This window comes from Nycticebus coucang, chromosome 14 (genome assembly GCF_027406575.1).
Source record: "Nycticebus coucang isolate mNycCou1 chromosome 14, mNycCou1.pri, whole genome shotgun sequence".
NCBI classification, from domain to species: domain Eukaryota; kingdom Metazoa; phylum Chordata; class Mammalia; order Primates; family Lorisidae; genus Nycticebus; species Nycticebus coucang.
In genome coordinates this window covers 50953671-51242028 of record NC_069793.1, presented here as the reverse complement: position 1 = coordinate 51242028, position 288358 = coordinate 50953671, and the positions used below count along the sequence as shown (strand labels likewise).

General features: G+C 41.9%; 2 protein-coding genes, 1 non-coding gene and 3 pseudogenes across 14 annotated transcripts; 3 read left to right on the top strand and 3 right to left on the bottom strand.

The window, feature by feature from the left end:
- Window positions 1–42036: 42036 nt before the first annotated feature.
- Window positions 42037–42349, top strand: LOC128564392 (prothymosin alpha-like; annotated as a pseudogene).
- Window positions 42350–46943: 4594 nt separating this feature from the next.
- LOC128566292 (uncharacterized) lies at window positions 46944–47110 on the bottom strand (annotated as a pseudogene).
- A 31227-nt stretch (window positions 47111–78337) lies between these two features.
- BMAL1 (basic helix-loop-helix ARNT like 1) lies at window positions 78338–183834 on the top strand. Of its 9 annotated transcripts, XM_053560714.1 has the most exons (22): window positions 78366–78481; window positions 108341–108413; window positions 147255–147380; window positions 149855–149973; window positions 150054–150166; window positions 150530–150677; window positions 151195–151215; window positions 152931–152969; window positions 153240–153281; window positions 154617–154774; window positions 156648–156727; window positions 161497–161589; window positions 162909–163026; window positions 165583–165732; window positions 168573–168819; window positions 170416–170522; window positions 172165–172315; window positions 173153–173241; window positions 174733–174841; window positions 177704–177797; window positions 182066–182168; window positions 183165–183834. In XM_053560714.1, exons 6-22 carry the CDS (start codon window positions 150538–150540, stop codon window positions 183323–183325), a joined length of 1902 nt encoding a protein of 633 aa, XP_053416689.1. In that variant the 5' UTR covers window positions 78366–78481; window positions 108341–108413; window positions 147255–147380; window positions 149855–149973; window positions 150054–150166; window positions 150530–150537; the 3' UTR covers window positions 183326–183834. The 9 variants fall into 9 exon arrangements, with proteins under 9 accessions (XP_053416688.1, XP_053416692.1, XP_053416691.1 ...); XM_053560712.1 differs by lacking the exon at window positions 149855–149973; XM_053560713.1 differs by lacking the exons at window positions 149855–149973; window positions 150054–150166 and having other exon boundaries at window positions 78338–78481.
- A 772-nt stretch (window positions 183835–184606) lies between these two features.
- Window positions 184607–280668, bottom strand: BTBD10 (BTB domain containing 10). Of its 4 annotated transcripts, XM_053560722.1 has the most exons (10): window positions 280498–280668; window positions 240025–240182; window positions 213024–213220; window positions 210535–210820; window positions 207908–208010; window positions 203820–203940; window positions 194294–194491; window positions 191997–192101; window positions 191263–191373; window positions 184607–185734 (listed from the first exon to the last, which is right to left on the bottom strand). In XM_053560722.1, exons 2-10 carry the CDS (start codon window positions 240123–240125, stop codon window positions 185424–185426), a joined length of 1533 nt encoding a protein of 510 aa, XP_053416697.1. In that variant the 5' UTR covers window positions 240126–240182; window positions 280498–280668; the 3' UTR covers window positions 184607–185423. The 4 variants fall into 4 exon arrangements, with proteins under 4 accessions (XP_053416697.1, XP_053416699.1, XP_053416701.1 ...); XM_053560724.1 differs by lacking the exon at window positions 191997–192101; XM_053560726.1 differs by lacking the exon at window positions 240025–240182.
- Window positions 204633–205388, top strand: LOC128564844 (40S ribosomal protein S3a-like; annotated as a pseudogene).
- Window positions 220383–220488, bottom strand: LOC128566132 (U6 spliceosomal RNA). The gene has a single exon (XR_008374428.1). It is a non-coding gene; the product is annotated as a U6 spliceosomal RNA (small nuclear RNA).
- Window positions 280669–288358: the final 7690 nt, after the last annotated feature.

The following is a 288358-nucleotide window of genomic DNA, read 5'->3' as shown; positions in this document are numbered from 1 at the left end:
TCCATACCCAAGTTGCTCCCTAGCCCCAGCTGCACGAATCCCTGTCCAGCTAGCAACCAAGTCCCAGAAGTAACTTGTGCCCTCCTGGAGGCATCATTGCCTGCACCAACACCTACAGCCTACACTTCACTGGCATCTTTCTTAGCCCTAGCTGCAGGAGTACTCTCTACTCACTCCCCAGTCCCAGCATGGACAGCCCTGAGTTCCCTCAGTCTGTCTTGAGGGAATAAGCAATTTGGTTTAAGTAAGGCCCATGGAATTGCCACAAAACTGATAGACATAATAGCTGATGTTGGGCCCCAGGACAGCATGCAGTCTACCTAAGCCCAGGTTTCAAAATGGCACCCTGCTGTAACCACTTAGGTCTCAGAAAGGGTGTGGGACCCAGGACAAGCTCCTTGGAGCAATTCTGTCCTACAGTCTTCCATCAGCTCCCTAAGTTCGTTTCAGGGGTTAGGAGGATCAAGAGGTTCTTCTGTGTTCAGGATCGCACAATTCCACAGCAGGATGTGGACTGCTGGGAGTTTCTTGCCCTTTCCCCACATTCGGAAGTCATTCCTGGCTCCCAGCCGATCCTGGCCAGGAAAGCTCCCTTCTCCTTCCCCAATTTTGGTGTTTCCTGTCACGTTTCTGTTAAATTTCAGTATTCTGTCTCGGATAATATATTTGAAGTGTGACTGTCTATATACTATTTTGGCTCTTCTAAGTGGAGAAGGTGGGCACAAAGTGCTTCTAATCAGCCATCTTGAACCCCCTCCCCAAACTCAACAGAATTTGAGGGGGCTTCCCAGTGGACTAGAAATGGAGATGTTGGGTCACAGAACCTGACCAAGGCTGTTCTTGATGCCCCAAAGCCTTCCAGGGCCCACTCAGGCACCATGAGGAGGGCGCATATGGGGCATATTCCTGTGTTCCTCTACCCTCTCCATCCCCATGCACATATATCTGTACCCTCAGCCTTGAGGAGCGAGAATGGAGGGCCCTACACTGCACTACTCCAGGGAGTGACATTTACATCCAGATTTGTGACCATGATGTCCCCATGAGTTGTGCATTCTGTAGCCTGGCCCTGCTAGGGCAAATTTATTCAGAGAGGCATCCAGATGGCCAGCCAGACCAGCAGTCACATGCAAGAATCTGCCCTTCTTAGTTATCTGGGACAATTTGTCATGGATTGGTCCATAATTCTTCTTTGAATTGCACTTCCACAGCAGACAGTTCTATTCCAGAGGAACCCTGGATCTGTAGAGTAGAAGGTGACTGATTCTATGTTCCAGGAGAAATAATGAAAGGCAACTGGGCGTCCTGTCCTGCCCCTATCAGAGATGACAGAACAAAAAGTCACATCCCTACCCTCAGGCACAGCTGGGACCCATGAGAACCACACAGGTAGAAGGGCCCATGTGTTTACCACCCCGATCAAATGATAGACCAGAAAGGGCACTTCTTCTGTCTTGCATGAAAATGAGGAGCCCTTTCCTACATCAAACATCCAGTAGCTGAGCCATGTCCCCAGTGCAGGAGGAATCAGTGCAGTACTGTGACAGTGGTGACAACCCCTGCCGGCCCTGGGGTGAGATTTATATTCTGGTCAAGGCAACACCAGAATTAGGTTCTATGCCTGTGTAGGGTTGGATGTGTCAAAGACCAGACCAAGTGCAGTTTATACCCGGAGAGTCCAGTGGCAGCAAAAAGTGTGGGTTTGAGTTCCAGCTATGACAGAGGAAGTAAGAAGATGAAGTCTGGGATAAGAAGGCAGGGAAGGAGGGGCCAGGTGGCGGTGGAGACAAGGTGAGCTGGGAGGTGCAGGAGGAAAGCTGTGAGCACTGCAAGAACTCGGGGTGCTTCTAAGAGGTGCAACCTCTACAGTGCAGTCCAGGCCTGGAGATCACTTGACTCTCCAGCGTCACACCTTGCCCTGTACCCAGCCTGTGCCCCACGCTGCCGGCGCCATGTCCTCCCCTGCTTACCCCATGCCATTGTCTATCACCGATGGCCTCATCTTTTAAGATTCAGCTCAGCTGATGCTGTGAAGTGTTTCTTGAAATTCCCCTCTCCCCTCCCCCGCACCACAGCCCAGTTGAGGACTTGCTGCTCAGTGTCCCCACAATGCCATCTCTAGACCTTGCTAAGGCAAACTGTTGCATTGCTGTAATTATTTTAAATGCTTTTTTCCCCTACTAATCTGTGAGCTCCCTGAGGCAAGGGCCAAGTTCTATTCATCATTTCCCCCTTCGCATGGGGTCTGACATATAAGAGGTGTTTAAAAAGCCAAATGAATGAACTTTAAAAAAAAATTCTTTGGATTCAGCTGAAAAGGCAATTGCGGTAATTTGAATTGTGCAATTTCCATTGTGTTGTCTTTGAAAAACAGTTTCGCTTTTCCTCCTACTACAAATGACTCATTCCTGGGGCAGATAACACATTTCTGAGGTACAGAACTTCACTACATCAAATGCCTTGAAAATCCGTTTTTGAGTGTTCTCGTCTAAAGAGAAAAACATGACAAGCTTTCGTAATCCCTCAACTCAGTGTTGAGTGATAGAATACTAAAGATGTTTTGGAAACCCTTTGATTACTGCAAAGCATCCAAAGAAGAATAGGTGGGTGAATGATAAAAATAAAACACTAACATTGGCTACACGCACTGATTGCTTAATAAATGGCAGTTAATGTCAAGTACTTGGCTAAGTGACTAGCACCCATTTCCTCACTCAGTACATAAATCATTTTATGAGCTCATCCTCATCAACTCCACTCAGACAGGAAAACGGAGAATCAGAAGAAGTAAATTGCTGGAGGTGGCAGAGCCAGGATTTGAACCCAAATCTGTCTGATTCCAGGATGGTGCAATTGACTACAATGCCCTCACTTCTTCTCAACCGAGTAGCGAAGGCACAGACTGAAGCTGGAGACTGATTTTTCATTTTTTTTTTTTTTGGAGGCTGATTTTTGACAAGCCAGTGTGTAGGCAGGGACCCCGCACAGCACCCCCGCCTCTGCATTCCTGGGCATACATGGTTTCAAGTGGACAAGAGCGAAGGCAAACATCTGCCTCACAGGAAAGCTTGCACGATCACCAGCTGCCTCCTTCCAGCTGTCCCTGTTGGAACCACAAGGGCAGCCACGTTGGCCTTATCTCCTGTCCACCCACACATAAGGGCATAAACACCCTTTTCTGCTAGGAGCAAAAATTCTAGTGCACTGCTTAATTACAACTTACTGCTTCTTGTCCCAGCAGCACCATGGCAACAAGTAGCATTGGCACAAGAATCTAAAGGGAGAAGTGTTGCCTAGCAACAGAGTAGTAGGAAGAGCTTTAGGAGTCTGGGGGACCAAGTTCTAGTTCTGGTTCTGACTACCTGGGGCACCGTGGAGGAGACACAACTCCTCTGAGCCTAGAGTTTCTTTTTATCTTTTTGTTTTTTTGGTCATCTATAAAATAGGATAATATCAACAGACTTAGAGTTGTTGCAAAGACTATGTAAAAAGCAACTCATCCCATGCCTGTAGAATTACTGTTAGGATCATTATTTTAGGGAGAGAAAAATTATGCACAGGATTGAGGCAGAAAGGGAAAATTGTGAAGGATTTATTAGCATGTGATATACTTTAGCCACCCTCTGAGCAGTAGAAAGTGGCAAAGCCTTTTTGGAAGGCTATTGAGTAATATCAGTCAAAATTTAAATGTAGGCAACCTTTGGCTCAGGAAATTTCTGTTTCATAGAAATACCTGCACATGATCATAAAGATACAAATATAAGGTGAAAAACTGGAAAGTACTTAAAATGTTTATTAAAGAGGGACTATAACAGATGGGTGCAATAGAATATCATCCAGAAGTCACAATAAGGGACCCCTTTATCCACCAACATGGAGAGATTTCTAAAATACAACGTTCAGTGAAATGGAAGCAAGTCTGTCACGTACACATCCATTCCCAAATATACACAGAAAAATGCATCTCAAAAAGCCTCCAAGGGGCAAGTTACTTCTTGATGTTCCCAGAATAGGCTGTTTTGGCCTCCCAACTTTTGGATAGGTCATTCCACCTGCCTAAAATGCCAATCTTTCCTTCCACCTTATGAACTTCTCCCCAGCCCTTAAAACACAGACAAATATCATCTGTATGAATCCCTCCCAGTTCTCGCCAGTGGACCTCACATTTCCAGGTCTGCCTCATCTCTATCATGACAATGGCATTTTATCCATTTGTTTATGTGTCTGACACTGTAGACCATGAGATCCTTGGGGAGCAAAATCACTTCTCATTCATCTTTCTTACTCCAGGGTCTACTGGGGACAACAGTGCATTGACTTGAAAGAAAAAGTTAAAGCAGAAATAAATACAACAGGTAGAAACTGTGAGCCCCACTTTTCCCACAGTCACCCTCCTAAGCTGTGATCAGCCTGTTCCTAGCTGGGAGGTGTGCTCTACAGAGGAAAGGAGCAGGGAGTCCAGAAAGGCATGGATGTTGGCAAGCCATACACCGTCTGGACAGCAGGGGGCGCAAGTAACCTAAATTTCTTAGTCCTTCCCACAAGGAAGGATTTGGAGAAAACTGAGAAGCTGTCAGGACCCGGCTGAGCCGCTCTTTTGCCTGCAGGATTGTGATACAGGACATGAAGGCAGAGAGGACACTCTCTCCCCTAGGATTTCAAGTCCTAGACATCCACCTTTCTAACCTCCATCCTTCTCCCTCTTTGTTCCACCCTCAGTATGGACAGTTTTGTCCTTTGAAAAGTTGCCTTCTCTGAGAAGGAAAACAGGCATTTCCATTCTCACCTATGACAGCAAAACATCTTCGAAAGACATGTCAGTGCAGGCAAAAGGAGAACACTTAGCCTTGAGAAGGTAAGTATTAACTCAAGAGTCACTTAACAGATTAAACTGCAATTACAGATTGGATGTATATCATTATTTGTTTTTCCTTTTGAGGATGAAATTAATTAGTAAATTATTACAAGCATAGATAAGCAAATGAATGAGTTCCCTAGAATTCTGACTATAGTAAAAATTTAATTTTACATATTAAGGTAGTTAGTTATTTTGATAAATTTAGTAATTACTATTATAACTTTATGTAGCAGATTTGTTTATGGCAAATATAGGCATACAACTGCATAATAGCTAGATGGGCTTATGAAATATCATCCTGCTGGAGGGTGGCTATAATTATTACTCAAAATATATTTATTCTATCAGAAATATTTATTAAACACTGTTTATGCAAAAACTATTCATGAAATAACTACCAAGTGCCAGGCACTATTTTTTTGGTTCTGAGAATAAAATAATCAGTGACAAATTCTCTACCCTCATGGAGCTTTCAATATAACAGGAGAGATTTAAAAAAAAAATACATATATGGGGTGGTTATAACATCTATAAAAGACTAAAACTATAAAACATAAAGAATGGTAGAGGCTGTTATTTATTTTTAATTTTTAGAGACAGAGTCTCGCTTTATCGCCCTTAGTAGAGTGCTGTGGCATCACAGCTCACAGCAACCTCCAACTCCTGGGCTTAGGCAATTCTCTTGCCTTAGCTTCCCAAGTAGTTGGGACTACAGGTGGCCACCACAATGCCTGGCTATTTTTTGTTGCAGTTTGGCCGGGGCTGGGTTCAAACCTGCCACCCTCGGTATATGGGGCTGGCGCCCAACCTACTGAGCCACAGGCACTGCCTGGAGGCTGTTACTTTTAATTGGGTGCTCAAGTACGATAGTATATGATGGAGATTCAATGTTAGTCAAAATTGTATGTGATTCTATCCCCCTGAAATTCTAATGTAGGTGGGCTAAAGAGCCACTATGCAAATAACACATATTGTTATTAGTGCCATGAAGAAGTATAAGTGTGGTATCTTGAAACATTACAAAAGGGAAATTTGACCACTTGAGGGCGATCAGGAAAGATTTCCCTGGGAAAGTGATTACTTGCAATGATTTGTGAAGCATACATAGAAGTTACCTAAGCTGAGGGTATGAAGACCACTCCAGATTAAGAGAACTGCTGTGCTAAAGTCCTGTGGCAAGGGGGGAACAGGAGAGTATGGAGAAGGGAAAGAAGGTTAGAATGGCCAAAGAGAAGAGAATGAGGGGAAAGATGAGAGGAGATCTATGGGCTATGTTAAAGATTCTGTCATTGCCCTAAAAGAAATGAAAAGGTTTCATGCATTTTAAGTGGAGGAGGCTATAATTAGATGACTACTTCAGAAAGACAACTGCAGATGCCTTGTGGAGACTGTGCTGAAGTGACTCAAATTAGAAATGGACTAGCCCAGTTAAGGGGCTACAGCAATAGTCCTTGCAAATAATAATGTCGACTTGGACTAAGGCTTCTACTAGTTGGAGATCAAGAAAGATCAAACAAAGTAGACAAACTTGAGAAACTTGCAAGAGGGAGGATAAAACAGCCCTTGGTGACAAATTGAAGATAGGATATATAAGGGAGAAGACACCAAGAATGACTCAGATTTCTGACTTGTGTGACTAGAAGGACTATGGTGCCATCCTCTAAGACAGAGAATGCTGAAAGAGGCCCAGGTGTGTGCGGAACAATTGTAGGTTTTAATTTAGCCTGTTGTGTTTCCAAATGGAGATATCAAGTGGAAAGTTGGATGTACATACCTGGAACTCAGAGGGCAAGTCTGGAGATAAAATTCTCTAAGTTCTCTATAGAAAACTGAAGCGTGGGTAAGGATTTGATCACGTAGGAAGAGATGATGGAGTGAGAAGAGGAAAGGCACTCTGGCATCTGATGGTGGGAATAAGAAGGATAAGCCTGAAAAAGATACAGAAAAACCATGAAAGTTACCAGAAGAAACACTGCATTTTTAATGACAAAGGAAGAATGATTCCAGAATAAGTAAATGGTCAGCACTGCCATTCTCTGCTGAGAAAGCAAGGAATATGAAGCCAAAAAAAAATGTCCCTTGGATTTGGTGACGTGGAGGTCACTGATGACCTAAACTGAAGCTGTTTTGGTGACTGTGGGATCAGCAGCCTGTGCACAATGTCTGAGGGGAGAGTGGGGGCAGGAGGAAAATGGAGACAGTAGGTTAGAGACAACTCTTTGTAGGAACCTCACTGAGAAGGAAAAGAAAGAAATGGGCCGATCCCCGCTGTTGGCTGAGCCAGCTGCAAAGACTCAGAAGTTAGCCATGTGGAAAGCAGAGACGGAAGTGTAAAGGAAGACCACAGCCAGGTGTGTGAGTCTTTAGTGCAGGAAAGGTGGCTGTGGCTGAAGACAAGGGCGACCTGGAGGGGAAGAGAGCAGTGGAGTGGACCTGTAAAGGAAGGACATTGTGGAAGCAGCATTTGAGAACAGGGAAGACCCTAAAGCTGCAGGTGCAAAAGACTGAACAGCTATAGTGGAGAGGACTGGGAAGTGCATGGTGTCAGCAGGGCAAGTCAACCTTTTGTGCCAGGAAGGAGTGGGAAGGGGCACAGGAACAGAAAGTTGAAGATCTAGGGTGGTTTGGTGGTTGTGGAATGCACAATTCCCGAGGACTCAGTTGTCAGAGTTTGGGAGGTCAAGGGCTAGGTCAAAGGCGAGAAGGTGGTCACAGGCATGATGGAAAGGGTAGAACATTAGCGAAAGGATGGCTGAGAGGATAGATACTTGGGTTATTGAATAAATGAAACAGGGATGACCAGCATGGAGGATTTTGTATCAATACTCCATGTGAGGAGAGTGTGTGTGGGTCTCATGGCTGGAGATGGGGTGATCTGTTACCCCCAGAGCTTTAGGAATATCAAGCTAGACACAGTAAAAATTGGGACTACTGACCACATATTGCCCCTCCCATGTTATGGCAGACCCAGGGGACTGAGTTTATAACATAGATATACTGCTCAAACCACCACAGTAAAAAAAAAAAAAATCCCCAAATTATTAGAATCTCTGGGATACTGCAAAGAAAGTCCTAAGAGGGAAATTTATAGCACTGCAAGCCTTCCTCAAGAAAACGGAAGGAGAGGAAGTTAATAACTTAATGGGACATCTCAAGCACCTGGAGAAGGAAGAACACTCCAACCCCAAACCCAGCAGAAAAAAAGAAATAACCAAAATCAGAGCAGAATTAAATGAAATTGAAAACAAAAGAATCATACAACAGATTAATAAATCCAAAAGTTGGTTTCTTGGAAAGATCAATAAAATAAATAAACCTTTGGCCAACCAAACCAGGAAAAAAAGAACAAAATCTCTAATCTCATTAATCAGAAATGATAATGATGAAATAACAACAGACCCATCAGAAATTCAAAAAATCCTTAACGAATACTACAAGAAACTCTACTCTCAGAAATATGAAAATCTGAAAGAAATCGACCAATAACTGGAGGTACGCCACCTACCTTCAAGACTTAGCCAGAATGAAGTGGAAATGTTGAACAGGCCTATATCAAGTTCTGAAACAGCATCAACTATACAAAATCTCCCTAAAAAGAAAAGCCCAGGACCAGATGGCTTTACGTCAGAATTCTACCAAATCTTTAAAGAAGAACTAGTACCTATATTACTAAACCTCTTCCAAAATATAGAAAAAGAAGGAATGTTACCCAACACATTCTATGAAGCAAACATCACCTTGATTCCCCAAACCAGGAAAAGACCCAACAAGAAAAGAAAATTATAGATCAATATCACTAATGAATATTGATGCTAAAATACTCAATAAGATCCTAACAAACAGAATCCAACAACACATCAAAAAAATTATACACCATGACCAAGTGGGATTTATCCCAGGGTCTCTAGACTGGTTCAATATATGTAATTCAGCACATAAACAAACTAAAAAATAAGGACCATATGGTTCTTTCAATTGATGCAAAAAAAGCTTTTGATAATATCCAGCATCCTTAAGAAAATTGGTATAGAAGGGACATTTCTTAAACTAATACAGGCCATCTACAGCAAACCCACAGCCAATATTGTACTGAATGAAGTTAAATTGAAATCATTTCCACTTAGATCAGGAACCAGGCAAGGTTGCCCATTGTCTCCATTGCTCTTTAACATTGTAATGGAAGTTTTAGCCATTGCAATTAGGGAAGAAAAGGCGATCAAGGGTATCCACATAGGGTCAGAAGAGATCAAACTTTCACTCTTCGCAGATGATATGATCGTACATCTGGAAAACACTAGGGATTCTACTACAAAACTTTTAGAAGTGATCAAAGAATACAGCAATGTCTCAGGCTGCAAAATCAACACCCATAAATCTGTAGCCTTTGTATATACCAACAATAACCAAGCCAAAAAAACAGTCAAGGACTCTATTCCTTTCACAGTAGTGCCAAAGAAGATGAAATATTTGGGAGTATACCTAACAAAGGATGTGAAAGATCTCTACAAAGAGAACTATGAAACTTTAAGAAGAGAAATAGCTGAAGATGTTAACAAATGGAAAAACATACCATGCTCATGGCTGGGAAGAATCAACATTGTTAAAATGTCTATACTACCCAAAGCAATATATAATTTTAATGCAATTCCTATTAAAGCTCCATTGTCATATTTTAAAGATCTTGAAAAAATAATACTTTGTTTTATATGGAATCAGAAAAAACCTGCAATAGCCCAAACATTACTCAGCAATAAAAACAAAGCAGGAGGAATCATGCTACCAGCCGTGAGACTGTACTATAAATCGATAGTGATCAAAACAGCATGGTACTGGCACAAAAACAGAGAAGTAGATGTCTGGAACAGAATAGAGAACCAAGACATGATTCCAGCTACTTACCGTTATTTGATCTTTGACAAGCCAATTAAAAACACTCAGTGGGGAAAAGATTCCCTATTTAACAAATGGTGCTGGGTAAACTGGCTGGCAACCTGTAGAGGATTGAAACTGGACCCACACCTTTCACCATTAACTAAGATAGACTCTCACTGGATAAAAGATTTAAACTTAAGACATGAAACTATAAAAATACTTGAAGAAAGTGCAAGGAAAACTCTTAAAGGAATTGGCCTGGGTGAATATTGTATGAGGAGGACTCCCTGGGCAATTGAAGCAGTATCAAAAATACACTACTGGGACCTAATCAAACTAAAAAGCTTCTGCACAGCCAAGAACATAGCAAGTAAAGCAAGCAGACAGCCCTCAGAATGGGAGAAATTATTTTCAGGTTATACCTCCGATAAAGGTCTAATAACCAGAATCCACAGAGAACTCAAACATATTAGCAAGAAAAGAACACGTGATCCCATCTCAGGGTGGGCAAGGGACTTGAAGAGAAACCTCTCTAAAGAAGACACACGCACGATCTATAAACACATGAAAAAAAAGCTCATCATCTTTAATCATCAGAGAAATGCAAATCAAAACTACTTTGAGATATCACCTAACCCCAGTAAGAGTAGCCCACATAACAAAATCCCAAAACCAGAGATGTTGGCATAGATGTGGAGAAAAGGGCACACTTCTACAGTGCTGGTGGGAATGCACACTAATATGTTCCTTCTGGAAGGAGGTTTGGAGAATACTTAGAGACCTAAAAATAGACCTGCCATTCAATCCTATAATTCCTTTACTAGTATATACTCAGAAGACCAAAAATCACAATATAACAAAGACATCTATACAAGAATGTTTATTGCAGCCCAATTCATAATTGCTAAGTCATGGAAGAAGCCCAAGTGCCCATCGACCCACAAATGGACTAGCAAATTGTGGTACATGTATACCATGGAATATTATGCAGTCTTAAAGAAAGATGGAGACTTTACCTCTTTCATGTTTACATGGATGGAGCTGGAACATATTCTTCTTAGCAAAGTATCTCAGGAATGGAAGAAAAAGTATCCAATGTACCCAGCCCCACTATGAAGCTAATTTATCGCTTTCACATGAAGGCTATAACCCAACTATAGCACAAGACTATGAGGAAAGGGCCAAGGAAGGGGAAGGGAGGGGGGAAGTTAAGGTGGAGGGAGAATAATGGGTGGGGCCACACCTATGGTGCATCTTAGAATGGGTACAGGCAAAACTTAGTAAATGCAGAATACAAATGCCTACATACAATAACTAAGAAAATGCCATGAAGCCTACGTTGAACAGTTTGATGAGACTATTTCAGATTGTATATGAAACCAGCACATTGTACCCCTTGATTGCACTAATGTACACAGCTATGACTTAACAATAAAAAAATAAATAAATAAAATCCCACAATCGCACTGTCTCATAATCAGAGCTCTTTAGTTTCCTAACTTGCCTCCCTTCCAAATTTGCATGGACTTTTTATGTACCGTTCTTCTAATGTACACATGGTTTGTGATTCTGCCTTTCCCCCCTCTGAACATTACATCAAGTATTTCCCACATTGTTCTATCTGAATCATAGTTAACCTTCAATATGGTGTGAACGATTACTGCTCTCACTTGGGAATATTTTCGTACCACGTGAATATCTAAAGCACTCCCGCCCAACACATGCAGACATGCACGTGCACGCAGACACTCACACTCACAAATAAACTCTCTGTGCAGAAACACAACTCCGCTGACATAACATATTATCCACAGCCCTCTAATGTATCTTGAGATCTGTTGATCCCTTCTTAATCTTTTTTCTTGAACATTTGGAGCAATTATCAGCAAGCAGGCTGCAACCACACCCCTTCCTCGCCCACTCAGAATAACATGCAAGTGAGTGAAAATGACGTTATTATAAGAACAACCTTGAATCCACTCCAATTTATAACAAAAGCAGCTCATTTGAAAACTTTGGTGCTTTTACTATTAATAGTGCAAATTACTTGCTACACAGTTCAGGCCTCCGTGCAACATGCCAGCAAATCCTGCCACCGTTGCTGAGAGCTTCTGTCCCTTGAGAAGGACAGACATTAATGCGGCGTGGCAGCCCGAGGTGGGTGGTGGAGAATGCCTGTCTTCTCAGAGGAGGTGGTTTTTGAGCTGGTTTTTGAGGGAGGTTGCCACTCAGAGCAGGAGAGAAGGCTCTTCCAGGTGGAGGAAGGGGACCCACTGAAGCTTCGAGACTGCATGTCTGGCAGTGGCTTAAACGGGTGCACAGAGGGAAACTGCCAAAGACAGTGCTGGCCAAGGAGGAGACTGGGACGGGCCATGTGGGACCCACTGGAAGCAACTTCCATTTTCTCATAGTTTGGGAGCATGGAAGATTTTTAAGCAGAGATCAATGTCATATGAGTACACTATGGTTTGGAAAATTTTGGTAGGAAAAGGGTAGGGAAAGGGGACACAGAGCAGAGCAAATGGAGGCCATGGTGGGGAGATGAACAAGGAGTGGGGGGAGCGGACCAACTTGGGGACGGAGGGGACCAACTTGGTCACTGGCTGTTCTCTGTACTTAAGAGACTGAAAGGAAAGGGCATGAACTGATCTCTGTAGGATCCTGGCTGGTACGTAGCTTGGTCGAGTGGGTGACCGCATCCTGCCTGCAGTGTGTCACACTGCGTCATCACATTGCCAAATATAATTCGATGACTGGGAACGGGGCCACAGTCAATGAGAAGATTTCCTAAGGTGAAGGACCTTAGTAATAAAAAAGCAATATTTATTTTGCAAAAAATAAAATAAACAAAAACCACGAGAAATAGAGAATCCCTCCCCCCAACCACCCCCAAAAAAACCACCTTTGCCGATTTGCTGGTTAACAGAATCAGCAAGGTTAAGGAGTCACACAGACTTCAGTTGGATCCATTCACTCACTTGCAGACTTTGGACAAGTCATATAACTTGTCTGACCCTCAGTTTCTTCATCTAGAAAACGGGATAACTATTTTTGCCTTCGAGGCCTATGATGAAGATTCAGTGGGATAAGATTTATAAATGCTCCTGATGCAGGGCCTCAGTAAATGAACCTCAAAGCATGTTCCTTCCTCCCCCCAACTCATCCAGTGTGGTCCTGTGAAGGTTAACGCACGGTCCTAAGAGACAGAAAAGCTGAAAAATAAAGGATTTGGAGAGAGAAGCTAGTGGGTGTACTTCCAGGCAGAAAGGGAAGTAGGATGAGCTACTACCCATTAAAGCTGACTAATTTCACTGGAATCTCGTGAAGGACAAAGGAGATTAATTCAGTGAAATCTCTGGAGTGTTTCAAAGAAACATTATGTGCTGGAGTCCCTTTCAGAGCTCAGCACGCCTCCCCTGGCAGGGGTGAGAATGCAGTGGGTGTGACAAGGGGGCTTCTTAACAAAGCTCAGAATTCCACCCTCCCTGCGGCTTCCCTGCCAGGCTGCTTCAGGGCTAGGCAGGGCAGGCTTCCCCTGCTACTCCAGCTCTATGCCGCTGCGGCCCCGGGTTTGGGAAAGGCCTCCATGGCCCAGCTGGCCACTGACTCACCGTCTGACAGGCTGGCAGCCCAAGAGTGAGCTCATCACCACAGGGATCCTGAGCAATGCCATGTCACCAAGGCCGCTCTGTCTGTGGGGCGGGGAGGTGGCCTGCCCTGGACTGGAAATTACTCTCCTTAAAGATCTCTGGCTCCAAAGAGAAGCGTCCAAGGGTCAACTTGTGCTGTATCCCTGGGTGGTTCCAACATCCTGCCATTTTACCTTCCAGAAAGGCAATTCATAAAATGGCTAATGACAGACGATGTCATTTTTGTGCCTTGGTGAGGTCACATGACTATACTCATAAAGCAGAACTCAGTTCTCTGTCAGACGCCGTTCTCCTATTTGGGGTTTGGAAATTATGGTTATTGTCAATATGCGAAACTGAGGCCTTCCTGTCTGTGGTAGAAAAATCCACAAAGCATGACTTGATGGACCTAAGGAAAGCACCTCCAGCAAGGCTGCCTTCCTTGCAGAAATTCCAGCAATTCTGCCTTCCTGAGGCAGACAGTAACAGAGAAACACTGAAACACTCATACACACACACACGGTGTTGACAGAACGGAAAACATCCCCCTGAAATAACCTGAGTTTTCATTCACCTCATTGATAAGTTTAGGGCACAGACTAGTAAGGGAGATTAATGGCATAGCCTAAGAACAACTGTGCTTTAAAAGAAGGTATGTCTTGGATGTGGGTGATTTTGAAGTAACCAACATTCATCAAATGAGAATTTGCCATTCCAAGAAACCGTGTCAGAATTGGGTGAGTAAACCCTTGCTGGTTTATATGCCTAGGCTCTGGGAAACCCTTTCTACTCTCAAGCATTTCCCCATCAGCTCGTGATGTTTTGACATGTCACATTAGCAAGGCTTCCTTTGATTTAAAGGTTTTATAGCCAGAGCCCTCTTTCAAAATATTTACACAATGTAATATTTACATCACCAGTACTGATTGAGTTTAGGAGACGGTCAAGTGTAATATTCTGTTGGATGTCTGTTCCTTTATTTCCTTTGTTCCTCATTTCTTTCTTTTTCCTCCCTCTTCTTCCCCTTTCTCTCCCTCCTTCCTTCACTCTCTCCCCCATTGCTTTATTTTATTCTTTATTTATTCCATAAATATCTAATGAGCCATGAAAGGGGTAGAGCACAGTATCTGAGAAATTGAGGCCCAGGACCCAGACCATTTGCTTTCTTTCTCTACAACTTAGGCATAACTTAAGACTCGGTTTCCTTATTAACAAATAGGAGCAATAACAAGACCAACCTCCCAAGGCTGTTGCATGCAGAACACGTTGCCCAGTCCCTGGCTTTTCCCCAAATGTCCCACAAACATTACTCTCCTTGTTAAAACCGTGTGGCTGGGGAGTCAGAGTGGAAGATCTGCAGTTATCCTGCTTGGGTTCAGATCCTGACCCTACCCACCAGCATCATGACCCCAGGCAGGTAATTTCTCTGTGCCTTACTTTCCTCATCTGTAAAATGGGGCTAACAATAGGTATCTTCTTCATAGGATTATTGAAAGTATTTAATGAGATAGTATCTATAAGGTGCATAAAACAGTGCCTAGCACAAAATAGTAAGCACTCAATAAATAACAGCTATTATTGTTATTGCTTTTATTACTGGTGGTGCCAGAAATGTGAAAATGAGAAATGAGAAAGGCACTTTACTAGGGAAGCCAGGTTTGTAAATGAATACTAACAATAGGATGGAAAATAAGTAGAGAAATGGAAGTATGTCAAAGCACAGAGGTAAGATTTAATTTTTAGAAAGAAGAATAAAGAACGCCTTACCACAGAGATACCCAAACAGGAAGTTATTAGGAGTTTCACTTGATGGACCCAGGTGCAACCTCCCACAACTGACTCTCCATTTGTAGGCCTCCTCTTTCTTTTTTTTTTTTTTTTATTAAATCATAGCTGTGTACATTGATATGATCATGGGGCATCATTCAAGGCCTCTCCTTTCTAATTTTTCACACCTCCAAGTCTGTCCTCCTGCACAGCCTCCAACCTCAGCCCTTGAGCTCCAACTCCTGTCTGCTCTGCAGTCTCCCCCACTCACTACTGCCTCCATGGAGATTAATCAGGTCTCAGAGACGGAAAAAAAAATTACTTTTTACTGTCTAATCTTTGAGATCTCTCAAGTGTTGTATCATGCATATGGATTATCCATTCATAAAAGATGAAAGAAGTTTAAAAATAAAAGAAAAATTGAAATAAAGCCTATATTCTTTATCTAGTTTGTCCTGTCTGTGTGGGCGACTGTTGGGAATCTCCCCAACCTAAGGTCCGGAATCTCCTGGCTCTGCCATATAATGTTTTCCTCCTTGCAAGGAATAGACACAAAAATTCCTTAGTCATCGTGAGCAGGTCTACATGCTTCTCCCAGACGGCGGCTGCTGATATGCTCCGAGAGATGCGGTAATGACAGCAAATCTGTTTGAAGTCCCTCTTTGTTTAGAAATCCTGTTTGCTTGGCTTTTAAGTTTTTGAAAAATAGGAAGACATACTTCCATCCCTACCCAGATAAAGCAAAAGAAATTTGTGTCGCCATGAGCTTGTGATTTTGGCTCCTTACCCGGGAAGTCCTGCCAGGTCTGGAGTGTGAGGCAGAGGTAGGTGTGAGTGAGGCCAGGTAGTCAGACCTGCTTTGGGGAAGAAATAAAGGGAGTGTGAGATCCCCTCTGCTCTTTGGTATTGACAATTGTGAATCTAAAGAGTCCTCCCATGGCTGACTAAAGAAACCCCGTAACTACCTGGCTTTTATGAACTCTGCACAATATTAAGCACAAAGTGATTAAACAGTAGCATGTCTCACTCACCACTGCTGAGTGCCAAGCTCTGCGATGGCACGCCACAGGCAGTGCCCGTTCCTGCTGCTAACCAAGGCCCGGCTCTTCCCAGAACCAACTTTCCTGCCCCTTGGTCATGGCAGAGCCCCAGGGCCCACCTATGCCCCCGAGTAAGGTTCAGAAAACCCAGGTATGCAACTGCTAAACTTCAAGGTGAGAGGGCGAAAGATGTTGAAGGACAGGGGACCAGGGGACAAGAGAAGCAGGTCAGTGGAGAAATGCAGGACTGGGGAAAAAATCTTAGACCCATAGAAGGAATCTAGGCTGCAATGAGCAAGAAAACGAGCTTCTGCAAACCACCCTCCCTCTGCCCACCAGTCTTTGGCAGTTGCCAGTTTATCTCCTATCTTCTCCCCAAGTTGCCAGCTGACATTTGTCAATTTCATTCCAGGGCACACAATTTAGCCAGTTACAAGCAATTATCCCCGCATGGAGGGAAGCTTTGACCCAATTAGTGAATCTTTTAAAAAGGGGTCTTTGGCTTCCAAGCAAGGTTTTCTTTTCCCATTGTCGAATGCTTAAAATAAATGTTTTTCACAAGTAGCATCTCCCATGGAAATGCCCACCGACTTGAAGCAGGCGGAGGGAGCGATGCCTTCTGTCTTGAGGCCTGGGTACACACTGCTCATGGGGGACCTGAGGGTTCAAAAGGCAGGAGCAGGTTCTACTCACATCTTCATTCCTAAGGCATGAAAAATGTCAAATTAGTGTTTGTTTTCTTTCTTAATCAAGGGCTTTGCATTTTCAAGCAGAGTGCCTTCTATCAAGAGGAACGTTATAATCCAATTCAAGGGGATTTCAGCTCATAAAAGAGGATTAGGAGCCATTGGGTAGATGACAAGTGGCAGCATATTTCCTATCAAGAGCCTCTCCAGATTTTTTTCCCAGACTGAGAGTTCTGCTTTCCTCACTGTAAGAAGCTCAGAAGGGACACATGAGAGATGCAGGCAGCCTTTTCTCCCAAGTGCTTCTGCCACCTCATCTTGCTACTTGCCGTATATCATAAAAAAGTGAGTGCCTCCTTTTCACATTTTGAGGCAAAACAAAAATGCCTGGAAAATAAAGACCAAAATTATAACCTCCCCCCAGTCTCCTGGGCAGAGGGAGTAAGATGAACAAGATCCGAATCTGGTCTATCCGGGTAGCTATGTCTCCACTGGGCCAACCACCTCATCCCAGAAAGGGTCAGACAGAGAACATTCCTTCTCCCCAGAGTTCGGCCGTGTCCCAGGCTGGCTTCTCATGCAGGAGCTGTTAAGCAAGATGCAGGCAGAACTCAGGCCAATGGAGCCCAGTTCCCTGGCAGCCATCCACACAGGCCTGGCTCTCCTGCAGGGCTGGGGCTCCCATGGCACTCTTCGTGCGATGTGTAACCTAGGAGGAAGGGTGAGTAGACAGTCTTTTCCAGCCTCCCCTCTGACTCACAGGACAAAAGACTGGCTAATTGTTTTTCTTTTCGATGAGCACGTCGGCATTTCAAACGGCTGCCTAGTGAATGAGAGAGCGCACGCTTAAAGTCAGCCCCGTCTGGGCCCACAGCTCGCTTTGCCACCTTCCAGCAGGGCACATGTCTCCAAGCTCAGATCTTTCACCTATAAAAGGGAAGAGGAATAGTACTAACTTAGGGTTGTTCTCAGGACCACAGCAAATAGGGCAGGTCCAGGTTCAATAAATGTCTACTACATTTGAATTAGCTGTGTTTAATGGGCAAAGCTGATAATAACAATTTGCACAATTCAGGGCTGCTTTTAATTTACTACATTTGTATGATTTCTAACTCTATTGTTAGAAGGAGTTAAAAGGAGATGGAGACTTCCTCCTGGATTTCTTTAACTTCTAAATAAGGCTCCTGTTGACATCAAGAGGAGAAAGGCTATTGTCCAGACAATATCCTCTTGGCACCCTCAGAGAAAGGCACTTGCTTTGTATGGTCCATTTGCCCTCCCAACTAGGGGAGTTTTCAGGCTTCCGAGAGCCAGGATGACCATTCCAAACTGCGCTGCTTTAGGGTTTAGGGGACATGTTTGCAGTTTGGCCCTCAATTTCATCAGCCCTTCTCTGCCAGTCTCCCACCCCCATGCCAGGAGGGCTCTGAGCTTCAGATGCTCCTCTGAGTTTATGATGCTTAGAATGAAACTCCACTTCCTCTGAGTGCCCACTACGGGCGTGGCTACAGCCAACACCCCAGAGTCTCCCTCTTCTTGTGCAGAAATTCTGAAACAAGCCACTCCCTCTGCCTGCCACTGAGATGGGAAATGCCCCAACATTATCAGTAGAACGATGACATTTTTACTCACATGTTTTTCTCCTTGTGCATTTCCACCAACACATTTTGAAAAGACCATTTTTTAAAAATGCTTTTCTGCTATAATTCCTTTGCCTCATTTTTCCTTCTCCCCTCGCCCCTGGCTTTTTTTTTTTTTTAACATATTACCATATTTTATTTTTTTTTCAGTTTTTTTTTTTAAATTAAATCATAGCTGTGTACATTGATATAATCATGGGGCATCATTCACTAGCTTCACAGACCATTTACCAAGTTTCACATATACCCTTGTAAGATGCACCAGTGTAATCCCACTGGCTTTTTGATTTATTGGTTTGCTTTGCTTTGCTTATTACTACATTGCAACAATAGCCCCAGTTACCAGTGAGGGTATCAATGGGACGTGCTTCTTTGATGCCAGGGCAAATAAAGAGTTAAAATAAAGAAGCAACTGATCTTCACTCATTCATTCCAGCAAACTTATTGAGCAGCAACTGTTTTGGGTTGTTCTGCTCAGGACATAAAGTTGAACATGTCATGGCCAGCTCTCAAGAGCTCCAGGGTTAGGACAGGGACGCTGATCTCAGGATTCACAGGAGGGATGGGATTCACAGGATCTGGGACTCCCCGGAATGATAGATAAATGTTGCATGTATGTGTACAGTGTGAATTTTTCAGGGAGAAAAATCCATAGCTCCTATCAGATTCTCAAAGGCATCCAGAATTTAAGAAAAATGGTGTTGAGAAGCGCCAGTGGTTAAGAATCATTAGTTTAGAAAGAGATACTGACGTGTGAATGAATCATTAGGAGGCAGCTTCTTGCAGTCACCCCCGATTCTCCCTCTTTCTCTCCCCACATCCAATCTGTCAGGAAATCCTACTGGCTCTATCTTGAAAATATGTCTCCAATTTATTGCTATTCCCCCCTGCCACCCGGGGCCATTCCAGCATTTCTGCTTGAAGTGCCACTTCTACCCTTATCCCTACAGTCTATTTTCAACACGACAGAAGCCAGTCTGATCCTTTTAAGGGAAGAAGCAGATTATCTCACTTTCTCTGCTCAAAATGCATCAAATGCATACACAGAATAAACTCCCAACAACTTTATGTTGCAGAAGGACCGCCATGCCATGTCCCACCTCTGCTCCTTCCCTCTTCTGTACAAGGAACCACAGAAAGGACACTTCCTGCTGTTCCTCACGCATCCTTCACAAGTGTCTCAGGGCACTTGCAAGTCATTGCCCATCACAGCGATCCTCTTCCCAAGATGTCAGCTTATTCCTCCCCTTCATTCAAATCTCTGTTCAAATGTCATGTGATGACCAATCTCTTTCATGTCTACCTTAGCTAAAATAGTACCCACTTCCTCTTAACTTTTGTTTTGTTTTTCATCAGACATTAAGTTATGTATTGTTTACTTGCATATTGTCTACAAACACAGCAAGAATGTCAGCTCCATGAAAACAGGGACATGTTTGCTTTACCCACTCTCCCTGCAGCCTCTAGGACAGTGCCTACTATACAGCAGCTACTCAGTGTTTGTTGAATGAATAAATGAACAAAGCACACATAAGTGCAAATGCACTGACGTAGGTAATAACAAGGATATCTATAAAATGCTACAGAAGCATGTGGAGGAAGAAGCCACCAACTCTGCCTTGGGAGAGTGAAGAAGAGGGACTTTCCAGGCAGGAAAAGCTTCCAGAGGAGACAGTGCCAAAGTCCATGCTAAAGGATGAAGGCCATGGAGTTAGGGCAGGGGAAATAGCATGGCCTAAAAAACTGGGAGGCATGGGAAAGTGTGGCCTGTTGGGAACTACAAGTAGCTTAGTGATCCCCAAGTGTTTACACTAGAGAGAAGTCAGAGTAACGAGAAATGAGACGGAGCAGTGGGCAGGGACCAGATACCAACAGTTCAATAGTCTTGCTGAAGACTCATCCTTGAGTGATTTGGAGCCAAAGAAAACTCTTAGCAGTATGGGAGGGTGTCTGAAAAGTTGCTCTGTGGCCATGGGCAAGACAGATTAGATCTGAGCAAGCCCTAAGGCAGGGAGCCCAGTCAGAAGCCTGGTGTCCAAGTGGCGAAGGGAGATGAGGAGGCCAGAACTAGGAAGGGACCGTACAGATGGAGAGAAAGAGCTGGAGAAACAAGATCCTGGGACCGACTGCATGTGAAAGGTATGATGACAAAAAAAGAGTCTGGGTAACTCTAAGGCTTGGTTAGCACACCCATGGCCCTAAGGACCCTGTCCCTCTTCCCATGCCTGCGGCAAGGATCAATCACCAGGCATGCTTTCCCTCTGAGGCATGACTGGGCCTCAGAACCCTCCTCAACACAGCAAGGCCAGGCAGCCATCACACATTAATCGGAGTTGGTAGTCAAATGTAAATCTGTTTGATATAAGGTTTCCAGCTGGAGTGACTATACCATGCCTTTGGGAATTAAAATAGAAAAGTAAAGAAAAAGGAGAAGGCTTTGCTTGGGAAGAGTTAAATTTGGCTATGTGGGATAAACTAGATGTGGAAGTCTAGAAGATGTTCAGCTTGGTAGGGATGGGGAGGAGACCAATAAATGGCTCCTGTAACTCAGCTGCCCCCATACCTGTCCCCATCTCTGTCATCTGCCATCCAAAAGCACAGACATCTTGGTCTCCAGAAGTCCACCGAACCTCTAGCCTCAGGCCCACAAGGCCGACCATGTTTGGGGTCTGCTTCCCTCCCCTGGCGTCATCAGCTGCCTCACAGCCTATTCCTCCCCCTCCTCCACCCTTGTAGCTTCCTCTGCTTAATGCCCCTTTCCCCTTCCTCTGGGTTGCTTTCCCCGATGCCCTCCTGTGCCTCTCATGACTCCCTCATCATAGCACAGCTCCACCCTGTGCCATTGCAACTGCCTGGTCACTTGTCCTTCTACTCCAAATAGCCTGTAAGCCCCATTAAGGCACAGTCATATGTCTGGACACAGAGGAGAGTCTCCCCACCTTGTCACTTCCCCTCTGCATTCCCAGGTTAGCGCTTAGCCCACCCTTCAGGCCCGAGGGTTGAGGGCCTCCCACAAGCAACCCCAGAACGTCTCCATCAGCCTGCCACTCCATGGGGCAGCCTTTGTCCCCTCCTGTGCCAGCCTGAATTGGAGTAAAAGTAGATAAGGATATGGAGTGGGGAATTTTTGTGTGTGGCGAGGGTGGGGGGTGGTGTCCTTAAACAGCTTCTGATTCACCAAACCAAAAGAGTTGCTGCCTCTCACTTCCAAAGGGAATGAGAATGTGCCAGCAGCTATGAGGGCCCTCAGATTTTATTTCTATAAATTGGGTTGGTCCTTCACTCACAGTGGGAGAGCAGAATTCATAGAGTCTGAGTATGAAGCAGGATTTGTGTTCTAAGTGATTCCCTAGAAGAGATATGTTTTTTAAGGTGGACTTTCCAGATCTGAGTCGACAGCATCTTCCCTTTTATTCTCCTCGGGTAAGTCCCTGAAGGTGTCTATTGGGAGAAGAGACAGCCAAGGAGCACAGTTTCCAGAAACTGCAGAGAATATCGTCTTCTAATTTCTGCAGGGAGGCATTTCTCTAAGAAGAGCTGGTTGGGAAAGAAGACACTGGGCACCTAGGGATGCCAGCACCCACTGCATCTGGGCACTCATTACATTTTTGTAGAAAATAGCAGCGTGGAAGAGTGTTGCTTTGGGCTAGGGAAGATATTGAGGAGACATGGGGGGGTGGGGTGGGCAGGGGAATATGCAGAGATGATGCCACAAATAAAGAGAAACTCGGTGTGGGGTGATGAGTTACCGAAATCAACAAGATTCCTGAGCGTCCATCTGATAATTGCCTTTTGTGTGCTTATCTTGGGTTGCACATTCATTTGGCAGACATTACCTAACTACAATGTGCAGCGTGTGGTGCTGGGGGCTAAGTAAGAGGCAGCTGCTTCTGTGGCTGGAGATGCTGTGGTTGGAGATGCTCAGTGTACAGACTGAGCACAGTACTTACTGTTTAGGACCCTGGTTGAAGAACACAGTTGCTGCAATCTGACAGATAAGAGTTCAAATTATGTGTCTGCCACTTACTTGCTAAGTGTGCAGTCTTGAGCCAGTTAATAATCTCAGGTTCTGACCGATAAAAAAGATAATACTTATCTCAAAATGACGATCTGAAGTATAAACAAGATGGTAGCACATAGCAGGCCTTTGACAAATGCTTGCTTTTATTATTATCAATAATTGGTGCAGGGCGCTGCCTGTGGCTCAACAGAGTAGGGCACTGGCCCCATATGCCGCAGGTGGTGAGTTCAAACCCAGCCCTGGCCAAAAACTGCAAAAATAAATAAATAAATAAATAAATAATAATAATAATTGGTGCATTTGTTCCATAAATATTGAGAACTCTACTTATTATTATTGCTCCAGTTCACATTCTTTCTTGCTCTTTGAACACACTCTGTCATTCCTTCTCTCCCGTTTTTTTCAACATCTTTGTCAAGACAAGAAGGGACAGAAGAACATTCACTAATTTAGAATAACAGCCTTTACTCACTTGTCTCAACAGCCATTCTACCTGCCAAATAGCTTTACTTTTCTCCCCCAAAGGATAAAAGCTATCTCTCAAATAAGTGGGCAGGGTGCCTTCTTTCTCGAACAACAGCTGATGTTGCTGGCAGCACTTCTGTGTCAGCGGCTGGCAGGTGACCACCGAAGGCACCCACAGAGGTGGTTAGTGTAGCCCTGACATGTGCAGCCAGGCGGACTTGGCAGCGTCACCTGCTTAGAATTCTCTGCTGCTGGCAGGGGCCACCAACCCTGCCAAAATCACACATCCAAATAAGGCTCAAGTTTGTCCCATGATCACCCAAGGACCAGGGAGTCAGGACACTGATCCGGCTTCATTGAGAAAGAATGCTCAGGGGACAGCTATAACCCACAGGAAATGTACATACACATAGAGCCAGGATGGTTATTTCTAAGCAAAGACATTCTGCAATGAACTTAGAGTGGATCCTGCCTAAAAAATAAATAAGCAAAAAAAAGGCATTCAGGGCACAACTGGAACATTTGAATAAAGGTGGAGTCTTAGATAACATGGCATTAAGGTTAATTTTCTTACATGTGAGAAGAGTTTTGTGTATGTGGGAGATGAATGTAGTTGGGAGATGTATACTGAGGTACTTAGGGGTAAGGCATCACAGGATCTAGAAATTAATCACAGATAGGAGAGCAAGGTGGATAGACCAACAGATAAAGTAAATATGGCAAAATGTTTACAATTGTTAAATACAAGTAAGAGTTTATTAGCTTATTCTTTTGATTCTACTTTATGTTTGAAATGTTTAATAATAAGAAATAGAGGACTGAGTGCAGTGGCTCCCTGTAATCCTAGCACTATGGGAGGCTGAGGCAGGAGGATTGCTTGAGGCCTGGAATTTTAGACCAGTTCAAGCAAGAGCGAGACTTTCTCTACAAAAAAAAATTTAGAAAAATTAGCCAGGCATGGTGGCACCTACCTGCAGTCTCAGCTACTCGGCGGGGCTGTCACAGAAGGATTGCTTGAGCCCAGGAGTTGGAGGTTGAAGTGAGCTATGATGATGTGATGATGCCATTGCATTTTAACCCAGAGTGAGATCCTGTCAATAAAGAAAGAGAGAAAGGGAGAGAGAGAGGGAGGAAAGGAGGAAAAGGATGGAGGGAAGGAGGGAAAGAAGGAAGGAAGGAAAGAAGGAAAGAAGGAGGGAGAGAGAAAGAGAGGTAATAAAAAAATATTTAAAAACCTGAAGTTTTCGTAGCAATGCACTGGAGAGGTACACAGGTTGTTAGTATGAATAAGAATAAAAATAAAAACAGTGAAGAAGAATATCTGGGGTTGGGGTGGGGGGAACTCTGTAGACAACAGGACAAGTGGCAGAGTCTCACATAACAATGTGATGTCCTATTCAGCTCCTCCTCTTACAGGTAGCCCAATGAATGAGGTTTTAATATGCTTAATATGAGGTTTTAATATGCTTTAATATGTTTAATATGAGGTTTTTTGTACTTAAGGAATTGTAGCTCAAAGAGACTGAAGTTAATTACATGAACTCATGTAACACGTAAGTGACAGAGCCAGGACCAAGCCCAGGTCTTCTGGTCCGAAGCCTTGCTCTTTTCTCTGAATTGTATCCTCACATGGGCTCTCCCAGAAGTGGGCCCTGAGACAGGGATTCAAGCACAGTAAGTGCATTTGGAAGGTTCAGGGACCGGCACTGGAGGAGCAGGACAGTGACTGAGTGAAGAAAGGGAACCTGGCAGGGGTGTGTGGGGAGTCAGCTACTGTAGTAGGAAACAGGAACTAGTGCCTTGGGAAAAATCAGGGAAGACAGTGCAAAACACAGGCCTCATAATTATCTCACCCGAAGGGCGAAGGGACTGGAATATTTATGCCCCAGTTAGCAAGAATCATTGGTTGAAGGCTGCTCCTGGGACTGTTAATTTCCCTGGCACTTCTAGCTTGCTGCGGTTCTGAAAAATTGTCCTCAGACCCAGGGACACTGGCTGGCCCAGGCGCCCAGGCTCAGTATGGCTTGAGGGATGCGACTAGCAGACTGACCACATCTGCAGCTCCATGCTTTAGGGGATCCTGGTCTTAGACTTTGTCTTCCTCTTCTGACCAGCTAAGCTCAAAAAGTAGAGATCGTCTCCGTCTCTGACACTGTCCCGGGAGGACCTGGGGTGAGGTAAGATGTTAGGACACTGTTTCGAGGCCTTCACCCATCCACTCAGGTGGAAACGCCTCTGTGATCACACCCTAAGAACAGCAGCAGCAGATCCTGACCTGATCCGTACCTGCCCACAGCATTGCTGCTTTTCAAGTTACTTTAAGCCACATAAGGCTAAGATCTCGCCAGTGGGAGGAAGATCACCAGCTGTTTACTGGAGTGCCAAAGCAAATGAATGGGGCTCATCATACGCTCGGACACCACATCAAACCCCCCATTAGGCTTATCTAGGATCTGAAGACAATCGGGAGATGGTGAACGGGCCAGAATGAGCACGGGGCCCAAGAGCATGATCCAACATCCCTTTCACACCTCATTATTCATGCTGCTTGCCGTGCTCTAAGACAGCCAGACCCATCCGACCGAAAAGAGCGTACAAATGAGAAAATACTGGGCAATAATCATTATTGAAAATTTGTTCTTAAAACTGTATAGCCATCATAGCTCCAGGAACAGAACTAAAAACATTTCTCTCACAATTCTGCAACCCCCAATAAATCAGGCCGTAGTCATTTTTCGGTATTTCTTTTCGGAGAAACAGAAACCTCTCAGAGAACTAAACAGTAAAGACAACACATGATAGATAGAATGGGGTAAAGTGAGGCAGTTCGCCCAAAGGGGATGGAGTATTTGAATGGTTTGGAAAGGGATCAGTCAGCCTTGGAAGGAAAGTAGCAAAAGTAAGTCTTAGCCGCCCTGTCCGGCACGGTCCCAGGGAGACACAAAGCTGTAGTCGATGGGTTTTGAGTGTCTCCAATTCTGCCGGCAACACAACCCCTATGATAAAATTGGCTGTCTTAGCTCGGTGCTATTAGATACACAATTTCTCTACTTGCTTTGTTCTGGTTCCAAGTTTACACAACACCCAGCTAGTTTTAGAGATAGGGTCTCGCTCTTGCTCAGGCTGGTCTCAAACTCCTGAGCCCCAGCTATCCACCTGCCTGGCCAGAGTACTGGGATTAGAGGTGTGAGCCCCTGCGCCAGGCCTTCCTTTAGCATATTTTTAAGATTCATCTATATTTGCACGTGTCTCAGAATTCCATTCCTTTTTAACGTTAAATAGTATTCCATTGTACCTGCTACATTTTGTTTATCTGTTTGCCCACTCATGGGCATTTGGGTTGTTTCTGTCATTAGAGTTTGATGCTTCTCACCATTTTGTCCTCTACCTTGGTGTCAGCTTTTGCTCTGGCTATTCCTTATGTCTAGGGAGATAAAGCATCGTAGTTCCAGGACAGATATCTTTGTTCCACATAATATTTGTATTTGTCTTAGTGAGTCAATACATTGACATTCCTGTGTCTGTGTCAGGCCTTCTTTAGTTTTCTTTAGAGGAAAGACAACCTCTCTGCTATTGATAACCCAAGCCATCGACAAACCTGAGTTTCCAGATCTTGAAATTGGAAATCCATGTCCAGTAAGTCTGTACTCAAGCAGAAAAGATATACACACCCCAGTGTAGGCCTCCTCATGACTAATAGTTGCATGCACGCTTTCCTGGGCTGCTGTTTGTCTCTATCACATTAATTTCCATGAGTGAAACATGATTTTTGTATACTTAGCTGGTATTTACTCAACACATACCACACATCAAAAGCCATGCTAGGGACTTTAAACATATTACTTCATTTAATCCCAAGTATAAGCCTGCAATAATTAATATTATGATGCCCATTTAGCAAATAAGAGAGGTTAACTAATTTCCCCCAAATCACAGAGCTGATAAGTGTAAGTTAGCTACATGCTATTCTATCATGTGAATGTACCATAATTCCCTTAAAAGTTTTTACTGCTTCAAGAAACTCCATGAGGAATATCTTCGTGCATGTAGCTTTATCTTTCTTTGGTGTTAGTTGCTTAGATTATATTTCCAGAAGTACTATTACTGAATCAAATAGTACACAGTAGCACCTCCATAGCTGACCACCTTCCTGTGTTCACCACCTCCTTAAGTCGACCTAGTTTTCATAGACCAAACATGCACCACATGTACATATCAGTACAGTAGACCTAGTTTCTTATGTTGACCACCTCTCTATGTTGACGAATTTGTTACCATCCCTTGGTTGGTCAATGAACCTTATAGAGGTTCATCTATAGTTCCGTGGCTCTTGTTTATTAAAATATTTTCTCAATGGTCAAGAAAGATCGCCATTCCATGTTTTCATGTCAAAGATGCAGTGCTGGGGAAATTGCGAACTAGGGAAGCAAATGTTGAACTCTTCCCATCTATGCTGTGTTTTGCTTATTAGGATGGCTGGTTGGTTGGTTTTTGTTTTATTTTGTTTTTAAATCCAATAACCACAGGCTAACCCTAGAATAGCCAATTGGTTATATGGCACCAACATCTATAGTCCTCTGATAATGTCTTTTCCCCACAAGATATTCTTCCCTCTTCCAAAAATTCACCCACCCTCACATCCAACAAACCTCCTTTTTTGTCAGGGTTCATAATTTCATAAAGAGAAGAGGAAGTGATTACATCAAGCTATCAAGGAGTGATTTATTATGTAATTTGTATTTAAGATCCAATGCCTAGGGAATTTGTTCCGAGGATTAATGGAACAAGTGCTCTGAATGATGTGTGTGAAGTATTCCTGAAGATGTCATTGACAACAGTAGTGATCAGGCAACCTAATGAGCCAACAACACTGGATTGTTGAATAAATCCTGATAAGCGACACAATGGAATGCCATAGAACTATTTGGAATGATGAGATAAATGTGTGCTTATTGACTTGAATGAAGGGAGTGCAAATGACAGAACAGTTATTTTTTATTTCAAATTAATATGAGAGTACAAATTTTTAGGTTACATGGTTTTCACTTCCAAGGTAAAGTTCAAGTTGTAGAAGAGCCCTCTACCCAGGAGGTGTGCTAAACACCCTCGAATTGTGCACATTAGGTGAGATCCTGCCAAATGCCTTGCCCTCCCCCCCCTTCACTCCTCACCTTGCTAGACTATGTTTGTGTTTCATTGTTTGTATGAGCATGTAATTGTTTATATATTCCTTTCATATTAGTATTGAGTACATTGGATTTTTCCCCCCATTCTTGAGATACTTTAGTAAGAAGAATGTGTTTCTTTTCTTTTCTTTTCTTTTCGTTCTTTTTTTTTTTTTTTTTGGCAGTTTTTGGCCGGGGCCAGGCTTGAACCTGCCACCCCCAGTATATGGGGCCGGTGCCCTACTCCTTGAGCCACAGGTGCCACCCATAAGAAGAATGTGTTTCATCTCCATCCAGGTAAACATAAAAAATGTAAAGTCTCCATCTTTTATGGCTGAATACTATTCCATAGTATACATATACCACAATTCGTTAATCCATGCCTGTGTTGATGGGCACTTAGGTTGCTTCCACGACTTGGCAATTGTGAATTGAGCTGCCATAAACATTCTGGTGTGAATGTCTTTGTGGTAAATGATTTTTGTTCTTCTGGGTAGACACCTAGTAATGGAATTGCAGAATCAAATGGAAGGTCAACTTTTTGTTCTTTGAGAATTCTCCATACTTCTTTCCATCAAGGTTGTAGTAGTTGCAATCCCACCAGCAATGTAGAATTGTTCCCTTCTCTCTACATCCACCCGGTATCTGCCCATTTGGGACCTTGAGATGTGGGCTAATCTTACTGGAGTTAGGTGATATCTCAGAGTGCTTTTGATTTGCATTTCTCTGACGACTAAAGACAATGAGCATTTTTTCATGTGTTTGCTGGCCATTTGCAAATGACAGAACATTGACCATAATCACAACTTGGCAAAAGAAAATATATACATACATAATACATATATGTGTGGATATATACACACACACGCAAGTGTGTGTGCGTGCATGCGTATGTGTGTATATATAAAATATCAACAACTGAAAAAAAAAAAAAACCTGGAAGGATAGATACCAAAATGTTTTCTTTAGGAAGGTGGGAGTAAGGATGATTTTTTTTCTTAAACCTATTTTCCAGTTAACATGTGTTACTTATATCATCTTAAAAATTTTTTTTTGTTGTATGCTTAGCGTTGGCACCGCCTTGGAGAGAATGAGCGTGTAAAGGCATATTTCAAACAATGTGGTAGGTGGGTGGGAGAGAGTGTGGAGGCCGGGAGCTTGTCAGGGACCTTCCAATTCCCAGCCCTGGCATTGGCTTCTGCACCTGCTCCCAGCCTGGCCTCGCCTCAGTGTGCACTGAAGGAAAAACCGGCTCACACTAATTTGCCCCTCTCCAAATGGCTATAAAAAGCCAGTTGATTTAGGATTCCATGAATCCCTACCTACTCTAACATATGCTGAACATCTCTTTTGTGTGCTTTTGTTAAAAATGCTTTCTAAATGAGCCGGTGCCCATATGCCTCAGGAACCTAAAATGTGGCTAGGTAGGCTGGCACAAGTCGTGTTTCTATAATTCACTTCCGTGGGTTTCTAATGAGCTCAGTTAACTACAGCAGGAGTTTCCCGTTCCAAACCATGATGCAAACCCGAGAGGGAGAAACCTTATCTTCCCTAGACACCCCCAGAGAAGGAAAGGAGAAAGATAAAGGACTTAGCAGTTTACTAAGCACTGCTTTTTAACAGGGCTTTGGTTTTTCGTGTTGGGGTGTGTGTGTTTACCATATTCTAGAACATGACAGGCATGTGCTGGTACTAAGAACCATGGGGCCCAAGGTAGACAGAGCTGTCTTTGAATTCTAGTCCCGAAACTCACTGGGTGGGTGATCTTGGACAATTTACTGAATGTATTCTGTTTCCTCCTTTATAAAGTAGGAATAACAGTAGTATAACCTATGTCCTAGGGTCCTTGTGAGGACTGAATAAGACATGAAAAGCACTTAGCACCCAGCACAGTCCCTGGTACTTAGTAAGAACTCAGTGAATATTACCACAGCACTTGCTCTAGTTACTGACGTGTCAACCAATAGGCAAGTATGAGCATCATGGCAGAGGAAGGCCAACGTCCTGTAGGAAGACACACAGGAAACACTTCCCACAGATGTCAGAGAGTCAGGTAATGCTTCTAGGAAAAAATGACATCCAAATCAGGATCTGTAGAATTGGCAGGAGAAGTCAAGTGCAAAGGGTCAGGTGTGGGAAAAGAAAGAGGAAAGATCACAGACGTGTGGCTGGTAGACAGAGGGACCACTAAATGAGCTCACATTTATTTACATCCTTGCAACAACTTCATGCAGCAGACGTTATTAGCACCCCCACTGTACCAAGGAGAAAACAGGCCCAGGGAGGTTAAGTCGTATGCCCAACATCACACAGCTGGTGAGGGATGGTGCCATACTGCCTCAGTGTGGAGTGACCCTACAGCATCCCTTTATCCTACGTGTATCGCTGTGGCATCTGTGGGTGGTAGGTCTCACTCAGCAATCTTCTTCAGTTATCAAGTATGGTCTGGGTTAGCCTCAGAAGACATAGAGGTAAAGCCTACAAACTGACAAAGAAAAAAAAAATAAATAAGCCATAATCTAGGACAGAAACCGACAAGTTATAAGTAGGAATTCAGGAAGTGTGCATGGACATTAAGGTGTCAAGTTTAAACTTACTTCAGGGAGAAGGAAGATACTTATAGTTGGAGAATGAGTCAGAAGGGGAAGTCTGAGCAGAAAGAACGGTCAGAAAAAGGCATGCTATGTGCATGGTGTGATCTAAACATGACAACTTCATGTTATGACTGGAGGTTGGGAAGAGATGAAAAAAGACAGACGCTATAAATACACTGTGGGGCCAAGTCATGGAGGATCATGGATGGATGCCAGGCTAAGATGGAGTGCTCCTTCTCAAGCTGATGCACAATCACTGAAGATCATTGAGGAAACAAGACTCAGGGACTAGGTCCTAGAAGAGAGGGAGGAAGAGCTGAGCTAAGTCCACGCCTTCTCTGCCTTCATCACATGGCACCTGAACTCATTTGTGTTCCCGGGGTAGGTGTTCAACAGGCCTTTGGAGATTCTTCTCTGGATATCAGGCAGGAGGGCTCAGGCCTGGAGTGTGCAGGTGACCGGGAAATGAGCCACAGTGTCCTCCTGCCTCCCACCTAATTCTCTGTGCCTGGGTCCTGTCTTCTCAGCTCCTTTCCACTCAGCACTATGCTTAGTTTTTGTGAAGCAAGGAGAAGGTGGAAAGTGATTCATAATTACTATTTTCTGCCCCAGAAGCACACAATATTGTATTCCAAGGCATATGGCAACTTTCCAATAAGTATTCTTAATGGTCTGATTAATTGTTTTTTTTTGGTTGATGGAAAAACTAGCAAACAACTTAGTAAATGCTTATGAAGTTTTGAGGTTCCACATTATTAACTCACTAATACCCTGCCTTACAAACAAGTTTCTCTGCCGGCTGCCCGTAGCTCAGTGGCTAGGGTGCCAGCCACATGCACCAGGGCTGGCAGGCTCGAACTTGGCCCAGGCCTGCTAAACAACAATGACAATTACAACAACAACAACAACAACAAAAATAGCCGGGTGTTGTGGTGGGCACCTGTACTCCCAGCTACTTAGGCAAGAGAATCGCTTAAGCCCAAGAGTTTGAGGTTGTTCTGAGCTGTGACGCCATGGTACTCTACCCAGGGCAACACAGTGAGACTCTGTTTCAAAAAAAACAAGTTTCTCTTATCATTATTATAATGGCATAAGAATAGCAACATAGTATGCTGACTTTTCCCAGGCCAGCATCAGTGATATAGTGCCATAGTAAGTTACGGTCCATATTGCCTCAGTGTGGAGAGACCCTATAGCATAAATAAATAAGAGATAAATAGGGAGACTTTAATGATTTACCAAATACCTTAAAGAGCATCAATGCACAACTCTATGATCAAAGTTCTAGTCCATCCCAGCTTGTCCTATACCCAGACTAATGGCTCTAACCCACACACTGATACCAGGGAGCAAAGGGGCCCCTTACTCATCTTTCAAACTACTGTCTAGGGTCCTACTGGGAAAAGAACATCTCATTAACAGTGAGCCTCCCTTTCCCAAAAAACCCATGAAAACATCCTTGAAATAGAAATGCACCCTCTAAACTTTAAGATCACACAATGGTTCTCCCATTCTAATTTTATTTAGGCACTCAGACAAGCTTTAAGACTTTCACTTCTTGATTAAGCTTAACAATAGCCACCAATTTAATTCTAGAAATAATAGTGTTTGGAGCCAGAGCGAAGCATCACCCACCACCTTTCAGAGTGCCTGTGACATATATCTTGGCAAGAGATTCAGAGCAGTGCTTCTGAAACTTTAATGTGCCTGAGAGTCTTGTTCAGAAGCAGATTCTGCTCCACCGGGTCTGGGGTAGCACCTGAGATTCTGCACTTCTAACTAGCTCCTAGGCACTGCCAATGCCACTGGGCAACAGACCATGCTCTGAGTTGCAAGTGTGTATGAGACACAGAACAAATCATGAATTAATTCTGCATTCTCCTTAGACCCTTCTGGAGCGCCACAGAGGCAGCTCGGTGTGGGTGAAAAGAATGAGAGCTTTGCACTAGGACAGGTTCAGATCTGAATCTCAGTTTCTCCATTCACTAGGTTCTCTGAACTTCAACTTCATTTTTCAGAATTAAACTTGACAATGCACACAGTGATGTGATATAGAGACTGGGACATAAAGGTTTCTCAATGAACATAACTGGCAACATTGCTTTTGAAAATAATAACAACAGGAAGATGTTTTAATATTGGGTCATAGTCTGCCTACTCTGCTTGCTATTATTTATTAAGCACCTGCTGTGGGCATCCTGGAACTCCCCACCCTCTGTCTTCACTGTCCCTGAAAACACCGTACCTTGTGCCTCACTGCTCATTAGTATACTTTACTCCACTCTTTCTAGAGCAGCAATGTCAGCTGTCAAAATCCTGAGTCCTGGGAAGCCACCGTGGTTCACGCCTATATCCTAGCACTCTGGGAGATTGAAGTAGGAGGATCTCTTGAGCTCAGGAGTTCAAGACCAGCCTGAGCAAGAGCGAGACCCCACCTCTACTAAAAATAGAAAAACAAATTAGCCGGGCATCAGGGCAGGCACCTGCAGACCTTGGAGGCTGAAGGAGGAGGATAGCTTGAGCTCAGGATTGTGAGGTTGCGTGGGCAAGGCTGACTACACAGCCCTCTACCCTGGGGCAACAGAGTAAGACTCTCAAACAAACAAAAACCTGAGTCTCAAAGACAGCAACTTAAATACTGTAGAAGAGAGAATAGAGGTCTGGTGGAAATTGCCCTAGCTTAATGCCCCATCGTTCTTGTAAACCTTCTTCAAAATGCCTACACTGGTATGTTCCTGGGAGGAACAGGGACTGTGCTCCCAGCCATGAGGGCAGTCTGCCTCCTCCTCCACGTCTGTACCATTCAAGGAAGATGAGCTTTTCACCGAATCACAGAATTGGCCTGTATTCCTTCATCCACTAGAAGGCAAGTCCCTTGAATGCAGGAATTGTTGCTAGATCACCAAAGCCTCGCACAGTGCTGGGTGCCTCACACACCCCAGTAAGTGGATTTTGAGTTCATGAATGCATGTTATTCTACAGAGACAGCTGTGATCAAAGAGCAGGAACACTGACTATGGAATCAGAATGATTTTCATCCTTTCCCACCACTCTCGGCCCGTGTGACTGAGTGTGATAAGTGTGTGTGTGTGCCTGACTGTGTGAGACTTGGAGTGAGTCACTCATTTTGCTGAGCCTCAGTTTCCCCCTTGGTGAATGGAGGATAATGCAGACCATCCCACAGTTAAGTAAAATATTGTATATAGAGTGCCTGACACCTGGCACATGATCAGTTGCTGGAAGCTGAATATTCAATCCTCCCCTGTACCATTTGATATTACCATACTTCAAAGTCACACAAACATTTAAAATAGATGAAATGCGAAGATATTTTGGAGTATCTCCAAGTTAGAAAAATAGCCTTTGTTCACCAGAGATTTAAATTATGCCTATATATGTACAGAGACCTAAGAACGTATGTGAATTTGACACTGACAAGTGTGGAGCATGTGGAAATGCCAACCACTCTGCTATAAATCTGCTCCGGGGGAGGAGAGCGATGTTGCCTAGAGATTTTTATTCATTTGAAAATGTTACCATTCACCCAGGGAAAGCCAGAGAATGGCAATGGGACAGTTGGATCCAAGTGCTCTGACATTTTATCGCCAATAGACACCATCAATGAATTTAGAAGTCGTGTTACTTCATACAGTGTTGAATTAAGAAAGTGATGTGTCACACACAACAAAAAGAAGAGAAGGCTGTAATAACCTAGGTTTCTGATGTGCTTCTTTTGTTCACAGGGTGTTGCAAAATAAAGGTTAAGCGTGGAAATGTCAGGGGCTAGAAAGAACCCAAAGGCCCACTTCACAATGATAGTTTAATACCGGTTGAATAATTTCCATGTGCCAAGCAGTGGGCCAAGCACTCTACTTGGAAAACCATATCGAATCCCTGCAAAGTCCCCCTGAGAAATAGGGCTCTCACTTCACAAACGTGCAAACTGAGTTGCAGAGAAACCATGTGATTTGCCTAAGTCTTGCAGCCAGGGAGGGGCAGAGCTTTTGGATCCAGTCCAGACTCATTCTAACTGCATCATTGCAAGGCTGAGAGGTGGGGCAGGAGGATGGAAGACTCTGACTTGTCAGGCATCGGGGATATCTGCCACTTAGGAGCAACATGGTTTAGGGGATATTAGTCTTCCTCATCTGAACCATGAAGGTTTAACGGTAATAATAATAGTAACAACAAACTTTTATATTATGATGTGTCAAGCACTTGCTGTTCAAGAATTTTATTCATGTTATCTCTTAAAGTGCTCACAACAACCTTAAAAAGTGGTATTCTAATCCCATTTTTCAGAGGAGAAACTAATAATGATGAGTCACAGGGCTTAGCGCTCGGTAAATGCTGAATTGAGGGCTCGCCCTCCTTTTACAAGCTGTCCTCTGTTGGGACCACACCTCCACGCCTTCCTGAGCTCTGCTGGGCTCTTCTTCCCTGAACAGCTGCCTCTCCTTCCCTGTCTTCCTTTTCTTCCCCTCCTTGCGTTGTCCCTCTCCCGCTGCAGAACCAACCCGCCCCAAAGCGTCTAAGCTTAGCCTCTAAGGCAAATTTTCAACAACACTCCCTCTAGCGGTAGGCCGATGTCCCCTTCCCCAACGTCCTATTTTATTATATTTTTCTATGAAGTACTATCAGTTATTTCCTTAGAATTTAAACTGTAAAGATTCAACCAATTGATGAGCAAAATACACCTGCTGACTGTGAAGACAATGGTAAGAACTGGTTCGAGTTCACTGAAGGCATCCAAAGAAAATGTCAGCAACACCTCCTACTAGTACTGGGTAACAGCTACTAAGAGATTGCCACGTGCCAGACGTGATACTTAGTCTGACTTAAAAATTTTTATTTATTTTTTTCTTAGTCTGACTTTTTAAAACTGTGCAATCAATGTTGTATTAGATGCAATTACTGCTTCATTTTACAGACGGAAACCAAGAGGGAGTGTAAGTGACTTGCTCAAGGGCATAGTGTTAATTAAGGATGCCTGAGCTGTAACAAAAGCACTCAGATTCCAGAGCTTGGGCTCTGGGTCTCTGTGCTCAGAGAACTGTAATTCAAACAAGACATCTGGGTTCTGAGCCTGTTTTTGCCACTTTGGACCTATGTTCCTCAACTGCAAAGTAAGTGTTTGTGCTTGAGGATCTCTGAGAATCATGGATCTTTAGAGAGGTAGATTCTCTTTAACACTCACTGCCTATGAGATTGCTATCCTGACCTCCAGTTTTATAGAAATGAAATTGAAGGTGCAGTTCCCTAAGGTAGTAGAAGGCAGAAGCAGAATTGCTTTCTCTGGCCCCAAACCTATACCCTCGCACAGGCTTTGCAAATTCAGGATCATAGCCATCTGTGAGTACAGCCATCTTTCCTTTGCTTTTTTTTTGAAACAGAGTCTCAAGCTGTTGCCCTGGGTAAAGTGCTATGGCATCACCACTCACAGCAACCTCCAGCTCTTTGGCTCAAGCAATCTTCTTGCATCAATTTTTCTATTTTTAGTAGAGATGGGGGTCTTGCTTTTGCTCAGGCTGGTCTCAAACTGCCGAGCTCAAGCAATTCACCTGCATCCACCTCCCAGAGTGCTAAGATTACAGGTGTGAGCCGCCGTGCTGGGCCAGCTTTCTTCATCTAACCCAGCCTTTTCTCTGCTTCTTTACTTCTCAATTAGATGTACTAATTAAAAATGAAGTCAAAATTTCTATAATTTTCTGAAGTAGCTGGGATTTTATCCTCAGTACTTATCTCTAGAAATCCACACAACTATTGGATATCTTTTAGTCACCTTTCAGTATCTCTCATAGGTCAAAGAGAACAAATGTAATATTTAAAATGTATATTAAATATACTGCAAAGAGTGAGTGATGGTCCTATCATTTACACTGTCTCAATAACATGTCATTCAAAGGTCTGTGAAATATTTTTTAAGCAACTCAACTCAGGAACATTATTAACATAAACAAAAAACACTAATAATCTCAAATTCCAAATTACTTATCAGGAGAATACCAAAATACGGATAAACTCATGTGGAAAATGGTATATGGAATTTACTAGAATGCACTGAGTTTTAAAATGTGAAAAATTAAATTTCTGAATATTTGTGTTATTACATAAAGCAGTGGTTCTCAACCTGTGGGTCGTGACCCACAGGAACTGTATTAAAGGGCCGCGGCATTAGGAAGGTTGAGAACCACTGATATAAAGGATCCTTTCCTTTAAACTTCTGTTTAAAGAAGTTTTTTAAGAAAAAGTAAACGTTGGTTGGTCATGGTAGTTCATGCCTCCAATCCTAGCCCTATGGGAGGTAAGGCAGAAGGATCACTGGAGGCTTGGAGTTTCAGACCAGACTGAGCAACATGAGACCCATCTCTGCAATGTTTTTTTTTTCTTTAATTAGCCAGTCCCAGTGGCATGTGCCTGTAGTCCTACCTATTCAGGAGCCTGAGGCAAAAGGATTGCTTGAGTCCAGGAATTCAAGATTACAGCCAGCTATGATAGCTCCACTGCACTCAAAGGCTAGGCAACTGAGTAAAACCCTGTCTCAAATAGATAAGTAAACAAATGTTGCGTGCTTATTCAAATGAAAAGAAACCATGTTAACGTTTGCACTTTCTTTTTCAGTCATGGTCTACGAATAGACAAATTTTAAATATCTACTAGGCCTCCCACAGTGGTTCACGCCTATAATCCTAGCACTCGAGGAGGTGGGGTTGGAAGGATTGCTTGAGTTCAGGAGTTCAAGACCAGCCTGAGCAGGAGGAACACCTTGTCTCTACTAAAAACAGAAAAATTAGCCAGGTGTTGTGGCAGGCGCCTGTAGTCCCAGCTACTCAGGAGGCTGAGGCAGGAGATCATTTGAGCCAAGGAGTTTAAGGTTGCTGTGAGGTAGGCTGACACCATGACACTCTAGCCTGGGGCAACAGAGTAAGAGTCTATCTTTAAATAAATAAATGCACAAATATCTATTAATCTGATATTTTATGTCCTTGGAATTTTTAAAATGTAACTAGTATAAATATTTTATATATTTCTAAACAACTTTTTTTATTCAGTCGTGACTTGGTACAACTGAGATACCATAATTTTCCAAACCATTCCACACACCACTGAATATTTTGGTCCATTTCCCATCTTCTGCTATTCTAAATCTATGCTATCCAATATGGTACCCACTAGCCACATGTAGCTGTTGAGTACTAGAGATATATCTAGTCTAGATCAAGAAATAATGTAAATATAAAATAAGTGCCAGATTTCTAAGGCTTCATATAAGAAAAAGAATGTAAAGAAGATGAAATATTTGGGAGTTTACCTAACAAAGGACATGAAAGATCTCTTTAAAGAGAACTATGAAACTCTAAGAAAAGAAGTAGCTGAAAATGTTAACAAATGGAAAAACCTACCATGCTTATGGCTGGGAAGAATCAATATTGTTAAAATGTCCATACTACCCAAAGCAATATATAATTTTAATGCAATCCCTATTAAAGCTCCACTGTCATACTTTAAAGATCTCGAAAAAACAATACTTCATTTTATATGGAATCAGAAAAAAACTCAAATAGCCAAGACATTACTCAGAAATAAAAACAAAGCAGGAGGAATCACAGTACCAGACCTCAGACTATACTATAAAGCGATAGTGATCAAAACAGCATCGTACTGGCACAAAAACAGAGGTAGATATATGGAACAGAATAGAGAACCAACAGATGAATCCAGCTACTTACTGTTATTTGCTCTTTGACAAGCCAATTAAAAACATTCAGTGGGGAAAAGATTCCCTTTTTAACAAATGGTCTGGGTGAACTGGCTGGCAACCTGTAGAAGACTGAAACTGGACCCACACATTTCACCATTAACTAAGATAGACTCTCACTGGATTAAAGATTTAAACTTAAGACATGAAACTATAAAAATACTGGAAGAAAGTGCAGGGCAAACACTTGAAGAAATCGGCCTGGGCAGATATTTTATGAGGAGGACCCCTTCCCCCACTCCCGGGCAATTGAAGCAACACCAAAAATACATTACTGGGACTGGATTAAACTAAAAAGCTTCTGCACAGCCAAGAATACAGTATACAGTAAGTAAAGCAAGCAGACAGCCCTCAGAATGGGAGAAGATATTTGCAGGTTATGTCTCCAACAAAGGTTTAATAACCAGAATCCACAGAAAACTCAAACGTATTAACAAGAAAAGAACAAGTGATCCCATTTCAGGGTGGGCAAGGGACTTGAAGAGAAACTTCTCTGAAGAAGACAGGTACATGGCCTACAGACATATGAAAAAATGCTCATCATCGGGCGGCGCCTGTGGCTCAGTAGGTAAGGCACCAGCCCCATATACCGAGGGTGGCAGGTTCAAACCCGGCCCCGGCCAAACTGCAACCAAAAAATAGCCGGGCGTTGTGGCAGGCGCCTGTAGCCCCAGCTACTCAGGAGGCTGAGGCAAAAGTATCGCTTAATCGCTTAAGCCCAGGAGTTGGAGGTTGCTGTGAGCTGTGTGATGCCACGGCACTCTACCGAGGGCCATAAAGTGAGACTCTGTCTCTACAAAAAAAAAAAAAAGCTCATCATCCTTAATCATCAGAGAAATGCAAATCAAAACTACTTTGAGATATTAGCTAACTCCAGTAAGATTAGCCCACATCACAAAATCCCCAAACCAGAATGTTGGCATGGATGTGGAGAAAAGGGAACACTTCTACACTGCTGGTGGGAATGCAAACTAATACGTTCTTTTTGGAAAGATGTTTGGAGAACACTTAGGGATCTAAAAATAGACCTGCATTCGATCCTATAATTCCTCTACTAGGTATATATCCAGAAGACCAAAAATCACATTATAACAAAGATATTTGTACCAGAATGTTTATTGCAGCCCAATTCATAATTGCTAAGCCATGGAAAAAGCCCAAGTGCCCATCGATCCACGAATGGATTAATAAATTGTGGTATATGTACACCATGGAATATTATGCAGCCTTAAAAAAGATGGAGACTTTACCTCTTTCATGTTTACATGGATGGAGCTGGAACATATTCTTCTTAGCAAAGTATCTCAAGAATGGAAGAAAAAGTGTCCAGTGTACTCAGCCTTACATGAAACCAATTTATAGCTTTCATATGAAAGCTATAACCCAGTTATAGCCCAAGAAGAAGGGGAGGGGGAGAAGAGGGGGAAGTAAGGGTGGAGGTGGGGAAATCAGTGGGATCACACCCGGGTGGCGCCTGTGGCTCAAAGGTGTAGGGCACCAGCCCCATATGCCGGAGGTGGCGGGTTCAAACCCAGCCCCGGCCAGAAACTGCAAAAAAAAAAAAACTCATGAAAGTTACTAAGTGTAGAATATAAATGTTTTAACACAATAACTAAGAAAATTCCATGAGGGCTGTGATAACCAGTTTGATGAAAACATTTCAAATTGTATATAAAACCAGTGCATTGTACCCCATGATTGCATTAATGTACACAATTATGATTTAATTAAAAAAAAAGAAATATATTCTAAGGAAATGATTATGTGCACAATTATGCATGTACAAAGATGTTCACTTATATTTTAATACAACTTTGAAATAAAAAAAAGAATGGAAGAAAAAGTATCCAATGTACTCAGCCCTACTATGAAACCAATTTATAACTTTCATATGAAAGCTGTTACTCAATTATAGCTAAAGAAGAAGGGGCAAGGGGAGAGGGAGGGGATGGGGGAAGATGGTGGAGGGCGGGGTAAATGGTGGAACCCCACCTACAGTGCATTTTACAAGGGTACATGTTAAATTTACTAAGTGTAGAATATAAATGTCTTAACACAATAACTAAGAAAATGCCATGAAGGCTATGTTAACCCGTTTGATGAAAATATTTCAAATTGTACATAAAACCAGCACGTTGTACCCCACGATTGCATTAATGTACACAGCTATGATTTAATTTAAAAAAAAGTAAAAAAAAGAGAAAAAGAAAAAGAATGTAAATGTTTATGTTGATTATTGATGCTGAAATTGTAATAGTTTGAAATACTGAGTAAAATAGACTATTAAAATTAATCTCAGGCAAGGCGCCCATAGCACGGTGGTTACAACACCACATGCACCAAGGCTGGCAGGTTCAAGCCCGGCAGGGGCCAGCTAAACAACAAAGACAATTGCACCAAGAACATAGCCAGGTGACAGGTGACAAATAGCATTGGTGACAGGCGCCTGTAAGTACCAGCTACTTGGGAGGCTGAGGCAAGAGAATCGCTTAAGCACAAGAGTTGGAGGTTGCTGTAAGCTGTGACACCATGGCACTCTACCCAGGGTGACATAGTCAGACTCTGTCTCAAAAAAAAAAAAAAAAGAAAGAAAGAAAAATTAATCTCAGATGCTCTTTTTTTTTTTTTTGCTTGGGGGCTGGGTTTGAACCTGCCACCTCCGGTATATGAGGCCGGTGCCCTCCTCCTTTGAGCCACAGGCACCGCCCCAGATGCTCCTTTTCATCTTTCCAAATATGATTCATCGAAAATTTTTAATTATAAATGTGTTTGTATTATATTCATATTGGACAGTGCTGGTCTAGATAAGGCTGCGATGTACAAGTGCCTGCATATAGATTTCTGCTTCTGTTTAATTATTCCCTCAATCTGTAGTCCAGTGAATGAAAGAATGAAACGTATATTGTTATGGTTCTCGTAACCTATCACAATATTGCTTTTCAAGAGAGTTGCACCAGCACAAGCACTGGACGGCTTGAGAACTTGCCTAGCTCTGAATGTTCTACTTTTAAGTGTGGTTATTTTTACTCATTTTCTAGGTGTACTGGGAGTGTACGAGCCAGATTGTCTGGATTTAAATTTCAGATATACCCTAACTAATTGTATGAGTCGAGCAAGTTACTAACCCTTGCCAAGGCCTCAGTTTTCTCACCTGTGAAATGGAAACAGCACTATATCCTCTGGTGGTTTAAGGAATTAAATGAATTTGTATATGTAAAACACTTAGCAAATATTAAAAACTATAAAACTATCACATGTTATTACGATGATAAATATTATTTTAAACTGAAATTCTTTAATTACTACTCAGGATAGATGTTTCCCGGGATGTGTTTGATATTTGTATTTTATTCTATGTCCTTTGGCCATGATCTATTGAAATCCTGGGGTTCTTTTTTGCTTTTAAATTTGAATTACTTGCCCACTGGCGCTCTGAAAAGCCATCTTTGCATTGCGCCTGGGTCAGGCTTCCTCCCAGTTGCAGCCACCTCTGCAGGGCTCCTGAGTCCCCGAACTCTCGCGTTCTTTTCCATCCCCCGCATGGCATCACCGACGTCCCCCACCACGTCAGACGCCGCGGTGGACGCCAGCTCCGAGATCACCACCAAGGTCTTCAAGAAGAAGGAAGCTGTGGACCAGGCAGAGAATGGAAGAGAAGCCCCTGCTGATGGGAACACCGATGAGGAAAATGGGGAGCAGGAGCCTGAGAAAGATGTAGATGAAGAAGAGGAAGAGGAGCGAGGAAGAAGGCGATGGTGAAGAAGAGGACGGAGATGGGGAAACTGAGGCCACCGCAGCTGACGATGAGGAGAATGTTGATACCAGGAAGCAGAAGACAGACGCGGATGACTAGACAGCAACAAAGGAAAAGTTAAAATAAAAGGGCCACCGTGACCTATTCGCCCTCCACTGCCGGTCTCAGAATGTGATCGCGGTCACCTTGGAGCAGAGAGACCCGCCGGCCGCCACCGCAGGCAACGCCCCCGCAGGGGACGCGAGCAGCCAAACCACGAGAATCTGCAACAGGGGAGGAAAAAAGAACCACAACTTCCAAGGACCTGCTTTTTTACTTAAGAGTACCTTAAAAAGGAAATTTGTTTGTATTTTTTATTTACATTTTATATTTTTACACCTATTGTTAGGGGTCAGCCATTTTTAATGATCTCGGATGACCAAAGCAGCCTTCAAGGCGGTCTCTGTCCTCTTAATGACTCCGACGTTACTTGTGGTGTGACTATGTTCTTTATAATCTCAAAGGAGAAAAAAAAAAAAAAGCAAAACAACAAAAAGCAATCTTATTCCAAGCATTCCAGTAACTTTTTTTTTTTCTTTTAGAGACAGAGTCTCACTTTGTTGCCCTCAGTAGAGTGCGGTGGCATCACAGCTCACAGCAACCTCCAACTCCTGGGCTTAGGCGATTCTCTTGCCTCAGCCTTCTGAGTTGCTGGGACTACAGGTGCACGCCAAACACCCAGCTATTTTTTGTTGCAGTTTGGCCGGGGCCAGCTTTGAACCCCTGATCCTTGGTATATGGGGCTAGCGTCCTACCCACTGGGCCACAGGTGCTCCCCCAGTAACTTTTTGTTATGTACTTAGCTGTGCTGTAAGTAGATGGTTTGTATGAGATGGCCAAAAAGGCCAAAGATAAAAGTTTTCTTTTCTTTCCTTATTTTTTTTTTTTGTCTATGAAGTTGCTGTTTATTTATTTATTTATGGCCTGTTCGATATATGTGCTGTTGTTCAACAATAAACCGGAATGTTATTTTATTTATTTATTTATTTTGAGACAGAGTCTCACTTTATGTTGCCCTGGGTAGAGTGCAGTGGCATCACAGCTCACAGCAACCTCAAATTCTTGGGCTTAAGCGATTCTCTTGCCTCAGCCTCACAAGTAGCTGGGACTACAGACACCTGCCACGATGACTGGCTATTTTTTGTTGCAGTTGTCTTTGTTGTTTTTTAACTGGCCCAGGCCGGGTTCAAACCCACCAGCCTCCGTGTATGTGGCTATGCCATAAACACTGTGCTACAGGTGCCAAGCCTGGAATTTTATTTTGAAAAAAATTGGAATTATTTCTTCCTAAATCATGTACTTGAATACTCAACCATCTTTCTACAAATATTTTTGCAGTCTGTTAATATCTTTTAATTTATGTCATTGTTTTAGATTTTGAGCAAGTTTCATATTCAATATAGCCCATAAACTTAAAAAAATTCATTTCTCCTTTACTTCAAAGCTATAAAAATTACTTTTCAGGAACTGATACATAGAATCCAGCATTCTATAACATTTATGTTAGGCCTTCTGTGATTTGAGGCTAGTTAATTTGTTTATTGGGGCTGGATTTGACAAATGTCTTAGACTTAGCAGACAATAAAACAGAAACTCTTCATTAAGTCCCCTGGAAATGTCAGGAGCAGTCCCAGGGATGTTATAGTGACCTCATTTTAAACAACGAGGCCCTATAAAAACAGAATTATTACCTTCCATAATCGAATAAAATTGACCTAAGGCCTTGCTATGTGGAAAACCACCGGCAAGTAACACCAGGCAGCGCTGGGTTCCCATCCTCGCCCTGCTACTTATTAGCTGTGTGTGGAGGCAAATCACTTAACCATCTGGGAGTCTCATTTTGTTCTACTGAAGATTAAATGCATATGAAAATGCTTAGCATAGAATAGCCAAATATCAAACTCAATTTTTAAGTTCTTTATTTTAGTACAATATTCAACATCATTTCATTTTCTCAGTGAGTCAGAAAAGGGAGTGCTTCCATATTAAATGTTTCCTTGTTAATCCCATTTGGCTAGATGTATCAGAAATCAGCCAGCCCAAAAAGAACATGTCTGTTATCTGCTTAGGAGGGCAAAAGGGTTGGCTTTTTTCCTGTTCCTGTCTTTATACTGGGCTTTCACATGCACTTCATCCTTAAAACAAACCTATAAGGTAGACAGAGCAGTTTACTATTTCTTCTCTTGGAAAGAAGAAAACTGGGCTCCAGGAAGGTTTAGTGAATTGCCCAGCGTCACCCAGCAGAGCCTCAAATAAAGCAAATGAAGACTTCTCGTCCTATCTAGTTTGTAATCGCAAGTTGCTCCCTCTAGATATATAACTGGTTGAACTGGATAATCCTTGGTTCCCAGTTAACACAGTCATTAAGATCTTGGACTCTAGTGTCCAAGAGATCAGTCTGAGTTCAAGTCCCAGCTCCACTACTTACAAGTTATGTGACCTTATACCTGTCAATTAACCTCTTTCATCTGTTATGAAAAGTGAATGATTTTACAGAACCTAGTGGATTTCAGGGAGGATGAAAAGAAATAGTGCGAGTAAAGCACATAGCACAGCACCTGGCAGGTAGTAAGTGCTCAAAGGTAGTCAGCTAAAAATGGAGAAACTGAAAAATGTCTAAAAATAGTTGGATTTAGATCTTTGAATTCAAATTTGAGTTGGGCATCCCCCAGCACCTGATCCATTAACTAATGGCTAATACCCTGGAGGCTTCTGGGTGGTTTCCAGTGCTGTGTCCTATGGCTCTCTCTGATGTTTCAGGCACTAAAAGAAATTCATGCCAACTCTGCAGGCGGGTGTCATATTCTTACCTGTCCTAGCAGGGCATAAGTGGATATAGTGTGAGAGACGATGGTAACTTCCCAGAGACATGTAGGGTTTAGCGTTAGATAGCCCTGGCACCCTGGACAGGCCACTGCAAGATGCCGGAACTTGACTTCACTGTACCGCCCAACTATACATTTAGCAACCGCAACAAGTTGATCCTCTCCAGCTGCTCCCAAGGGGGCTTTGTCCTCTTTTGTCTTGTGTATCCAAAGAACCTTTCTCCTAGAAAATTCCACACTGAGTTGTAATTATCTGTGGCCCAGACATGGCTGGTCTCCTGGTGGGAGAGGAGTACCACTGCCCTCACCATTGACCTTGAACCCAGACCCTTAACACCCCAAAGAAAGCAAACCAATTCCAGCAGCAAAGAGAGCAGCAATTCCTCACCTCAGTGAGAACGTGCAGGAAGGCGGAAAAGAAGACCATCTCATACAACATACAACCTGATCAAAAGCTCTACTTTCAAACCCAGTTTCCTTGCCAAGACCCCTTCCCTAGGTGCTAGCAGTCCCACGTCCTCGCTCTCCATTCTCTCAGATCACCTTTCTGGTATTCCCAAACATTTGGCTGGAGCCATTGCCTTGAAAATCCCATAAAAACTTGACAGCTACTCCCAGCCCCCTTAAAAAGCATCTCACCCACCACATCATGGAGTGTCAACAGCGCTCCGTATTTGAACATCAGGCTGTGGCATCAATGCGCCATCTTTGAACATCTCAGTAAAGAATCTTGCCAACAGTTCTAGCGCCCTTTCGAAGGTGTGTGCCCAGATTCTGTTAAGAAAATAGTAATTTCTCCATAATGACTCTCTTGATCTCCATGTTACCTCAGCTCACTTGACTGGGAGCTCTTTAGTAACAGCTGAATCTCCCCCGTGCTCACTGGGCTAGGCACTGCCCTAAGTGCTATTCATGGATTAGACCAAATGTTACTTATAAGCACTTCATTACCCTGGTTTTATAGAGGAAAACCCAAGGGGTAGTAAAGTGAAGGAGCTTGTCCATGGTTACACAGCAAGTGGCAAATGTGGGATTTAAACCCAGGCAGATTGACTCCAAAGCCCACACTCTCAAACAATAAGAGGGCGAAGTCTGGATGGTCCGACACTCCCCTCCTTATACAAGGCAGACCCTCACGATAAAGGGATGTTGACTGCTTGCTGCGGAGGCAGGTTTGCCTGGTCTTCTTTCCCTTCTGTTTTGGAACACCTATTTCTCTCCCTTTCATTTCGTCATCCAATTTAACTAAAAAAAAAAGAAAAAATCACATATCACATATGGTGTTGTCTAGCACACACCAGGCACAGTGAGTGGCCATGAAGAAACAGGGACATGTAGGGAAGAGCCCTTGCCCGGTGTACAAAGTTCACAGCAGGTGAGAAAGACACTTAACCAGTAAAGTCTGCTGCACCCTGGAAAGGGGCACGTTAGAAACGCAGAGGTGCCACTTTAGAATACAGAGGTGGCCCTGCAGGAGAGGGGCTGGGTAACCCTCCAGAAGGAGAGGCAGGAGACTTGTGCCTGGAAGAAGTAATAAGTGGACTGGATTTTGAAGGAAAAGGGATGGAGAAGAAAATAACTCTAAGTCATAAAGTCATAGCATTACTTCTCTGTTCTGTCCTGCTGAATAATAAAAATTGAGAGAAACAAGGGGACTTGTTAGAAGATGACACCCAGGAGGGGTCAGGTGGCACTATCTTGATTCCCAGTGAGGAGTGTGACTCTCCTCTGAGAGAGACTGAGAGTTAGGGAAGGGTCCTTCTCTCCCTCTGGGGACTGTGAGGGCACCGTGGAGAATGGATGGGAAGAGGATGATACGATAGCAGCAAATTCTTCAGGAGGTTCTTAGAATGGTCCATAAGAGGAAAAGAGGAATCAGGAGGAAAAAGCAAGTATTTTAGGGTGTTCACGAGATTTAGGAATTTTTTTTTTCAATTAGCAATAATCACGCCTTGGATAAACCTCACTGGCTATGATACTGCCACCATGCAAAGCTAGAGACGTGGAAGTTCTGACTTTACTGATTCGGTTTTAGTAATAATGTTTCTGTCTAACCTCACTGATATAGTGTTTTCTTGCCTTTTTTGGTTACTTCTCTAAATACCCTTGAATTGAGGTCAGATCCTTTGATTAATCACTTGAACTCTGTGGGTATATTTCCTCAAGTCCAGTCAGGATGGAGAAGCCAGGACTGCTTTATTTTATCAGCTATCAGATATTTCTTTTCATCTATCCTTTTCTGAACTTTTTCTCAGAAAGACAAGAGTTCAGAATCTCTGATCTCAAATTCCAAACACTGTGCTTAAATTTAGAAAATGGAGCTGGGTGAAGGATGGCATAGTTCAGTAATTTTCTGCAGGACTCTCTACCAAAGACCACATTCTCTGTTCTATGAATTATCTTCCACAAAGGTCAGACGTCTGCCTACCTGGCCAATGGGAATGTTGACTGTGTGCAAGCTGTGTGCAAGCACTGGGAAGAACTAGCATCACTCCTTCGTCAAGTTCTGATCATGTGAAACCACACAGATGGAAGGGCGGGCAATTGTATCCCCAACACCCACCCAACCAACCCACTTGTTGGTTGGTACTCAATAGTGTTGGCGAGATGAGCGAACAAATGGATAGATGAAGTAGGGAACAAGTGATTGTATGTGGCCAAATAAATGTGAACTTGCTTGATCTTGTATCATTTCAGACTGGTCTCGTCAAACTGGAGAAAGTGAGGCAGCTAAGCCAGCTCATTATCCAGTCTTCATAAAGAAAGGTCCAGATACTGGAATTACAGGCCATAGTCCCAGAATCTTGTCCTGTAAATAGAATGTAAATCCCTGAAACTGAAGCTATTAAAAGTCAACATTTACAGATTGTGATGAGCAAAGCAACCCGTTCTCAGAGTTGAGACTTTTTCTCTGCCGCCAGTCCCCCTCCCCCGCATCCCCAGAGCAATCCACTAGAGTTATGGTTCCAAAATAGAAATATGATTGAAACTCTGCCCATCTAGAAACAATCCACTTCAATAAAGTGGGAATTAACATTCACTGAGAGCTATGACGTGCCCTGGCTATGTTAGGAGTTCATACTTTACTTTGTTTCATCCAAATAACACCCATTAAAGTGAGCATCAAGTTCCCATCTTATAGACATGGACACTGAGTCTCAAAGATGCAAAGATGCTAGGTTTCCTCAGCCACCTAGTCAATAAGTAATGGAGCCCAAATTCAAAACCAAGCTGGACTCATTCCAAACCCCCAGGTTGTTTCTCCTCATAGTGCACTGCCAGAAATCATTTCCATTACACCACACTGTTCAGAAGCCTTTGTGAGACTATGACCCTTTAAGGGCTAAATTCAGCCCACATTTCCAGCCCCATCTCCCTCAAGTCATGCTTCTCTCTCCCTGGGCTCCTGACACCACTGGCCACAATGCATTTCAGGAGTGCCATGTTTTCCCAGGTTGTACAAACGTTGTAATATTGTTCTCTTCTATTTACATACCTTTCCTTTTCTCCACCTGGCAAACTCCTATTCATCCTTCAAGACCCAGCTGAAATATCCCCTCCCCGTGAATGTTTTTCTGATCATTCTCCGCCAAATAGACCAGCCAGTGGCCCCTGCCCAGGGCTCCCACTACCCTTTGGACCTATGTCCATCACATATAGTCCAAGCAGCTCCCTGATCTCTTGCTGTCTGGCATTCCTTTGGCCACAATTTCATGGTTGAGAATCCACTTGCAAGGAGATTCTATGTGCTGCCAGCCCTCCAGCCTTTATAATTGCTAGGCAGATGCCACCCCCTCTCTGTGGAAAACACTCACACAGTGTTCCCTACAATGAAACTAGGCAATTCTTTTCAGATTAAATCCTTCCTGAGTGGCATTAACGATCAGGTGAGCCGTGGTTCTATTCACAGTGCCGTATGTGAGTGTACAGTGACTTTTCTTGTTTTGCACAAGGCACTACATTTATCTTTTTTTATTATGATGACTAAGTGGAATCTACGAAATGTATGGACTGTGGAACCTTGACATTAAATAGCCTCACACTATTCCTGCTTCTCCCACTCCTGTTCTATGAATAGTAGACTGGGCAGACAGCAGGACGAATGAATCAAAAGTGACAACACTTCACTGGAAGGCTGAGGCTCAGGATTACGGAACAGCTGGCTGAGGAGTTGTGGTCTACAAATCACTGCATCGTTCACTTTCTGCTGATCCCGTCCTCTTGGCTGTCTGCAGACCTGATTGTGCAGGCCATAAAGATAATAACTAAGGGAACTAATATAATAAACAGCTATCATGAATGGCTTGCTAGGTTCCAGGCAATTGTCCTACGCTTTGCCATACCATCCTCACAGAAGCTTGCAAATGTGATGGCTTTGTGATTAAAAACAGGTTCCTGAGGTAGGCAGATGGGGGTTTAAATCCTGACTCTACTTTCTAGCTGTGTGAGCCTGAGCAAGTCACTCGGCCTCTCTAACCCACGTAATCCTCATGAAATAAGGATGATAAATATAGTCATGTGTATAGTGACATTTCAGTTAATAAGGGATTATATGCATATACAACGGTGGTCCCATAAGATTTTAATGGAGCTGAAAAATTCTTGTCACCTAGTGACATCTTTTCCTGACCCAGTGTAGGACTACGCTAATGTATGTATTTGTGTTTTGATTTTATTTTATTATTTATTTATTTAGAGATAGGGTCTTACTCTGTTGTCCAGGCTAGAGTGTAGTGATATAATGATAACTCACAGCAACCTCATACTCATGGGCTTAAGCAATTCTCCTATCTCAGCCTCCCAAACAGCTGAGACTACAGGTGCCCACCACCATGTCAGGCTAATTTTTCCACCTTTTGTGGTAATGGGGTCTTGCTCTTGCTCAGGCTGATTTCAAACTCCTAAACTCAAGTAATCTTTCTGCCTTGGCCTCCCAGAGTGCTAGGATTACAGGCATAAGCTACCACACCTAGCCTGTGCTTTTGTTTTTAACAAAAAGTTTAGAAAGTAAAAAATAAATAAGGATAGAATAAAAGCTTACAAAATAAGGATCTAAAGAAAGAAAACATTTATATATAGCTATACAGTGTGTTTGTTTTAAGCTAGGCAATATTACAAAATAGTCAAAAAGTTAAAAAAAATAAAAAGTTATTAAGTAAAAAAGTGACAGCAAAGCTAGATTAATTTACTATTGAAGAAAGAAAAATATTTCTTTCTAAGCTTTGTGTAGCCTAAGTTTGCAGTGATTATAAAATCTACGGTAGTGTACAGTAATTCTAGGCCTTCACATTCACTCACCCCTCTCACTGACTCACCCAGAGCAAGGACTTCCAGTCCTGCAAGCCCCACACACAGTAAGTGCCCTCTACAGGTGGACACCATTTTTATCTTCATGCTTTATTTTCACTGTTCCTTTTCTATGTTTAGGTATGTCTAGATACACAAATACCACTGTTGTATAGTTGCCTACACTAACCAGTACAGTAACATGCTATACAGGTCTGTAGTCTAGGAGCAATAGCTATCCCATAAAGCCTAGGTGTATTGTAGGCTGGACCATCTAGGATTATGTAAGTTCACTCTATGATGATACATTTCCCAGAACATGTCCCAGTCATGAAGCAATGTATGACTCTATGTACTCTATGTGCCTCCTTGAGTTGTGAGAACTACATTCATCACAATGCAAAAGAAGCTGGTTTATCACACATTCTCTCATTGGATGGAGAAACTGTGGCTCAGAGAGGTTTAGTGGCTTGCCCATGGCCACACAGCAAATAAGCAGTGAAGCTGGAGTTTGAGCCCGGGCCTATCTCTTTGCAAGCCCACACTATCCAATGCAGCATCACAGTATTCTGCAGTGATCAAGAGTATAGCCAGTCCCCAAGCTTTGTGCTTTTAGGCAAGTTCCTCACCTATTTCTCTGCCTCAGTCTCTCCATTTGAAAGACGAGTTTGATAGGTTTGTTGTGACAATTGTGTTTGTATATCTATGGCTTTGGGTACACTAAGTACTTGTTTATATACGTGAACTGCTGCCTGTGTGGGTGGGCTTTTGGCTATAAGTGCATCTCCCCCCAAGAAGTCTCAGTGTGGTGGAGACTGCTCAATGGCCCAGTCTGTATGTGATTATCGGGATAATTCTCTATAAACACCACCTTCCCTCAGACCCAGAAGTGGGTCCCATCGTCTATCAGTAAGGTTTGGCTCAAATGCCATAGCCTTTAGGAAGTTCTCTCTGATCCTCCATGAAAACTTGAATCACCCTAGCTCTGTTTCCATTGCACTTTGTTTGTACCCTAGGGCTGTTTCTATCAAAAGATAGTTATGTCATTGAGGGCAAAAGCTTTCTGAGGGAATCCTACAGTTCCATTCATCTGTTTAGGGCAAAGCCTTTTCAAATGCATGTTCTTTGAATGGAGTTAGGTCCTGATCCTGTTCATAAATCCTTCAATATTTTTGTGTGTCCTGAACAGCAACACTAGGTGATTCTCCTTGGTATTCAATGTTTTCCACGCACTGACTCCACTTACCCAACCAGCTAGTCCCTGAACACATCCACCAATCGCCCAGCCTGCTCCGCTTCATCCAGGAACGCACCTGCCTCGTATTCCACAAACACCCTCTTCCCCGACTGGGACACCTGCTTCATCTTTGAATCCTGGTCATCTTCCCAGGCATAGCTCGGCTCATGGTTAGCTGGTTCATATCCATTTTGGACTGAGACAGGAGGTAAAACACAAGCCCTGTTTTCACAGCCTTTGCCTTGTTCTCCAAGGCAGAATAGCGGAGTGATTGGTATAGGCTAACCAATCAGATAGGTATGGACTGAAATCCAACCTTGGCAGATTTTATAGTCCTGGCACCTTGAGGAAACTACTTCACCTTGCTGCCCCAGTCTCCCTACCTACAGGTGACTATCATGTAGGTGCCTGTAGGGTAGAGCCATAGAGAACATGGTAAACACTACAGACATGTGAGCTGTTGTGAGCTTTTCCCTGACCAGTACACCGCCTACTAATTTCCCTTTTGAATTCCCACAGTCCATAGTCGACGTGCCATATAATACATTCCTCCACTGTATACCGTCTTATATTGCCCAATTGCATGGCTTTAAGATACGATTGTGTCTCTGCAAATAGATTGTTAAAATCCTCTGGAGCCAGGAATTCATTCATTCAACAAATATCTGTTGTGTACTCACACGGATATTATAGATATGGGGAGAGTAGGCACTGTGGATGGAAGGTGCACAGATAGAGCAAGCTTGGACCCTGACCTCTAGAAATGTACAATTTAGTGAGGAAGATAAGACATGTACAATAAAGAACTATAATTTAGGTTAAGGATGATTGGTGTCATTGAAAATATATGAGTCCAAAGGTAAGAAGAATCTCTTTTGCTTGGGAGTGATCAAGAACGACTCTGGAAATATGAGCCCTATTGAGATTTCAGACAGCAAGGAAAGGCTTTATGACAGTGGTTCTCGACCTTCCTAATGCAACGGCCCTTAATATAGTTCCTGGAGGTCGCGACCCACAGGTTGAGAACTGCTGCTTATGAGAAGAAAGAACAGCTCGGGCAAAAGCATGGAGGTGAAAAGGCAAGAAGCTTACAAGTGAGTAGCTCAGTGTGGCTTTAGCTTGGGGTATGTGAAAGGTAGCAGCTGAAGTTAAGGCTGGCAGCCAGGAAAGGGCCTTGGATATGAGGCTAAAAATTGTTCTTATAACAATTTATGTGCAGTAGGGAGCAACTGAAGGCTTGAGCAGAGGAATAGCTTCCCTAAATTTGTGCAACTGGAAGAGAAATCCAGCAGGACGCAGCAAGATGATTTATGAGACCACGATCATTATTCAGGCATGATAGGGAGGGGGTTAGCTTAGGCCACAGCTGTGAGGATGGGAAGAGGGGATGGCTACGGGCAAGATCCGGGAATGTAGAGAAGACAAGGGTTCAGTTCATTCTTCACTCAGCAACCAGGGGGTATCAAATCATGTCGGTCTTACTCCTCTTTCTGTTGTTTATAGCAGAATACCTGAAACTGGGTAATTTATAAAGGAAAGGAATGTATTTCTTATAGTTATGGAAGCTGAGAAGTCCAAGTCAAGGGACCACATCTGGTGAGGACCTCTTGCTGGTGGCACAGGGCATTGCAGGTGAGGAGGCTCAGGAGGCTTGGGTCTCTCTTGGCTCAGGAGGCTCATACTAGCTTGGGTCTCTCTTCCTTCATTCCCGTGATAGCCTGTTAATTCATTAGTGTATTCATTCACTAATCCATGCCCTCACGACCCAATCACCTCTAAAAATCTCCACTTCTCAATACTATCACATCAGGGATTCAATTTCAACATAAATTTAGAAGGGGACAAATATTCAAACCAGAGCAAGGTTGCTTCTCTGATCAAAACCCTCTGATGGCTCCTTATCACATTTAGAATTAAACTCCAAGCCCCTTTCCATGTTGTACAGTACAGCCTATAGGTACTATTTCTCTAGCTTCGTGCCTTTACCATCAACGTATCACTCAATGCACTCCAACTACTAACCTCTTTGGTGCTCCTCAAGCCACCTCTGGGCCTCTACATTTGCCATCACTGCTGCCTGGAACACGCTTCCCCAAATACCTGCAGTTTGATTCTTCATCTCATTCTGGTCTCTGGTCAAATGTACCTCTACAAAGAGACCTTCTCTGATGAAAATAAGCTGCATTCCCATCCCATCATTTTATATCTGCTCAATTTTTATTTATAGTATTATACTTGAGAATTGTTAGCTGGCATTTTAATATACATTGATGTGTTTACTCCTGGTCACCCCCACTAGAGTTTAAGTTCTGTCAGTTTTGGTACTTGCTGCATCCTCAGGAAGAATGAATGAGTAAATGAGACAAAGCATCAAGGAGACACCATCATTTCTACTCTGCATAAATGGGAGGCCAGTGGAGCTGCCATGAACCAAGATAGGAGACACAAGAGGAGGAAGAACTTTGAAAAGGGAGATGAGATTGGTTTTCAGCATCTACATTTGCTGTGCCAGCTGGACATTCCAGGAGATAATCCTGGTAGGTAACTAGGAGAGGGACTGGATGTCACAAGGGCGTGGGATTCAGGAATCAACAGCAGAGAAGTCACTCAGCCGTGACACTGGACAGCCTAGGGTAGAGTACGAAAGATCCATCTAGAGGTGCATCCAAGATGAGGCAAAGGCAGGGCATGTCCCGGCACCACCTGATCCTGTGTGGTACACCTCTTGGCCGTGGCTCTGCCCTCCCTCCCCACCCTGCAAACCCCTATGGAGTTTCCCATACTCCAGCCTCTCTGGCTATCTTTCCGTTTCTTGAATTTGCCAAGCTTCTTCTCACTTCAGAGCCTTCCCAGTTCCTCTTCCTTTTCCTGGAAGCCATCTCTCCACCTCCACCACTCCTCACTGAGCTACCACTTACCAGGCTTGCAGATCTCAGCATGACTGTGTATCACTTCCTCACCCTGCCCTTCCTTGACCTGACCTCCCCTCCCCCAGTCTTCCTCCATGCAACAGGCTTTTACAGTACTCTGTACTGTGTAAGCACACGCACACACAGATCGTTTTGTTGTTCTCCACTCTATCCTGATGCCTAGCACAGCTGTGGGATATAGCAGCTGCTCCACAAAAACTTGTTGAACGACTGATGTATTTCAGATTATTTTGGTGCCGCTTTTGATGGGCTCCAAGTCCTGCACAAGACTATTTCTTAATGATTTGCAGTGAACCCTTGTCTTTTGCTTTACAACATGTGTTTCTTTTCCTTAACTCAGGTATGAGGCTGCATTGCTACTAAAATGTTTATGTGGCTGAAGTGGTCTCTGGACTATTAAAAACAACCAGGTTGAATGAATAAACTGAAGCAGTAGCAGGAGAAGCAGAAGGAGAACACAAACACTCAGTGATATGAATTCAGGGTGGATTTTTCCAGCAGACGCAAGGCCTTGGCACTGTGCAGTACTGCAGCTGGGCGTGGCAGGCTGAAGACCAAGAAAAACCTGGAATCCAAGGGCCTAGATGATTGTGGCTTTAGGAACCTGATTGAAGTGTGGTGATGAGGGACAGAGATGAAGTGGTGAGGCCTGAAGGCAAAGGGTGAGGAAGAGGTGGGTGGGAAGGAAACAGAATGGACTAGTGTAGCCTGCTCTTTCAAGGGATTTGGTGGTAAAAGGAAGAAGAGGGAGGAGCCCAGAGGCTGACGTCTTTAGTAGAGTCATAAAAAGGAGTTCTTGGGGTAAAGGAGAAGTTCGCATTTTTATAAGACAAATTGTATTCAAAGGCAAAATATTCATAAAAAAGGAGGAGACAGGAGGTGGGGTCAAGTCCCTGCAGGGAATGGTTTGGGGTGCAAGTGCAGAAGTTGGGGTGGAGTAGTAAGAAGAAAGCCCAGAAATTCTGGGCAGATGCCTCATGCCAAACATGCACAAGGCCAACTTTTTTTGTTTTGGAGACAGCGTGTTACTTTGTCACCCTGGGTAGAGTACCATGGCATCATAGCTCAGAGCAACCTCAAACTCCTAGACTCAAGTGACCTTCCTGCCTCAGCCTCCTGAGTAGCTGGGATTATAGGCACCTGCCACAACACCTGGCTAGTTTTTACAGACGGGGTCTTGCTCTTGCTCAGGCTGGTCTCGAACTCCTGAGCTCAAGAAATCCATCTGCCTCGGCCTCCCAGAGTGCTAGGATTATAGGCGTGAGCCACTGTGCTGGCCTCACATCTCAATTTTCACAGTCAAATATCCTTCCTCCAATGCCAGAGTATGGAAAAGGTTATTACACGAGGGCTGGAGCCCTAAAGGAAGACAAGGGGGCTTGGGGAGGTAAAGGCTGTGAGCCTGGTGCTAAAATCCTTGAGGACTCCAAAAGAGAAAAGGCTGCTTCAGGACAATGGCAGAGTCAAGGTCTTCAAACCAGAGAGGAAGGCACAGACTTACTGAGAGATTAGAAAGGTAGAGTATGAGCGGACCCCATGGAGAACTCTGTGAGGGGAGCCATGTCTCAATAGAGCAGTCATGACCGTGAGAGAGTGGCAGTGATGAGTGAGAAGATGCTGACCACAGGGGAGTTTGTTCCCAGTGGATGGCAGCAGCTCTGTGGGGGTTAGAAGGAAGGCTGAGACTGAGTTCCAAGAAGAGTGAAAAGATGGAGGAAGAGACAGGAACGGTGGGGGCAGAGTTTGTGCACAGAATGCTGCATTCAAGTAAAAGAAATTAATTCACTCCAAAAATAATTGTTGAGGATTTACATACTAGAGCAGGAATACAGAGGATACATGGCCGTGCCCCGGAGAAGCACCATTTCACAGAGAAAAATAGATTGAAAGTTTAATAGAGTGCAGTCAGATGGCTTGGGCTCAAACTACATTGCCACTTGAAGCAGACAAGCCACTTAAACTCTCCAAGTCTCCACTTTCTCATTAGAAAACAGGGAGGCTAACAGGACCCACTTCATCAACTCGTTATAAAGGGTAAATGAGATAATATTTGAAGAGAACTTGGTGCAGTGTCTGGAACTCAGTTCTTATTAATGTGAATTGTTCCTAGTAATTCGAATATGGAAGAAGAAATGTCAAAATATACATTTGACCAGAATACTTTTATTATTAACAGAAATCAGGAGAGTACTTTTATCCTTTTAGAATTAGGAGGTCTTTCAAAGCAAAACATAAAACTCAAAAGCCAAAATGAAAATGATGGCCATATTTACCAATATAAAAATGTGAAGCTGTGGCTTGGCATCTATTGCTCAGTGGCCAGGGCACCAGCCGTATACACCAGAGCTGGCAGGTTCGAATCCAGCCTGGATCTGCCAAACAACAATGACAACTAAAACAACAACAACAAAAATAGCCAGGCATTGTGGCAGGTGTCCGTAGTCCCAGCTACTTGGGAGACTGAGGCAAGATAATTGCTTCACCCCCAAAGAGTTAGAGCTTGCTGTAAGCTGTGATGCCAGGGCACTCTACCCAGGGCAACAGTCTGAGACTCTGTCTCAGAAAAAAAAAAAAAATGAAGCTAAAATAAAAACATACCTTCTATATCACAAGAAGCATTATCAAGTTAAAAGGTAAACTAAAAATTTAGAAACATATGTTCAACCTCTCCAGCAGACACAAGTTTATATGCATACTATTACAAAAGTCACTCTAGTTAGTGAAACTGGTAGAGATGGATGGTAGAATGGTGGTTGCCTCTTTCATGTTTACATGGATGGAGCTGGAACATATTCTTCTTAGTAAAGTATCTCAAGAATGGAAGAAAAAGTATCCAATGTACTCAGCCCTACTATGAAACGAATTTATGGCTTTCACATGAAAGCTATAACCCAGTTATAACCTAAGAATAGGGAGAAGGGGGAAAAGGAGGGGAGGGAGGGGGGAGGTGGGTAGAGGGAGGGAGATTGGTGGGATTACACCTACGGTGCATCGTACACGGGTATATGTGAAACTTAGTAAATGTAGAATATAAATGTCTTAACACAATAACTAAGAAAATGCCAGGAAGGCTATGTTAACCAGTGTGATGAAAATGTGTCAAACGGTCTCTAAAACCAGTGTATGTGCCCCATGATCGCATTAATGTACACAGCTATGATTTAATAAAAAAAAAAAAAGAATGGTGTTGCCAGGGCTGGGGAGGAGGAGGGTGAAGATACTGTTTCATGGTCATTGAGTTTCAGTTTTGCAAGATGAAAAGAAGTAAAAAACAGAAGCTACCTAAATAACCCTCAAGAAACTGATTTTTAAATGATGCTACAAGCCCACAGTAGACCAATAAATCAGCCACTGAAAAATCAAACTTGCTTTCTCTATTCGAACATGAAAAAGAAAAATGTGATAGTAATTGAAAAATAAGTTGCTGAACAGTTTTATGTTATGAGTGTTTTTTACCGTCTAAAAGTAAACAATGGTCCCTTTTTAAATTTAATGTTATGTCTGTAATTGCAGAGAGAACAGAGTGGTATCTGTAGTCACTTGGAGCCATGAGAATAGAAAGGGAAGCTCTCACTGTTTACTTTACACACCTCTGTGATGTTTACTTGGTCTAGGAACACTTTCTAATTTTTGTAATAAAAGAAACAAACATGAGGAAGTGTGGGGGGAAATTAAAGCGATTTGGGAGCCTAGAAACAGAAGTGACTGACAGCCTGCAGAAAGCCTCCATGGGGGTGAAAGGTGCGGAGAGGTGAACAGGAACATGTTAAGAGGAGAACGTGAGCAAGGTATCTCAAGCCCAGGGCGGCAGGCACCTGGGAAGCAAGGTCAGGACACCTGTTCATGGTGGGAACTCACACCAGGGGGCTGACCAGGCAAGAAAAGGCACTGAGTTGATGAAATCAGCTCCCCCAAGTTCCAAGTTAAATGTGTATTTTGTTTGTTTCTTTGTTTCGAGGCAGATCTCACTCTATTGCCCAGGCTGGAGGGCGGTGGCATGACCACAGATCACTGTAGCTTCAATCTCTTGCACTCTGGTGATGCTGCTGACTTGACTAACTAGGACTACAGGGCTATGTCACCCTGCCCAACTAATTTTTCTTTATTTTTTGCTGAGACAGGATCTCACTATATTGCCCAGGCTACTCTCCAAAGCCTAACCTTGAGTGATCCTCCTGCTTTGGCCTCCCAAAGGGCTAGGATTATAGGCATGAGCCACCAGGCCTGCCCAGAATGTGGATTTAAAAGAGTACATTCACTCGCCACAAAGTATTTATTGAGCATCAACTAAATGATATAAAATAAAACCCACAAAGATCCTCCGCTTTTCAAATTGCTTTCAGTCTAATGGGAAAGGCAGGCCAAAAATTTAATTTAATGTAATTTAAATAAAATAAAATAAAAATAATTGTCCAAGGCTTTGGAGAAAATACTAACCATGCCGAAATGGCGAACACAGGGAGATTGCTCCAGACAGTCCCCTAGAGGCAGTTATGTTTGAGCCGAATCCTGAAGGATGAGCAGGCACTAGCTTAATGAAGTGGTTGGTGTGATGGAAAAGCCTTTCTAGGCAAAGAGAAGAGTGAATGCAAACATTGAGGAGAGAAAAAGTTTGTTTGAGAAATGACCATTTTCCAGTGCAAGGCCATGAACGTGCCTTCTATGGTGTCCTTTCATAACCCCTAGCCCTGCAGGGCACCTGATGCGCCCTCCTGTAAACACCTGTTAACTAATGGGCTTTTTGTATTAAGTGGCATTTACAATTTTTATTACATATTAAACCTTGTACCCTAAGCTTCATTCGTGTGCTGTTGAGGCATTTCTATCTTTGGGTGGCATGTATATGTGTGTAGGTGTGGACAGAGGGAGAGACAGAGGCAGAGAGTGAAAAATAAAGGGGGAGAAGGGAGAGAGAGAAGGGAGAGAGGGGAGCAGCAGAGAGGGTAGGGGAGGAGTGAGTGAGGGACTCAGAGTACAGTACAGGTACTCTGCTATCTTGTTTCTATCTTTAAAAAATTAAACGCAGAAATTGGTGCACCCTGAAACCATGACTTTGTTGACACTGAATGCCATCAGTCTCGTGGTACAAGCCGAATGTTACTGCAAGTCACATTGAACGCAAAAAGCTCCAAGGAGCGAGAGCAGCAAGACTGAGCATTGCTATAGTGCAGCTTCTTTTAAATTTTTGGCTATTATCTGAATAGCAAAGATAGCTATTGTGTAAAGCTAATGTGTAAAGTCTCCTTGATTTAATTACGATGGAGCAGACACAGCCTGTCCTGGGCAGCTCACAGTCAATGGAAAGATCAACAGTATAGCAGGGACCAATCCTGGGAGAACAAAGTGCTCAGCAGGCGTGGGAATAGCAGTGTTCTGCAGAAGGAGGTGAGATTGAGGGGCTGGGCGGTAGTCAGTAGGGGCTGTCACTCCAGGTAGGATGAACACAGCATGAATACAGGAGGCAGAGCTGAAAGTACACAATATTTTCAGGAAATAATGAGCAGGCAAGTGTGGTTAGAGAGGATCAGGGAGTGGCTGGTAATGAATCTTCAAAGTTAGGCAGAAAGTCAGGGAGTGAAGGACCTTAAATGGCCTATGAAGAACTTTGGAATTTCTGTAGATGCGTGTGCAGGGAGGGTTCCCTTGAAGATTTTTAGGAGGAGACAGGTGATCAGAGCTGTGTTTAGAAAGATCGCTCTGACTGCTTTGTAAGGACTGAGGCAGAAGAGACAGGTGTTTTGTTTGGACACACTCCGTTCCTTCCCCACCCTCTCTCCCCTCAGCCATACACTGAAGTCTGTAATGGGAGATGGAGGAAAACACCAGCCAGCCAGTGCTCTTCCTCCACTCCACGGTCGGTTTTTTTCTGGGAATAATAACAGATGGGCCTGGTGGGAAAGTGTCCTCATGAGGTCGTGTGTACAACCCTATACCCCTTCTTAGGAGACGCCTGTCGGCCTGGAGCAGGCTCAGGCAGAACTGAGACCTGGCTTCAGACTCCTTGCTGGAGGGAGCAGGGAGAAAGCTTATCTGTTACCTGCTCAGGAGAGAATCAGCGTGGTGCTGGGTTACTTCCTCAGCCAAGTTTCTCGATGACTTTATATTTCAATTTGGGGAAAGCCTCTGTCATTTAAGAGATGTTTCTCTGGCTGTAGCTCAACAGTGGCAAACATGGACACTGGGAACAGGCCCAGAGTCCTGAAATGATTAATATCCTGTGTTGTGAGACTGCCAAAAGCATGGATAGCCCAAGCCTTTGGAGAGCCAGGCAGCAGAGTGGGATGGCAGGCAAGTCTCTCAAGTCCTTCAGAGGGGAGACATCTCTAATGCCATAGGTTAAGGCCCAGACAACAAACCTCCTCATGAACACTTACTTTCAAGAAATGCCCCAATTGGTCTGCAGACCTCCAGTGATCTGCAGATTCTCCAGGAGACTCAGCCAGTCACAGGTTTACTATCTTCTTGCTCGAGTACCTCTTCTTCGCTTTGGCCAGTTGTAGCCCTGACTGACCTGACTGTCCTGACTGTCACATATCAATGGCTTTGTTTATCACATTGTGCGCCTGTTTTGGAAACACTCTCCTAGACTCCTGTCTGACTCATAGGTTAAGGAGCGTGAGTAATTCTTCTGGAACTCGCTTGGAACAGGAGGGAACCCTTCCCATTTGATTTCCGGTCCTAAAAAAAGACAAGATAATTCACACAGGATGCTAATTAGTTTTCCTATTCAACAGTTAGCCTGGCCTAGCCTGCTTGGAAAAATGCCTTTTGTGCTACAGGGTTTAGAAATTTGAACACCTCCAGTTTTACTCAGAATTATGAAACAACACCAGACTATCAGTTTGTTGTGATCGGTTTTCCTGCTGAAGCCGTAGTTTTTGTTACAGAGGAAACTCAAATGATCTATCTTAATGAGACATGAAAAGTAGGAGGAAGGAACGACTAGATTTCACTTATGAATTTTTTGTTTTGTAACATGGCCAATGTGAAGTATTCCAGCACTACTTGGGGAGAGGGAGGAACAGTGCGAAAGTCCAAAGTCACACCTTAGGGGTGGGGAGCTTTAACTTTCTACTTTATGCAGTTTTGTACAGTTTGAATTTTCCACAATAAGTGTGGGAAGCAGTAAAGAAAAAAAATCAAAAATTGACCGTGTTTATTTGGAAATGGTGTCCTCAATTTTTTTTTTTGTCTTAGCTTCTGTGTGACTTTAAGTTAATTAGCCTCTCTGTTCTTACTTGTGAAATGAAGATAATAATAATGCACCCCTATAAGGTTGTCAAGCACTAAAATATACACTACATGTAAGTACTTGTGTTGAACACACACAGTCATGCTCAATACGTTTCACCACTATTGTTGAATTACCAGTTGCTCACTACCAATGCCCAAGACACTCTCTCTGAAACATAGCTGCTGAGTGGTACAGAATGTAATTCTCACTCTTTTGATTGAAAGGAAGAATATCAGCAATATCCATCCTAATTAGGAAGGCATTCTATCAGGAAGACATTGGAAGAGAAAGGTAAATCCACAAATTTCCTATGTTCTCTCCAATTGTTTCCCAAGAAAGCAGCTGGGAAGATCATTGTTCACTCCATACTTCTCTAAGTGTAAGTTGGGTTAGGCCACTGCCCACTTGAACCCTTCTGATGGCTTCCAAAGCACTTTGAATGAAGTCAGACTCACCTGCTCTCTTAATCCCTCCTGCTCCACTTCTGTCCAGGCCCCTTCCCTCTCCCACCGGCTCTCTGAGCTCTGGCCTCAACAGGACCTTGGTGGGCAGCCCGCCCTCCTACATCCAGGGCTCCTTCAGGGATCTCAGCTTAAAAGTCACCTCCCCAGAGAGGCCTTTCCTGGCTACCCCTATCATTATTCTCTACACAGCCCGTCTATTTATTTTACCATTTCAAAGAAGGTATAACTAGTTTGTTTGCTTGCAGGTGGATCTCTCTTTCTCTCTCTGTAGATTGAAGGAAGGTAGAAAGTAGACCAGGATGGGCACGTAGTAAGTGCCTAAAAAATACCCCATAGTAAGAGGGCAGAGGCAGATCTGTGCACAGAGGAAGAGAAAGAGAGAGAGGAAAGGAGGAAGGGGGGGGGAGGTAGGGAAGGGAAAAGAAGGAAGGAAGGAAAAGAAAGAAGGAAAGAAAGGAGGAGGAAAGAAGGGAGAAAGGAAAGGAGGGAGGACAGGAGCCTACAAAAAAAAGGAGAGGTTAAGTACTCAAATGGGTGCCTTTAAAAGCATAATGACTGGTGGAATGACAATTCTGTGCTAAGGACAGAAACACTTTGGGAGGGAGAATGAGGTCAAAGAGTAAATTGACCAGCTCGGTTCAAACATGCTACATTTAAAGTGAAGCAGGACACCCAGGTGAAACATGCAGAAAGATTGAGACTGAAACTCAGGGCCAGGTCAGGGCGGGAGGTGAAAATGCTATTTAATCTCTCAGAATGGAAGAAATCTCTAAGGGGCATGGGAGCAAGGAAACAGAGAAGTAGCTTCTGGGAAGCAAAGCCTTTGGGTTCCAGGGGGAATATGATTGCAAAACAGAAATTTAAAGGAACTCATGAAGAGCAACATCAGAAGTGGAGCCTGCAGCTTAATTTGAGCCAAGAAGGGAAACCTCACCCAGCTGGGAGGTGGATGGGATGGACAGACTGATATCTCCACTACGCAGGGCCAGTGAACGAGGAGGCCTGTTCAGGCAGACAGGAGACAGAAGGTGGGCTGAGGTCAGGGCCAAGGGAGAGGAGGAGAAGGTTGGAAGAAGAGACCCACAGCGATGTAAAATGCCTGAGAACACGTGGCTTACACGTTACTGATACCTCTTAGTAGTGGTCTGTCAACTAAAATTAAACTAATATGGACAAGTGACGGGGATGATGGCAGGAAAATTGCGAGGTTAATGAAGCTTTTCCTTCCCTTCAGGCTTTCTGCTTCCATTTGCTTCCTTCCTGGCTGCTAGTGGTGGTCCTTGGTGGGGGGGGAAGGAAGGGGGTCTGGAGCTGGAGGGTCCTGGAGTTGTATCCCCCACTGCCAGCTGCGTGACCCTGGGAATACTACCTCTCGCAGCCTCAGTTTTTTGTTTCAGGTGAGGGTGATAGCCGGGAAGATATAGGAAAGCCTCCTGAACGGCCCAAGTGCTAAGGAAATGCTCATTCCCCTTCTTCCCAAGGCCTCTCGCTTCCTGCTCCCTCCCATCCTCATGGGGCATTTTTCTGGACTATGTCAGCTCTTCCAGGGGTATTGGTATTTAAAGCTTTCTGTACACTGGTGAAGTTCATTTTTTAATTATTCCTTCTTTTTGCAAATATTTGTTGAGCACTCACTACATCTCCAATGCTGGACTAGGGGCTGGGAGCACCAGGAGAGTGAAACAGGGGTGCACACGGGGAGGTTTGTCGGGGAAATTAGCAAATTAGCATTACTAAGGACAGGCAGTCCTCCAGTTACAAACATCCCACTGAGGCACAACTCGCACTTAGGAATGGGGGCTATTATAGGACATAGGTAAATGTGCCGTTCCAACTTACATGCACATTCAACTTAATAACAAACTTACAGACCTACCTTGCCTGTAACCCAGAGACTATCTGTAAATGCAAGTGGGTAAAGCGGTCCTTCTCAACCCCCTGCATGCAACAGAATCACTTGGAGGGCTCTTGAAAACAGATTGCTGGGCCCCTCACAGCTTCTGCCCCGGGAAAGCCAGGGTGGCATCTAGGAATCTGCACTTCCAACAAGCACTGGGTGCAGCTGCTGTTCCTAGGGCACTGGGATGGAGCGTTAGGGAGGAAGGGGCAGAGGATTAATAGTGTGTTAAGAAAGCGCTATCTCTTGTTGCTGCAATGTTGTTTTCCTAAAGAAGGATAAGCTGGGCTTGTTTCAGAGAAGTGCGCAAATGGCAGAGGTTTTGGAGGGACAGAAGGACGTCATGAAGGTGGAGCAACCCCAGCTTATAGTTTCAGGCTGGATGCCTTCGACCTGTCTATCTTCTTTCCCTGTTCTTTAAGTCTCTGTTCAAGTCAAACTTTTTCTCATGACTTTCCTCACTTCCCTCGGCAGATTTTGGCCATTCCCACTCCCACGGCGCTCGGTACATCTCTTTGTTGTGATCACTATTTCACTGGGCCATACATGTGTTTACTGACTGTATTCCCCAGCCCGTGAATGCCTGAGTAGGTGGGACCACATCACACCTCTCAGCACCTCACTTAAATGTTGCAGGGCATGGTGTCTCCTGCCTATAATCCTAACACTCTGGGAGGCCAAGACAGGAGGATTGCTTGAGCTCAGGAGTTCAAGACCAGTCTGAGCAAGAGCAAGACCTGGTCTCTACTTAAAATAGAAAAACTAGCTGGGTGTTGTGGTGGGCATCTGTAGTCACAGCTAGTTGGGAGGTTGAGGCAAGAGGATCGCTTGAGCCCAGGAGTTTGAGGTTGCTGTGAGCTAGGCTGATGCCACGGCACTCTAGCCCAGGCAACAGAACTAGATTCTGTCTCAAAAAAAAAAAGACTTAATTGTTCATGGGCTGCCAGACTAACGGTGTGAATTAACAAATGTGTTTCATAAGTATTAACATGTATGGTCCCGTGAAAAACTATCAAAATGGGTCCTGTGTCTAGATACTGGGAATTGGGAGCAAGTGTTTTCTCATCTGACAAAGATGGGTTCAGCTCTTTGTTCCACCATTGGGTATGTAATCGAGGATAAATGACCCAAATCTTTCTGAGCTTACTTTTCATTACTGGTAAAATAAGGACAATAATCTTTGCATGAGGATTAAATGAAATAATAAAATGTTTAGTGTGGTGCTTGGCACATCAAAAATATTAAAAAAATAAAACTTTATATTTGATAAAATCAGCCAAAAAGAATTGGAAAATGAGAATTGATTGGGCAGGAAAAAGTAACCTTGTTGATTAAAGCTATTTACAATACTTGCTTAATATTTATGTTCAGTTACTAAGCAGTAATGTACGATTTTGCATGTCACTTAGAGTATGTCATGTTAACTTTGATAATTATTTTTCCAACATTAAACTCTGTGTTGTTATCAAGTCAAGGAGACTGAAGACTAAGGAAAAAGCCATTTGAACTGGTGGTTAGGGTGTCATTGGAGACTTTTAAAAGCTCACGTTCAAGAAAATGGGTAGACAGGAGGATAAAGAAGTATTTCACAGTGAATAACAAGAGGCCACAAACATAGACAGCTTTTTCTGAGAAGTGGACCGATAAATAATGTGTAAGACAGAAGGACCACAGCAACTCTGTGCTGAACAACATGTCTGTAGAACTAAATGTTTCCATTGATTTCAGTGACATATCCCGGATTTGAAATGATTTTAATGCAAAGTACCAGACATTCTTAAATCTGAAATCCTGCGATTTTTGTCCTCTACATTCTGTAAAGTAAATGTTCAAATACACATAGAACTCTTTTCGATGTTTCCTTCCAAGGGTGGCTCCTTTATCAATGGATTCCCAAGTGTACTTTTTCAAAGAGCACTTAAGTTATTTCTACTTTAAAATCAAAGCTGTTTTAAAGGATAGATATTTTTAAATTGGCAACACCCTTGTGAGAGGAGGAATACTGTGAATAAATTGGTCCTAATGACCCTGGCAGGACAGAGCAAGCAGGACTCTGTCATTGCTGAATTAGCCTCAGAAACAGTAAAGCACAGGAAATGGGATGACAGCAAATGTCAAAGCACAGCAAAATCCTCATTAATGCTGAACGCAGAAGTCACACTTCAGCTTAAAATTTGCTGAAACAGAAATAGAAAACAAACATGAGGGCCCCATGGGTCTTCTTATGTACAAAAAAAATACGAGTGATGTGTTACTCTATGAGATTCTATGATCATCAGGCTCGACTGCTTATTTGTCAAGAAGCTTTTATCTTCAGATTCATTCTCAAGGAGAGCTCATCCAGTGCGCTCTCCCCAGTGTGTTCAAGTGTGCACCAAGGACTATTCTGCAAACAGAAACTTGAAGACAGAAGCTTTTCAGCTTAAAAGAAAACAAAAACCCAAAACCTTCTACATTGCAGTTAATGGCCTCTTACTGCTTGCTTTGCAGAGAATAAGTGCAATTTAAAAGCATGGTTAGTAGCTAGTAAACAAAAAAAATCTGAAACATGACTTATGCCATTTTGTTTTTCTGTTTTTTTTTTTTTTTCAAGAGAAAGTGCATTTCTCTCATTCAACCACCTAATAGACCCTTCTTTTCTCTCCCTGTAGAATAAGAAACAAGGTGGAATGTTCATCTTTTCAAAAGATTCTGGTACCCGAGCGGGGCCTGTGGCTCAGTGGGTAGGGCCCCAGCCCCACATACGGAGGGTGGCGGGTTCAAACCTGGCCCCGGCCAAACTGCAACAAAAAAATAGCCGGGCATTGTGGCAGGTGCTCGTAGTCACAGCTACTTGGGAGACTGAGGCAAGAGAATCGTCTAAGCCCAGGAGTTGGAGGTTGCTGTGAGCTGCGTGATGCCACGGCACTCTACCATGGGCAATAAAGTGAGATTCTGTCTCTAGAAAAAAAAAAAGGTGTATTCTCAAAAGATTCTGGTACCTAAAAATTTAAAATCAGATCCTATTTTCTAATCTTAACTAATCCAAACTTTCAAATGTAGGGAATTATAAACTATCATTTATAAGAAGATCCTTTGGAAGTTTGAAAACACTTTCTAATGGGGAAAAAAAAGTTCTTCATTGACTGTCTTTTCACACTAACAGAAGACTAGTTAACTCATGATATACTTAAAAGGGCAGTAGGAATAGAAGATAGTACCTTTTTATGGCACTTTCATAATAATTCAATAATAATTAAAGGTATTATTAGGTAGTGCTATTTCAGAGATGGAAAGAGCACAAACATGAGAGTCAAAGACTCCTGAAACCTGCTAACCAGCTTTGTGATGTTGAACTTTACCTCTCGGAACCTCAGTGGCCTCACCCATCAAACAGGGATAATGCCAACATTCTGGGGTCGCTGCTGGAGGCCAGCACAGGGTTTGAGAGCAGTCCCATTGAGGTCAGATGCCTGGGTTTTGATTCCTGTTGTGCCATTTACTTGCCAGAAGCCTTGGGCAAATGATTTAACTTCTCCTTGCGTCAGTTTCCTCATGCATAAAAGGAGCATAAAATAAAAATTTACCTCTGGAGTAGCTGTGTCGACTATGTTAGGTTGAGTCAATATATATAGACTGTTTTGAATAATACTTGGCATATGGTAAGCACCATAAAAGTGTTACCGTTTACTAGCAGTAAGAGGAGGAGGAAGAGAAGGGGATATGCTTCCTGTCTCTTCCTGAACAGTAATAAACTACCCTAAATTTAAAAATATAGATAGAAAAAATAAATAAAAATATAGATAGATAATGTTACTTACTTATGAAATTGATTTGGTTCATGGAAATTTACCACTCAATATGGAAAAGAAATTTCATCCCCGAGATTGTGTAAATGAAGACACGGAGAAAGAAGGAAGGCTTGTGTCTCGCCAAAACCACAATTTCAGACACACCATTCACTCGGTTTAGAAAGAATGTCAAATGTTACCTATTCTTCACAAGAAGGAAAACAAGCAACAAGTCTCTGCAGCCAGACATGGAATAAATTGTTTTGAGAAAATGGAAAGGAAATCTTAGACATGCTTGGGCAAGATTATTATTCCACTGCCTTTTAATTTCAATCTCCATGCTAAATATAGTTGTATGGAACTTGATTTATCATTATTCAAATAGCCCCATTTGTGGAAGATGAAAATATTTGATGTCTTACAAAAGAAGACAGCTGGATGCTGAAAACTCAGTCTGAAGAATTGAACAGAGTGAGCATCTTATTGTATTCTTTTTCCCTGGTACAGTGAAATTGATGGAGGAGGAAATTTGATTTTCATGGGAAGATTACCAACTGTCTTAGTTTCACCTACCTGGGAAGGGTTAACATCATGATGGACCAGGAGTCATGGCCAACTTTCCAAATGCCAATATGGCATTCCATGTTAGGGGAAGAGAGTGGAGGACTGAATGAAAGATCTGGTTCACTCTCATTTCTAAAGCCTGTTGTCCCTGGGAAGTATGAAGTCACCAAGACCATGGCCTCAGGGGAAAAAATATATTTTGCTCATTTGGGTCCAGGTGGGGACTCTGGGTTAAGACAATGACCTGGTATAAGGTGTGGGGTTGTGGTGTTATAGTCCCTTAACAGTGAATGTTCCTGGGCAGCAAAGTGTCTTCCCTAGAAACATCTTTAAGCTGGAGAATATCTGAAAAATAAAAATAAAAAATAATGCCAAGCACTACTAACACCGTAAGGTATTTTGAATTTCATCTTGGAGCTGGAATTCACAATACAACTCTTAGTATTTCTTTGTTAGTCTGTTGAGATAAAAAGGGACTCCCAAGTCATAAAACCTGAAATTTTCCAGGGATCTCAGCCCAACCAGGGCAAGTCATCTCCAAGGTGGTCCAATTTCTAGCTGGATAACTGGTGATTTTAACTAAGGAGAAAAAACCAGAATAACACGAAGTGGTGCCAGAAAACACATGAAGTGTCCTGGAACATTTGGCTCTCCTGGCAGCCTTTTAAAATTATTTTTATTATTATAAGCAACTTTGTAGAAAGTTCATCCCATAACCTTTTCAATAAAAAGTGGTTATTGAGATATCTCTATGATCATCTACAACTTTTTCTGTATGTATTTATAATATTTATGAATGTTCAATCACTCTGTATATGATGGGAGTCATACATTTCATGTGACATTATTTACAACTTTTTTATTTGACTTTTTCTATGTATTTATGATCTAAATTCATACTTAACATTTAAAGGATGGCATACTACCCAACTGACATAAATACTTATTTTCCAAAAGGTGCTATTTCTTATTATTGAACTCCCTGAACAAAAACCTAACAAACAGGCTCAGCGCTCGTAGCTCAGTGGGTAGGGTGCTGGCCACATACACTGAGGTTGATGGGTTTGAGCCCAGCCTGGGCCTGCTAAACAACAATGACAGCTGCAACCAAAAATAGCTGGGCATTGTGGTGGGTGCCTGTAGTCCCAGCTACTTGGGAGACTGAGGCAAGAGAATCTCTTAAGCCCAAGAGTTTGAGGTTGCTGTGAGCTGTGACACCACGGCACTCTACCGAGGGTGACATAGTGAGACTCTGTCTCAAAAAAAACCCAGAAAAACAAAAAAACAAACAAAAAAATCAACATTTACATTATAATTTACGGAAAAGTTTGTTTCTTTTTATACCCAGTGAGATACTTTATTTGCACATATTATCAACTGACAATTAGGCAATAAAACATAAAAAGTGGCAAATCTAAAAATTGGCAGACAAATGATAAAAATAATGCAATTAAGTCTAGGAAAAAACTAAGAAAAAATTATTTATCCTTTTGTCTCTTTGTAGTATTGAATGTGGTATTTTTTTGCTGAAAGTTAATATGACTATTTAGAAAGTCAAAATAGACCAATGGGCTGCATTCTAGAATCTAGTTAATTCATTTATTCAATCTTTTATTCAGCTGATATTTATTGCACATCTCCTGCATGTTGGACACTATTCTAGGCGTGAAAGATGTAGTAGTAAATTACACCTTCCCTCCCAGACCTCACTGGGGAGCATACAAAATGTCAGGTAGCGATGTGTGTTGTAAAGAAAATTCAAGAAGGATTAAGAGGTAGAGAATGACGGGATGAACCCTGATATTCTAGAAAGGGAGGTCTGGGAAGTTTTCTCTGATGGTGGGTAATTGAAGCCAATGCTGGAATCTTGTGTGTATGTCTGGAAGATGATGTCTTGTGTGTGTCCAGGCAAGAAGGGGGGCTCACTTTGACATCTTTTCATTGTTTTGTATTTCTTTATTCAAACAATACTCACTCTCATGAATGTGCTACTGCTTTGATAGCTGTCGGGGATGTACCAGTGAACTGTACAGGTGTGGTGCCTGCCTCACAGAGCCTGTGGGAAGGCAAGAAAGTCCAAGTGTGACAGAACTTTGAAAGAGGAAATACAGGGTACTGTTGCGGTAGATTTTTATAGCTGGGAGGTCAGGGAAGGTTTCCCTGAGGAAGTGACCTTTAACCAGTGAAGCAGGTGTGAGCTAGATTAATGTGGACAGAGGCAATGGGAGTGAGGGAAATTTACAGGCATGGGGTCAGTGTCCAACCTTTATTCCTTTTTTTATTCTCAGTGACTTTCAGCTTTGTCACCTATCCAATCTTCTGAGGACTATGGAGTAACATCCTTGCCTTTCTCTGGCACACGTGCAAATGCATGACTTGGCAGTAGATGAATAAAGGAAAAAACCCATGAAGCACAGGAGTCAAAAACAACAGCAATGACATCAACAAAATTAAATGACTATTCATGCTCAAGATTCGGATATCTCAATTTGCAGTAAGTTTTATTGTCAATCAATCTTTTTGATAGTTGGAGTGCCCTTTGAAACATAGAATTGGGGTCATAAATTTCTTAAGGACCATTTATCAAGCTATAGTCATTTCCGGTTTTGGATTTAAATACAATGCATATAATTTTCTACGTCCTTAAAATAAGATTTGTGGCAGAGAAGTGGCAGTGGGAGGAGAAAATATTAAAACCTCATTAAAAAATATTAAAGTTTTATTTCCTGCTGATACTGATTCTCAGAAACTCAGTGTGGTAATGATGTAGGGTAGGAAACCATGGATCAGTCCCATAAGCCTGTACCCCATAGAGGGCCTTGAGGTTTAAACATTCCAAAGAATGCTTTTTTTTTTTTGTAGTTTTGGCCAGGGCTGGGTTTGAACCCGCCACCTCCAGCACATGGGACCAGCACCCTACTCCTTTGAGCCACAGGCACCACCCCGAAGAATGCTCTTTTCAAAACATTTACAGATGCTCCTCAACTTATAACTGGGTTATGTCCTGATAAACCCATTGTACATCAAAAATATTGTAAATCAAAAATGCATTTAATACCCCAATAAACCCATCATAAAGTCAAAAAATTGTAAGTCAAATCGTCATTAGGTCCTGGACTGTCTTTGTAATAAAGAAAAACTAGAAACAACGTGAATGTTTTCAATCAGAGGGTTTTGCACAGTGGTGTATAATTCCTCCATATCATGGAATATGCTGCAGCCTGTAGACAGCCTGTTGTAGATGAGACTTACTAGCAAGGGAGAAAGCTCACGATGGATTAATCTTATAAAAAAGCAGGATGCCAAACAAAATTTTGATGTGATAAACATTAGGTCAAGACCTAATATAATTACAAAGAAAATACATCAATATTTTAATGAGGGTTATATCTGCTTAATGGAATTATAGATGATTTTTATTTTCTTTTTCATGTTTGTGTTTTCCAATTTTTTTGTCACAAATGTACACTGGTTTGTAATTTGAGAAATAAAGCATGTTTTTTTTTTTTAATTGCAAATAGAAAGAAGAGATTTAAATAGCAGTCCTCTCTCTTTTTTATTTTTTTGTGACAGAGTCTCACCTTATCACCCTTGGTAGAGTGCTGTGGTGTCACAGCTCACAGCAACCTCAACTCCTGGGCTTGGGCAATTCTCTTGCCTCCCAAGTAGCTGGGAGTACAGGCGCCTGCCACATGCCTGCTATTTTTCTGTTGTTGTTGCAGTTTGGCTGGGGCCAGGTTCAAACCCACCACCCTTGGCATATGGGGCCAGTGCCCTACTCAGTGAGCCACAGGTGCCACCATTTATGGTGCATTCTTAATTGTGTGTTGTGGGTCCTGCATGTGGCTGTCCCTTTATTTATATGAAGTGTGTGTGTGTGTGTGTGTGTGTGTTATGTGTGTGAGAGAGAGAGAGAAAAAGAAAGAGAAAGAGAGACCCAGCTTTATTTTCATGGTCTCTGGATTTCATGTTAGGGTTAGAAGGTCCTTTCAAGGGCCTTATAAAATTTTCATCCATTTTTTTCCTACTGTCTTTATAGGTTTCATTCTTTACACTGAAATCCTACGTTCCTGTGGGTTGTATTTTAGTATAAAGATAGGGTAGGGAGTAAGTTTTCTGTGTTTCCATATGGCTAGCTGGTTTCATTAAGATTTCTTGGAAAGTTGATCTTTTTTTCCCAGTCATTTAAAATTACTTTATACTCAATTTTCATACACTTTGGGTCTGTTTCTGGATGTCAAACTTTTCATTCATCTATTGGTCTGTTTGTATGTCAATACCAGACTATTTTAATTGCCACAGGGTTTTTTTTTTTTCTTTTGCAGTTTTGGCTGGGGCTGGGCTTGAATCCACCACCCCTTGTATATGGGGCCGGCCCCCTACTCCTTGAACCACAGGCGCCACCCTAATTGCCACAGTTTTATAATAGTATGCTTTAATAATGTCTTAGGCCAAGTTCCTCTAACCTACCCCATTTTATTATTCATCAGCGTATTGTCATTCTTTTTAGTTCATTTATTCTTAAATGGCTTGACTGAAAACTTCGCTGTGCTGTACCGACTAGAATGGATTCTTCCTTTCTTTTATATTCTTCAGAAAGTGGATTTTATTACTGTTTCTTCCAGTGAAGCTAGGCAAAATCTATGCCAGTGTCCTGAAGACAGTTTCTTCCTGTTCTTTAGAGCTTCTATTGAGAAGCCATTGGCCACTGGTGCCTTTCACCCTCTCTGGGTAAATGGAAAAGCCCCTTTCACATTTGAGCTCCAAGATCTCTGGAATCTTGGCCGTGTCTGCAAGCAAGATCTAGTCTAAAGCCCCATTACACGGTCTAGGACACATTCCAAATGAGGTTTTACTGCTCTCCCTTTCTGAGCTGCTATGGCCATCCCATTCAAAAGAGAGCCAAGGAAGATCTTTGAGGAAACAGCAAAAGTGCTCTATACACTGGTTAATCCATTAACAGTTGATGTTTTTCATTCCCATTTTTGTACATCCAGATTAAAAAATCAAACCGTTCGTCCACACATACACATAAAACCACTTTCAACTGGGTCAGCTGCTAAGAGATAGCTATGATTTTCTAATTTCCCGTTAAATAACAAGCGCCTTCAGAAAGCGATCTCTCATCCTTCCCTCTCTTTCCTCATTTCTGCCTGTGATTTCCCTGGTGTCCTATGGTAGTAGGCCTTCTGGCTCTAGAAGCAGTTGGAGTAAAACAGCTTTCTTCTGGTCAAATCTCTGTTGCTCTCTAGACAAACCCTTTTCTCAGCTAAGCGTTTCTGCCGGAGCTTTCCAAAGTTGGCCTTTTTACTTTCTTGCTTCTCCTTCCCTTGCTCTCACTACTCTGTATTTCCTTCTATTCTGATTCTTTTTTCACTTGAGTCAGCATCTTTGGAGAGTGTTGTTTAGCCCATGCTCCCTGCCGGGAGAATTACCCATGCCTCTCCTGGAATCCTTCTTGCTCAGTGGTCCAGGACATTCGTGAAGGGCCAGTACAATGCGGTAGAGGGTGGTGAGTTACAGGGAAAGTGCCACAAAGCAGATGGGCAGAGAGAAGCTGAGTCCAGAGGCCACATGACCCCAGGCAGAGAAGAGATGGGAGCTGCCTTCTTAGCTAATGGTATGTCTGTTCCAGTCCTTCATAAGGATTTGCTCTGTTTCTTCCTGTAAGGTTCCCTGAGATACTCCTGTCTCCTCCCAATAAATCTCTCCCTTTTGGTGTATTTGAAAAAGCGTCTGTTTCTTTCACTTCCTAAGTATGCATGGACATCCTATCCCTGAGTCATAGGCCCGGAGAATTCTCTTTTTCTCTCTATAAAACCCCAGTGGATCAGAGAATTGAAGTTTGGTAATACTTACCACCTCTAAATTGATGACTCTTTAATCTGTATTTCTAACATACGAAGTTTCTTTTGTTTTGCCAAAGTAATCGTAAAGAGGCAATTTAACAAAGAAGTTGAGAGTATGAACTCTGGGGTCAGACTACCTAAGTAGCCTGGATCTCAGAACCTCCTCCTGGTTCAGTTTCCCCACCTGTAAAATGGGAATAATAGAAATACCTACCATGGCAGCAAGGGGGTTAGGTTGTGAGAATTGAAAGGTAATTGATATAGTTCTTAGAACGGCTCTTAACTCATTGTATAACTGCAATAAATATTGTTATTGTTATTCTTATTTGTAGCAACACATTTGTACCTGATTTTCCCCACTTTTAATATGTCCATCTCAGGACTCCCCAATTTCCATCCAAAGATAGCATGAATGCATCACTTCCTGCTCTGCCATTGGCTTCTCTGTTCCATCCAACAGGCCTGAAACTTGATGTTGGATCTGTTTGGCTTCAGAGCCTGTACTTATTCCATTACGCCAGCAGTTCCCAAAGTCAACTGCATCTCAGATTCCAAAGATATTGAATCAGAATATTCCAGAATGGGACTCAGAATTCCACATTTTTAAAAACTCCCCAGGTAATTCTACTGGGTCCCAAACATTGCATCAACATTTGGGGAACTACTGTGGCTTATACTATTTTATCCTCATTGACTGTATCTGTAAAATGTGAGCAATAAATGTCTATTTCATAGAATTATGAAGAGTGATACCTAATGTATATTGAATCTCTACTGTGTACCAGGAACTGTGCTAAGGGCTTTCCACTTATTATCTCATTTAACTCTCACAACAACCCTGTGAAGAAGATATTAGATTACCCCTTCACAGATAAGAAAACTGAGTTACAAAGAGGCTAAGGACTTTGATAAAAGTCATCCAGCTAACAAGTATGGAGAGCTAGCATACTGACTGCTGGGGTTAAGGTGAGGATTATATCCAACAATGGATTTAGAGTACCTATGTAGAGTACGTAGCAGATGGACAATAAATGTTCCCTTTCTTTTCTCCTTATGATTCTATTCATGCCCAGTAAATTTTATATTGAAGGCAATACTTTATCCTTAGCAGTGGGCAGAGAATTAAAAATTCAGCATTGTGGAGGTAGAAAATAAAAGGGAAGGTGGGTACCTGGAGAAGGTGGAGGTGTTTGAGATCTCTAACAGAAAGAAACTCAAAGGAGGTGTAATCACATATGGAAAAAGGGGTGCATGGCATGTGAAGGCATTGCTTGGCCACCAAGGATAGGAAAAGGCAGAGAGAGAACCTTTAAAAGAGGAAAACAAGGTATGAGACTAGACCTGTATTATCTCACAGGAGGAGTGTCCCAATAGACACCTATTCCAGTCCCCCTCCCACCATGTTTATCCAGTTCTTAGTTGGGAACTTTCTGTGACAAGAAATTAAACTTACTGAGGTAGAGGATACTCTAGTTGTTAGAAAATTTTATATTGATTCATTCTAGAGTTTCCACTGATGAGTCAACCCCTTAGGGCCCCGACAAATAAGTCTAATTTCTCTTCTACGTGACAGCTCTTCAGATATATGAAGGCAGTTACCTTGTATTCCCTGAGGCAAAACTTCTGCTTCCTTTAATCGTTCCTCATATGACATAGTTTCTGGCCTCTTTACATCCTGGTCCCTCTACTTGTGCACATAGATAATTTCTCTTTGCCAAGTCTGAATTTCAGACCACAGTGGGCGACACAATAACACCCATCTTGCTTTACCTACCACGCTTCCGTGCAGCCTAAGACAGCACTTATTTATTTTAGCAGCCACAATTCAGATTGAGTTATTTGTCACCTAAGCCCCTTACCTTGTTCTTGCAAGCATCTGTTAAAACATCTCTGCCCTCAGCCTGCCTTGGAGCAGTTGATTTCACATTTACCCTTGTTAGAGTTAGTCCATTGCTGTAGTATTGAATTTCCCTTAAGTCATCTAATGATGTCTTGTCCCCTCCTGGTTTGTGTCCTCTGGGAATGTGATGCATGTCTTCTGGGTTTTCTTTCAGTACACTAATAAAAGTCCTGAAGTCTGGGCCTGGGAGTGCCTTCTGCCATCCTGATGCTGACTGGTGTGGCACAGAGGATTTGATGCAAAAAGCTTGATTTAAATCATGGCTATGCCACCTACTGTGTGACCTGGGGCAAGTTAAACTTTGAGTTTCAGTTTCTTTATCTGTAAAATGGGGCAATAATAGCTTCCTCACATGTGGTTATGAGGATTAGGGGAGAAAACATGGGGAAAACACTTAGCACAGTGCCTGGTACATAGTAGATGCTGCCCACATATTAATCCCTCCACCATTCCTTTGGTTTAATATGGACTCATTAATCAGTATCTTTAGGTTATGGTCACTTAATCAGTTATTAGTCCAATTAATTATACTAGCATCTTTATTTCTTCATTGTTATACTATTATCAATGTATTTGCTAAAGTCTCATTTAAACAGTGGTCTCCTCATGAAATGGGGGAAAAGACAAATAGTGAGATTCCATCTGTGTGTAAACTTAGGAAAAATAGTAGGCTACCAATGATAACAGTTGACCTTGGAAACTGTTAGCATTCAGCCCACAAGCACGTAGTGAGCAAACACTCTGCGCGTGGCAGTAAGCTAGGGAAGAGCAATGGTTTTACAACAAAGCATAGTATCTGTGTTCAAGCAACTAAGGCTAGAATTTTAGAGACACAGCGGCTAGTCTGTGTCACAGAATCAGGTCAATTGATTTAATTTCATTTGTTCATATGTCCAGCCCACAAACTTTTATGGAGCGCTTGCCAGATGCTGGGCAGCTGGTCCCCGCCCGCCCCCCAGGATCTCCCTTCCCCTTCAGACTTTTTCCCCCTCCCCCTTTAGATGCTGAAGGGAAGCGGGCATGGATAACGAAAAAGAAGACCTCCTTATATTCAGGGAATCTAATATCTAGAAGGGTTGGGAGTTTTTGTGCTAAAGGCTCTCTACTTAAACGCTTGAGATGCAAAAATAAAATAGACCCTCTGTCCTTTCAGCAACCAAGCTGCACGTTGTCGTGGAATTTTTATTTGCTGTAATCATTTGTTTCCTTCTGTCTCACTCCCTCGACAGTTTTTTGCAGTAGAAAGCACAACTGATGGGCTGGCGCCTACCGCTCAGTAGGTGGTCAAAACCTGGCTACTGTAAGGAGAGCAATAGAATCGCTCCGCGCTTGAGTTTTCCCTTTGGAACGAGAGTGACATCCCCGACGGGGCGCTTGGAGGTCAAGACGAATGAAAAGAATATGTGAACACTTGCAGTGCTTGGGGTGGACAAGCCTAGAAATAAGAAGTATTTGTTCTTTCGTTTGGATTTTGGCAAACCAGGGGCTTTAGGCAGGGTCTGGCACTCAGGGTTCCTAAAATTGCTTTCCTAGATGGAGTTGGAGGAGGGAAGTCAGAAAATAACTGGTTTTAGTCAGGATGCCGGAGTGGAGCAGGGGAAGGACGAGAGGTGAGACCGGGTAGCTAGATGCCAGCCGGGGACCTAGAGAAGAGGGACATCCCAGGCGACCGCGAAGAGTGCAGTGTCTACACCGCAGTGGCCACAGAGAGTGAGAGACCTCAGGGGAAAGGGAGAGGGCAGGGGAAATTCAGGAGATCGCGCAGATTGGCTCTCTCTTCGGGGCGTGCGCGCCTGGGCGCCAAACGATTGGTGGCGGGAAAGTATCAGGTAAACCGGCCCCCGCTGCTTCGTTATTGGTCGATGTCCCCTCCAGCTTCCATATAACTGGCCAGCGGGCCGCCAAGCCGCGCGCGGATTGGCCGAGGGCTGCCGCCGAGACCGGTTCCCTTCGGGCGTTCGGATTGGCTGGCGGAAAGAGGCAGGTATCCGGGCTCCGCGGCTCCTCCATTGGTGGGCGGGGAAGGGGGGTTGGGCACAGCGATTGGTGGGCGGGGGGCCGGGCCTGGGCCGGCGGGGAGCGGATTGGTCGGAAAGTAGGTTAGTGGTGCGACATTTAGGGAAGGCAGAAAGTAGGTCAGGGACGGAGGTGCCTGTTTACCCGCGCCGGACTCACCGCCGCCGCCGCCGCCGCCGCCGCCGCGGGATCCGAGTGCGGGCGCTCCCGGCGAGCCACGGTGAGTGTCGGGTCGGCGGCGGCCAGTGGCGCGGTCCCGGGCACTCGGTCGGGGCCGTTAGCACCCTCACAGACGCGGCGTCCCCGCCGCGGCCCCGGGCTCAGCCCGGCCGCCGGGGAACCCTGCCCGACGTGCCCGCTGCCCGCCTTAAAGGGCCCATGCCCGCTCCCTGCCCCCACCCGGCGGTGGGGAGGCTGCGCCCCTTAAAGGCGCCGCGCCCGTCCGCCCCCATTCTCCTCCGGGGGGCTGGCGCTGCGGGCTAGGGCGGGCAGAGGTGCTGCAGGCGCCCTTAAAGGAACAGGGAGAGTGTCCGCTGAAGTACCCACCTCTCCTCCCCGGGCATCGCTACCTGGCGGGGTAGGGGGAAGCCAGCTCCCTCTTAAAGGAACAGCTCTGTCCGTTGGGCTCAATGACTCGAGCTAGGGCGAGTCCTAGGTGTATTCCTAGGAGCTGCGGGGACCCCCGAGGGGCCCATCGTTGCCGGCTGCGTCCCAAGGGCGTTGGGCTAAAGATGCCGCGTCGGCCCTTCCTCCCACTTTCCACTTCCCCTTTGCGAGCTTGTGAGGCTGGGTGGGGGCAGGGAGGGCGTCTCCGTCGGGACTGGGGAGTCCGAGCCTGCCTGGCTTTTCGGCCCTGTAGCTGGGACTGGCGCTACACTCGGGAATCCCCGGCCCGACAAGGGGCCGACCCCAGCCTGCGAACTTTCGTCGGGCCTGCGCCGTAGGGGTCCTTAGAGGCCCCGGAGGATCCCTGGTGTTCTGTGAGCCCGTGGTCGACTGCAGGGGGATGTAGCTTGGAGCCCAGGTGCGGGTCAGACGCCTGCCCTGGAGCTCCGCGGAGGGCGCAGCGCGGCTGGCCCAAGCTCGGGGTTTGACAGATGTCAGGGAAGAAAAAGGTTTCCACTCGCGATTGCCGGGCACTGGCAGCCCAGAGAGCTTCAGTTGTTCGCGGTAAGAAGAGGAAGGTAGAAATTAACGCCGACCTTGTGGGGCGTGTCAACCACCCTGAGGGGTCGCGAGAGCAGGCTGTAGTAGGGCGCGCGCTGGTGCCAGACGGCGGGCGCCGGCGAAAGAAGGGCTGCACTGGACATTGGCGTCGGTTGTCAAGTTTGTGCTGGCCGGCGAGAGACCCGGATGATACCCCTCACCCTGCACCTTCTCGCCCCTCTCTGCTCCCTCGCCTCAGTCCCTTCCCTGTCACCTAGCGTTGTTTTGGCTCTTTGGCTCTTTCGATCTCTAACCCCGTGTTACATCCCTATGCCTTAGTAAGGAATTATTACCAAGTTTTCTCACCCAGTTTCCAGAAATCAGATTCGGTATTTATGAAGAAGCATTTCTTGACGCTACCCGTATGCCCGTATTTCCAGGATCTTCGTTTTTAAAAAAATCCTCAAAAGCTGTCCATCATATGCATCTCATTTCCTACAACACTTGCTTGCCATTTGTCCTTCTGACATTGGCCGCTTTAATCTATTTTTATATGACAACTATTATTTTAATTCTTCTGGTCCCGTTGATATCAAGATCTGTCAATTTGGGTTGGTGGAGTTTTTAATTAATGTACCCGTTGAATCATGAGCTTAAAATAATCGTTGCTGCTTCTGAGCAGTTTTGAATAATCTCATGCTCTCCGCACTTGCAAGACTTAAAAAAAAAAAAATCACTGCTGTTAAATTTGATTTCCATATCAATGAAATTCCAAAATATTTTTTTTAAATGCAAAATTTAGTCTTTCAGTTCATGCTTTGTTACTGAGTTCACTTTATTGTTAAGTCTTTAAAAACTGTTGAGCATATGAAGAAGGCTGGACTTTCCTGGGCAGGATTTGAAATTACTTGTGTCACTTGAAGCTGAATCTGTAGAGGCATTTTAGTTTTGATTTTGATGAAGCCAGTAAAAAATAACAATAAGTTAAAACTATAGCTAAATTTGTATTTTATTCTAACCCCCGGAGTTTAAAAGGAGGGAGAAAGGAGCAGGTGTCGTGCAAAAGCACTAATCTGGGAATTAGGGGGCATACATTCTGGTACTAGCCCAGAATTGGACCGTTGTGGCTGTGCCACTTCGGGCAAGTTCCTGAACCTTTCTGGGTTCTGTTTGCCTCCAGTGGAAATTAAGATGGGTGAACTAAGGTGATCTCAAAGGTTCCTTCTTCCCTAAAGTTCAATAAGTCTCTAAATATTTAATACATTTGAATTCAGATTGGTATTTACCTCCTGGCACCTCCAGAACATCTGAGCTGAAGCCCTATTTTCATAGGAAAGATTAAGCAGATCAACAGATGGTGTTTTAAAGGATCCATTTCAAATGATTTATAAAATGATGACTACTCATGAGTTTGTCTGCTATTTGCAGAAGAGGTTTTCAAGCCACAGGGCAAGAAAAGGAAGTGGCCGTGTTTTCAGATTTATCCCTTTAAACTAAAAATCTCTATGGAATTTATACGTTAAAAGATGGACAAGCACTGTAGAAAGATTCGGCTATGTTAACAAAACTGCGTAAGAAAATGTATAACCTAAATATTTAATATCTCTCTGGTGTAAGGGTTGCCTTCTGCCAGCTGTCTTCTTTTTGTGATTTCATTATTAACTTGCTGTGGTAGGAGAAAGTTGATAATAAAGAAATGGTTTCTGCCTTTTACAATATTATAATTATAGGCAATGATTTTAGTTAGCACCATGCTACTAAAGTAGGCACTTGCAAGGAAGTAAAACCCCCTTCTAGACTTTGAGGTTTAGTTGGGAGCTCAGAGGCACAGGTATGTCCATCTCCAAGACCTTTCTCTTCTTGCTGCTTTATCACAGACTCAGACTTACCCCAAACACTCACCCCATCTTTTCTCCTTTCTTTCACAAAATGAGACCTGCTCCGACTTAAGCTTCCTCAGCATCTCTTCTTTCCCACTCAAAATGTCTTGTCTCTTTCCCCATCGTCCCTTCCTCTTCTCCCAGTTCAAAGGAAGCAAGTGGATCTCTCCTCTGTTTCTTCTTCCTGGGCCCTCACCATGGGTAAAGGCCTGGGCTGTGGGGGCAGAAGGCTCTGGGATTTGGGATTTCGGCTGTGTGACCTTGGATGAGTGCTTGGCTTGTCTGACCTCAGGCTCCTCCTCTTGAATGACATTGCCTGCCTCATGCAGTCTGTGTGGGGATTAAGGGAGATGATGCGTGTAAAATGCCCGGCACACAGGAAGTCTTTCCTCAGTGCCAGCTGCCACTCCCTCCCACCTTTGCCAGGGTCCTGTCACCATAGTATCCTTTGTGCTGTTTGTCCTCAGCCTCCTCACCATGCCCCCCAAAACCTTAGTCTTGATTTAGAAGAGGAAAGAAGAGGCAGATGTGTATGTAATGCACTGCTGTGTGCCAGGCAACTTACATGTGTGTACCTTTGCTGCCCCTGAGTCTGTGTGTCACCTCCCTCCCTTCCTACCAGCCTCTCACCACACTGGGTGAACTTACCTCCTCCACTCTCATGTCCTATTCCATCCTTAGTACCTGCCCCCTGGCTTCTCTCTGCCACATTTCTTTATATTTCTTCTCAAAGTTTTCCCTAAGAACTGCCTTAAATTTCAGATGTCCGTTCTTAGCCCTAAATGGTTGTCCTTGGCCCCTTCACCTTACATGTCCTTCCCTCTTGAAATCCCTTCTTCCCTCAGCCTTTGGGTCATGTTACTTTCTTGATCCTCTTCCTGCAATTCCCTAAAGTAGGTGTCCACTTTTCATACTGTGCCTCTTGGCCCAGGGTCCTGTCTCTAGTCTTGACCTATCTCTTTGCATTAGCTGCTAACAGGTGCACTGTGGACACTGATGTCAGGCAGCCTGTAGCTGGTAACCTTGGAGTTACAGGCTTGCAACTGCTTGCAAGTACCATCCCCTGGGGGAGTCTATATCACTTCATCCCCCAGACCGTACCAAGAGGCAGTTTGTTTGGGTGTTTTAGAGCACAGATGTCACATCCTAACTGTTCCCGACTAGCTTTATGACTATGGTCAAATTGCCTTTGTTGTCTGTGTCTTGTGTTCTTATTTATAAAACTGGGGTCATAGTCATCTCCACCTTAAAGAGTAGTGGTGTGGATTAAATGAGTTAAAACATTGGAAAATGTATGCCGGGCTGTTCATGGCACATGGGGAATGCTCAGGGAATGTTGACTGTCTGTCCATCTTGCTCTTCTTTGTGGCCTTGCTGGGCTCTTCAGTCTGGCGTGTAGGGGTCTCCACTTCTAGCCTGCCTGTACACCAGACCTTGCTGTGTCTAGGCATATCCAGTCAAGCTGATGGGCTGCCCATTCCCTGCCAGCCCCTGGCCTTGACCATCCGTCCCAACCCCCAGTCGTCACAATTCCAAATCCTCCTCTGCTTTAAGACCTAGCTCAGAGGCTTGGTCCTGCAGCAACTATTTCTTCATTCTGTTTTTCTTCCTCCCTACACCTGGCAGCAGCGTCCGCAGTTCTTGATCTCACTCCAAATCCCTTAGGTTCTGCTGCTTTCCATATTGTGTTGGGCTGTTTCTGAGAATATCTCACCTGCTCCTAGGAGGAGTTCATCTTGGTTTTCTCAAAATGACAAGCACAGGGAGGCTTTAGGACGTGCTTGTCCAGTGCACACAGCACTTGGAGATCTTAAGGAGCAGGAGGAGGAGATGGGGTGGGACAGGCACTCGGGGACAGAGCAGGCGGAGGAAGAGGGGTGCACATGGTAGAGAGGTGGGGGCATGAGATGAGGGGTGCAGCAGGTCTGCCTGAAAGGAGGGTTTGAGTTGGGGACTTGACTTCAGGGGGAAATGAGATTGGATAAGTTTTAGTCATCTTTGCTGCAGGGAACGTTGAGTGCTGGCATATAATGGAAAATGATTTTTTATTTTAGAACATGTTGTCCTTTTAAATAGTGTAAACTCACATTTATCTAGCCTGGTTAAAGAAGGGGATGATGGTCTGCCTAATTTAATATTCTGGTTAATGCTCTGCCCACTGGATTTTGTGCATATACTGGGCAAAACATTTACATGTAGTTATTCCTTTAACTTTTGTTTGAAATGTGTGACTCGAGCAAATTATTTTGCTTCTTTGAGTCTGATTTACTTCATTTGCAAAACAGGAATAATAATTGTTATAGTACTAGCAGCTAAAACTTAATTGAACACTTTCTATGTGCCAGCAAATATGTGAATCATCCTATACTTATTAACTTGTTTAGTTCTCCTAACAACCCCCAGGAGGCAGGCGCTGTTATTATCCTGTTATTATTTACCAGTGAGGTAGTTGTGTAAATGCCCAGGGTCACTCGGCTGGTATGGGGTGGAGCAGGGTTTGTGCCTGGTCTGTTCTCTAACAGTGCGGGAGATGTCCCTGGGAGGAACCTCTGTGTTGGGTCCTGCACGTCATGCACTTGGTGCGTTGTTGACAAATGTGTGCATCTCTTTTAGAGCAGAGCTGAAGCCCTCCGCAGTGGCACCCGGGGCAGGAGCACACATCTGGATGTTACCATTGTAGCAGTTTGTGAACATTCCCTTCGCATCCTGTTGTGCTCAGCTGTCATTCCTGCTTCCTCCTGTCTTTCTGCAGCATTGCTCTGACACAGGCGCCTTGTGGCTTAGTCTGCTTCTCCCCAGGTGCTTCTTGTGTGCGATGAACCTTTCACCATAACTCACCACCTCTCTCCCGCTTCTGGATGTGTGCAGAGCTCCTCACTGGGGGTGGGGAGACCTTTTCAAAAGTCTCAAGCCTTCATCTCCTCTCCCCAGTTCCTTACCACAAGGACTGATGTCCACAGGCTTGTGTATCCACAGTTTTTGTGTATGTATATGTGTGTGTGTATTTTTAATGCCATTTGTTCCCCGAATACATTTAGATAGTAAGGGACACATTGTTTTATGTCAAGAACCTGTTACATAAAAATGTGTTATATAATGTTCAAATATATACTGCATAGTGAAATTAGATACCGCTTCTTTTTTCAAAGAATAAAAAGATAATAAACACAGGCTATCCTGAATATAATTAATCTCAGATTTGGGAGGCGTGGAAGGACATGTTCTGCCCTCAGAGCCCTCATTCTGAACTCTGCTATCCTCCTTGAGTGCTCTAAGAGCAGGGTGGATAGGAAGTTGACCTGAATCTGCCATAGTATGCTACTGTGAGATACTTTGGAAATTCTTTCTGGGAGAAAGCCTTGACATGTTGCTGACTTATATCTCTCTCATGTCTAAGAGTGAGAAACTATTTTTGCCCTCTTATGCTTAGACCACCCAGGTCATCTTCTGACCAGTTTTCTGCTCTGCTCTCTACTTCTTTCCGTTCTTCCCACGTGTCTGGCCAGCTTGGCCTTCTAAGAACAGCCCTGCTGCCAGTGGCATGCAGGTGACACCCTGCATCCAGGCTTCTGGGCTCTCCAGAGCCTGACCCTGTTCCTCCTTAGCTGCCCCATTGCCCTGCTCAGCCTCCACTCCCAACCGAGCCCTGTGCCTGAGGGTTAGTTCAGCTTGTCTCTCCCCTACACTCCCTAGGCCACCCCAACCATACTCTCCTGCTGTGGGTCTTTGCTCAGGTTGTTTCTTGACCCAAATGGCCTTTCTTCCTTGCCTCTGTCTGCCTTGAATCTCACTTCCTTGTGAAGCCTCTAATGACATTTGCCCTCTTTGCACACTCTCTCTCAATCTTTTTCTTTCTTTTTTTTTACTTTTGATTGTCAGCCATTCATTCAGAAGCAATAATATTTCATACTTAGCAAATTACCACATCATGCCTAATTAGAATGACAGTTCTCTCACTTTTTAGTTGCATCACAATTATCTTGTGCTTGCTTCCCAGTCTTCAGTTCCACTCATTTCCTCCATCAGTGAAGTTTATTGGATACCTAGCACTGTTTTACACACTGGGGTAAAACAGCAGTGAGTAAAACAGAGGCCCAGTAGGAGGAAACAGACAATAAACAAACATGTTAACTCCTGGTAGTGGCAGGTGCTAGGAAAGCAACCAAATAGAGTAAAGCAGTAGTGATGAAGTGTGGTGGGAAGGAAGTTGTCTTAGCTGGGTCAGCAGGGGAGACTTCTCTGAGGAGGCTATATTTGAGCTCAGCTTCAGAAAGATCTGGGGAAAAGAATCCCAGAAAGAGGGAATAGCACATGCAAAGGCCCTGAGGTTGGAAGGTGCTTGATGTTTTTGAGGAAAGTAGAGGCAAGTGTAACTGGATTATGAATTCCTTGACTACAGATGTTTTTTCTCTCTTTTGTTTTCCTTGTAACCCCGAGCCCAGTATTAGAAAGGCCCTTTAAATACTTGCAGGCAGAATTAGAGCATTTGTACTTAGTTATATATTATATAAATAGCAATTTAGCATACCCTGCCTAGAGGCTTTTAATAAAATATTATGTTGTATTTAAACAAATTAAGGGTTTAAAGGGTTTCCTCATAAGTTCACTCCTAGTATGTGTCACCAACTATTACTGTTTTAATTGTGTTTAGTGTAGAGCTTTAGACTTCAGAATTCTGTTTTACATGCATATCCATCTTAAAAACAGGTTTTGTTCCAAAAGTTTGTCAGGCAGTTGATGGAAACTTGGAATAAATTTTTCTATAGAAAAAAAATGAACTAAATAGTGGCTAGTTCTTAGGCAAGCCCACAAAATCCATTTGGTAGTGACTGAAAATATGCTGTTTAGTACTCAAACATTATTAGCGGTCATCAAGCTTTCTGCTCCCAGACCCCTCTTCTGGATGCCATTGTAGGTAATTTGCTGTTAATAGCATTAATGACACCCATTAACCTTACTCACTTTTACTATTTTTCTGGTCTGTCTAAAAGTTTTATAAAACTTATATAAATCTGCCTTTAAAATTTGGTTTCATGTTATAAAATCTTGTTTTCTTACCATAATAGGAAGACAGAGGTTTATCAATTTTCATTGTTTAAACCTGCTCTCAGATGGCTGCCTCTCAATTGTTGCTGCTTCTTTTTTTTTGAGACAGAGTCTCACTATATTGCCCTTGGTAGAGTGCTGTAGCATCGCAGCTCACAGCAACCTCAAACTCTTGGGCTTAAGCGATTCTCTTGCCTCAGCCTCCCAAGTAGGTGACACTACAGGCACCCACCACACACCTGGCTATTTTTTTGTTCTGGTTGTCATTGTTGTTTAGCAGGCCTCGGCTGGGTTCGAACCCACCAGCCCCCGTGCATGTGGCTGACGACCTAATCACTGAACTATGGCCCAAACCTCAATTGCTTCTTGAAGAAGGATAGGATATACAAATAATGAGCAACTCTAAACATTCCCATGTATAGTGCTCAGCGGGCATACTTTTGCTATGAACCTTGATTTTGATCTGCTGTCTTTCTTGATGAATTGAAAGAAATTTTGTCCTAGAACTTTTGGTCCAGATAAGATTGCTGTGTTCTTGGTCAACTTACCTTCCATGTAATTATGCAAATTGTTTTTTCTTTTTAACTCTTGGGGATAAAAATGGTGACTATGATTTGTTTACTTATAAAATATACTTATAAGCGCCTTTAGGGAATGGAATGAATTTGTAGGAGACAGCAGAGCTGAAAGAGTGTGGGATCAAAAACAATTTTAAATGTTAAATGCAAATTCAGTGTCCTACTGGAAGAAAAAAATTTTTTTCAAGGTTTTAGAGGATAGGAGAGGTTTCTGCTCCAAAAGAGAGAGGGGTCTAAGGTTTTGCTGTGATGCTGGCTACCTGATCTTTAACCAACTACCACCCGCCCCCCTTCCCACTTCTGAGTTTTGTTTTTGGTATCATGAGCCACATTTGCCATTTGAGAGGCTTGATATTTAAGTGACACTAGTGGCAGAGCTCAACTGGCAGTGTTCAGAAGACTTGGGTGTGGAGTGCCATTCTGCAAGCTTCCCCAGTGCATTCTAGGGTGAAGGATACCTCACAGGGGTGACAGAGCACCTTGAGCACTGCCTCTGTTTGTTCACTTGTGAATGGTATGTTCTATGTTTTTTTCTTACTTGAAGGTATAACAAGGAATTGGTGTAAGAAGTTGTTGCTTTGTGGACTTCACTTTGGAGCTAGAGAATGGTATTGTACCTGGTCTTCCTCTTTAGATGCTGGAATATGAGCTGGAATGTCATCTGTTTTGTTCTTTGCTGTATCTCCAGCAACTAAGACAAGGTCTGTACAGAATAGTTACTCAGTAAACACTTGTTTATTCATTCAATGAGTGAATTCAGCTTTGGAAGAATGTCCAATTTCCCTCAATCTCTGTCAGTGTAGGCTCATGAGCTTGGTCCTGTGAGGTGCTTTGGAGTTTAGGTTACCATTTCCTTTTGACATCTGTGTTCCAGGTTGACCAGGTTATCAGTGTATTTCACTGATGCAGAGGAGTTAACTGGCCATGGCTGGCCCTGCCCTGCAGATGTTCATCTTTATGTTATCTTTAATTGGCTCCAAAGTACAACAGATCTATATAGCTGAGCCACATCAATTAAAAGGAAACTTATTGCTGCTTTAGTACTACATATTTATTCAATCAGCAAATATCTGGGGGCTGTATGCCAGGCACCATGCTAGACCCAGAGGAAGAGCAGAATTTACTGTAGCGGCCAAGAAGCCTGCACTTTCATCTACTTATAAAGATAATCCAAAGCCACATGTAATGGCAGTGGTCTAGACTGTAAGTGCTCAGAAATTCGGAGACCCGTGAGATCTTTGTGAGTGTCATAGAAGGGAGGAGGCTTCATAGAAGTGGTCAGGTTTACCAGACCTTTAAGCGTGGGTAGGATTTAGGTTCACAGGCAAGAGTAGGACTAGGTGGGAACATAGCATAATTAAAAGCACAGAGGTAGGAATGACCAGTTTGCATTCGGGGACAAAACTTGCCTAGAATGGGCCTTGGAAGATCATTCAAGGCCCAAACCTGACGCTACTTTGGAGGTTAAGTTACCTTCCTAAGGTGACACAGCTTATAGGCAGTATATCCAGCCTTGAAAACAAGGCCATAGAGGCTCTTAACCACTGGACTTCACTGTGTCCCAGTGGCCACTAGATGCAGGATTTGAGTTTTATTGGGAGCTTTAGAAACATGAGCTGAAAGGAGCTAGATTCTATTTAATTCACTCCTTCATGGTACATATGGGGAAACTCAGCAGGGTTAAGGGGCGAGTCAAAGTTTACCTTGTGAGGCAGAGACTGGTAGGCAGTGGAGAACCACTGGAGTTATTTCCTTTTCTTTTTTTTTGAGATAGAGCCTCAAGCCGTCCCCCTGGGTAGAGTGCTATGGCATCACAGCTGACAGCAACCTCCAACTCCTTGGCTCAAGTGATTCTCCTGCCTCCACCTCCCAAGTAGCTGGGACTACAGGTGCCCACCACAACACCCGGCTATTTTTTGGTTGCAGCCGTCATTGTTGTTTGGTGGTCTCAGGCTGGATTTGAATCTGCCGCTCAGGTGTATGTGGCTGGCACCTTAGCCGCTTGAGGCACAGGCACAGCCCACTGGAGTTATTTTCTATGAGTTTGATTTTAGTGACACGAAATAGTTTTCCCTAAAGCATTAATCCAGTGTTAGTGTTCCAGCTAGATGGGAGCAAAGAGGGCCTAAATGCAGCAGAGACCTGATAGGCAGCTACTAGATGAATCCAGACAGAGGCAGAGAGGAAGCCAGAACTGGGAATTAATTGTCAATTGTGTTAATCAGTATGTCTGTTATCAGTCACCCTTTAGATTTCTAGAGTGCGGTGAACATCTGCCAGTGCCGGTGGCTTTCAAGTGTGTGAATCTGCACTGGACTGTGACTGGGGTACCTTAGTTAATGCATTCTTGAGAAACAAAGGGCCATTATGGAAGTCAAATGTTTAAAAACAAATGCCTACATTTTCTGGGAAAAAAACCAGATTAGCAGATAACCTGCATTCTGGCTGCTTCTGATACTTAATCTCTGCTATACAGCCTGCGCCAAATCACTTGTCTCTAACTGAGCCTGATTCCTTATCTATTAAACAGGTTCTACAATTCTTGTCCAGTTCCTTACGGTGTGGGTCTGATGCTTGAGTAAGATAAGGGAAGAATGAGGGTTGAGAAGCTGTAAAGTTGCTTCCTGGCTGCAGGGCGCAGCAGCAGCTTTAACAGTGAAAGTGTTCTGGCCTTCACTGGGAAAGCCTGGGAAAGCCAGAAGGAAGTTCCCCTACCCCCAGGGCACGTTCAGGAACGTGGCGCTGTCCACCAGGTGGGTGCTGATGAGCACCACTTTGTTGGATAGGGCCACAGTTTAAAGATGATTATGTATTTCACACCCCCCTCCCAGAGATGGGGAACCCTAAGCCTGGGAACGGGTGGAAAAGTTAGGCAAAGATATCCATGTGAATCAGTTCTTCTCTGTGAACACCTCTTGGGATGGTGACAGGCAGCTGGAAACCAGAAAAACAAGTGCCAGAGTCTCGTCACCTGGCGAGTTGGGCATTCTTGGGTGTTTCGCCTGCCCTGAGGCATTAGGCAGAAATCCAGAGGAACCTTGATTAGCCTGGGTCCAGCGTGCTGTTCAGGGAAATACCTGGCTACAGAGCCTATAGCAAAAACCTTGACTGAAGATCTAAATTGTTGACATTACAAATGTATTTATCATTATTATTAATAGCAGTATCTAACCTTTGACTGTTTACCATAAGCCAAGAACTGTGCTAAGTGCTTCCATGCCTCTTCTCATTTAATCTTCACAATTATCCCTATGGAGTGGGTAGTGTGTCAGTTCTATTTTCTAGTTGGGGAGACTGAGATTTAGAGGTCCCTTAGATGGTACATGCTAAGTGGACAAGGTATGATTCAAACTCAAGCCAGTCTCACTCCAGAGCCTTCACCCTTAACTGCTGTGATCTTCTTCCATTTTCCTGGCACCCCAAAATGCTTCCTGTCCCTGGTCGGAGGTTTCTGACGATACCATGGGTCTTTGGAATGCATTTTGGTTGGTAGATGTGTGGCCACACAGGGGCCTCGTCTCAGTGCAGCTCTCTTTCCTTCACAGCCGGAGACTCAGGGCTGCCAGCTACTCTCTGGCTGGTGAGCAAATGGATGCCAGCGATGACTGCAGCAGAAAGGCCAATGCTTGCCAACTGATACATGTGGGGGAGTTTTAAAGGCAGCAGAAGAGATTGCTCTTGGTCAGTGTTTCAGAGAGTGGCTGGGTAGCTTGCGGTCTGCTTAAAGTTTTCATGAAACTTCATCAAAATCACCCCACAAAAGCCTTCCCAAATGTCATGTTCCTGATAACGATGCCATTTAGTATTCCTGTGCAATTTACAAGTAGTTTTTACATACAGTGTCTTGTTTAGTTTCACCACAACCCTATGAAATCTCTTAGAGTTGGGAAATTGCCTAGGGCATTTAAACAACTGTCCAGGGTCCCACAGCTGGTCGGTGGCAGAGCCAGGACTTAAATATTGCTTTTCTAACTTTAATTTCTACTCTTTACTCTTTGCTTTTTTTATTGAAGATGATCTTAAATGTTCTGATTTACTATATTTAGAATTCAGCAGGAATTATTGAAATGATCTACTTTGTGCTATCACTGTTATTGAATCACAGTAAATAAAAGGTCATGTGTTTGGTTGTTGTGTTGAGTTCAATTGATTTGCACCCACTTATATGGTACAGAATGCACAATATTTTTGTGGTATATTAATAGCCCTTCTAGCTATAAAAGCCGCAGGGCTAATAAGATGATAAAACATGGAGTTTATATAATTTCTTTAAAAAGTTGACCATCGAGAACTTCTCGGTCAGGAACACAGATCCAATTATAACACTGTTTCCATGGAGACATTAGCCTTGGTTTGCATCATTTCAGCTTTTGGTGCCTTTTCTAGGAATGGAGTTAACTGCTGAAAAGAGACAGGACTGCTTGTGGTTGTCACTGAGAGCTCTCTCCTATACTATTTCTGCTGGAGGCTGATTTGCCTTTCTGGTTCCTCTCAGTTTTTCCTGTGACTTGAACATAAATCATCTTTGAGGTCCTGGTTATTTCTATTTTTTAAAGTTTTCTGTGTAATATAACTGAATAGAACACTTTCTTAATAGAGTTTTCAACATCCCCTTTAAAATATTTAATTGGTAGCATGGGGTTTTGCTAGAAGAATGTAGGTAAAACTGATCACATTCAAGCTTATTGTATTAGTTTGGATAAAATAAGCAAGTTCCTGAGTTATGGACACCCACAGACACAATGGCTGAAACCGGGTCAGGTAGAAATTGATTTTCTTCTCATATACCAGTCCAGAGTAGATAGTGATCTAGGCATACTATCTTCAACATGTGACTTCCACTTTGTGTTTGAAAGTAAAAGCTTATCTCCTAGGGGAAAGAGATAACTCAGCCAGTCATTTTAAGGGGAAGACCTGGAGGGGGCACATTCTCTTTTACAGTGGCCAGAATTTAGTCATATGACTTCATATAGCTGTGAAGGAGGGTGGTAAATATCTTTAATTGGGAGTCCACAAGTCCAGCAAAATCTGTTTTTAAGGCTACAAGTCCAGCAAAATGCAGCCTGCTACCTGTAGGAATGATGGGAGGGATACGTAGGGTTTTGTAGCTGCTGCTGTCGAGCTGGGAAGATGACATACGGGCACACAGAAACGAGGGGGTGTGCAGCCATCCAGAGGTGGGGCAGCTCATTGCTCAGAAGTTAAGAGCCAGGGGCACCCAGATGCTAAAGGGAACATCAATCACCCAAAAGATACTAGGTTGTCAGTATGAGGAAATCCAGCAGTGCAAGTGGTTTAGTAGAAGGAGCACTGGATTCGGAGTCAGAAGACCTAAGTTTGAGTCCAGCTCTGTGTTCCATGAGGCTGTACGTATTACAGGTACTTAAGGAAATACATTTTCTGTACTATTCACCTTTGGGTACCCAGAACCCAGTCTGGACATATTTCTTAAATGACATGAACAACTACAAGAGTTGGGGGAAAATGCACTATACTAGGGAGAACTTGATCGTGGATAGTCTTTCCTACTAGGCAGAAAGTTTCATCGGTCTCCACTTGTCAAGGCCTTGGGCCTATGTGTAAAACCAGGCACTCAATGGGTGGCACTCGACACATAATATGTGCTTGGCGAGGCAATTTGCCTACTCCATTGTGTAGGTGACAGAATACAACAGAGCTGGAGTGATAACCCGTAAGTGTGAACTCATCTTTATTAAATGATGGGGTCCACTTGCAGATTGGACGATGAAACCTTCCCAAGGCCACCAAAACTCAATTTCTTGCTTCTGTTGATTTGAAAAAATGTGTGGCTTATTCAAAACAGTACATATGTTCTGACAACCTAATATTGGTAGGAAGATACAAAAAAGATGAATGTTTCTATCTTTTGGGCCATTTCTATCTTAGCAATGGCTTTTATTTTATTTTTTTTCTTCTTTCGGTAGGGAGATGGAAGCTCAGTGGAATAATCAGTTTTGTTATTTTTTCTTTAACTTCATGAAGGGTATATTATTCATTTTGTTATTTAACTCGTCTATTCACTAAGGGTGAACTTCTTTCTTAAAACTCTATGGAGTATTTTTAGATAGACTTTACTGGAAAAAAACAGGATTTGAAATTATATTCACAGTATGCTCTCAACTCTTTTAAAATCTCATGGTTAGAAAGAAGGCAATGCACCAAAATATTAACAGTGGTTCTCAACTTATGGAATTAGAGATGATTTTTATTCTGATCTCCTTCTTTGTGGTTTCCTGGTTTTCAACCATGAGCATGTACTACTTTTATAATCATAAAAGGCCAGTTAAAAATTAGTCTCACAAATTAACACTCTCAAACCAAATCAAGAATTTTTATTTTTGGCAACCTGGCTTGGGCTAAAAACTCTCCTGCTATCTCAGACCTATCCAGATTCTTTTCTGACTGAGGCATTAAGGAACCTGGTATAAACAGGATGTCTTCTGGAAATCAACTAATAAGCTAAGGGCTTCTAATATGTTAGGGAAGATATCCTGAGTGACTTCCCTTCTGCAGTTTGACTAGCCTTTATTACAGTTACTTGAGGAAATGGGTTTTGCGGATTCCCTCTTCACCGTGTCTGCACTCCCTCCTTTACCCTCTATTCACGATGCTTCAGGTGTTATCCTGGAACTGGGTGGCCCTGTCCTCAGTTCACTCAGGCCCCTTCCATTTCTAATGTTCTCTGTCCATTCACCACTTTAGTGATTCAGCTGTCGCTTCTTCCCCCAGCATTCTCACAGACTGAGAGAGCGCTTTGTTGCATTGTTGTCCTTTTCCCTGTGCCTCTTCCCTGTCCCTGTGAGCAGTGCTCTTGGGATGGGGTAAAGTCAAGTGGCCACAAAACCTTGGGGAAGGCACTGGCCCTCCATCCAACACTTAGCCCACACCTGGCAGGGCAGGCTCAGGTGTGGCTCTTGAGGATGACTCGTTGGTGTTTAGAACAAGGCAGTTTCCCAAGCCATTCGTTCATGTGTTGAGATCCTGCAATGTGGCAGCCACTGTTCTACCTGCTGGCTGGGGGTACAGTGATGAGCAAGGCAGACCTGGCCATGGCTGCTATGGAACTTTCTAGTGGAAGAGAGAGAGACAGTTGACAGGGAAATCAGTGAAGATAATTACAGATTGTAAGCACAGCCCCAGAGGAAGTTATATGCACCTGTGTGTAATGGAGGGCCAGAGGTGGGGTAGGAACTTAGGTCTCTAATCCCAAGGCTGGATTGCTTCTGTGTCTCCTAGGCTTTCTGGTGGTGAGGGCTGAGGTTCTCTCATTCAGTTAGCCTGGGGTCTTTAGGTAGAGAAAGCAAAAGCTGAGGGTGTGAGCTAGGGGCTGGCTGACTCTCTTGGTCACTCAGTTACCCATCTCCTACCCATGTAGGAGTCCAGATGCTGCATGCTGTAGCTTTGTCTGAGGACAAGCTGTATTATTTTTCCTATTATTTTCAACTTTTAATGAGGTCCAGAATCCAGTGTCCTTCTAGCTAGGATATTGGACTGGTATTTTCAGGGAGCTATTTTTAATTAACTCTTTGCCTCACATCACCCAGCCACCCCCACTCCCTTTCCTGGTGGCTCAGTCTGACCTTTGCATGTAATAAGAATATTTTGCTTTCCTGCTGTTCTTTCTGAGGCTATTGACTGCCAATGCTCATGGGACCTTTCTGCATCACTGTCTGCTTGGCTTTGGACCACCCAGAGAAACTTGGTGGTGGGCAAACTTGAGAGATTCCCCTGAGCACCCTTGCAGTCTTCCTTTTGTCCCTCCTTTTCTGGGAACCCTCAGGACCTTCAACTCCACAGAGACACAGTGCCCTTCCTCCTGCAGGCATTAATGATGGTGCTTGTCTAATCTTTTCCCCGTCTTCCTTTTCGGAGAACATAGTCTTTGAAATTTATCTTGTACCTGTCTGATGTGTATGGAAAATGTTTAAGTTCTTTGCTTCCTAAAGGGGCCTGGGGAATCACCTGGCTTTCGGAGCCTTCCTCACTCCTCTCCCACCCACGGGCTGTGACTTTTGACTACAGAATAAGTCATTCTGCACTGACAGTTTGATACCCCTCCAAGGCCCACTAGGAAGACTCTTTGATACTAAATTCAGTTTTCTTAGGAGCAGGTAGCTTGGTACTATTCTCATTTTTTTTTTTTTTTTTTTTTTTGAGACAGAGCCTCAAGTTGTTTTTCTGGGTAGAGTGCCATGGCGTCATAGTTCACAGCAACCTCCAACTCCTGGTCTTAAGTGATTCTCTTGCCTCAGCCTCCCAAGTAGCTGGGACTACAGGCGCCCGCCACAATGCCCAGCTATTTTTTGGTTGTAGTTGTCAGTGTTGTTTGGCAGGCCCGGGCTGGATTTGAACCTGCCAGCTCTGGTATATGTGGCTGGTGCCTTAGCTGCTTGAGCTACAGGTGCCGAGCCTATTCTCATTCTTTTGGTTGTTGTTACCTTCCTTTCAAAATGTATCCACATGCCAGTGTGTGTGTGTGTGTGTGTGTGTGTGTGTATTTCCTTTGATCCGTGACCTGGGGGTAGTAGTGATCCTTTGGGAAGTGTATACTTTTTGTTCCAAGTATTTACTGGCTCAAATCTATGAAGTATTGTCCCAGCCTTAGTTCCACAGTTTCTGGAGTAACTCTGGGGTTCACTGTACGCAGCATGAAGAGAATGTAGGGCTTGGGCCTGCCCCTCACAGTCAGGCTCAGTGAGGATGCCTTGTGCTTCCTGCCTGGTGCCGTGGCTCTGTGGGCCTCCAGCAGCTGTCACACTGTCCTCTCTGTGAGAATGTGGCTGGGCACTTTAGGGACCCTGGTGCTGCCTGGCCTCAGGAGGTTTGGAGGGTGCCTTTTGCAGTCTATATAGCTCAAGTATGTCTGCACACCTTTTACTCCACCATAGCTTGCCAAGTACATCGGTTTGCTCTGGAGTAAACAATTTTGTTTAAAAAACAAGTTTGCTTCATGAGTTGCCCCTTAGTTTGTTTGAAGAGCTCCCCTCCCACTCCTCATGTGCTTTGGTTGGTTAACATGGTCTCTTGGCCTTGGTTTGACATGTGGCTGGCAGACCCCCCCTACCCCTCACTATGGGTTTCCCTCCTTCTGCCAGGGAGGAGAGGAAGAAGAGGTGCTTTCTCTGGTTTTGAGATAAGACAAGCCTGGATTAGTCTGTAGGGATAGAGTCGTCCGTTCATTCAGCTTTAATTGAGGGTCGACTGCGTGCCTGGCGTGGTAGGAAGCCACTGAAGTGCTGAGAGCAAGAGACCAATACCTGATTTTTGTTCCTAAGGGTTCTCTTGGCTGCCTGTGGGTTGACGTGGGGGAGTGTAAGAGTGCAGAAGGGAAATGGGTTGGGTGGCAGTTGCTCTGATCCAGGAGCAATGCTGGCTTGGATGCTGTAGGTGGGTGTTGGAGTGAGGGTGGGCAGGGCACAGACAGGCCTTTGCTGGCTGCCTTTGCCACATATCCCTAGGCCTAACCTTCCTGGACTATGAGCCTGCTCTTCCCTAAGAGTGCCAGCCCTGCCAAGCTCCTACTCCAGGGCCAATGCTATTCATTCCACCTGGAATGCATTCTTCCCCCGGCTTCCCAATCCTACAGCACTGCCACTTTCTAGCCAAGTGGCTATGGGCAAGTTTCCAGGTCTCTCTTGAGCCTCAGTCTCTTTCTCTGTGAATAAGTACACATGGAACCTACCCTGTGGGATTGTAAGGACAGGAATAGCTGAGGATGGTGATCACAGTAGCCTCCAGAGCAGTCTCCTGCTTCCAATCTTGTCCTGCTACTATGCACTCCCTGCACAGTGATCCTGTGACTAGGGGTCAGATCAGGTCAGGCCACTGCTCACAGTCCTCTCCACAGTATCTTCCTGTCCCACTCAGAGGAAAAGCCAATCTTAGCACGGTCCTTAAAGCTTCCCGGCACTTCTCTGATCTCATATCCCACCCTGGAGCCACAGTGTTTGGTTGTAGGCTGGTTTCCACAAAGCTCAATGTGGTGTGTGTGAGTAGTGCCTCCAATTATGCAGTGCACAACTTGTGCAGCTGTACATGCTGGCCTTACCTGCCTATCCTCTCTTGCTCCACTGCAGCTGCACCGGACTCCTTGCTATTCTTCAGACATGCCCAGCATGCTTCCTGTGCAGGCTTTCCCCACAGTTTCCTTTGCCTAGAGCATTTCCCCCAGATGTGTGTCTGGCTAATTTGCTCATCTTCTTCAGGTCCATTCTCAAATGTTTACTGATTTGGAATTGTACCACCTCACCCACTGCCCCTGAGATATTCTCGTTTCCTTTTCTGCCTTATTTTTTTCTCATAGCATTTATCACCATCTAATGTATTATACATTTTACTTATTTGGTTTAATGCTCATCTTTTCTCAGTGAAACATAAGCTCCATGTGAGCAGGCACCAGGGTTACATTTTGTTCACTTTTCTATCTCCAGTGCCTAGAATAGTGCCTGGTGGTAAGTAGGGGCTGAATGAGTTTGTACTGATGTTGGGTACAGTGGTTAGCACATAGGAAGCACCCAATAAATGTTGACTGCCAGTATTTCTATTGTTGTTAATTACCCTTCAAGGACAGGCTCAAATGTGGCTTTCTCTGAACTCTTCCCCAGCCCCTTTTCAGGCTGAACCAAATTACCACCACCTCTGCTCTGTGTTCCCCTTCTGTCTCTGCTTGGCATTTGTCACACTGAGTCAGTGGGGCTTATTCCTGCGGGGCAAAGACCGGCCTGTGCCGATTTGTATCTCAGGCACCCTGCGTCCCCAGTTGGCATGCAGCAAGAGCTTAGGAAGAGCTTGCTGTTGGCACTCTGGGGGCGAAGGGAGCTCTCTAATCCATCAGGGCCCTAAGCAGAGATTCTGGCTCTGGCATCACTGCCTAATGTTTAACCCCTTCCCAAAGAGTGTCAAGGGAGAGTCTGACAACTACTTAAACGATAGTCTCTAGTGGTATATTTAGAGCATACTTGGGGAGAAGAGTCCCATAAATGACAGCACCTAGGTGACTTAACTGTTCTACTTATGAGAATTTGGATTTGTGGCTACTCAGGGTCTGAGGGCTTGGGGTCATTCAAGCAAGGGAGTGTGAGTGAGACTTGTGTGTTTGGAGGAGGCCAGGAGAAAGGATGGTACTCGCGTGTTTGGAGGAGACCAAGAGAAGGGCTGCAGGAGAAAAGACTTGAACTGGCCTGTAAGTGAAGTAGGATGGTAGAGAGAGTGTTGCTCCTGGGGGTGGCAGAAAGAACAGACAGGGTTTGTGCCTTAGGGGGCAGGGTTAGGTAGGTGGTGTGGGGCTGTGTGAGGGTGGACCTCAAATGCATTTGATAAGGGGGCCACATTGGGAATTTTGATGGGGTGGGGTTAGGAATTGAGGGGATAGTGCTGTGGGAAGGAGCTTTGCAGTCATTTTTCTCTTCCAGAGATGTGCCTGTCTTGTGAGACCTGCAGAGACCACACAGAGGCCACATTCTCAGAGGCCAGGCCGGCAGGAGCACCCTCAGGGCAGCAGAGTTTGAGCTGAACTAACAAAGTGCAGGGGACTAAGGTGTTAGAGACCTTGGCTAAGGTGCTCAGCCTCTCGGGTTCCCTTTCTTTATCTGCCACCTTTAGCAAGCAAATTAATCCCTCCTGCCTTGGGTGAGCGTTAGCCTCAGGGACTTGGGGAGGGATGGGCTGTCAGGTGGGAGCCTGGTGGCTACACTGTGGAGAGGACAAGGCTTTTGCAATCAGTGTAACCTGGCTTATTGTACCCTCAATGAATCCCCAACAATAAAAAAAAAAAAAAAAAAAACAAAAAAGACATTGAGTGTCTTAAGGGTTTGAAAGTTGTCTTCTCTTTCAGGAATTGATTCATTCCGTAAACTGGGGGAGGGTCCTCTTCCTGTGCTCCCGCCTGCTTGGGGATGGATCTCCCAAAATGATCTTGACTCTGTGGGGCCTTTCCATCTCCTATTCTGCACTCCTAAGCAGGGCCCTGCCCTGGGCCAGGGTTCTCATTTCCCTGCTGCAACTGCTGTTCTCTCTGGCCCTACTACTAAGCTAAAGTTCCTGTTAGCTTTCCCCTGGCTTTCCTTGCATCTGAGATCAAACCCTGGGCTTAACTGGCCCAGCCAGGGCGACCCTGACGGCATGAACCCACAGTTTCCTTCCTCTTTACTATTAACATCTCCTCCTCAGCCCTATCTCCTGGGCTTCTTGGGTTTCCCCATGCTCATTGAAGATGGCTGCATAATATCCTATCCAGGGAATGTCTTCAATAAGCTATGAGCTTGTTATGGAGCATTTAGATTGCTTGTAATTTTTGCTCTTTCAGCTAATGCTACATTAAACCATCTCTGTGTATTACAGAATCATTTCATTAAGTTGGCATTTGTCTAGCTAATGGCAGTGGCCCAAGATTCGATAGAGAATCAGAATGGCTTCTTTCAAGAAGCATATTGTGAAGATATATTAAAAATTTACTTCAAGTGCAAAGAGCAGTCTTTGTTGGATTTCTCGTGAATGAAGAAGCAGGGTAGCAGTAATGTGAAATTAAATATAAGTGAAAGACCGCACATATACAAGCAGTTCCTGCCTTATTTGTTCCAAAGTATGGAGGGGAGCCAGTCAGCCCTCTGGGAGAGCAGCCTACCTGCATGAATGGAGTTCTGTACCCCTACATTTGATGCTTTGATTAAAACAGTAGCAAAACAAAATAAAACAGTTATCTCTTCTTAAGGACATTTTTAGAAATGCCTTAAAACAAGCAAACAAAAAAAAGGTAAATCAGACTTCTGAGGAAAAACATGTCTCCTTGAGTAAGAGTGAGCTCGCAGGAAAGTTGCTGTTAGGGTGGCAGCAGGTTGCAAACTTGCTGAAAGGATTTGTTTTTTTATTGGCCATTAGGAAATTGAATGAAATTGACAGACATCCCCTTGGTCCCCAGCACAGTTTTGGGCCTGAGATCTGTTTTGGGTTTGGAGTGATAGGGAAGGCTTGCTGATTTGTTGTTTTTGTTGTTTCATTCTTTGGTTATTCATTCTGTAGACCCAGGCTCTAGCTGTGCATTTCTGTTTAATCCAGCAAATGTTTACTGAGTCTTTACACTGTACTAAGTTGTAGGGAATCTGAGGTTTCAGAAAGAAGCTGACTCTCTCTTGTTTCCAAGGAACTCATGGCTTGGGAGTGGAGAGGGTAAAACGAGTTTAAAACTGATGATTGATTGATCAAGAGGGGTTAAGAAGAGGGCCCTGGGAGAAGTCAGCCCCCTTCTTGTTAGAGAAGGGAGGATTCCGTCTCAGTGGGGGGTAGGCCCTAGGGCAGGGGCAGGGGAACCAAGAAAGCTTTCATGGTTACTTTTGTCACCTTGAAGGACAGGCTGAAATGGAGGCTGTACATTCCCAGCAAAGGGAAAAGGCCTGAACAGAGAAGATAGAGGTGGAAGGACATGGGGCTCTTTGGGGTTTGGCTGAACTATTGTTGGCATGTGGTTATAATGGTTATAATGTGGAAATGACACTTTATGGAGTGTATCAGGGGCCCGGCATGGTGCTGAGGGCTTTATATTATTGACTCATTTAATCCACACATGACCTAAGGAGGTACCATCACTTTCTCCAGTTCACAGATAGGAAGCTAAGACATGTAGCAACCAATAATGCCCGAGATCACACTGCCGTGCACCCAAGAGTAGACCGAGCCCATCTGGCTCCAGACTGTGCTTCTGACCACACAGCTGTCTTGCCTCAGATGTGGGGGAAGGACAGACACCAGACCCAGAAAAGTGGGTGGGTGCCACTTGTTTAGAGGCTGGATTGCCACATGCTCAGGGCCACAGAGGTGGAAGAGGGCCCAGACATGGAGGTGAGAGCAATTGGGGAGGTAAGGGTGGGAGAGTTTGGCCAGATCCAAAGGGGCCACAGGAAGAGGATCTCAAGGAGGGATTTGTCAGCAAGGCCTAGGGCTGCAGAGAGTTCTAGAAAGTGAGACCTGAGAGTAGGTCTGGGCCAAAGCGCGGCAGCGGGAGGCAGCAGGGTGGTGGGCACCAGAGCTGCTGCAGGGCTCTCCTGCCTGCCGGTGCTGCTGTTGCTCTGGGAGGAACGTAGCCACGGGGTATCACTGTCCCTGTCTGCAGAAAGATGCGAGTGTGACAGAGGGGGCAGGTGAGAGCTGACACTGCTTAGTTGGCACACCCAGTGGCTTTTCTGCAGCCTAATGATTTTTGAAAACTGTTTGCTATGCTGAGGCACAAGTGTGACTTTCCCCATCTGAATGCTCTGCAATCGCTATTTTCCCTGGAAAATTGGGCCCATGTGGGCCATGTGTGTGCTTTATTTGAGTTCCATTTTTATAGCCTTATTACCTTGTCCCCACAATGCGAGAGCTTTGCTGTGAAAATTGTTTCTTAAAAGGCACAAAGTGATCTCTCATCGTCTGGGTGGTGCTCGCTCCCCAGCAGCACTTTCCTGCAGACTCTGCACACACTTGTCATCGCCCCTACCCCCACTCATCATGTTTCTCTGATATTTGGCAGTTTACCGAGAACTTTTAGGCAGCTCTTGGATCTCACTACCCAGGTGTTTGCCACAGTTTCTTCAGGAAGGGTTTGTGCATGTAAATAGTCATTCAGTTTTTCCAAAATGTCACCCTACCAGCGACCATGCTAGAGCCTGAAACCTAGCCTTGAATTGATAACAGTAGCAGTAGCCTGAGCTATTACGAGCCACCAGGTGAAGGGGTTTACGTGAGTGATCTTAATTATTCCCAGTCCCTATGAGGGAGGTGCCATTACTTCCCCATTTTACAGATAAAGAAAATGAATCTTAGAAGGGTAGAGTCACTTGCCCCAGATCACATAGCTAGTAAATGGCAGAGCTAGGCCTTAACCAGGCCTTCCTAACCTTGGAGTCCACTATTCATTCATTGATTCATTCATTCAGCAATAAGTGATTGTCTACAACATGCTGGGCACTTTTCTAGACCAGGATATACAGCAAAGGAAAATTAAATAGACATTATGATAATGCTAGTGAGGACTGTGGAGAAAAGTAAAGCAAGGAGGCTAACTACCGAGTGCAGGGAGGATTTCAAGTAGAGTGGCCCAAGAAGGCCTCCTTGAAAAGGAGACCAAGTTATTATGTTAAGTAACAACCCCCAAAATCTCTTTGTAGCAACACAATAAAACTGCATTTCTTGTACAGAAAAATTCCACTGTGGCTGACCTGGTTAGCAGGCATCCTTTTCCTATGGTCATGGAGGGACCAGGCTGGTTTCTCCATGCTCTGCCTTCCTTAGGGCCCTCGCTTCCCCTGCATTCAGCTGGAGTGTGAAGGTTCTGTGAGAACATTTTTTGTGGGCTGGTGTGGAAGAGGCATGCACCCCTCCCACCGGATGGTCAGAACCCAGTCATGTGTCCACCCCTAACTGCAAGTGAAGTCCAGCCAGGTGCCTACAAGGCAGAGGAAAGGGATCCTGGTGAACTCACAGCCAGTATAACATGCTATGGTGAATGAGGTGGAGTGAGCTGTGTGTTTAGCTGGAGGAAGAGCATTTTTTGTAAAGGGAGCAGCAAAGCAAGGGTTGCCAGCATGGCTGGAGCGGAGTGACAGGAGAGGAGTTGGGTGAGAGATGGTGAGGACAGGGTGGCCACTGGGGCCAGGCCATTGGGGTCACTGCAAGGACTTAGTTGCTTGGCGAATGATTAGTGGAGTCAGGAACATTTCAGGGTTTTGAAAGAGGAATGACACGTTCTAAGTTATATCTTAAAAAGATCATTCTGGCTGCTGCGTGGAGAGTGGGCTGAAGGGGCAAGGAGGACATGGGGAGAGAGGTGTCCTTGTCCGGGTAAGTGGTGGGAGGTTTTGGTCTGAGCAGTGGTGGTAGAAGTGGTAAGAAGCAGGCGGATTAGAGATCTCGTCTGAAGGAGGAGCAGCAGGTTTTGCTGTGAGATCAGGGGTGAGGTGTGAGTGAGAGGAGTCAAGGTCATTCGGAGGCTTTGGCTTTTGCCTAATGCATTTTAGTCTCACTTCCTACCCTGAGGGGAGAAGAGGGAAAATTTTTTGGACAATGGTATCTGAACATCCTCTGGGCCCTGTCCTGTGCCGCATGGCTTCTTCTACCCCATGGCCTCTTGTACCCCACGGTTCTTGCTTTGGTACGGACAGGCAGTGCTCATTCATGACTAAGCCTCCAGACAGAGGGAAGGCGCATGTTCCTCCCAGCATACAGCATGAGCAGCAGGCAGCACCAGCAGGGGTCTCCCGTCACTATCTGGGGTCTTTGGGCCAAGCCTGGGGACCCTTTCAGGTGATGTGGGAGGGACCCAGTGTGCCCTCTGGGGAGCTGGGGGATGCATTCAGGGGCCATTTCCAATTCGTGCTGCCCACAGACACTGGCGAGGCCTTGGCTGGAGGGTAACAACTTACGTGTGTTTGGGAGTGAAAGTGCCAAGGCAGAAACTGGTGATGGACTTGTTAATAGACTGTGATCTCATTAGAAGCACAAAGGGGAAGATAGTCCATTTCAAAGAGGGTGGGATGTGATCTGTGACAGCAAATACTGCATACCTACTAGGCGATGGGCTCTGGCTGGGTATTTTGAGTTCACAGGAAAGCAACATAAATACCTTGGCCCCGCCCTCATGGCACAGATGGATTCAATGTGGCTAAACCATTAGTTTGGAGAAATTATGGTTATACCTCACAATTTCTTTTTTTGCCTTTAATGCTTGTAAATGGTATTGCATTTTTAATTTTGGTGTCCACATGTTCATTGATAGTATACAGAAATACAATTGATTTTTATATTTTTATCTTATATTTTTCCATGTTTACTAAACTTACTCATTAGTCCAAGGTGGTTTTTTTTTTGTTGTTGTTGTTTATTCCTCAAGATTTTCTACATAGATAGCATATCATCTGCAAGTAGGGATTGTTTTATTTTTCCTTTCCTATCTGTATGTTTGGTATTTCCTTTTGTTGCCTCATTGTGCCAACTAGGATTTCTAGTCTGATGTTGGTAAGAGCGATGAGAGTGGAAACCCTTGCCTTGTTCCTAGCTTTGGGGGTCAAGCATTCTGTCTTTCATTACTGAGCGTAAGGCCAGCTGTGGGTTATACTTGCACTTTGCTGGTATGGGTACAGGCAGGACTGTGGGAATTTTTGTGGTGCTTGGCTGAAATAGAGTGGTTATTATCTGCATGTCTTCTATCTTGCTAGAGGGAGATTTGTGGGGCATTTTCTATGCCTATTGGTATTTCTGGGTTGCTGTGTGAGGTAGAAGGGAAATGCGGGGACTCAGTACCCGTAGCACAGTGGTTAGGGTGCCGACCCCTTATACCGAGACTGATGGGTTTGAATCCGGCCTGGGCCTGCTAGACAGCAATGACAACTGCAACAAAAATAAAAAAATAGCCAGGCGTTGTGGTGGGCGCCTGTGATCCCGGCTACTTGGAAGGCTGAGGCAAGATAATTGTTTGAGCCCAGGAGTTTGAGGTTGCTGTGGGCTGTGACGCCACAGCACTCTACCAAGGGCAACGTAGTGAGATTCTGTCTGGGGGTGGGGGGACGAAGAAAGGAAATGCAGGAAGCTCCCCCACTATGTTGCTCCTTGGGCCCTGAGATCCCTGACTGGTCTGCCTTCTTCACTCTGCCTTCCAAAGTCTCTTATGTTTGTTTTCCCTATAACATCCAGGGAATTTAGTTGTACTTAGCAGGTAGAATCGGGATTCTGGGAGTGGAAGTGGTTCGGAGAATGTGAGCAGACAGGTTGGGGACATTTCGGATACGCAGGGTTCAGTTCTGCAGATGCAGAAGGGCTATTGAGGCGCAGCTCCGACAGTTGTGTGGAGCGGCGGGTGAGTGGGAGCAGTGGTAGAGAGCCTAGGAGGTTGCTGCCATGTCTAGGGAGGGGATACCGAGGTCCTGGGCTGTGACACTAGACCTGGGACAGAGAGGCAGAAGCGGGAAGTCCATGTGGGCAGTGAGGAAGTTTAAGATTTCTAGCCTGGGTAACTATCTCTGAGATTAGGAAGGTAGCAGTAGACATCCAAGTGCAACAGTGGGGCATATTCCAGGCACTTCCGAGCACATCTGCAAGACTGGACTAACCGTTTTTGCCTTTAGAGAAGTCTTCACAGAGGAAGTCTGACTGCTATGCAAATACCCTGGAGTGTGCATTCTGGGCAGAGCAACGGTGCAGGCATAGTCACAGGCAGCGGCGTGCTAGGCCTGTGGGGTCCCTGGCTAGCTGGGGCCTGAGTAGGTAGTTACTGGTTCCATAACAGGATGGGTGCAGATCTTCTGGAATGGGAGCTGATCTGCCAGTGGTCTGGCTGACTCCATGCCTTCTGTCCTTTGTGTTGGCATCAGTCTTCCCTCCTGCAGACAGGCTGCCCTCCAAGTATGGGGACACAGCTGCTAACAGCCTCAGGGTACAATCCCAGGGATGGGGAGCTGCTTTCTCTGCATCTGTGCATTGGTTCTAGAGAAAGGCTCTGACTGATCTGCCTTGGTTGATGTGTGTATCCTTTGGACCCATCACTGTGGCCAGGTAGTGGAGTTCCCTAATCTGGGCTGGATTTGTCTGCCTACCCCTGCTGGGGCAAGCAGAATCTTTTAAAGAAGAAGGCAGAAGAAATGCATCCACTGGGGAGTTAATAAAGACTGTTTACTGTGGCTTCAGTGAGAGGGTTTGAGGAATGCATAGCATGGCAATGAAGGAACTCTTTGTAGAGTTTTATGCAGGGGACTTGATCAAAGTTAGGTTTAGTAAAATCATTCCGGTTACTGTGTGGGGTTGTGGTCGGAAATGCATGACTATCAGTGGCACAGTGGAGCTAGTAGAGTCTTGAGGTCCTGTGTCTGTGCTGTGCCTCCAGCCACAGGACTGGTGAGACAGGAATGGGAGGCGGACTTTGGTGGCCAGGTGGAAGCAGGGAGAAGAGGGGCTTACCAAGGACTCCCTCGGAACCCTAAGGGAGTAGCTGACTTGTCTCCGGAAAGCCAGCCTTATCTTTGGAAATGAGTTACTTAAGTGGCCAGACTAGACATACCTTGTTGCTTCTCGAGAAATGTGTGTCATTGGCTTCTTGTGGTACCCTGACTAGAAAAGGAAACTGACTGATTGCATTTCTCTCCCTTTAAAAACATCCTTTTTTTGAGAAATCGTAATAAGCGACACAGCTAGAACTGCCAGTGGAGAGATGGGTGGAGGAGAAGAGGCAAACGCCCTCCTCCTGCTGGTCTGCGTTGGGACCTTTTGTCCCTTTGGCACTGTGCTTGCTGGCAGGCCTTGAAGGGATCTCAGGAAAGAATGACATGGACTGATTCATGCTGCACCACCTTTCCTCCTCTTTTGGGAATGGACTCTAGGTGAGGTAGGAGTGACTCGGGGAGTAGCAGCAGAGAAGCAGGGGACCGATTAGGAGCTGGCACAACACTCTAGGATATTATGGTGGTGTTGAGAAATGGGTATTCTTAATTCATTTGAAGGTGAAAGCCAGTTTTGATGAGGCTTGGCAATGGAATGAGAGAAAAAGAGCAGATAAGAATGTCTCCGAGTCTTCCTGCCCAGGCAGCTGGAAGATTATTGTTTTAAACCTCAGTGGGTAAAACAGTGGGAGGAGCAGTTCTGGGGGTGTGCAGGGGTTTGTGCTGCATGTGCTAGGTCCGGAGTGCATTTCGTAAAGCTCCTGTCTACTTGACTTCTTACTTGACCTAGGCTGTTAGATGTAATAGTCAGAAACTCAGAGGGGAGGTCCAGGCTTGGAGAGAAATCTGGCCATCATCAGCAGGGAGGGGAGAGCACCAAGGGAGTGACAGAGAAGAGAAGAGTATGAGGACTGAGCTGACATAAGAGACCAGGAGATGAGGGGGAACAAGCAAAGGGAAAGAGCAGCCGGTGGGGTGGGTGGACGACCCAGAGAGGGTGCTGTCCTGGAAGCCAAGTACCGGGAGTAGTCAAGAGGGACCGATTCACTGGTGTCCCAGCTGCGGGATGAGGCCTGAGTCTTGGCCAGTGGACCTGGCAACATGGAGGACAGCACACTGTTGGACCTAAGCTTTGTCTTGTAAATAAGTCACAGTTCCTGACCTAAAGAGGAATATAATTGTGAAAAAAAAATTTAAGATTGATTGGAATAAATTTGAGAAAAATGTGACGTTAGTACCATGGGAGTCCAGGAGGAAGGGACCATACTTCTTTCTGGCTTTTGTGAGCTGGATTGAATCAGATTTATTCATGTCTTCATTCATTTATTCATTCATTCCACAAAAACTTCCTGAGTGCCAGGGGCTGGAGGATGGGGAGGGGAGTTATTGTTTAGTGGGTCTGGAGTTTCAGTTTTGTAGAAAAAGAGTTTTGGAGGTTGATATTGGTGTAATGGTTACACAACAGTATGAATGTGCTCAGTATTACCGAACTGTACACTTAAAGTGGTTAAGATTATAGATTTTGTTACATGTATTTTACCACAATTTTAAAAAATGGAAAGGAAAAATAGCACTTGTGGCCTTCCTGTGAACTTGATCTGGGATGATGGATGACACTTTGGTGGATAATGTGGAAAGATGTGAAAAAAGACATCCCACCGAGAAGGGCGTGTGTCCTTGGGGTCTGGGTTGTAGGGTCCAGGCGGAAACCATGCAGACCATGGCTGCAGCGTCAGGCTAGGCCAGTTGGTGCAGGCCTGGCATCCTGGTTGCAGAGTTGGACTTGCCTTTCTTAGATTCTGGGAGTCTCTGAAGGTTTCTGCCCAGGGGAGTGTCATTCCAAAGGCGTGCATTTAGATTAATCTCATTAACCCTTCCTGCTAAACCACTGCCTATTAAAAGCAGTAGGATTGAGGCATGCATTTCTATGGGGAAAATTGTGACCTAGCAGAATTTTGGGTCCCTAGATGTATGTTAAAAGAATCGAGTAGGTTGTTTTTCCATCCGTTTTACAAATATTTATTAAGGATGGTTTAAATGCCCATAGTGCTCTAGGCAGTGGGGGTGAGGGATGGAGTGAATTAATAATCTTCTCTTAAAAGGCCTGAAGTCTAGAGAACTGTCCCTTCTTCCTAAACAAGAAATTATGCTATGATGTGCCATGTGTTACTATAGAAATGTCCATGGGAGCTGAGAGGAAGGGGTACCTGGCCTGCGTAGGACACCCCGGAGACTTCTGGGGAAAGATTATTCAATGGATGTGTAGGAGAAGTAGGGATTTTCTAAGCAAAGAAGTAGAGGTGAGCATCTAGGAGGATGGTAAATCATAAGTTGTTGGGTGCTATGAATTTAAAGAAAATGAATAGGACGACATGGCTCAGGGAGTAGGGTGCTGGCCCCATGTACCCAAGGGGTTCAAACCCAGCCCTGGCCAGAAACTGCAAAAAGAAAAAAGTAAATGTATAAATATTCTCTTTTAAAGCTAAACTCCTATTTCATTGGCTTTTAGGTGGTGCTGGCTAGAGTGCATGCTTTTGGACCCAAGCTTAATTTTTCAAATGTGGAATCCTAAGTCTTCATTGGTAAGTTTGTTTGAAGCTTTTTTACCCAATTACGTAGGTGAGGACTGGTATTTGGAACCAAGGACAAGGTGGTTGTCACTGGCAGGTGTTCTGTGTGGGTTCCCAAGGCTGGGCCCTAGAGACGCCTTGTTGTACAGGCTGAAGGGATACGCAGGAGAAGTGAGACCTCACCGCAGGTTTAAGTGGCAGATGCAGAGAGAGAGGCCAGAGGAGGGGATGGCTGCAGCTGGCCTCGTGGGAAGGTAGAGCTTTACCTGTGTTTCGAAGGAAAAGGTAGATTGGAAAAAGTCCAGGGAAGAGTAAAATAAGATTTTTTTAGGACTCGAGAACATGGATAAAAGGTGTTAAAAAAAAATAGACTTAGCCGCAGACCCACAGGAGCAAAAGTTCCATTTGAACACTTTATGGGGGCAAGACATGATTGCAAGAGGGACTTTACCTAACAATTGCAATCAGTGTAACCTGGCTTATTGTACCCTCAATGAATCCCCAACAATAAAAAAAAAAAAAAAAAAGAAAGAGTCTTGGGCAAGAACTTTGGCAGGAGCTGCTGCTATCTCATTATTCTAGTCCAGAGTCAGCAAACTTTCTCTGTAAAGGACAGATGCTAAATAATTTTGGCTTCGTAGGCCATGTGGCCCCTGTCACAGCTATGCCACTCTGCTGTGATAGTGAGGGGCAGCCATGGATAATATGGGAATGAATGGGCATGGCTGTGTTCCAGGTCAGCTTTATTTACAGAAGCAGGTGGTGGGCTGGGTTTGGCCTGTGGGCTGTAGTGTGGCAACTCCTTTTCTAGACCCTGAATGCTGGGCGAAAGAAAGCACTTAGACCAGTGGTTCTCACCCTGTGGGTCGCAATCCACAGGAACTGTATTAAAGGGCCTCAGCATTAGGAAGGTTGAGAACCACTGACTTAGACTGTAGCCTGACGGCAGTGGGACACCATTGAAGTTATTTTTGGGAAAGAAGCGAAATAGCAGAAGTGATGTTTGCATTTTAGGAACATTCAGGAACATTTATTTGATAGCAGCAACTATCCAGGCACAGGGACATGGGGCTGATATTAGGTGAAATGGAAGCAAAGACAATAGGGAAGATCCTACAAAGGGAAAACTAGGAGGATCTCAGTCTTCTTAGACAAAGAAGGTAAAAGTTTAAACTTGCTGATTCACAGAAATGTGGATGCTGGGGTGAAGAGGGTAGTTGCTGCATCTAGTTTGAGATGACAGTGGTCCATCTCCAGGAAATGTCCAGCAGACAATCGGAAATGCAAGGTTGAAGCCTGGGCTGAGAAGATCAAGTTTAGAGAGTAGAATGGAAGCCAAGGATTAAATTAGTTCTCCCCAGGACAAACAAAGGGCTGAGCCTCAGGGAATGCGCATAACTTTGGAGTGAGAGGAAGAAGGTGACAGAGCCCCAGAGGCTGTGGCGGACAGAGTCCCAAGAAGGGAAGAGGATGGCACAGCACAGACCAGAGAGAAGGGCTGGGAAGGAAGGCTGCTGAGCTTGTGACAGGTCTTTATAGGTGGCCATGAGAGTGGAAGGAAGAGGAAGTGGCGTTCATAAGGTCAGACATAAAGGAGGGCTAAAGAATGGAGATGTTTCTGAAATAGACCACTGATAGAGAGCTTGCAGTGAAAGACGGGAGATGCCTAGGATACAGGTACTTGCTTGTCAGAATAACCTTTTCTTTAGCTTTAGGGCGGGCAGAGCGTGCTGTGACCAGTTCTCATTTCCTCCTTTGGAGCCAAGCTGTGTTTGGGAGTTTGTGTGTACATGGGGCTTGTGATTGTGTACTTAGGTTTCCTTCAAGGTGTGGTGTTCATAACTCTGCCACAGCCTGCACCATGGAATCCAGCCCATGTTTGGACTTTTGCCATGAGACAAGATGTGATCTGTTAGGGAAATAGTTGCATTTGTATAAATTGGAAAAGAAAATGGAGTGGACCAAAAATTGAAATAAAACTTACTGTTGCAGAGTCTGTACAAGTATGGGAAATTTGAGACAACTCCATGAGTCATTCAGCTGTATACTAACTTGTGCTCTGAGTATTTTCAGTGTACCTTCTTTGGTTTGAATTCTAGGTTTTTTACTTGATTTGTGTGAATGTAGCAGTTAGAGATGTACAGTAGAACCTCTATAAGTTGATTGCCTGAGGGACAATTGGTCAACATATGGAAGTGGTCAACATAAGGAACTAGGCTACTGCACTGATATGTACATGGTGTGCATGTCCAGTCTATGAATATCAGGTCAACTTAAGGCGGTAGTTGGTGTAGGGAGGTGGTCAACTATAGGGGTAAAAGCAACAGGTGTAACTGCTTTAGAGCCATGACTTACTGAATACTCATTATGGTACCAACTACATTTCAGAGTACTTAATATGTATCATCTCATTTCATCTTTGCAATGACCTATGATGGGGGAATTAATATTCCCATTTCAGCCATAAGGAAATCAAGTCATAAAGAGGTTGAATAACCTGCCCAAGGTAAAGGGTTTTGAACCCAGGTTTTTATGACCTTAGGTATGCTGACATAGCTTCCTTCTGCTTCAGACTGTCCAAGAGCTCCTCGTTGCTTAGGTTATAAAAGCTAAGCCCTTTCAGGAAACCTGTGGTCTTTTCATCTCTGGCCCTTGGCTACCTTCCATATTTTCCTTTTTTTCCTAACTGACGTTTCTAATGTCAACTCTTCACCAAGAGCCATCACCTCTTGGTTCCTCCACCGGCCTTCTCCTGGGAGTGACCTGCCCCTGCTCCCTACCTGAGGAATTCAGCTCCAGTCTCCCCTCACTCTTCTTTCTACACTCCACACCCCTCCATGACCTGGAAGTGACCTTCCTCCTGGCTCTCAGAGCACTCTGCGTCTCTCTCTTGCAAAACACTTACCAGTGTAACTGTGGATTTACTTATCTGTTATTCTCAGTAAGTTGAACTCCTTAAGGGTGGAGACCACATACACACTCACACATACACACACACACACACACACACACACAATCTCTGTCCCCAGTGCCAGCTCAATATACCTGGCTCAGGAAGTATTTGTTGAAAGAGTGAGGATAGCAAAGTCTGTTTGTGCAGCCAAACACCAGATTTGTAACTTGATCGCATGTACTTGAAATTGGTGGTTGTTGACTGTTGAGTTTGCTGGGGCCACTGTCTTTCAGCTTTCCATGCAGGATAGGTTGTGTTGGATTTGTGTTGGCTGCCTACTGTGTCTTCCAGCACACTGAGACCTCAAAAACATCTCTTTGTATTCTTTGCCCCTAACTTTTTATTTTTTTAGCTATTGTTGATGAAGTAATAATAGAAATTCAAAGTGAAAAATAATCCTTCGAGAAATTCTTAGGAATGAAATCCACTCAGCTTGGCCCTGGATGAATCCCACATTTACTAAATTAGCCAAAATATTGACTCTTGCCCATCACTATCTGACAGCCTTTCCCACTCTGTCCTTCCGAGAATGCTTGTCTGGCTGGCGGATTAACGTACCTAGTGGTCCTTTGTGGAGATGTCCAGGAGCATCTCCATCTCTGTTGGGAATCTTGTGAAGTCCTCGGTGAACACCAAGGAGCAGCACAAGTAGGGAGAGGCCTGCGTTCCCCTTGGGAGCCAGCACTGTGCACCTAGTTGACAGAGCAGATTCCCTTGTATTCCTCTGGGGCCTTCAGCTTGATGCTCGTGTCATCTTCACTTTCTAGTCTGCCACGGAACTGGGTAGTTATGCCAAGGATGAAGCTCTTATTTGGGGGCTCACAGTAAACTGGGAAGGCTTCCCAGAAGAGAGCCATTCCGAGCACAGGGTGTCCTTCTGAGCAGGGCTCCCAGCAGGCTCTGGGAACTGCTCTTCTCGCCTGGAAGTGCTGCCTTTTCTTGCAGGGATGTACCGTAAGCTGTCCTCTTAGCATGGAATGCCCTTCCTTCTGGTCTGCCTAGTCCGTGCCTGTTCACCCTTCAGATCTCAGCTGATTCTCCTGCCTCTTCCCGGAAGACTTCCCTGACTTTATCACCTTAGGTCTTATCACCATCATCTGCTGCTTAGTGACTGCTCACTGTGACCCAGTTCGCAGGTAACTGCTTTGCATTAGGGCTGACCTAAGTGCTTACTTATTATCCCGAAGACACCATGTGTGGAAACGGAAGCCCTGACCAAATGAGTGTGTGCTGGAGCAGGGGTTTGTTCTCTGGCCCTCCTTCCACACTCACAGGTCCTGCTTCTGCATGTCCTGGAGCCCATCCTCCTGCTCATTTGCAGCCCTTGTCACACAGAGTGCACTTGACATTTGTGTGGTCATTTGATTAATGAATGTTTGCTCCCCCACTGGGAAGCTCCTATGAGCACTGGGATGGCAGGGGTACCTAGGACTCTAGGCAGGAGCTCAGCATGGAGTGGACTGACAGCCCGCAGGACTACCCACTTGCCGGCTGCTTCTCCTTGTCCTTTGTATCCCAACGGACTGAGCTGTGAGCACAGAAGAGCCAGCTCAGGAATTGCACTTCCCGGTGTTGTAGAGGGAATGGCCTGAAAAACAAAAAGACAGCAATAGTATTTTCTGTCTTCTCAACTTTTGGGGAACTGAAACCTGCATCCCTGCCTCAGGCCAGTGGTCTGAGGGGCAGGGAATGTCTCTTGTTCTTTGTGCCACAGGAGATAGCTGAAGACGGGGTTAATCTGGGTGGAGATCACGAGACTTTTAGGCGAAGATGGGATGAATCTGGGCAGAGGCCGTGAGATTGTCTTGGCCCAAGATGGGATTACAGGATCAGAACGTTTAAAAGCTCTGTGCTTCTCAATTGTAAGAGGGACTTTACCTAACTAATGCAATCAGTGTAACCTGGTTTCTTGTACCCTCAATGAATCCCCAACAATTAAAAAAAAAAAAGCTCTGTGCTTCTGCTCAGAGGCCGGAATTTGGATTTTGAGACCATTGTCTGCCATTTTCATCTTTTGCTGGCAAAGTAATAAACTTCTCTTTCCTTGTCCTCAAACTGCTTGTCCCTCCTTTTCTGAGGTAGCCTTGGAGGACAATTCCAAACTTTTGGTAGCACTGGCCGCATGCATGGGTTTGGTCTTCACTCTCACCTCCCATTTCTGTGTCAGAGCCACCAAGGTCTGTTTCTTCTGCCCACTTCCCTTTTCCCTTTTTTCCACCTTACAACCCCTTTATTCCTTCTGTAAGGAAAGGACCCTTTTCACCTTCTAGGGCCCTTCCCCTGGCCTTCTGGACCTGCACACCATCTGAACATGACTGACCACAGCAGGTCATGATGATCCATGTGTTCTGGCCTGTGGTTTGTGTGGCAAGGCAGTACCTTGTACAGTCAGAGCTCGGGGCTCTGCAGAAGGAGTGGGGGTGAACTAGAAGTTATTCTCTGGGAGCAGCTGTTCTCTGATGCAGTTTCTGTGTGTGTGTGTGTTTTCTTACATGATGTTTTTACTTACATCATTTATCCCCCTGCTGTATCTCCCTCTCTCCAGGATCTAATGTGGGGCTTTGCATACTAGCTATATCACAGCTCTTGGCTAAGTGCATATTTCCTTCCCTCCCAGTCTGAAAGAGCCATCCTTGTCCCCCAGCCCTCACTTTGACCTCAGCAGCCACTTCACAGGATTGTTGTGACTATCAGGACTCTCTTCCAAGACCTCACTGAGATTGCAATGCTGTGAAAACCCTGTCTACACTCGCCAGCTGGGCAGGGAGCTGGGCAGCAAGGGAAGCCTGGTCCCTCGGGCACCTCACCAGGCCTCCAGGGCTCTCTAAGCCTGGACTGGCTGAGCTCCAAGTGACTCAGACCATTTTTGATTGGGAAAAATAAAAATTTTAAAATGGCTTCTGACCTAGTGGGGAAATGGACATAGGAGGAGCGGAGGAGGAATTAGCTACAGCCAAGGTACATTTGCCAGCAGCACACTGAGGTGGACTTCAAGATGGCCTTCAAGACACCTCCTTCACAGGGTCCTTGGCACACTGGTCACAGGTTTTGGAGCAGACCTGCCCTGAAGTGTCAACTCTGTGTCTGTTTAGTGGTGGGCTTAAGACAAACCCACCGAGATCAGTTTCCTCATCTTTAAAATGAGATTGTGATAATCAGAGTAACTGGGTTCTTGTGTGGGTGCAGTGGAAATGTGCTTAGTATGTTAATGTAGAAAACACCAAATATCTGTTATCTCTTATCCTGGTTGTTGTTTTTAAAAGTGCTATTGTTAATAATACTCTAAGAAGACTTTGGACAGATGCATAGTTAAAGGCCATGATGAGTAAGTGACATAGTGGATAAGAAAGGTACTTTGTGAATTGCCTATTAGGCCCGGATATTATTATTGGCACAAGTATATCTGTTGTTTTTTCTTTGGAGAAAAAATGACTAAGCACAATTTTATGGTGTTACATCTAAGTTCTTAGTTGTTTTTTGTTTTTGTTTTTGTTTTTGTTTTGGGGGAGGTTTGTCAGATAGGCCTTTGATTGGACACTTGCCCAGTGGCGGTGTGATCCACATTGGTGATCCTGGGTGTCAAATGCCTGGATAGTATCTGGCAGAGAGGAGTGTTTCAGTGAGTTGCTATAATTTTATTTATTTCTATTTTTACTTTTTTTTTCCTTTAAAGATAGGGTCTTGTTGTGTTCCCCAGACTGGAGTGCAGTGGTGTGATCCTACAAAGCTCACCGTAGCTCTAACTTCTGGGTGAACAATCTTCCTGTCTCAGTCTCCAAGGTAGCTAAGACTACAGATGCATGCCACCACCTGTGGCTGGCTCATTTTTAAGAAATTTTTTTGTAGAGACAGGGTAGTTTGTTGCCCAGGCTAGTCTTCAGCTCCTGGCCTGGAGTGATCCTCCCACCTGGCCTTTCAAACCTTGGGAGGACAGGTTGCTATTATTAAAATTATTATGGTAAACATCTAATACATAGTAGGAAGTTCTTACAGGTTCATTGACAGTAAATCATGGGCAATACTTTGAATTATTCTCTACTGTGGATCTGAGGAATTCTCACTCTTAATATAGTTAAATAAATCTGATCAATTAGAATTTGATGTAGAGAGCTACTATGGTTGTCACAAGTATGTTAGGAATATTTTCTTCATAATAACTGCTTGACCCTTTTGCTTCTTATCCATTTTATATCATTTCTCTATCTCCTACCATCTTTCTGGAAATAAAATTGTACAGAATTAGACATTTGAAAAAATGTAGATACTTTCAGGCTGAGGTTAAAAACTCTACTCCCTGGCAGCATCTGGACTACAGATGTATTTTATTCAGCACTCATAGTGTTTTAAAACATTTCATGTAGTGGCTAACTTTTAAAAATTGGTAGATTTTATATCAAAATCCAGGTTTCCAGGTCTTCATGAAAAATTAAACGTCTGGCAGCGCCAGGCCCATCTTTTTCTCAGCAGTGCTGAAGAGTGGCGGTCCCTCTCCGGCGAGGTTGCTTCTTCAATCTGCCCCAGCCTCTTTGCATCTTTCCACAGCCTGCTCAGCCCCGTTAGGTAGTTGAGTTTATAATCCCTGCTAATCATGACGAGGCCCCGTAGATACTGGGCTTCAATTTTGAATTGTTTTCACTAGCAACTTTGACTATAACGAGGAAGGATATTTTACTTGCAGGGTTATCATTCTTGTGATAACTCAAGTGGCTGTAACCAATTATTAAAAAAATTTAATGAATTAGGATATCAGTTGTGCCAGATCCCTTTGGAAGAATCACAGCACCCCTTTTTGCAGCTGTCTCAGGGCTGGCTAGTCTTCCGCACCCAAAGCTGAGCCATCCATACTGAGGCTGGGTGAGCATTTGAAGGGGGTGCCAGGCCCTCGGCCCAGGAGACCTGAGGAGGGGAAGGATGGCAAGTGACCTCTGTGAGGCTGAGACAAAGATTTTGCCTATAATACACCATGGGAATTTCTTTTTTTTTTTTTTTTTTTAATTGTTGGGGATTCATTGAGCATGGGAATTTCTTATACTGAGCTGTGGGGTGAGGAAAGGAAAGAGAAGTGACATTTCCAGACTTCCTATGGTCACTTTTGTTCACAGCTTTCTCCTACGAGTGCTAACATTTAGGCTCATGTTCTCAAAGGTTTCCTTAGCATTTGGGAAGCATCTGCAAATTTTCTCAGCCAGAGGCCTTAACTGATCACAGGGAGTTGAGAACTCTCGGTCTGACTCTGGATTTATCTCTTTCTCCTTAGAAAGGACAGGCCTGGGCAGTGCCTGTGGCTCAAAGGGGTAGGGCGCCAGCCCCATATGCCGGAGGTGGTGGGTTCAAACCCAGCCCCGGCCAAAAACTGCAAGAAAAAAAAAAAAAGAAAGGACAGGCCTGAGAGATAGTTGGCTTGAAATTTTGAATTCCACCTTCTCCAGAGGCCTGCTGTCTGGCTAAGCTGGTGTCTGGCTTTTATTGGCCTCTGTTCTTTAGCACTAACCTCACTGATGAGGCTGCAGTCGATTTGATGCCCAGACCATTTATCCTCCCAGGATGCCCTCAGCTTCATTAGACCCATGCCAGGCAGTCTGGCCTGGTTGAGGGATTTGGGTCAGATAAACCTGGGTTCAAATCCTGGTATTATCACCTTTACCAGCAGTGCGACCCTTGGCTGGTGACCTCACCTCTCTGAAGTTTAGCGTCCACTTTTACAAAATAGGGATAGCACATTTTGAGGAATACGTAAGTGAATATCTGAAAGGTCCCTTTTGTGTTCATCACCAAACAAACACTCCATAAATGTAGTGCTGTCTCATCCACCTGCTATAGAGAAAAAGTTCTCCTTTGGGATGCTCCAAGCTCTGGTGGCTACTAGCTAAGAATCCTGGGCAAGAGAAAGGGTACCCAGAGATGAATCATACACAATGTGTATTTTCAGAAGCCCACTGTTTGGTTGAGGAGACCAATAAATAAGCACTGTGTCCCCAAATAGGAATGTAGAGGAAAGATTAGTAGACCATCCAGGTGGAGTAGGATGGAGAGGAGAGGAGCCCAATAAATAAGCACTGTGTCCCCAAATAGGAAAATAGAGGAAAGATTAATTAACTATCTAGGTGGAGTAGGATGGACAAGGTCATCAACCAAGTGGGGTACTGAAGGTTGAATAGGAGTTTGACAGGGAAGATAAGTACATACATAATTAGTAGAGAGCTCTATCCATGAGAGATAAAGTTACATTTTTTTAAAAATGTGTATGTGTTAATGTCTTTGGACACCTACGAATACACTGTTATATTAAAATTCAGCTCCTCTCTTTTTCTCTTTTCTCTTATTGTCTCTCCCTTCTTCCTCCCTGCCTTAAAACACTCAACCACTGAAAATATCTTAAAGAATTTCTTTATGCTTTAGTAAGTCTTCAGGGGGTGTTTTTTCTATGCTACTAAGATTTTACAAGAGCTGTGGTGTAGCTACCTCTTTTTCATTTTTTTTTTCTACAGCAGGCTTAAGTTTTTTTTTTTTTTTTGGCTTGCTCAGGAACAGACAAACCACCAACTATTTGGTGTTTACTGCATGATTCCTGTGTACGAGGCAAGTGTGCCATCCTACTTGGTCCCCAGAACGTCAGAGCAGCTTTGTGAAACAGGCTGTTCATTCTTTTCTATGAATGAGGAAACTGAGGCTTCGAGAGGTTAATATACTGAATATAAGGAGTAAATGGGAGAGCTGTAGTTCACCTCCAGTGTTCTCTTCTGTTTCTCTGCTGCCTTGCTGAGGGTGGGCAGCAAACATTGCTCTGCTGCCCACCACACCCTGGCAGTTTGATTTGTGCTGCTGGGTTTGTGACACACTTGGTGCAAGACAGCTGGTCCATCACCTTCCTACCCATCAGCGGGGCCCCAGGATCATGCAGCAGTCAGAATTGACAAAAAAATATAATTTCCCTTTCCTCTCAACTTGTATTTCTGAGGTGCTTGTAAGCAGATAGTTGAGACCAGTGTTTTTCAGCATTTTTGGTCTCACGGCACACTTGAACCTATAGTTAAACTTCTGCAGCACACTTCAATTATGTTGATCAAAAAATGAGTAAAAGAAAGAGAGAATATACTTAACTGTGCTTTGAACTTCTCTTGAAAGTAATTTAATTAATGATCTTTAAAAATTTTCACATCACCCTGGTTGAAAATCACTGGGTCAGACTGTTCCGTTTGTGCCTTTGCTTCGTCTCCGCCCTGAAAGGAATATGTGAGAGAGTTCAGACAGACAGACTCCAGGAGCCCAGCCTGGGAGCAGAAGTCTCAGACTCCTGAGTAACGCTTCTCCAGAGGGATGTGTCTCCGTGTGACATGGGACTCCATGGTCCTAACGGTCCTGCCTGCTCTTTGACCCTATATCATGGAGTGAGGCTCTGGAGTGTGCTGGCTTCTGTACTTCCCAGCTCTATGACCTTGGGCAAATCATCTGACCTCCCTGGTACTCATCTTGTCTGTGAGGGAAGGCTAATAGGACCTGCTTCCCAGGATCACTCTTGGGATTAAATGAGAAAGACTGTTGGCTTCCTGGCCTCCCTCTCTGCTCCTGAGTATATTGGTTTGGGACTAACCAGGTTTCTGCAGTCTAACCCTGAAACACCTTCATCAGGCGCAGTTTTCGTTACACCTTGCAACACCCTATAATACTCAACCCGTAGGCTTCTTGGAGCTCTTTTTTGTTAAGAAACTCCTCAAGGAAAGACCATTCTAGGCCATTGAGCTTTATTAGTGCTTCAGTGACAGTGTCTTATTTTTTCACCTTTTTTCTCCTTGCAGACAGCAGCTGCAGTGTGAGTCACTTTGCACGTATGTAATTTCTTTTTTGCCTCTTTGCAGAGAGGAAGGCTCCATTCATTTAGCAAATGTTCGCAGGCCCAGCCTTATGTTAGGTGATAGGGATGCAGAGAGGAATACAGGGAGGAAAGGGGCAGATAGATAAGGTGACGTGTGGATTTGTACCATCCCTGAAGTCTGTAATGGAGCACAGTGGGGAAGGGAGGATGACGGTGGCTCTCTCTAAGGGAGTTTGGGAGGGCCTCAGAGAGAAGAGGCGACTTGTGAAAAGTCTGAAAAGACTAGTAGGAGCCTACCAGCAGTAGAAGTCCAGGAGAAGCCCAGCTCCAGGGAACCACAGGGCAGAGGCTGGGCCCCTGTTAAGAGGTAATGCTGGGCCCCCGGAGTGGGAGCCAAGAGGTGGAGGACCTGAGCCCGTATCTTTGTTGCTGGCCCAGATCTTTTTCCTGAGCTCCCACCTCATGTACGCTCTGCCCACTCAAAAGCCTCACGCTGAGGCGTGACAGGCTTCCAGGCCCAGCATAACTCAGCAGAAGTCCTGATTTGTTCTTAAGAAATAAACAAAAAGCCAACTTTGCCCTTCCCAGTCTTCTGCATGTCATGAGGTGTCCTTGTTTCCCTGGCTACTCAGGCCTGAAATGTAGGTGTTGCCTTTGACCCTGCTTCTCCCCTTTGTCCCCGCACCATCTGTTTGCAATTCTTTTTTAAAAATTTGTGGTTTTAATTTTTTTTAATTGATGTAATTATTACACATTTATGACATCCATGGTGATGCTTCCATGCGTACACTGTAGAGTGGTCAGGTCAGGGCATGTCCAGCGTCTCAGACACTGCAGCAATGGACAGCTTTTCCCTCAGAGTCAGTGCCCTCCGCCCCTCCCTAAACCCCTGCCATCCTGCAGCGGGCCTCCCTGCCCACCCCACCCCACTGCTACCTGCTTTCCACGTGGTCAGGCAAGGCTATCTTTCAAAATTAACTATATTCGTGTCCCTTCTGCTCCTCTGCTCCAAACGGCTTTCTAAGCATCTTGCCACCGCTGCCAGCTTCTCCTCCTCCTGGAGCCTCACCCCCAGCACTCTCTGCTTTGCTCCCTCTGTTGCAGACGCTGTATCCTCTTGTTCTCCTCTTTCTTGCCTACGGCCTATGCATGCCATTCGGTCAGAACCACTCTTCCCCCACACCTTCACCTAATGCCCCTTCACTCCATCCGGTCTCTGTTTAAGGGTCCTCTCACCCATCTAAAGAAAGCACCTTTCTGTCCCCTGTTCTTCTTACCCGTTCACCCTGTCCTGGCTTCTTTGTAGCACTCATCACTACCTGGCTTCATATGATTAGTTTGTCTTCTTATTCACGGTTTCTCTTACCCGCTAGAATACAGTCCATGAGGATGAGACTTTGTCTTGTCTACTGCATTCAACACTCTAGGGCCTAAAGCAGAGCCTGGCACACAGTAGGCAATCCTGAGACAGTAGAAGGGTGAATGGGCGAGCGGATGCGTCGATGCGCGCCTGCATGCAAGCTACGGCGTCGGAGTTTATTCCACAGGCAGTGCCTATCTAGTAGACAGCTTTCAGGAGGTGAGTGACGTGGTCAGCACTTTTATTTTAGAAAGCCAGCTGGTGGCAGTGTGGGGGCTGGACCGTAGGAGGGAGGCAGCAGAACTACTTTAGAGGCTGTTAAAATGGTCCAGGAAATTGATGCTGAGTTCTTGTGCTGGAGCCAGGGGGGATGGAGAAGAGGGACTGATGACAGGACCCAAAGACCTTTGAATCTCTTTGATTTCTATCAGGAAAATTTGGTCTAGTGATTCCTTTATAAGCAAACCTGGAGGGGAAGAGCTGGTCTAGGGAGAGGCTGGGGACACATCTCTCCCTGAGCCAATGTCCACCCCGGGATGCATGTTCTCTGAGTGACGGTGGCTCTCTGGAGAGTAACTGCTGCTCCACAGCCTCTCTGTGCAGCCAAGATGGTGGTATCAGGGACTGTGCTGCTTCTTCCTGCAGATGGGCTCTTTGATTTTTACACCTCACAAACCGTACTAAGGCGTGGGGTCTTTCTTGCTGTGGGAGCACATCTCCGTATTTCGACTCCCAAAGCAGCCTTGCTTTAACAAATTCTCCTTTAAAAAAAAAAAAAAAGAGAGAGAGAATGCCCATGCTCTGCCCAAGTTCCAGGCAGGATTTCTGATAACCAGGGTTTTGGCATCTCCCTTACTACAAACATGCACAAGAGCCCTTGCCTTTCCTTCAGTCTTGGGGAGTCACACCGACAGTGGGCACACTTTCCTGGCCCAGGCACAACCATGCCGTCTGCTGCTGCCTTTTGATGACTTTCTTTTTGGACTGGAATTATTCTTTCAAAAATTTTACTCTCTCTGAGTTTGATGAAAAGCCTTTCTCATTTCTGAGTAAACACATTCTTACCCATCTTGCTGAGGTGTCCCCCGCCATGTCTCTTGGTCCAGAGTTGCAGCCCTGCTTGTGGAGCCCTGTGAAGTGAAATACTGCCCACCTGTGTGGCTGGATGCTCACCCTACCCTTCTCCTTTCTCTTCCAAAGGTTCCAATGTCGTGGAAGAGCTTCCTGAGTGCCAGGCACTGTGTTTAGAAGTTTGCATTCATCCTATCTAATCCTTTCCACCTGGGGGGTGGGATTATGATCTTTTTTTTTTTTTAACAGATGAGGAAGCTGAACGAGTGCAGTAGAACTTAGTAGTTAAGAGTATGGGCTTAGAGCCTGTCAGACCCAGACTGAATCATAGCTGTCTATGGACCTGGGGTGGGCATTCAACTTAATCACTTTAACCAGTTCTTAGAGTTGCTGTAAAAATTAGCTGAAATAACATATGTTATTTCCTAAGTGCATAAACACTCGCTTACTATGTGCTAGACATTCTGCTGTCAGTAAATAACAGTTCATTGTAGATATTGTCGTTGTCCTCCTCCTCCTCACCACCATTACCATCCCAAGGCCTCAGAGCTGGTGTGTAGGTAGGGCCCTGCCTGGCTTCAGAGCCTGTGTCCTTTCTCCTGCCCCACACTGTCGCTCCCAAGTTCATCTTGCCAAAGACTTTCCAGTCCCTGAGTCTGCTCTCTTGGTCTTTCCTGGTATGCCATTTATCCCTATCTGGGGGGTGGGCTTAAGCTAAGGCTCAGTGGTTTCTCAGTCCCATTTAACCTATGACCTCTTTTTAGCCATTGACCAGCAGTTCTCAGTGGCTGGATTGTCTGGGCAAGAGCTGGGACAGTTTTTCTTGATTGTTGACATCATCTTGTTTACCATGAAAAGTCCTCCTCTGTAGCTATTTGTGTCAGCAGGATTGTCTAAGTGTTACGGAAGTGGCAGCAGAAAAGGTTAGTGGACATTCCTAGTCTTTTGGAGTCTTACTTTGTGAGTCTGGTGAAGTTTACATACCCTCTGTCCAGAACAAATGTACTTGACTAATAGCCTAGTGTTTTCCATGAGACATTGCTCCTGAAGCCCACCCAGGGGTCCTGGTTGACCATCTCTGACCCAGAAGGTTAAGTTACATACTCTTTTGTTACAACTCCTCATTTATAGCCACCGAGTGTTTAACACTTCTGCAGAATGTTTGTATTTGAGGTTTGTTTGGGCTTCCTGGCAACATTTGGAATTATGCGTTTCATTTATACTGTTCGCCATTTGCATTTGTTTCCTGTGTTTGAGAAGTGTATTCACCTTGGAACTGGCTTGGCCATTTTGCTGGATGTACCTGCTGACTCACACATAAACCCAGACCACAGCCTGCATCTAGCAAACAAGACAGGAGAGAAACTTTGGCCCTAAACATCATACTAACAGGAATTTTATTGTGATTTATAGATTATAAAGGGAGATAGAATTAGCTTTGGCAGAGTTTAATGTTCCTAATTCAGGTAAATGTAAATCTCTGCTTTTCAATTTAAATTTTTTTTTTTGAAATTTCAGTCTTAAAATGTAGGCTTTTTTGAGCTTGGGAAAGGCAGATTCCAAGCATCCTAATTCCCCAGCCTCAAACTTGCTTGAGGTATCTCCTTGGCACCTGTCCAATGAACTGTGCAAGGAGCCAGCTGTCTCTAAACAGTGGCAGGAATGATGATTGTTATTGCTGATGGCCACTCCATGCCCTGCCTGACCCTTGAGGCACCACGTAAGAAGGGAAAAGAAACTTTCCCTTTAAAGAAGGCCCCGTACTCCTTTCCTCTGTTTTAGCTCTGGTGTCAGTGCCCTCTGTCGATGGAAATGGGACTTGGATTGAGAGACTGAATCCATCATGTGTTAGATCATTTGATATGAAGCTTATTCTGATGAGCAGTTTTTCCTCCAAAGTTTTTCTTTGTTCTGCTTTTTCTGTATTATAAAACAGTGGATAATTGATAATCATTACAAAGCCAAGATTAGAACTCTTCATGAGTGGCTTTGAATTCCAGCTCCTTCACTTAGTAGATATGTAGCTCTGGGCAAACCATGTACTCTCTCTGAGCCTTGATTTTCACCTTGTATAGGAGATCTCATATTTTCATTTCATGATATTGCTGGGGGGATTGAGGGAAATTGGTGTACAGAATGCTCTTCTCAGGGTCAGCCATGCATGTATTTTTTCAGTGAATATTTATTGAGCACTAGAGCAGTCACTGTTTAGTTGCTCTGGAAACAGTAAAGAATAAGACAGAGGGGGGTGTCCACTCTCCTGATGCCCACGTTTCAATCAGAGGAGATACATGTGCACAAGTTCATCTCAGCCATCAAGGAATGAGATCTGGGGAGAGTGGGACAGTCATAGCAAGGGCTACTTTTTGTTCACTAGCCAGGAGAACCTTTGTGAACAGTCTCAATGCTTTGGGACCCCAGGTCCCACATTCTTCAGGACTCCTGCTCTTTTCAGTATATAGGTCCTGATTTTGAGTTTGGAAAATCTGAGCGCAGAGGACTTATCAGTTCTCTTGTTCACCCCTGGCTTCCCATTCAGAGTGTAAGTTCCTAAGCGGGAAGCGTGTCACAGGACCTTCTGCTGGTCTCAGGGCTGGTGTGGACAGTGCTCTTCTTGGAGTACTCACCCAGCTGAGCCCACACGGAAAGAAAAGCCTGATATTGGAAGGGAGAGTGATTAGTTTCTAAGCAGAGCCCATTTTGCGCATGTTGCTTTGAGCATTCCAGTTTCTAAGGAGCTGGAAATAATTCCTGTCAGTAAGAGTATGGTACTCTGTAATCTCCTGATTGTGGGCATGCAGTTCTTTAAGGTCTTGTTGAAGCCACACAGAAGCCAGGTGGCTAGGGCCGTCTCAACTCATGCACTGGCATCTGAACTGCAGAGTGGTAAGCCCAACACCTGACACCCTCCATATTGCCCCTCTCATGGTGTGATATGGATTTTTAAATGACCATTTCAGCCTGCTGCCTTGGGCAATGGTGACCCGAAGCCAGTGAACAGAAGAGCAGGCTGCGTCTGACTCACCTATCATACCGATAGCTGACCTACTTTTAATTGACCTTGATTTGCTTGGCACAGTTAAAGAGGCTGTTACCCGATTTAAGCCCAGGAAAGATCCACACACATGACTTAAGCAGATGGGCAGATGGACGGGTGGTTAGTTTTTCCCTTACCTCTGAATTGTGATTCTATCGCAAGAAGAGGGCTTAATTTCAAGAATACGGAGCAATTATTTGAGACTAGATACAGTGCCAAAGCAGCAGGCCCTGATTCCTCGCTACAGGGCAGTGTAATCAGGAAATGGCCTAGATGGCCGCCTTTCAAGTAGGTCCTCGCAGTAGCTTGGCAACAGGCACAGGGTCATAATTGGAAGAATTTGGCTCTGAGTGTCTGTGGGTGTTTACAGTGCACTATAGGGCAGGGCTTCTCTTATTTATAGAATATTTTGAGCAACAAGCAGCAGAAGGCTGAAAAGCCACTAAATCTCAACTTATTTTTAACAAATTCCATTTTTCTCTTCATCCCAGAAGGAGAACTGAGTTATTAAAAAACAGTAAAAAAAATACAGCATTGCAGAGCATGCCATATCTAATTATGGGGTTGCCAGCATCGGCCTGCAGCCATATTTTAAGGGCTTTGTAAATCAACCATCCATTCAATCTGTGAACTTATATGACTCCTGTTCCTCATTTAGATGTAGAACGAAATTATTGGCAAGTGAGTGCTGATCAGAAAAAGTTCTTTCCTGTCTAAATTAGGAGATGGGAGATATAAATATAGAATAGTGTACTTATGTTCTCAAAGGGAGATAAAATCATTCTTCATTGTCCATTATACTTAGCTGCACAAACATACATCCCATAGCACTAAATATCCACTTTAGGGTTTTCACTCATTGCAGCGGCGTAACTGAGCCACTCAAAGGAGCAGTATTGTGATATCTTGCTGAGCCTAACCCTGAGTGATTATTACCTACACAGCCATAAAAAGACATGAATCCCATGCTTTTCTGCCGGCGTTCTTGCAGCATATTAGAGCTGAATGGGACCTCAGAGACACTCTAGTATAACCACATCTCATTATAGGTGAGGAAGCTGAGACCTGGAGAGGGGAGTAACCTGCCCGGAGGCCCACAGCAAGTCATGGCGAGGGGGATTGGGGCGGTAGTCTCTGTGTTTTCCTGAAAATGCCTTGCTGTTCTAAGCTCAGGAACCAGTGCGTTAAACAGATCTGATTTCTACCCTTTCGGGGTTCACACTCTCAGAAGACACCAAGACGACTGAATCATGACCATATGCATAAGTAGACCAAGCTATATGTGTACGTCAAACAGATTAGCTTGAGTGTGGAGATAATGAGAGTGGGGAATTTTGGAATCGGTCTATTTGGAGAGCAAGGCAAAGGTCAAAGCAGTTGCTCTCTGACCCACTTGGGAAAAGCTTTAGTTTTCTGATGACAAAAGGTGCAGCACATTTGCTGCATGTTGTGGGCAGGGAAGGTATGGTGCACTGGGGGGGGTGCATGGAAGGTAAATATTGCAACTTTGGAGGAGGCCTGGGAATGGATTGTTGGGGAAATTTCACAGGAATACCAAAGGGAGTGAAGGACCGGGGCACAGGCCAGGGACCGTTCCATGGAATGCCCTGCCCTTTATGGGATAGCAGGTGGGTGGCATGAGTGCTGTGTTCCCAATTCTAAGCCCACCTCTGGTAAAAAAGAGTATCAACTGATCTTAATGATCTCTCTTCTGGCCCTCTGAATCCTTTGTGCGGGATTCTGGTTGCTGTTATCAGTGGACAAGAGCCAGCGCATGAGTGGAGCCTGTATCTGTTTCTTGCCCTGGGCTACTGGGCACAGTGCCTGGGCCAGCCTCTTTCTGAGTCTGGGAGGGACAGAGGGGCCTCAAGAAACCTTTACCAAGGAGGATGGAGTGTGAAAACATCTGGGTATGTCACCTGGTGGTGATCCAGGAGGCCAGTGGTTTTAGAGGATGTGAGTAGGCCAGGCCAGTGGGCTAGTGGGATCTGGACCTAGATTAAGGCCGTAGCAATCAGCTTGGAGAGGAACAGGTGGGAGAGAAGTGACCGCGGGGCAGGAAGAAGCAGTGGGGTTTAATGATAGACAGACCACCAACCAGGGAATGTGGCAGACAGTTACACACTAGGATGTGAATTGCCTGCTGCAGAGGAGGTCAGAGGTAGGGAGGGTGGAGTTAGAGCTGTGAGTAGATCCCGCGTTTGGATCCAAAGCTGGAGCCTTTGGATGATTGAATATATTCTCTCTGAGAAGAGATGGTCTGTGTTCCTGCCCAGGGAGTTCCTAGCCAGCCTGGACAGTGGTCTTAAACATGTTGCCAGGTGTTGCCAAAGAGCAAACAAATATGAAAAATAAAATATACCCAGTGTCATCGCTATATATTTTTCTTCCTGATTTTTTTGTACTTACGGTCACTTAACTACTTTCCAGTTCTCAGAGTTGAACATGTAAATTAACAGTAGCAAGTACCCAGGAAACACTTAGAAAACAGTTCATGAGCTTTAGTTTGGGAATTTTATATTTTTTCTTGGATTTGTATTGTAGTTTTACTGCAATCTAGTAATGTTTTTCTTCTGTTAGTAAAATAGTTTCTAGTTTTAAAACTATGTTTATTTTTTATAGTTTATAAAAATAATGCTATTTCATGATGGAGGATGCTCCACCTCTGAACCAGCTTTCGGGTTTTCCTGCTTATCTCTTCTGGCCATTTCACTGTGTCCCAGTGACTTTTCCAGGTGAAGGGATTGTACTGGTGGGGTGGTGGTAAAGACTGATGTATCCTTGGCCTAGGAGGAGATTAGGAAATTGCCTGTAAAGTGGAACAACTCCTGACTTCCTGTCCCAGTCACAGCCTAGGGAGTTGGCAGACCTGATCATGCCATATTGTGTGACCCCAGATAATATTGACATTAGTAATTAATACTGTCTTTAAATCCTCCAAAGTAAGAAAATGTTGATAGCTTGTTGGCATAGCCCTATCATTTTACACATTCTCTGAATTGTTGTCTGGTACCCAACAGGTATTCAAGAAAGTTTTGGTTTCTTGAACCATTGCTAGTCATTGCTATCACCACTGCCACCACCAAATGCCGTTCCGGGGACATTATGCAAAAGTCCTAAAGGTGTATATGTTAAAACTGGTCCAAAGTCTATCCTCTCTCCTTTAGGCTGATGAGCCACACCTTGGCTGTCAGCACCCATTTGGTTATTATCAGAATGATAGACTGGTCCCCTGAGCAGGGGCCTCAGGAGTCACTCCTCCGGGGCAGGAAAATCTGATCTGCATGGCTCATACTAGGTAGGCCCCTCACCCCTCTTGGGGCACCGACACACCAGGCATCTGGCTTCCCCTTCTGAACATCTCTGGTTCTTAGAAAAGCCTTTATGCTGACCCCAAATCTCCCTCTTGGAGTGTTTCCTCAGCGACCTAGTTCTGTCTTTGTAGCAACACAGAATAAAGGTCTGTAGGCATGGCATGATTCCACTTTAGAGGTTTGAAAACACTGCTCATGGGCCACGTCCTGTCCCTTTTCTACCCTCCTGCCTTCCCCACAGGATTTATGTTCTCCAGGGCCTTCAGCTGTTCTTTATGTGGCATGGCATGTAGGTGCCATGTGCCAGGCACTGCTCAGGGCTCTGGACATGCCTCATTCACTATCCACAGCCACCCTGTGAGGTGAGGACTGTCCTCATTTTCATTTTACCAATTAGAAAACTAAGGAATAGGGCTCAGATCTTGCCCAGGACTGCATAAGTAAGCAGCGGAACAGAGATTTGGGCCCAGGCAGTTGACTCCCTAGCTGTGTTCTCAGCTCTGGAGCTAGAATACTTCCCAACCCTTTCTGCATGGTGCTAAAAATAAGTGCATGGTACAGTTGGGCTGGCCCTGCTCTAACTTATTTATTTTGTCAGAAATCATTTGACAGGAGTCTGAGTTGAACCATTCTCTAAAACCTCTTCAGAGTTTGTTTTGATGGAATAGACTACAAGCCAGAGGCTTCTGCACTGTCCCCAGCAGGTCAGTTCATCCTAGGTCTGCCAGCCCCCACAGGGGGTATTCATGAAGTAGTGGGTTTAGATTAAATTGGTGAATAGGGCTCTTAGTGTTGCTTTCTTTTCCTGAATGTGATGTCTGAGACATTAGGTTTGTTTAAAGTGCTTAGTCATGGTTTTATCGCCAGAAAGTACATGGAAAGAGGTGCCTAAGAATTGCAAAACTGGATCACGTCTTCAAGTACCTAATCCAGTATTGTCACAGAATAAAAGCATGTATCCCACCCACTGTTTTCTAGACATTTAAGCTGCAAAGTGAGGGACTCGATCCCTGAAGTGTGGTCCCAGAAGCCTGGAGGGGGAGCAACTTGAAGCAATAGAGAAAGCACTGGATAAAACCTGGTCTGTTATTATCAGAAATGTGCCATGAGCAGCAACCTCATTTTCCTGAAATGTAGTGTCTTTATCTGAAAAGTACTAACCCACCCATAAGACTGATAGGATTGGATGGGGTTCTGCAAGGGCATAACAAAAGCCCCTGGCACAGTTGTTGGGTATCAAGGAGCTGCTGGTGTCCTAAAACATCAAGGTTTCAGGCAGCTGCCTGGGTCCTCAGCCCTCAGTGTGCTCTTAGTTGAAAAATGACCAGACACCCCAAAGTAAGGCAAGTGTGAAACAAAGTTTATTGAGGAAGAGGAGGGTGGGTTTACAGAGTAAGAAAGTTTACCAAGCGAGATAATGTTCTCCATAGACAGCGAATGGGCGTCGATTGCCAGGGCAAGTGTGCAAGTAGGCAAAGAGACATGGGTTGTGGCCATTGATTTTCTCTTACACTGTCTGGATCAGGCCTTCCTCATGGTTCAGAGGTCACCTTGGAACCAGAGTTTTACTGTGCATGTGGACTTCCCATGGGCTTCTCTGAGAATCTATTGTGGGGTGTGGACAGCAGATTTAAGCTAGTGACATGATGATCAGCCTTAAAGCTGTTCTAGGTCACTTTCAAGATTCTATCGTATCTATTGTTAGGCTAGAGCAGTGGTTCTCAACCTTCCTACTGCCGCAACCCTTTAATACAGTTCCTGTGGGTTGCGACCCACAGGTTGAGAACCACAGGGCTCCAGAGTCTTCTACATCCTTTGTCAGTTGGCATGCTAAGTTCTGATTGGTAGGGTGATCCCCTGCGTAGGTGTGAGCAATTACTTGGGACAAAATTAAGGTGGGCATCTCAAAGATGGCAACCTGGGGATTCTGCCCTTGTCAGGAGAGCCATTCCTAACTACTAGCGAACACGGTGTTTAGAAGTGAATAAATAGAAATATTAGAATAATATTTCCTTCTTCCTCTACTGTCGGTTCCATCTCCTTTCTTTTTTTTTTTTTTTAATTAAATCGTAGCTGTGTACATCAATATGATCATGGGGCACCATACACTTGGTTCATAGACCATTTGACACATTTTCATCACATTAGTTGACATAGCCCTCCTGACATTTTCTTAGTTACTTTGCTAAGACATTTACATTCCACATTTACCAAGCCTCACATATACCCTTGTAAGATGCACCACTGGTGTGATCCTTTCAATGCCTCTATCCACCTCCCCCCTCCCTCCCCACCCTACACCATGGAATACTATGCAGCCTTGAAGAAAGATGGAGACTTTACCTCTTTCATGTTTACATGGATGGAGCTGGAACATATTCTTCTTAGCAAAGTATCTTGAGAATGGAAGAAAAAGTATCCAATGTACTCAGCCCTACTATGAAACTAATTTAGGGTTTTCACATGAAAGCTATAACCCATCTCCTTTTCTAGTCCTGCCTGCTGTTGATTTTCTGTATGGTTTTGAGTAAATAACTTAACCTCTTTACCTCTTGTGTGTGTAGAGGAAAGAGGGTTGAATCATGGTGCTGGTTCTAAGTGGGCACATAGCGCCTCCTGTAGGACATCTTGGGGAATTGTGTGTGAGTAGTTGGCTGTCTCACCCAGACAAGGCTTTTATGTGAGGATGGGGGTGGGGAAAGACAAGGGTGGTAGATGTAATGCTTGAGGGGACAGAGGATTGTTTAGCGTCACCAACACACAGCTTCCTAATGTTCAGTGGGCATTCATATAGGCAAAATCCTATTTATAATTATCAGAGCCTGGAATTCAGCTCCGTTTACATATAAACAAAGCTAATTTTTGTGTTTTTAATATATACAGATTTTACCAGGAATACAGCTGCCAAGTATATAAGATTTATTTATTTCTTATGAATAGGCACAAACACCTATATGTCTTTCATGATGTCTTCTGGTGTGGCTGTGCCCAACATTTACATACTGATTGGCATTTTATCCTATTTACCTAACTTAATTTCTTTTCCTCTTTGTATTACAGTTACAGCATTATACTGATTATTTTTGAAATTATAAGTATTGGCAGATTATATTATTTACAAATACAGGGTGGCCATAAAGCTTGTGTGCAATTTAAAATACTGAGGTCGACTATGTTAAATTGCACACGAACTTTACGGCCACCCCGTATACTGATTATTTTGGAAATTGTAAGTGTCGGCAGATTATGTTATTTACAAATCTCATTTCAAGAGACTAAAAGGCATGTTAAAAGTGTCTGTATTGCATCTCTCAAAGTATGGCAGAGGGAGTGTGTATGTGCCTGTGTCCACATGAGCAGGAAAAGCCTTAGGGGAGACTTTAAATAAAAAGAAATGGTTTCATTTCTCTTAGAAGTGTTCTTTACATAAGAATATGTACAAATAGAAGTGTGAATTTTTAAAAAATTATTATGGGTACGTAATAGTTGTATATCTTTATAGGGTGCAAGTGATATTTTGATACAGGTGTACAAGGTGAGTTAAACCAAATCAGGGTAATTGGTGTATCCATCACCTCAGACATTCATCATTTCTTTGTGTTAGGAGCATTCCCGTTCCAGTCTTTTAGTTATTAATAAGTATACCCTAATTTATTGTTGATTATAGTCACTTTGATGTGCTATCAAATATTGTTCATCCTATTTAACTATATTTTTATACCATTAAAAATCTCCATTTTATTCCACCCTCCCTCTGGTAACCATCATTCTACTCTCTGTCCCCGTGAGATCAGTTGTTTTTAATATTTACCTCCTACATATAAGTGAGAATGTGCAAGATTTGTCTTTCTGTGGTTGGCTTATTTTACTTAGATTAACGTTCCTAGTTCCATCCATGTTGTTGCAAATGGCAGGATTTTGTTCTTTTTGTGACTATATACTATTCCATTGTGTATATGTATATCTTTGCCACAATTTCTTTATCCATTCATTCACTGATGGACACTCAGTTGATCAAAATCTTGGCTATTGTGCTACAATAAACATGGGAGGGCAGATATCTTTTTGATACACCGAATTCGCTTTTTTTGGATATATGCCTAGCAGTGGGATTGCTGGGTCATATGGTAGTTCTGTTTTTAGTTTTTTCAGGGACTCCATACTATTCTCCACAGTGGTTGTACTAATTCATATTCCCACCAAGAGCATATGAGGGTCTCCTTCCTCTACATCCTCACCAGCATTTGTTATTGCCTGTCTTTTTGATAAAAGCCATTTTAACTGGGAGAAGATATTTTGTTGTACTTTTGATTTGCATTTCTGTGATGACTAATGATGTTGAGCCTTTTTTCATTACCTGCTGGCCATTTGTATGTCATCTTCTTTTAAGAAATACCTTCTCAGATCCTCTGCCCATTTTTTTTTTTTTTTTTTTTGTAGAGACAGAGTCTCACTGTACCGCCCTCAGGTAGAGTGCCGTGGCGTCACACGGCTCACAGCAACCTCTAACTCTTGGGCTTACGCCATTCTCTTGCCTCAGCCTCCCGAGCAGCTGGGACTACAGGCGCCCGCCACAACGCCCGGCTATTTTTGTTGTTGTTGTTGTTGTTGCAGTTTGGCCGGGGCTGGGTTTGAACCCGCCACCCTCGGCATATGGGGCCGGCGCCCTACTCACTGAGCCACAGGCGTCGCCCCTCTGCCCATTTTTTAATTGGATTATTTGAATTTTTCCTTTTCTTATATATTCTAGTCATTAATTCCTTGTCAGATGAGTAGTTTGCAATGTTTTCTCCCATTCTGTGGGTTGTCTCCTCACTTTGTTGCTGTTTCCTTGCTGTGAAGAAGCTGTTTAGCCTGATGTGATTTCATTTGTCCAATTTTGCTTTGGTTGCCTGTGCTTTGGAGGTATCACTCAAGAACCCTTTGCCGAGACCAATGTTCTGAAGCATTTCCCCAATGTTTTCTTTTAGTGATTTCATAGATAAGTCCAAATTTTTAGATGCATTCTTTGTCAGAGAAATGAGGTGTTTTGATATTTCCCCTGTCCCTTTTAGAAAATATGTAATCTTAAAAGTACCTGAAATATAGTTTCATCATCTTTTTTTTGATGGTTTTTGGTGTGGGATTTTTTTTTTTTTTTTATTGTTGGGGATTCATTGAGGGTACACAGAAGCAGGTTACATTGATTGCTTTTGTTAGATAAGGACCCTCTTGACCCTCTTACATCATCATCTTTTTTGATCTTTGCCATCTGTTTTTTCTTTGACCCTTCCCACCTCTATGTGTGTATATATGTATGTATGTATGTGTGTGTATATACATATGTGTGTCTGTGTGTGTATATATATATAAATATTACATACAGTAGAACTTCCATTGTTGACCACCTTCTTAAATTGACCTAATTTTCATCGACTGGCCCTGTATCACATGTGTGTATTAGTGCAGTAGACCTTGATCCTTATGTGACCACCTCCATATGTTGACCAGTTTGTATGGTTCCTTGAGTGGTCAGCTTATAGAGGCCCTACTACGTGTATGTGTGTATATATATGTGTGTGTGTGTGTGTTTGTGTGTGTATTGTATATGTATTTTTTTAAATGTCCCCATGTAGACTTTTGTAGAAAGGAAAACCAGCCAGGCTCCCTGCTTTTTTCTAAGTTTGTTTTGAATATTTTGTGGCCATCCAGATATGGGAGCTGTTGGCAGGCCTGGAAGAAGGCAGGGAAAAAATGGGGCTTCTGAGTCCCTACTTCCTGTGTCAAGTCTGGGCCTTCACTTATCCTGGCTGAGGGCTCTCCAGAAGGACCACGAGGGCCTGACATCCATGAGAGTCCCCATGAGGAGCAGCTGTTACAAAGGGGGCATGCTGCCCTGCACTGAGAGTGTTGTGCTCCCCTTGGTCGGTGCCTCATATAGCTAGGCATTCAGAGCTGGCCTTGGCACCCAAAAGACAAACACAACTGTGAATGTGCCAGTTGCTAAATGCTGGTCTGGTGGTAATGTACATGCTGTTGTCAGTAAGCTTGTGGTCCCTTAACACTTCTTGCATTGAAAATTTCACAAGGCTTTTTCATCTGGGATAGCTGGTGTGTTTGAAGATTTCTCTGTCCTTTGTTACTTGTATCTTGAAGTATTTTGTATGCTAGTGATATGGTTACAACAAACAAATTTGAATATTTAATAGTAAGAATATAATTCTCACTAGAAAGTTTGAAACAGACAAAGCAAAAGATGAAAAGCACTATACGTTGTCTCAGCCCACAAAGATGACTACTGCCGTCTTTTTGGTTTATTTCCCTTTAGTCCTTTTTATGTTTATTAAATTTTATTACATAAATAATTTGTGCTGAATATAGAAAAAGACCGAAAGTTGAGAAATTATAATAAGCAATCTTTTGGCAGTTGGAGACAGTAGTCTTAATATTTTGGTGAATTTAGATACGTAATGAGATTGGGAAATATTGTACATGTATATATAATTTTGTATTCTTTTTCACTTAACAATTTTGCAAGTGTATTTCCCATGTTATATATTCTTAGTATAACTAGAATGATTGTATAGTATTTTTTCTTAAATATACCCATAATTTATTTAACCAATCCTCTGTGGGGGAACATTTAGATGTTTTTTATTAACCTTTCTTATAATGTTATAAAAACCCTCTACATTCATTGATATATATAAATGGTGCTGAAAAATGTTATCTTGTGTATTGTATCTTGTATCTCTTATAATTACAGAAGTCAAATGTGACTTGAGTATTATAATTTTAATATAGATTTTTCCTTTCTTAACGTGTGATACTTTTTTTGTTACTCTGTGTGTGTGTATATATATGAAATATATGTGTATATATAAAATATATATGCATATAAAGTGAATACTGTATAACAGGTGATGTCCTTAAAGATAAAATTTAACTTAGACAAGAAATTGCTTTGTCAAAATGTTACAGCGGCGCCTGTGGCTCACTGGGTAGGGCGCCGGCCCCATATACTGAGGGTAGTGGGTTCAAACCTAGCCCCGGCCAAACTGCAACAAAAAAATAGCCGGGCATTGTGGTGGGCGCCTGTAGTCCCAGCTACTCGGGAGGCTGAGGCAAGAGAATCGCTTAAGCCCAAGGATTTGGAGGTTGCTGTGAGCTGTGACGCCACGGTACTCTACCGAAGGTTAAGAAGTGAGACTCTGGTCTCAAAAAAAAAAAGATGTATGTCAGTTAATATTCTCTTACACACAGAATTGTATTGACCTGCCCATTTACCAAATCTAAACTAAAATACTGATACTATCTTTAAAATATAATCTTGGCTAAACATGAGCAGTGAAAGTGGCATCTCGCTATCATATTTTGAGGTTAACCATGTTTTCATATGTTTATTTGTCCTTCATCTTTTGTGATTTCCTATTCATAGCCTTTGCTTATTTTTTCCAGTGAGATATTTGCCTTTTTATTGATTTGTAAAAGGTTTCATTTTGAGCTTTGTCTTGTTTTGTCTTGACTCAGAAAGGATGGTATTCCTTCACTAGTCACTAGAAATTGGAGTCAAAAGGGCCTGGGTTTGATTCCCAGCTTTCCCCCTTGTGAGGTCAGGGATTTCAGGCAGTTTATCTGACTGTTCTCCGAATTCATTAGATCTTCTTTGAGAACCAAGAGAAACAACACTGAGTGGAACAAAATAAAAGCCTGTTGTACGGTTTCTGCCACTCCACTGTGTGTGTGGTTATTTTCGTTGTGATTCCAGCACTGAATATTTATTTTCTTAGAAAAATGATCTTGAGCTGTACAACTTAAGTGTTTGTTCAGATCCTTCAGCATGTAATGATTGCTTGTTGTAACCAAAGCTCAGAGAAATGAAACTGAAATCACTGAAGTTGTTTCTTTTTTTCTTTATTCCACATGTAGGAAAGAGATAAATGAAGGAAAATAAGCCGATTCCGTTTTAGTTAGAGGAACTTAACTAAACGGAATAACCCAGGGGTGATTCCTGGGTCAGGATGCATTTAGATCAATATCTCAGATCTAGAACAGGGACTCTGAGACTCATCATAGATTAAATCACATTCCTCAAACTGTGCTTGCCAGGCAAGTGGACAAGTATGTTTTAAAAAGATTTTTAGTCATTTAGAGTTGAAACAGAAAGGATCATCTGGTTAACCTTTACTTAACCCGTTAAAACAGGTCTGCCACCAATGTTCTGGTGAATTCGCGTCCTTGTTACCGGTTTTTGGCATTCTTGCGCCGTGCACGGAGGAGAGATGGGTACAAGCCTGCCCTGCACTCTTTCTCCCACTTGGGACAGCCTTTGATTTGCTGAGTCACTGAAGCAACAAAGCCTTCGCAGAGTCCCAGCCCCAGAGCAGGGCACATCTGGGTTCCAGTCCCTGCTCTACCCCTTCTCAGCCATGTGATTTTGAACAAGTTACTTCACCTGTCTAAGCCTCAGTGTTCTCTACTGTATGATATTGATAACAGTGCCTTCCCCAGAAGGTCACTGTGAGGACTGAATGAGTCTTGTAAGAGCTGTCACTGTCTTAGGCACATGTTTGCTGCTCAGTAAGAGGGTGGCAATCACTTGCTGAGGAAGGCAGTGTCAGCTATGTTCCGTCCCCACTCCCAGCAGTGTGGCCTGGACCCGGCCTGTAATCCTAGCACTCTGGAAGTCCAAGGCAGGTGGATTTCTTGAGCTCAGGAGTTCAAGACCAGCCCAAGCAAGAGTGAGACTCCATATCCACTAAAAATAGCAGAACTAGCTGGTATCATGGCAGGCACCTGTAATCCCAGCTACTCAGGAGGCTGAGGCAAGAGAATTTCCTGAACCCAAGAGATGGAGGTTGCTGTGCACTCTATCCAGGGCATTAGAGTGAGGCTTTGTCTTAAAATAATGATAACAACAACAACAACAACAACAACAACAATGAAATAAATCAATAAATCTGCTGTACCAGTGGCGTGCCCTGGGATGTGATGGAGACCTCTCACAGCAGCCCATGCGGAGCATGTCCTGAATCAGTAGCTCCTGCCCTGGATCGGGGGATGACAAAGAAGCACCTCTTCCTACAGCCACCACACAGGGCATGTGCCTGGCCAGAGGAGCGTGGGGTGGATTTGCATCCTAGTTGTCCCTGTGGCTGGGGCCGTGGTGCAGTTCATAGACTGGGAGTCACCCCCACGTCTAGACAGGAAGCCCATTAGCTGTTCTTTCAGAGCATGAAGATTGTCCGCTTTTCATCTCCCACCATGGCCACTCAGCCAGCTCACTTTCCCCCACATCTCACCCATAGGCACAGCCCAGGAAGGACGTGCGGAACACAACTGCTTCTAACAACTCCACACCTGTCCCCAGAGCCAAGCAGCGCCTGCTCCTCCCGGGACTGTTGTCGGCATCTCCTCACTCTGCTTTCTGCTTGTCCTTTAATCCAATGTGTACATGTGTATGGACACACACACACACACACACAGTCTTTTCACCACTGCAGCTGGACTTAAAACCTAAGTGGGCTCACGTCACTCCCATTTCACTTAGAGTCAAAGCCAGGTCTTGGCCGGGGTCTGCAGGACCATGCCTGGCTCAGACTGCATGCCCCCTCCAGCCGCCGCCTCTCCCGTGCCTGCCCAGGCACTGGTCCCTTAGCACTTGGTGGCTTCCTGCCACCCTCTGAACCCACTGTTCTCTGCCTGGTCGCCCCTTTGTGGCCCTCTCACCTCCTCAAGTCTCGCTTCCGTGGGGACTTCCCCCTCTCATCTCTGATTTTTCTCCCAAGCACTTACCACCACCCAGCACAGACAAAACACCAGAACGAACGCCAAATGCGGACGAGGACTCTGGTCTCCCTGCCCTCTTCCCCAGAACTGCATGAAGAACAGTGCCTGGCACTTGGATGCCCTCTGTAAACATCTCTTGAAAGAGTAATGGGTGATCGTGGGCCAGCACACTGACAGTGTCTTCATTATTTACAAAGTTGTCCGAATTGAAATTTGGCTGGTGCATGCAGTTTGTGGTGGAATTTGCTCAAATTGCCAATTATTTCACCGCAGAAATTACCTGGCATATGAGGGCTGCTCTATAAATTGTGTTGGATGCTTTGCTTTAAGGCTTTGGGGTGGTGGTAGCCATCTAAGGCCCACTTACCGATCAGCCCACACCTCTGCTGGGTGAGACGTGAGAGGTGCCCCCAGCACCCTAGCCAGGTGCAGCTGTGTCCTGAATTGTGCAGCCCAGCCCTGAGCAGCAGCGGCCAGCCTGCGGGGTGCCCCTTCCCCCCCCAGTGGGGAAAACACTTGACTTTCTCTGGCTTATCTCTCCAGCAGCTCTAACATTCTGTTATTCATCACCCACTGGCTGACTTTCTCGTTATCCGAGTCAGGGTTTTCACAGAAGGGGTTGTCTCTCTGTATTTTAGGAAAATGTAGAGGTTGGATTCTTAAAATGCCATTTGCCTTTCAAATTCTTAGGAGTCCTCTATGCCTCCCTCTGCAAAATGCTGCCCTCTGGTTACCTCGGCTGCCCTCCACCCTCCCGGTGACCCTAGAGGACACTGTCCTGGATCTCTGGCTTCAGGTTCCTTCATGTCCCTTTACCGCTTGCTGTTACCATCTCTGATTCTGTCACCATCTCTGATTTCAGTCTGATGTCACCTTTCCCACAGCCTTCTACCCCTCCCCTCTCAGCCAGTAGGAGGCCACCCATTTCCGTGGCCACAGGTAGCTTAGCTAAGCAGCTAAGTACTGTTCTTACATCAAGCTCACTCAGTCTGCACAACAGCCCACGACAACCTGAGAGATGGAAGCCCCCCTTTTACACAAGAGGAAGCTGAGGCTCTAGAGGTCACCAGGACATGTAGCCATTAAGTAGCTTGAAACCCAAGAGGCCTACACTGACCAGAACACTGCCCCACCTCTCCTTGGGTGCCCAGAATCCTCTCCCTTTGTTCCAGCCTTCTGGAGTGCAGGAAGGCCACATACCTGGTTGGTCTGCTGGGGAAACACTTTTGCTGCCCAGGAGGCTTTGCTGCCCTCTCCAGCTCCCCGGCCCCCAGCACCCTTCCCACCTCCTCATGTCCTCCTCCCACTCTGTAGTTGCCCTTGCTCTTTACTGGTGCAAAAGGTACAGGCGATCCAGGCAAGACCCCGTAATATCCCCTTTCCCTGCTATTGAATATTATTCTTATTTTCTCCACATTCTCATAAGCGATAAGTGCCTTTTCTTCTCTGAGCCTCAGTGTCCCCTGACCCACCCCTCACTGCCTATCCCAACATGTCTCTGTCAGCAGCCCCTGACTCCTAACCCCAAACTTGAAGTACCTTAGGGCTCCCTGTCCTGACAGTGCTCTTCCCCACACTGGCACCTCTCCCTTTGCCACCAGATAACAGCAATGCATTCTTTTGTTTTCTTACAGGGGTGTCCAACCTGCAGCCTGCGGGCTGCATGCAGATTATTTGAGAACTGTTTTGCTTATCTGTAGTGTCAGATATCGTGAAAAGTATGCACAGACCTTTTTTTTGCTCCCTAGCTTTCATTTACTGTTCGTGTATTTAATGTGTGGCCCAAGACAACTCTTACTTTTCCAATGTGCAGCAGAGAAGAAAAAAGGTTGGACACCCCTACAACAAGATGCAGCTGTTTTCCAGAATTATCTTCAACTTCAGACAGTAAGTTTTGGGAATAAGAGTATTCTTCCCCTGACTTTTTTAGGACTGGAGTTTGTCTCTTATTCTGTAGCATTTACAAACAAAAGCAAATCAGCACAAAACAGTAAAAAGAAGATACGAGTCAGGGTTTTTTTTTTCTTCAGTTAGTTAGTCCCTAGGTGTGGCTCTTGATCCTTCAGGGTGTTGTCAGAAGTTGTCCCCTGGGCCCTCTGTGCATGCAGGGGCACGTTGAGGCTAATGGTCAGGAAGAGGATTTTGCCTTGGTGAAGCTGCTTCCTAGAGCCGAGGAGGCAGTGTGGCAGGTACAGGGCACACATCCCTGCCCCCAGATGTTGAGTACCAGGTGCTGGGGTACAGAGGAGAACAAGGCCTGGCCCCTGCTTGGGGACAGGCAGCATTCTTCCTAACTTCAAATCTAATTGTTGTCCTCCAGGTAGTGCTAACAGACCTGTGAGCTAGGCTGGAGGAAAATCCTTAGAGGAGGGTCTTGGTTGTGGGGCAGGGGGTCTAAGGAGTGAGCCCTGGAGGTGCGCATGAGAGGCAGAGGCAGCACCAGACCAGCGAGCATACGCTGGGCAGAGGAAATGGCCAGAGACCACACGTGAGAAAGAGGACCAGGAACCTCAGAGCTTGGGCTGCTCTCAGAAGAGCCAGGGCTGGGAAAGAATGCATACCTTCTGGTGAGGCAATCTGCAGGGGCAGAGAGGCAGAGGCAGGAGCTCAGGGAGGGGAATTCTTAGTCCCAGATAGTTTGGCAGAGCAGGTTTCCTAGAGTGTGCCCCACCAAAGCCTTGGCTATTAGATGTTGCGTGAGAAGTGGTGTGTGGGTGCGTATGCCTGGGACATCAGACTCTATGGCCCCTGGAGGGACCTTCATAGGAAAACCCTTGGAGAAGGGGCTCGTTTAAAGGTCCAAGAAGCTGTGGGGAAGAACAGCTTGTCCCAGTATCCCCCATACTTATTTGGCCTCTGATTTTTTTCCTCCCACATAATGTCATTTAAATCCCATGGAATTAGAGTTCCCTGGCAGAACTCGGGGAAGTGCTGGTTTGAAGAATTTATGAATCCCTGCATGCTCTGGAGTGTGCCTGTTTCCTGCTTTGCATGGAGGCCTTGCTGTCCAGTGGGAAGAGTAAGAGCTTTATATAGCACTGAACTGGGGTCAAATCTGCCTTCCTGCAAAATCACTGGCCTTGATCAAGTTCCTTACCCTCTCAAATTTAGTTTCTTCATCTGTAAAATGGGAGAGATAGCATAACACCATCTTATAAGGCTGTTTTGATGTTAATAACAAAGTAATAACACAGAGACCTTGTCGTGTGCCAGATGCAGTTCTGTTTATCTTCTTTAATCTTCACCACAGCTGTGAGACAGGTAGTGTTATCTTCCTCATCCTACAGGTCAGAGACACATGAAGGCTAAGTGTTGTGCCCAGTGGCCCACAGCTGGTCTGTGTTGGATCTAATATTGGAACACCAGGCACTAATACACGGTGGGGCAGAGTCTGAAACCTGACCGTCGTCTCCCAGCAGAGAACATGCTCTTAACCACTGCACAGTTCCCTTTTCAGATGGTTGATGAATATTTGAAGGGGGATTAGTGGTTCCTGAGGCTTCAAGTCATTCTGCAGTCTTTTAAATCAGACCTATTAAAAGAGTAATCTTGGCTGGGCAGGGTGGCTCACGCCTGTAATCCTAGCACTCTGGAAGGCTGAGGCGGGTGGATTTCTTGAGCTCAGGAGTTTGAGACCAGCCTGAGCAAGAGTGAGAACCTGTCTTTATTTAAAATAAATAAATAAATAAATAACTGAGGCAAGTGGATTGCTTGAGCCCAAGAGTTTGAGATTGCTGTGAGCTATGACACCACAGCACTCTACCGAGGGTGACAAAGTGAGACTCTGTCTTGAATGAATGAATGAATGAATGAGCACCTCCTTGATGTGCTTGCCCACTCAGAAGCTCCGTGGTGGCCATTCCATTTGCTCTGCTTCTACATCCTTTTCCACTTCAATTTGGGCGGCTGCTCAGGGGTCAGCTGGAGTTAGGCCACTTCCCAAACCTTCTCATCAGTGGTCTCTGCATTCACTGCCAGGACCAAGAGTCCTCCCAGAATGCCCAGTGGGGCAGTAGCTTGTGAAAGTGTGGCAAAGGTAAAGGACACTCTTACTGATACCTGTGCATGCCCTGGGGGACTCACAGGCTAGCCTGTTTTGTGACTTTTAAGTAGACCTCTGAGCCCCTCCACCAACCCTCAATAATTGTCCGAGTCTGGAATTCTGTGGACTCTCTTCAGACAAGGGTACTGGGGGTTTCTTCCTGGAAGGCTGTTCTTGTTTTGTCTCACACAATGCCCCAGATTCACAGATCCTACCCCTTGTGAGATCCTTTCAATGGACCAGAAAAGCCCCATAGCTCCTAGTGCAATCTCCTGGGTTTATCTTTGATTTCAGGATCCCTGAGCACCCTGGAGCTACCAGTAGGAGTAGGTGCCACAAATGGGTTCCTGTCCTAGCCCTGATGAACCCCGCCTTTCAGGCTGAAGTGCCTAGGCACTCCCTGCTGCCCTTCTCTGCCCAAGACACTTCTGAGCAGCCCGGCCACACGGCAGGCACCTGGCAACACCCGCTGCAAGTCTCACCTCCTCCCTTCTCCTTCTGTTACCCACACCCCGCCAGCCAATCAGCTAATCATTTCCTCCTCTGCTCTGCCTGTACCTGTTTATGCCCCACAGCTAGAAAAGAAAGCACGCCTTCCTCAAGACACTTGGCTGCCACCTGCTGGAAATTTGTCGTCATGGCTCAACAAATCTCCGCCATGTATCTCTCTGCCTGCAAACCCACAGGCACCTCCCCGGGTTGGGCAGCGCCCTGCTTGCACAATTGTAAGTGTGGCCTTCCTGCTGCACTGGTCATGCTGTTGCGTATTTATTCAGCTTGTCTCCAACTAGATCAAGGGCATCTTTGATGTAAGGACTGCTGATTTCTTCCGGTGTCTCCATTATGGCTTCAACTAGGAGCTAAAGAAGTGCTCGTTGAATGATCCTGGTGTAGACACCTGCTACCTTAGGCTCAGGGCACGTGGGCTCACTCGGCAGAGTGTCTTTAAATCCATCTATTGCAAAGCAAGACAACTAAACTCCCCACAGGCTGTCAGAGTGACCATGGAGGGCCAGCGGGGACTTGCAGAGGGACAAGGCCCCATCGGCCTCTCACTTCAGTGCAAAGGCCAGCACCATCTGAACAGACCAGAGCAACTTGATGTTCGTTCCCTCCGCAGACCTTGAGGCAAGCACCCCGTGGTGGAGAATGGGGTGAGGGGCCGTCTGCAGTGGTTCATTGGGAAGGGAAGGGAAGTGGCATTTCTGGAGCCACGTGTGTGCCCAGGGCCAGCTCCTCGCAGGTTGTGAGAGTTCAGAGGTGGCAACATAAGGGCCCCTTTTGGGGAGCAGGGGGATTGTGGAGTAGATCAGTAAGCACACAGCTCCCAGATAGGGAAGTCAGGGTGTTGGTTCACTGTTGTCCATATTTTCCTAAGCTGTACCCTGTTAAGTCTTATCATTTGAAAGCTGCTACCCAAGGGACATTTGAGGCTTCACAAAGAATTCTAATGGAACTCCATTCACCTGTCACATGGGAGGTGACATTAGGGACAAGGGGAGAGGCAAGCCTTCACTGGGGCCCTGTTTTTAAAAGGGGGCAGCCGCCTGCTCCTTTACACAGCTTGTTTTCCCGGGGTCATTCAGTATAACATCACTCAGGTCCCATAGGGCAGCTGCCAACAGATAACCTCTCCTGGCTCAGTGCTGCCCTGTGAATTAACTGGTCCACTTTCTGGTCCTCACAGTCGGGGCTGAGCACTTCCCTCTCTGCCCTGGCTGGCAGGAAGCTCAGAGAAAACTTGTTTGCTTGATTCTTGGAGTTTACTGAGCCAGGATTCCTTCTTAAGATTTACCCTCAGTCTTTCCTGGGAGTGCTTGTTGGTTTTGCTTTTGTCTCAGTATTTTGCTTCCAGGAGTGGTCTTTGGAGGCAGGATTGGCTGCAGTGTGGTAGTTAGAAGCACCAGCACCTGGGATCCATACCCACTTGCTAGCTGTGCCATTTAAAATGGCAAGTTAACTTGGCCTCTTTGATGTTTGGTCCCTCACCTGGAAAGTTGGGACATTGATCACAACGAATGGATCGGTTATTGTGAGGATTAAACTCATCCAGTGGAAATGCCATTGTTCCCCTTCTCTTCTCCTGGATCAGCCTTGATCTGTGACTCCAGGATTCTAGTCTTTATTTCCTTCTTCCTGCCTGCGTCAGCTTATGATGAGTTATATAACAGTAGTAACTAGATGACCAACCATCCAAGTTTGTCTGGGGCATGGGGGGTTTCCTGGGATGCAGGACTTTGAGTGCTAAAACGGGAAAGTCTTGGGCATACAGACAAGTCCGTCACCCCAGTAATAAACAGTCTCAACATCTCTGGGCCTTTCAGTAGCAAAGCTTTATTTCTCCTTGTGCTCCTGTCCTTCCAGGGCTTTGGCTAAAGGAGAGGCCTCTAGGAAATTGCTGGGCTTAGGAACAGACAAAGGAACACATGTTACAGTTCTGTTTGAAAATTGTGGCTGTCACTTCTGCTGACATTCATCAATCAGGGCCAGTCACATAGGCAGGCCTGCCTCCAGGGTGGCAGCACAGCTCAGTACCTTAGTACACTTGGCCAACCTACCCTTATCTGGGTAGCAGCCTGGGGTGCTGCAGCAGGGATGACAGAAAGGAGAGATGCCTGCTCTGGACTAGGGGTCTTAGTATGATAATCTTCCTGTAGCTGGCATGTGTGTCTTTCTTTAAGGGTGGTGTTCAGCATCACCCTGCTCTGCTTGGAGGAGCCAGAGAAGTAGCTATGTCTTTATTGGTGTCTCATAGTGATGCCTTTGCCCTTCTCAGCTGCTGAGGCACCTCTTTGCAGAGCACCCTGGACTCTGGCTCACCTTCTGGCCTCCTTGCTCCCTTACTGAGGAAACACTGTCGTCCTTTTCTCTGTGCTTGTAGGTGGGACAGAGGGTTCTTCCCAGGCATCCTGAACAAGCCCCTTCATACCTTGTTTTCTCTGGAGGCCCAGCAAACCTCCCTTCCAGCTTTGGGAATCTGGAGCTCAGAAGTGGGCTCACCTGCAGGCCTGACTCTTGCACCGCAGGCTGGAACCTCTTCACGTGCACCTCGTGGATGTCTGCACCAGGGCAGGCCTCGAGTCCAGCCGTAGCAAAACAGCCTCTCACCAGGCCCGAGGTCTCTAGAAACTCCCTTTCCTTGGCCCAAATCCCTTTTGGAAATAGCTCAGAAAGTGGGCTCCACCCCTTTTTTCTTCTTTTGTTTTATTATTATTGTATCTAAAAACACCTTCTTGGGGGAGGAAACAGTTTTCCCAAACTAGAGTCAAGTGTCACAGGTATATCATCTTCCATACCTTGTCTGGGGATGTAAGAAAGGCCTTCTGATTTTGTTTTGCAAAAGATGGTGCCAAAATTTATATTAGCATTTATTATTCTTATTTCTACAAAGTTAATTTGACTATTAGAAAAATTAATCACAATAAGAAATTTCATATGGAGTTTAGTACTTGAAATTTAGAACTTTCTTCTACATTTCAGGGAAGTCAGGAACTGAGAAGGAATATGAGCTTGCTCATTCATGTAGCATTTGTTGGGTACCACCTGGAGCAGGGCATGGCACCGGGGACTGGAGACACCTACCCATAAGGCCCTGCCTGCCTGATGCCAGCCTAAGGACAGGAAAGGGGGCCTGTAGGCAGAGCCTGGCCACAGGGCTTGGAGGGAGCCACCTGCCACTCATAGGGAGAGCCAGGGAGGGCGGGTGTAGTTCTGAAGGCTTTTCTGGAAGGTGACGCCTGAGGGGACCAGAAAGGAAAGTGGGAGTTCACCAGGTGACAGGGTGGGTGATGGGAGCCACACTTGGAAGAAACATAGGCACAGCAGACGCAGGGTGCTCCTGGCAACTTCAGTCTGCCTGGAGCTTTCAGCAGTGACAGCGGATGGGAGGGTTGGGCTGGAGACAAGTGAGGCCTGATGTTTCCTGCTGGGCAGTTTTGGATTTAGCTGGAAGGCTTTGGTGGTGAGGTGAAACCGTTTAAGTGTCCTGAGCAAGGGGGTGTCCTGTCTCTGACCAAAGTGGGGAAGACAGCAGCCTGAACAGAGGCAGTGACAAGCAGACAGGGGTGGCTGGGCCCATCCCTCAGAGGGCTGCGTGGGGCGGTAGGGTGTGGGAGGGAGAGAGGAAGGAAGCCCAGGGTGGATTCCTGGTTGCTAATTTGGGCCTGGGAGGATAGCGTGTGACCTAAGCAGGGAGTCAGATTTAGCTGGAATTAGGTGTAGGAAGTCTGGGCATTCTGCATCCATTTGCCACCGCTTTTACCATTGAGGCTCAGGATCTAGAAGCCCGAACTTCCTGTCCACATTACTTGCACGTGTACAGACTGGGGTTAAGAGTCAGACAGTAAAGGTTTCAGCAAAGAGGAATACACCAGAAGGGAGAGCAATTCTATTCATGGACGTTCATTGGAAGGCCTTTGTAATGATCACGACAGAGACGCACACTCCAAAGACTCAAGGATTAGCCAGTCAAATGTGAAATGCCAGAATTTTTGCTTTAGAAAGGTCACCAAAACCCCATTTAAAATTGAATTCCCACCACTCCAAAGCAGTGCAGGGATGGATTAGGAAGAGGGGGAGGCCCTTTCCTTCCTTTTGGAGCTGGGTCCTGGTAGATGCGGGGATCCACCTCTTGGTCAGAAGGGTGGAGGGGAGACCCCTGGGTCCTGTCAGTAAGACGTGGGGTGGGGACAGCACTGCCACTTTGCTGGCACGAGCCCCCCTTTCAGAATGTATTTCTTCCTTAGCTTTATGTGTGCCCAGATGTATCTGACAGTCGCTGATATTTTCGGTAGACCTCCTAGCTTGCTCTCAGCAATTACTTGGTGTGATGTTTTCTGAAGACGTGCTTTTTGTGGTTTTCCATTCTGCCTGGTTGTCTGGCTTCAGGCAGCTGCTTTAAGAGCTGAGTGATGTCTCTAGCAGTGAGTACCCCTTCTGGAGGGTAGCCAGCCACTCTCTAACTGTGTGATTTTGGCTAGTTTCTTCACCTCTCTGTGCCTCAACCTCCTCTTCTGTAAAAAGGAGAAAACTATACTGTACTTCATAGAGGTATTTTCATGTTTAAGTGAGTGAATCCACATAAAGCAATAAGGGTCGTGCCTGACACACAATAACACTCCGCAAGTGTTCACTAGTATTATTACTTGACCCAGAAGGAGAATTTAGGAACATAATTACCTTCTTTCTCATAAGGACGTATCCAAGAGTCCATTTTTAGTAACTTGGAAGGCATTGTTTTTCACAAAATATCTCCTGCCAGATTGCTTCATGCATTTGCAGTTTAGCTCTAGCAAGGAGCTGAAGGATGACCACGGAGCTGGGGTGTTGAGTGCAGGTGGAATGTCCGTGGCGCTGTGAGCCCGCCCCTCGTTACTCCCTGAGATTAGGAGTCATGAACTAGCTCCACCATCTCTCTTAGCTAATAAGTGATTTTTAAATTTACTTATCCCAAAGTGACTTGTCTGGGTTTTCTTTTCTTGTGGTTCCTATTGTAGGTTTTTGGAAGAAGTTGACTGCCTAAAAAGAAATTACAAAACATGAAAATTGCTTTGAGGTGACCAAGTCCAGAGGCCCCTTGCTGCTCCCAAGCTGGATCTGGGGTGTAAGAACAATAACTTCAGGTAACAAATGAATCCCCCCTCTCACACCCCTGGCAACTGATGATTATTGGCAGCTTGCATGGTCGTTCTTCCTTTAGGAGGTGCGGTTTCTGCCAGGAATTCTGACCCTTGGACTATCCTACCTCATGCAGTGTTTGGCCGATCACATAGGGGTGGTGGATTCCAGTGACGCCCCATATCTGGCATGTGGCTTGCGGGGCAAGGGCTCTGCGAGTCACCAAGAACCTGAAGATGGGGCTCAGAACTCATCCCTGGCCCTGCTTCTCTGGCTGTTAAGATAACAACAACAGCAGTCACCCAACCAGGTCTTAAATAATCATGAAGTTCTTCTTGAAGGATAAATCAGAGAGAATAGCCAGGAAATTTCTGAAAATAGCAAAAAATAGCAAATGAGAGGGAAAGGATTTGCTCTACTGGCAATTACAATGTGTTCTAAAGCCACAGTCATAGAAACAGGACAGTACTAGAGTGCAAGTAACTAGCTGAGACCACAGAATGGGAAGTCTGGAAATAGGGGACGATCAATAATGGTGGTATTTCACACTAGTGGTTAGCAGGATGTGTGGGCTAGTATGCAGTGTTAGAAAAGGTGCTCGTCTATTAGAGGGAAATAAGGAAGTCCTAAGCATAGGGGATATACCAAAATAATTTCCAAATGTATTCAAGTGCTAAATAAAATCACAAAAATATTAGTAACAAGGAGAATATTTATGTAGGTCAGAAAAGTGTTTTAAAACATGTCACTTTTAGTACCTACATAAATGCCATAAACAAAGTTAAAAGGCAAAAAGGGAAAAAAATAGCATTTATAGTATCTAGGATGAAGAAAGAATATTCTTAATATGCAAACTTATTTATTAATTCATCCAGCATTTACTTATTGAGCACTTATTGTGTGCTGGAAAGTGTTGTAGGTCACAACAGCAAATATTATCTCTGCTCTCCTGGTACTTGTCACCTAACGGAGAGGACAGCCAGTACGTAAGGTGAATTGTTGTAGGTCACATTTTGACACAGGCTATATGGAAAAAACATTGAGCAGGCTGCTTGGTTGTGGAGGGTTGGCAGGGTTTGTATTATGTTCAAGGAGGCTTCACTGACATTTGAGTAGAAATACAAAGGGAACAAGTGGTCAAACGTCAAGTTGATAGAATTTACTATTTTTTGAATGTTGACCTGATAGGATTTGCTGGTGGATTGGATGCAGGTTGTAAAAGAGAGGAGGCAGGGTGGCTTGTAGGTTTAGGGTCTGGCAACCAGAGGGACTGAAGTACCACTGACTGACATAGGAGTGACAGAGGGGCTTGGCCTGGGAAGAATCAGGGGGTTGGGTTGTGGCTGTTTCAGCTTGATGGAGATCTCAGGGAGTGGTTGGTTACACAAATCTGTACTTCAGGGAGACATTTAGGCTGGAGATAGAAATTTGAGACTTGTCAATTGTAGTGCAGGTAGTATTTGAAACAGTGACACTAGGTAGGGCTCCTTGAGAGTGAGTATAGATAGAGAAGAAGTCCTCGTCATCCATGGGACCCTCATTTACAGGAGAGGGAAGTGAGGAAGAGCAAGCTGAAGAGCAAAAGGGAGAGGCCACCGAAGTAGATTGAGACCTTGGAGAAGGTGAGACAATGGGGAGGGTGAGGTCAGTTCTCTGGATGCTGCTGGGACAGGGAGGAAGCTAAGAAGAACTGGCCATTACATCCAGCATGGGGGAGGCCATGCAGCAAGGGCTGTTTTCATTGGAATGATGGGGACAAAAGCCTGATGGGAGTTGCGTTATGGAAAATGTGAGGAAAAGAGCTGGAGGCAGAGAAATGGGACAGTAGGGAGAAGAGAATGGTGTTCACAGAGTTTATTTTTCCCAAGATGGACATCATGTAACTCAACTGATTTTATCCAAATGGGAATGATTTAGTAGCATGGGGAAAGTAGGTGAGGTGATGCAGGATTGGGTTGAGTCGGGGGCTCTACAGTGTTGGGGTCAAGTAGACAGAGGGGCGGGGGTTCCTCCCACGGAGCATCAAGGTGGGCTGGCGGCAGGGGCCGCTTCTGCTTGTCTAAATGAGGGTGAGAGCTGGGAGATGTTGCAAGTTTGAGAAGAGGGCTTGGAGTATGTAGTCCTCCATAGCAGAGTGAGCAAGTCAGTGGCCAGGGGAGTAAGGGATTGCTGGGCAGCACTGAGGGTCTCTGGAGGGGTGTGTTTCCTCCAGCCGTGTCCCGGTACACAGGTAAGCTCGGGGTGGGAGGCCCCTGCAGTAGAAAAACAGAATGTGAAGAGACAGACGGAAGGTAAGGCAGAAAAATGCCTCAAACACAGAGCACCATGGTCATAATTGGAAAATGCAAGGGGGTTTTCCTTTTTTCCCTTCAGATTGGCAGGAGCTCTTGTTGGGTATAGAAATTATTGGAGCTTTTCTGGAGCTCTGTGTTTCAGTATGTTCCAGAATATGCAATGTGTGTCCCCTTTGCCCTGACAGGTCCACTTTTAGAAATTTATTCTGAGAGATAATAGCTCAAATGCAAGGAGATAGATGCACAAAGACGTTCCCTGCAGCAGTGCTTATAAAAGTGAAAAGTTGGCACACACCTCACAAGGGTGCGTACTGGTTCACTCCTCTGTAAGCATAATAGTAATAGTGGAAAACAGTAGCTCACACTTACCCTCTTGTTTTGCAGATGAGGGAACTTGGGCCCAGAGGGGAGGAGTGACAGCTCCAGTCCTACTGCGCAGAGCTCAGGCCCCTGACGGCGGCAGGCACAACCTCTTCAGCTGGGTTTGGAGTTGCAAGGTGCTTGTCAGCTTCTTTATGGGGACCAGTTTACTTAGTAGTGCTTTTAAAATATGAATTCTCAGTATGTCAGCTAATTTATTTATAGTGTCTTCATGTCACTATGCAAGGTTTTGCTTGTGCAGGATCTGGGTACAAAAGGACAGTGAGGGACAACAGGACAGATTTGGCCTGGGCCAGGGATAGAGAGGGACCATATTTTCCTGACTCCCAAGTAGGACTTAGAGCATAAGAAAGGGTATTTCCTGCTTTCCTGCGGCTTTTGCACAAGTGGTATCCATCACGCCACTCTGGGTTTTCCACCACTTTAGAAGAACACTTTAGAAATAAACACACCTCTGTGTCCCCTTGTAATGATTCCAGAACGTCCAATGGCAGACCAGAGAATGGACATTTCTTCAACCATCAGTGATTTCATGTCCTCGGGCCCTACCGACCTGCTGTCCACCTCCCTTGGCACCAGCGGTGTGGATTGCAACCGCAAGAGGAAGGGCAGCTCCACTGACTACCAGTAAGGCCTTTGGGCTTTGTCTTCTTCTCCTTAAACTTGGTGCCTGTTCACGGAACACCTAGGGGCCAGCTACTGATTTTCCTGGAAGAAGGGATGGGAGCAAAAGGCCCTGGTCTAGGTGGCCACACATTTGGCTTTTGGCTTTATCTTCTCTCTGGCTTATAAGCAAGGAGGGCGCCTCTAGCCCTGCTGAGGCATTTACTTTCCCCTCTGGTCTCCGCATTGTTCCACATTGAGGGAAAAAGAACAGCATTAAGGCCAAGTTCCACTTTTTTTTACCCTTTTCTTCCTCTTCCCCTTTGAGTGAGAGAACTAATTTATGGATGTCATCTCAGGAGTTCAAAGAGGGGCCTCTCTCTGAGCACGACAGAGGGCATCAGGCACTAACTTACTGTCTCCAGAACAAAGGAGTGGAGGTCCTCCCTGCAGACAATTTAGGAAGATTGATATGTCCTTAAACGTAATTTGAATTAGTATGAATCTGTTATGTTAAATAGTATTTTTTTTTTCTTTTTAGACATGATGGCTTTTCTTTTGTGTAAGTAAATTTTCACACTTACAGTCAACTCTTCTCTGTGTGTATAGACACCTAGGGAATAAGGCAGTGTAGAATATTCAAAGGCACATTTTGTTTTGCTGAGGCAAACTGCGTGAAATCTTACCCAAATGTCCATTTAAGAGGTTTTCTTTTGTTTAATGAGGGAAAATCTCCAAGGAGGTATCCCCCTACAGCAGATGTCCTTTCTGCTGAAGTTTACAGGTCGAATTTGGGGAGCACAATGGCTGGAGGTCAGATGCCCACTAGGAGATGCTATGATTAATATGTAAGTTATCCCAGATAATTAAGAGAGCCAATGCCCAGGGGCTGGAGAGTGGGTGAGGGCTGCCAGGATGTTCTTCCACAGCAGGACTGCCCTGCAGAGAGACCTCGAGATGTTTTCCATGAACCCTCTGTCTCAAGCGAGTGTAGCTGGAGCTGTCGATGTGCCCTGAGACCTCTGTTGTCGAGGTCTGTGGTTTCCAGCCTGGTCACGTCCAGGGCCCTAGTTTTCCTATGTAGACTCCACTTTGCAAACCTGTAATTCAGGGGACTTGATTAATGAAGCAGACGCACTCCCTTTCCTTGTCACATTAAGGTACTGAAGTCACATGTGACTTTCAGGCACAGCTTTGCCTCTCCTGAGCTATCTCCTGGCTTCGAGGAGCAACTGCAATCCTAGACCAAAGAGAAAGGGGAGTTTTGTTTCCTGAGCCGCCTGTGATTTTCTCTGAACTTTAGGATGAACTAGAGAAACTCCTTGCCTGTGAGGAAGCCAAGGGCACCTAGTTGGGAGCATTGTTCTAGAGTGCCTGTGACATGATCCTGTGCTCCCAAAAATAGTTGTTTTGCCCTTGAGATTACATTGTTAGAAGGGCCATAATCTCTCCTTTCTTATGAAAAAGGAGAGAGGCCCAGGTGGCCATCACTGTCCTCCTGATAAATTTAGGCTTTGGATAAGGCTGGGAGCTGACCCCAAGGGGGATTTGGTGCTTCCACCTCTGGCGATTCAATCAGTTTTTACTGAACCACAAGATGCCATGGCACTTGAATATATGGAGTCTGTGAAAAGGAGGCAGATCCCTGTGTGACAAAGGGACCCTCTGTGGACCTGAGTCCCTGGGCTCTCCTCCATCCCTGGGCTCTCCTCCATCCTCAAACTAGGGGTTCCCAGCTAGCTGGTGAGCAGAGTGTTGGTGGCAGTGCCTTTGGAAACCTGCCTGGGGCTCTGCTCAGTATTGGTATTTTAATCCCCCTCCTCACTTCGCCTCCCTCCCCACCAAATTAGATATATGTATGCACACGTATCTTTGATGCTTTGTATGTTTTGCAAATGGAATTAGCGTCATTTATCCAGAATGATGGGGGAATGGTTGTTAGGGATATTTGGATACTATGGTTAACTAAGCATTTTTCATAAACACTGTGTATTCCTAACAAACAACGGTAAAATATGTGTTAACATGCACAGTCTGTTGAAACCATCTATAACTTTTATTTGATAATCTGGAAAGCCAATATAGGTTTTATAGTAGGGTCAAGTTAATAATTTTTGTTTTTTTATTTTACTGTTATACATCATTACTCAATACTGTGATGATTTGAGCTTTCTAATTGTTCGAGTTCTGGATAAATGACAGCCTTCTGTCTTATGGTAAGAAGCTATTCTCTACGTTTGTATTAATATACAGTTACGTTCTCTCTTGTTTTTTCAGAGAAAGCATGGACACAGACAAAGATGACCCTCATGGAAGGTACCATGAACCTAGTAATTTGAACTTCAGCATCCTTATAGGAATTGTCTTTGCACGATTTCACATCCTGTTATATGGGGCAGGTTCCACCCATGTCTTCAATTGCAAGGAGGCCACGAGCCGTGGGCTCAGACTGTCTCCCTCCAACCCTCAGTCCCCACATGTCTATGGAGAGATGACAGAGGCTGGGCAGGAAGGAAACAGCAGTATATAGCTTTGCCATTCATCTTCAGGGGATTATGTTTTTATCTTTTGCCTTTTCTTTTTCAGGTTAGAATATACAGAGCACCAAGGAAGGATCAAAAATGCAAGGTAAGCTTGGGCCTTATTTTGTCTGTAAACTGTTGTCGCTTCGGTTGCTTAGAGGAGCATCTGTGTGTTTGGTCTCATCTTTCCAGGAGTCCTTTTGGGCACCACCACATCCCCATCCTTAGGGAACAGGTCGTGGCCTTGGCTTGATGTGGCCTTCTGTGCTCCCCTGTCTCCAGGCTGAGCTGCCCTTTATCTTTGCTGTCTAAGCGCACTTAACCTGAAGGCTACTTTGGAGGTAACAGAAAATCAATCGAGGCTCCAGTTTTTCCCCAGTCTTCAGCAGATTACTCCTTCCTGACTCGAGAGCCTTCTAGAAGCCACAAGGTTCTGTGACTCAGCTCCTGGGCTGTCCCTTGCCTCTGCAGGGTATGCCCAGCTTCCTCTAGTAGATTCTCTGCCTCCAGCCACACTTGCTGATTCCTTGCCACTCCCCAGGCTCTTCTGCCATTAGAACCAGGACCCTCTGAGGCTGTGTCGTGGCACACAGATGAAGGGGGCTGCAGAAAATGGCTGACCTAAGAATTCTGTTTTTCTCTCGTAGACCAGCCTTTACAGGGGTCTGTATGTACAGTAGCTGCGCAAACTGCATTTCCACTGTTGCTGCACCTCCTTAGGATGACAGCCACTGTGGCAGGTGTAAATCAGTTAGGAGAGTGTGCCAGGGAGGTGTCACCCTGCCTCAGCAGGTGGCTGCTTCTGGGAGGAAGGAGCGTGACATGCCTTGGAAGACCCTTTCGGGGATAGATGTTGCATCTAGGTGGGGTTTTTGGTGGTCTAAAGAAGATGACATTCATTATGGGATGCCTCATTCAGTGAGCCTGAAATCTTTCTTCTTTTTGAGACAGAGTTGTCTCTTGTTGCCCTCCATTAGGTACCGTGGTGTCACAGCTCACAGCACCATCAAACTCTTGGGCTTAAGTGATTCTTTTGCCTCAGTCTCCCAAGTAGCTGGGACTATAGGCACCCACCACAATACCTGGCTATTTTTTGTTGTTGTTGTTGTAGTTGTCATTATTGTTTTTAGCAGGCCCAGGCCAGATTCGAACCTGCCAGCCCTGGTGTATGTGGCTGGCACCCTAACCACTGAGCTATGTATGGGCTCTGAGTCTGAAATGTTTCTTCTAAATTCTAAGGATGAGGTAGCATAAAAAACTAATACCTGTCAGTGAGACCATTTTCTTGGTGACTCTAGTAGAAAAGCCTAATTTGAGACATTCTGCAAATTCTGAATTTGCCTTGTCAGATGAATAAAACAGTTACAACTCATTTATTTTTGCTGTTTCCTTGCTGCTTGGTTCCATTATATAAGAAATAATTTTTCATATTGTTGTTCAGGGAAGCTCACAGTCAGATTGAAAAGCGGCGTCGGGATAAAATGAACAGTTTTATCGATGAATTGGCTTCTTTGGTACCAACGTGCAATGCTATGTCCAGGAAATTAGACAAACTTACTGTACTAAGGATGGCTGTTCAGCACATGAAAACCTTAAGAGGTGAGACCCTGGGCTTTCTTGTCCTTTATGTCTTTGCCCACAAACGTTCCCCCCGTTGCCTAGCATGTTCCTGAGTCCCTAAGGCAAATCGTTATTGCTGGTAAATATGTAGCCTTGAGAAATCTGCCTGTGCTTTTCAGCAATAGCCATGATGCCAAAAGAAGTGATGATTGTGCTGACTTGGACATTGAGATTCAGTTTTGCGGTCACCCATCCTCAGAGCATGGAAGCTGTGTGCTTTCCATGTCTCTGTACGTGCATGTAACTGGGCTATGTGCACATCAGAGGGGACACTGCTGCGTCTCATCTTGCCTCTGTGTGTGTCTGTATCCCACCCTTACGATTTTAACAAGCAGAAATGTAGGTGCACACGATGACACCAAAAAGTCAGTTTTTAAGAGAGAAAATGCATCATGGTTCCTCAGAAGAATGAGTCACTGGTTGATGGTTCTTCCAGCGTTTTATTGTCAGGAATGAACGCTGAGGATATTTTCATCTTCCTGGAATTTTCCCGAACCAGATCGACTCTTTGTGAGGGAGGCAGTGTTTTCCTTCTTTTCTGAATGTGGGGAAGGTGAGAATACAGAGGCAGAAAAGTGGAAGTGACTTATCCAAACCACGAGAGAAAGCTGAAATATATCAGGCATTTTAGCTAACGCTGTTCCTGGAATTTTCCATAGCTCGTCTTGGATTTGGGAGGAAATTGGAAAGTGGGAGCTCAGGCAGATCTCTGACCAGCATGAAGAATTGTGTCTTTATATTTGTACAAAGGCAACACAAATAAGAAGTAGCTGGTTTCGTCTGGCTTGTGATCGTTGTTCAAAAATATAAATGCTGTACCCTGTGCTTGCAGAATGGCATTTAAAAATTCCTATCAGCAAAGATGATATGAGTTAAATTATTATAAACCAATTTCTACTAAACTGGGAGGAAAAAGTGGCAAATCTCCAGTTACAATAAAAAGTGGGGATGTTGATCAACAGGACGTGCCTTGTTAGCTGATATGAAAGTCACAAACCCATCCCTGTGCTCTCCTTCCCTGCGGTACTTGGGGTTGTCACAGAGCCCTTTCATCCGATTCCTTTCCTATTCTACACATCCCAGGTCATTTACTGGTGGCAGTTTTCTCTGTTAAATTATTGCTGTCCTGATAAATGCCAGACTGACAGCTTTTTTTTTGCAGTTTTTGGCTGGGGCTGGGTTCAAACCTGCCACCTCCGGCATATGGGGCCAGCATTCTACTCCTTTGAGCCACAGGCAGCGCGCTCAGACTGACAGCTTTTTAAACATAAATCCTGTCCCCTTTTGGTCCTGGGAGCAAGAGCTGCATTGGCTGAAGTCACGCCTTTTTTTTGCCGGGCGCGTTCACCTCACCCCTAATGAGGAGGAACTCACACAAAATGCCTCCTACGGTATATTTACTCAGGGCCCGGCAGACTGGTTGATTTCCCGAGAACATTCGGGGTGGTGACTTGAGGGACTGCTAGACAGCCTGTTTCCTACAGATCTCGGAGGGAAGGAGGGAGCCTCCCAGGAGAGCCTCTACCACTTTGCTTCCAGAACTGCCTTGTCTCCTAGAAGCAGATTTTTAACTTCCTTCTGTTATCTCATGGTTTTCCCTGTAATGAGAAAAACAAGCTTGTTAAGTCTCCTGTGGGTAACAGTGTTCTCTTTTCAATGGAATTCTCTTTGGCGTTACAGAAGTCTGTTCAAAGGCAGAGCTGAGCTCGTCTCAGTTAAGGAAAAAGAAGATAAAATTGAAATCCCGGGTGGTAGGGATAAGGCCACATGCAGAAGGCTTGAGGCAGTGAGGTAATATGAGAAGTTATCTGAATATACAGTGTATCAACTTTTTTTCTTTTTTCTCCCTAAGGTGCCACCAATCCATATACAGAAGCAAACTACAAACCCACTTTTCTATCAGATGATGAATTGAAACACCTCATTCTCAGGGTATGTTGCAACTATGGGATTGTTTTATACAACATTTATTTGTATAAGTTTCAGAGTAAGTACCTGCATGTGGAGATTTGGTCTCAACACTCAGTTTTTTTAGGCCCACTTCCTCTTGCAGGTCTCTCTACCTTTATTTTATTGTTTGGCCAGGCTTCTCATTCCTTCCACAAAAATGGAAGGTCTATGCTATTGTGATTTTAAATCAGAAGAGACACGATTTTGTTAAAAATAGGAAGGATTTAAGAATCACATTTCTTTTTAAAAAAATGATACTTCTGCATGAAGATTATAGAAAGGGACTGAAACTGACTATAGTTGAGAATTTCTCACGCCCCTGACTTAGGCACTGGCACAAAATGATCCACCTAAATCTTTACACCAACATTCCATTAAAACGACAAAACTGCCAGACTTAGTGGCTCCAAAAAGAAAATTAATGGAAGAGGTGGGTGATCTAGCCAGCTTGACTTTTGGGCTCTCTTTGTCTCTGCAGGGAAATGGCTCAGGTGGCACCATAGGAACTTGTTGGCTTCTGTGCAGAATTAGGTCTGCACAGGGCTGGCTCCAAGGCACGCTGCTGGGTAGAGCGGGATTAACTTGGGGATTGACAGGAAAGAAACTGGATTCAGAAACATGTCATCTCGCCAATTATGAAGAGAAAACTAAAAAAACCTAACTAAAAGCAAGGATACCCACTCCTGCCTCCCACCAAGCCAGGAGTGACCTCAACCTCCCCAGCTCCCCACAGAATCTTGGTCCCTATCTTTGAGCAGAAGTGTGCAAAGCCCCAGGGTGAAGAGTAGTCCGGCCGTGTTTTTACATCATCCCCATCCATTTTCCCCTCAGCCTGGCTCTCGGCTCTCCATAAGCGTGGCCGGTCTGCTCACTTCAGGATTAGTCATCCCCTCTTGTCACGCTATATCAATCAGAAATTGTTTAGCAGCGAGGATAGGGGACCTGATGAATAAACAGGGTTTTAATTCTCATGTATGCCTGATTGTGGATAGGTGGTGTAGGCTTACTGTGCAGTGAGGTCAGTAGGAACCAGGTTCTTTCTGTCTTTGCGTGCCAAGCTGGCCTGCTAGCAGGTTTCCTTAATGTCACAAGATGGCTGTGTGTGGCTGAATAGCCAGACCGACTAGAAGAAACAGGTAGGGAAGGCTCTGGGTTGGCTGTCCTTCTTATTAGGGAGGGATACACCTTCCTGGAAGCCCAGTAGTAGACATCAGCTTATCAGAAGTGTGTCACTTGGTCACCCCTAGTTTTAAGGCAAGGTACAGAAACAAGTAATGTGGATTTTCCAGCTTCATAGTGGAGACAGGCGGGGTGTGGGAGTGTGGGAAGGGTTGGGAATAGGGTTGAGAATTGGCCATAACAGGATTTGCAACACACACTTTCTAGAGCCACATCCATTTTCTGGGTTTCCCTCCCAAAGCGGCTCCCACAACCCAGGGCAGCATTTCATGGGCAGTCTGGTCAGCTGAGGGGAACGGGGCAGGGGGGTCTCCTTTGCCACAACGTCGTTGTGGGCGGCTGCGGTACTGCCCCACCCCAACTCTCTTGTGCATGGAATTTTTGTTAGGTCAGGTTTCTGACATCTTACATAGGTACTGTTTGTGTTTCTTGAACTCAGATAGGACTTCTTTTTTATCTCTGTCAAAATCTGTTGAATGACCCCACAGTCCAGCCTATCATTAGTGACCCTTTGAATCTTTGCGTGGCTTGTAGATCTAATCCGGTGCTTCTGTGACTTTCATTCTTTTCATTCATGAATTTACTGATGTGTGACCTTGTTGTGGGAACATCCAAATCAATGATAAACACTTCAGAGTGAGGCCAGGCTTCCTAGCAAGTGAGTGATGATGGCACTTTGGTCACCACTCTCAGGGCACATTAATTCAGACACCTAACTCTGCCTCCACCTCTCCATTCTTTTCATAAAGATGTCTGTGTTCTCAGAGAGAAATCACTGAAGTTAAAATATGAGCTGTGCTTCCAGCATCTCTGGAGCTGCCCTCAGGGCCAGTTTCATAGGCGTGCAACCTCTGCAGTCATGCAGGGCCCGGCGCCTGGTGTAATGCTCTGTTGCCATCTTGAAAATCTTCATTGTTGAACAACAGTCTGTGCATTTTTATTTTTGTTCTAGGTGCCACAAATTGTGTAGCTGGTCCTGATTACCCTGCTGGTAATTTGATTGTTTTAAGAAAAAAAAGTACATGTATTTTTATTTTTTACATGCAGTAGAACCTCCATAATTAACCGCCTCCCTCCTGTGACCACCTCCTCAAGTTGACCTAATTTTCATAGAGTAGACATGCACCACACGTTCTGTCAGTGCAGTAGGCCAAGTTCCTTTGCTTGACCACTTCGTATGTTGACCAGTTTGTTACAGTCCCTTGGCTAGTCGACTTCCAGACGTTCTACTCTGTGCATGTGTGTGTGTGTGTGTATACACACATGTATCTATGTATGTATGTTGTATATCAAGGTCCTTTTGCAGTGACACCTGCTCAATAATCTTGCCGCTGCTTTTCTTGATTTCCCGTCAGATGCCGATGTTTATCAGGGCGTGGAACGAGGATTATAATGCTTTTCAGACTAAATGCTTCATCTCGGGTTTGCCCTTTCTGCTCCTCTGTTTCGTACAGCACTCACAGTGACCTGTCTTTCTTGAGGGAACTTCTCTCTTCTCTCACATGTCAGTGGCTGTGAAAAAGGCCCAATCTCTTGCCACTCACAGGTGCCCAGTTCCTGGGAATTTGCTTCAACAGAAGGCGGGGTCCACTCGGATGATGTTTAGACAGTTTGGCAGCAGGAACTAAACTTCTGCTTTTTCTCACCATTGCAAATCAAACTGCTTTCTTTACTAGGTGCTTTCAAAATATCTTTGGTAAATGTGCGTTGGGGATCGGTCAAACTTACCAGTTTAAATGCCTAGATACTCTATTTCCCTATGTTTTGAAAACCAGGCAGGCCATCCTAAGGCCTCTGTGTCACTTGCTGACTAACATCCTCGTCCTCAGGCGTGAACTTGCCCTTGGGTGTCCACATGGCCTCGTGGTGCTCTTAGTGCTTCGTCACCAGCTGGCTCATCTGCCAGAGTGCAGTGGAGCTGGACTGCCCCGTACTGCACATTGTCTGGTCTGAGAACCTGCTCCCTGTCCCCTGGCACTGTCAGCATCTACCTTGCTCCGCAACTCAGCCCCGCGCTGCCCCTGCCCAGCATTCCCTCTAGATGGCACAGCACCTTCCCAGGCACATTTCCAGCCACATCACCACATCAATGAAAAGCCTCAAAACACTTCTCTTGTGAGATATGAAATTGTCTGCAAGGCAAATGAGGAAGTTATTAATACCCTATTTTTTGACAGAATGAGGCTTCCAGCAGATGGTGCTTGGAAAGTTACTTCCCCCTCACTGTCATGCCTTGCCCCCGGGCCCGCTTAGGGACCTAACTTAGGAAAGGATCCTCCCCGGCTTCCTTCTGGCTGGGTGGCCTGCCAGGTTCTCACAGCAATGGTGATTCTGTTCTCCTCCCGCTCACTCTACCCCAGCACAAGTACTCACACCCTTCTTTTATTTTCTGGCATGTGAATTCATTTCCTGGTTCTTTGAATTAAACTACATTCCTTTTGTAAAAAAAGGGAACAGAGTTTTTCTAGATTTTTCCGGGGAACAAACTGAGGATTAGTGACTAAAGCGAGAGACTGGCTCCCATGTATTGGAGAGCAGGTGCATGAAGGGTGGGGAGTGCCCGACCACCTCCAGAGGCTCCAGGGGAAGCTGAGCGCATGTCCACCTGGGCAGGCTGTGCATAGGACTCGCCCACATGCAGACAGAACAGCCACAGCTTTTAGGCACTATAGCTTTGGTATTTAACTGCTTCAGTCTGTATACCTGTATTAGATTGTTACCTGTATTTAAACTAAAGAAGGGCTAGGAATAATTTTTTTTTTTTTTTGCGGTTTTTGGCTGGGGTTGGGTTTAAACCTGCCACCTCCGGCATATGGGGCCTGCGCACTACTCCTTTGAGCCACAGGCAACACCCTGGGGCTAAGAATAATTTAAGGGGAAACTTTTGCTTTACTTTTCTTGTCTCACTTAGAATACAAATAGCCCAACCCTGGATGAAAGGATATAGCATTTGAGAGCAGTAGTTCTCAACCCTGTATACATTAGAATTATGTGGAGTGAGGTAGAGGTCAAAGAAAACCCCTGTGAGCAGTCCCATGCCTGACCAGCCGCATAAAAACAGAAACAAAAAATACCACTCCAAATGCTGAGAACCACTGTTCTAGAGAGCTCCCTGTAATGGAGGTGTTCACGTTAAGGACAGATGGTGGCTGAGAATTAGGGAGGGGATTTTGATCTTAAAGAGTCCTTCCAATCCCAGATTCTATGATTCTGCATAAAGATGTTATAATTAGAGCAATGAAACATACTTTGTCTGGACCATGATACAATGAAAAGAAAATTCTTAAGCTAAATTCTGCTTTGAATTAGAACTAACTTTCATTGGCCTTTTCCCTATAGTTATTAGATAACATACGGAGATACACACACACATGCACGGTGTTTGCCTTGGAGAGAACTGTATTGTTCTCCTCAGGAATTTAAGTATCCTTTTCTTAGGAGAGCAGAGAAACTATCAATGAATGTTCCTGTGCTTGGGATACTTAGAAAACAAATCCTTGATTTGCTATCAGGGTGATTACAAATCTGCTTCCTAAAGTGTGATAAATTGATTGTCCATTTCTCCTGATTAGGCAGCAGATGGATTTTTGTTTGTCGTAGGATGTGACCGAGGGAAGATACTCTTTGTCTCTGAGTCTGTCTTCAAGATCCTCAACTACAGCCAGGTATTGTTTATGCTCTTGGTGGTGGTGGTCACAGCAGTCAGAAATGTCATCCCGTTCTTCAGAATAATTCTAGTGTACAAGTCACATGTGAAATACTTCTTTCAGAAAATTCTAAACTTTTAAAAAGAGAAATGAATTTAAACTTAGGGAAATCCTTGAATATTTCTTCCATTAAAAGATCTGACTCTCCAGTCTGAGCAAGAGCAAAGAGCAAGACCTTGTCTGTACAAAAAGTAGAACACTTAGCCGGGGTTGGTGGCACGTAGCTGTAATCCCTGCTACTTGGAAGGCTGAGGTAGGAGAATCACTTGAGCCTAGGTGTTGGAGGCTGCAGTGAGGTATGATGATGCGATTGCACTCTAGCCCGGGCTACAGAACAAGACCCTGTCTAAAAAAACAATCTGACTTGGATTTAATCAAAACCATTATGGCTTTTTTATTATTGTAAAATAAATTCCTACAACCGTGGAGTGAGATCAGGGAGCAAAACGCTATCTGCCATGGGAGAAAGGCAAGCTGGTGATATAACCAGAGAAAAAGAAACTTGGGAATCCACCCCATGCTTCAGTGATGTGTCACTCCTTAGCACTGTTGAACCTCCACTTTCTCTAAAAATTTCTTATAACCGAGACCTTTAGGAGTGTTTATAGGATCAAATAAGATTGACATTTATGGAAACATCTGGAACAGAGCTTTTCACCTGTTACGTCCCCAGAGTTTTCATTCATTCACTCATTCACTCATTCACACACTGGTGTTTGCATGGTGCTTCTGGTAGGCACAAGAATTGAAAGATCAAAAAATGACATAGAGTTAATGTAAATTTAATTTTTCCAAAGTGTTTTGCTCTTTTTCATCTCAGTACAAAGGTATGGAGGAGGTTTCTGTTATCTCTGTTAACAGGTTAGGTGACTGAGGCATACAATATGACGTGGCCTGCTTAAGACACAGGCCGAATGTAGAGCTGGGGTCAGAGCCCTCAGCCTATTCACCTCCTTTCTGAGGTCTTCCAGGGCAATTTGTGGGCATCAGAAATGAATGAAAAAGAATACATATAGCCAAGGGTCTTACCTTCTAGGAGCAGGAACTGTTTATATCTTTGAGCCCTTTTCCCCCCACACGTTATCAAAATCAACCTCCTCAGGCCTCCTCCCTGTGTCTGTATCTAGGCAAAGGGATCAGACATGTCCAGGTTCACATTGGCAATGCTTTAAATGCTTAAAGATGTACAATAAAGGCAAAGGTACAGACCTGAAGCACTTGTTGCATGATTTATTTTCCACATGGGACTGATTTGTTGTTTCTTTTCACCCGCACAGAATGATCTGATTGGTCAGAGTTTGTTTGACTACCTGCATCCTAAAGATATCACCAAAGTCAAGGAGCAGCTCTCCTCCTCCGACACCACACCCCGGGAGCGGCTCATAGATGCAAAAAGTGAGTGGAGGAGAAGGCCAGGCATGTCCTCGGCAGCCCACGCGCAGGCGGCCGCCACCGAGCACCAAGTGGTGGAAAGAGCCAGTGTGCGCCGTAGGCTCAGCCTCTGTTCCCACTTCTTTCCTTTTTCTGGGGCACCTAGACTATCTTTGGCTAAATGGGATTATCTGTGTTCTTTTGTGTTTGTTTTACATAAAGAAGGAAAAAACGCAATGTCTAAATTTATTGGGAGAAAGTACAGCTACTTTGACGTGATTCTTTCTGATTTTTTAGACGTTTTTTTTCAGAACCTAGAAATTCCCAGTTGTATGCTCCCGAGTTTATTGGAGTTTCATTTGTTCTCAAGTAATGCCTCATTACATTGGCTCCCCCTCCTCACTTTCTTCTTAACGCATTGGAATCACCATTCACATCTCCCCCAGCTTCCTGCTCCTGCAACCCCGCCTGCGCCTCCTGTTGAGGCTGAGCCCCATAGCTGTCTCCTCCATCCTGTGAGTGGCTCTGCACTCCCACAGTTGAGAGTGTGGACCCAGAAAGCAGATTGCTAGGTTCATATCCTGGCTCCACCATTCACTAGCTGTGTGACCCTCAATAAGTTACTAAACCACTCCATGCCTCAGTTTCCTCATGTGTGAAATGGAACCTGTTTCACTGGGTTGTGAAGATTAAATATGCTGATATATATGAAGCAGGCAGGACAGGTCCTGGCACGTAGTGAATCAGTGTTGTACTCCGCTTGGCCCAGTGTATTCATGACCTAACTAGTGTCCTGCTTTCAAGCTCCCCATGTTAATCCCTGGAGAGAACTATCACCAGAGGAATCTCCTCTAGAACACCCTTTTCATTAAGGCATCTTCTTCCTAAGAGTAAAATGCAGTCTCCCTTTATTGTCTGGCCATGGCATTCTTTTAGTGACCTGAGGAGGAAAAGGTGGATGGTTTTTGGTCCTTGCCTTTGAGGCTCTTACCAGGAAGTCAGGGGAACAAGGAGACAGACAGCAGCCTGCATAATAATGGTACAGCCATGGAAATAGTAGCAGCATAGGGAAGGGGATGATTAATTCTCATGTGGGCGCAAGGATAGGCATCACATAGGCATGACAACTGAGGTGGGTTTGAAAAGATGAATTAATGTTTGCCAGGTGATGAGGAGAGGAAAGGAGCAGAGGAAATGATCTGTGGACAGGTACGGGGTGTGGAGCCCTGTGGCCTGCTGAGTGCTATTGGATGAACCATGCAGGGAAGCAAAGGGCTAGACCACAAAGGCCTTTTGGTCTGTGGAGACACAGTGAAGGGTTCTGAGCCAGGTGGGACCGGGTCCACTTGGGGACTTTGACGTGATTCCTCCCCTGGGAAGGACCACTGAGATGGCAATGTGGGCGGTAGACAGGAAGGGAGGGCTCGGGAGGAGCGCGGGGCAGAGTTGCTTCCCTGGGGATGGCTGGATGCTGCTCCCCAGCTTCCTGCCCTGACGCGCCGCCAGGGTTTTGTCAGGAGGCATGCACTTCAGAACCCCCGGCTTCGCAGCACGGCCATGTTCCACTTCCTGAGATTCTAATTTGGTGGCTTCAGACGGCCCAGCCCAGGAGACATGATGCAAACCACAGACATTTGTGTAATTTCACATTTCCTGGTAGCTACATTTAAAAAAGTAAAAAATAAGCAAAATATTAATTTAAATCATATATTTTACTCAATTCAATCAATCCAAAATGTTTTTATTTCTTTAATAACTATAAAAATTGAGTTCTTTTACCTTCTTTTTTGTACTATGTCTTTGAGATCCTGTGTGTATTTCACACAGCACACCTCAAGTCAGAAAAATCGCATTTCAAATGCTCCAGAGCCACCCGTGGCTGGTGGCTCCCACATTGGACAGCACAGAGACAGAATGGGGTCCCAGAATCTGGGCGTCAATAAAGCATCCAGGGCTACATCTGGGTGCTGATACCCATCTGGGTGTTGATAAAGCATCCTGTAGCCAGGTTGAGAACGAAGGCAACCCTGCTCCCTCCTTTCCAGCCTTCCTCCAGTGCCAGCCCAGGTGCTGCCTCCTCTGGGAAGCACAGGCCGTCTGTGCCATTTATTTGGCACTAACCGTACATCATCCTGTCATTATCATTAACCTTTTCTGAGTGCACGTCCATTTCCCTTTCTCCATCATAAGCTCCTATTGGACGGGAACCTCATGCTATGTTTATTTATTTATTTATTTTTTGCAGTTTTTGGCCAGGGCTGGGTTTGAACCCACCATCTCCAGCACATGGGGCCGGCGCCCTATTCCTTTCAGCCACAGGCGCCGCCTTGCTATGTTTATTTTTATCCCCTCAGAGCATCTCATTCATTCCTCTCGTAGCACATTCTACACACGCTGTAAACATTTCCAGATTGACAGCACACCTATCCATATTGCGTGTGTTAGGGCTCAAATGTTAGTCTTATGTCATCACTATAAGTCCGTGAGGCAGTGAGGAAAGGGCTTTGTTCAAGGTCACACTCCCCCTCCTGACAGACAACACTACTCTCAGTTTATCACATTTTGTGTATTGATTTGCAGCTGGACTTCCAGTTAAAACAGATATAACCCCTGGGCCATCTCGATTATGTTCTGGAGCACGACGTTCTTTCTTCTGTAGGATGAAGTGTAACAGGCCTTCAGTAAAGGTTGAAGACAAGGACTTCCCCTCCACCTGCTCAAAGAAAAAAGGTAACACTTAACAGTTCTTTGAAGTCCCATAAGGGGTAAGGCTGGCTTTCGGAAGTGGAGCTCGCAGCCTGAGGACTTCCTAGCTGGCCAGAGTGGTGGGTTCTAAGACATCGGCCAAGACCCTCTTGCCCTACGTGGGAGCTGAGGAGATGCCGAGGAGCCCTGGTGGGTAGTCACAGTGGCAGAGATTTGTGGGGAGGCTTCCTCTGTTCAGATTCTCTTTGTTCTAACGTGGTTGGGAAAGAATACTCTTAGCCATGGTCCCACCTATTGCTGAGCACCCACCAGTCCACCAAAACTACTCTCCCTGGATCACCAAGGACCTTCCGTGTTGCTAAATGCAATGGACACTTTTCTTTTTCTTCCTTCTTGAAGTGTTCTTCACCAGGACACTGAGGAGGGGCTCAGGTGGTTTTTCGGATTCCATTAAACCATTCTTCCCATTGCCCCACCCTCTGCCACCTCCACTCTCTTCTTGGTTCCCTTTGCTGGCCCCTCCTGTCTGTCCTGGGGCTTCTCCCCTCTGTCCACACTGTGTATCGGTGATGTCCTCCACTCCCTTGGGTCCACATGCCCCCTAAATGCCAGCCACTGCCAAGCCTATATTTCCAGCCTACACCTACAGATTCATAAATTAACCGATTATTAAATTTACCTGTTAGGATATCTCAAGGGTGTCTCAAACACGGTACATGCCAAAGCACCATTTGAGCCACTGTGTAGCCCTGATCACCCCCCAGCACTGCCAGCCCTCCTGTCAGTCACTCAGGCCTGCTTCAATGAGTCCCTTCTACAGGAGTTAGCTGAGCCGCTCCTCCCTCTCCGTGCTTCCGCCTATCGCACAGCTCCAGGCTACCCTTACCCTCAACCCTCACTGGGTCTCTAATGCGGGCTGCACTTGCCTCACCGCTCCACACAGCGGCCAGGTGGTCTTTCTGCCACTCTCCTGTTCAGAACCCTTCCATGTTCCCCCTCACTTTTAAAGAAAAGTTCAGAACACTTAACATGACCATGTCGCCCCCAACTCTGCCCCTCCTCTACACGTGTACATGCTGTCACCTTACCTGGACGTCTCGCCCTCCCCACCAGCTCCTCTCGCCTGGCACACTCCTGCCTCACGTCGCTGGTCTTCTCATGGCCCTGCAGGCTTGCCGGGCAGTACTTTCTTACAGGTGCAGTTATGTAGTTATTTGTGTGATTACGTGTTTAAAGTCAGTCTCCCCTGCCAGACTTTAAATTCTAGAAGGGCATATCTGATTTGTTTTCCACTGTAATCAAGTAACTGGCACAGACCCCGTGCTTGGTCAACAATCCACGATGGATTGTTTGTTGTTGAAGTCTATGAGAGTTCCCTACTTAAAGTGTCCCAAATAGGAATCTTTTCTCTGGTAAATGACACCAGTAACAACCCAATCTAGAAAAGGTGGCGTCTTCATTTCCTTTCTTTCCCTTAAGCCTGATATTCATATTGAATCCCAACAGCGTTATCTTAGACATTTCCTCTGCTGGCTGGGCATGGTGGCTCATGCCTGTCACTGCAGCACTTTGAGAGGCCGAAGAGGAAGGATAGTGTGAACACAGGAGCTCAAGACTAGCCTGGACAACATAGCAAGACCCTATCTCAAAAAAAAAAAAAAAGGTTAGGGTGTTAGTGTGTATATATAGTCCCAGCTACTCAGAAGGCTGAGACAGGAGGATCACTTGAGCCAGGAGTTCAAGGCTGCGGTGAGCTATAGTGGTGCCACTGTGTTAGAGCCTTGGTGACAGACCAAGACCCATCTCTAATAAATACAATACTTTTTTAAAAAAGGAAAATGTCTCAGGCCTTCTCCTTCTGTCCCTGCCCTCTCCTCCTCTTCACTGCACTGCCACAGTTCAGTCCTCGTCATCTCTGGCTGTATTACTGCCGCCGGCCTCTGAACCAGCATCCCTACTTCAGGTTTCTACTCTGTTACAGTTCACCCATCACTCTGTTACCAGAGCTTCCAAACCATGATTTGCTTTCTCCCTACTTAAGTATCTTTGGAGGCTTTCCATTTTCTGTCTGAAAAAAGCCCAACAAACGGGGTACCAGATAATCTAAGATCCTTGTAATCTGCCTCCAGCCTGCATTCCAGCTCTCCCCCAGCACTTCCTTTTTCATTTGAACCCTCTTTGCTATTTCTTGGGGTGTGTGCCATGGTGCATTCTCAGCCTTTACACATTCTAGCCTTTTGGCCACTGCTCATTTTTCTTTCTTTCTTTTTTTTTTTTTTTTTTTATTTTCTTTATGAGATGGAGTCTCACTCTGTCACCCTGGGTAGAGTCCCATGGCATCATAGCTCACAGCAACCTCGAACTCTTGGGCTCAAGAGATTCTCTTGCCCCACCCTTTCAGATAGCTGGGACTATAAGCTCCCAGCACAATGCCCAGCTCATTTTTCTGTTTTTAGTAGAGACGGGGTCTTGCTCTTGCTCTACTCTTGAGCTCAAGTACTCCACCCACCTCAGCCTCCCAGAGTGCTAGGATTATAGTCGTGAGCCCCTGAACCTGTTCCTAATTGCTCATCTTTCTTGATCTACCTCCTACATTGGTTTTTCTGGAAAGCCTGCTTTTCCCCTTTCCATAGGGAGATTTAGATGTTCCTTCCTTGGTGTATGTCATGCCTTACCAAGCATATCATACCGGATGACAATTGTCTATTTTTCTGTCTGCCTCTTTCACTGTACATTCGTTTCTGGAGAGTGAGGCCTTGTTTTTTACTTTTGACTCCCTTCCTATGTCCCACTCCACCATCAGCGGACTGTGTCTCCATCACCCAAACATAGTGCTGATACTAACCACGACCTTTACTTTCTAGCAGATCGAAAAAGCTTCTGCACAATCCACAGCACAGGTTATTTGAAAAGCTGGCCACCCACAAAGATGGGGCTGGACGAAGACAATGAACCAGACAACGAGGGGTGTAACCTCAGCTGCCTTGTTGCAATTGGACGACTACATTCTCACATGGTTCCACAACCGGTGAATGGGGAAATCAGGGTGAAATCTATGGAATATGTCTCTCGGCACGCAATTGATGGGAAGTTTGTTTTTGTAGACCAGAGGTGAGAGTCTCCACGTTATCCTTGAGCAGTGATGGTAGAGAATTTTCAGACCTAAGCTGAAAAGCAGAGAAGACTGGGCCATAGCTGACTTTTCTTATTTTTTTTTTTTTTTTTTTGGTTTTTGGCCGGGGCTGGGTTTGAACCCGCCACCTCTGGCATATGGGACCGGCGCCCTACTCCTTGAGCCACAGGTGCCACCCCATAGCTGACTTTTCTAAGAATGAAGAGATAAAAGTGATGAAGGTCTTTGCTAAAAATGAGATAGATTAGGATATCATATCACAGAGATTTTTTTTTTTATTTTTTGCAGTTTTTGGCCGGGGCTGGGTTTGAACCCCCCACCTCCGGCATATGGGGCTGGCGTCCTATTCCTTTGAGCCACAGGTGCCGCCCCATGTCACAGAGATTTTCTCTTTGCCGTTCTTTGGCATATAGAGACACTAAAATGGGGTGGTTTGATGTCCATGGCCAAAAGAGAAATAGTGGGCATACCATGTTGTCTGAATCTGTGGAATGTCCCAGGACCATTTCTATGCTTGAAACTCTGGAATCTAGGACTTAGAAACAATCACAGTAGAACCTCTGTCAGTTGACCACCCAAAGGACTACAGTAAACAGGTCAACATACGCAGGTGGACAAGATAAGGAACTAGGCCCTTGCTGTACTGACATGCACATGTGGTGCGTGTCCGTCTATGAAAATTAGAGCAGCTTAAGAAGCTGTCAGTGTAGGAAGGTGGTCACCTGTAAGGGTCTACTCTATTTAGGCCTGAGCTGCCAGCATAGTACTTATTGGCCATAACAGCCTCATATGCAATTCAGAATTTGAATTTATTCAATTAAAATTACAGACTGTATTCCCAGGCGCACTAGCCACATTTTAAGCATTCAACCGCCACAGGTAGCTGATGGCACAGACATAGAACGACCTCGTTATCACAGAAGGTCCTGTTGGGCAGCACTGCTCTAGCCCACCGTCCTCATTTTATGGATGAGCAACTGGGGCCCAGCCTAGGGATGGGCCTCCTGCAGGATCCTCAACTAATTGGTGGTAAACCAGACTGAGGTCACAGATGCCCCCAATTTACTGCTGCCTTCAGGATATTCACAGGCTAATAATTTTTCTGGCTATTAGAGCAGTCACAAAATGCTGGAGAAGGAAGTAGCCACCTTTCAAGGTCCTTGTGGCATTAGCCGCTGAAGCATTTGGTGTTTGGTTATCCTGATAGAAAGTGGCAGTAAAACAGCGAAGCCTCGTGCGGGGATTTAGGCTTCTACCTCATTTTTATCTAATTTATCTTGTTACCATTTTAAAACTTTCTAAAACTTGATTTCTTGTGATAATAATCCCTTTAACGGGCTTCTTTGCTTTGTTTTGCTCTGTTTTTATAGTGTTGATTAAATTCAGATGCCTTAAAAAAAGAGAGAGAGAGAGAGAAAGATCCGCACAGTAAACTCGCTGAAAATCCACCCAGCTTTTTTGCCTCCGACTATGTCTTTGTTCCCATAGGTTTTAGCAGGGTTCGTCCATTGCTAAGTTGGTGTTAATCATCTCAATGGCTTTTTCTTTTTAAAAATATCCTTATTCCCTTTCAGGGCAACAGCTATTTTGGCATATTTACCACAAGAACTTCTAGGCACATCATGTTATGAATATTTTCACCAAGACGACATAGGACATCTTGCAGAATGTCATAGGCAAGGTAAGCTGAGCTTACGGTTAAAGTGTGCTCCGGCTTCTAGACTAGTCCACATGCCTTCCAGAGAAAGCTGTGCCCGGTGATGTGGGAGTCAGCTAGCTGAAACATCTTCAGGCTGAGGCACCCATGTGTAGAGGAAGCTCGTGCCTCCAGGCACCATTTATCCCCTTACAGATACCCCACCCTGTCCCCACAGCAGTTCCGTTCAGAGGGTTTACTTGGACCCTGTGAAGATTTAGTATGGCCTGCATGGATCTGATTCTCTTTTCCATACAAGCCTGCTCTGCCTTCTTGGCTAATAGTGTGGCCACATAAGCAGCCTTCTGAGAGAGAGACAACATGGACCTATTCTTTCACTGTGTTTCTACCAGATCCTATTCATTCACCTCAGACATGCATTTCTACAGAGTCCCCTTCTTACCACCACCACTACCATTACCCCAGTTCAAGCCCGTGTGCCCAGCTAGAGACCTGTGATTGACCCTAAGTTCCCTCTTACCCCAGATCCCTGTTACCTCTTACCCCAAGTTGTCCCATTTTTTTCTCAGATAGATCAAACCTCATAATATCACATCCCTGCTTAAAAACTTCCAGCTTTAAACTCAAGCCTAACTGGGCATAGTGGCTCACGCCTGTAATCCTAGCATTTTGAGAGACCAAGGTAGGTGGATCACTTGAGCTCAGGAGTTTGAGACCAGCCTGAGCTAGAGCGAGACCCTGTCTCTAAAAATAGCTGGGTGTTGTGGTGGGCGCCAGTAGTCCTAGCTACTCAGGAGGCTGAGGCAATGAGATCACTTGAGACCAAGAGTTTGAGGTTACTGTGAGATATGAAACCATGGCACTCTACCCAGGGTGACAAGGTTAGACTCTATCTCAAAAAAAAAAAAAAAAAAAAGACTCGAGCCCAAACTCCTGTAACAGGCCTCAAATTCAAAACCTATCACCTCCTGGCCCCAACCGGCCTCCTCAGTTTCACTCCCCATCTACCTGCAGAGCATCGCACTGCACTGACCATCGCACTGGTCCCTGCCTCACTAGGCCCTGCCATTCCTCAGGCACTGCCAGGTTCTTCCCTCCCTCCTCTTGGCAAACTTGTGTTTATCCTCCAGACTCGGATCTCCTCCTCTGTGTGGCCTTTTCTCACCCCCTCCATGAGGGCAGGAATCATACCCTGTCTCCTCTTCTATCGCCAGTGCCTGGCACATGAAAGGTGCTCTTCATATGCTTATTACATGCTTATTTACAGTAGGTGAGTGGCCTCTATCAATTCCAGTGTCCTTAAAAACAAGATAAGTGCTGTACTGCCTTTGGGATATGTGATAGGAAAAGCACATGGCCCCTTTGGACAGTGCCTTCTCATTTGTTGGTGATCACATCCAAGCTGATTCAAGTTAGATGTGTAGGATGCAGTCAGTGATTTCATGAACTCTGGAAAATGGTGACAGATTCACAAATGAATTGAAAGGTTCTGAGTTAGACCCTCAAAACAACCCATTCTCTGGAGTGCTGACTGCTGGGGCTCCCTTGACTTATGAAAGAATGGTGGTGTTGGAGCCTGCGTGCCTTTACCATTTGGTATTAGGTGTTGTGTTTAATTTTTTGGTCTGTAGAAGCAACAACACTCATGGTTTCTTTGCATTTTTAGTTTTACAGACGAGAGAAAAGATCACAACAAATTGCTATAAGTTTAAAATCAAAGATGGTTCTTTCATCACGCTGCGGAGTCGATGGTTCAGTTTCATGAACCCTTGGACCAAGGAAGTAGAATACATTGTCTCAACCAACACTGTTGTTTTGTAAGTGTTTTTCCTGTCAGTGCTTCCCTATTTCAGAAGCCCCTATTTCAGAGATAACTTGAGCTCCTTACCTGGGAAAGGGGGTACAGGCAACAGCCAGCGTCACATCCTTTAATACCATCTTGCTAGTGTCCTGTAAGCCTCGGGATTGGCAGAAGATAGAAAGGGTTGTTAACAAAGGGCAAACTTCAATACTCTCATCATGCAGGCCCCAGCTTGTGGAATTGCTCTAGGAAAGAGCAACATTTCCTTCCCGACAAAGCAGTCAGCCTTTGAATTCCACAGGCCCCGTGTGCTAGGCATCCGCTTGTACTACCATGGAGGGAGGAGGTTGACCGGTCCATGAAAGGCTGGTCTTGGCTGAGGATAGGTAGGTTGAGCGCTGGCAACTGACTCATCACCTTAAAAGGTGCTGCCGCCTGCAAGGTGAGCAGGAGAAGAGAAGGAGCTTCTCTGTGGCCAGGCCTGCTCTCACATCTTCTCTGTGGTGTCCAGTCCCCACCTGTGGTCAGAGCTGAGCAAAGGGCTGGGGCTGCGTTCACTGCAGCTGGCAGGAGGAGGCACTGTCACAGGGGCAGTGGCCTATTGCTGCCACCACCACTGCTGGACTACATCCCACACAAATTAGGAAGGTCCAGGCAGGTAGTGAGGCCAAAGGCCGGGATGCTGTCCATCATATTATCAAACAGGGAGAAGACGTGTTCAGCCACTCAGACACACACTTCATTTTCTGGCCTGTCCAGGTCCAGAGTGGACACCGGGCACTTGGCCAAGGTGAAAGGTGCACGGTTCTGAGCAGGCCTCACTCACGTTTCCTTATTGCTGGGATGTTCACAGAGCCAACGTCTTGGAAGGCGGGGACCCAACCTTCCCACAGCTCACAGCGTCCCCCCACAGCATGGACAGCATGCTGCCCTCTGGAGAAGGTAACTATGAACTGCGGGGCATGGGGCTTGCCCAGGAGAAACTGTTTGTGGTCAATACCCTTCCCCCAAGTATTCAGGGTCCCCATCATCCCATTCTGTGGAGAAGAGATGTGCTGCTGATTTCCCCATGAGTGCTAAGGACGCTGTCATCTTGCTTTCTCTGTTGAGCTTGGACTACTGAGAACTCACTGTTGCCCTTCCCAAAGTTGCCTGGACCCTGGAAGGCCTTGGAATAACCAACTCCTTGTTCCTCTTGTGCTTTCCTCCTGTGTTGCCTGATGGCTGTGATGTGCTCTTTGGTGACTGTCACAGGTTCCGGTGTTGGGAGGAAGGTGTCTGTCAGTGCTGGGGTATGTGCCTCCACCCCTGCTCTCTACTGGTCCATCTGGGACCACCTCTGCATGCTTCGATCCCCCGCCTCTCTGTTGGTGGCTTGCCATCCACATTTTAGCCCCCATCCCTCTCCTGCGCTCCAGATCTGTCTCACCAGTTGCCTGAGACAGAGCCACCTAGAGTCAGAAGCGCCTGAAATTCAGAATATCCTAAACTGATGTCCTGCACTCCCCACCTGACTGGTTGCCTGCTGCCTACCTCTCCCTCATTATATCCAAATGTGAAGTCCTGTCCCTTCTATCTCTTAAACTTCAACACCCTCATCTGCTGCCCAGGTCATTGCAGGTAACTTCCTACTGCTAGTCTCACTTTCCCCGCACTACCCTCCACTAGCCTTCATTCTCCTGCAGGAGGCTTTCTATCAACCTAGCCTCATTCCGTGCCTCCTGTTTGTGGAGTCTACTGGCACTCCTTTCCCCCTTGTGGGCACTCCCCAGTCACATTGGTATGGTGGCCAAGGCCCCTTATGACCCGCCTGCTACCTGTTGTTCCAGTTGGTGTATGGCACCCTCGTCAGTCATGAGGAATGCCTTGCCGTAGTCTCCCAAGGTTTCTCCTGCCTCAGTGCCCTTGCACATGTTGGCTGCTGTGCTTCCTCCTGCCACCTTACCTCTCTGCCGAGCTAATTGAACTCACTTCTCAAGATTCAGCTCAGAGTTAACCTCATCCAGAAAGCTGTACCTGACCCTAGATGAATCGGGCACCTTGTGCTTACCTGTCAGACTTACTGCACTTTGCTCTAGCCATCGTTCCCCTTGTCTGTCTCCTCGTTAGACTGTGAGCTCCTGGAGAGCAGGGACTTTTCTCTGGAACCCTGGCACGTAGCACGGTGATCTTCAGCAAGCATTCGTGTGAGTGCTTGAAGGGAAAGAATTAGATGCTTTCATGTTAACATGTAGGCCTCTGATCCTAGAAGGAAACTGGAGTCTTTCCCTGCTGGTTGCCTCTTCCTGATGAGCTATGGCTCAGTGGTTCTCAAGGCACAACCCTGATGTTGAACTTCAAGTGGATCATGGGATGAACTGGTTTTAATGTTAATACTTGACAGCATTTCTTCCTTAGTTTTCCCTTTCCCACTCTCAGATTCCTTTGTTTTAGGTGGCCCAAAGAGGACCCATCCCACTGTTCCAGGGATTCCAGGGGGAACAAGGGCTGGGGCAGGAAAAATAGGTCGAATGATTGCTGAGGAAATCATGGAAATCCACAGGCAAGTAACACCTTCTAGTTGCTCCTTAAACCAGCGGTTCACAACTCAGGGCAGTGTAACCCTCAGGGGATGTTTTAAAGTGTCTAGAGACACAACTGGGTGGGAGATGGCTGAACATCCAGTGGGTAGAAACCAGTGATGCAGTTTGCTAAACATCCTACAGTACACAGGACAATCCTCCCACTCCCTGTACACATTGACGAATTATCCAGTCCAAAGTGTCAATAATGCCAAGATCAGAAATCCTGCTTTTGGAGGATGGATGTACATTAACATTATGGGACTGTGGGGGTGAAGCAGAGAACTGTCCGGGAGTAATCTGGGCCTTATCAAACATTCACTTCTTTCAGTGAAAAAGCCACTTAGGGTTAGTAATAGAGGCAGTGAGGCAGCTCTCTCTGGGGCAACTTCCTTTCCACATGAAAGAAGAGCTGGGAAGCAGCCCGCCTGGGCTGTTTCTCTACCTGACTGTGCCTAGGAGATTAACTTAACCTTTTACTCTGTTAACTCAAACCATAAACAGGAGGCACTATCTCCCAAACGTTGTGTTGGGATTGCGAGGGGGCTCAGGAAAATTCCTTGAATACAGCCTCACATGTACTGGATGCAGAAAAATTAGTTAAATCTAGGTGTTTAAGAGTAGTCGTTGAGTTATGGTAAGTCTTTCTGAATCTGAGGGATAGAGAGGGCAGTAACCAGGTTCTTCAGAGTGCAGACGTTATGTAACATAATCATAGGAAAAGGAAAAATCGACAAAGATCCCCTGCTTCCCCTGGATTGATTCGCAGGAGAATTGGAGGCTAGTCTGTTTTCCAGTTGGCAATGGAGGGGTCTTAGTTGGGTAGCACAGATCCAACCCCACAGTGGCCTCTGCAACAGAAGGGAAGAATGGGATGGTGTGCAGTATAACCAGCTTCTGAACAGCCACTGCATACCCTGTACTTTGCTTGAGACCATCTAAGAACAGTATGAAACAGAGTCCTTGACCTCAAGAATTTTGAAGTCCTTGAGAAGTCTATTAATTGTAGGAAAAGGGGATCTGGCATGCTGGCTTATGCCTGTAATCGTAGCACTCTGGGAGGCTGAGGCGGGTGGACTGCTTGAGTGTAGGAGCTCAAGACTAGCCTGAGCTAGAGCGAGACCCCGTCTCTAAAACTAGCCGGGTGATGTGGTGAGCTTCTGTAGTCCCAGCTACCTGGGAGGCTGAGGCAAGAGGGTCACTTGAACCCAAGAGTTTGAGGTTGCTGTGAGCTATGACACCATGGCACTCAACTAAGTAGAGTGACAAAGTGAGACTCCATGGCACTCTACTGAGAGCAACAAAGTGAGACTCTGTCTGGAAAAAAAAAAAGTAGGAAAAGGGGAGAGTACATGAACTGAAGCAAACAAGGGAGGAAAAATTTGAACTTGGTCTTAGCCAGAGTTTTTAGTGAGTGGGGCAGTGGGTGGGAGTATTTGCTCCAAACTAGCCATGTGTACTCTTGAGTAGACATGTGAGTGGCATGTTCAGGGTCAGGGATCAGGCCATCTAACTGGACAGCTCTGTGTAGGATGGAGCCACAGAGCAATGATGGCAGATTAAGAATCTCAAGAAACGATGCTGAGCAGTTTGGACTGGAAGAAAATTGTGTGACCCTATTCATTGTAGGATGCTGAGCAGGCATCCAAAGTAGTGTGTTCAGCTTTGTGGAAGTTGGATTAGAATAGGGAGAGGTGAAGGTGGGCATGTTTGATAACCCAGGAATGAGGACTTACCCTACAGTGATAATGCCAAAAGAGAAATCAGTAATCTAAGAACGAGGTGCTGATGAAATAAGGAATGAAGAAAAGTCAACTCTAAAATGGAAAACCTGGGAAAAAAGACCTAAGTAGGAGAAAGGTTAGAGACGGCAGTTACTAGCCATCCGTGTGTGCTGAGATCGTATGTAATTGTATCCTGCCTTTAAGGAGTTTATAATCCAGGTGAGAAAACTTGTTCACACACAAACCTAGAGAAATACGCAGTGTAGCCAAGTGCCAGAAACTTTTGAAGATGAGTACAGGTTCAGGGTCCCCCAAAAGCTACATTCGTCTGTGTAGGAGCAGAGAGCCTTATGGTCACACACTTCCCACCACATTCTCCCTAAACTCTAGCTCCAGTGCCAAATGAAGGCTTAGTTACATGAAGTCCATCAGCCTGACAAGAATTTAGGTGGCTTTTCAGTTCTCTAAGCCTGCCAGGCTGAGAGACGTGCTAGCTGAGAAAGAGCTGGACACATTTTTTTAATCAGCTACTGCTTTAGAAGGCTGCAATTATTAATGCCACTTGGCTACTTTTCAGACCCTGGTATCCTCCATTTTCTAAGAGTATTTGCCAGCTAAACAGTGTTTATAGGGAAAAAGATAAATTGTTTGCTGGACTCTAATATCAAAGATAGAAGTAAACTACTAAGGTCTCCTCTAACTCATCTGGATTCTATGAAGAAATAAAACTGGCCACTCACTTCGAATTCCCTATCCTGAATCCAAACCCTAATCCAAGGGCTTTGTCAATGAGATGCTTGACTTCAGGGTCTGTGTTCTAGATAAGGTGCCTGCAGAACAAATCCAGTTCCTCGCCTGCTTTCTTGAAACACAGCTATACTCATTCATGTATAGATTGCCTATGGCTTCTTTCAAGCTACAGTGGCAGAGTGGAGTAGGTATCATGGAGACCACATGGTCTTGCAGAGCCTAAAACAGTTACTATATGGCCCTTACAGAAAAAGGTTGCCAACCCCGAGGCTAGATCTTCATCCTCTTTCTCATTCTTACTCTTTGACAACACACACTCCATTGGGGTGTGGCGGGGGAAGGCAATATAACTGTTTTCTTCTCTGACAGGATAAGAGGGTCCTCGCCTTCCAGCTGTGGCTCCAGCCCATTGAACATCACAAGTACACCTCCTCCTGATGCCTCTTCCCCAGGAGGCAAGAAGGTGAGGCTCATGACTCAGGCCAGAGAGCCTCTTGCTCAAGTTCTGAATTGTTGGGGATAGGAGTAGGGGGTAGCAACAATTGTGGTTGCTGAAACAAATTGTGCTCTTTTTCTCCTTGAAGTAAATGCATCTGTGTGAGGCTGGGTACAAAGCATACTGGTGGGGCTAGGGAGGCTTGCTGACATCCTTAGAGAATTTATTCCCTATCAGTGGAGGAGGGCAGAAAGAACATTCTAAAGAATGGGGAGTTGTCAGTTTATTTCTGAAGGAGCAATTTGAGAGTTCCCAAGAGAGGAGGATGAGTGAGTACCTCACATAGAAGTATCACATTCTCTGCCAGGAGTTTTCAAGGGAGAAAATATTATTGGTGTTTAGGGAGGGCCGCCACTGGAAGTCAAGCCGTATTTTACAGCTGCAGAATACTGGGGGATCTGCCACCCGAGTTTCCTCTGATGTGACTGAATTGGGTACAAGTAATTTATCAGCCACTGGCCTTCAAGAGTTGGCTAGAAGACTACACTATAACTAGGTTTAGAAATCACTAATCTGCTTTCATCTTTCCCAGAGAATTTACAAGCCTAGGCCTATGTTAATTGTAAATTATACATCTTTTTATAGTGCCTGATGTCAACATAGATTGGGACAGCCCAAAAGCAAACATTTCGGACATGGTATCTTCCACTTACCTGTCTCCCAAAACAGATATAGAGAATATTAAAAATTTAAGTAAGTAGGACTCAGGGTTTTCAAAACTGGCCTCAGCAGAAGTTCAAGTTACCAAGAGCTTGGTGGGATGGGGGTAAGGGTGGTTGATAAGGAGAGAGAAGAGCAGCACTCCTGCTTCTACAAGGGCAGCAACAGTATTTTATACATGAATCTTCTGTAGAAGTTTATATTTGACAATGAGGTTTGCTCTCCTTAAAAAGTTGAAAGTCAACAAATCAATGAGGACGAACACAGCCACAGTACAGTAAACCTGGGTTTGAAGCCTGGTATTGCCTTGTATTGCCCCACTGGAAGTCAAGCCACATTTTACAGCTGCAGAATACTGGGGGATCTGCCACCTGGCATTGACCTTGCACAACTTTTAAGCCCTTGTTTGCTTTATAATGGGGCTATATTAGTTAGGACAACCAATGCCTCTGCACTTGAGGTCCTATTATGAGATAACATAAGTGAAAGTGCTTGGACCTTGGAAAATATCACTGATAAATGAAGTCTGGGCTTGGTATCCACACCCACTGCTTGCTGCTTGTTCTTCTGTTATGTCCGTAGTCCTTCTTCCACACTGGATCACCATCTGCTTAGGTTGGTTTTCCCATCTCTGCTTCTCAATTCAACTCTAAGGCACTTGACTTCCTGCCATTACCAAGGATTCTGCTACTCAGTTTTTGAGGGTTATCACTCCAGTATAGGCTTAAATGTTACCTAAAGAACCTTTTTTTTTTTTTTTGCAGTTTTTGTCCAGGGCTGGGTTTGAACCCGCTACCTCCAGCATATGGGGCTGGTGCCCTACTCCTATGAACCACAGGCGCCGCCCAAGAACAAGAACTTCTATATGCGTTCTCTCATCTTATTATCACAACTTTATAAATAACAAAATCTAGGCTTCCCAGCATTTGTTAGTATGTATGGTCCCAAACTATGATCCTGGTCTCATGACTTCCAGTTCTTTACATATCAACGACTACCAGAAATCCAAAGCTATGCTCTGCATCATAAATCTCCAAGTATTTCTGACGCATTGATGAATTCTTTTTCCCTTTGGGCTTATACAAATGTTCTGTGAGAAGAAATTCTAAGTGTTTTCTTACAGCCTGAACAAGATGGAATTAAACATTACAGCAGCACTAAATGATGTACCAGACCTTGACGAGTAAAGGTGGCCCCATGTTCCCAGCCCTCCCTAGTCACCTTCAAATTTGGCAGGTGCAAAACTGAACCATTTAGCCTACAATTGTTTCAGTCAGGATCAAGCTAAAAAGGGAGGCTAATTCATATCTAAGTCATAGTACCCCTGCCCCCCTCAAAAAATAATTCTGGAAAGGAGGTAGGCTAAGTGAGCCTCCATAGATGCCAGGAGAGTATGGACAGCCAGAAGCACTAAGGCAGGTTCAGATAAAGTGAAATTTCTACAAATGTCTTCTGTGGTCTTCTGGGAAGGGGCTGGGGAGCAAGAGCCTGTGAAGGGTCTGCAAGGTTAAAGCTATTTTCGTAATAATACTAAAACATTAATTTTTTCACTGTGTTGATAATGTGTTGATAAAAGCAATGTTGGTAAAACTGCTGTTTTGCCCAAATTGGAGCAGCAGCACCAAACTGCACTAGTAGTAGTCTTTGTAGTCTTTGTAGTCTTCACAATCACACACTTCAAATAAAAAAATAAGGAATTTAGAAACAGTTCATTTAAGTACGTCCTTAGTGAAGCAGTAAAAATCACTACTTTCATAAAAGCCTTTAGTACCCATCTTTTTAATGCTTGACATGACAAAAATGGGAAATATGCATAAAAGGTTTATGCTGCAGACCGAAGTATGAACTTTGTCTCAAGAAAAAGCACTTGTATAACTATGTAAGTTGTGAGCTGAATTAGCTGCTTTATTCCTGGGACATCATTTCAACTCTCCCAAACTACAGTTACTCAGTCTTGGGTATTTGGCATACTTTTTTTATTTTTTTTTAAATGAATGAAGCAACTTCAAGGAAAACAACTTGACTGTATTTTTCAACGACAAAATGTGAGCTTTCAAGCAAAAATTATAATTTTTAGAAAACTTGTATCTGCTACTTTGAGCTTGAGAGGTTCCCAAAACTTAAAAAGGTATGTTTGACAAGATAGGTGGTGTTAATAATGGTGATGTTTTGAGGTTGTATAATGAAGAGTGTCAACATTTGCAAGATTTGCATAACTCAGTGAGGCAATATTTTCTAAGTAACCGATCCAAGATACTTCAAAATCATTGAAGGGTAAAATATCCATCCTAAGTGCAGGAATAAACCAATGGACTTCAACAAAGTACAAAAAAAATTCAATGATATGTTTTCAGATTCCACATTGCAACTAGCCTTTACAACTAACATTTGTTGAGGTTTTAGTAGTATCAAAGGAGAATATCTCAAGTATTTAGAAAGGCTAATTAAAAATGCCTCCCTTTCCAACTATTTATCTGTGGAGAGGTTGGAGTTCCTTCATATACTTGAATCAACAGGTTCATATACTTGAATCAACTGGTTCTCCAGTCTGTATAGATAAATTATTAGACTTGTAAAATGTAAAACAGTGATACTCTTTTCTCACTAATTTTTTGTTACTGTTTTGGAAAACCATTATTATTTTTATTGAAATGCTACTCACTTTTCAAGTTAACATGTAATGAGTTTATTATATTTTAAGAATATATTAATTTTTAATATAAAAAATATTGATAAATACAACCTACATAAAAGTTCTTTGGAGTTTTCAATAATTTTTTAAGAGTTGAAAAAATTGAACCGTGGAAATTAAGAAAATTATAATGCCACCTACTGGCAAGGCTGGAAATCACTGCTTCTCCTGAAATCCGACAGCAACTAGACTCTTTCCTCACCCCATCCAAGTACTTTTGAAAGGATGCTCGTCTGAGACTCAGCTAGGGGAAGAAATATTGGGGATTGGGGGAAAAAGGGGGGGGGCATGATTTGAGAGTGAGACATGGAGTTCTGCTACTGAGTTGTAGTAATCACATTCTTCAGTAGCGTTAAGAACATAAATGACAGGTTACTGAAGTTGGCACCGGTAGTATACCTGGTGATAAGAGATGTACTTCTAGTGTTTTATTCATTTGTGACTTCTTTTTACAGCTTGTTAACAAGTCCACCTATTTCTTCTAAAGCAACATCATTGCTATAAGATGTTTTACTCCCTTACAGGAGAACTGCCCACTGGGTTCACTGCAGTTTAGCTCTTGGCCTTAAAGAAATATGTGGGCAACATGATTCCAAGTAGTTGAATGCTCTTCAGGATTTTATTCAGCTTTTAAGTTGCCTGTTTGGGCTAAACCAAATGAAGACAAAAGAAGAGTTTAGGGGAGAAGTCTGTTCTTACTGTGACCATTCCTAATAGTCCTTATTTGAAATCATCCAAGAAGAACCTGAAGCTATTCAAAGCTTCCCTCTTACCCCATCTTCTCTTTCCAACATGCTTCATTTTCTTGGTCATTATACATGATATTAATTGAAAATTCCACATAGGAGTAGAAAATGTGATACTTTTCCTCTTTTGTTTTTAGATTTTAAATGGAGGGACTCCAGACATTCCTTCCAGTGGCCTATTACCAGGACAGGCTCAGGAGAACCCAGGTTATCCATATTCTGACAGTTCTTCTATTCTTGGTAAGTGGCATTATTATTCATTTCCATTGCATTGAGCTTACAAAACCTCTGGCATAAAGTTTTAAGAACTGAACTGAGGCCAGGCAGAGGGGCTCATACTTATAATCCTAGCACACTGGGAAGCAAGGTGGATTTCTTGAGCTCAGGAGTTCAAGACCTGCCTGAGCAATATAGCAGGACCTTGTCTCTACAAAATATATATTTTAAAAAATTAGCCAGATGCAGTGAATGCGTATAGTCCCAGCTACTTGAACCCAGGAGTTTCAGGTTGCAGTGAGCTATGATGCCCTCTACACTCTACCTGGGGCAAAAGAACAGACCCTGCCTCCAACAAAAAAAAAAAAGGACTAAATTATATATAACAAAGTAGTTTAGATAAACTTGGTAAGAAAAATAGTATAAGTTTAACATTTATTTAAATCTCTTCTTCAATGTTTTAAATGTCCGAATTTTGGTGGGGATCCACATTTGTCCCTGGAATTCAAGAGAAAGTAAGTTAGAGCAGCCTAGACCGAGGCTTTCTCCTCTATGTGGCATGGTCTCTTCAGAGGGAGGGCCAATGTAGGGTTGGAGATAAAGCCTAGAAGAGTGATCAGTACACATTTCAGAGAGTATTACAAATCAGTAAGTGATGAGAGTTTGCTTCTTCCATCATATGCATCTTTGGCTCTACTTGTCTTTCTAGATCTTTTTTCCTAATGTCTCCCTTCCTGTTTGCCTTTCTTTCTGCAATGCCCTTCCCTTAACAGGTTACATTAAGACTATTAAAATGAGATTGATGTAAATACTTTTAACATTTATTGAATTTTAAGCACTGTGTTCTCATTTCTAAAAAGTTGGTTCTTTCCTCTGAAAAACAGCAGTGTAAAAATAATAAAATTATAACTGTGTAGCCCAAAAAGCAGCCCCTCTTACAAGTGTGCTTAGGAATTGCTTAGTTTTTCTAAACATGTTTTGGTACTTTTGTCACTGACCAGTCCTTATCTCCTCCCACAGGTGAGAACCCTCATATAGGTATGGACATGATAGACAATGACCAAGGATCAAGTAGTCCCAGTAATGATGAAGCAGCAATGGCTGTCATCATGAGCCTCTTGGAAGCAGATGCTGGGCTCGGTGGCCCTGTTGACTTTAGCGACTTACCATGGCCGCTGTAAACACTACATGTTGCTTTGGCAACAGCTACAGTATCAAAGTGCATTACTGGTGGAGTTTTACAGTCTGTGAAGCTTACTGGATAAGGAGAGAACAGCTTTTATGTACTGATTTCATAAAAGCCATCTCAGAGCCATTGATACAAGTCAATCTTATTATGTATAACTTCAGACAAAGTGGAACTAAGCCTGCTCCAGTGTTTCTTCATCATTGATTATTGGGCTAGCTGTGGATAGCTTGCATTAATTGTATATTTTGGATTCTGTTTGTGTTGAATTTTTTAATCATTGTGCACAGAGCATCATTGGTAGCTTTTATATGCAAATGGTCATTTCAGATGTATGGTGTTTTTACACTACAAAAAAGTCCCTCATGTGGATATTTCTTATACTAATTGTATCATAAAGCTGTTTATTCTTCCTTGTAAGAATCCTTTACTATAAATATGGGTTAAAGTATAATGTATTAGACAGTTAAATATTTTTAATAAATGTTTCCCTTGTTCTATAAATAGTTCCCATTTCAAATAATTAGAAAAAAAAAATTCTACATGCTGCAGTGCTGGATCTCCAGTTTCTACAAAGGGTGTTTAAGGATGATCCCTACCAGTAACATTTGCAGAGCCTTTCTGGCCTTCATAACAATTCTGGGGTTTGCATAATTTCCACATACTGCTGTCTTAAAATAGTTCATTTGTAAATTGTTACAATTTATATTTATGTGAGAACAAAGATATTACTGTTCACACACAAATTTCAAATCCTCTGAAATTATCACTTCCAGATTATACGTGACAAACCGGTTTCTCTACTGCTGTCCCTCTTGACCACTATTTGCAGTTGTTGTATGGCTTCAAACATTAAGTGACCCAGACTCAAAACACCTAAGTATTTCTGATTCCTTCTTGAATCGGACCATAGAATATTTAAAATAGTATTTACATGAACACCGTGCTAAGCAAAACACCAATGTACAATAGAAAGAGCATTGAACTAGTATCAGAAACTGGCTTTGAAACTTAGGGTTATTATATGACCATGTAAATTCATTTTGCCCTTCACATAAGATTGGGCTAGAAAATATTCTGTTTTTCAGCTCTAGTATTATTTTGGATTTATGTAGTATATTTTATAATTAGTAGGGAATTTGAGTGCCTCATCACACATATATCAAGTTAGAGTTCCTTGAGCTACTATTTGAGTTCTAGTTATACCAACTACATAGGTAATCTGCTATTGAGGCTAAAAATGTGGTCAAGGTGGTTATAAATTTGGTCAGAAACATTAAAACAATGGAATTTTATTTTGATGAAAAACTCGAGTTTACAATCATTTAGTAAATGAAGAGCAAACACTTCATTTTCCTATCCCATAACTCTTAAGAAAACAAAGCATTAGTAAATAAATATCTGTGAACAGATTAAGGGTAAGGCAGACTGGATTATAAACCACCTCTGATGTTCACAATCCCTGCATGTAACTCACTCTAAAGGGTGAAGTGGCACTGGAGATAACCAAACTGTTGATACGGGCACTGAATCTCATCCTATCATTCAAATAAGCCCAAGATAAATACTCATTTTTTGCACATCATGGGCAGCAAACTATACACATTTTTACTGAAGGAATACTTTGATAGAAGCACTTATTTAAGTTATATTGTGCATCACAACTATAAAATGGCTTGAACCGTTCCATTTAACCACCATTTATATATAAAGTGCAACTATATAATGTTCTGCATTTTATCTGGGGTGTGATGAATATCAATCTAGACTGAAAGCACCCCAGCTGCCAATTTTCACCACTTCTGAAAAGATCTTAATGTGTGAAAAAGGACTGTTCCCCCATACAAAGAACCAATTTCACAAACCTACTGGTAAACAAATACATTTATATAACTGGAACTTCAGGATGCTAGAGTTGTACTCATTTAAAAAACCATTCAGCTACCTTTGGTCTTTAAAAAAAGCCTACACTGCAATATCCTAAACATTGTTATGTGCATCTCACAATGAAGAAGAGTGGCCTTGCAGTGCAGAATGAGGAAGAGTACAACGTCAATGTGAAGAGTAGCATGCCATAGTTTCAAGGATCAGCATCACAGCATTGGATTCTGTGCATCAGGATCGAGGTCGTTGTTGCCAGATGGGGGATGGATAGGGAGAATATCCAGTTCGTCCACTTGAGGGGTTGGATGCATGACTACCAGCTGGTCCTGGGGAATGTCTGCGGCAGCTGCTGCAAGGTTGGTGATGGATTTACTCTTTACACACTGAAAATCTACATGCCGACTCTTTCCTTCTTCCTTCTCCCAGGACATTCGAATAAAGGGTCTTTGAACATAGTTGTAAATCACTTCTGGGCGGCCTCCAGGCCTTTTCTTTACTTTTTCTTTGTAGGTAGGATAACCTGGAGGAAAGAAAAGTTTTAAAAACTGAGGATACACATATATGCAAATGTTTTGCACTTAATTTTGCCTGAGAGGGCTTTTCTGTTATAGATCCTGAACAAGTAAAAACTGAAGAAGGAAAAACAATATTCCATTTACCTACTCACCAGCCAGAAACAAAAATCCCACTGATTTAATTCACATAACCTATCACCATCCTTTTAGTTAATACACCAACCACCAGAAATATTCTTAAAGTGGGAGTATGGAGGGGATTGGTCCCCAACACAATAGTATATGGTCTAGAACAGATCTTGGGCTCTAACTACATATCCTTGGTATCCCTAAAGCATTTTCTTCACAAGAATTGTCTGACTTAAAGGCCTGCAATTTACTGCCAATTAGTCTTCTAGTTTCCTTAAACCTAAGCTTCATGTCCATATTGCTTTGGATTTTTTCTTTGCCTTTTTTTTTTTTGAGACAGAGTCTCACTATGTCACCCTCAGTAGAGTGCTGTGGGTCACAGCTCACAGCAACCTCAAACTCTTAGGCTTAAGCAATTCTCTTGCCTCAGCCTCCCAAGTAGCTGGGACTACAGGTGCCCACCACAACGCCTGGCTATTTTTTTTGTTGTAGTTGTCATTGTTGTTTTAGCTGGCCTGAGCCGGGTTCTAACCCACCAGCCTCGGTGTATGTAGTTGGCACCCTACCCACTGAGCTACAGGCGCTGCCCTTCTTTGCTGTTTTTTTTTTTTTTTGAGGTCGATTGATTGATTGCAGTTTTTAGCCGGGGCTGGGTTTGAACCCACCACCTCTGGTATATGGGGCCAGCACCCTACTCCTTTGAGCCACAGGCGCTGCCTCCCCTTCTTTACTTTTTTGTTAAATGACAAAGGGCTGTACAGTTCTGCAGGCAGTTCTAGATACTTCTGTACCTAGGTCAGCAAGGTGAACATTTTAACCTCCCATATCATTTTAACATTACTACTCCCAAAAAACAAGCAGTCTGTTTAGATTCATGTTTCCAAACCAGCTTTACCTAATTATTAATACTTTTCTCCTTTGAATCATAGTCACTGAAAAGTGACAATTGGTAAAGACAACCCTAGATTTGGAAATATTTCAGTATGGCAGTTTCTCCGAAGATAAATTGTCCTTAGAAACTATTACAAATCCCTTCCCTCCTTTTTACTAGTAAGAAGTGCTAGTTTGGACCAGAGATTAGCAAACACTTACTATAAAAGGCCAGACAATAAATAATTCAGGATGTGGGCCACAAGGTTTCTAATGAAACTACTCAACAATGCCACTATAAAGAAAAATCAGCCACAGAGAATGTGTAAATAAATGAGCCTGTATATGTTTCAGTAAAACTTGGTATTTATAAAAAACTGGCAATGAGAGTGATCCACCAAATGCCCAAGTCCACACAAAAAAAAGGCTATAGGGTAGGTCCTCTCTGTCTGAAAACTGACAAACCAGCCAGCCTCAGCCAGTGTGCAAGTATTCACCCTCTGTGCAGCTCCCAACCTCCCTCTTGGGCTCCTGGAATCTCCTGCTGCCTCTCTATGCCACTGAACTGATTATTTCTGGGCAGGGCTCCCTGGCCAGAGGTGGCTGGAGTCCTTTCTCCTCATCTCACCACACAGCTGCATAAGAGCTGTCTCTAGTCTACCATCTTGCTCTGCCCCCCAGTTGGACTTCTTTTAAGAGACTTGGGATTGGGAGGGCAGTGAAGAAAAGAGTGGGACTCTGTAGAAAAGAGTGGGACGTTTTGTGAAGGAGATAATAAAATGGCCAACTTGGAAATCTGAATTTTTTCTTTGATCCCAGAAAAATTGTAACACTTCTAGTGGGATTGTGGCTATTCTTTTTTTTTTTTGAGACAGAGTCTCATCATGTCACCCTCAGTAGAGTGCTGTGGCATCACAGCTCATAGCGACCTCAAACTCTTGGGCTCAAGCAATTCTCCTGCCTCAGCCTCCCAAGTATCTGGGACTACAGGTGCCTGCCACAATGCCCAGCCATTTTTTTTTATTGTAGTTGTGATCTTTAGCTGGCCCAGGCTGGGTTCGATCCCGCCAGCCTGGGTATATGTGGCTGGCACCCTACTCATTGAGCTATGGTGCCCACCAGATTGTGGCTATTGTATTTTTTTTTTCAAGAGGAAAAAATTATACTCTTAATGGGAAAATACGGCTGTTGATCGACACATTAGTTGGAAAAAGCAAAGAATGCTTTAGCATTTGGTTAGTTACTGTCTTGCCAAACTCAAGCCCAATTTATCTAAGCTTGTAGTACTGCCTTTTTAAATTTTATTTATTTATTTTTTTTGTAGAGACAGAGTCTCACTGTACTGCCCTCGGGTAGAGTGCCGTGGCGTCACACGACTCACAGCAACCTCTAACTCTTGGGCTTACGCGATTCTCTTGCCTCAGCCTCCCGAGCAGCTGGGACTACAGGTGCCCGCCACAACGCCCGGCTATTTTTTGGTTGCAATTTGGCCGGGGCTGGGTTTGAACCCGCCACCCTCAGCATATGGGGCCGATGCCCTACTCACTGAGCCACAGGCGCTGCCAGTACTGCCTTTTTTTTAAATTTGAAGAGTTTTGTTTTAATGTTGTGTACTGCCTCTTTTAAAAATTTTCCACTTAATATACTGTTTTACAACCACTCACAGACTGAAATCAGAGAGACCTGAATTCAAGTACCAAGCTCTGCTACTTATTCTCAATGAAGCTTTAATTATTTAACTTCTTAAGCTTCAGTTTCTTCCTCTTAAAAATAGAGATAATGCTGGATAACCATAAAGCCTCATTTGATAGGGGAAAGCTCCATTTCACAAAATACCACCAGCTGATAAATGTAAAAGGAATGATACATTCCTAATCCCTAATGAAATTACTGATTCAAGCAAAAATAAAAAAAATAAAAACTTTTAAATAATGGTTAATGGGGAGCTGTACATTCTTATGTTATCAAAATAATATGACACAAAGAAATAGCTTAATCTTATCACAGAGGGATCAGGCTGTCACCCACTTTATTAGTACAGATTTAAATGAAGCCTTTAAATCTAAACTTAAGGATGCCACAAGGAAATAACAGAGCAAATCCAGAAGTGGGACTGTCTATGGGACAATTGGCCCAGAATCGTCAATGGGAAAGGGTCACAAATAAGCATACTATTCTAGATCAAAATATCTGACATAATAAGCAGTTAGTTATAAGGTGTGAAAAAGGACTGAATCCTGGTTTAGTAAGACCAGCTATAAAGGACACTTCTGGGGAGCACTGGGAAATTTTAATGTGGATTAATATTAAGGAATTATTCTTAATTTTCTTTGGTGTGATAAAATGTTTTTAGAGATGTATATTAAAATATTTAGAGGTTAAGTATCATGATATACATATGCATATATATGTATGTGTGACTATTTTAAATGATTTTTAACGGGGTTAATAGTAAGGAGTACTTGCCACTAGGTACTTATGATTATATGAAATTCGTTTAAAAGTTTAGCTCAATGCTTAAAGCACTGTTACTATTCCTATGACAGAGAACAGTCGTCAGTTTCAGTAACTAAGTTACATGTAGCCTTTCTATAAATCATTTATTCAATGTTTGAGAAAATCCCCTGTAGCTAAGAAGTGGGCCACATGTTAGATATGAAATATGCAACTTGCCCTCTCTCAAGAAGCTCACAGTTCATGACTGAACAAAGAATTATATAGCAAATTGTTCTAAGGAGCAATTTCATAGAGGTTCCAAGGCTTTAGAGGGTTTGAAGGATATAAAGTAGTAGCCATATAGAGAAAGAGAAAGTAGGATGGGAAGGATACAATTGCTAATAAATTTCATTTGGTTATCACAACCATCCTCTAAAAGACATACAGAGGATTATATCTACTATAAAGATAAAAATCTGGCGCTCAGAAAGGCTGAGAGATTCACATTAAGACAATTAATTGGCCAGTACGCTTTTATTTATTTATTTTTTTTGAGACAGAGTCTCATTTTGTCACCCTCAGTGCCATAGCATCCTAGCTCACAGCAACCTCAAACTCTTGGACACAAGTGATCCTCTTGCCTCAGCCTCCTAGGTCGCTGAGATTACAGGCAACCGCCACAACACCCACTTACTTTTTTTTTTTTAGAGACAGGATTTTGCTCTTGCTTAAGCTGGCCTCAAGAAATCCACCCACCTTGGCCTCCTAGAGAACTAGGATTATAGGCATCAGCCAGTGTGCCTGGCCCAGTACACTTAATTAACATGGCCTATAAGACCCTGTATCTTCTGACCCTACTTTACCTCTACCACCAACTTTCATACCAACTATATCTCTTCAAGTCTCCTCCTCACTTATGCCAGCTATATTTATGTTTTCTATACCTCAAATATACTAATCTCATTCTTACCTCAATCCTTTACACCTTCTGTTTTCTCTTCCTAGAATCATCCTTGTCATCAGGCCTCAGCTTCAATGTCTCTTCTTCAGAGGCCTTCCCTATCCTTCCATTCTAAAAATAGTAGGCTCCAGTTGCCTTTTTACTAGCTCTGAGACCAAGCTGCTAAATCCCATTGTTCGTAAAATGATGCACCCAGTGATGGTTCAGATGTCAGCAATTCCACTGCTCTTTAAGCCCCAAATCTCCTCCCTTTCCTGTGCAAAAATCCTGTTTCTGATTATTCTTCTAACATCTCAGCAGCCTATTACTATGATTTCCAACAGCCCAACCAGGCCATTGATCTGCACTATTATCTTCATTATCACAATCACAAACACATACCAAGAATTTACCATGTACCAGGCACTGTTTTAAGTGTTTTTCATGTATTAACTCACTCTAATGTCACAATAACCTTATTAAGTACTTATTAATGCTCCCATTTGAGATAAAGAAACTGAAGCACAGAGATTTTAAGTATCTTGACCAAGGTCATTCAGCTAGGAAGACACAGGATTTGAACACAAGCAATCTGGCTTCAGAGCCTTTACTCTTTATATTATGCCATGACATGCCAAGAAAGATATTTTGTTCTTAATAAGGGTATTTTAAAATAAAAGCAGCATCTGTTGAGGCATATGGAAAAATTCATTTAAATCATAAAGTAAAAACCTATCAAAAATGTATGCATTTTAAATAAGATGAAAGTTTTGTAATTTGTATTTAACTTGAAAATAAGCATCTTACAAGGGTACATGTGAAACTTAGCAAATGTAGGATATAAATGTCTTAACACAATAACTAAGAAAATGCCAGGAAGGCTGTGTTAACCAGTGTGATGAAAATATGTCAAATGGTCTATAAAACCAGTGTATGGTGCCTCATGATCGCATTAATGTACACAGCTATGATTTAATAAAAAAAAAAAGAAAAAAAAATAAGCTAACTTTAAGACAGTAGTAGGCTACTAATATTGCTTTTATGTGAATTTTCAAAAAGTAGTTATGCCAGAGTTTTTCTCAAAGTATTCAAAAAATAAATAGGATCTAATTGATTTTAAACTGTTTTTTCAAAAGCAAATTAATTGAAATGTCTTACCTTCTATTCCCAATCTAATCTTCTTAAGACCCCTCTCCTTCAAAACTGATTTGGCCACATCTCTGTTTTCAATGTATTTGAAAAATCTATATAATTTTGTGCTATAAATAACTGGAAACAAAACACAAAAATATTTTTTGTATTAAAATCAAAGTACTTAGAGATAAACTTACATGTATCTTGATTAAAGAGACCTAACAACCCTAAAAGCCTACATAATGGATGCAGTAATGCCAAAGGATGACTAGCCAACATGACAGAACAATATTCAGTACAGTTAATGTAGAAGCAAATGTCTACTTAAGTGGAAACAAGAAAAGCTTTGACAACTAATCAGATAACCCAATCCATAGGAAGAATTTCCTTCTGAAAAATACATCATATATACACGTATCAAAAGGGGATCTGCCCCAAGTTTCAAAAATGATGTCACTATTACATCATTATCAAGTGGGCAAAATAAAGGACTTTACTAACATGCCTACAAGGCCTAGTCTAGAAGGGGAAAAACTGCCTCGTCAAAGAGAAGAAAACAGATAACATTTTACATTTCATGGATTGAGCAACTATTAATAATTTCCCAAAAGACGAAGACCCTCCCCACAAATTGATTTCCATTCAGGCGAACAGCTTCATTTAATACTGATGTTAAAAATGGCAGATTCGAGCAAGTTCTGCCTAGGTTAGTCTGTTTAGAGCAAACTGGCTTTGCAAAGGACAGACATTCCACTGACAACATGTTGAGTCTTCCAAATGTGCTGGGAACTTCAGGGAGTTAGACTGATGGACATTCCTCGCCTTCTCTCTTTCAGGTGGAGTTATCTCCCTTAACAGGTGAACTGCAAAGGTTTTTTCAAAAAAAGAAAAACACACTCACAAACCAAACATGCTGGTTTAAGAGTCAATAAAAGGAAAATACTTATACAAATTCTACTCATGGGGTAAATCTGTTATTATTAATACATCTTTAAGACTGCTGATATTTTAAGACAAGGATTTTTTTGACATCTCAGAAAGGATAGTGTCTGTTAGAAAAATCAGGCTGGAAAGACTATTGCTACCTCTTCAAATAAATTTTCTTTAGGTTGGAACATACTGGCATAAAATGAAACATTTAGATAAATTAAGTAAAAATTAATAATTAAGTACTTTAAAGCTTCAAAGCTTAAGATAAAAAAATAAGAAAACAAGAAAAAATTTGAAATGGGAAATTCAACAATGGAATGGAAAACAAAAAGGCAGGTTTATCATAATTCCTTTTTCACTATGTCATTTCTGTGTTCTATAGTTGGCTCTACTTTCTTGGAGTCAAACCTTTTGAAAAATCAAACATAAATTATAAACTTATTCATTCCTTTTTCTTTACAAAAAATAATTTACTACACTTCTTTTGATTTTTAGTAATCCTTCATTTTTCTTGTGTTTTGTTCAACTTTTTATTCCACATATTATTATAGAAAATCGTTGTCAGCAAAGAGCCTAGGACTGAGGAAATCGCAACACAAATGGCTATTACTGTAACTATCCATAAAAGACTCACAACACTCACTGAAGTACATCATGAAAAGGAATTATCTCAACATAAATGCTGAAAAGTGCTATCATAATTTGTATTAGAATAATCTTCTGAAAATCTACTTTAGAAGTCAGAAAGAATATCATTTGGAGTCTGCTTTGTTTTGTTTTTAGGAAAGAGTATGTAAGATGGAAAATTCAGAGATTAAAGGGTTTGGGTACTTTCTATATTCTTTTTTTTTCTTGTTTTGTTGAGACAGAGTTCTACTCTATGCCCTGAGCAGAGTGCAATGGCGTCGTAGCTCACTGCAACCTCAGACTTGGCTGTGGGCATCCTGCTGCCTCGGCCTCCGAACCCACTGGGATTACAAGTGCTTGCCATGGTGCCCCGTTGGGTTTTTCAATTTTTTTCATGAGTCGGGGTCTCACTCTCGCTCAGACAAGCCTTGAACTCCTGAGCGCAAGAAATCCTCCTGCTTTAGCCTCCCACAGTACTGGGATTACAAGTATGAACCACCACACCTGGCTAAATATTCTTATACTTTTTCCTTAAATTCTAATCCTTAACAAGTCAACAGACTAGAATATAGAATAGGATGCTAGACTATTTTACTCAGTTCCTTGAGTCATTATTTCAATTATTGTTCTTACTCTATGAAACTGGTTAAAAAAAAAAAATACTAATACGAGATCATCAGGAAAAACAATGTAAGAGATTCTCTAACCAAAAAATAAAAAGGCATTAATCAGAAAAGTTTAGAAATGGAATAAGAAAAATAGTTGCTGCTCAAGATACGCTGTTTTAGTCAGAAATACCTAAAAAAATCTATAGTTCCACAAAGCTTTATGAAGGGACACTGTATTCTCCAGGAACATATACGCTGTTTAAAAAAAGATCAGAAAGGACAGTGTCTGTCTTATAATCGCATTTAGAAAAATCCAGCCAAAAAGGCTATCTCTATCTTCTCAAATGAATCTTCTTTACGTTATAATATCTTGGCAAAAAATGAAATATATTCAGAAAAATTAAGTAAAAATTAAAGTTACCCTCAAAATCAATGAATTCAAACTTCTATATTAATGCAAAAGACAAAAACTCTTTGTTAAAAAGAAAAAAAAAGCTACTTTTATAATCTACTCCAGGACCTACTTCTCCAGGATGCTTCTAAATACAAGGAAAAAAATCTATCAAGATCCAGATAGTCAATAAAAGCAAACCACTTCTGTGTATGGAATGGGTAGAGCACACCGTTTGTGTACAGGGCGGGACAGTAAATACTTTGGGCTTTGCAAGCCATGCAGTCTCTGTTGCAACTACTCAACTCTGCCACTGTAGCATGAAAGCAGCCATAGATGATACATAAAATTTTATTTGTAAAAACAGGCCCCAGGCTAGCTTTGACCCACAAGCTATATAGTTTGCTGATCCCTGGTGTACAGTAAGAGTTCTTTCTTTACAAAAGCAAGAGATAATCTGGAGTGATTCCGGTAAAAGAAAACATGTCACAATACTTACTTTGTGAATATTCTTCTCCCATCTGTGGTGGATATTCTTCATCCCAATCAACCACATCATCATCTGTAAGCACCACTATATGGCATTCTCGTTCCCCACTCTGGGCACTGGCTACCATGAGAGGGAGGATCATTTCTTCCAGATAAAATTCAAATTGTCTACGAGCACCATCATTCGATAACTCATGCATTAGGGCACCTGAAATGAAACCCACAAAAATATTTTGATTTTTTTTGAATGGCAGATAAACAAAAGAAAAGCAGAAGCAAAGCACAAATAAAACACCAAATTAGTTCAGTCTTTATATTGGGACCCTACAGTTAATTTGCTGGTTATTTTTTAGTTACCAAAACTTTTCCAAGGAGTTCTTACAGAATTGTAGAATCTTACAGCAAGAAGAGCCAATTAAAGAACATCCAACACAAGCTTCCTCATTTTACACATCATGAAGTAATTTTACCTACAGTTACGAAATGAATTTGCAAAATCAGAATAGAAACCTCATCCCTACCCAAGGTACACTTTTCACTATATCGAATTATCTTCCATAAGCATATACAGTTACATATGCCTTAAAGTATATCAGAAAAGACTTTTCAAATTATTCATATTCCACTCCCATATGTTCTCTCAGAAAGTTATTCACAAGCAGCATTAATATTTCACTGTAAGAAAAGAAGTAAGATGAGATAGGTCAAAAGGACTTGGAATAAAGTAGGCAAAAGGCCAAGCAAAATACAACATACAGGGAAAAACAGGAATTTTATAGAGGACTTCACCCTAGCAGTGAGAGGGCTAAAAAATAGACTTCACTCTCCTTAAGTTAGACATAACAACTACAAGTTCCTAAATACATGGTCATAAACTCACCTGTACTAACCTAATCATTTTCTTTTACCCTTACTTTAATAGCAATGTCCTATCACCTACCTAAGGCTATACCATCTCAGTGGCTAATGCTATTCCATTAGCCTGGCAGGAGAAGCTGAAGCAACTGTGTACATGAGTGTGTGTGTAAAAACATTGGAAGAGGGTTAAAGAGGGGCACTAGAACTCAAATCTAGTCTCCCAGGGGAAAGCATTCCTTTCCTACAAATTGTCTCTATAAATATATTGAGTTATTGGTTATTATATTATTATTGGTGATCATTTGATCACCTAGTAATCTGTTTATTATTACTTACCCATGTCTCTCTCTAGATAGGCTATTTCCATTATTATTTTTATTATTTATTTATTTTTCACAGTGGGGCCCATTGTTATTTTTAAAAATTCCCTTTATGGTGGGGCACAGTGGCTCGTGCCTATAATATTAGCACTCTGGGAGACTGAGGTGGGTGGACTGCTCAAGCTCAGGAGTTTGAGACCAGCCTGAGCAAGAGCACGACCCTGGTCTCTACTAAAAATAGAAAAACTAGCTGGGCACTGTGGCAAGCACCTGTAGTCCTAGCTACTCCAGAGGCTGAGGCAAGAGAATCACTTGAGCCCAAGAGTTTGAGGTTGCTATGAGCTATGATGCCACAGCATCTACTCAGGGTGACAGAATGAAACTCTGTCTCAAAAAAATAAATACATAAATTCCCTTTATAATCAAATTTCCCTATGTGTATCTTAACAAATTCTCTTTCCCCTAACTTCTGAATCCATTTTTTTTCAGTCCTGTACCCAAAGGCCATACATACATGCACATGTGCATACACACACACACGTACGTATATTTTTCTTTCTTGAGACAGGGTCTCACTCAATTGACCATGCTGTAATGCATGCTCTGATCATAGATTACCGCAACCTCAAACTCCTGGCACAGGCTACCCTCCTAACTCAGCCTCCTGGGTAGCAGAACTATAGAACCATGCCCAGCTTGAACTAATTCTAATCTGTTTTCTAGTCTCACTACTCTACAAAACTGCTCTTGTGGTCTCCAAAGAGGCTTTGTATTGTTAAAGACAACAAACATCTTTTGCTCTCACTCTTCTCTGACCTCTAAGTTGAATCTCTTACACTGACTACTCCCTCTTTCTTGAAACATACCTTATCCCTAAGAAACACTGATATAATTATCCTGGGTTTTTTTTTTTTGTTGTTGTTGTTTGTTTGTTTCCATTTTTGTTTTTTCTCACTTCTGGCCATTCTTCCTTAGCAACTTTTGCAACTCTTTTCTCCTCTACCTGTTCACTAAATACTACGTATTAATATTTCAAGACAATTTAAATTTTTTTTTTCTTTCTTGAACCCTACATGAGAATTATCGAATTTATTTCTACTGTCTTCTATATTTGCAATGCATTATATACAACTGCCTTCTGGAAATTTCTACTTAGATACTACCTCACAGGCATTTCAAACTCAATATATCTAAAATTGAACTTATCATGTCTCTCTCTGCAGTATTTTCCAAATAAAAAAAGGTTCTCAGAACCATCTCAGAATAGTGCTAGGCATACCAGAGGCACTTAATTAGTCAAATAATTAAATAAATCCTTGATTCCTCCTTCACCTTCTAATTTAAGTCATTTCCCAAGTCTTAAACATATCTTGAATTGTGCCATTTTCTTCTTCTGGCAGGCAATATTTTCCAAAGACGGTTGCAAAATCTATGTCACAAACTTTTCTGCAAGGTAACCTTGATGATCCTCTCCCCTTTAATCAGAATGGTCACAAAGACTTGCTTGTAACCAGGGGAGCATGGTAGATAGTGCATCACTTCATAGGCTAACAGGAGAAAGTTTGCCATTTTTGCCTTGCTCTGTAATGCTTGGTCTCCAAATGGTTCCTCTCTGAACCCAGCCATTAGGCTTTGAGAAGCCCAGGTCATATGGAGAGGCCCCACGTAGGTACTCTGACATTTCTAGCTAAGCCTAGTCTTTGAGTTATCCCAGTCCAGGAACCAAACATGTGAATGAAGCCTCAAGCCTTGAGTTACTCTAGCCCTTTAGTTCTTTATAGATGAGGCTCCAGACATGATGAAGCAACCCTAAGCCACCTCTGCTGTGCCCTGTGTGACAGTAATAAAATGGGCATAGTTCACGTTAAGTTTGGTATGGTTTGTTACACAGTAATAGTTAACCACACATATTCCATCCCCTTCCCCCAACATGGTCCAAGTCATCATTAACTATGATCAAAGCTACTGCAAAAGCCTTCTAATTACATTCCCCCAACATTTGTTTTTGCCCTTCTGTAACCTATTTTCCCAGAGCAGCCAAATCTAATTAAGTGTCTCTGCTAGTCTAAACCTCCCATGACTTGTATTATCCTTAAAATAAAAATCTGAAATGTACAACTTGGTCCATAAAGCCCTATCATATGAAAAAAGAGATTATAGATCAGTGTGTACAATGAATCCTTTAAAATTGTTTTTCTTTAAATATTATCCATATACTGATGACTCCCTAGGACACATTTCTCTCCTGAACTTTAGACATGAATAACCAATGTACCATGTAAGATTTCTACTTGGATATCTAATAGATATTTCAAACTTAACATGTCCAAACTCAAGTTTCTAAATTTGTGCTTCCCATGAAATGTCTCCCCATCTAAATTAATGACAATCCATACTTCCACTTAAAAATTCTCTTCTTTAATTCCCACCCCATATTCAATCAACAACACAATTATAAGTGGGACTTTACCTAACAAATGCAATCAGTGTAACCTGGTTCAAAAAACTAAAAAAAAAAAGAAAAGAAAGAAAAGAAAAAAGAAAAAAATTTTAAGAATTCTATTGCGTAATATATCTACAATCTGACTACTTCTCACTACTTCCACTCTGATCCAAGCTACTACCATCTCTCTTACCTGGATTTTGACAATAGCTTCCTAATTGATCTCTTTGATTCTATACCTCAACCTCTTTTGGTCCATTTCTGAAACAACAGCAAAAAGTGATTATTTTATTTATTTATTTATTTATTTTTAGACAGGGTCTTACTTTGTCACCCTGGATAAAATGCTATGGCATGATAGCTCACGGCAACTTCAAACTCCTGGGCTTAAGCAATCCTCTTGCCTCAGCCTTCTGAGTAGCTGGAACTACAGGTGCCGCCCCAACGCCTGGCTTATTATTATTATTTTTTTAATTTTTAGTAGAGATGGGGTCTTGCTATTTTGCTCAGGCTGGTCTCGAACTCCTGAGCTCAAGCAATCTACCGCCCCAGCCTCCCAGAGTGCTAGGATTACAGGCGTGAGCCACTGTGCCCAGCGAAAAAATGGTTCTTTTAAACCCTAGGTCAGATCAAGATTACAGCACTGAACAACTAACTCTACATTGGATTCTGTGTGAAAAGAAATGAAATAGTATCACATGACAGCCTTACAGATCACATCACTTACTTATTTAAAACCCTCCAAACGCTTCTGATTTCACTCAAGAGTACAAGCCAGAAGATAAAGGTCTTACATGACCTAGGTTCTCTGTTACTTCTCTACACTTCTCTGACCTTTACTAACATTTTCAAACACTCCATTCCAACTATACTGGTCTCTCTGCTATTTTCAAACATGCAGGCAAGCTCCTTTAACATGTGCACTTACTGTTAACCTCTGCTTAGAATTTACTTAAATTCTTCTCTACAGTGAAGGCTTCTCTGTATATTCTATGTCCCTTGTCTTTTCTCCGTCTCAATGTTTACCATGATCTAACATACTATGTGTCATTTGTTTATCTTGGTTGTTGTCTGTTTTCCCCAATAGAGTATAAATTCCATTAGAATAGAAAATTTTGCTTGGTTTGTTCATGCTGAATCCCCCAAACTTAGAACAGTACTTAGTACAGAGTCAGTCATTAAATATTTGTTAAATTAATAAATTTTGTTTCCTCCCACCACTCATCCATCCATCTGCTGCAGACAAGCTACACTTGCCCTTTCTCAGTTCCCTACACGTCATACTCCTTTCTACTTCAGAGCCTCTGCACGTATCATTCTGCTTTTTGTACTAGGTATAGTCAGCTTTCCCTGCTCTTTGCCACTCCTTCAGCTTTAGTATCACTAACTTAGATGATTCCCCACAACCCCTGTCACACACTTCTCACAGCAGCTCATTTCTTCACTGTATGTGTCACAGTATTTATTACTTGTTCAATGTCTGTCTTCCCCATTAGATTGTAAGCCACAAAAATGGGGACAATGTCTGCATTTGTTCATCACTACATGTCCTATATGCATGAAACAAATGACAAGTTTGATAAAGAAGGGGGAGAGAAATGACAAGTTAATGGTAAACTAGAAATAAACAGCTGGTCTTTGGGAGTTGGAGGTAAAAGGTGGAAATACAGCCTTCCAAGTAGCTGGGACTACAAGCACCCGCCATAACACCCAGCTAGTTTTTCTATTTTTAGAAGAGATGGAGTCTTGTTCTTGCTCAGGCTGATTTCTAAATCCTGAGCTTGAGCAATCCACCCTCCTCGGCCTCTTAGAGTGCTAAGATTACAGGTGTGAATCACCATGCCTGGCCTTAGTTTTTTATTTTTAGTAGAGATGAGGTCTCTCTCTTGGTCAGGCTGGTCTTGTACTGACCTCAAGCAATCCATCTGCCTCAGATTCCCAGTGTTAGGATTATAGATGTGAGCTACTGCACTTGGCCCTCAAGTTTTTAAAAATATTTTTTATTTTTATTTTTTATTTTTTTGAGATAGAATCTCACTATCACCCTCAGTAGAGTGCCATGATGTCACAGCTCACAGCAACCTCAAATTCTGGGCTTAAGCGATTCTCTTGTCTCAGCCTCCCAAGTAGCTGGGATTACAGGCGTCCACCCCAATGCCTGGCTATTTTTTTGTTGTAGTTGTCATGGTTTGGCAGGCCCAGGCTGGGTTCGAACCCACCAGCTCCAGTGTATGTGGCTAGAGCCCTAGCCGCGGAGCTACAGGTGCTGAGCCATAAATAAGGTTTTTTTTTAATATCTAAAATAGACATAGATCGGATATGAGTGTGTTTGAGCCTGATGATTACTTTATAAAGGGAGAGAAAGACTAATGATACTAGAAGAGAGAATAAGTAGAATAGATCCTGAAAAAATGCATGAGTGGATAAAATAATTTATTAATTCAACAAACCTTTATTGATTTCTCGCTATGTATCCTAGGCACCATGGACACAAAGTCAAAAATATATTGTCCCTGTCCTCAAGTCCTACCTGGTTTAATGCCACAAAGTGAAAAACAGAGCATTAGCTAGAACCAGAGAGGGAGAAAAAACATACAAGCAAATCCTACCTCTACATTTTTACTCAAGACAAGTTCTGCTTTTGACCTCCTTTCCTTGCTAGACTTGGATATTAACATCAGTTTTTTCAGTCTTTAGTTGAAGTCCCACTGTCTCCTACATGGATATTGACTTTTTTCCTGGGCCTACTGAAGTGGTGCTTATTCAGACTTTAAATTTCATTTACCACCACATTTTCATCCAAACACATTTTGTTTTTCATTTGTTTTTGCCCTAGGCCTTCCTTCTCAAGTTCAGCGCTAAGTTTTCAAAATTTCTTGGATGTGGACATGGATACCTAGTTGGGATATAATAACTATCACAGATTACCTTCATTATATGTAAGTTGTACGACAGAAGGTTGACAAGTCAGTTCCTCCTTTATCCACCTTTTTTGCCTGTGAACCACGCCATTCCTTCTGCCTAGAATACATCACTCACCCCCTTTCTCCAGAAACCTTCCCCCAAACCCACTCCTGAGTTACATATGGCTCCCATATGCTCATTTAGCACCCTATTCTTCCTCTAACATCATAACAAAATTTACTTCTCTGTCTTCCCCACTATACTACAAACATGACAGCAGAAATTTTGTCTTTTTTTGTTGCCTTTTAAATACCTAAAAAAGTGAATGTTCAATATATAAAATAAATGACTAATAATTATGTAATCATTTAACAAGTTGTTATAAAGGATAATACAGACAGACGTATTCACAATATATTTCCATGTGGAAATATAATAAAATGGAATGTATAAGATTCTTTAATATTTATTTTTTAATCTACCTTTATATCATAATTTTGCTGATCTTTTTCAAGCAAATCTTTATTTAATACATGTGTCAGGCACTATTCATTTAATCTTCACAGCAACTCTGTGAGATAAGTAATACTGTCTCCATTTTAAAGATGAGGATACTAAGAAAATAGGGTTTTAAGTAATTTGCTCAAGAAATCTAGACCTCTCTATTTGATGAACATTTAATACTAATATAATTTTTTCTTAAACCAAGGTACAAGCCTAGACATTTCAGAGCAAAGTGCCATCCCAAATGTTCAGTAAAGGCACACATTTGCAGGAAAAAAAAATTACTTTTGAACTCAAGTCTACACTTGTGGTATTCTTTTACATTTTTACAAAACCACTTTTATTTCTTCAAATTCTATATAGTCATTTTTTATAAGGTCTTGGAGAATCTCTCTGTTTTTCATAATACATATATATGTATTTCTTATTTTATTTTATTTTTTTGACAGAGTCTCTCTGTCACCTGGGCTAGAATGTCACAGCCTCAGCCTAGCTCACAGTATCCTCAAACTACTGGGTTCAAATAATCCTTCTGCCTTAGCCTCACAAGTAGCTGGGACTACAGGTACACACCACTATACCCAACTAATTTCTTTTTTCTATTTTTAGTAGACAGGGTTTCACTTTGCTCAGGCTAGTGCTCCTGACCTCAAGCAATTCTCCTGCCTTGTCTTCCCAGAGCTATGCACACGCGACCAGTGCTTTGTCTACCATTCAAACCAATTTTGTAACTCTTTTTCTAGAATGGCCATGAGATCTTTTGTCTTATGAGGTTTGACAATTAAGTTTGCAAACTCATACTAGAAAAAGTGCTTTGAAGGGTGAACTAGGTACTGGCTTCAGTGCATAGCTTCCTAAGCAGTATTTTGAAGGTAACTATAGTCATATTCAGCAATGAGGTAGGTAGCACTTTTTCTACGATGAGGTTGCAAACTTAACCGCCCAACTTTGTAATAGTGATGACAAGGTAATGCAGGAAATGCAGAACTAAAATTCATATCATCTGGTAAAAACCTCTGATTTTTTTTTAAAAGCTACCAGTCACCAAAATTCAACATCTAATTATATAAAGTTTAATCAAAATGGTCCCTTGACTAAAAAGACAAAAAACCTGAAGTCAAACCAGAATGCTCATGGTCTCAACTAAAATTATTTTTTCAGATGTGAAAAAAACAACAACTTTGTGCAAACTTGTAATTGCATACTCCAGATGTTGGACTCAGAATTGGACTCAGAGGTGGACCATCTACTTCTTTATTCCACCTATCAGTATTTTTAAGGAGACTTTAAAGAACGTTTGGGGGAAAAATGGTACTTAAGGATAGACTTTATGCCACTGACTTTTAAGAAGTTAGATCATAACTGAACATGCTGGAAGACTGCCTTAAAAATGTCCCATTTAGTTTCTAACACATTAATCTTTAAGAAGGTATGACACCACTCTGCCAAGCTAGGGTTGAGCTTAGGTAATAAATATAATCATACATATGGGGCTAGCATAAGGCAATAAGCCACATGTACAAAACTTTTAAATGGCTTACCATTTTCTAAAGGATAAAATTTATGAACATTAGTTTAGTATTAAAAGCCTTCCATAATCTGGCCCACCTATTACTTCCCATTTTTTTCTGGCCCTGATAAAATTCTCTTCTCCAACTAAATTATTTCCAAAGTATATTTGTCACACCTTTAATCCAAAAAACTCAGCTCTCAAAATAACCTCTCTACTCTTTCTAAACCATTACTACTCATTTTTTACCACTTGTCTCTACTAAACTCTTCCCCAATCCCTCTAGCCCACAATGATTTCCCCTTCCTCTGAACTCCTCCAACTACTGAATAGCCAAGTCACCATTTAATACTTCTCACATGCTATTTTGACTTGTTTGTATATAATCACCTCTATTCTCAGGCACTGCATCACAGTGGGGGTGGGGAGAGCTAGGGAGGTGGTAAGAAGAAAAGCAATCAAAGAATTGGGATTTCAAAGTTCTAGACACTGCTCTGAGACGATGTTCGAAGTTCTTAGATAAAGTCATTTAATCCATGTGAGAATGAGGGCTAAAGAGATTCAATCTAGAATCTTTGTTGACAAGTACTATTACTTGTATCTACCACAGAGTTCATAATATTATCTTACATGGTAATACAAAAAAATTATAAAATTTTGAATGATGTCATCTGAAGAATGAAGCCAAATGATAGTCTTGACCAAAGCCAGGGCTCCTAAGCTACAAGATAAATACTGATAACAAATGATACAGGAAACAGTTAAGGAGGAAATGTAGGAGAGTTCTTTAAAAAATTATTAAAGTTAAAAAGATATTTAGGAAATCGTGTAAGATTACCAATGTCTCTGAAGACATCCATAAAGTAATCTGCATGGTACTAGAATGACTCACAATTCAATTAAATATTTGAAGTTTAACCAGGTAAAAAGCACTATTTCAAGTTTTTCATTATAATATAAGTGCTACAAACCACTCACACACCAACATCATACTTACTGAGATCTCTACATTTAATAGTACTATATTCAAAAGAGATACAAAGATAGTCACATGCTTCTCTCAGTTCAGGAATAGATATGCCATCAGGACAACGGATTATTCCTGTCTTATAGTAATCCTGGAAAAAAAAAGTAAAGAATACATAAAACATCTGGATCATAAGATAGCTAAAACTTATTATTAAAATTGGGTTGCTGGCATTTTTTGAAATAGTAGAGCACTAGTATTATGGAATTTTAAAGTTAAATGAGACCCTAGTTCACCTAACAACTTATTCATTTTATAAGGAAAATTCAGACCCAACGCAATTCACTGACTTACCCAGTTATATAATCATTTATAATAGCAGAGATAAGAGTCACACCCAGTTCTTCCCATTACCTAATTCATCTCTTTTCTATACTACATCATACCAATGCATATATATTTTCCTCTTATAAGTTATTTTTCTACACATCTACCACAAAATTTTAAACTTATTTTAAAAAGGAAGTTGAATAATATACCTTGAATTACATACCTTTAAAGAGTTACCTTAAATATTATCTAGAGAATTGAACAAAATGTAAGGTTTTTAGTAAAGAATTGCGAGGTCATATTCAAGTATCAAAATACGTAAAACAAGATGCACAATTAGATATTCTTCTTCTAAGCACTGTCCTTTGGTATGCCATATTATAGCAATCCATACTAGTTATTTCAAAAATCTATTTAAAAGGTTGTTAAGGGCTGGCCCTAGAATTATAGTTAAGTTACTCCATAGCCAAATTATAAAAATTCTTCTAGCCTTTTGGCTCACTGAGTACCACCATGGCGGTCAGCAAGAACAAGAACCTTACAAAAGGCGGCAAAAAGGGAGCCAAGAAGAGGGTGGCTGATCCATTTTCTAAGAAAGATTGGTATGATATGAAGGCACCTGCTATGTTCAATTAAGAAATATTGGAAAAACACTAGTCACCAGCACTCAAGGAACCAGAATCGCATCTGATGGTCTCAAAGGTTTGAAGAGAGTTTTGCCGATCTGCACAATGATTAAGTTGCATTTAGAAAATTCGAGCTGATTATTGAAGATGTTCAGGGCAAAAACTGCCTAACTTTCATGGCATGGATCTTACCCATGACAAAATATGTTCTATGGCTAGAAAAATGGCACACTATGATTGAAGCTCATGTGGATGTTAGAACTACCAATGTTTTTACTAAAAAATGCAACAATCAGAAATAGAAGACCTCTTATGCCCAGCACCAAAGGTTCACCAAATCCAGAAGAAAATGATGGCAATCATGACCAGAGAGGTGCAGACAAAGGACTTGAAAGAAGTTGTCAATAAACTGATTCCAGACAGCATTGGAAAAGACACAGAAAAGGCAGGCCAATCTGTTTATCCTCTCCAGGATGTCTTTGTTAGAAAAGTAAAAATGCTGAAGAAAGCCAAGTTTGAATCAGGAAAACTCATGCAGCTAAATGGTGAAGGCATTAGTTCTGAAAAAGCTACTGGGGATGAGACAGGTGCTAAAGTTGAACAAGCTGATGGATATGAATCACCAGTCCAAGAATCTATCTAAAATTTAGGCTTTTAAGAATGACAAATACAGAATGCTATTTGTGATTTAACAAAAAAAAAAAAAAATTCTTCTTGTCCACTTGATAGGGGGTTAGATACAAGTATGGACAGCTGAAAAAGCACCCCCTCATACCCAAATTAACACCCATTTCAAACTTCTTGACATTCAGAACCACAGTAATAATATAATTTCTAACGTTATTGCATCAGTGGAAATATTAAAGCCTGATAAAGATCAACTATTTTCCCTGTCTTCCATCTCAGGATATTCCCTCCCCTCAAAGCTATTTAAGAAAACTATATTTCAGCTCTTTGGGAGACTAAGGCAAGAGGATCACTTGAATCCAAGAATTTGAGGTTGCTGTGAGGTATTATGCCATGGCACTATACCCAGGAGAACAAAATGAGACTCTGTCTCAAAAACAAAGACAAAAAACAACTATATTTTCTGACTGTGGCATAAACTGTCACACACGATAAATCAAATCAAATCTTTATCTCTGGCTTGAAATTACAAATAAGGACTCTGTAATATAAATTCAAATAGTCCTCAAAACAAAAGGTTAAAACCTCTAAAAGAAAAAAAAAAAGGTTTAAAACAAAGATGCTATGCTGGGTGCAGTAGCTCATGCCTACAATTCTAACAGGAGGAACAATTGAGGTCAAGAATTCAAGACCAGGCCAGATATGGTGGCTCATGTGGTGGCACCCTAGCACTCTGGGAGGCCAAGGCAGGTAGATTGCCTAAGCTTAGGAGCGCGAGACAAGTCTGAGCAAGAGCGAGACTCCATCTCTAAAAATAGCTGGGCGTTGTGTGGGGTACCTGTAAGTCTCAGCTACTTAGGAGACTAAGGCAAAAGGATTGCTTAAGCCAGTGGTTCTCAACCTTCCTAATGCTGCGACCCTTTAATACAGTTCCTCATGTCGTGGTGACCTCTAACCATAAAATTATTTTCATTGCTACTTCATAGCTGTAATTTTGCTACTGTTATGAATCATAATGTAAATATCTGATATGCAGGGGGTCGTGACCACAGGTTGACAACCGCTGGCTTAAGCCCAAGGATTTGAGGATGCCATGGCACTCCACCAAGGGCAACAAAGTGAGACTCTGTCTCAAAAAAAAAAAGGAATTCAAGACCAGCTTGAGCAACATAGCAAGACCCTATATTTACAAAAAGAAAAATAGAAAAACTAGCCAGGTGGGGTGGTACATGCCTGCAGTCTCAGCTACTTGGGAGGCTGAGGCAGGAAGATGACTTGGGCCTAGGAGTCTGAAGTTGCAATGAGCTATTATGATGCCCCTGTACTCTAGCCCAGATGACAGAGCAAGACCTTATCTCAAAAAACAATCAAAAAACAAAGATGCCCTTGAGTTGTTTCCACATCTTTGCAATTGTGAATTGAGCTGCTATAAACATACAAGTGCAAATGTCCTTATGGTAAAATGATTTTTTTTCTTCTGGTTAGATAACTAGTAATGGGATGGCAGGATCAAATGGAAGGTCTATTTTTAGCTCTTTGAGGATTCTCCACACTTTGCAAAGAGAGTGTATTAGTTTGCAATCTGACCAACATTGTATAAGTGTTCCCTTCTCTCTGCACCCATGCCAGCATCTGCAGCTTTGGAACTTTGTGATGTGGGCTATTCTCATTGGGGTTAGATGATATCTCAAGGTGGTTTTGATTTACAATTCTCTGATGATTAGGGACAAGAGTATTTTTCCATGTGTTTGCTGGTAAACCAACAATGGATAAACTTTGGTATATATATGCCATGGAATACTAAGCCATAAAGAAAGACGAAGAATTTATATTTATATATACCTGGGAGGATTTAGAGAACACTCTCTTAAGTATCACAAGAATGGAAAGGCAAGCATCCAGTCTACTCAATATTAACATGAATCTAGTAAATGATGCCCACATGAGAGAAAAACACATGTAAATTCAAAAATGGGAGCGGATATTATAAGCTCTCACCTAGCAGGTACAATATAAGTCATCTGCAACTTCGATTTTACCTAACAAATTCAAACAATGTAACCTAATCGTATATACTCTTATATTAACCTGAAATTAAAAAAAAAAAAACAGATGCTAACAAATATATTGGAGATGATACTTAAATGTTCGTAAGTTCTACACTGTTCTATATTGCTGGTTATATGACTAAAACATTAGCAAAAATAATCAATTTATTTGATTTATTTAAGAGAACGAAGGAGGACAAAATAATACTCTAGAAATGTTACTAATATATATTTGAAAGAACTGCCTATGCAGAACTGAGAGATAAATTATTCCCTACTCTATCTTCCCAAAAGTCATAAAATTCATTTGTTTATATCATATTATCTTTATGTACTGAAACAAAGCTAAATTAAGTGGTATTAAAAGAAAAACAGTATCATTCACACTTTCAAAGAAATATCCAAATAGAACCCTGCTCCCAATCCAAGTAACTACCAAGATGGGGTTGTATGATTAAGTTAATACACATAAGAAAGAAACATTTACCAGAATAGCTCGAAACACAGTGGAACCAATTCCCTCTGCCACTTCATACTCTCCCTTCTCATTGGGACGTGTAAAGTTATGTTCTCGGCCAGATCCAAACATCCTATCAGCAAATAATTGAGACATATATCAATATGATATTTCCTTCGAAAGAGAAAATTGATTCCATGTGTAAAAGGAAAAAGGGATTCTAATTTAAGCATTAAATGATATCATTAAAGTAATTTAAATTATCATGAGAAATTTATTGTGGCAAACATTGTAAATAAGAGAGTATTAAAAATATTTTCATTTTGATGGGAGAGAAGAGTAATATAGATTCCCTGTAAGAATAATAAAATTAAATGACAAAGTTCAGAAGGTGAAGAAATTTCCAACCCCTCCTTCTTAGAAACAAAAAAGTAACAATCAATCAATCTAGGAGCAAAGGTGATTTTTTTATACTAATCTTACCAGAAAGAAAAAGGGAAATCACGTTGTCCATACCTTTTTCTTAAAACTACTCTTTTCATTACAAAGTTAATGCTATAATGCAGCACATTCAGCAAGATTAACCAGGAAAATGTATGATGATACAGGCAAGTCAGGTTATTTTATATTTTACAATCTTAACTATATATATAAGAAATCTTGCTTGAAACCCTTAGAATTGCATCCTAGAACTTTAAGAAGCAATCATATGCTATGATAGACAGGAATAAAGAAAAGGAGAATGAAAAGTTTAAGAATATGGATAAAAAGCTTTTACAACTAATTTTTATATAAAAAAAATGGATTTATGTTCTTTTTCAAGTCGGATTGAGCCCTTTAACAGTAACTATTTAGAAGAGAGGCACTTCACAAAATATGTCTTTTGCAATGAAAAATTTACTGTAGTACTTTTGAGGAAATTTAAAAATCATGATTAAGGAGAGTTAAACCTTTGAATTCAATGGTATCACTATTTCCAAAGTAAATACAGTTGAGCTAAATATGCTACTCAACAGTCTCCTAATTCAAATAGTTTGTTGAAACACAGAAACTTAACAAAGCTTTTTAATTTCAAAGGTTCAAAAAGAATGCAACCTCTTTTTACAGTTCCCATGAATATTAATTTTCATCTGTGAAGATATGCTTTAATCAAATGACATGCAAATAAGTTTTCATTGATTGGAAACAAAAAAGACAAGTCTTTTAGGAATCAAATGTCATGCAATTTTCTCAAATATTTAAATTTTTTACAAGGGGGAAAGCTTTTCTTTGCAGATCACCATGGACACTTAAAAAATCATTTTAAAAGAAAATATAGTCTAACAGGTAAAGCAAAATTTCAAATACCTACTTTTTTTTGCTGTATGCTTCTATAAATATTATGTAAAAATATAAAGCATTATTAACAGTGTCAAGTCACCCTCCTAATAACTGCCATAACAATCTTCCCCATAATACTAAAACTACAAAAAAGCCTATAGTATTTTTTTTCTTGTAGATATAAAGTCTAGTATCAGTGTTAAAGGAAAATATTTGTAAGAACTTATTCTGGGCAGGCACGGTGGCTCACGCTTGTAATCCTAGCACTCTGGGAGAAGGTGGGTGGACTGCTTGAGTGCAGGAGTTTGAGACTAGCCTGAGTAAGAGTGAGACTCGTTTCTACTAAAAATAAAAAAAAAAACTAGCTGGGCATTGTGGTGGATGCCTGTAGTTCCAGCTCCCTGGAGGCTGAGACAAGAGGGTCGTTCAAGCCCAAGAGTTTGAAGCTGTCTTGAGCAACTTAAAAAAAAAAAAGTAGTCTGTATTAAGAGACAATGACAAATCACACAAGCACAACAGACATCCCATGAACAATCTAGAAAAACACCACATGTTTTTATCTCGTGTAAACTTCTATTTCATTTATATGTCTTCTCATTTTATATTAGCATGACCAAACATACTGATTTTATAACTCATCCTAGTTTTGGACAATTTGAAAAATCAAGACCACATTATCTATAGCTTACTTAAATTTTGGTTCCCATAACCACAAACTTTAAATTGAGCTATTACTTTGAACCAACACAAATCAGAAAATGACTATAGTCTCCTTCATTCTACTAAATACTTTTAATGACATTCCTTTCTTTTCCTTTTAAGTATCTACATCAAACTAACCACTCATGCTAACTTTACAGCTAACGGAATTTCTGAGTTGTTGTTTTTTTTAACCATTAAACAATGTTGGCACCTTCTATATTTGGTGGTTGAATTTGGGAACCCAAGTGCAAGAAACATATTATCACAGCCAAATTCATCTGGTTAGATTCAATCTATTGTCTCACTATGCAGAGATCTTAACTTCAATAACTAATACATTTGCCACTCCTCCTGATTACTGCAAAGAATGTTAGAAATAAAACCAAGTTCAAGCTTTCTCTCTACCACTTTTTAGCTACATTATCTTAGACAAGTAATTCAACTTCCAAAGCTCAGTTCTTTCATCTGTAAAATAGGAGTGCTACATTCTAACAGAGAACTACTGTTGGAATTAGTAGCTAAATGGAATTGTTAATTAATTAGCAATTAAATTAAACTTAATTTTAAAAAATAAATAATGGCTATGAAAGTGCCTTATAATTAGTAGTACAAAAAATTGTAATAATAATACAAACCTGCCCAACATTGTATTTGGCTGTGCAGTAAAAATAGATGGGTCTACAACAAATCTAGTGTTATCCACTATTAGTGTCACTCGTTCTGAGGTTCTGACATTCCGAGCTCCTTCTTTTGCATTTTCGTATACAAACACCATTTCCCCAGATGTCTTACAGCTACCATCTGAACTTGACTGACTACTGTTTCTGCTGCTGTTCCCAGCGCTGCTAATGGAACCATTTGGGGATGCTTTTTGAGGACGAGGACTACTTGGACGAGAGGAACTGTGATCTTTTTCTCGTTCTGAAATAAAGACATTAAACAAAGTTATGCAAATTTTCTTTTAAAAATTTAAGATTTGTACATATCTTTTAAAATGCTTGACTTAAAAAAATAAAATGCTTGACTTAAAAAAAGTTTTAAATCACAGCATTTCTTCATTTGATCTCAAATAACACTTTTTTCCATAGAATATCATAAAAATTAATTCAATTCCCAGGAATAAAACGCAAAACATCAAATGCTTTCTAAAATGTTTATTTGTAGACTTTTCAAAAGATATATAGGCGAGTAATACTGACCCAAACTAAGATCAAAATTAAGTAAAATTTTGTTATTGCTTCACTTAAAAATATATAGAAACTCAAAGAAACAAATATTCTCACAAGTCAAATAAATAAGCTTCTGACAATTAGGAAAAGAATAATACGATTAAAAAAAAGAATACCAATTTAAACTGTCCTAATTACTAAAAGGGATGACACTATTCTGAGAACACAAAGTACAAACTCTGGAATCTCACTATGTTAATAAGGGCATTCTAAAACTAGCAATTTGTCTTACAAAAAGAAGGTCCAAAGGAAGAAAAAAAATCACTAATCACCACAAGAAATACTTTTTACTTAAGAATATTTATGTCTACCAAGTAAAGTGGCTTTCGTGACTGACGATATACTGCTCCTTCTCATTCTCATGCTTGTTGAGAATGAGAATTATAGGTTTATGAAGCCTATAAACTTCATAGGCTTCATAAACCTATAATTTTTATAGGTAGAAAATTTGTTAAAATTTTCTTTAGATGTTCCAATATTCTATAAAATATATATATAAAAACTAAGATTTTGTGACGTTTCATTTAAAGGCTAGTTAGATAACTAAACTTTAAAGGTGACTTAAAAATGTACCTCCTCGGGCAGCGCCTGTGGCTCAGTGAGTAGGGCGCCGGCCCCATATGCTGAGGGTGGCGGGTTCAAACCCAGCCCCGGCCAAACTGCAACCAAAAAATAGCCAGGCGTTGTGGCGGGCGCCTGTAGTCCCAGCTACTCCGGAGGCTGAGGCAAGAGAATCGCTTCAGCCCCGGAGTTGGAGGTTGCTGTGAGCCGTGTGACGCCACGGCACTCTACCCAAGGGCGAGGGCGGTACAGTGAGACTCTGTCTCTACAAAAAAAAAAAAAAAAAAAATGTACCTCCTCATCAGTTTCATCAGCTTTTGCCAAATTCTTCCATGACTCAGGCTACTGAGAACACTCCATACAACATTACTGATTATATAATTAGGTTTGCGTATCTCCAGAGATATTCTGACACCTCCCTTCTATTGTCTGTCACAGTGTTGGTTGCATCCCAAAGGCAAAACTTGCTAAAATAATAATTTATTATATCCTGCTACTCTACTCCCCAACACTGAGCTTTTGCATCTAACAATCTGTCAACTCTTATTTATCACTTTGTTTATTTCTGGCTTAAAAATACTAGTTTGACATCAAGGACTGACTTAATACATGAATAACTTCTTTGCATATTAGACCCTAATATAAATGATTCTTATTTACAACAGACTATTAGAAATCACCTCATACAGTAAGTCACTATCTTTATGTGTCAGTTCTCCAGAGAAAAATGAAACTCAGCAAGTTCACATGCTCAGGCATTTCTGCTATAGACTAGTGTGTTAAAGTCATACAAGATTTTCATCTGGGTTAATAATGCTCATATATAGTAATGAGTAGTTAGGAGGGATAGACATGAGCTAGACATGAGCTAGGAAAGTAAAAGACTCCACATTTTCATCTATTTTTATTATTAAATTTGAAGTATCAAAAATCAGAATAAATAACTGCAAGATGGTCATTCTAGTTTTTACTTTATTTGCCTGATAAATGAGATTCCTATCAATAATTTACTACGAAATATTTTAAAATAGACCACTACTACATTATCTCATAAGATAAAATGAACTTGAAAAACTATTATCTTAGTTTCAAAAGCTTTTCAAGTTACTTCTTTTTTAAGACTGTCCTAGACTAAAAAAAGTTCACCTTTAAGTTGCATTTACTAAGGTGTTTTTTCACAGCAAGAACCAAGCTCAGCTAAAATAAAAACAACTGAATATAAATATAAAGCTAATTTTATTCTGCAGTATTAGGCATAATTCAATGTCATTAATATTTAAAAATGTAAAGACACACTTTTAAGAACTTTTGGGAAGGTTAGTTTATTTACATACCAACATGATGCTGTCGTGTTGGAGAAGTAACATTTCTGATACAAGGAGTGAGCTGAGATTCTGTTCTTTCATGAGATGAATCTCGCGATCTATCACTTGACCTTCGTCTATCTCTTGATCTCTCATGCCCCCCACTAGCACCATGTAGACTCATTTTGGCGTGGTCGACGACTCCTTTAGCAACACGTGAGGGAGTACTGTAAATTAGAAAAGAAAATTAACCATAAAAGCAGATCATAAGATCACAAAACATTTTTAAAGAAGAACCTAATTAACATAACACTAACACCTTAAAGTGCAAAAATCAAATGCTGCTTTTCAATTCTGAATGTGCAGGTTGTGTAAATTCTAGAATAATGTGTCTCTGAAGATTACATCATTGCACTCAGTTTTTTTATGGATAGCTTTTGAGTTAGTAGTAGAAGCAGTAGTAATAGTAATAGTATCTACTACTATCCCCTAGATAGCCTAAACATTACTCAAATGTTCTTTTGATTTCTTTCACTGTTAGGGAAAAGATAGAGCTGCTGAAACTCTTAGAAAACTAAGGTATGAGGCAAAGTAACTGGTCTCTCTGCCAAATAAAATAAGTCTATTTGCTAATTTCAATTAACTCACTTCGAGAATTTTCAAAATATTATAAAAAAATATTTTTGAAAGCACTTCTCTGAAAAAGTACTAAAAACCTAACTACACTATACAGATAGTGTTAAAGACTTTTAAAACTTGAAACCTCTTGTATTGAGTGAATTTTTACATGACAAGTGAATAACTCAGAATGTTGATTAGGTAAAATAGTCTAACAATTCATTCACACACAATTGTTTATTAAGTTACATGTACTATGTGCACAATGCTGTGGTAAATGCCAATTAAGGGCTTTCTTAGAACTTATGATCTAAATGAAGCAGTAATACATGAACATACAGAATTTTTTTTTTTTTATTGAGAGTCTCACTTTGGCACCCTCAGTGGAGTACAGTGGGATCAGAGCTCACAGCAACCTCAAACTCTTGGGCTCAAGCAATTCTCTTGCCTCAGCCTCCCCAGTAGCTGGGACTACAGGTGTCCACCACAATGCCAGGCTATTTTTTTTTTTTTAAGTAGGAAACCACCCGCCCCAGAGCATGTGTCTGGCGCCCTAACCACTGAGCTACAGGTGCCCTGCCTGAACATATAGAATTTTAAACAATGCAAGATTTATCCTAACTTCCAAATATAAAACTACTAAAGATATCCCAAGTATGTAACTACTAAATGAGTGACAGATAATAAATGCTTTAGGGTCTTAAAAGATGACACTAGTATAAATTATAGTTGCTAGTGCATCAGCCCTGACAGATAGGATTTTAATAATCAGAATACACAGTAGGTAGGAAAATTGATGGTAATAAAAATGAGAGTCAAGGCTTGGTGTCCATAGCACAGTGGTTACGGCACCAGACACATACACCGAGGTTGGTGGGTTCAATCCCTGCCTGGGCCAGCTAAACAACAATAACAACTGTAACAAAAAATAGCTGGGCATTGTGGCGGGTACCTGTAGTCCCAGCTACTTGGGACGCTGAGGCAAGAGAATCGCTGGAGCCCAAAAGTTTGAGGTAGCTGTGACACTACAGCACTATACCGAGGGCAACTTAGTGAGACTCTGTCTCAAAAAAATAATAATAAAATAAAATAAAAATAAAGAAAGTCAAGCCTAAGGCAATTTGGTAATTCACTATAATGGCATGTTTGATATTTTGAACTATTATACTGAATATTGTAGAAACATGGGTTCCAATATACCTCGCACAATACAATTTACCCATTAAAGGTTAGTTTATTTAGTCATGGCACATGAGGATATTAAAGCTCAAAACTTTAAGATTTGCTCAGCCACCTGGTATTTTAGTGCACAAGCTAACAACAATATAACCTAAGCCTCTGATTCATCCCAGTGCCCCCATCATAATATTATACTGCTTTCCTTTAGCAAAACCACACCAGTTAAAATTTAATCTTCTCAGTGATTCAGAAAGTAATTTTAAACCTTTCAGTGTCTCAGGTTATCATCTTTGTTAGTTTCTTAGCTATAATACTTTTTGTTATTTTAGTAGTTTCTTTCATTACAAAAATCAGTCATCACCTTGCAATAACATACACTATAAAGACAGAAAACAGGACTGACTTTGTATTTGTCCTCAAAGTTATTTTTAGGAAAATAAAGGCACCCTATCAGCCTTGTCTCTCATAAACTACAGAGAAAAAGAATTTTACTCCCACCTTTGTTCTAGTGAAAAAAAAAAAAATCAAAGGACAACTGCATCCTTGGAACATAATCTTTTTCTTCAAATAGAACAAATCAAAAGATCCTACTGCATTTATGTTAAAGGAAAAAACTCAGAGTAGGAATACTAGAATTTCTGGTTAATTTTCTAAAGCAGAAAAAAAAAATAAATCCATACTAAATAGAACAAAGTTCAGATACATTTAAACAGAAAACTCTTCAAATTGAATGCTATAAAGTTGTAAATCATTTTCTACTATATGAAAGCACATTTCCCAATGTTAAACTGATAATTTAATGGACAAGATAAGCATAACTACTCCTAAGGCAAATGCAGGCTAAATGTTTAATTTGAGTAAGGGCCAGGCAGACTAATTAATTGAAAGAGCATTTAATAGGCATCTCTAGCTGCAATACTGGCTTTATTTCTAAACTGCTAGAGTTTAAATGAATACAAAAGGTGTCATAATTCACTTCAATCTTTTCTTTTCATTTCTAGGTAGAATGTACCCTGAATCAGACCTTCAAAATCAGGTATCATGGTAGATTAATTATATCATACTCTATTTCATTGAATAATTTTGGATCAGGAAAGCACTCTAAAGGCAAAAACTATATGTGCAAAAGAAAATGAGGACAAGAAAGTTCAGGGGGGATAGCTGTGCTTTAGGCTGCATTTAAAAGAGTTTGAGATAGATACATGAATTGAGGAAAGGTAAGAACATGAAGAGTAGATTAGCCTCAACGTCTGCTTCCAGCCAAGACAGAAAAACAAGGACTGAGTATACATTTCTATCTGAAATCCAAAAAAACAGAGTACATGAAACAATCGTCTGAAAGACACAGTACATCAGGCAATGAGGGAGAATAATCCCTGAAAGCCGGAAAGCTAATGATATAAACCCAACAACTGTCCCAAATTACTGTCTTCACAGGTTTATAAAATATATGTAAGACAGAACAGCATAAAGTCTGTGAGGAACAAATGGAAGTATGCTTTTGTAAGGTTTTAACCTACACAAGAAATGGCATAGTGTCACTTGAAGGTAGGATGTGATAAATTAAAGATGTGTACTATGAATACTAAAGCAACCACCAATATAAGAAAATAAAACCTTATAGTTAATGTGCCAACAAAAGAAATAAAATGAAAAAAAAAAAGGAGATAAAATGAAATAATAAAAAATTATTTTTTATATTAATCCAAGGGGCAAAGAATTAAGGGGGGATGAAGGAAAAGAGACAAAGAGCAAACCAGACAAACAGAAAATAAATAGCAAGTTTACAGACTTAATTTTAACCACGTCAGTAATCACATTAAATACATATGATCTAAGCCATTTAAATGTAAATGATCAAAGCTATAAAAGGTAATATAAAAGCCAGACCCAATTATATGCTATCGTTAAGAAATATGTTCTAAAATAAAGATACAAAGAGGTTCTGTATAAAAGCATAAGGAAAATACACTAGTCTAGCACTAGTTCAAATAAAGAGTGGCTATATTAATATCAGACAAAGCAGAGTTCAGAGCAAAGATTATTGATGTATTTCATAAGAAAAAAAGGGGGAAAAAAAAAGAAAAAAAAGGGAGTTATTAATTCATTAAAAGTACACAACAACCCAAACGTTTTCTGCCTCATAACGAAGCTTCAAAATACATGAAACTAAAAAAATTACGAGATCTAGGCAACTCTACAATTACAGTCAGAGATTTCAACATCTCCCCTCATAATATATAATAGAAAAAGTAAACATAAAATCAGCAGGAATTAGTAAGATTTGAATAATATTATCAACTGAATTGGATCTCACTGACATTTGTAGAACACTCAACCAGAACAGAAAACTCATTCATTTTTCACGTGCACACAGAACATATACCAAGGCAGACAACATTCTGGGCGATAAAGCGAGTCTCAATAAATTTAAAAGGATTTAATCATATAAAGTACATTCTCTGATTACAACAGAATTACATTAAAATTCAACAACAGAAAGTTAACTGGAAAATTCTCAAATATTTAGAAATTAAATAACACTTTTATCTAAATAATTTATAAGGTAAAGAAGAAATCAAATGGGAAATTAGAAAACTGTTAACTTAAAGGAGGAAAAGCCAAATATACAAAAATTTGAGGTGTGGCAAGACATTATAGCAACACTTAGGGGTCAAATTATAACATTAAATTCCTATAGTAGAAGAGGGGAGGTGGGGTGGCTCATGGCTGTAATCATAGCCCTCTGGAAGGCTGAGGCAGGAAGATTCCTTGAGCTCAGGAGTTTAAGACCAGCCTGAGCAAGAGTTAAGACCTTGTCTCTACTAAAAATAGAAGAAAAATTAGCTGGGAATTGTCATGGGCACTTGTAGTCCCAGGTACTTGAGAGGCTGACCCAGAAGGATTGCTTGAACTCAGGAGTTTAAGGTTGCTGTAAGCTAGACTGACACCATGGCACTCTAGCCTGGGCAAGAAACTGAGACTCTGTCTCAAAAAATAATGATGATTAAAAATACACTTTGATCTTAGCCAAAAGGCCGAGAAGCGATGATTAAAAATAAATTTAAATTAAAAAAAAAAAAGGAAAAATTAAAGGTCTAAGAAAAATGACCTCAGTTTCCTTAGGAAAGTAAACAAAGAACAAATTAAACCCAAAGAAAGTAGAAGAAAATAAAGATCAGAATAGAAATCAAAATAATAGAAAACAAAAACAACAGAGATGGCAGCACCCGTAGCTCAGTGGTTAGGGCGCCAGCCACATACACCAAGGCTGCCAGCTTCGACTCCAGCCTAAGCCTACCTAACAACAACAACAACAAAAATAGCTGAGCATTGTAGAAGCCTGTAGTCCCAGCTACTTGGGAGGCTGAGGCAAGAGAATCGCTTAAGCTTAATTGCTTAAGCAAGAGAATCGTTTAAGTTTGAGGTTGCTGTAAGCTGTGATGCCACAGTACTCTACTCTACCCAGCACGACAGCTTGAGACTCTTTCTCAAAAAAAAAAAAAAAGAGAGAAAAATCAATGAAAACAAAAGCCAGCTTTTTAGAAAATCAATGAAACTAATAAACCTCTAGCCAGACTGCCTGGGGAAAAACAAGATCAAGAAGAAACAAATTACCAATATCAGAAATAATAGTTCACTTTACTACAAGAGGCTATAAATAATAAGAATAATAAAAGAAGATCATGAACAACTTTATGCCAATAAATTCAACAACTCAGAAGACCTTGATAAATTCAAACCTACGAAAGCTCAATCAAGAAGGAAGAGGTAAGCTGAATAGGTATTCAGTAGTTAAAAACATTTAACTATAAAAACATGTTTTTATAGTTAAAAACCTTCCCTCCAAGAAAACCCCAGGTTTCACTGATGAATTCTACCAAGAATTTAAGATTGAAAAAATTTCAACATATCCAACTCTTCCAGAAAACTTAAGAGAAGATAGTATTTGCTAATTTTAAGAGGCCAACGTTACCAAAACACCAACATCAGACAAAAATATTACTAGAAAAGGAAAACCACAAACCTTATAACACAGATATAAATATTCTGAACAAAATTTTAATAAATAAAATCCACCAATATATAAGAAAGATAACATCATAATCTATTGAAGTTTATCCTAAAAATGCAAGATTGGTTGAATATTCCAAAACCAATCAATTGAACTCATTAACTATTTAGCAACAAAGAAAAACATGTTTTTCAATAGGCACAGGAAATGCATTTGACAAAATCTAAAACTCATTCTTTATTTAAAAAACAGAAACAAAAATTTCCAGTACATAAGAACAGAATAGAACTTCATCAGCCAGAGAAAGAATATCTATAGAAAACCTACAGCCAACAATAAACCTACTGATCAAAGACTAAATCCTCTCCACATGAGATCAGAAATAAGCATCTGAAATAAGACAAGGATTTTCACTTACACCACTTCTCTTCAATAATGTTCTGAAGATTTGAGCCAGTGCAGTATGACAAGAAAAGATATTCAGATTGTTATAGAACTAAAACTGTGCTTATCTGCAGACATGATCATCTCTTGTTGAGTCTAGTTTAAAAAGGTACTAAAACTAGTGAGTTTAATAAGGTTGCAGAATACAAGATCAATATTTTAAAATCGATTGTATTTCTATATACTAAAAATGAGAAATCTGAAATTGAAACTTCAAAGACAACATTTACAATAAAATAAAAAAAAATAGGGATAAATCTGACAAAAGCTTGCACACTGAAAACTAGGTAACATTACTAAAAGAAATTAAAGATCAGGCACGGTGACTCATGCCTGTACTCCTAGGACTTGAGAGGCCAAGGTGGGTGGATTGCCTGAGATCATACGTTGGAGACCAGCCTGAGCGAGACCGCGTCTCTAAAAAAAATAGCTGGGTGTTGTGGCAGGTGCCTGTAGTCCCAGCTACTTGGGAGCCCGAGGCAAGAGAATCACTTAAGCCCAAGAGTTTGAGGTTGCTGTGAGCTATGACACTACGGCACTCTACCAAGGGGGTCAAAGTGAGACTCTGTCTCACAAAAAAAAAGGAAAGAAAAAAAATTAAGGAAGACCAAAATAAGTAGAGAACTTACCATCTTCATGAGTCAGAAGACTCAATTCTAGTAAGATCTTAATTTTCCTTCAAGTTCATTGATAGATACAACATAATTCCAAACAATACCAAGCAGGCTTGCTTGTTAAAAGTGACAAACTGATTTCAAAATTCGTATGGATATTCAAAGGAATAGCCTAAATGACTAATAAAAAATAACAGATTTGGAAGACTAACACAACCTGATTTCAAGACTTAACTAAAAAGTTGTAGTAATGAACACAGAGTGGTATTGGTGTAATGACTGAGAAGTAGATTAATGGAATAGAACAGAGACTCAGAAAAGGACCCATACTCATAAATATGAACAACTCATCTTTGGGGGGGGGCATATGATAATTTATTATTGTGTTTTCATCAAAATGTATGATCTTGGCCATTCCTTCTTACCTTTGTAAAGGGCCAAAAGAGAGACATTGGCTACTTTGACTACCTTAGGAATGTCACCAACAGTATGACCTTTCGATCAAATCCAGCAACCAGAAAAAATATGGATTGCTTCACAATTTGGGGGTCATGCTTGTGCAGGGGCCATACTAATCTTCTCTGTATCATTCCAATTAGAGCATATGTGCTGCTGAAGGGAGCACAACTCATTTTCAACAAGGGCTCAAATGCAATTTAGCAAAGAAAGAGTTTTTATCCAATTGTGCTAGAATAAATAGATATACAACAGGTACAATATTCAGCACCTCTAGGAAAAAAAAAAACAATTCTGATCAACAGCTCACATCATGTACAAAAGTTAACTCAAAATGGATCACAGACCTAAATCTAAAACTTAAAACTGGCAAGGCATACAGCACACATCTGTCATCTTAGCACTTTGGGAAGCTGAGGAGGGAGGATCACTTGAGGCAAGAGTTCGACACCAGCCTGGGCAACATAGCAAGATGCCTGTTTCCACAAAAAAATTTTAAAAATTAGCCAGTCATGGTGGCACACACCTGTAGTACTAGCTACTTAGGAGTCTGAGGCAGTAAGATAGCCTGAACCCACAAGTTTAAGCTTACAGGGAGCCATGATCATGATATTGTACTCTAGCCTGGGCAACAGAGTAAGACCCTGTCTGTAAAAAAAATTAAACTATTAACTTTCTAAAACTAAAAAGCACAATTCAAAAAAATAAACTGATAATGAACTTCAGTAAAATTAAAAATGTTTGCTCTTCAGAACACAATGTTAAAACACTGAAAAATCAAGCCACAAACTGCCAGAAAATACTTGCAAGTCATATGTCTGATATATCTGATATAGGACTTGAATGTAGGCTATATAAGGATCTCTCAAAATAATCAATAAAAAATTAAGACATTGAGACAGATGGAAAAAATAAGCTCATGAAATAATGTTGAATGTCATTAGTCATTAAGGAAATACAAATTAAAACCATAATGTTATGTCATTATGCATCTATTAGAATGGCTAAATTAAAGATTAATGACATCAAGTATTGCTGAGTATGTATATGACATGGAACACTCATACACTTGTGGTAGGAATCAAAAACAGCACAATTACTTTGGAAATTGTTCTAGAAAACAATTTGTTTCTTTTCTTTTTTTTTTTTTGAGACAGAGGCAACTTTGTTGCCCTTGGTAGAGTGCTATGGCATCACACTCACAGCAACCTCAAACTCTTAGGCTCAAGCGATTCTATTGCCTCAGCCTCCCAAGTAGCTGGGACTATAGGAGCCCACCACAAAGCCCAGCTATTTTTAGAGACAAGGTCTTTCTCTGGCTCAGGCTGGTCTCGAACTCGTGAGCTCAGGCAATCCACCCATCTCAGCATCCCAGAGTGCTAGGATTATAGGCATGAGTTACCACGCCAGGCCTAACAATTTGTTTCTTAAAAAATTAAACATACACTAGGTATATGATTCAGCCATTCCATCCTGTATTTATCCAAAAGAAATGAAAACATATGTCCATAAAAAAGACTTGTACACAAACATTCTTAGTAGCTTTATTTATAACAGCTCAAAACCAAAACAACATAAATGTCTATGAACAAGCAGTGCATAAACAATTTGTGATATATTCATAAAATGGAATACTATTCAACAATAAAAAGGAATGAATTACTGACACAAATTACAATATGATTCCATCTCAAAATAATTATGCCAAATGAAAAACACCAGACATCCTCCTCCCCAAATACACTGTATAAAATTTTAGGGAATACAGACTAAGGTATGGTGTCAGAAAACAGATTGGTGGCTTCATGAATAAGAGGTACAGAGGGTTAAAAGGGAAAGGTTATAAAGGGCCCCAAGGGAACTTTTTGGATATGATATATATGCTCATAATCCTCATTGTGGTAAGGTTTTATGAGTACATATATATGTTAAAACTTATCAAACTGTACACCAGAACTGGCCTTTTGGCCAAAACACAGCCTGATTGAGGCTACCCTACCAGGAAGCTGCTACTTAGCCATTTAAATTACCTGTACATAATACACATGTAAAAGGCATTCCTTTCTTCTCTTACTAGTTTTTTTCTTCTCATGCTTTTATCAATCAGATTTCACTAAATTCTCTCTCACCAACCTACACAGAGCCTTACATCCCCTTGTTATTACAAGGTTCAGGGTCTCAAGAAACCAAATCATTTCTACAATCAGATTAAAAGTAGCTACCATCACCACCTGATCATCACTCAGAAACCTCACAGACCACCATATATTACCTGATACAGTTTATAACAAAAACTCAAATGAGAACCCTTAACAATGAATCCTTTGAGATCGCAATTTTCATCAATTAATATCCATCACTTCCAATACCTCCAGTTTTATAAATAAGCCCACCTTAAACACAAACCCAATTGCTGAAAGAAAATATTTCCATTTTTAAATTTTGTAACTTTATGAATAAATAATGCTTATGATTTCTTTATCTAATATCGACTTTACACTTCGAAAGGCAATAAAGTTTTTAAAAATATTTAAATCTTATTAAAATGGTCACTCTCAGAAGCAAATATCTGTTTACATCAAACTTCAGAAAAATAATCTTATGTGAACTTCTTCATATGACTTTGTTATCTAACTTGCTGAAAATCTGTTACTAGTGCAACAGTTTCCCAAGGCAGGCAGGTTCCTAAAGCTTAAAGAACTTAAAGGCCTTTTTGTTCAGTGAAATTACAGGCTCGCAGAAGGGTAAAAACTTTGTAATACTAAAGTAATAAGTATAGAGCTGTTAAAATCTAATAGTACTGCCAAGTTTGTAACAAAAACAATGCCACTCTGAGTGAATAACCTCTACTACACCCATACTATGGAATACTGTTTAGCAATTTAAAAGGAACAAACCAGGCTGGGCATGGTGACTCACTCCTGTAATCCTAGCACTCTGGGAGGCCAATGTGGGTGGATTGCTTGAGCTCAGAAGTTCAAGACCAGACTGAGCAAGAATGAAACCCCATCTCTACTAAAAATAGAAAGAAAAAAAAAACAAAAAAATAACTAGCTGGGCATTGTGGAGGACACCAGCTTCTAGGGAGGCACTTGAGCCTAAGAGTTTGAGGTTGCTATGAGTTATAATGCCATGGCACTCTAACCAGGGCACAGAATGAGACTCTGTCTCAAAAAAATAATAATAATAAAATTAAATTAAAAAACCGTACAACTGGTATGTATAATAATTTTTTTTTTTTTTTGTGGTTTTTGGCCGGGGCTGGGTTTGAACCCGCCACCTCTGGCATATGGGACTGGCACCCTACTCACACCCTAGCCACAGGCGCCGCCCTGTATAATAATGTTAATGGGTCTGAAAGGCATTATGCTGAATGGAAAATCCTGAACAACCTCACTCTTCAGTGATCCAGCTGCAAATAGTCCAAAAACCACACTTTGAGAAACTATTTCCTAGACCCTACGAGAAGTGCTATAAATACAACAATGAAAGTACATTGTATACTCAGCACCTACATGAACAATGAGTTTCTTGCACACACACACGGTAGATATGCAATAAAAATCAGTTAATGAACGGATGAACAAACCAGCTCATAATCAAGCTCATAATGAAACCAGACAAGTAATCATGAAAATACAGTACGGTGTGATCAATACTGTTTTAGAGATATTTGTGGAGGAAGAGGAGAACGGTCTAACATTTATTAGAGATCTATCTGTGACAGGCACCGTGTGTACTTTGTACACAGGCACCAGGTATACTGCATCACACAGGAGAAGCAGCAGTTAACTCAGCCTGGGAACAAAAGAAAAGGCTTCGGGAAGAGAGGCTGGATGCACTGATTCTCAAAGGACAAGGAAAATATGTGTGTGTACTGGAGGGAAGGAGGATGTAGGAGTTTAGTGAATGAACTAGGCAGAGGAATACATGCACAGAAAGCTGAAAAACAAAACAAAAAAGGAATAAAACCCCCAAACTCATAAATTTACATACTGTATGATTCTATTTATACCTTGTATAATGTTCTCAAAATGACAAAATTATAGTGATGGAGAAAGAAATCTGAGTAGTTGCCAGAGGTTAGAGCTAGAGAGGGTGTGATAATAAGGAGCAGAACAAGAGAATTTCTCTGTGGTGATAAAACAGTCATATATTTTAACAGTGATTTAGGTAACATCAGTCTATACATGTGATGAAATATCACAAAACTATGTACCAGAAAAAAGAGAGTGCATGTAAAAACTGATGAAATGCAAAAAAAGATCTAGATGTATAGTTTAGTTAATAAATTGTCACAATGTCAATTTCCTGGTTTTGATAAACATCTACACCTAGGTAAGATATTATCAATGGCGGAAGTAGGGTAGAGTACCTGAAACTTGCTATATAATTATTTTTGTGACTTCTTGTAAATCTAACAGTATTTCACAATGAAAAATTTTAATATACATAACTTAAAAGGGAAAAATGTAGAAATGGGGAAAAAAGTAAAACTATAATCGATAAATTCAGTGATATAAAAAGACATTGTATCTATAAAATAGAAACAGGAATGCCATTTTAAAAAATTAAGAGATAAGAGGTCTTAGAAATTCAAAATACAATAACAAATTTTTAAAAGGTTACTAGAAGGGCTGAAAGAAAATATTGCAAATATCCTCAAAAGAACAAAAAGACTAAGAAATGAAAAATAAGAGAGAAAGGATAAAAAAATAGAATTAATGAAGATCAACATTCAACTAATATATGTTCCAGAGAAAATAGAGGGGAACAAATTGCAAAAAAAATAGTATAAGAAAAATTTCTAGGGCGGCGCCTGTGGCTCAACGGGTAGGGCACCGGCCCCATATGCCGAGGGTGGCGGGTTCAAACCCAGCCCCGGCCAAACTGCAACAAAAAAATAGCTGGGCGTTATGGCGGGCGCCTGTAGTCCCAGCTACTTGGGAGGCTGAGTCAAGAGAATCGCCTAAGCCCAAGGAGTTGGAGGTTGCTGTGAGCTGTGTGATGCCATGGCACTCTACCGAGGGCAATAAGGTGAGACTCTGTCTCTACAAAAAAAAAAAAAAAAAAATTTTCTAAAAGTAGTTGATACACAGTAAGCATCAGTCATATAAGAAAACTATTGACAAATACACAAAACCATTAATACCTACAATATGAATGGTATTCACTTACATATGGCACCCTTGTACAGTACACACCCGGCACAACCACACATGATAGTATGAACTCTTGGCTTGAGAAATTATTTTACTTATTTTTAAACAATTCCAGTTAGTAACACTATAACCTGGTACAACTTATTAATGTTTGTTGAATTTAGCTGAAGTTTCAAGGTATACTTATAAGCATTTCCCTTTTCAATTGTTTATTTTTTGCCGAACATATGTATGTGTGTATGTACAGAGATACACATATGAAGCTTTCCAGTTTATGGGGTTTTTTAAACATTTAATCAAACTTGAAAAAAATTTTTTTCTTTAATATGAGATATGCATCCCTGTAAATTCCTGATTAGATGTTCATGATATTATAACATATCCCAGTTCCTGGCCCTTATTATAGTGTTGGAACACTTTAGGCCTCAAAAAACAGAATCTTTCTCTGACCTTCTCCTGCCTTTCCTTTAACCTCCTCATTTTTCTCCCCAAGGCAGGCCTTAGAAATATTTATATACATCTAATCATATTCTGTCTTTCAGCCTTGAATCTGGCCATAAAGAAATTCTCTGACCTACCTTGTCTAATTGTAGGCCACAAGAACCTCATTTCAGAAGGGGCCCTGCCCTATACCCTGGAGGAAGGAATGCTGCACAGAGAGACCAGGAAGAATCTGGACAGGCCTTGCTGGATTTCCCCCACTCAGCCTATAACTAATATTAGATCCTACCCTACGCTTTTTGTCCAATCACATTTCTACAGTCATCAATCATGCCTATCCAATGAAGTCTCCATAAAAGGATTAAGAGGACAGGGTTTGGGGTGTTTCCAGATAGCTGGAGGTTCCTGGAGGGTGGTGTGTCCAGAGAGAGCATAGATTCTTTGCACACCTTCCCCTAATATATTGCCCTATGTATTCTTTGTAAGATTCTTTTCAATAAACCAGTACATGTATTGCCCTGAATTCCATGAACCAGTCTAATAAATAATGGAACCTATGGAGGGGGATGTGATATCCCCAATTTACAGATGGTTGGTCAGAAGGTCATGTAAAACAACCTGGGGCTTGCAACAGGCATCACAAGGTGGGGTGGGGGGTAGTCTTGTGGGACTAAGCCTTCATTCAGCCTGTAGGTAGGATCAGAACTGCATCGGAGGACACCTAGCTGGTGTCTGCTACAGAACTGATTGCATACTTGGTGTGCATGGAAAAAGCTTTGGTCACAGAAGTGTTCTGTGTTGATAGCTGTCGAGTGAGAGAACAGAAAAAACACTGAGTTTGAGTGTGTTTTTGCACTGACGATATCCCTAACCATCTGAATTAATATGGCCTCAATAAAGATGCAATATTTTTCATTCAATTTTATTTTGGGAGAAAAATAAGCTATTCTTTATTAATGTAACAAACATCATAACCTATGTTCTAGTTTTTAAACTAAAGCTTTCAAATGATTTTATATTAAATATATTTTCGGAGCCAAGTGATTTGCATATCCTTTTTGTTTTTTTATTTTGGGGGGCTTTTTGTAAGATATAGAATCTGACTTTGTACTGCAGGTTGGAGTATACTGACACAATCACAGCTCACAGCAGCCCTGAACTCCTGGGCTCATGGGATCCTCCTGCCTCCTGACTAGCTAAAATCACAGTGCGTGCCCACACTTGGATAATTTTTTATCTTTTATGGAGAGAGGATCTTGCTATGTTGCCTAAGTTGGTCTCAAACTCCTGACCTCAAGTCATGCCTTCTATAAGCATCTTTAATGTGTTAAGTCAGAAGTTGGTAAACTATGGTTCATAGGCCAAATTCTACTCATTGTCTGATTTTGTAAATAAAGTTTTACCGGAACACAGCAATGTTTATTCATTATTATTATTCATGTCTACTTTCATACTACAATAGCAACATTGAGTGGTTAAGACAGAGACTATAGCCTATATAGCCAAAGATACCTACTATCCAGATCTTTACAGAAAGTTTGCTGACCCTCCCTTGTAGTAAGTGCCAATAACTGAGAGCATAAAAAAAAAGCTATCAAACTTGTAACTATTTTTCAAGAGATTTAATGACAATAATGACCATTTCTCTTTCATCATTTCTTTTTTTTTTTTTTTAGTCAATTAAATCTTCTATAAACTTTCTGCTCTTCTGTGTAATACATGGTTAGTTTCCCAAGGAATAAAGGCTAATTAAAGAAAAGGGAAGTTCTCAACTGAAAAATAGGCTAAACTCTAAATGGTTATATTTTAAATAATACTTAAATCTCCGGTTAACCCACAAAAGACAACTTTGGCAAGAAATAAATACAGACCAAAAATAGTTTTAATACTATCCCTAAATCCTGACATCTTTCTCTTCTTCCTAAACCCCTTTGCCAGTTAAGTTAGCCAGTCTAGTGAGACAGAAGCAGTAGCAGCAGCATGGAGTTTTCATATACCGTGATATGACTGCTCTAAGCATCTTTCCAATTTCAACTGAAATCACTTGAAGACCTAGCTAGACACTAACAATTATGACAGAAAAATATCCCTTAGTGACCTAACTTCAACAATGTACTACAAGGTGAAAGTTTTCCCAAATGATAAACATTAATTTTATCTTAAAAGGAAAAAGCTGGAAGTTTCTTTTGATTTTAAAATGTTTATTACCTTGTTTCTGGTTTTCTAACTTTTTTTTTTTGTAGAGACAGAGTCTCACTTTATGGCCCTCGGTAGAGTGCCATGGCATCGCACAGCTCACAGCAACCTCCAACTCCTGGGCTTAAGCGATTCTCTTGCCTCAGCCTCCCGAGTAGCTGGGACTACAGGCGCCCGCCACAACGCCCAGCTATTTTTTGGTTGCAGTTCAGCCGGGGCCGGGTTTGAACCCGCCACCCTCGGTATATGGGGCCGGCGCCTTACCGACTGAGCCACAGGCGCCGCCCGGTTTTCCAATTTTTTTAAAACATGAAGATGCTGCTAAGCAAACAACTCTCCAAATTGAGGAATCTCTGAATAGATGCTATGGGTATATTCATTGAACAACTATCACATATGGGTCTAGTCCTGGTAGATATAACTGGGAAAGTCCTTGCCCTCAAAATTAATACATTTTAATGGGGAGAAACATAGAACATATATAAATAAATATACTAAACAGCATATGGTGATAAGTGCTGTGAGGAAAAATAAAGCAGGATAAATAAAAAAGACAGAGAGTCTCCATTTTGAATGGTTAAGGCAGAATCCTCTGAGAGGGGATGTCTGAGCAAAGACCTAAAGTAGAAGTGAAAAATAGAACTATGAAGATATATGACGTAAGAGTAAATGGCAAGTTATCAACTTTTTCAAGACATTCAAGAGACCAGGGTAGCTGGAGTACAGAAAGCAAGAAGAGGGTTAAAAAGATGAACTCAAAGACACAAGATTAGAACAAGATCATGATAGGCCTTAAAGCAGTGGTTCTCAATGCTGCAGCCCTTTAATACAGTTCCTGTGGGTCGCGACCCAAAGGTTGAGAACCACCGCCTTAAAGGAATGTTTAACGGATTTTTGCTTTTAATCTGAGTAAAATGGGTACCACTGAAGTGCAAGTTACATGATCTAGCTTATGGTTTAACAGGATCACACTGGCTACAAAATAGACAATGGAAGAAAGGAGCAAAGGTTAAACAAGAGACTATTCAGAGGCTACTGCAAATAATCCAAGTGAAAGCTAAAAGTGACTTGGACAAGGGTTATAGCAGTGTGTATAGTGAAAAGTGAACTAGATTTTCTTTATACATAGTATTTTGAAGAACAAGCCTCTGAAATTTGCTAATAGATTAAATGTAGGAGGTGAGAGAGAAAAAAAGGAATAAAGGATGACTGTGTGATTTTAGCCTGAGCAACTGGAAAAATGAAAGTTCTATTTACTGAATGGGAATGAGGCAGGAGGACTAGGTTTAGAGAGTATAGGTATGTCTTAGACATGTTAAGAGTGACATGTTTGGGGAGGGGCAGGGGCGTAAAAAAAGTGACATGTTTATTACACATCTGAGTGGGGAGATCAAATAGGGAGCTGGATACTTAAGTCTAAAGTTTAAAGGACAAGTCCAGGCTAGAGATAAAAAACTGAGTTGGCAATCACTACATAATATTCTCAAGCAATTCCCTATCATGGAAAATTACAATGCATTTTTAAAAAATAGGCACTATTAAAATTTCGATTAGACAGTTTTATTTTGTATCTACTAAATAGTAGATAGTATTGTTGAATAGTAGTTATTCAACAAATATTTACTAAATGATTACTTTGTACAAATTACTGTTCTTGGTACCCTTCAAGATTCAGAGTAATATTATAGTGCATCCAGGGGTCCTCAAACTACGGCCCGTGGGCCACATGCAGCAGTGTGATTGTATTTGTTCCCGTTTTGTTTTTTTACTTCAAAATAAGATATGTGCAGTGTGCATAGGAATTTGTTCATAGTTTGTTTTTTTTATTAACTATAGTCCGGCTCTCCAACGGTCTGAGGGACAGTGAACTGGCCCCCTGTTTAAAAAGTTTGAGGACCCCTAAATGCTTTTAAAAATTATGATTAGGCCCGGCACTATGGCTCACACCTGTAATCCTAACACTCTGGGAGGCTGAGGCGGGTGGATTGTTTGAGCTCAGGAGTTGAAGATCAGCCTGAGCCAGACCTCATCTCTAAAAATACACAGGCGGTGGGATCACACTTGTGGTGCATCTTACAGGGATATTTGCGAAACTTGGTAAATGTAGAATGTAAATGTTTTGGCACAGTAACTGAGATAACACCAGAAAGGCTATGTTAACCACTGTGATAAAAATGTGTCAAATGGTTTATGAAGCGAGTGTATGATGCCCCATGATCATATCAATGTATACAGTTATGATTTAATTAAAAAAAATAAATAAATAAATAAATAAATAAAAATACACAGGCATTGTGGTAGGCGTCAGTAACCCCAGATACTTGGGAGGCTGAGGCAAGAGGATTGATTGCTCAAGCCCAAGAGTTTGAGGTTGCTGTTAGCTATGACGCCACAGCACTCTACCAAGGGTAACACAGTGAGACTCTTGTCTCAAAAAATAAAAATAATAAAATAAATAATATAATTATTTTAAAAAACTTTTGGAGCATCTTTTTTTACTTACATATTACTAAGAGGTAAAAAATAAAACCAATGGAAAAAGTTATGAAATACAAATACGAAACTTAGTTTTAGAAATACTTATCAAAGAATTGTGAATATTTTAACAAATTACTTTCACAAAACAGGTTTCTAGAGAAATTACAACCATCCCACAATCACTCTTCCCAAATGGCCTTTTGAAAATACAAACCAATTTTTTCCATTCAATTCTCTCCCCAATGCCTCTTACTAAAATTCTAAATATTAAAAAAAAAAATTAAAAATCTGAACTATACTACAATTAGATTGACAAAATTAAAGACTAGGAGAATTTTCATCAGAAGCCCTTTGATGCTAGTAATTCAGTATGTCTAACATTCCTAAAAATTATTCACACCAACACAGAACCTAAGTTTAAGAAAACCCTTTTAGGAAATCTAGAAAGTCTCCATGAATTGGCTGACCTACTGCTAATGACAGGGAAGCATAACTTGTTTTTTTCTTTTGACAGTTTTGTTCTAGCCTTGGAAAGCTCTGATTCTTTTTTTTGGCTTCTTAGGCGGTTTTTCCTTAACATTAAGGCTCAAACTTTCTTACTTGACTCCTAATTAAGGTAGGGTTTTGGATCAAGTAATTTGTTGTAGAGAGGTTATCTTGCACATTGTAGGATTTTCAGTAGTCTCCCTCCCTGCCCTCAACTACTAGATGCTACTAATAGCATCCTCTGCCCCCTGTTACAAGCACTCTAGGCATTGTCAGAGTCCACTGCAGGATATAATCACCCAAGGTGAGAACAACTGCTATCGTTCTACCAGCTGGAACCAAATAACAACAATGCTAACACTTAGGCATTTAGTACATGCAAGGCATTTCATTGAGCACTTTAATCCTCAAAACCATCCCCATTATATAGTTGAGAAAATGGAAGCTTAAAGGCTAAACAACTTGCCTGAAATCATAGTTCATTAAGTGGTGGGTCTGAGATGTGACTCGATGAGTTTAATTTCAGAGCTCATGTTCCTAACCTCAAGCAAGTCTGACTTAAACCAATTTCTTTTTCAACAATTTTTCAATGAAGACAGCTCTTAACAAGATTCCTTAAATGCACCCAAAGCTGTCCCAAGACTTCTTTCAAATTCTTAGTTCCTTAAGCTGATGAAGCATCCAGCTTCTTCACATCCTTCCTCCTGAATATACACAGAACTAAGAACAATGATACTTAGGTGTACAGCAGAGTGCATCTAATCTGCTTTTCTATTAATTGAGACAGTTTTTGGTGGATGGGGAATGGATGAGGAAGATGGAATGATGGTAACCATATTGCACTTTTGTTTTATAGGCAGTCCCCAAATTACAATATCTAACTTATGTATAACTCACACTTATGAACCGAACCTGTTACAGTTAAGTCCCCAAGTTACAACAATCTGACTGACATACAACTTGTACTTATGAATAGAAGCTACTGCAGATAACAGGTAAAGGTTTCTGTTTCAACTTATATGCAAATTCAACTTAAGAACAAACCTAAAAAACCCATCTCATTTGTAACCCAGGGACTGTCTATATATCAAGTTTGCAGACAACAACCATCCTCAGGTCTTTTTCCTATGTGATGCTACTTTCCAGGCCTTACATATATTCCTAAAGAATTCATTTAAATCTAGTCCAAGCCAGGCACAGTGGCTCACACCTATAATCCTAGCACTCTGGGAGGCTAAGACTGGGGAATTGCTTGAACCAGCCTGAGTAAGAGCAAGACCTCATCTCTACAAAAAATAGAAAAATTAGAAGGGCCTGGTGACACACACTTGTAGTCCCAGCTACTTGGGAGGCTGAGGCAGAAGGATCCCTTCAGCCCATAAGGTTGAGGTTGCAGTGAACTATTATTATGATACCATTGCACTCTAGCCCCAGTGACAGATTAAGACTCTTTCTCGAAAAGTAAATAAATAAATTTTGTTAGAAATCATTTTGGATCATTTATTATACATGTATTATTTACTATCCTTCACTCTTTATTGTCACCTATAAACTTGATAATTGCTTTCTTCAGATGAGTAATAAAACAAAACCAGTTTCCAAGATCAATGAGCCTCTGGAAAGGGTCATTCAAAATCAAAAGTGTGTTAATCAACTAGTGGTTAATTTAGAGTTCCCTCAGCTTACACCCAAAAATAATAAAAAAGATTTTACCAGGCTGGTTGTAAGGGCTCACGCCTGTAATCCTAGCATTCTAAGAGACTGAGGCAGGTGGACAGCCTGAGTTCTGGGGGTTGAGAGAAGCCTGAGCAAGGACAAGACTCTATCTCTACCAAGAGTTTGAGGTTGCTGTGAGCTACAATGCCACAGCATTCTATCTAGGACATCAGTTAGATTCCATCTCAAAAAAAAAAAAAAAGACTTTACCATAAAAGTTGGTCTAACAATCTGTTTTTAACAAACCCATGCCCAATCATTTTTAATCTGTTTTTCTTCAAGTTAGTCATAAATTAATCCCCCTTTTTGAGACAGTCTTACTATGCCGCCCTCAGTAGAATGCCGTGGTGTCATAGCTCCCAGCAACCTCAAACTCTTGGGCTTAAGTGATTGTCTTTGCCTCAGCCTCCCAAGTATCTGGGACTACTGGCGCCCACCACAACGCCTGGCTATTTTTGCTGTTGTTGTAGTTGTCATTGTTGTTTAACAGGCCTGAGCGGAGTTCCAACCCGCCAGCCCAGGTGTGTGTGGCCAGCGCCCTAACCACTGAGCATGGGCACTGAGCTGCCATTTGTTTTTTTGTTAGTTTGTTTCAAAATCTCCTACCTATTCAAAATCAGGTCCAGAATCTTCCATCTTTTAACAATTCTTGTCTTCTCATAAAACCTTCGAAGACCACAAATACTACCAATAATTTTAAGATGTAGCATTTACATAGGTTCTTTTATAACTATAAAATGTTTTGAATGGCCCAGAAGACAACTCATTTAACTAGATATCTTCTTTACCCCGTGTTGGTTTTAATGTCCTTCCTAGCAATGTCTGCTTTGTTGTCTTCATTTTTTGTTGTTGGTGATGGTGATTTTGCTCTTGCTCTTTGACAAGTAAGATTTAAGAGCTAAGGAATTTTTTTTCACCCATTGTCATGCATTATTATTAAACTTTCCTTGATTATCTTCTTACAATAAAGGTAATGGAAGAAACCTTTTTGGTTGATCTAAGTATTTTTCTAAAGTCTTAGTTCATTTGAGCCCTAGTTTTCCTTACATTTTTAAGAGAGTTTTTATATATATATATATTTTTTATTATAGCAATCTTATCTATTTGCTCTATTTAAAAAGTAGTATGCATATCTTTAAGAGTTTGCTGTATAATCACATTAAGTATCTTTTCCTGTCAGAAATATAACAAAATTAATTTTACTTAACTCCTAAGACATTCTCCCTTATAGTTTATTAAATTACAAAATATAAATATATAAAACATTATGTAACCCTTAAAAATTATGCTATATCTGCAAGAAGAGTGATGAGATAAAAAAAAATTATGTTATAGAAAACTATTTCATGACATAGAGGATGTTCGTAATTAAGTTCCTTTCTAAAAAAAAAAAAGAAAAGGTTATATAACAATACAGTAATATCTGGAAATCATTTTTACATGCACATGTATGTTTTTATATGTTTATACACACATAGAAAAATAAGTTATATGCCAAAAAACAAAGTATTTTTCTTTTGATAGAATAAGATATTTTTTATTTTCTTCTATATGCTTTTCTGTGCTTCCCAAATTTATATAATGAATATGTACTACTTTCACAATAAGACAGGCATTATCATAAAAGAATCAGTAGAATCAGAAGAGAGTATTCTATAAAGTATACTTCTATAAAGTGTAAGATAAAACCAAGTCTAGCTTGAGATTCTGCTTTTGTAACTCTGACTATAAGAAGCTTAGAAAAACAATTGTGGACCCTAAACCACAAAAAAGTCAATAGATGATACCACAAATCTAACTATATAAATACATCATGATGACAATCACGATGAACATTCAATCTTTTAGAAATTAAATAGGAGAAATCACAAGAACTTCCTTACACTTCAAGGAAAAAGATAACTACTTAAATACATTAAAATAATTTTTAAATATCCCAAATATCTTTACATATGATCAATAAGATACGGATAATAAAGATGGAATAAAACAACCATTATTCAGAGTGTTTTAAATTATTGTAAAAAAATATTCCTAAGTAAGCAATGTTAACCTGTTAAGATTTAAAATCTCATGACAAGAACAATTACCTTAGAAATTTTGTCTGGTTAAAAATTAACATGTACTAATCTAAAAACTGGTCTGGCTTACTCTCTATTTTAGTGGCAATATCTAGATTAACTACTCACAATTTAGGTTTATAAGACTAGAAGGGTAGTCATTCTAACTAATTAGAGCTTTAATCATTCAAACACATTCAGTCCTATAAAATACTACTATGTATAGTTTAATCTTTAATTCACCCCCAAATAAAAATACATTCAGCTTCTTCAAGAAATGATTTCAATGATTTCATTTCTGTATCTTGAATTGTACTTTCAAATACATCAAAAATATTATTTGAAAATTAGTCTTTCCTTGAATAAATTATTATATTCTTAAAAAACAGTACCAAACAATACATTTGCACATTATATGAAATAAAAAACAAAACATCAACCATCAAATAAAAAACGAAAACAATAAAAATGCATTCCATTTATCTTAAATAACTTCTCATTACACTGACAATCAGATATGATCTTTTACATCTAGAAATGTAAATGACCATAATGAAACAAAGCCCAAACATATCTTTCTCAATCTTTCTCATAACCGTATATGTATACAATTATAACCCAGAGATATCAGGCAATAAATGAATACACACCTTCCTTTAGTACATGCCAAGGTAGACACACAAAAACAAGAAAAAAAATTTGAAATCAGAGTATAAAGGGACTCTGCTCTTTCAAACAATGCAGCACTGAAAGCCAGGTCAGCATCCTTGGGCATTACTAGGAAACTTTAGCACATCTGACACTTCCATCATCTTCCAGATTCCTCTGAACAATCAGAAAACTTCCCAGTCTCCCCCTACCTCACCTGTCCACAGACTTCCTTTAGCTTCCTCCCTCTACTGTGTAATAATGCTGTTGCGGTTACTTAGCTTTTAAATGTTCAGAGATACAGCCCCCTCTCTATATTAATTCAGTTTATTTTCTCACAGACACTGACTCAGCCGTGGGTTGTGCAGCACTGACGTTTCTAACCAAACAGCGTCGTGTGAGCTGTGATCAGCCCATTTCTTCATCTCTGAGCAGTGATTGGATATTGTAATTGATAGACAGGCAGAAGGAAACACAGGAGATGAAGGCTTAGAGATATGTAGATAAGTTGCCAAATGCCATCTGTAAAGCTAATTCTAGCTCTGCCAGCTTGCCAGGTTTTAGGAAACTAGGATGCAGCTAACGTTCTTTTACCTTTCAATATTTTATTGTGTGTCCTTGCTTAGCAATAATTTTTCTCTTTATAACGAAAGAGATAATATTATTTGTACTTTAAGAATCCACTCAAGAGCTAGTGTTTAAAGCAACCAAACTTTTTCCATTTCCAAACTGCTGCTGGAGCTATGAAGTGACCTAAAGGGAAACTGTAAAGTACAGACTTCATGCAGGCTCAGAAGAAACGAGCATGCGTACTTCTTTGTGGGAATGAAGCCTTGCAGCATAGTGTGTATATTGAATGTATGATGTATTTATCTTTAGTAACCTGAGCAGAATGCAGATCTAAGTTTTATTCATTTTCTACCCAACCCAAATATTCAAGAACTTTTTAGATATTGTCTGTCTAAACATTTTGACCTTATACAGAAAGGGTGCCCCGTCTTTTTCTTTTTTAAATAGCAAGAACACCTCTAATTCATATTTAAAGAGAAGTTGTCACAATTCAAGCCAAATGCATTTAAACTGAAATGATCTTTAACATCTTCAGCAAGCTACCAAACCTTTCTACGTAGGTACACAAATACAAATATTTGCACAGAAATAAGAGTTCAGTAATTTTTAAATTATTTAATTTATTGGTATATATCTGCAGGTGACATAAGACATAGACCCTCTGAAAGTCTATCCATGTACAGACTAGCCTCTCTAACTTTAAACCAATTTTTTGTACATTATATATATGAAAATTTGTACATTTCATATATATATGAAAAAAATATATATATAAAAGTTTAGAAAAAAAAGTATCTTAATGTTGTATTAGGTAGAATCAAAAACATAAGGCAATGCCTACCAAACCATCAAATGTTAAAGATAAGCATACATAAGACAATACCTATTACTGCTTTTTTTTTTTTTTTTGCAGTTTTTGGCCGGGGTTGGGTTTGAACCCACCACCTCCCGTGTATGGGGCCAGCGCCCTACTCCTTGAGCCACAGGCGCCAACCTCCTATTACTGTTACTTTTATAAATAAAAGTTTATTTTTATTCTAGCCAGCAAGGAACGGTAGGGGAAAAAATTTAAAAATAGAAAAAAAATAGACTATTCCAAAATATAAATAAAACAAAACACAAATTTAAACAACTTTTAGGTTACTTACAAAAACTGAACCAATAAAGAAAAGTATGTTTATTTCTTTACTTTTTATAACTTTAAACTCCCAATTCTGTCTGAGGTAGCAAATGTCCCAAGTTTAAAAACTATTTCTCAAGTCTTCCTAATCCAAAGATGGCCATATGACATGGTTCTAGCCAATGATTAATAAGCAGATGCCTGCTGGGAATTTCTGAGAAATTTAGTTTCCTGACATAAATGAAGCCATTTGTCCCCCTCTCCCTTCTCCCACCTTGTCAAGAAGTTTGACCTGATGCCTGCAGCTACAATATCCACCTTGTGATCAGGAGGGGAAAGATAAGAAAATCGGAGATTTTTGACCTTAACAACATTGAGCTACTAAATATCCATCCATCACCTTGTGTTCACTGTATCTGTTCTCCCTACTTAGCATGTATTTAAAATGTACTATAATAAGATATTTAAAATTTCAAAAAGATAGCAAGTTGTTTAACCTCCCATGCTAAAAGAAAAAAACTTTTTATATTTGAAAAAGAAAAAGAATGAGGAACTTGTTTATAAATCCCAGCTCTACCATTTAAAAGTAATAAGGTGAGCAAGATTAACTTTATTTTTTTATTTGCCAAATGGGGACAAAAATGTACTATCCACAGAGCTCCAAATTCAGATCAAGTCAATGTAATCTCCTGAAGGTCCCTGCCAGAAATGTCCTCTATCTACCTAATACTCTGATCATCAAAGGATTAGCTCAAATCTCATTTTCATCTACTTAAGCTGATAAAGATTACTTCTCTGAACTCTTATTTTACAACTCAGTACCACAGTTTAAGTGTCCTATTGTCCTCTAATTGTTCCATAAATGGATACTAAAACATTTCATAGCAGTACCCTAACACACTTTTGAAACTCTCCTGAACTGAAGGCAAGGAGAGCTGATTGTTAGTTTTTAAAACTATTTCAGCTAATTAAGCTATATCAATCCAAAAAGTTAACATTTTTTAAAAGCCAATTACTTTTTAAAAGTATCTTAAATCATATGTTCCTAAGCACACAGGGCCAAGAAGTCCTTAAAAGGTCTTCCTTGGGCAGATTTTACGTGAATGAGGTTAAAATACCCTCACTGGAAGGATTTTAAAGTATTTCCATCAAAAAAAAAAAAATCTATTCATTGGTATCTATTTTCTATTTTGCTTTAATGTCTTTCACTCAAATAACCCTAAATACTGCTACAGTCTACTTGAAAACACCACCAAAAAGTTATTAATGCTATAACTAGCAAAAAGAGCTATGGGATAGAGAAGATAATGTGAGGACATGGAAGAAGATGGGCCTTCCACAAGCCAAGGAGAGAGACCTCAGGAGAAACACCACCTCCATTTCCAACTTCTAGTCTCCAGAATTATAAGAAAATTTATTTCTTTTGTTAATAAAAAAAAAAAAAGAGAGAGCACTATATATTTGTTATTGAAATGAAACAATGAAATTAGTTTCTATAAATTTTTCCCACTGTATGCACATAGCTTATATTAAGCAAACAATGGTTTATTTTCACACTTGCCACCTCTTCATTATATAATGCAATATGATACACATACCTTAGCAGAACAATATCAAGAAATAGGAATAATACTTGAAAATGCAGTACACATATACACAGATACACACAATGTAGTAGATATAAATGTAGTCCCACAGTGAATGTAATAAAACCAATACCTCTGTAGTCTTACTGACGAGATAATTATCCATGAAATAGAGTATAGTAAATGAACTAAAGCCCTAGTTAGGACACTCACATATACACGCACACAAAAAAGAACAACAAACAAAAAAAACAAAAATCATTTTAACATTTGCCATGTACTTTTAAATTATAATAAAATCAAATTAACATTAACATTTTAGACCTCATCACATTAAAAGTCTACAATAAAGATGAACATCTTGTCAGGAGACTTAACAAGTACTAGTCACTCATCACTCATATTTCCTAGCAATAGCACATAGTTTTAAAGGACCTGAACTACTTGAAAATTACAAAAAGGATTTCAATCACGGTATCTGTTTTCGAGAAAACTCATATTCATTATCATGACCAAGAGAATTTAATATTCAGGACAGTTACATATTCAATAATATTCCCTAAATAATATTCACACAACAAAATTGTCTGTGAAAACATGCTTACATACCTGTAATATGTGAGGTTTATGAGTTGTTAGTTAACACTTTAAATATCAGATCACAAAGCATTCTAATGAGATCCTCATTAAGTCAAACAACACAAAATGATTTTAAAAATAATATACAGATGGCCTGAAATTTCTGAATGAATTTCATTTCATGCATTGAACTTTAAATGAACCAGTAGAGAGAATCAGTCCAGAAAGATTAATTTTTCCATTGGGATCAGGATGACAATACAATATAAATTCACATAGTTAATAATGTATGGAGGCAAACACTGACATAAAGCTATGAGTTAACCTGTGTAAACTGCACACACAATGGAGTTTTAAATACAAAGAACTAACCTATCCTGCCACAGTTCATAATTAAGTCAATTACATCATTTATTCCTAGAGTCAACTAAGGAAATTCTACCATTACTTAGGGACAGAAATAAATATTCAAACAAATACAAATATAAAAACTTTTTATAAAGGAAATGTTTCTCCAAAAGTTATTTAAGAAGAAATACAAATATTCCCAATATTTTCTAAGCCAGTCCCCATCCTTTGACATGCCACAACCAAATCCTGTAATAATCTTTACAATCAGTTTTAGCAGAGCTTTGATACGTGAAATACATATTTTCTACCTACCTTGAATGTTTATAAAGTTTACGAGGTCTACTATGCAATTTCCGATCCCAATTCTCTGGATCACTGGAGTTACTGTCATAGGGATGAGGACGTCCTGCCATCCCACTTCAAGCTTCCTCACACTACTGCTCTGAAAGCACACATGTAGCACCCATAACCTACATAAAAGAGTAGTGTTGACCTTTAAAACTATTCCATGCATAGTCATAGAATTTTATATACTTGATATATTTTTAAGTGATGAATAAATTATAAAATACTAATATACAAAATACCACAAATCAGATTGAAATAAACACCATAAGTCTTTTTAGGTACTTTTTATTTGAGTCATCATTAAATCTGCTACCCCATGCAACACTTTAATGTGATTTTTATATTCAGTAAATATACTTAAACAACTGCCATCTATGTACCTTATGCTTTCAAACATCAATATAGTACCAAAAAGGCAAACGCAATTCCATAGAAGGATTCTTTTAGACAAATTTCCCTTGAGATACATTTCTTAATTACCAAAAAAAGTTTAAGATGCTTAACAAAATATCTAATAAGACCAAATAACAATGTTATTCTTTAAGTTAAAAGAAACCCCAAATAAAAATTTAATTTTTGCCAAAAACAAATCTACATAAACATTGGTATGTTACAGTACAATTACCATAAAAATATTTATCAACATGATTCATATATTTTTGACTTTTCTCACATGAGGCTTGTGATTGTTATTTCTACCAAAGTCATATGAAATTGTAAGGAAATGCACTTAACAATAACTTTACAGAATATCTAAACTAAATACTTTTAAAGTATATCCACTTTAAGATTAAGTTCATATAACTTAATCTTTACAATCACTTTGCAAAGTAGGCACTAAGATCCCCATATACAGAATAGAAAGAGCCTCAAAATTTTAGTAACTTTGCCAAAGGTCACAATGGTGGTAAAAGGCAGGATTATAAAGACCAAGGAGAATTCACTATACAGAATAAAATCTTGATTGAAAAATGCTCAAAATAGAGTACTTGTTTGGAAGTAGATCAGATTTGACTTTTAAAAATAATAAACACCAAAAGAGAAACTAAATGAAGATGAACAATTTGAATAAAGTTACATAAACCAGACTATAACCCAGGTTTCCTGAAACTAGCTCCTGTACACATTCTACATACTTTTCCAAACTGGATTGGATGGAAGAAAATAGGGGAAGTCGTATATTAAAGTCAAAAGGAAATCCCAGGATGGGAACACACTGTATCTTCCTGAGCTTTATATTTCACAAAGAATGCCAATGCACCCATTAAAATCGTATTTATATTAAAATCAGCAGAAGAAATGCTTTCATTTTAGAGAAACTATTTTGCTATTTTATCATTTTTCCCTCACAGTTTCTTAGTACTCTCTTTCTAAAAACAGTTTAAAATTTTATAGTAAATGAACATTTTAATATAATATGTAAATAAGTAGGGAGATCCATGAATGAAATAAAAATAAGGGAAAATAAAAATAAGAAAAAGGGAAAAGAATTGCACAATTGCTGATTCAAATTCCTAAGCAAATTCCACATAGTTTATTTGCTGAATGCTCCTAGACAAGGAATCCTATTTCCTATTTGCTATTTCCTTAAAGATCACTGAATCATTAATAAATAAGATATTAGATGCATATAAAAACCATGAAATTATTTTGAACATGAAAATATCTCAATCTCATCTGAGTTTTTAATTACAAAAAAATTCATGACAAAGGAAACTTTTTAAAACTTTAATTGTGTATTTTGGCTAGTTATTGGCACTGAATAAATGAAGCAGAAAGAAAGAGGAGAGAAAAAACAAACCAAAGAAGCAAAAAGAAAGAAAATAGTCGTCGAGACACAAAAGGTATAAAGAAAACTAGGGATAAACACAATGAGGGGGAAATAAGCTGGTTCAACAGAAAAAACTATAACACTTTCTCTTTACACTATAGATCCTCAAGTAAACTATTTCAGGGATTAACATTTCTTTACAAGAGCATTTAATCTCTTAAATATCAGACAATCCTCTGAACAGAATAGCCACAGACTTCAGTTTAAGAGAATGATCCTAAAGTTCCAGGGATGTCCCACCTTTTTTCTCTCCGCCATACACTGGAAAATTAAGAGTTGTCTTGGGCCATTCATATAAACACAAGAGCTAACAAAACCTGATGTAAAAAAAAAAAGGTCCCTGCATACTTTCTGCAATATCAGACAACACAGGCAAGCAAAACAGTCCTCAAATAATGTGCACTCCTGTGACCTAAACCATAGAAAGCAGTGATTAAGAAAATAAAACTAGGCGGCGCCCACAGCTCAGTCGGTAGGGCCCCAGTCACATACACTCAGGCTGGCGGGTTCAAACCCAGCCCGGGCCTGCTAAACAACAATAACAACTGCAACAAAAAAAAGCCGGGTATTGTGGTGGGCACCTGTAGTCCCAGCTACTTGGGAGGCTGAGGCAAGAGAATTGCTTAAGCCCAAGGGTTGGAGGTGGCTGTGAGCTGTGATGCCACAGCACTCTACCCAGGACGACAGAGTGAAACTCTATCTCAAAAATAATAATAATAAAATAAAACCACAGGGCCAGGCACAATGGCCCATGCCTATAATACTAGCACTCTGGGAGGCTGAGGCGGGTGGATTGCTTGAGCTCAGGAGTTTGAGACCAGCCTGAGCAAGAGTGAGACCCCAACTTTAAAAACAGCTGTGGATGGTGGCAGGCACCTGTAATCCCAGCTACTTGGGAGGCTGAGGCAAGAAGATCTCACTTGAGCCCAAGAGTTTGAGGTTGCTGTGAGCTATGATGCCACGACATTCTACCAAAGGCGACAAAGTGAGACTCTGTCTCAAAAAAAAAAAAAAAAAAATTGGGTTGCACACATCTATAAGCAAAAAAACCACTGGTATGTATTTTATTCTATTTAAATGAAGGAGAATGTATTTCACACCAAGCCACAAGAAAGAAATGATTATTAAGATGAAGGCTCTCAAAAAATCAGTTGAAAAATCATACATTTCATTTGTCAATAAAACTCAAGTATCACCACATGAAAGATTTCTCCCCACACCTCTCTTCCAACAGTCACAGGGATACAATACAAGCATATTAAATATAGAACAAGGGAAATTCAAGCGACATATCTAAAAATATATCTGTATTTACCTACATATGCTAGTGTAATTTTAAATTTCATCAATAAGTTACAGATATAACCATAAATGGTTAAAAGACAATTGACACTCTTCATATATATTTGATTTTATTCGCTCATTCGTTCAAGCACTTACTGAGCACTTACTACAATATGCCAAAGAGTTTTACCAGATGCTAAAGCAAGTCAGACAGTATTCTCATGCTGAAAAAACTCAACCCTGTAAGAGAAAAAAAGATCCTTTTCATGGTCCCATTCACTACTCATGTCTGCATGTGTCTCTCTCCTATCTGTAGTACCTCTATTCAAATTTTTATACTGTTACACCATCCTTCATCCCCATTAAATCTTGCTGTTCTTTAGGATTCCATCTTCCTCTCTCTTGATTGCTGGGTCCATTGAGACAGCAGACAAAGTAGAAGTGAAGATCAAGCCCTTGAGAACATCAGGATTTATATACTACATCTAATCTCTGTTCTATTGCTGTTACCTGAACTCTTCAAAAGACATCCTATATTCAACTGTCAACTTACTACATCAGCCAGTGTCATCAAGTAAAAAACTTTGAAATCATCATACAACTTCTCATTTCCCCGTATCAAGTCTACTATAAAATTTTCTATTAAATCCTTCTCTCCTTTTTTATTCACAAGGTTGCTGCCTTATTTTAAACCCTTATCATCTATCAATAAGCCTTTTGCTTACCACCATTCAATTCTATATTGGCTCTGCTGTTACCAGAATTATCTTCCTAAAAACTTTTAATCACGAGGCGGAGCAAGATGGCAGCCGAGTAACAGCTTCCTTGCATCTGGGCACCATGAGTCTGGGGATATAGGACTCCAGGCATCTCTGGCTGGTGGGATCTGCCTATCATCACCCCTGAGAGGATACAGGGAGTCAGCGAGAGACTTCTGGACCCCAAGACGAGGACTAAAACAGTGGAAAACCGGCAAGTGATCACGTGTGTTCAATCCGTCTAAACTGGCCCGCAACTGTAACTTCAGTAGCAGCAAGACTGCAAACCAGAAAGGCCTTACCTGTGAACTGTTTTGGTGTCTTTGGACTTAGCACTCAGCTGAACTGCCTTGGGGAGAGCCTGAGCGGGAGTGCGGAGAACTTTGGCCTTTGTCTGGGGCCCCAGTCTGAGCCGCTGAACCAGACGGAGCTAATAGTGTTTGGCTTTGGGTCACAGGCAGACATTGTGAGCGATCTGCCCCGGCAAGCTCCGCCCTCAGGGTCGCAGAGCTGGAATTGGGTGGGAGCTGGTAACCCAGCAACCAAGTAGCCTAACGGCGGGGTCTGAGCCGCCTTGCAGCCCTAACCCTCGGGGGCAGAGGGAGACCAGTTTTGACACACAGGGTAAGTGGATAGCCACTTCAGCAGTGACTACAGCGACAAGCACTTCCCTGAGAAAGCTTCTGCTCAGTAAGTGAACAAGTTCAAAGTGCCTTTTAAGTGGGCTGAAGAGAGATTTAGGGTGTCTACCTGCTGGGGTTTGAGAAACTACAACCCTCCAGTCGTATCAGAACTGTGATTAACATCTCATACCCCAGAAGACCACGTGTTGCCCAGACAATATTCAATAACATATACATACTGCTTTGTTTTTGGTTGTGTTTTTTTGTTTGTTTGTTTGTTTGTTTTGGTTTGGTTGTTTTTTTTGTTTATTTTGATGTTGTGGATTGTTGTTTTGTTTTTTAAGTTCAACCTTTTCCATACAGATCCTTTTTCTTTCTCAATTTTTCTAGTTTAATTATAATTTCCCATTGCTGCCTATTTCAATAATTAGAACTTCATTTTTGTTGGTGTTTCTACTGCTATTATTTGGTTTTTCCAGCCAATTTTATCCCGTAAAGTTTTCTGTTTGCTTGTTTTGGTTTGATTTATAGCATTTTTGTCTTTCCTCTCTACTTGGTGGAGGTGGGGTACTGTGTCTGATCAGGTTAGCAAAGAGCTGCTGACCTCAAGGGAACCACCCAACTCGGCACCCCCAGAAGGTGGTTTTTTTTTTTTAAGGTTGTATCAAAGTACCCTACTATACACCTATATTGCTCTGTCTCCCTCTTTCTGTGCCTCTCTTCTTTTTGTCAATATTCCTTTTACCCACTCCCCATCCTTTCCCTATTTTTCTTTTTTTTTTTTTTCTTATCAATCAGTCCTCCTTTCATTCATCCCTTTTTTGCTCTTAAACCTTCTCACCCTTCTGGTCCTGTAACCCTTAATCCACAGGCACGAGAACTTAAAGAGCAAGAGGAAGTGAAAGGAAAATTAGGGCAAGGAAACAGATAAAAGAAATCACCCATGAGGAAGAATCAGCAGAAAACACCAGGCAACATGAAGAACCAGTCCAGAACAACCCCGCCAAGGGACCATGAGGTAGCTATTGCAGAGGAGTCCACCTATACAGAAATGTTAGGAATGACAGAAAGGAAATTTAGAATACACATGTTGAAAACAATGAAAGAAATGATGGAAACAATGAAGGAAACTGCTAATAAAGTGGAAAATAACCAAAGGAAATCCAAAAACAGAATCAAATCAGAGATGAACGATATGAAGAATATAAAAAGGATATAGCAGAGCTGAAGGAAATGAAACAGTCAATCAGGGAACTTAAAGATGCAATGGAAAGTATCAGCAATAGGTTAGACCATGCAGAAGAAAGAATTTCAGAGGTAGAAGACAAAGTTTTTGAGATAACTCAGATGGTAAAAGAGGCAGAAAAGAAGAGCGAGAAAGCAGAATGTTCACTGTCAGAATTATGGGACTTTATGAACCATTCCAACATACGAGTTATAGGAATTCCAGAAGGGGAAGAAGAATACCCCAGAGGAATGGAAGTCATACTAGAGAATATTATAAAAGAAAATTTCCCAATATCACCAAAGATTCTGACACACTGCTTTCAGAGGGCTATCGGACCCCAGGTCACCTCAACTCTAACCAAGCTTCTCCAAGACACATTGTGATGAACCTGTCCAAAGTGAAGACAAAAGAAAAGATTCTGCAAGCTGCCAGGAGTAAGCGCCAGTTGACCTACAGGGGCAAATCCATCAGAGTGACCACAGACTTCTCTAATGAAACTTTCCAAGCAAGAAGACAATGGTCATCTACCTTTAATCTACTTAAACAGAACAATTTCCAGCCCAGAATTCTGTACCCTGCTAAGCTAAGCTTCAAAATTGATGGAGAAATCAAATCATTTACGGACATACAAACATTGAGGAAATTCGCCACAACAAGACAAGCTCTACAGGAAATACTTCAACCTGTTCTGCACACTGACCACCACAATGGATCAGCAGCAAAGTAAGAACTCAGAAATTAAAGGACAGAACCAAACCTCCACACTGATGCAAAAGATAAAACTAAGCAATGGACTCTCACAAAATAAGACGAATAGAATACTACCACACTTATCAATTATCTCAATAAATGTTAATGGCTTGAATTCCCCACTGAAGAGACATAGATTGGTTGACTGGATTAAAAAACACAAGCCATCCATTTGCTGTCTGCAAGAAACACACCTGGCTTCAAAAGACAAATTAAAGCTCCGAGTCAAGGGTTGGAAGACAATTTTTCAGGCAAATGGAATTCAGAAGAAAAGAGGAGTTGCAATCTTATTTTCAGTTACAAGTGGATTTAAAGCAACTAAAGTCAAAAAAGACAAAGATGGTCCCTTTGTATTGGTCAAGGGAAAAATACAACAAGAAGACATTTCAATTCTAAATATCTATGCACCCAATTTAAATGCTCCCAGATTCTTGAAACAGACCTTACTCAGTCTGAGCAATATGATATCTGATAATACCACAATAACAGGGGACCTTAACACTCCTCTTACAGAGCTGGACAGATCCTCTAAACAGAAATTAAACAAGGATATAAGAGACTTAAATGAGACCCTGGAACAACTGTGCTTGACAGACTCATATAGAACACTCCATCCCAAAGATAAAGAATATACATTCTTCTCATCACCCCATGGAACATTCTCCAAAATTGATCATATCCTGGGACACAAAACAAATATCAACAGAATCAAAAGAACTGAAATTTTACCTTGTATCTTCTCAGACCATAAGGCACTAAAGGTGGCTCAACTCTAACAAAAACGCTCGACCCCACCCAAAGGCATGGAAACTTAACAATCTTCTGTTGAATAACAGATGGGTGAAAGAAGAAATAAAACAGGAAATCATTAACTTCCTTGAGCATAACAACAATGAAGACACAAGCTACCAAAACCTGTGGGATACTACAAAAGCAGTTTTGAGAGGAAAATTCATCGCTTTAGATGCCTACATTCGAAAAACAGAAAGAGAGCGCATCAACAATCTCACAAGAGATCTTATGGAATTGGAAAAAGAAGAACAATCTAAGCCTAAACTCAGTAGAAGAAAAGAAATATCCAAAATCAAATCAGAGATCAATGAAATTGAAAACAAAAGAATCATTCAGAAAATTAATGAAACAAGGAGTTGGTTTTTTGAAAAAATAAATAAAATAGATAAACCATTGGCCAGACTAATGAGAAATAGAAAAGTAAAATCTCTAGTAACCTCAATCAGAAATGATAAAGGGGAAATAACAACTGATCCCACAGAGATACAAGAGATCATCTCTAAATACTACCAGAAACTCTATGCCCAGAAATTTGACAATGTGAAAGAAATGGATCAATATTTGGAGTCACACCCTCTCCCTAGACTTAGCCAGGAAGAAATAGAGCTCCTGAACAGACCAATTTCAAGCACTGAGATCAAATAAACAATAAAAAACCTTCCAACCAAAAAATGCCCTGGTCCAGATGGCATCACTCCAGAATTCTATCAAACCTTCAAGGAAGAGCTTATTCCTGTACTGCAGAAATTATTCCAAAAAATTGAGGAAGAAGGAATCTTCCCCAACACATTCTATGAAGCAAACATCACCCTGATACCAAAACCAGGAAAAGACCCAAACAAAAAGGAGAATTTCAGACCAATCTCACTCATGAACATAGACGCAAAAATTCTCAACAAAATCCTAGCCAATAGATTACAGCTTATCATCAAAAAAGTCATTCATCATGATCAAGTAGGCTTCATCCCAGGGATGCAAGGCTGGTTTAATATACGCAAGTCTATGAACGTTATCCACCATATTAACAGAGGCAAAAATAAAGATCACATGATCCTCTCAATAGATGCAGAAAAAGCATTTGATAAAATCCAGCATCCTTTTCTAATTAGAACACTGAAGAGTATAGGCATAGGTGGCACATTTCTAAAACTGATTGAAGCTATCTATGACAAACCCACAGCTAGTATTTTACTGAATGGAGTAAAACTGAAAGCTTTTCCTCTTAGAACTGGAACCAGACAAGGTTGTCCTCTGTCACCTTTACTATTCAACGTAGTGCTGGAAGTTCTAGCCAATACAATTAGGCAAGACAAGGAAATAAAGGGAATCCAAATGGGAGCAGAGGAGGTCAAACTCTCCCTCTTTGCTGACGACATGATCTTATACTTAGAGAATCCCAAAGACTCAACCACAAGACTCCTAGAAGTCATCAAAAAATACAGTAATATTTCAGGATATAAAATCAATGTCCACAAGTCAGTAGCCTTTGTATACACCAATAACAGTCAAGATGAGAAGCTAATTAAGGACACAACTCCCTTCACCATAGTCTCAAAGAAAATGAAATACCTAGGAATATACCTAACGAAGGAGGTGAAGGACCTCTATAAAGAAAACTATGAAATCCTCAGAAAGGAAATAGCAGAGGATATTAACAAATGGAAGAAGATACCATGCTCATGGATGGGAACAATCAACATTGTTAAAATGTCTATACTTCCCAAAGCAATCTACCTATTCAATGCCATTCCTATCAAAATACCAACATCGTACTTTCAAGATTTGGAAAAAATGATTCTGCGTTTTGTATTCAACCAGAAAAAACCCTGTATAGCTAAGGCAGTTCTCTGTAACAAAAATAAAGCTGGGGGCATCAGCATACCAGATTTTAGTCTGTACTACAAAGCCATAGTGCTCAAGACAGCATAGTACTGGCACAAAAACAGAGACATAGACACTTGGAATCGAATTGAAAACCAAGATATGAAACTAACATTTTACAACCACCTACAAGTTGATAAACCAAACAAGAACATACCTTGGGGGAAACACTCCCTATTCAATAAATGGTGTTGGGAGAATAAATGATGTCTACATGTAAAAGACTGAAACTGGACCCACACCTTTCCCCACTCACAAAAATTGATTCAAGATGGATAAAGGACTTAAACTTAAGGCATGAAACAATAAAAATCCTCCAAGAAAGCATAGGAAAAACACTGGAAGATATTGGCCTGGGGAAAGATGTCATGAAGAAGACTGCCATGGCAATTGCAACAACAACAAAAATAAACAAATGGGACTTCATTAAACCAAAAAGCTTCTGTACAGCTAAGGAGACAATAACCAAAGCAAAGAGACAACCTACACAATGGGAAAGGATATTTGCATATTTTCAATCAGACAAAAGCTTGATAACTAGGATCTATAGAGAACTCAAATTAATCCACATGAAAAAAGCCAACAATCCCTTATATCAAGGGGCAAGAGACATGAATAGAACTTTCTCTAAAGACGACAGACGAATGGCTAACAAACACATGAAAAAATGTTCATCATCTCTATATATTAGAGAAATGCAAATCAAAACAACCCTGAGATATCATCTAACCCCAGTGAGAATGGCCCACATCACAAAATCTCAAAACTGCAGATGCTGGCGTGGATGTGGAGAGAAGGGAACACTTTTACACTGCTGGTGGGACTGCAAACTAGTACAACCTTTCTGGAAGGAAGTATGGAGAAACCTCAAAGCACTCAAGCTAGACCTCCCATTTGATCCTGCAATCCCATTACTGGGCATCTACCCAGAAGGAAAAAAATCCTTTTATCATAAGGACACTTGTACTAGACTGTTTATTGCAGCTCAATTTACAATCGCCAAAATGTGGAAACAGCCTAAATGCCCACCAACCCAGGAATGGATTAACAAGCTGTGGTATATGTATACCATGGAATACTATTCAGCCATTAAAAAGAATGGAGACTTTACATCCTTCGTATTAACCTGGATGGACGTGGAAGACATTATTCTTAGTAAAGCATCACAAGAATGGAGAAGCATGAATCCTATGTACTCAATTTTGATATGAGGACAATTAATGACAATTATGGTTATGGGGGGGGAAACAGAAAGAGGGAAGGAGGGAGGTGGGTGGGGCCTTGGTGTGTGTCACACTTTATGGGGGCAAGACATGATTGCAAGAGGGACTTTACCTGACAATTGCAATCAGTGTAACCTGGCTTATTGTACCCTCAATGAATCCCCAACAATAAAAAAAAAAAAACAAACTTTTAATCACTTCCCACTTCCTATATATAAACTCCTTACTATAAAAGTTCCCTCAGAATCTCCAATGTGTATTTCATATTAGGCAAATTGAAATTTATTGTTATTTAGATCTTGTGATCATCAAAAAACAATTACTAGACTAATGGAAACAATGTTCTTAGAAAATATCACACCATTCAGTACTATTTTCTAACATACCAGTATATTAGAAATATCAAATAATAATATCAATTCTTTACTTTCTTTCTTCTTCTTTTTTTTTTTTTTTGGAAACAGAGTCTCACTCTGTTGCCAGGGCTAGAATACAGTGGCATCATAATAACACACTATAACCTCAAATTCCTGGGTTTAATCAAGCCTCTTGACTCAAGTCTCCTGGATAGCTGGGACTACAGGCACATGCCACCACACTCACCTAATTTTCCTGTTTTTTATAGAGACAGGATCTCACTATGTTGCTCAGGCTGGTCTCAAACTCCTGGTCTTAAGTAATCTTCTCACCTCAGCCTCCCAAAGTGCTAGGTTTACAAGTGTAAGACACCTTGCTCAGGCCAAATAATGCAAAGTCCAAATACTCTAGAAATCATCTATCTGTACAGAGGCTGGAATGAATGAGCCTATTGATTAGGAAGATGCATCCCAGAAACTGCCAAAAGTCAACCAAAACCAAGGTGATTCAATTAGTTCCCCTTCTCTTAGATATTACTGCCTAAAAGGGGGAGACCGGGCACAATGGCCCATGCCTATAATCCTCGCACTTAGAAAGGTTGAGGTGAAAGGACTGATAGAGGCCAAGAGTTCAAGACTAGATTCAGCAACACAGCAAGAACCTTGTCTCTTCAAAAAATACAAATACTAGCTGGGCATAGTGGCATACACCTATAAACCTAGGTACTCCAGAGGCTGAGACAGAAGGATTGCTTGAGCCCACAAATTTGAGGCTGCAGTGAGCTATGACTATGCCACTGTAATCCAGCCTGGCTGACAGAACAAGACCCTGTCACCAAACAAAACAGGTTGGAGGGAAGGATTATGACAGAATCTTTAGGACTATAATAACATAATAAATAAGTGCTCCCTGGAGCATTGTTTCCAGATAATATCAATTAAGGGTAATGATCTACAGGAGGATTCAAAAAACTTAAAGACAGTATGTAAAGACAATTTATTCTGGCTAGGAAGTTTAAATGCTCTTAAACTTCCTGGCTAGGAAGTTTATATGCTCTCTCCTACTTAAAGCTAAAACAACTCTGTATTATCATCCTATTTCCTATATGAGGAAATCTTAGAGCTAAGACCAAAATCCAAGTCTAACAGAAAGCCCACGCTCTTTCCAATGTACCAAATGAGTATATAGGAATTGATACTTTTGATCCTCATTACCATGTCTCTTTTAAATCTCAGCCATTTTGTGAGGGCTCAACCCATTTTGTGATGGGCTCAACCCATCCTGTTGAGATTTTACACTGCTTTAGATCATTTGCTGCTATTATAACAGATTATCTGAGACTAGATAATTCATAAAGAACAGGAATTTATTTAGTTCAGGTTTCTGGAGGCTAGGAAGTTCCAGAGCATGTCACCAGCATCAGACGGTGAAGGCCTTTGTGCTGTGTCATTCCATAACAGATCATAGAACAAGAGAGTTCAGATAAGAGAGAAAGCATGAGGGAGTCAGGCTTGTTTTTATAAACCTACACTCTCAATAACTGATCCACTCCCGTGGTAACTACATTAATCCATTTATGAAGATTCCATCATAATTCAAACACCTCTTCTTAAGCCCCACCTCCTAGCACTGTTGTGGAGTCTGTTTCCACTACGTCAATTTTGAAGGACACATTCAAACCACAGTACACTCTAAACAATATCATTATATAAGAGTTTTTCTATCAATGTGAATTTATTTTTAGCTCCCAAACTTTGTAAACAAAGTAATTCAATTGTGGTAGTTATTGGACTCTCCCTATTTTAATATTAAAAATAGGGAGACTCATGAAGAGGATAGAATCACAGTGATCCCAGGGTCCAGAGCCAAGGGTTGCTTTCCACTGAATAGAAAGCCAAATATTCAGAGATGTGGATGGTAGGTAAAGACTAAGTAGGAAGAAGCCAAGAAGACATCTGAGGTACCTAAATATCCTAAAGTAACCTTTCCTATATGAAACGAACCAAAAGAAACAGAGATAGTCCCATAGAGCAAATGAATCACTTGAGACAGACACACAAAAGAGCAAGCAGAATTATTAAATAGTTAATAATAATTCTGCATTAACTACACAGAAGGCCTTCAGTGGGGCCTAGATGAAGAATTTTGAATAATCAGAAACTTGAGGAACATCTGATAAGCCTCCAACATCAGGAATAAAAGAGAGATTGTACTACCTAGAAAAGCAGAAAATGAAGGCGGAGCATGATGGCAGACAGGACGGATGTGTAGTCCATCTATCCCAAGTCATCAGTTGAGAGGGAGGGAGCTCTGGATCTTTTCCCCGAATGGATTATTGGTGTGGATAGACATCTGGAGATGCACAGCGAATTGGCCGATTGATGAATATGAGGTGTAATTCAAAACCACGGACTATGCTGTAGAGATTTCCCCTGCCCAGCTGCGCTGGACAGCAGCTGGCCCCTCCCTCATAGAGGACAGCAGTTCACAGTTCCTGGTGAAACCCAATTGATGAAAATTTATTCCTGAGCAGAGTTTGGCGACCAGAAAGGGGTGTCGCTTGGAGCCACAGGGGGCTAGGCAGCCCCATGGAAAATTGAGGGGAAGGGATGCCACCCAGATAACAGACATTTTGAATTGTCCGAAATGGCGGACATCTTTTCCCAGAACAACAGGAGTGATTAAATAGACCAGACCATTCCTGGTGGGGAATATTGGTGTGGACTGGCAGTTCAGGGTGGCTGGACTCAAAAGTGAGACTCTGAGCTGCGGAAACTGAGGAAAAGGTCTCCACGCGCCACAGTGGTGGGAGCCAGCAGTGGCCAGCACCTCCCCCCCACAGCCGATTGTAGTTGCTAGTTTGTGGGAGAACGTGGGAGAAGAGTGCAAAGATTTGTGAAGCATGGACTCCTGCATCGAGGAAGTCAGATAGAAGTGCCATCTGGAACAGAGCAGCCGAGGTTGGATAATTAGGAAATAAACTTTTATAGAAACTCCAAAAGTGTTTGGATCGGCCAGGTAGGGTGGTTATTGGGGTAACAACGTAAACTGTGAATCAGGTATAAGCCTGGGAAACACTCACAGCGCCACCTGGTGTCCAGAAAGTACATTGCATTATAAATATATTCCTACTAAAGTAGACCCGGACCTCATACATATAGATGTATATTTCTATATATATACAAGAATATTTTTGCGGTTGGTGACTTTTTTTTTCTCTTTTATTTTCCGTCATTTTCTTAGAGAAGCTTTTTTTTTTTCATCCTTTCTTGGAGGAGTTAATTTTTATTTTTACTATTTTTAATTTTTTTCTGTCTTCTTTTTTAACTTTTTTATGAACACCACTTTTTTTTTCCTTTCTCTCTTCCTCTTCTTCCCTGAGAGTTCTTAAACAAGATTTTTAGAGGTTTTTTCTTTTTTTTTTTCAATTATTTTACGATTATTATTATTTTTATTGTAGTTGTTTTTTGTGCATGTCTATGTGTTTCTGATTGTTCATGCATCTGTGAGCTTGTGTGTCTGGCGGCCTTTTTATCTGTTTCTTTGCTCATTTGGTCTCAATATGTTTGGTGTTTTGCTAAATCCTGGGGTTTTCCCTAACTCCAATTTTCACATTCAACAAGAACAAGGGGGAATGGGGGACAACGGCTGATACTCTGTTTCCCCGAAAATAAGACATCCTCCGAAAATAAGACCTACTTACAGGAAAGATAAGATGTCCCCTGAAAATAAGACCTAGTGCGTTTTTGGGAGCACACCTTAAAATAAGACACTGTCTTATTTTTGGGGAAACAGGGTAGGAGCCAGTTCTCAACAGAAGCTCCAGTCTGGAGGGAGAGAGAACGGCCAGAAAGAACCCAACAAAGCCGAAGGAGGGGAGCTGAGCTGAGAGATGAGATAGATAATTACTCATCTTCCCTGCTGAGGCAAGCTTCAACTACAAAGAAACTAGTTTTAGGTACAGATCTCATCCCAAAGAGATTGTGTGGCCGTCCCCTCCCCTAAGAGAGTTGCTTGCTTACTGTGTGATTTCCACTGATGAGCAATAAACTGAGGTTCTCCTTCCTCACCCCGCTGGAGGGAATTGCTGGAAGTTGGGACTCCTTCTCAAGAGAGCCCCTGTTGAGTCTAGGAATTCCCTGTCTGGCAAGAAATTTGAACAAATATTTTCCTTGCCACTTTGATCTTTCAGTAGACCCCCCCAACCCCCCCCGGGCCTGGCAGTCTAGAAGTCCAACTCCTCCAGAATCCAGAATGTCTGCATTTCTTGGCTAGGACTGGGCATTGCATAGACGGTGGCAGTACAACTGTGCTGTACCTGTGAATCCAGTAACTGTACAGAAAGACATTGAGAGAAAGGTGACTGACCTGGCCCAAAAAAAGAGTATCTCAGCAGCAGACAGAGGCTTGTCTTCCTGCACTGCGGATGGAGGCTCAGAAACTGCTGAGGTGCACGAACCCAAGAGGAGGCACCTCCCACTCAAACTCAGCATTAGTAGAGTGATCCTGCTGGAGTCTAACTCTGGAGAGTCATCTCCCCAATTACGTGGCCGGCCAAAGGGAACCAGACCTCGCCCTATAGGGATTCCAGAGCTACAGAACAGTGGCAACAAAGGTGCAGTGGCTGAGGGAGAAATTCTTTTGCTGTCTGGATATCCTCAGGTTTGGACTGAGCTCAGGTGGAACTTCAGCTGCCATTGAGCACCTGAGGCAGGCAGACCTGAGCTTCCCCTGCTGGATGGTGGCACAAGGAGGAGGCAATGACCTCACTTTGACTCTGGCAGGCACATAGCCCTGCCACATTTGCTTATTGGACAGAACAGGGCCACAGAGACTGGGTTAACAGAAATTGCCAGTGGGAATACCAGAGACTGGGGTAATCAAAGTCCAGTGGTGAAGGACGATCAAGGTGGGGTAAGAGGCATCAACCCCCTGGCTCTAAACCTCCTAATGGATGGGCCTCTCTGACCCCTCGGAATACCAGAGGCACTCAAATCACACTTGAGCTGTCAACAGACCCCTAACATCTATTTGATGGAGTCCTCTTGAACTCTCCAGCTAGAGAGTGGGGGCTGTCTGGGACAATTGGTCTGGAACTCTTGAACTGAACAAATTATCCGAGGACCCTCCAAGGTGGGACCCAGATTTTACTGTAGTGGGAAGGTTTGATTGTCCTCTTCCAGATATTAACGGTGGAGGAAGGGAAGTCCTAGTTGCTTGTATTACACCAAAGCTGAGACTGCAACCTAGAGTTACTGATTCACTAGGATTGGACAGAGATCAGCTGAATACAAGACAGAGCCACCTACCCCCACTACACCAAGTAGGCCTCTAGAGTCACAGACTAGTACTGTATAGTTCCTTTGCAAAACTGTACAGGAAAAGCTGCAGTCTCCAGTCCCAGTTCCTAGGTGAAGGGCTGGTCAACCACATCCGTAGAAGTTTCCATTCCAATTTCACCTTGCATGCTCATCTAGCTAAACACTGAAAAACAATCATGGGGCGGAATCAGCAGAAAAACTCTGGCAACATGAATAAACAGAACAGTTCAACTCCCCCAAGGAATGACAAACCAGAGGATCCCATTCACAAACAGATAGCTGAGATGTCTGAAATAGAATCTAGAATTTGGATTGCAAACAAGATCAACAGAATGGAAGTAAACATGGAGGTAGAAATTGTAGGATTAATTCAGAAGATGTCTCAAGAATTCAATGAATTCAAAGACAAAATCACCAAAGATTTAGACACATTGAGAAAAGAAGTTGCAGCCTTACATGATATGAGAAATACAGTAGAAGCCCTCAGTAACAGAACGGAACAGAACAGGCACAAGAAAGGCTTTCCAACATCGAAGACAAAGCTTTTGAATGATCCCAAGTTCAAAGAGGAAGAGAAATGGAAAGCAAAAACAGATCATTCTCTCAGAGAGCTCTGGAATAATTCAAAGAAAACCAACATTCTCCTTATAGGGATCCCTGAAGTGTTGAAGTAGCTTCACAAGGCACAGAGGCCCTTCTTCATGAGATTATGAAAGAGAACTTTCCAGACATGCCAAGAGATCCTGAAATCCAGATAGCAGATAGTTTCAGAACCCAAGCACGACTCAACCCGAATAAGACATCCCCCAGGCACATCATAATTATCTTTAATAAAGTTAATATGAAGGAGAAAATCCTGAAAGCAGCCAGACGTAAAAAAACCATAACCTACAAGGGGAAGTATATTAGAATGACTGCTGATCTCTCTGTCGAAACCTTTCAAGTCAGAAGAGGGTGGTCATTGACTTTTAATCTCCTAAAACAAAATAACTTTCAACCCAGGATCCTGTATCCAGCTAAACTGAGTTTCATTAATGATGGAAAAATTAAATACTTTAATGACATTCATATGTTGAAGAAATTTGCCATAACTAAACCAGCTCTCCAGGATATTCTCAGACCTAGTCTCCATAATGACCAGCGCAACTCTCCACTACAAAAGTAAACTCACTCTGAAACTTTTGATCAAATTCCAAATTCCACAGTGGTGAAAGGATTAAAAATGTCCACTGGTCTTTTAAAAAACTTGATACCCAAAATTACACCAGGCCTATCAATATTCTCAATTAATGTGAATAGATTAAATTGTCCTCTAAAGAGGCACCGGCTGGCTGACTGGATACAAAAACTCAGACCAGATATCTGCTGCATACAAGAATCTCATCTTACCTTAAAAGATAAATATAGACTCAGGGTGAAGGGATAGTCATCTATATTCCAGGCAAATATGGAAAACATAAAAAAGCAGGTGTTGCAATTTTATTTGCAGATACAATAGGCTTCAAACCAACAAAAGTTAAGGAAACATAAGGAGGGTCACTACATATTTGTCAAGGGCAAGACTCAATATGATGAGATTTCAATTATTAATATTTATGCACCCAACCAAAATGCACCTCAATTTATAAGAGAAACTCTTAACGGACATGAACAACTTGATTTCCTCCAGGTCCATAGTAGTTGGAGATTTTAACACCCCTTTAGTGATGTTGGATAGATCCTCCAAGAAGAAATAAACTTAACCATCCAACAATTGGATTTAACAGACATTTACAGAACATTTTATCCTAACGAAACTGAATACACATTCTTGTCATCAGCTCATGGAACTTACTCCAAAATTGATCACATCTTAGGTCACAAATATAACCTCAGCAAATTTAAAAGAATAGAAATATTCCTTGCATCTTCTTAGAACATCATGGAATAAAAGTGGAACTCAGTAACAACAAGAACCTGCATACTCATACAAAAACATGGAAACTAACCTCATGCTGAATGACAGCTGGGTCACAGACAAGATTAAGAAGGAAATAAACAAACTTTTGGAACAAAACAACTATGAAGACATGAATTATCAGAACCTCTGGGATACCACAAAGGCAGTCCTAAGAGGGAAATTTATAGCACTGCAAGCCTTCCTGAAGAGAACAGAAAGAGAGGAAGTTAACAACTTAATGGGACATCTCAAGCAATTGGAAAGGAAGAACATTCCAATCCCAAACCCAGCGGAAGAAAAGAAGTAACCAAAATTAGAGCAGAATTAAATGAAATTGAAAACAAAAGAATTATACAACAGATCAATAAATCAAAAAGTTGGTTCTTTGAAAAGGTCAATAAAATAGATAAACCTTTAGCTAACCTAACCAGGAAAAAAATAAAGAAAAAAAGCAAAATCTCTAATTTCATCAATCAGAAATGGTAAAGACGAAATAACAACAGACTCCTCAGAAATTAAAAAATCCTTAATGAATACTACAAGAAACTTTATTCTCAGAAATACAAAAACCTGAAGGAAATTGACGAATACTTGGAAGCACGCTACCTCCCAAGACTTAGCCAGAATGAGGTGGAAATGTTGAACCGGCCTATATCAAGTTCTGAAATAGCATCAACTACACAAAAATCTCCCTAAAAAGAAGAGCCCAGATCCAGATGGCTTCACATCAGTATTCTAACAAACTTTTAAAGAACTAGTACCTATATTACTCAAACTTTTTCAAAATATAGAAAAAGAAGGAATAGTACCCAATACATTCTATGAAGCAAACATCACCCTGATCCCCAAACCAGGAAAAGACCCAACAAGAAAACAAAATTATAGACCATTATCATTAATGAATATTGATGCAAAAATATTCAACAAGATCCTAGCAAACAGAATCCAGCAACACATCAAACAAATTATACACCACGACCAAGTGGGTTTAATCCCAGGGTCTCAAGGCTGGTTCAATATACGTAAATCTATAAATATAATTCACCACATAAATAAATTAAAAAACAAAGACCATATGATTCTCTCAATTGGTGCAGAAAAAGCTTTTGATAATATACAGCATCCCTTCATGATCAGAACACTTAAAAAAATGGGCATAGAGGGACATTTCTTAAACTAATAGAGACCATCTATAACAAACCTACAGCCAATATCATATTGAACGGAGTTAAATCAAAACCATTTCCACTCAGATCAGGAACCAGGCAAGGTTGCCCATTGTTTCCATTGCTCTTTAACATTGTAATGGAAGTTTTAGCCATAGCAATTAGGGAAGAAAAGGAGATCAAGGGTATCCACATAGGGTCAGAGAAAATCAAACTTTCACTCTTTGCAGATGATGTGATTGTATATTTGGAAAACAATAGGGATTCTACTACAAAACTCTTAGAAGTGATCAAGGAATACAGCAATGTCTCAGGATACAAAATCAACACCCATAAATCTGTAGCCTTTATATATACCAACAATAGCCAAGCTGAAAAAACAATCAAGGACTCTATTCCATTTACAGTAGCACCAAAGAAGATGAAATATTTGGGAGTTTATCTGACAAAGAACATGAAAGATCTCTATACAGAGAACTATGAAATTTTAAGAAAAGAAATAGCTGAAGATGTTAACAAATGGAAAAACATACCATGCTCATGGCTGCGAAAAATCAACATTGTCAAAATGTCTATACTACCCAAAGCAATACACAATTTTAATGCAATCCCTTTAATGCAAGCTTCATTGTCATACTTTAAAGATCTCGAAAAACTAATACATTGTTTTATATGGAATCAGAAAAAAACCTCGAATAGCCAAGACATTACTCAGAAATAAAAACAAAGCAAGAGGAATTATACTACCAGACCTCAAACTATACTATAAATCAATAGTGATCAAATAGCATGGTACTGGCACAAAAACAGACAGGTGGATGTATGGAACAGAATAGAGAACCAAGAAATAAACCCAGCTACTTACCGTTATTTGATATTTGACAAGCCAATTAAAAACATTCAATGGGGAAAAGGTTCCCTATTTAACAAATGGTGCTGGGTGAACTGGCTGCAACCTGTAGGAGACTAAAACTAGACCCACACCTTTCACCTTTAACTAAGATAGACTCTCACTGGATTAAAGATTTAAACTTAAGACACGAAACTATAAAATTCTAGAAGAAAGCATACGGAAAACTCTTGAAGGAATTGCCTGGGCGAATGTTTTTTGAGGAGGACCCCCCGGGCAATTGAAGCTGCATCAAAAATACACTACTGGGACCTGATGAAACTAAAAAGTTTCTGCATAGAACAAGCAGACAGACCTCAGAATGGGAGAAGATATTTGCAGGATATGTCTCCGACAAAAATTTAATAACCAGAATCCACAGTGAATTCAAACACATTAGCAAGAAAAGAACAAGTGATCCCATTTCAGGCTGGGCAAGGGACTTGAAGAAAAACTTCTCTGAAGAAGCCAGGCGCACGGCCTACAGATACATATGAAAAAATGCTCATCATCCTTAACCATCAGAGAAATACAAATCAAAACTACTTTGAGATATCAGTTAACTCCAGTAAGATTGCCCACATCACAAAATCCCAAAACCAGAGATGTTTGTGCAGATGTAGAGAAAAGGGCACACTTCTATACTGCTGGTGGGAATGCAAACTAATACGGTCCTTTTGGAAAGATGTTTGGAGAATACTTAGAGATCTAAAAATAGATCTGCCATTCGATCCTATAATTCCTCTACTAGGTATATATCCAGAAGACCAAAAATCACATTATAACAAAGATATTTGTACCAGAATGTTTATTGCAGCCCAATTCATAATTGCTAAGTCATGGAAAAAACCCAAGTGCCCATCGACTCATGAATGGATTAATAAATTGTGGCATTTGTACACCATGGAATATTATAAAGAAAGATGGAGACTATACCTCTTTCATGTTTACATGGACGGAGCTGGAAAATATTCTTCTTAGCAAGGTATCCCAAGGATGGAAGAAAAAGTACCCAATGTACTCAGCCCTAATATGAAACTAATTTATAGCTTTCATAAGAAGGCTATAACCCAATCTCAGGACAATAATATGGGGAACAGGGTAAGGGAGGAGAAGAGAAGGGGAGGAAGGGTGGAGGTAGGGTGATTGGTGGGTCCACACCTAGGGTGCATCTTGGAAGGGTGCAGGTGAAGTTTACTAAGTGTAGAGTATAAGGGTTTGAACACAATAATTAAGAAAATGCCCTGAAGGCTATGTTAACCAGTTCGGTGAAAATATTTCAGACTGTATATGGAACCAGCACATTGTAGCTCATGACTGCATTATTGTACACAGCTATCATTTAATTAAAAAAAAAAAAGAAAGAAAAGAAAAGAAAAACAGAAAATATGTGACATGCACATAATGACCATGAAAATGTTTTATAATTTCCTCAGGACTGCTAACCTACTCTAAATTTTCCCCTGGAGTGTAACATAAATTAATTGCTAAGGAAATGAATAGACATTTTGAGGAACAGCAAGATCTGGAGAAGCTCAAAGGACCGAATACTACACGTAACCATAAAGGACAAAGAGAATAGGTGTAAGCAACTTTCAAATGAAAAGAAAACCAGAGAGATGAAAAGAAACCTCTTACAAATGCATGCCTTCTACAGAAAACAATTATTTAAATCTGGATAAACTATAAAAAACAACTATTTAAAAGCACTAGAGAATTCTAAAAGCAGACAGTAGTGAAAGTAGAGTTTGCTTTTGAAAAACTATAACTGGAAGAAACAGAATTGTAAGTTTGATTCCAAAGTTTTTTGCTGAGTCCCATCCCAGCCCTCAAATACGATAAAGGAAACAAGACAGCTACACAGCTCAAAGAGGTAAAAATATGTCAAGGCTGGAAGTGCAGGTGAAAATTTAAGGTGCATAAACTGGGAGTGAAAGAACCACAGAGAGATTAGATCCAACATCTGAGCATAAACTCAAATTCCTGGCTGATACCTAAATTACACAAGTAAGGGCACAGGGGTGGGGTTGCAGTATAGGTGAGACACCTGGCAAAAAAGCAGGCGAGACCACAGAGGATTGTATACTTGAAAACTGCATGCATTTGATGCTTTTTTAATTGAGTATATTCCCCAACCACACTTCAGAGGACAGAGACCACTATTAGCAGGTAAACTAGAAATCAAGAGAGCCAGGCATAGTATCTTATGCCTGTAATCCTAGCAGTTTGCAAGGCCAGGTGCAGGAGGATAGCTTGAGCTCAGGAGTCTGACATCAACCTGAAAAGAGTAAGATCCTGTCTCTACTAAAGATAGAAAAATTAGCCTGGAGAGGCTGAGACAGAAGGATCCCTTGAGCTCAGAAGATTGAGGTTGCAGTGAGCTGTGAAGCCACTATACTCTAGCTGAGGCAACAGAAGGAGAATCTATCACACACACACAAAAGAAATTAAAGGGTTATTCCTAGAAGTAAAAGACAAGCAAAGAGGGTGAATTCTAAAATTTGAATATAAAAAAAAAATCTCAGCGCAAGCTAAGTGTGTTGTCTCACATATGTAACCCTAGCACACTGGGAGGCTGAGGTGGGAGGACTGTTTGAGCTCAAGAGTTCCTGAACAACAAATTTGATTTAGTTCAGGTTCTTGATATAAAACAAAATGAGTGTTATATGGAAAACAGTAACATCAAATCAGCTAGAAAGATAAATGTATCATGTTTTAAGTTAGGTTTTGTGAGTAAATAGATTAAAATTCTATTTTAAATATAAAGTTTATAAAATACTTTTGTATCTAAAAAAAAAAAAACAAAAACAAAAACCCAGTTTGAGAACAGCCTAAGCAAGAGTGAGAAACCATCTCTACTAAAAATAGAAAAATTAGGTTCAGCACCCATAGCTCAGTAAGTAGGGCGCTGGCCACATACATGGCAGCTGGCAGGTTCAAACCCGGCCTAGACCTGCTAAACAACAACTGCAACCAAAAAATATCAGGACATTGTGGTGGGCACCTGTAGTCCCAGCTACTTGGGAGGCTGAGGCAAGAGAATCACTTGAGGCCAAGAGTTTGAGGTTGCTGTGAGCTGTGACACCACAGCACTCTATCAAGGGCAACACAGTGTGACTCTTTCTCAAAAATAAAAAAATTAAAAATTAAAAAGATAGAAATAGAAAAATTAGGCATGATAGAGTGCATACCTAGTGCAGGGCTCACCTGCACTCCCAGCTACTTAAAAGGCTGAGGCAGGAGGATCGCTTGAGCCCAGGAGTTTGAGATTGCAATGAGCTATGATGATCCCACCTCATTCTATCCCGGGAGACAGAATGAGACTCTGTCTCAAAAAAAAAAAAAAAAAAATCTCTGTCCAAATTCTTGGGTAACCACCAAATTACACACAGGTACAGAAGAGCCTTCCTTCTGCCCTGCCCCACAGGAGAACAAGATAAAATAAGTAGTTGAAAGAAGTAGGAAATGAGCCAGTTATGGCATGCTCCCAACTACCTGGAAGGCTGAGATGAGATGACTGAGCCCAAGAGTTTGAAACCAAACTAGGCAACACTTTCTTATATATGAAATCAATCAATCAATCATTAATAATAAAGAGAAAAAAGAAGGAACACAGATGGCAGCTGCTATACACTGCAGGAGAAACAAATTTGCAGTTTGAGTCCAGGCAAGTTAATAGTCACTGGAACTACAGCAACAAAAAAACAATCCTGACTCATCAGCCATAGCATACTGGTTACAACGCCAGCCACATGCACCGAGGCTGGCGGGGGGGGGGGGGGGGGGGGGGGGTGTTTGAGCCCGCTACACAATAACGACAACTATAACAAGAAAATAGCCAGGTGTTGTGGCAGGTGCCTGTAGTCCCAGCTACTTGGGAGGCCAAGGCAAGAGAATCATTTAAGCCCCAGAGTTTGAGTTCACTGTGAGCTGGGAACGCCAAGGCACTCTACCTAGCGCGACACAGTGAGACTCTGTCTCAAAAAAAAAAAAAATCCTCAGAACACTATAGCCTGGCATGCACCTATGCTACTTGGGAAGCTAAGACAAGATAACTGCTTGAGCCTACAAGTTCAAAACCAGTCTGGGCAACATAGCAAGACTCCATCTCCAAAAAAAAACAAAGACCACACACACTACAATGCCTAAGTTTCAATCAACTATTATAAGGCAACGACTGAAAATAAAAGCAGTCAATAGAAATAGAAATTGAGGCTTGGTGCCTGTAGTTCAGTGGTTAGGGCACCGACCAAATACACTAGGGCGGGTTTGAACTCGGCACAGGCCTGCTAAACAACAATGATAAATGCAACAAAAAATAGCTGGGTGTTGTGGCAGGTGCCTGTAGTCTCAGCTACTCGGGAGGCTGAGAGAAGAGAATCACTTAAGCCTAAGAGTTTGAGGGTGCTGTGAGCTGTGATGCCATAGCACTCCACTGAGGGCGACATAATAAAGACTCTGTCTCAAGAAAAAAAAAATTAATGGGCAGCACCTGTGGCTCAAGGAGTAGGGTGCTGGCCCCATATACTGGAGGTGGTGGGTTCAAACCCGGCCCCGGCCAAAAACTGCAAAAAAAAATAATAATAGTAAAGAAAGAAATAGAAAACTGACTCTAAGAGGGACCAGATGTTGGATTCAATGACTTCAAAGCATCAATTATATTCAAACTATGAAAGAAAAAGTACTGTATGTCCAAGGAACTAAAAGAAGAACAAATCCTGATAATTGAGAGAAAGGACATCTCAGTAGAAAAGAGAAAACGATCGGGAAATTCAGCCCAATCTAAAAAGAATAATAACCAAATTTAAAAATTAGATGGGCACAATAGCAAATAGTGATAAAAAGAAAATTAGGGAACTTGGAAAACAGATCAATAAATATGACCCAATACACAGAATAAAGAGCAAGAAAGACTAAAGAAAAATGAATAGAGCTACAAAGATGGGTAAGACAGCATCTAATATTAATAATATAACATGTAAATAACTAGATTCATAAACAATATGGAGCATCTTAAAAGCATTAGAAGAAGCCAGACTGAAAGGTTACATACATACCATATTATTCCATTTCTGTAACATTCTTCAAAGATGAAACTATGGGGACAGAGAACAATCAGCCAGAAGCTAGCCAGAAGCTGAAATGACTAGATAGGGACAGCACAGGGTAATGTTTGGGGGTGATGGAACTATTCTGTATCTTGATTGCAGTGCTGCTGGTCACACAATTGTGTGCTTTTGTCAAAACTCATAGAACTGTACACTAGAAAGAATGTTATCACATTTAAATTATAAAGAAAAGAAAATCAGGGAGGTGCCTATGGCTCAAAGGGGTGGGGCACGCCAGCCCCATATGCCAGAGGTGGCAGGTTCAAACCCAGTGCCAGCCAAAAACTGCAAAAGAAAAAAAAAATCAGCAGTGATTTTTAATTAATACTCAAAAGCATCAAACATATTAACATGGTATAACTAAATCACTTTTAGATCAAAAACACCAATGATACTGCTACGTTTCCATCCCAAGCATACTCAATCAATAGTCATCCACCTTTCCATGACCATAAACAACATACATAAACTTTGGATTTTAAAAACCGGTTGAGAACTTTTCTACTTCTGCCACAACAGAGTGATAAAAAGGTTCTAGAATGAGAAAAAAAAACTTAATGTATGACTTCATAAAAGCTTTTTAACATTTAAGACTCCGATTTCCTTAAATGTACAATTCTCATTATCATTTTATGTGTTACTACTCTAACCACCAATTAAATTGTTAGGCTACCCTATATAACATAGTGCTGGTCAAATTGCTGACTTTCTCTAGGAGGCTACTTAATACAAATTTTGTGTAATATTTTATTAGTTCTTTCACGACTTTCCATTTGTCTTTTGACAGATTTCTGTTTGTACGGAAAACAATGAAAATCCCTAAGTAAGCACTACATTTATTGACTGCCTATAGTGTGCTAGATGACTGGAATAAAAAGATAACTATAATACTATCAGTGTCTTGGTTTAAAAAAAAAAAGCTAAAATAATCACAACACAAAGAAGTTACTGGGAGTAGAATTCTCATTCATTTTCAGTTTTCCTAATTTCTTCCAGGGTACACTTAACATTCCTCTATTATCAAAAATTTCTTAGACTTTTTATAGGGTCAAAGAGTCATGTGCTTTGGACACAATCTTTGGTAACAGTTTTAGAAGCTCATCAAAACCTTATGTTATTCCTATAGTAACTTCTATGAAAGAATAATTATTCACTGTTACTATAAAATTATAATCTCTGCAAAAACAGATGAAACATCCTAGTTTCTAACCTCTGTGAAAATTCCTTCAGTTATTTTTTTCAGAATGTAACTGTTATACCCCAGGATCTTACAGTGTTTAAAACTTTTCACTCTTTTGGACTTAACAGCCTTCTTATTGCATAACAAATTACCAAAATACATATATTATTTCAGTTTCTGTGGGTCAGGAATCTAGCATGGCTTAGCTGGGTCCTCTGCAAGACTACAATCAAGGTGTTAACCAGAACTAGTTCCTCATCTGGAGCCTGGACTGGGAAAAGACCTGAATTCATACTCTAACAATTCATTTCTGATTCAAAGCTAACAACAGAGATAGCAACTCTGCTGCCAAAATGGAATCTTGTGAAATGTAAAGTAATTATGGAAATAACATCCCCGTCACTTTGCTAAAATCAGATTTTGGCCAGGTGTGATAGCTTACACTTCTAATCTCAGGACTTTGGGAGGCCGAATCAGGAGGATCACTTGAGCCCAGGAATTGAAGGTTACAGTGAACTATGATTTATACCACAACACTTCAGCCTGTAAGACTCTGTCACACACAAAAAAGTATTATCACATGACTACACCTATGTTTTAGTTAGGGCAAAGAGCGCCAACCATGTGAATATCACCCTCAAATGAAAAAAATTGTAACAATTCAATTTCTAATGTCAATACCTGCTCTCAAGAAGTATATATCAAGAAAGTAGGGATAAAAGAGAGAAAGTGTAACAGCTCTGGAAACATTTATATTAGCAAATGAGCCCTAAATTTCCCCAAAATACTCCTCAAAGATTTCTGTTTTAAATCTCACAGAAGCCCTTTCAAGGGCCAAGGCCTGTCTTTTTCTAATTTGTTGCAGTTAAAGCAAAGTAAGTTTAGCTGAGGACTTTCTTCAGGATATTTTTATACTAGATTATGTCTGACTGAATTATATGTAACTTAGTTTCATGATATAAAACTAGATCAATTTATTCTTTCATTCAAAATCTAGTTATTGAGTACTTAGCACCTTTTCTGGCATTTTGATAACTGCTAGGGATACTCTGTAACAGATTTAATAAACCTGCATGGCATTTCTATTGAAAGTAGGATCAACTACCTATATTAAAGGGCCTTTATCTAAGCCAGCAAGATGTAAGACTTCCAAAGTCAATTCATATTCAGTCCTCAATATTCCAGAGGTGATTTCAATATAAAGTCTATGCGTTAATTTATGTTATCACTTTTATAGAACTTTTATTCAAATTTTGCTTATTTCTTAATCTAGGCATTGACACATTGAGAAATGTTTCATTTATTTTTATCCTATTTCAAACAGCTTAATATATGTTTGAAAATCTTTCCACATCTTAAGCATTTACAAAGTACCTACATTGAACAATTAGGATTGCAAATAACTAGATAAAATATATAATGCTAGCTAATTTCTTAAAACTCAGGAAAAGCATGTTTTAATATTCTAAAAGAGAATTGTTTTTTCTGTTGGCTCCTTGATCTTGGATTAAGCAATGTTACTGTTTTCCTTTTCTATTATGACAAAATAGTACCAACTTCAAAACCAGAAACATCTTGAAATAAAATCAACAGTTGAAGTACATACCGATAGGCCTCCATGTATAGCTTCCCAAAAGAAGCATCACTTCAAAGGTGACCATAGTGATATTTAGCAATAAGGTACGTGTAGCACTTTTTAGTTGTCAGACTTCATATTAGGTTAAAAAAAAATGGTAGAAACAAGCAAAACACAACTTTTTTGCTACCTTTTGTGACATAAAAAGGAAATAAATATATACATATATATGGGCTGGGCACTATGGCTCAATTCTGTAATTCTACCAGTCTGAGAGGCCACAGCAAGAAGACTGAGCTCAGACCAGCAAGACCCTGTCTCTATTTAGTTGGATGTCATGGCACATGCCTATAGTCCCCAGGAAGATCACTTGAGTCCAGGAGTTTGAGGCTGCAGTGAGGTACAATGACACCATCATTGCATTCTACCCATGGAGACAGAGTGATACTCTGTCTTCAAAAAAAAAAAAAAAAAAACTTCACCAAACTTCTGAGTACAATTTTTATATAGTTTTGATATTTGAACCATATAATGACTTACATATTCTAAAGAAATAGGACAGCGCCTGTAGCTCAGTGGGTAAGACACCTGCCGAATACACCCAGGCTGGCGGGTTCAAACCCAGCCCAGGCCACTAAACAACAATGACAACTGCAACAAAAAGAACAGCTGGGCATTGTGGTGGGCACCTGTAGTCCTAGCTACTTGGGAGGCTGAGGCAAGAGAATCACTTAAGCCAGCAGTACTCAACTTGTGGGTGACAACCCACAGGAACTGTATTAAAAGGTTGCGGCATTAGGAAGGTTGAGAACTACTGGCTTAAGCCCAAGAGTTTGAAGTTGCTGTTAACTGTGACTCCATTGCACTCTACTGAGGGCAATATAGTGAGACTCTGACTCAAAAAAAAATGTTTTTTAATTAGAAAAAAATAAAAGAAAGAAGTAAAAACTAAAAGATCTGCTATTACTGGGCTCTAAAACACACCAATTATGGTTCTTTGAATTTGTTTAAATAAAGAAATGTATACATGTTAACAGCAGATTTAACATCAATAAAAAGGGTTTGCCACGTCACTCACATTTATTTATTAATCACTTACTAAATACTTCTGTTTAAAATAGGAAGCAATGACCAATAGGTATCAGCATGGGCTCCTGAAGAACATAGCAAAGGTTACCAGACTGGTGCTATATATTAGAGATATGCCTCAGCACTAAATAAACTACAGCAAAATACTTAATATTTCATGCAGGATAGAAGCATATGATCTAAATGATAGTATCTACTTTAGGGGTCTGGAAAACAAATTGGGTTTTTTATTACATGTACTTATCTACATGTCAATCCTACAAGACACAAAAGGCATGATCCCTTTTTAAAAACGGATAAATTGGCCAGGCATGATGGCTCACACCTGCAGTCCTCGCAATGTGGGAGGCTGAAATGGGAGGATCACTTGAGGTCAGGAATACAAGACCAGCCTGAGCAAAGCAAGACCTCATCTCTACTAAAAATGGAAGTATCAGCCAGGCATGGTGGCATGTGCCTGTAGTTCAGCTACTTGGGAGGCTGAGGCTGGAGGATTGCTTGAGCCTAGGAGTTTGAGGTTGCTGTGAGCTAGGCTAAGACTATGCACGTTAGGCCAAGCAACAGTGAGACTCTGTTAAAAAAAAAAAAAAAAAAAAAAAACACAGAAAAACTGATTTTAAGAGATTATGGTGCTTGCCTTAACATCACATAGTGGACAAATAATCTAACACTCAGATATACATTCTACAGTCAAATTCTGTATTTTTTTCCATCATACTGTGTTGTCTCTCAAAGTTAATAACACAATTCATCAAAACATTATACACAGATATTGGAAAGTGTGATAGCATTTAAAATGACTAAGTGATAAGATTCAAAAACACTAATTGGTTAACTATTTTAGAAAATCCTTTTCTTCCTAACATAATATACCTCCCAAACTTGAGATTGCTAAAAAATTCAAAGTAAAGCATAAAACATAAAAAGTCAAGAAGAAACTATATAGGCTAATATTGATCTGATTCTCAGAATAAAGAAGGAATAAGTAAGGCCTCAACTCAAAGAATACCCTCAAGCCAAAGACTGCTAAATGAGAAACAGGAATGTACAGCTAGCCACCATATGCTAACATTTTTAATAAAGACTAGTCAAAACTTATTTTATCTGGGATTAGAATTAGGACTGCAAACCAGTTTTCAAGAAGCATTAAATTAGACCACACGAAAATCTAAATGACAAACTACAAAATTTTCATAATACAAAATAATTAAAATCTTAAATATATGAGGACTATTTATAAATCTATATTAAATAATGTGAACACTACAATGGGAACATGAACAAAATTCATTAACTAGCAATTTATAAAAAGAATACAAACAGTCAAAGAAAGGGAAAATAAGAAATATCTACCTCATTAGTTATATGCAAAATCCAAATTAAATCTAAGATGCTTAACCTATCGAAGGTTTGTTTTAATGAGAACCTGTGATGGCTTAAATACTAGGAAAATGGGGACTCAAGCTTATATACGTGGACACGAAGCATTAACTTTAAAACAATTTATTCTAAGAAATATGTTTACCAAAGCATTTATGGCACAAAAGAAATAGAAAACTAAATTTCTAAAAGTAGGGAATAGGCCAGGCATGGTAATCCAAGCACTCAGGGAGGCCAAGGCAGGTGGACTGACTGAGCTCAAGAGGTTGAGACCAGCCTGAACAAGAGCAAGACCCCATCTCCAAAAAATAGCCAGGCGTTGTGGCAGGCATCTGTAGTCCCAGCTATTGAGGAGACTGAGGCAAGAGAAATGCTGTGCCCAGGAGTTTGAGATTGCTGTGAACTAAGATGCCATGACATTCAACCCCAGGGCAACTAAATGAGACTCTGTCTCAAATAAATAAATAAATGAATAAATAAATAAATAAATAAATAAATGTAGGGAGTTGATTATATACAATATAGTATATTCTTACAATGTTAAAAATAATAACATAAAACACAGTTATCAATAAATTCTTTTTTTTTTTTTTTTTTGAGACAGAGTCTCACTATGTCACCCTTGGTAGAGTGCTGTGACACCACAGCTCACAGCAACCTCAAACTTTTGGGCTTAAACAATACTCTTGCCTCAGCCTCCCAAGTAGCTGGAACTACAGGCCCCCACCACTATACCCAGCTATTTTTTAATGTTGTTGTTGTTGTTATTATTGTTTGGCAGGCCTGGGCTGGGTTCAAACACACCAGCCCCAGGGTATGTGGCCAGCACCCTAGCTGCTGAGCTAGAGGCACCAAGCCATCAATAAATTCGTAAGTGAAAATAGTAGGTTATGAGATAAACAAACAAACACATAACAGGCTAGGCACAGTGGCTCAAGCCTGTAATCCTAGCCCTCTGGGAGGCCAAGGCAGAAAGACCACTTGAGGTCAGGCATTCAATATCAGCCTAAGCAAGAGTGAGATCCCGTCTCTACCAAAAAAAAAAAAAAAAACAGAACAATTAGCCAGGCATGGTGGCATGCAACTGTAGTCCTGTTACATTGGAGGCTGAGCCAAAAGGACTGCTTGAGCCCAGAAGTTTGAGGTTGCGGTAAGCTATGATTGCACCACAGAATGAGCCTGTCTTAAAAAAAAAAAAAAAGAAAAGAAACAAAATGTTAATTTTAAATCTAAGTATGTCTACTATTTTAATTTTTCGAAAACTGTTAAGTCATTATAAACAGAATGATCCCATTTAGGGTGTATTTAATTGTGTGTATGTATGTATGTACACACACACGTATATTAGTAATTGGAAGCAATTACTGGGTATGAGATTATGGTATCATTTTCTTTCTTGCCTTTTGCTAAATTTTCCAAATTGCATGCATGTTCATTACTTTTATTATTAAAAAGAAATTACTCCAAAGAGAGCTACTTTACTAAGAAATGTTCCAAAGTACTAATCATAGGCAGTACCTGTGGCTCAAAGGGGTAGGGTGCTGGCCCCATATATCGGAGGTGGCGGGTTCAAACCCAGCCCTGGCCAAAAAAACCCAAACCAAAGTACTCATCATAAAATAATTCCAAAAGTATTAACTATTTAAGATTACTGTTAAATAATACTATTCACTAGGGAATCAAAGATGATCAAAGATGCCATACACTTACTTTAAAATAAGGTAGTTTTTCCCTTTCTTAATGTTTTGAATCCAATGAACGTGAACAGCACATATGTATATTTATAAATATTATACACATACTATCATAACAGTATTATATATATAAAACATATACACAAAAAATAGAAATGAAAAAAGGATATAGTAAAAAATAAAGAGAAGTTCTACTCTTTTCTTCATGTTGCACAGTGAACAAGTTTTTCAGGAACCCCCAGAAGTACATGGAACCAACTAGGCCGGGAAATCACTGTAATAAACCACTCGAAATCAGGAAACTGGTGGATCTGTATTCCAGTCCTTTCTACCATTAGCCAACACCTTTCATCAAAATTAGTTAAAGGGCTTGATTTGCACTTCAGTTTTCTCTTCCCAGGTTTGGAATGTTAATGATATTAAAGATTCTTACAGTCTTATGGTTCTATAACCCTACTAATCTTCAGTAACTATTATCTTATAGGAGAAACTCAGGCAATTTGAAAAAGTCACCAAGAAGGATATAAGAATGCTCCACAGTTGGCCTGTAGCATAGTGGTTATGGCACCAGCCACATACACTGAAGGTGGTGGGTTCAAATCTGGCCTAGGCCTGCTAAACAACAATGACAACTGCAACAAAAAATAGCTGGGCATTGTGGTGGGTGCCTTTAGTCTCAGCTACTTGGGAGGCTGAGGCAAGAGAATCGCTTGAGCCCAAGAGTTTGAGGTTGCTGTGAGCTGTGATGCCACAACATTCTAAAAAGGGCGGCCTAACGAGACTCTGTCTCAAAAAAAAAAAAAAAAAAAATACCCCACAGTTAACCATCAATTGGGAAGTTAAATTCTTCTTGAAGAAGACTCTAAATGAAAAAAAAAAAAAGAAAAGAAAACTGAAAATTAACAAATAAGAGCTGAAAATAGATTGTTTTGCCTTCTTTTTTTTTTTTTTGTAGAGACAGAGTCTCACTTTAAGGCCCTCGGTAGAGTGCCGTGGCCTCACACAGCTCACAGCAACCTCCAACTCCTGGGCTTAAGCGATTCTCTTGCCTCAGGCTCCCGAGCAGCTGGGACTACAGGCACCCGCCACAACGCCCGGCTATTTTTGGTTGCAGTTTGGCCGGGGCCAGGTTTGAACCCGCCACCCTCGGTATATGGGGCTGGCGCCTTACCGACTGAGCCACAGGCGCCGCCCTGTTTTGCCTTCTTGATGTAAGAAAAATCAAATTCAAGCCCATAGTGTAAAAAACTGTCCTGAATGAAATACTTACCTTTAAAATAATTCAAGACTATCTATTTGCATGCCCATCCAAAAGTGAGAAAACCATTAAAAAAAATTCTGTAGGCCATGATTCTTCTTCTCAGGTATCTAAGCTTTAAATGTTATTTCTAAGCTGACATTTCATGTAGTCTACAAATAGAAAATTGAGGATAATTTCCTACTCACCTGCTATAAGCAGTAATAGTCAAAGATATTAAAAGGAAATAAATTAATAAAAATAAAATGTTCTCTTTAGATAATAGTATCTTAATAGATCATTTTTTTTTTTTACATTTTTTTGTAGAGACAGAGTCTCACTATACCACTCTCAGGTAGAGTGCCGTGGCGTCACACGGCTCACAGCAACCCCTAACTCCTGGGCTTAGGCGATTCTCTTGCCTCAGCCTCCCGAGCAGCTGGGACTACAGGCGCCCGCCACAACGCCCGGCTATTTTTTGGTTGCAGTGTGGCCGGGGCTGGGTTTGAACCCGCCACCCTCGGCATATGGGGCCGGCGCCCTACTCACTGAGCCACAGGCGCCGCCCTTAATAGATCATTTTTAAAATGCCACATCTTCCATTCCAACCTGTCTTCTTCTCTTAGGAAAAAAAAATGCCATACCATCTCTCTATTCAATCTAGTCTTTTTTCCTGTTTGTCTACTTTTCTACCTGGCATTCAAATTACATGGAATACCAGATATTAGTCGCTGGATGACAGCATGAAAAAGAAGAAAAAGAGCTTCCCATTGTTCAATACTTACTAGAATAAATAAAGAGAAAAGAAAATTTCCAATGGAGAAGTCATACTGGCAATGCTATAAATAGTCATTTGAACTTGTACCCTCCAAATGAGACAGGAAGATATGAATGTAAATTTAACTGATGGATGTGTTTCAAGATCCCTGGAGATACAGGAAGTGGGGAGAAGGAAAGGATGATGCCAGCATGCTATTTTCCAAGCATAAACACAGATCCAAGCACTAACTTACATTAATACATCATTTTACTATCTATATAGCACTTTTACACGCTTCATTTCATTTCATCTTTAAGTCCCTGACAATTGTATTCTATACACATTTTTCTTTTTTTTTTTTTTGGTTTTTGGCCGGGGCTAGGTTTGAACCTGCCACCTCCGGCATATGGGACCAGCACCCTACTCCTTGAGCCACAAGCGCCACCCACTATATACATTTTTCATATGAGGAAACAAAGGCTCAGAGAGATTAACATTAACGTTATAGAGCTAACAGTGAGCTTTAAACACTGATCTTAACGATTCCAAGACATTCCAAGCAGAAAAGTATGATTACAACTTAAAATGACCTTGAAAAGTATTATTCATAGTTTCTAATAAAGTACTTCAATTAGTGATTCATTATGACAGGCTCTCATTCCCAGCTAAACAAATGTTATCAGTTTGTCACCAAAAACATGAATACTCATTTCAACTGCAAACATTAAAATAAGTATCATTTAATCAGATCCTTTACATTTTTAAAAAGAATAATATAAACTATTAATAGTGCGAAGAAAGATGCTTTTATTGGCAAAGATACCTTACAATCTTCAGCAGTCTACTGTGACATAAGGGCATGTATTTGATATGAAATCTTTCCTCTTTACATTCGTTTTTTATAATTCTTATTAATATCATACTTTTATATTATTCAATACTGAGTATGTAGGTTAAAACTTATAATTTTATTTACTATTTATTTAACTTTCTACTATTAATTTTTCAAATATTCAGCTCATTATATATTTTTACCTGCAACTAACATTTACCAACCTCTTAATCCTTTCCCAGAAAGCATCTCTTTGAATTCTGATCACCTATGTTCAAGCTGTCTAGATTACAACCTTCTCAGCAAGGTAGGTCCCAAAGTAAACCAGAGCAAGCCATATTAGAGGAAACACATTAGCTTAAAGACCCACAAAGACTCTATTAAAGAGAGAAAAAATGTCTTATAGTTCTTCCTCCATTAGCAAACATCCGTTAACTAACATTTCTCCCCTTACTTTCAGATCAGAATCAACAAAGAAATAAAGGAGTCAAACAAAGGAAGACAAAAATACAACTGAATCCAAAGGCCAAAAACCCTTACCACTTGTATTATAAATTAAACTTACTAGAACTGTAGGTGTTCCAGTTCCTTCTCCCTTATAGGAGGCCAACCTGTGCAGAAAAGCCTACCATATAGATGACTAGAGAATGTATTATTCTAAGAATTGGAAGTTCCAAAAATAAAACCAGAAGGCACTGAGAAAAAGTACACTCAACCTATTCTCCTAGCCTCATTTAATCCTCCTTTGGGACAGTATCTCAGCTGATGTAAAGGGGGAAAGCTATTTCCAAGAGAGATCTTCCTACTTAAAAGCCATAGCAGAAAAACAATAGTTCCCCTTTCAACAAGCAAAATCTTAGCAAATATAAAACCAATCTTTCAAAAATGTCTTTACAACTCTAAAATAGGAGCACCCACAAACATGATACGTATCTCCTCCTATTTCATCTCCTATTTCAAAGAGGCAGAGATTGAATGAAGAGATAGTAACCTAGGTTGACTCAAGAAGAGCGGGCTAAAGTGAAAAAACCAAGTCTGCAAACTACAAACAAGTCTGCAAAGCAGACCTGATTAATAAAACAGTATTCTATGCAGTCTTTGCTTAAGCTATGATAAATTTCGTTGTAAAAGGCAAACCTCTTTGTAAAATTACACAACAAATAAAAGGATACTTGCTGGAAGGCCAAGACATGTGGCTCTCTTAAACTCGGGAATTTGAGACCAGCCTGAGCAAGAGTGAGACCCATCTCTAGTAAAAACAGAAAAACTATTCGGGCTTTGTGGCAGGTGCCTGTAATCCCAGCTGCTTAAAGAGGCTGAGGCAAGAGGATCACTTGAATTCAAGAATTTCAGGTTGCTGTGAGCTATGACACCATGGTACTCTACCCAGGGCGTCAGAGTAAGACTCTGTCTCAGAAAAAAAAAAAAATAATAATAATAATAAAATAAAACATACTTAACCATTTTATTTTCCTTTTCAAAACTCTTCCTCACCTAACTTCCTCTCTCACTCTTACCCCGAAGAAGGACCCTCAACCTTGCACTCTACATACTCAAGGACCACTTCTTACTAAGATCTGACCTCTAAAACTCCATTCCCCACAGCTCACTAGGTATGAGTCAGATTACGTGATTAAAGTACTTCACGTTAATGGGTAAATAAGGTTTGATCCGTAAGGTTCAATTTCACAAATGTCATTAAGCTCTACTGTGTATAAAACACGAAGTTTAATCAGAGTGTCTATCCTTCCTATAAGAAAAATCAGCTAACCCAAATCAATTTTTTAATGGACATTGTAAGGAAGAGGCACAAGAGTGCCTGCTTCACATCACACTTTCCCCATTTCATTGCCAAATCCCTCCAACCCCATCAGCCAGGGAATAAAATCCAAGCATTCATTCTTTTTTCCTGTTAAAGTCAATGCAAAATAGCATTAGGAAGTTAGGAAGACAATGCAAAATAGCACAGCAAATAATAAATATTCACATCCTAGCCGGTCATGGTAGCTCATGCCTATAATCCTAGCACTCTGGGAGGCCTAGGCAGGTGGAACACTTGAGCTCAGGAGTTTGAAACCAGCCTAAGCATAAGCAAGAGCAAGACCCCTTCTCTACTAAAAATAGAAAAACTAGCCAGGCATTGTATAGGAAGCCCATAATTCCCGCTACTGAGGAGGCCAAGGCAAGAAGAACACTTGAGCCCAGGAGTTTGAGGTTGCTGTAAGCTATAATGCCATGGCACTCTACCAAGGATGACAGAGTGAGACACTGTCTCAAAAACAAATAAATGCTCAGCGCCTATAGCTCAGCAGCTAGGGTGTCAGCCACATAAACCAGAGCTGGCAGGTTCAAACCCAGTCTGGGTCTGCCAAACAACAAAGACAACAACAAAATAGCTGGGTGTTGTGCTGGGCACCTGTAATGTCAGCTACTTGGGAGGCTGAGGCAAGAGAATCGCTTAAGCCCAAGAGTCTGAGGTTGCTGTGAGTTGTGCCGCCACGGCACTCTACCCAGGGCAACATAGTAGGACTCTATCTCAAAAAATAAATAAATAAACAAATAAATACTCACATCCTACAATGGATTGTAGAGGATTTCCTGGATTTAATTATACAAATTAGGGGCAAGTACGCTAGAGCTCCTAAATAAACTAATTTCCCTACAAGATACCTGTAAATGAGCTTTGCTCAGAACTCTCAGTTATTAAACCATAAATAATGAGAGTTTTCTTCCTTCAGTTATTTTCACAGGAAAAACATTAATAATAAATACTAGTTCAATTTGCCCTAGTATATTTAAAGACTATTAAACTCAACTACTGATTTCAATTAGACTTGACATTTTCCCCCAATTCAAACTAATTGACATGTTTCTTTTAAACTGCATTTTTTCCAGTTGTAAAATTTATTGATTCTGACCTATAATAGAGATCCTAGAAACCACATTATAACTACAGACAGGTTTGGGTTTGATTGGGCCACATTATTTTTATTTTTATTTTTAATTAGTTGCATTTTTAAAATCAAGAGACTAGGCTGGGTGTGTGGCTCTGACCTATAATTCTAACATTCTGAGTGGCCAAAAGGGAAGATTGCTCGAGCTCAGGAGTTGCAGTGAGTTATGATGACTTTGCTGCATTCCGCGTGGGGGAACAAAGCAAGAATTTGTTTCAAAAAAAAAAAATCAAGCTGGGCATGGTGACTCACACCTGTAATCCTAGCACTCTGGGAGACTGAGGCAGGTCTACTGCTTGAGCTCAGGAGTTGGAGACCAGCCTGAGCTAGAGTGATATCCTACCTCTAAAAAATAGCCCAGCATTGTGGTGAGCGCCTGTAGTCCCAGCTACTAGAGAAGCTGAGGCAAGAGAATCCCTTGAGCCCAGGAGTTTGAGGTTGCTATGAGCTATAATGCCAGAGCACTCTACAAAGGGCAACAAAGTGAGACTCTGTCTCAAAAAAAAAAAAAAAAAAAAAAAAATCAAGAGACTACACGCAAAAAAAATCTAGACTTCCTTGAGAATGGTGAATGGGTCCATATTCATATACTGCACTAATCAGGTGGACCTGAGAACTGGATGTCCCTCTGTAAACTCTCTAGTGTAGTTCATTCTTTTTTCATAATCTAAAGGCATGTGAGTTTGATACTCATAACCATCCCTTTGAAAGGTGCATAATATTTTCTCTATCACTTCTATACTTCACTAAGTCACCTAAAGTGAAAAGCCACAAAGCAGACTGCAGTGGTTTGTAACTCCATAGTTTCATAGTTAATTATAAAAAAATTCACAAGGCTTAGAGCAAAAGACGATGAGAAAGAACAAAATTCAGACTGGTGGAAGGATAACAAGTCCATCCAAAAGCTTTTGGGGGTGGGTAAGAAAAAAAGGTAAAAACATGAAATTGTTGAGACCCTAAAAGTTTTCTTGACTGAACACTGCTACTCTATGGTTCCTTACCACACTCCACACTTCAGAACCTCCTGTCCTACTTTAAGTATGAGAATAGGGATTAGGTCATAAATTCCAAAACATGTTGAAGACATTCATGGAACACATTTACACCTTCAAAAACAATTGTCCTCATGCACTTCTTTACCAGTCTTAATCCACCATCAAATCCTTTCCCAAGTATTTTCTACTGCTTTCTGCTTTTTACTCAAATGCCAACTGCAGTCCCGGTTACAGGCCTGTATTTCAGCACCAAATGGGCTGGGTCTCCAGTACAGAAATTATTTGTCCTTATGGTAGCATCCTTTACTATACCTTGTATTCCAATTTCTTCTTCATTCAAAATTTATCCCTAACCCTCTCTCTAAAAAAATTTGATCAAATTTGTATAGTTGTGGTAGGGTACAAGGTAAGGATAGGGAAAGAACCCAACTGTTCAAATAAAATAAATTTCCTAGCCCTGACGCCTGAAATCCTTAGCACTCTGGAATGCTAGGGAGGTCGGGGCAGGTGGATCCTTGAGCTCAGGAGTTGGAGACCAGCCTGAGCATGAGCAAGAGCAAGAGCAATACTCTATCTCTAAAAACTAGTCAGGCATCATGGCCGGTGCATGTAGTCCCTGCTACTCCAGAGGCTGAAGCAAGAGAATCCCTTGAGCCCAATAGTTTGAGGTTGCTGTGAGATATGACACCATGGCACTCTACCCAGGGTGACTGAGTGAGAATCTTCTAAAAATAAAAAAAAAAAATCAATATCCTGTGTGCCTTCATTTAGATTGTTAATTTCAATAAAAACATGAAGAATGAAAGATTTTTAAAAATGTGTAAAATCATTTTCTTTCCCAAGTGCAGAAAGTGACAAGCAAGTGAAGCTTTGTCTTTAGCATGTCTGGACTAATGACTTCTCCTCATGGTCTCAGAATATTTAGTAGAAAAGAAGTAGGAAACGTGTGAGGGCCAGGGATGGTCACAGAGGCCCACATAACAAATTACTAAATGATGTATCACCTCTCCCCAACCTATTCCCAAAGATAAGGGTGTCAGGGGACTTGTGTCCGAAGAAGAAATCAGAACCTGCAAGTTTGGGGAAAACCAAGCTTTACCATACCGGATACGGTAACAGCATAAAACCAAGCAGCGTATCTTCCTATCTTCGGGGGTCTCACTTCTCTTCACCCAAAGGGAGACTACACACCACCTCATCCCCTATTGTGATGCGCCCTCCTCAGGAAGGCGCCGCGTTAGCCTAGATGTGTCAGGGAAGGGGCGGGGCACATGGTTACTCTGCCCTGGAAAGGAGGGATGAGGGGATCGCCTTCATCCCCGGGGAAAAGGCCTCGGGACTCCCAACCCCAAAGCAGCACCCTCGAAACCCAAGCCCCCTCCCTGCCTCCCTGAATTCAGTGCCCGTAGTCGGAGCCCAAAGCGCCACCCTCGGACTCCTAGCAGGGTCCGGCCGCCAGAACCACGGCCACAGCAGCCGGTCTCTCACGCCCAGATTCGGCCTCCGCCCCTTTCCTCCTTCGCCCCCGCCAAGCCCAACCTCCGCGTCGCCCCCACCGAGTTCCCCAGCGGAGTCCAGTAGTCCTCGAACCTGTAGTGCCCCTTAATTGTCCACTGGCAAAGGCCGAAGCCAGCGACACCTCGGCTTCCTCCTCAGCGGGATCCCTCAGGAGGTGTCTGGAGGCGGCCACTCAGGCAGGAGCGGCTCCCAGCGCCGCCCGGGCAGGTTGCAGGCCGGCTCCTCAACCTCTTCTCGCGAGAGCCTGCAAGCCAGAGAAGAGAGGTTAGCTACATTCTCGCGAGAACCGTGGCTCTCCGCCCAGGGTGGGCGGGGCCCTGAGTGTGAGGGCAGTTGAGGGAGCGCCGCTTAAGGTGGGCTCTGAGCCTGGAGGACGGCAGAGCTGAAAGGGAGCCTCTGCTCCACCTCCACGTACAGATATAGGCACGGGATCCACCCTTAGCCTCCGGCCTCAGTGCTGAAAGAAGGTGCCCCTAAACCTTCGAATCCCACGTTTTTCCTTTGACTTCCTGTCACCGTTAAAAAAAAAGAAAAAAGCGGATAGTGTCTACAACCCAGAGTTGGAGAAGTACCTCTGGGACTCGGTTTGTTCAAAGAAAGGGTTTGCCTGGACAGAGCAAGACTCTAAAACCGCCTCTGCCGGAGTTGATGAGAGGCGGTAGTCGTGAGTGGCACCCTGTATTCCCTTGCGTCCCTCGCTGCTTATTTTTAAACTCTGGGTTGGCGAGAACCGTTGTGCCAGCTGAAACTCCAGCAGATTGACCAGTTGTGAAGCATCGAGAGTAACATGGATGGATATGCTCCTTGAAGGCAGAACGTCGCCAAGTGACAAGTGCAGTTATTTACCTACACCGAGCCCACCTTGTGCCAAATGACTATAAAACCGGGGATGCGGGGGAGGAGGAGCAAAAAAAGATGTGGTCTCTGCCCTCGCGGCTTACACGCTGGGAATGACATCTACACGAAAATAGATAATCCCATTAATCTGTGATGCAAACCAAGCTGCTCAAAGCGAGCTGTGGGAACAGAGAGGGAGTAACCACCAGATCTACCTGCCATGTTGAGGAAGACTTCACCGGGGAGTGATATTCGAGCCGAATATTAAAGATGACCAAGAGTTCTTCAGTTTTTGAGAAGAGAGTCAAGGGTGTGGCAAAGAGGAAAGAGGACCTAGGTTGAGTCATTTGGTATGAAAACAGATATTGAGGAAAGAACTTAGTTGAAAAGCCCTTACTCACTGTTTAGTTCAGAAGAGAAAATTCCTTGCTCTGATGATAAGTGATAACCTACGTTTATGCTAAGGAGATGAGCAATTGAGCCAGACAATTACAGGATAGTGAGCTGCTTCTTCCTCCTCTAGGGACACTTAAATGTTAGAGACCTAAGAGAAACAGAGGTTATTGTCGTAGTTTACCAAGTAATTTTATAGGCAGCATTCTGCTAACTTGGAAATAGCCAATAATTTTTGAAGATGTCTGTATAAGAGCAACCAAATAGGAATTTTGTGCTAGTGATAGGTAATCTCACCAAGAAACTTCAAGAAAATCCTCAGGTAAAAACAACAACAAAAACCTCATCAATCTTATTATCAAAGTTTTTCTCCATAAGGAAGTAATTCTTATAGTTAGGATTAGTGAGGTCTGTTAAACAGGAACAATTTCCTTCTATCAAAAGAGAAGCTGTCACTTTGTTTAAAAAGGCTCTGGTATTTTACTGCGGTTTCCACACACCTCCGTTTAGACACATATTATTCTAATGTTATATATATTTATATGCACATTATTGTTTTATTTGGCTCATCCTACTCTATAAGTAAGGCCAACATTTAATAGGAAACAAACAAAAAAAGTCATTGTAATCCCACTGTGGGGCAATTTGGTGCTCTCTTTAGCATAATTTACAAGTTCTAGTTCAAGTTCTAGGATTTTTTTAGGAAACAGAAGAAGAATAATGAAAGATTTCGGGCAGAATATGGAAACTTTGGTCCCTGCTGGAATCTGTTCAAACCATCATACTTCGATGGAGCCTGGAGCTTAATAATAAAGTTCCCTCTGTCCTATGCTTTTAAAAACAAAGTCAACTTTTCAAATATTAATGTGTTAACATTGGTAATAGCTATACAAATAGTAGATAATGATATTAGACCATCAAAAATCTCCCCTGCACAATAATGTGTAAATGCTAGTTGACTGGCTGCATAGTCTAAGGTTCAGAACTTAATGCAAAAGAAGTCAATACAAAATTATTTATTGATTTATTATTTTTTTTTTGAGACTAGAGTCTCATTCTGTTGTCCTTGCTAGAGTGCCATGGCATCCTAGTTCACAGCAACCTCAAACCATTGCCTCAACCTCCTGAGCAATTGGGACAACAGGTGCCCTCCAAAACCATGTGCTAGTTTTTCTATTTTTATTAGAGAAGGGGTCTTGCTTTGTTCTCCCAACCCCTGAGTTCAGGTGATCTACTTGCCTTGGCCACTGGGTTTATAGGTGTGAGCCACCATGCTTGGTCTCAAAATAGAAATAAAGTTAAGTTTCATAGAAAAACAATGAGCAAACATGTTCCCTCGATTATAATATAGCACAAGAAGGCAAGATTGTTTCAAAGCAGATGATAAAATAGGGTTCTGGTGGAATGCTACAAGTTGATGATAAGTCATAGATCCTGAATCTTATATTTAAAACTGGAATTTCTTTGTACCACAAAGTTTGAACACCGCCATCTAATGGCATGAACAGGCAAATACCACAAAGACCTCCCAATCAGCAAATATACTTAGTGATCAAGACTTTGTGTAAGAATACTGAGATGCAGACATTATTAATATAAATATTCTCCTGATAAAATGAGATGTATAGTTACATAACAAATGAAAACAAGTTGGATCATAGATATAAATAATGTGTTATGGGATATCAAAGATAATAAAGAGTACTTATAACTAACTGAAGAGATGTGGAAGGTAGAAGAAGGAAAACGAAGGACTGATGTTTGATCTGGTCTTAAAAGATAGGATTCATGCATAAAGAGATGGTAGGGAGGGGAATTCCTAAGAAAATACCAACAAAGGCATATAAGTAGCTAAGGTAAGTATCTTATAAGGGGAACAAAGCAATTAAAAGGAACAAATAGGAAGTATTATGAAAAAAGTAGATTGAAATCGAGACTTAAGGATTTGGTATATTAGGTTAAAGCAGGTGTGTGCAAACTTTTTTTATAAAGTCTAGCTTGCAATAGGGAAAAAAATCAGAAGTTTCAGTTTGTGACAAATTCTATTATACTTTTGTGAAAATTAACAAGGTAATCCAAAAAATTACATAGAAATGCAAAACACCTAGAATAGCCAGAAGACTTATGAAAAAGATTAACGGAGAATTTAGGTATTTTAAACTTAATAGGATGCTACAGGAATCAAGACAGGATGGTACCAATGCAGAGCTAACCATTAAATAAAATTAAGAGTCCTGAAATAAACCCTTACATTTATGGTCGAACTGATTTTTAGCAAATATACCAAAACAATTCAACAAGAAAAAGATAATCTTTTCAAAAACTAGAGCCTGTTCTCATTTGTACAGTGAAGAGTAAAGAAACAAAGTAGTAGTGCCTTGTGCAAGAATAATTGGATCTCTATATGCAAAATGAAGAAGAAGAAAAACTTAGATCTTCACCTCACATCATACACAAGAAAATTAACTCTAATGGGTCATAGACATAAATATAAAAACTAAAACTACAAATTCACTAAAAAAAAATTTAGAAGAAAAAATCATGACCCTGGTTTAGTCAGAATTCCTATATATGACATTAAAAATACAAGCTATTAAAAAAATTAATTTAGGTTTCATTAAAATTAAGCTATTTGAGCTTCAAAAGACACCATTAAAAGAATGAAAAGATAAACTACACACTGAGAATATTGACCTTAAGGGAGAAACTGAGGCAAAATTAATATAAGTATATTACTTATTGGGCCAAGTTTCAGGACAGCGAAGTTTAGCGCCCTGAATAGCTGGTCCAATTTGCAACAGTTCCAAGTGGATTTATACAGGGGGGAAAAAAGCAGTTTCCAATTGTTGACCAAGGTGCCCATAGTTCAGGATAGGGCACCAGACGCATACACCTAGGCTGGCAGGCTGGAACATGGCCCAGGCCAGCTAAAACAACAATGACAACTGCAACAACAAAAAATAGCCTGGCGTTGTGGCAGGCGCCTATAGTCCCAGCTACTTGGGAGGCTGAGGCAAGAGAACCACTTAAGCTCAAGAGTTTGAGGTTGCTGTGAGCTGTGACACCATGGCACTCTACCCAGGGTGACAGCTTGAGACTCTGTCTCAAAAAAACAAAACAAAACAAAAACCATAAGCAATGGATTAACTATACATTGTTCTTTATATTACAACTTCTAGGAACATGAAGATAACCCGTAAGGCAGCTAGTCAGGAAACTACAGAGAAGAAAAGATCAAAATGCCTTTAAATCATTGCCCTATAGGGGATGAGTTTGAAAGAGGAGCCTGACTAAAGCCTCTGATGTCTCCTTAGGCCTGATATATTTTATATACTTTACATAGCTCAGACTACTCTGAGCTATTCTTTTCTCATTCACCAACTTTGTTGGAACTTTCTCTTCTGAGCAGCATTGATGAGGAACATGTTGGGAGGCGGTGCTTAAACAACAGAAATTTATTTCTCACAGTTCTAGAGGCTAGAAGTCCAAGATCAACGTGCCATCAGGGTTGGTTCCTGGTGAGGTGATGAGCAACATTTTAAATGGAAGTTTGTCCCACAGGACTGGGAAGGTTCATTCCCAGGTAATATCATTCCACATTGAAGGGAAAGAAGGAAGACACTGTGCCTTAAGAGTTTATGCCTCAGGCGGCGCCTGTGGCTCAGTGAGCAGGGTGCTGGCCCCATATACCGAGTGTGGCGGGTTCAAACCCAGCCCCCGCCAAACTGCAACAAAAAAAAAAAATAGCTGGGCGTTGTGGCGGGCGCCTGTAGTCCCAGCTACTTGGGAGGCTGAGGCAGGAGAATCGCCTAAGCCCAGGTGTTGGAGGTTGCTGTGAGCTGTGTGACGCCACAGCACTCTACCGAGGGCAATAAAGTGAAACTCTGTCTCTACACAAAAAAAAAAAAAAAAAAAAGAGTTTATGCCTCAAGGAAGAATTGATGGACAACACGAAGGAAGAAGGGAATATCAGTCAGGCCTTCTGTTTACAGAGAAGCCACAACATGTTGGATCATATTTAAGCATTTAGCTATCCAGATTAGTTTTACGTATTGACTAATTTAGACATCTAGAAATACAAAGCATAGGCAAATATCAAAAATATGACACAAATAAGACAAGTAGTAATAAAACAATTGCAATCTAGAACTGAAAAGTATTTTTATTCCTAAAAGTAACTAAATAAATATATTTCAACTGTTCCTTGTACTGGTCTGAAGAACAAAGTGTTGGCGATCTGTCATGATAAAAATGTCCACTTAAGTGCCTGCCTGATGTAGGCTCTTCCAAAGTTGTTGGAAGTGAGACGGGAGAAAAGCAGAAGTGAATTTTGCCCCAGTAACTCTGGGCAGGCAGTGTCCAGGCAGTCTGCGATAATCTAAAAATAAGTATGAAGTTACTAATTGCAACCCCCACTGCAGCAGAGGTTACTGTTGTCTATACACCCTTTTAGAAGGTATATATGTTGAAACCTATTAACTTCCTAGACCTTCCATTGTCTTTGAGAATAGACAGTCATGCTCTAAAAGGGAGGCATCAGCCTTTCCTGATTCATGAGATTTTCACATGCTCACAAGCCCAAAAACCATATAAAAGGAAGGCCATAAATTGGATTTGGTGGGGTGGGGGAAGGGACGGCTTAGTTCTTGAGACGATAGTAAAGCCACTTCCTCTTCCAACCGGTGCCTGACAGTCTTTTTGTCTGGGTCAGCTCCTACTCCAGAAGTAGTTCTTTACTTAACAGCATTTGTCAGTAAATAATGTGTCAGCATTGGAGACCATGATCTTTGATGACTTTGTCTCCCAGAAGCTATTAAAAAAATCCCTAAACAATTTAGAATTTTTAGTGAGAAGCTTATAAGGCCTGAACAATAATGAAGTCTATTAACGTTACGGAGAGTTGGTTTACGAAAAAGAATGAGAGCCTGCTTCTTAATCCAGGTACATGAGCCTTCCCATTATTATTTTGAAGGCAGAAAGTTGTTTTCCAAACAAGGTAGAACATAAGTTAAACAAATGGAAGAAGAGCCTTAGGCCAGGGAAAGCTAAAAGTTTCTGTAAGCTTTGCCACTTGATTTATTATCTCATTTGTGTATTCCACCTATGCATGATGGAAATGCTGATCTATCATTCTCAATCAGCTTTGAGCACACAAAATTTTTATAAATATTTTATAACCTCTTGTAATTTTTCCCATTCTCTTTCTTTCTTCATTTTTCTATATCCATTTGGTTTGATCGTTGTTTATCCCTTTAACTTAAAACAACCTTTAAAAACCACTAGATGGAATTACTTTTTCTTTAACAAAACAACCATTCATCTCTTCTTTATAATCTCTGTACCATAAATGTTACTTCCCAGCCAGGTTCATCTGTCTGCTGCCCAAGAAGAAAAATAAATATACAGAGGCTGCAGGGTTTACAGCAGAGTTTATTGCACATAGCACCAAGCCAGGAGATGGGAGGAATTTCTGAAATCCATCTCCCTGAGAATTGGGGAGACAGGGTTTTTGTTTGTTATAATTTTTTGAGACAGAGTCTCACTTTGTTGCCCTTGGTAGAGTGCTGTAGTGTCACAGCTCACAGCAACCTCAAACTCTTGAGCTCAAGCTGTTGTCTTGGCTCAGCCTCCCAAATAGCTGGGACTATAGGCGCCCACCATGATGACTAGCTATTTTTAGAGACTGGGTCTCGCTCTGGCTCAGGTTGGTCTCAAACTCGTGAACTCAGGCAATCCACCCACCTTGGCCTCCCAGAGTACTAGGATTATAGGCATGAGCCACCTCGCCTAGCCAAGACAGAGTTTTTAAAGATAGTTTGGTGGGAAGAAAACTATGGTCTGCTATGCTTTGAGAGTAGAACCTTCAGTCCTTTGGTATGGGCCACTGTCTGGCAGGTCATTTGATCCACTGGAATGCAGTTCCTTGAGTAGGGGGTCCAAGACCAGTTAAGTCAGTTCCTTGGCCTGGGTGGGTCAGTCCATTGTAATCAGGACCTGGAAGAACTACTCCCTAAGTTCCAAACAGGTGATGTTCTATATAGAGAAAGTTAGCAATGTTTATAAACCAACAACTATGGATGAATCCAGGGTAAAGAAGTAAATGAGGGAACAGCGATTATTATCAAGAAAATGAGGGCACAGTGGCTAGTGATTATCATGATTTTAGCTAAACCTGCTCCTTCACTGAGTTTTGGGGCCTGTCCTCTAGTTCATCAATTTGAAAGACCAGTTTCATAAACACATCCTATTTTTCTTATACACTCTGTATACATAATTTTTCTCTTCTATCTAGTAGTTTTAATTATACACATAGTAGTTTTAATTATACACATTAACTGCAATTTTATCTCTCTTTTTTTTTTTAATTGCTGGAGTTTCATTGAGGGTACAAGAAACCAGGTTACACTGATGGCATTTGTTAGGTAAAGTTCCTCTTACAATCATGTCTTGCCCCCAAAAGGTGTGGCACACACCAAGACCCACCCTCTTCCCTCCTTCCCTTTCTCTGCTCTTCCTTTCCCCACTCCTCCCTCCTTCTTTCTCTCTCTGCTCTCCCCTTCTCCCACCCCCACCATGTCATTAATTGTCATTAATTGTCCTCATATCAAAATTGAGTAGGATAAACATAGGATTCATGCTTCTCCATTCTTGTGATGCTTTACTAAGAATAATGTCTTCCACTTCCATCCAGGTTAATACAAAG

Coding starts and splice junctions, on each gene's coding strand:
- BMAL1 (XM_053560713.1), top strand. CDS start 150,538: ATGGCAGACCAGAGAATGGACATTTCTTCAACCATCAGTGATTTCATG. Junction 173,242..174,732: donor CATGCTGCCCTCTGGAGAAG/GTAACTATGAAC, acceptor CCTTTGTTTTAG/GTGGCCCAAAGAGGACCCAT. Junction 182,169..183,164: donor TGACAGTTCTTCTATTCTTG/GTAAGTGGCATT, acceptor CTCCTCCCACAG/GTGAGAACCCTCATATAGGT.
- BTBD10 (XM_053560722.1), bottom strand. CDS start 240,125: ATGGCAGGACGTCCTCATCCCTATGACAGTAACTCCAGTGATCCAGAG. Junction 213,221..240,024: donor AAACTTTATAAACATTCAAG/GTAGGTAGAAAA, acceptor TCTAATTTACAG/TACTCCCTCACGTGTTGCTA. Junction 194,492..203,819: donor TATTAAATGTAGAGATCTCA/GTAAGTATGATG, acceptor GTTTCATTTCAG/GTGCCCTAATGCATGAGTTA.